Here is a 274,465-nt window from a genome sequence, read left to right as displayed (position 1 = left end):
GGGGCTTTTTACCACTTGAAGATTAAGAAAGGAGGAAGTATGCGCTCATCTGTTGTGATTGCAGGAGTACAGTTCAGTGCCGTTTTCCACACCGTGATATTTTGTAGGTAACTTCTTTTGTCCCCTTCTCGTCAGTTGTGTAAATATCACCCATCACGGCTAGCCTTAAACTCTTGCCTCGGTATATGAGCTGCAGCCACATCTTTTGCTTCGTTTCTTATGGTGTCTCTAGTCACAGGTTGCCCATTCGTCCTCCTTTCACAGACGAATCCCAAAACTTTTAATTCAACGTCAGGATGTCTTCCTTTTCGAGGGCCAGTGAATTTCTTTTCAGTAACGGTAGTTGCAAATAATTCCAATCTCTCTTTCTTCTATAAGTGAACTTTACTCTCAGGTACATTGGGCTCTCAGCCTACCCTCCTGTTACCAAATTTTTCAGTATGAAGAATTACTTTACGCTTGAAAGTAGCATCACATGATGTTCTTCTCTGCTTGCCTTGCCGGCCGGGATGATCGAGCGGTTCTAGACGCTACAATCTGGAACCGCGCGACCGCTACGGTCGCAGGTTCGAATCCTGCCTCGGGCATGGATGTGTGTGATCTCCTTAGGTTAGTTAGGCTTAAGTAGTTCTAAGTTCCAGGGGACTGATGTTAAGTCCCATAGTGCTCAGAACCATTTGAACCATCTGCCTGCCTTCCATTTCTTAACTAACTAATGCAAACACGCTACGCTGTAATAGCCCAACAATAATGTGATGAAGTTGAAAGGCACAACAATGCATTGTGACGTAAACAATAATACCTAAGTTTCAGTGATGCTGACGGCGAAAGACGGGTGTAATGCCCCATCGAAACTTATGCGAACGCCAGTCTTGAATATTACATATGGTGAAATAAAAGTGGCGTATTAGATTCGCGTAAATGCGGTATTTATTATGAATACAAAAGAGGGTATCTGTGTTAAATGATGACCTACTTTGAAGCTTCAATAAGTGCTGAGTGTTCTGGGAGTCATCTGATTTGCAAGGTACGAAGTCAGCAAGAAAACTGTCGGGTATACGTTGAAGTCACAAAAGTAATGGGATACTTTCTAATATCGCGTCGGACCTCCTCTGGGCCGGCGTAGTGTAGCAGCTCGACGTGGCTTGGACTCAACAAGTCGCCGGAAGTCCCTGCAGAAATACTGAGCCATGATACCTTTATAACCATCCATAATTGCAAAGAGTTGCCGGAGCAGCCGATTATGTCCCATAAATGTTGGCTAAATAATTCCCTCGACTCGTTCAGAACGTCCTTCAAACCAATCACGAACAATTGTGCCTGATGACATGGAGCATTGTCATCCATAAAAATTCCGTCGTTGTTTGGGTAGACGAGGCCCATGAATGGCTGCAAATGGTCTCCAAATAGCGGAAGATAGCCGTTTCCACTCAATGATTGATTCAGTTGGACCAGGGGACCCAGTTCGTTCCAAGCTCACACCATTATGGAGCCACCACCAACTTGCACAGTGCGTTGTTGACAATTTGGGTCCATGATTTCGTGGGGTCTGCATCACACTCGAACTCCACCATCAGCTCTTACCAACTGGAATCGGGACTCACCTGACTAGGTCACGGTTTTTCAACGTCTAGGATCCAACCGATATGGTCACCATCCGAGGAGAGGCACTGCAGGCAATATCGTGCTGTTAGAAAAGGCACTCACATCGGTCGTCTGCTGCCAAAGCCTATTAACGCCAAATTTCGCCGCACTGTCCTAACGGATACGATCGTCGTACGTCCCACATTGATTTCTGCGGTTATTTCACGCAGTGTTGCTTGTCTGTTAGTAGTGGAAACTCTATGTAATCGCCGCTGGTCTCTGTCGTTAAGTGGAAGCCGCCGGCCACTGCGTTGTCCGTGGTGAGAAGTATAGGTAATGCCTGAAGTTTGGTATTTTCGGCACACTCTTGACGCTGTGGATTTCGGAATATTGATACCACTGAAGATTTCCGAAATGGAATGTCCCATGCGTTTAACTCCAGCTGTCATTGCGCGTTCAATGTCTGCTAATAACCGTCGTGCGACCGTACCACAGATGTCAGTACTGGCAACTCATCTTGCCACCCCTGCCAACAAAAAATGGCATATTTCAGAACGATGCTACACCGAATTAAAAAAGCACCAATGAGTGACACAGACCAACAAAATGAATTCAATATAATTAAAACAGTTGCACATAATAATGGATATAAACCCACAATAATAGAAAAACTCCACAACAAAATGCAGACAAAAACCACAGATCCACTTCACAGCAGTCACTTCAAGCCAAATCAGTGTGCCACTGAAGCCAAACCTAAATATGCTACTCTCCCATGCATAGGCTCACTTTCATACCACATAGCAAACTTATTTAAAAAGAAGAAAAATATCACAATCAGCTTTTCCACAAATAATAAATTACAACAAAAAGTAATCCATGATGTAAATACCTCCAAGAGTCCCTACCGTAAATCAGGAATATACAAACTCAAATGTGATACATGCCCAAAATCCTACATTGGACAGACAGGCAAAAGTTTTGAAATTATATACAAAGAACATATTGATGCTTTAAGGCTTGGTAACTTGAACAAATCAGCATTTGCAGCCCATATTGCTGAAGAAAACCATTCAGTGGGAAACATTGAGGACAACACAAAAATTTTGCATCTATCAGAAAAAGGAGCCATTATGAGTATATTAGAAGAATTAGAAATACACACACACAAAAACAGCACCCCAGAATATATCCTTAACAAACAAACAGAGTTAGCTAACATCCCTTTCCTGAAAAATTTCCAAAAATTACTTTCCAGCCTCCAAAGCAAATAATATTAGTACACCTATCTGCAGATCAAGTAGCAAATTTATATGTTACTATAATTCTCATGATGCTACATGTAATTAAATAATATCCTATTTTACCTTCACAGTTCTATATTTAAAAAAATGAAAAAACTTTATAATTAATTTAACAATATCAACTCAAAAATTCAATGTCTCTGTACTAGTGTAAAAGGCATTACAGTTGCGTAAATGAATATATGATCCTTTCCAAACATAGGACATCATCGTCAAATGTTACGATATATCATAGCATCTGTGATACTCATATGTTTGTAAGCTCTTTGTATGTATCAAAACCTGTGATGCGTGGTAGAAATCTTCTAAGTGACAAATCTAAAGTGTTCAGTGAGAACAATTTACGTGTGCAACAATAACAATGCAGTGGGAATGCATTTACATCTGTTGGACGAATTTTATCAAAAAACACTCCAAACCGACGTTTGACGTAAGTCACATGCAACGAAAGTCTGTAACGCAACCATCTGTGTGTGGCGTGTTTATAATTATGTATTATTTATATTTTAGGACAATTAATCTGTAAAAAACACTCCACATGTCATAAAGAAAGCGTGTAAACCGACTGAGGATGAATCACAACGATTCGAAACCGGTAACGGTACCCTTTGAATATAGGAACTGAAAGTAAATTTTTGGCTGGTTGCTGTCCTAACACCATCAACATTTTCTAGTATGGTCAAGGCCACGGCTACTCAGGACAAGCAAGGTTTAGGTTTACAGATAATTATGTACCGTACACAAATTTTAAGTCATGAACAACTATATTTTAGTTTCGTTTACAACTTAGATAGACTGTTACAGTAAGATGAACAGATGAACCTCAGACAATCGCTCTGACCAAAAAAAAAAAAAAAAAAAAAAAAGAAGTTGAGTCCCAGAATCTCGAATGTCCATGGAATATATTGCAACACAATGTATTTGTTTATTCCTTGGTGTACATCGCCAGTTATTCACACAATAATTATCACTACATGCCATTTACAAATTTCAAATTCATGACCACACCAGGAGATACAGTACAGCTTCCAACAACTTGTTGAGTCCGTACCACTTCCAGCCGCTGCACTACACCGGACAAAAGGAGATCTGTAAAGATATGAAGAGGTATCCCATGACCTTTGGCACCTCAGTGTACGTGTTCGAAGCGGAGCTGTCGTGAAGCCAATCACTTCGGCAAACTTAGTTGTGGAAGCACCCACCATAGGAGCACTAACAATTTGGCCAAGTTCGACTTCACTTAACTCCAACATGGTGCACTCACAACCACACTGCAGATTTTTCTGACTACTAGTAACAATTGCAACGTGTTGAGGACGTCGCACAGGTATCGTTCGTATTCAAATGGAACAGCGCAACCAGCAGGCTTGGTTAGCATCTGCATTTACGTTCAAACATGCGTGTCTTTCGGTGTTTCCATATTTTTGTCCGGTCCCTGAAGATGCAGAGTCTATAAGAAGACGAGAATTTCGAAAGAATACAGGTCACAGACTGTAAACTATTATGGGAATTCGTAGCAGAGCTGTATACCTGGACACGACGGGATTGTGCTATTTACTAGACTGGAGAGTGCTGCAACGTATTGCAGTGAAATGTAACAGTCTCTCTGAATGGAAGGGAAGGTGCGACAGCCGTTTTGGCTCGGCTTGAAGTGCGACTTGTGAGTGAACAGTTGTCCTTCACATTTCCACTCGTGTTCTTATAACTTTTGGTAAATTTAAAAGCAAAATAAGCAATTTATTCTGAATTTTACACCATTAAGTGACATGTAATCTCAGAATGCGTGCCATTCGTTATTAGTTGCGTAATACGTTTAAGTCAGTCGGTTATTATGCTTCAAAGAAGTTGTTAATCTGAAATGTGCTCTTGGGACGAAACGGGATGGGACAGAATGGGATAGCGTCCCGTTGTGCCCCTTCATTTTTTGATGCAAATAGATGTCAAATTATACGTTTCTGCTTTTTCCGGATGGTGTAAAATTACATAAGACTGATATACAGCAGCTGGAGATTAAATCAATGGAAATGGCAGGGTCAGCCGTTGTATCTTCTGAAATGGAAATACTGAAGGCATCTAATGCGTTTAATGTACCCAAATTAATGCTGGAAAAACACGTTCTTAAAGTTAAAAATATCCCAACTACAGAGTTGACAAATCAAATGGGAAACTTAAAAGTGTGTGCACTACAAAACGCCAAGTCGAGCTGGTAGTATATCTGTCAATGGACACAGACTTTATAGTCCAATGATGAAATATCTCCTCATTGTCAGATATTAACGTATCAGTTAGAAGAAGGAAATTGCTTACCTTATAGATTTGACAAATAAACTTGTCCAGCAGGACAAGACTGAAGCACCAAAGAAACTGGTATAGCCACGCGTATTCGAATACAGAGATATATAAACAGGCAGAATACGGCGCTGCGATCGGCAACGCCTATATAAGAGAAGTGTCTGGCGCTGTTCTTACACCGGTTATTGCAGCTACAGTGGCAAGTTGTAAGGATTTAGGTAAGTTTGAACGTGGTGCTATAGTCGGCGCACGAGCGATGGGACACAGCATCTCCGAGGTAGCGATGAAGTGGGGATTTTCCCGTACGACCATTTCACGAGTGTACCGTGAATATCACGAATCCGGTAAAACATCAAAACTCCGACATCGCTGCGGCAGAAAAAGGCTCCGCAAGAACGAGACCAACGACGACTGAAGAGAATCGTTCAACGTGACAAAAGTGCAACCCTTACGCAAATTGCTGCAGATTTCCATGCTGGCCATCAAGTGTCAGCGTGCGAACCATTCAACGAAACATCATAGGCACGGGATTTCGGAGTCGAAGGCCCACTCGTGTATCCATGATGACTGCACGACACAAAGCTTTAGGCCTCGCCTGGACCTGTCAACACCGACATTGGACTGTTGATGACTGGAAACATGTTGCCTGGACGGACGAGTCTTGTTACAAATTGTATCGAGCGGATGGACGTGTACGAGCATGGAGACAACCTCATGAAATCATGGACCCTGCATGTCAGCAGGGGACTGTTCAAGCTAGTGGAGGGTCTGTTATGGTGTGGGTTGTGTGCAGCTGGAGTGATATGGGACTCCTGATACGTCTAGATGCGACTCTGACACGTGACACGTACGTAAGCATCCTGTCTGATCACCTGCATGTCCACTGTGCATTCCGACGGACTTGGGCAATTCTAGCAGGACAATGGGACACCTCACACGTCTAGAATTGCTACAGAGGGGATCTAGGAACACTCTTCTGATTTTAAACGCTTCCGCTGTCCAACTAACTCCCCAGACATGAACATTATTGAACATATCTGGGATGCCTTGCAAGTGCTGTTCAGAAGGGATCTTCAACCCCTCGCACTCTTCTGGATGTACGGACAGCCCTGCAGCATCCGTGGCGTCTTTTCCCTCCAGCACTACTTCAGACATTAGTCGAGCCCATGCCAAGCTGTATTGCTGCACTTTTGCGTGCTCGCGGGGCTCCGCCACGATATTAGCAGGTGTACCAGTTTCTTTGGCTCTTCAGTGTATGTTAGCTATTCGCAAGCCAGAAAATACATCTGGTGCACAAGCGATGGGATTCAATAAACTAACCTGGTATTAAGCATTAAAAATAGTTGTACATTTTTAAAAATGACATAAAAGTATTTTCTTATTCATAACGTGTAGGCTTACATGGCTAGCGTCTTCATTAGTTAGAACTTCCGGGCTGAAAGGCCGTGTTCGATCTGTAAAACTTTTTCTTCCTGACGTTTCGTTACCAACTGCGGGCAATCTCTCCCGAGGTTAGTCAGAGATAGACTTACTGTCGGCCCCACATGAGGTATGGTGGTGCCCTCTGTTCCCTGTATATAAACGGGACCTCCACGGCCTGGCAGCCAGTCGTTGACTCACCTCGGAAAATGTTGCCCGCAGTTGGCAACAAAAAGTCAGGAAGAAGAAGTTTCACAGATCGACCACGGCCTTTCAGGCCGGAAATTTTAACTAATGATATTTTCTTATTGTTAACGAATTTTCTGATTCCATATTCCCTGGTTTAAAATGTTCATTAAAAATTTATGTCCTAGTTTTAAGGTGTTATTCCTATACCGCGCCAACGGCCTTGCCGCAGTGGTAACACCGATTCCCGTCGGATCACCGAAGTTAAGCGCTGTCGGGCTGGGCTAGCACTTGGATGGGTGAGCATCCGGTCTGCGAGCGCTGTTGGCCAGTGGGGTGCACTCAGCCCTTGTAAGGCAAACTGAGGAGCTACTTGATTGAGAAGTAGCGGCTCCGGTCTCGGAGACTGACATATGCCTCTCCATATCCGTATCCAGTGACGCCTATGGGCTGAGGGTGACACGGCGGCCGGTCGGTACCGTTGGACCTTCATGGCCTGTTCTGGAGGAGCTAAGTTTTAGTTTCGTTTTTATTCCTATTGCCCGTGGGTGGGCAGAACGGAAAATATGCCAGCAATTCTATGAAAAATGTAAAAAATACATATTCTCTTTCGCTGAAGCTCCCATATATATACAGGGTGCGTCAAAAAAATGTATACAAACTTTGAAGCTTCATAGAAAATTTATTTCCCGTTCTACAATGTTAAATTTCTGGAAATGGAAAGCTTAAAGTCCATTTGGAAAAATAAATGTAATTTGCAAATGTGATTAATGTAAAAACTGGTGCCCTTCAGCATCAATACATTTCTGAGTAAGAGTCACTACTGATTCCTTACATGGTACCAAAGTGTCCAATGAGATTTCTGCGCACACTGCCTGAATCTCATTCCAAAGTGTGTCCAAGTTACGTGGTTTACGTTTGTACACCTCATCTTTTACTGTGCCCCATAAGAAGAAATCCAGTGGCGTGAGGTCTGGAGAGCGTGCAGGAAACTCGATTGGTCCCCTGCGTCCTATCCACTGACCTGGCACATTGTGATCCAGGTATGCTCGTATGTCCCTATGATAGTGCGGCGGGGCGCCATCTTGTTGTAAATAAAACTCATCATTACCGTATAATGCACGAATGGCAGGGAATATGGAGTCAGCAAGCATTGATAGGTACGTTTCTCCAGTAACAGTACCTTCAAAGTGGAAAGGACCAATGGGTCCCCTTGCAGACAAACCACACCACACATTTACACCTGGCAAATTCACAGCCTTTTCAACTGTAATGTGAGGATTATCTTCGGCCCAGTACACACAATTGTGCCTATTTACAGTTCCATTGAGTTTGAATTGGGCTTCAGCCGACCAAATGATGGTACCCATAAATCCTGGTTCATGTCTCACCATCTCCTGAACCCATTCACAAAATTTTAACCTTCAATCTGGATCGTCGTCACTTAGCTGTTGCACCAGCCTTGGAATGTACACACAGAACTTGCCTTTCTTCAGAATGCGTAGCACACTATTAGCACTTACATTACTCTCACGTGCCGCTTGCCTTGAAGATTTTTGAGACGAACGCTGAAACAGTTCCAAGACCGCAGTTGTGGAATCATCACTTGTAGCTGTACGAGGTCGCCCTGATCGACCTTTATGCACATCACACACTGTTCCATGAATTTCGAATTTGTCTCGTAGACATATAATTGTTAACCTTGAGGGTGGTTCTGTACCATACTCACTTCTCCACTGTCTTCGAACAGCAGCTACATTCTCAACCTTCCAGTACCACTTAATTATCTGCTTCCGCACTTCAAAGCTCAAACGCACGTCCACCATGTTGCAGTTACTTCATTGCCACTGCTGCCACCTGCTGAAGAAACATAACATTACTTTCTCACAGATATTCAACCTTGTAGAACGGGAAATAAATTGTCTATGACAGTTCAAAGTGTGTATACATTTTTTTGACGCGCCCTGTATATTCTCTAAGACAAAAAGAGACACAACAAGAAGGAATTATTTGAATGGGACGGAAATCGGTAGACGTGGTGTTCATGTACATCCTAACGCTGTCTGGGTGTTTCCAGATACATCTTTGCCGGTGTTTGGGGCTAAGTTCAAAGTGAGACTAATCACTAAAGACAATTCTACTCCATTCAATGAGATTCTAGGCCGAATGTGCCCAGCACCCTGTAAATGGCCAAGTATGTGTGCATAAGTCAATTGAATTTGGCGTAAGAGGCGCCGTGGGCTAAGTCCCCTTTCTATGAGCCAGCTTTTAATGATCCTTGTGGTCACTGAAGCAGCATTTTCACGTCGGATCGATCATAACGATGAATCCGGGGCTCTGAGTGCCTCTTGTGATGATTGCTCGGTCCTCATGTTCTGTGGTCTCTCTATGTCGACCACTTCCTCCTTGACGCTGTTTTCGACTATCGTTCACCCACTCCTGTCAACATCGTCGAATAGTGGCATCCCTCCTGGTGTCAAGCGATTTGCCGATAATTCCGACTGGCTTCTTTGAGCGCAGATACACATCTTCTCTCAAATGCTGATACCCACATATATTGTTCACGCACCTATCTTCAACTGAGTACACAAAATGAAAATCCTAAAGATTTTATGCCATGGTATCGACGTGTCCCCTGTTTACTATCCTTCCCAGCTGTGCAGTGAAAGTGCACTGCAGTGTCACACATTCGTCCATCGGCTGCCAAAATTTACAGTTTTACATTTTCCTTCGATACCTGTATGAATATCAAAATGTGACCAATTTCCCTATAATCAATAAGATGACGACGACAAACGAGACTTTCTTTCAGTGCGGATGCACACCATGCCCCATATCTTATGAGAAACAGAGACTGTGGTATGGAATTCATGGGTAGGTGTCACTATGCCAGTATTGGGTAACAGCCTGGGAATCTGGGTCCGAATCGAAGCATGCCCAGATGTCTGAACGGTTAATTCGAGCACTCGTGTGAAGCTGGAACTCCGGATTCGATCCCTGGTTCGACACAAAATCCCATCTGTTATCATTGATGCTCTTCAATCCCCAAATTCGGATAATGCCATTAAAATCTTTGAACAATTACATATACATCTACCCACTGTTAAGTAGTGGATGGTACAAGCAATACAAAACTCATTTCCTCCGGTTTCCGTTCCTATAGCTGATGGGACACGAGAAGAAAGTTTGTCAACACATCTCTTATAGTCCATAATATCTTGAATTTTACCCTCATGGTCATTAAGCGAAACACAAATTGGAGAAAGTAATACGTTTCTTGACTCGTATTAGAGAGTGGACCCTAGGAATTTTGAGAGTAAGTCTTTGTGCATACAGGGTGGTCCATTGATCGTGACCGGGCCATATATCTCACGAAATAAGCGTCAAACGAAAAAACTACAAAGAACGAAACTTCTCTAGCTTGAAGGGGGAAACCAGATGGCGACATTGGTTGGCCCGCTAGATGGCGCTGTTATGGGTCAAATGGCTATCAACTGTGTTTTTTTAATAGGAATCCTCATTTTTTATACATATTCGTGTAGTACGTAAAGAAATATGAATGTTTTAGTTGGACCACATTTTTCGCTTTGTGATAGATGGCGCTGTAATAGTCACAAACGTATAAGTACATGGTATCACGTAACATTCCGTCAGTGCGGACGGTATTTGCTTCGTGATACATTATCCGTGTTAAAATGGACCGTTTACCGATTGCGGAAAAGGTCGATATCGTCTTGATGTATGGCTACTGTGAGCAAAATGCCCAACGGGCATGTGCTATGTATGCTGCTCGGTATCCTGGACGACATCATCCAAGTATCATGATCGTACACCGGATAGTTACGTTATTTAAGGAAACAGAAAGTGTTCAGCCACATGTGAAACGCCAACCACGACCTGCAAAAACGATGATGCCCAAGTAGCTGCTGCAGCTGTGGTGTGTAACCTTGGAGAAGAAAGTGCAGACAAGGACTACTGTATGAACGGAAATGAGCGGCATGGGAAGTCTCCTCTGCAGTGCCTATGGAGTTGGTAGAATGTACCTATTAACTGGGGTGAAAATTAGTGACAGTGAGGAACTTCAGTAATAAATTATTTTTTGATAGCTGGAAGTGTTTAGTTCTGCAGTGTCATGATTAACAGCACTAATAACTGTAATAATTAATAATAATAATAACGGAGTAAGTGAAAATGCTCAAGGACAAGTGAACACTATGGTGAATTTAAATACCAAAGAAAGGAAATAGAAAGGGTAATTAGAAGAATGAAGAGAGGTTCTGTAAAGAGGGAACTTGCAGAAAATGTGGAAAACTTTTCAGAGAATAATAACTGAGATTTTTATGAGGCATTTAAGGGAGGACTGAGGGGATACAAAACGTCAAGTGTCTATTTCATAAACGAAAATGGTGCACTTTGTATAAGCAACACTGAAAATTGCGAAATACTTGAAAAATATTTACAGGGGCCTCTTAATTGTCCAGAATCAATCCACAATTTGGAATTCTCATACACTCGTGAAAATCTCGAAGATTTACTTTACACTTTCAAAGGAATTGAAGTAATAATTAAAGCCTTAAAAAAGAATAAGCTAGTGGAGAAGTATAACTTTTGAAATGTTCACTACCAAAAATGTATAAAGACCTGAATTTAATCTTTGAGGAACTCTGGAGAACAGGAAAAAATGGCGGAGTGGAAGGTGCCCTTAATATATCCACTACATACCAAAACGAATAAACTTGATTTTAACAGCTACAGTTGTATATAAAATATGTTCAGTGATTCTACTGAATGGAACAGAAACAACACTGAACAGTTGTGTAGCTGAATTTCAAGGTGGTTTTAGGATGGGTAGATAATATTCTGAAGAAATATTTCATCTGAAGTAAACTATCACTGAATTCAAAACATACTGTAATAATGTTTGTTGGTTTCAAAAACGCCTTTGATTCTGGTAAGACACTGCAGATAAAATAATCCTAGAATTTGCTATAGCCCAAACGAGCAAATCTAATTCGAGGAACGCTTACAGACACGGTGTCTAAAATGAAATTTATGGGAGAAATACTCTCTAAGATAAAAATGAAATGACGCACTACGAATGAATTATCGGAATGTGACGGAAATCGGTACTTGTGATGTACATGTACAAACAAACAGATGACTACAATTTCACGAGCGGTCTAGGGTGCTGCAGTCATGGTTGTGCGGCTGGTCCTGGCGGAGGTTCGAGTCCTCCCTCGGGCATGGTTGTGTGTGTTTGTCCTTAGGATAATTTAGGTTAAGTAGTGTGTAAGCTTAGGGACTGATGACCTTAGCAGTTAAGTCCCATAAGATTTGACACACATTTGACTACAATTTCAGGAAAAAACGGCACCTCAGACCATCAATCCTAGTTGTTGGGACCCATGGTGGGCGACTTTCAGATTGGTATCTCACCGCTGTACAGGGCGTCTCCAGACACATCATTGATAGCCATCGGGGTGCAATTCAAAACAGAACTCATCACTGAAGATAGTACTACTCCAGTCAATGAGATTCCAGGCTGAAGACATGTCTGGAGACACCCTGGACAACGGTGGGATACCAACCTGACTGTTGCAGCCATACGGCCTGACAACTCTGGGGTGTCAAAAAATGGCTCTGAGCACTATGGGACTTAACATCTATGGTCATCAGTCCCCTAGAACTTAGAACTACTTAAACCTAACTAACCTAAGGACATCACACAACACCCAGCCATCTCGAGGCAGAGAAAATCCCTGACCCCGCCGGGAATCGAACCCGGGCGTGGGAAGCGAGAACGCTACCGTACGACCACGAGCTGCGGGCTCTTGGGGTCTCATTTCTTTCTATAGCAGGACTCCTTTGGTTGTCGTCTATGGCAGCCTTATAGCACAGTGGTAGATCTGTGATATTCTATGACTCTTTTTGTTGGCCTTCATGGCAACCCATCCTGGGCTTGCATTTCAGCAAGATAATGCCTGCCCGCAGACTGTGGGAGTTTCTACTACCTGTCTTTGTGCTTGCCTAACTCTACATTGGCCAGCAGTGTCACCGGATCTCTCCCTAGCTAAGAATATTTGGAGCATTATAGACAATGGCCCTCCAACCGTGTTGTGATTTGGACGATCTAACGTGTCAGTTGGACGATATTCCTCAAGAGGACATACAGTAATTCTGTCAATCAGTGCCAAGCCAAATAACAGCTAGCATAGTTGTTACAGCTGGACCAACACGTTACTAACTTGCCCCATTTGTGAAGCTCTTTCTCTGGAATAAATCATCCAATTTTTCTGAAATTGTTATCATCTATTTGTATTTACATGTATATCACATCCACCGATTTCCATCACATTCGGATAATTCATTTGCGACACGTCATTTCCTTTCTTTCTTTTTTTTGTCTCAGCCCTTCCAAATAAGCACAGGTGTACAGCAAATTGACAGCCTATCCCCAAACCTTTTGAATAGTGTTCTACAAAAAAGTGAGAATTTGGAATGAAAAACTGAGTGAATATAAGATTTCCCAAATAAAATTGGGAAGTTGAAATAAAAATATGAGAATAAGGCATCTTACGATTCCTGATAAATTTGCTATACGTTCTGAAAAAGTGACGTCTCCTCTAACACGAATTAATTGATTATTAGAAACCAGTAAAAACCCAATTCTTGCTCCAAGTTCTATATATAAAACAACTTCAAACATCAGATTACTTTACAAATGATTTAATTGTAAAATGTACACTTTCACGGTCGTAACTGTCACAATTAATAAAATGTTCTGGGCTATTTTGCTTTGGTCGAAGGATTTCGCTACTGTCTCAGTAGCGGGCCAGGGTGTGAATCAGACATTCAAAGAAGCTGTTCTCCGCAGATGGGGACGAAATGTTTGGTTTTAAGACGAAACGCTTTCGACCATGGCGTAATAGCCCGGAATACTTCATTAATTGTGAAATGAGTTAATGTGTTAAATATTTGACTTTAAGCATGTACCGACACATGAGAAAAAGTTTAGAAATGGTTTGAAAATCCGTTTAAAGTTTGTTGGAAGTCGTTACGTGCTCTCGTTATAAAAAAACTGGATGAATTTGATCTGTGTAATTTGCACTACACTTTAAGCAAAAGCTAGTTTTTCACGTATCTCAATGTTTATCCCCTGAACTATGTGTCGTACAGTGATATAGGTAATTTTTCAGATACATTCTATGTTTACATCTATACTCTGCGGATCATTGTGAGGTGCTTGTCAGGGGGTATGTCCCATTGTACCAGTTATTAGAGTTTCTCCTGTTCAATTCACGTATGGGACGCGGGAAGAATGACAGTTTCATTGTCTCTGTGTATGCAGTAATTATTCTAATCTTATCTTCACGATCCCCATGTGGGCAATATGTAGCAAGTAGTAGTATATTCTTGGAGTAATCATTTGAACATTTGAAGCCAGTTCCTGAAACTTTGTTAATAGACTTTCTCTGGTGGTTTATGTCTGTCTTCAAGCATCTTACAGTTCAGTTCCTTCAGTATCTCTTTGACACTCTTCCATGGAGTAAACAAACCTGTGACCATTCGTGCTGCCCTTTTCTGTATACATTCAATATCCCCTGTTAATCCTATCTGGTATGGGTCCCACACTATTGGGCAATGTTCTTTAACCGATCACCTTTGTAGATTGTTGTACTTCCCCCAATATTCTCCCAATAAACCAAAGTCTACTAGCTGCTTTACCCACGATTAACTCTATATGATCACCTAACTTATAGTGGAGAATACATTTATGAAAAAATTAGAAATCTCAGCAGCATGTCACCAGTCTCCTGCAGAAATGCTCAATGTTAAGTACGTTATTTCAAATGGAATTAGAAACCCAGCATCTAATGTCCAATGGCCTTCTGTCTCCAACTATTTTTTTTTCATCAGCCATTTGCCAGTCTGTGTATGTTGCAGATCCATATATCGCAAAAAAATTTTAACTCATAAAGCATCCAGCTTATCCTGTGACGACGATAGCCTGCTTTCTTTATTTCTTCGTTTGTTGTCCTTGGTGTCGACGTACTGCATTGCTACACAGGCTGAAAAATGGGTTGTGGAAGTGCAACTACTGTCTACTTTAAATGATGTAGCCGACAGATGCACATTTGAATTTTACAGTCTTTTACTTTCACTGTTCACAACCCCCAGTATTATACAGTTATATGGCCAGTGTGCTATTGTTTAACTTTAGATATGCCTCATTAATAGGTTGCAGGCGAACATCCACATACTGCTAGAATAGTTTCCTGTTGAACATCTACGAGCAGTAAAAGCCTAACCACACAGTTCTTGAAGAATAACAAGGTACATATGGAACAGACACTATCATCTTTTTACACATGGCCTGTGTTACACTTATTTCATGGACGCATTGTTGTCGATCTAACCAACACAGGTTCCTCGTCTGAAACTCGGATGCGGACTGTCTCGGGGCCAAAATCTGGTCCTTATATATCCTCACTATAATAGGTGCTGAAACAACCAATTGTTCGAAATTTAATTTACAGAAATTACAATTAAAACTTAACTCTAAATTAACTGAATACATCGAAGAATTCCGTCTTTTTAACAGTGTCTTCTACTACAAGAGTTAGGCTGAATTATTTGTTTAAATGGTGAAATTAACATATATCATTACACAAACAATACTTCTGACAAAACTGAAAATTACTGTGGAATTAATTAAGGGCTGGCTTTGCTAGCATGTTTTCGAATAGAGCCAAATAGATTCTTTAAGAATTCGATTAGTTGTTCCTCCAAATGTTTATAATTAGTACGGAATTTATATTTGTTTATACGTCAACAATAGAATTTAAGTTACGAAACAATTACTGATTTCGCCGTATGATGAAAGTTACTAATTTGTAATAGTCAAAATAAATTAGAAAATCAATTACATACAAAAAACAAAGCACAAAATTAGATCTGGTGTTATATTCTTTAAAACTGAGGGCCAACCTTTCTCTTTTATGAAAATGCATATTATACTCACGTATGTTAATGGTAATCGGTTAAAATTAAAAAAAATGAATTTAAAGAGGAAGATGGCAAAACAAGGGGGGAAGTAAAAATATTCCAGCTTACTTTGTCACAAAATGGTTCAAATGGCTCTGAGCACTATGCGACTTAACTGCTGAGGTCATCAGTCGCCTAGAACTTAGAACTAATTAAACCTAACCAACCTAAGGACATCACACACATCCATGCCCGAGGCAGGATTCGAACCTGCGACCGTAGCAGTCCCGCGGTTCCGGACTGCGCGCCTAGAACCACTAGACCACCGCGGCCGGCTTACTTTGTCACAATCCAGCAAATTAAATTAATCAGGGTAACAACAAAATAACCTCATGTTTCAGACTCTCTCTAATGCTTCAGTTAATCAACTCCCCAGGTGAAGCAAAAATACTCATTCATAATTTAAACTGAAGGACTTTACGATTTTGTTGATACTATGATTTTTAGTTTTTTCTTAATACGCTGTTTTCTCTTATTTATGATTTAGCATTATGATACGCCATTGTGAAAACGGGAAAAAAGGGCTGTACATGAATATTCATGTAAATGTTAAGAAGCTGCTAACTGTTTTGTTCCTCACAGTAAGCCTTCCAAGAAATGTTAGGAGGCCCTCAGCTAGCCTACAGATGGCACGTTTAAGCTGCACCCTCACTGGCAAACATCGCCAGCATGACTGGCTCTGATAAAGAAACCCACTGCCCACTAGCAAGCAGTCCACACAAGTGCATTTAACCTGCAGCTGTAGCTGCAGCTGCATGAGCACCGATGATGGCCATGGGTGCACCAACGCACCATGGAAGTAAATATTCGTCTGCATTGAAATTTGCCTTTGTTTCAAATATTTCTAATAACTAAAGTCTACAGAGAACATCGGTAAAACTGGTATATCATACATTGTGACTGCAGTACACGATTACAGGAAATTTTCTTAAGAGTAGTAACAGGAGACATACTGCTTCACTTGAATGCACTCACTTATTCTCGTTGTAAAAAATGTGTAAAAATTACTCACCATGGTACTACATTGAATAAGAACTAGTTTTATTTACCACTAGGGTTACACAAGTTTGTCTTAACAGACGACAAATTCATTATCACATGTAAATTAATTCATAAGGTTTTCACGGTAAGCTCTTTCCTCAGATCTGGAGTTTGGAAGTTCTTTGATGACCCACAATCCACAGTTACTTCCAATCACTTCCTACAATTAGGTCTTTCTTTCAAAATAATACTAACTGCAAGATCAGCAGCTGCTAGCAGATCGAATACCTGGAAAAATTAAATACAGTGCGTGATTCGAATGGAATCATGCATGTGGATGTTGAGAAAGAGGTTATACCTACGAGCGTGTTTCTTCTGCTTGTGATGCAAGTGAAGGACACGGCGACTAGGCACAAGGCATACAGGTGTAAACGCGCCTTAAAGGTGGCCACGCCCCATCGAGGGAAGCTTTTGGACGGACCCTGCAAGTTCGCATTTCTTCCAGCCAGGTGGCTGAATCTCCAAGCACATTGACACCAAATATCAGGACAATATTCCAACGCTCAAAACCCATTTCCCTAAGTCCCTAATCTCGCCGATGCACCACTGCAATAATGCCTTTATTGGGGGAGGGGAGGAGAGGGGCGGGGAGGGGAGGAGGGGGAGAGGGGAAGGTCTGCGGTAGTATTGATAACCATGTTGAATAAGGTGAATTGTTATGAGCTGGAGGAATCTACAGGATGTTACAAAAAGGTACGGCCAAACTTTCAGGAAACATTCCTCACACACAAATAAAGAAAAGATGTTATGTGGACATGTGTCCGGAAACGCTTAATTTCCATGTTAGAGCTCATTTTAGTTTCGTCAGTATGTACTGTACTTCCTCGATTCACCGCCAGTTGGCCCAATTGAAGGAAGGTAATGTTGACTTCGGTGTTTGTGTTGACATGCGACTCATTGCTCTACTGTACTAGCATCGAGCACATCAGTACGTGGCATCAACAGGTTAGTCTTCATCACGAACGTGGTTTTGCAGCCAGTGCAATGTTTACAAATGCGGAGTTGGCAGATGCCCATTTGATGTATGGATTAGCACGCGGCAATAGCCGTGGCGCGGTACATTTGTATCGAGACAGAGTTCCAGAACGAAGGTGTCCTGACAGGAAGGCGTTCGAAGCAATTGATCGGCGTCTTAGGGAGCACGGAACATTCCAGCCTATGACTCGCGACTGGGGAAGACTAGAACGACGAGGACACCTGCAATGGACGAGGCAATTCTTCGTGCAGTTGACGATAACCCCTAATGTCAGCGTCAGAGAAGTTGCTGGTGTACGAGGTAACGTTGACCACGTCACTGTATGGAGAGTGCTACGGGAGAACCAGTTGTTTCCGTACCATGTACAGCGTGTGCAGGCAGTATCAGCAGCTGATTGGCCTCCACGGATACACTTCTGCGAATGGTTCATCCAATAATGTGTCAATCCCCATTTCAGTGCAAACGTTCTCTTTACGGATGAGGCTTCATTCCACCGTGATCAAATTGTAAATTTTCACAATCAACATGTGTGGGCTGACGAGAATCCGCACGCAATTGTGCAATCAAGTCATCAGCACAGATTTTCTGTGGACGTTTGGGCAGGCATTGTTGGTGATGTCGTGATTGGGCCCCATGTTCTTCCACCTACGATCAATGGAGCACGTTATCATGATTTCATACAGGATACTCTGCCTGTGCTGCTAGAACATGTGCCTTTGCAAGTACGACACAACATGTGGTTCATGCACGATGGAGCTCCTGCACATTTCAGTCGAAGTGTTGGTACACTTCTCAACAACAGATTCGGTGACCGATGGATTGGTAGAGGCGGACCAATTCCATGGCCTCCACGCTCTCCTGACCTCAACCCTCTTGACTTTCATTTATGGGGCCATTTGAAAGCTCTTGTCTACGCAACGCCGGTACCAAATGTAAAGACTCTTCGTGCTCGTATCGTGGACAGCTGTGATACAATACGCCATTGTCCAGGGCTGCATCAGCGCATCAGGGATTCCATACGACGGAGGGTGGATGCATGTATCCTCGCTAACGGAGGACATTTTGAACATTTCCTGTAACAAAGTGTTTGAAGTCACGCTGGTACGTTCTGTTGCTGTGTGTTTCCATTCCATGATTAATGTGATTTGAAGAGAAGTAATAAAATGAGCTCTAACATGGAAAGTAAGCGTTTCCGGACACATGTCCACATAACATCTTTTTTTCTTTGTGTGTGAGGAATGTTTCCTGAAAGTTTGGCCGTACCTTTTTGTAACACCCTGTATAACCAAGAGGTACACCTTGTCTAACGTTATGACGACTTAAAGTGTGAGTATGGATTTGGGTTATATTGGCTTATTCCTCCAAGCCACCTTCCACTTCTTTACGAGATGACTTACTTGGAATTTGCAGCCACTCTTCTTTATTGAATAGCCGGCTGCTGGAAACCCTCTTGGCTTCTTCTCCGTCGAATAACGCTAGGTACGGGAATTTGTAGACTCTTTCTTCTTATGAAATAAAGTAGACATACAAACTTTACTTTTCGTCAACTAACGATGTATTTGACCTCAATACACAACAAAAAATCTCACTTTCCACATGAATATGTAGCTTCCTGTTTCATGACCTCTCTTAAGGTGAATCATAAAATGAGTCTTGCATCAACAAGGTTGCGTCAAGAGTACTTTTTCAACTGTTCCTGTTTTAATAACAGTAGTCAATGACACAGTAGACACAGAGCTGCATATAAACTCCATGGTTCTTCCTTACACACTCACTAAAATATCTGTGGATTGCCCGATAGGTACTTGGTGCCGTTCGTCTGCCGCTTCTACTTTCTTCCCGCAATTGATTTTAAACCTGCACACACAATCATGTGACCCGCAGTAGGTAGGATTCTACCATCCTACACTCATATCCATAATATCGTGTGTCCGAGACGGTAGAAGGCTAAGTGGTTCTAGAATTTACACAGAAATTCTCGAATCACTACATATCCCCCCCCCCCCAAGGTCGAACACGCGATATTTTATACTAATCATTATGCAAATAATATCACTCATAATAACATTTCATATCGTAACAGTGGACATTTCTTACATATGTTTATATACATACCTTTCCTTTCCATAACAATTCTCTGTCCTCTCTTGAACAATCTTTCACAAACTGTTTCTCTACTCTTTTCGTAATTTAATTTGTTATTAAGACATGAGAATTTACTCTTAGTTTCAGTCGGCTTTACTAATATTTAGGAATTGTGAGGATGCTTTTTCTTTTCTTTATTTCCTTTTTCAATCGAAAACTTGAGGTGTTTATGACACATGAGTAATCAATTTTCTATTCTTATCTTTTGTACTGCCTTTTTCCTAGTATGTACTATTTTCATTACTTGTAGCTTGGAGGAACTCTGGATGAAATGGAAGTGTTCTTTTGACTCTCATTTAGTTCCACAAAACATTATAATACTAGACGTTCATAGAATTCACACTTCCCAGAATAATCCCTATAAAATTTGTGACTTTTGTCACGATACTGTTCCCTTCTCCTAGGATCAGCACCTAATCCTGGCTTGTGGGTTGACCTTGTCAGAGCACTTCATCTTTCCATTCTGGTAGGTAGATACGCCCCTTACATAAAAACCCTACTTTTTAGGCCACAGATCGTCCTGTCTCCACGTAGGTACGCCTGCCCTTTATACTTCGTGAATGCCGGGTACGCCCCCCTTATCCTTTCTGAGTAGGCCTCACGGTTCATTACCCTAGTATATATTTCTATGTATACCATAATTAAGTATCTTCTGGTAAAGATATAAATCTATTTTAAACTTCGCATTCATTCTTTAATGTATCACTTACTCCCCTGAGTCGTCCTCTACTTATCAACTTTTATATTTTCAATAGATACTATGTCTATGTATACTATTTACGTCCCACTATCCTTCAATTCATCAGAGTATTTATTACGCTGACGTTTCTTAATGATCAGCAAGACTAATTCTACTCCTACTTCCGTTTTATTTCCTTGCACACGCCTCTCTCTTATTTGTCCATTACCCATTACTACTTTATAATTGTTCGTTATGTATGTGCACCTCTTCTTACGTATATTGGATGTAGAACCGTCATAGCTTCCTATATATGTGTGCCTATTTCCATAAGTTCACATATTTTCCCTACAACACCTGGCTGTTCTCACATCGTGACAGGCTTCCTCTAATGTGATTTAATGTTTGTGTAGAAGTGTATATTTGTGTATATGTGGATGTATATTCGTGAAGTCTGATTCTTCGGCCTTCTTATCTAAAGATAACATTTAGGTTTTTAGTAAACATGGAAATAAGGAAGGACTTCAGTAATAGAAATTTGTGAATATGGAAAGAGGAAAAAATAGACAGGTCCTCAAATGAGAAGTAAGAAAGGAAAAAATAGATATGGATGCTAGGATTGAAGAAGAGAAAGAAGATAGCCCCAAAGAAAGGAAGCCCTTCCCACCCCTCTTCCCTAGGATTCCTACCCATCAGGCACTTGAGTGAGACGCCGGAGGAGGTCTGGTGTTAAATCGTCTCCTACAGAACGGACTTGTCCCACCTTCACCCTTTGAGTTCCCCGAAGGAAATACTAGCAACCCGATGGAAACGGCAAATGATGAAAAATCGGACACACTTTTCTGTGATGGCTGTTTGAAAGCTGTGATGTGTGTTTTGTATTAATCATGATTTATCTGTTCTTGTAAATCATGCTTTTAGCTACAATACCCACCCCTTTCAAAATTTATACAAACCCTCTCATCCATATCACGTCTCATAAAAGGTATAAAATACTCTATACAAAATAGAAAATCTATACACTACAGTGTAACAGTTGTTCAGCTAGTCACATCTTATTTTATTTCCCACAAATATAATACTTTATTTAGTTTATTTCGTCTAGATATCACTTTTTTCTGTGATTCTCTTAAGCCGTTCTCTATTCCATAGTCATATCCGATTTTCTAAGCAGCAAGATTAAAGAATAGTACTAGATTTTAAAGGAATTCGATGCAGGAAACTATTTGGAAAAAACACAGAAAAAACCTCGGGATCCAGCGGTTGTTACTCTGCCCGTTAACGTAGAATGTTAACGTCCCTGGGGGATATACAATTTTACGTCCTTTACATGGTATCTCCCCCCCCCCCCCCCCTTCTTTTTTTGCTTGTGTTAAATGCCAATGGAAATATTTCCTTATAGTACCCCAAGTATTATTATTATTATTATTATTATTATTATTATATTTTGGGTCCCATAGATCTGATATTAACTTTTCTTGAGCACTTGCAGACCAGTACTTCTCGAAGGTACCCCACAGCCAATTCGATCTTCTTGGAATCTTCCCAATTTTTTAGCAAAGCTTGGTTAAATCTTTTTAAAAAAATGGGTCGGATGTACATCCCCGTCCGGCTTAAATTTAGGAAATTGTCTAGAACTTAACCCTGAATTAGCTCCCCAATTATACAGCAGTCATCGCTTCACTAGTTAATTCGACCTTAGGTGAAGTTACCCTTTTTCCTACTTTGTCTTGGATAAGCTTAATTTCTCTTCGCAGGTCGTCCATGCCCTTCCTGGTATCATTAAGTTCGGAAGAAGGAGTAGGCGATACATTCCCGGATGTTATTCTCCCGGTAACCTTCCGATCTGTAATTTCTCCAAATTGTTCCTCCAAACTAATTACGTTTATGATATCGGAGTTAGCTACTTTCTCTTTGAAATTCCTTTCTACATTATCTATCCGTGTATTGACACAAGTAATTTTAGGTTGAATAATTGGCATTAATTCATTATGCTTATCTACACTCTCTTTCAAAGTATTCATTCCCTGTCCAACATCATTATATTTAATATTGTACACGTTTTCAAAAGATCCTAATTTTTCAATAAGTTCTGATTCTACATTATTACATTTGTTCTCAATATTAATTTCTAACCTTTTCGATAAACCTTGAAAAGTGTCACTCTGATTCTGACTAAGATCAGTAAACATATGATTTACATGGGTGGTCAAAGAATTTGTCAACTCGTTCTTTAAATCTACTTTTAAATTCTCTACTTTATTATTTATGGCGTCGAATTCAGTCTTCAAAGCTCCCATGCCTTCGCATAGATTACTAAATTCCTTGCTTTGAGAGTCGACTTTGGCGTTTAACAAACCTAAATTTGTCGTTTGAGTATTTAACTGAGAATTTACCAAGTCTAGTTCTTTACTTAGAATCGCGCTCTGAGCATTTAATTGGGAATTTAATGAGTTCAACTTAAACATCTGCGCTTTGATTAAATTTATCAACTCAGCCCAGTCAGGCACTTCTTTGTTAATCTTCATGGCCATAGCTGGGTCTTGAGTTTCCCCAACCTGTTGTATATTTTCCATACTTTTATATGCCTTAGCTCTTGTAAGCATTTAAAACTAACTTTAAATATGATAAATACACAATAACACATCACTCAACAGTGTCTTGTAGCGCTTCGTACTAAAGCAATCAAGTTTTTTTTTTTTTTTTTTTTTTTCACGCTCACCCGGCGTAGAACTCCACTCTTCTTTACTGAATAGCCGGCTGCCGGAAACTCTCTTGGCTTCTTCTCCATCGAATTTTTAGACTCTTTCTACTTATGAAATAAGTGGAAATACAAACTTTACTTTTCGTCATGGAAATACAAACTCTACTTTTCGTCAACTAACGATATATTTGACCTCAATACACAATAAAAATCTCACTTTCCACATGAATATGTAACTACCTTTCTTTGGACATGAATCATAAAATGAGTCTTGCCTGTAACAAGGTTACATGAAGAGTCTACAAGAGTACTTTTTCAACTGTTCTTGTTTTAGTAACAATAGTCAATGACACAATAAGCACAGAGCTGCATATAAACTCCATGGTTCTTCCTTACATACTCACTAGAACATCTATGGATTGCCCGACAGGTATTTGTCGGTGTCGTCCGACCGCCGCGTCTACTTTCGCCCGCGACTGATTTTAAACCTGCACACACAAACATGTGACGCACAGTAGGTAGGATTCTACCATCTCACACTCATATCCAGAATATTGTGTGTTCGAGACAGTAGAAGGCTGAGTGGTTCTAGAATTTACACAGAAATTCTTGAATCACTACACTTGACTTTGGCTAATATCTTCTATGGGCTATTATTGTGCTTACTGGTTTCAGAGAGTGTTTCTCTGCGGATACTTCTCTCTTTACCAATAAAATCACAACCCTGTCATGATGTCAATATTGGATATTCAAGTTGATGTGATTTTTCTTTAGGAAAACTCACTATTTGTGACTGTTTTTGCTTGAACAACAAGTTCTTCTTTAGGATTCTGTGTTGAGCATTCTTTGAGACAACACATCATACAATTTATCTTGTGTACTCTAGCAGCTGAGCATGCACACTGTCCCACACCCACAATTTGTCAAATGAATAACCATCCTTTCATTAGCTTTCAGTTCTATAAAATAATAACATTAATGTGAAAGGTCATATGAGGAATATAATGGCTGTGTTCATGTTGGTTGAGAACACGAACATACAGCAGTTAGAAGTCAAAAAAGTTTTGACATATCTCGGAAGGCAGTTTATAAATTAAACATGTTGGAATGTTATAACACCAAAGCTGCAACACACCTACTTACAGGGTGAGAAGCGTCAATTCCAACGTATTTTTTAAGTATTTGCTTACATTGTGAAGCACCGTGTACAATCAACTTCTTTATCCAAGAATGCCGTAAATGCCCATAATTGTTCTGTCTGCTACAAATTACACATTGCCCCCCCCCCCCCCCCCCGATGCAACGATACCAGAAGTAACACCAAACAACTTTTATTCTGCTTTCACATGAAGAGATCCAAAATATCACTGAATGAAGTGTAGAACAGTAAAAAAGTCTTATAACTATAGGCCATATCAGTATACAGTCTTGTAGGTGGGCATACAATCAGAAGGTAAACTTAAGTGAGGCTGAGTGCCTGGCGCGTTGGACTCATATTGGATGCTTGTTGTGCCGTCTGTCCAGGTCGAAAGGTGACCCCTCCAGGCCAGCTGTGGATGTGTTTGTATTGAGCACTGTTTGATCATGCATGCCCACACGATAGGGTTACAACGCTCCTTCCAACTATGGGAAAATTATTCACTGTGGAGACGTTCAAGTTTTCACCAGTAGCTGGCAACTTCTGGAGCAAGTGTCACACTGTCACAGCAGAATACGGCCTGAAATGGCACAGACAGGTGGGTGCCCATTCCCTCGTGAGAGGTGTAAGGCAGCACTGGTGATGATGGTGCTGCATCCATGTGCACATCCAGGCAGGCACTTGGCAATGGAGGCAACAGAGAAGAACGTGGCGGTGAAAGCAGTGGCAACAGGGACTGCGGAGATGGAGGTGGCACTGCACGGACTACTCTGCCTGGCGGCGGTGGAACTCCAAGTGAAGAAGGTGCTGGAGCTGGAGGAGGCATGGACTGTTCCACAGGTGCGGTACAGATTGTGGAGGCAGCTGCAGTGTCAGAGGGCTCTCCAATGCATGGTTGGTCACATGTGTATGGAGGTGGACATAGGGTCGTGACACCATGCCATTGGAGATGCACACGACATGGAGGCAGCGGCCTTGGCAACAATGAACGACTACTAGTAGCCACTTTGGGTGCAAACCAAATGCGCAGGCCCAGGCGGTGGAGCCCGGATGGAATGCTGCGAGGTGGGTGCTGACAGGTGGCCGGGTGTTGATCAGAACAGATGAAACAGCACACAGGGCTGGCAGCCATGAAGCAGCTCCAGCAGGTTATGGTCGCCAACTGGAGTTGTTGAATCCTGCCTAGTTGACAACTATGGGGAGTCTAGGAAACCTGCTTTCTCAGATTACTAGACAACATTCAAATAAGTTTTACTACAAAATGTATACAACAGTACTTAACTATGAGAAATACAGATGTGTTGCAAGCAAAGGGCAAAACAGACAAAATAAGAACTCTCCTCAGTACAACAGTTCCAAGTTTGAGCTATATAGAATTTACGAGTGAGGTAAGGAGCTTTGACACTTCTATTCACATCACTGGTCTTGAAGCCTCTTGTAGAACTGGGACGTGACCAGTCGGCGCAGCACTTACAACCTCTTCACTTAGAAGCCACTGCCATTGCGTTATCGTCCTGGAGAGGGGTCGGTGAGTGTCCAATTGACCAACATTGTCTTCACAGGCCACTCTGCTCTCTCATTTCCGACTAGCATGCTGGCATTTGACTTTACACCATAACAGGAGTGAACCTACATGAACTCCAGAACCTGTTGAGGGTTTCTTCGGGAGAAGACTGAGTTACATATTTTTTCATCTTGAATGTACGGACCAGCCACTTTGCCTCTGAGGGAGGAACTGTAAAATGCCAGATGCCGCTCTTTGTACAAAAATCTTTGAAATCTTGAGACACTAACTGTGGCCTGTTGTCTGTCACAAGTGTATAGGGCTATCTTTCTATCAAAAAATCTTTGAAAGCAACTGTAGCTGCTTGAACATGGATGGGCAACGAACCACATAAGGAAATTTCGAGAAAGCTTCAACTGCCACAAGCCAAAAGGAATTAAGGGACAGACTTGCAAAATCAGCAAGAATTTGCTCCCAGGTGCACTGGGGGGGAGGGGGGGGGGGAGAGGGGGAGGGGGCAGGGCCATGGGGAAAGAGATGCCCGTGGTGCTGTTTGATGAGTGGCAGACTATGGGCAGGCTGTCCCAATGCACATGATCGGATTGTCAGAACCCGGCCAAAACACGTGGCGGAGGGCCAGCTATTTTGTTCGAGAATCACCCCAATGGTCCAAGTGGAGAAAGCGCATGACATTCCGCTGCAATGCAGATGGAATCACAACCCCGGGTGCAGACTCTTCTGTAGCCAACAGTAACACACTATCAAGAGCAGAAAGGCAGAGACAGAGAGTATAGTAATTACACAAGGTATCCAATGCTCAACCTGATAGTTTAACTAGCCAGCCATGGTGAACGAAGTGAACAATGTGATATAAGACAGGATCGGCAGCAAAAGCGGCCTAAATCTGAGAACTGGTAATGGGAAAAACTATCCACGGATTTTTGGGATTCAGCATCTAAATGGAAACACAACTTACAATCTGATCAAATGTTGTATATGGCCAATCACCAATCTAGAAAGAGCATCTGAATTAACATGTCATGCTGTGAGTTGGAAATGAATCTCATAGTTATAGCATGACAAAAACACGAGCCCAGCATTGTAGGCAATGGGCCGCCTTTTCCAGGTAAAGATGCCAAAGGATTAAAATGATCAGTAATCAAATGGAACTCAGAACTGTGTAGGAAAACATGAAATTTTTTGAGCACACATACAATAGCACAGGCTTCCGTTTCTATCTGCAAGTAGCGCTGTTGCACTTGATTCAGAGTTCTGGAAGCTTAAACAATAGGGCGTTCAGATCCGTCCACATATTCATGCACAAGAACAGCCCCAAGGCCATACTGGGAGGTGTCTGTGGCCAAAACAAGACACTGGCCTGGTTAGAAGGTAACTAAGCAGGGTGGTGGTGTGATTTTGACCTTAATAGAGTAAAAACATGCTCTCAGGCTGGCGACCAGTGAAAAGGAACACCTTTAGGTAAGAGAGCGCAAAGTGGCTAGGTAAATGTTACTGAACCAGGAAGAAATTTATGGTAGTATGTAATATTTCCGGGACAGATGATGCTTGAGCACCTTGAACAAGGCATTAAGGTTCTGCAAATGTTCATCTGTTGAGGAACCAGACACCAAAATATCATCCAGGTAGTTAATACATCCCAGCACGGAGGCTGTGAGCTGCTCTGAAAATCATGGAAAACGGCAGGGGCGCTAGCCATGCTGAATGGCAAGCATTGGTACTGATGTGACATGAAGTGGGGTACTCATTATGTGGCCATGTTTGGAATCATCATCCAGATGCAGTTGTAAGTAGGCTTCTAACAAGTCTAATGTGGGAAAATATTGGCCTCTGAAAAGCTGTGCTAAGAATTCATCCGGATGGTGGAAGAGACAGGTATGAATAATAGATTGTGAATTTACAGACACTTTAAAATCACCACAGAGCTGTAGGATGCCTTTAGGTTTTTTGAAAATAACCAAAGGTGTAGACCATTCACTTGAGGAGACAGGCATAACAACACCCAAAGATGTAAGTCGATCTAGTTCCAACCTGACTTGCTCCCACAAAGCTATTAGAACTGGTCGGTCACAAAAAAATTGGAGGTGCACCATCAGTTTCATTGTGATGCGAGATTGACAATGGTAGCACACCCTAAACCTTCTGAAAACAGGGAGGAATATTCCGATAGAGCATGTCCAGTTGTTGGTGTGGAACTTGATCTGATACCAGAAGCACTTCATCAGAAATAGAGAACTGAAAAACTTTGAAGATGTCTAACCCAACTAAGTTTTCAGTGTTGGCATCATCCCCAATTAGAAAGGTCAAACACTGAACAACTACGTTGTACACTTAGGAAGGAGAAAACTGTTCCATTATGGGTATTTGTGCTGTAACTCACCAACTGAAAAGAGACAGGGGACAATGCTGGTAATCCAAGATCCACGTAAGTTCAAGAATTTATCGAAGTCACTGCTGCATTCATGTTCACTTGCATTTTTAACAACTTGTTCATCAGGTGTACTTCAATGTAGAGTTAGTTTGGGGCACCATCACTTGGAAAACACTGTTCACATCCATGTTCATGTCTGATAAAGAAGACTGGGAGTTGCATGCAGATGAAATATGTCCCCTTCCTCTCCATCCCCCCCCCCCCCTCTCTCTCTATCTATATCTCCCCCTCTCTCTTTTTCTTTTACAATGGTTGCATGTTGCCCAGCACTATGGGCACATGGTCCACACATGTTGGACAAACCAATAAGAGCATGACAGAAGTGAAGCATACAGCAGCTGTTGTGATGCGACTACTGCTGTTGCGTAGCACAGTGCTACCCCACGCAGCATCGAGGTTGCGGCTGCGATGTCGTCTCCCTCCCCCCCCCCCCCCCCCTCCCCTCCATGAGCTAATCCACGGTGACCAAAGAGGTGAGGAAGCAATGGTGGCTACCTCACCATCATTCTATCTGATTTCCTGTTGCCCTAGATACTTCAAAAGACTTAGCAATGTTCTGAACATCTGTGAGAGATGGATTTGCATATTTTAAAGCACATTCAAGAACTTCACTATCAAGACCAGGCATATTATAGCATCATGAACTATCGAATCAGGATATGAGTCCAACTGGTCCACAGTAAGAAACTGGCAGTGACAGCTAAGCCCACGAAGTTCTCTTGCACAAGCCCTGCACAGCTGTTGTGGTCACTTTTGACAATGGTAGAACTTCACATGAGCAGCAATAACAGTACATTTGCAATGATAATTAGAGCACAACTGACACATTTCACCAAAAGAAAGATGGGCAGATTCCTGAACAGGAGCTAGCTGACACAAAAGATGGTAAACACGAGGACAAATCCATGACACACATAAAACTTTACATAAGTTGGGATTGCTGACTCCAAAAACTTGGAAATGTTGCTGAAGGTGTTTTTCATAAGCGTCCCAATCTTCCACAGATTCATCATACAGCAGAAACAGTGTGGGTTGCAATGATGGGACCTGGTGCATCAACAAAGTTGCTAAATTGTTTAGTGCCATGGTGAGATTCTGTTCTGGTCTGAGACAAATTGCTGTTTTCCAAAAGGAGATTGAAAAACTCCTTCCACCGACGTGTTGGCTCTATGTTGAACCAAAGAAACAAAACACACAGAGTAGAATACTACACTTGTCAACAAGTATGTTGTAATGTTGTACAGACACAATACCAGAAGTAATACCCATCAAGTGTTATTCTCCTTCCACATGAAGAGATCCACAATAACACAGGATGAAGTATAGAACAGCACAAAGTCTCATAACTATAGAACACATCAATATACAGTCTCGTAGGTGAGCATACAATAAGCAAGTAAGCATAAGTGAAGCCGAGGGCCTGCAAGCCAGGCTTATCTTGGACTGTTGTGCACATGGCACAGCACTTGCTGCACTGTCTGTCCAGGTTGCGAGGCGATCTCTCTAGGCCAGCCGTGGAGGTATTTGTTTCTTCCACTGTTTGAGTACATGCACTCACACTATACGGTTACAACGCTCTCTTCGATAGCTTCTGTACTGTAGCAATGTTATTTGCAGTGGCTGATGTAGAAGGCTAACTTGAGTAAAGACACCCTCCGCACTGATAGTATAGCTCAAACTCTCTCTTTCACCTTTCTTTCCACAGTACAGTTATGTGAGCACTCTTCCACAAACATCTGAGATTTTCTTCAAACGCTCATTCGATCTTAAAGAAGTAACATACCACAAAACTGCTCGCCATTTTTCTCTGTTCTGTTGGAATATTACTTTGCACTAAATGATAAATAGTTACATCAAAAGTAATATGAGAAGCCCAGACAATTCCTAGAGTAAATATAAAAATAGGCTTAAAGATATACAGCAGCAGCTGTGATTCGTTCACTTGTGGAATCTCACTGCAACATTTTCCTACAACATTCTGTAAAATTCATGATGTTGAGAATTAAGAACATACACTGTTTATGAAGTATTTAAGTATTGCTTCAGGGGACTACATGACATTCTGTTATATATAATTTTGATGTAGTACCATAAAACTAAAGAATCTGAAGGACAATGATTAGTAGTGAAAATACTTGAAGATGAATAATGTATACGAGAAAGATATTTTTAGTCACAAAAAGAAAACTTTGGACAAATAGAAAGCTAAATTGCTACAGACTTAGAGCGAAAATGTAGGGTACGTATCAGGATGGACTAAGGAGTGAGAGTGGCCATCCAGGATTGATCCTGTTCCCTCTAACATACGAAATGAAAGAAAGAGCTGCCACAAAAGAGATTTATTCTCCTGCTCTCATTCTATGGGGTCTGTTTTGACTGCGGAGAGAACCGTGCCTAGGTGGTGGAGGGAATTTCACCCTCAATGGGAAAAACAGGCAGACACATCCATAGAGTAGGAGGGCTGGTAGACAAGAGAACGATCTCCTGCTGTAGCCACTGTCTCACTGGTCAACCTGCACCCCTCACGTGACTAATTTCTGCTCTCCCATTGGTTGGCTTTGAACCTCCTGAAAGCAATACTTGCTCAGCATCCCTGCAGGTAGCGCCCCTAGCTCAACAAAACCAAGCATGGGATCTATCCATTGTGCTGCGAAGCTGCTTACGTAACCTACATCATGCCACTGAGGCACAGTGGTAGTTTCAAGAAAAATATTGCAAAATTTGAAAAAAGAAAATAATGCTCTCTTTTACACTTAACACCACTTTGGGCTGCACAGTAGTTCATAAATTAAAATATTCAGTGGATAACACCAAAGAGTAGGAGACTACGAACTTACCATACTTCCTGTGCTCCATTCTTTTTTCTAGGCTTAGTGGAAGGTTCTGGCAGGATGTAAATAATTTTAAGAGTAAAGACAGGCAAGACAAAAAAGGAAAGATGTGAATGTATCTTTTCTTTTGATTTTATTTATTTGTGATTTTGTAAACTCTATAGCTCTCAAAAAAGATTTGTCTGAAAGATACCAAAGTTCTGTCTTGTTCATGTGCCTTTTGACAGTCAGGGCTTTTACAAGCTGGTTAGGTATTACTTTTACTCCATACATGATCTTTTAGTAGATGCTACCATAGAAAGATTGGATTCATTCAAAATATTTTAGCCATGCACGGCTCATGTTCAGGCCTTTTATTGTTTGTCATCTTCAATTACGGTACTGCCGCCTTGTTTTCTTATTCCATTTACTGGCATCACTAACTTCCTGCCTTACTTTCCCGTGAGCGGCAACAGCAGCAGCACGTATTGGTAAGTGCACTATCGTACCATCTCTGGAGCGACCGATAGTATTTCCAGGTCATCATGTGTCTGCCAGTCAGTTGGAGACAGACCAGCAGTGAAATTGGGGATGGAGTGCCGGTGAGGCACGGACAGCCAGTGCTCACCGACCACTGGTGACACACATGAACTGTCCGACAGGGGGAGGTTGGAGCAGGACGACCGTTGGTTGGTCGTCTCATCAGCCTATGTATGTTTGGTCCTTTCACTGTTCCTGGGCCTGGGAGTTGGTCGGTTAGCGTGGAGCAGCGGGGAAATCGCGGCGCGTAGTTTGGCCAAGGCCACTGGCAGCATCCACACACGGTTGTAGTTTGTGGTGCTGTTCCCATTGCTACGAGGTCCATGGCTCACCGATCCTAGACACAAAAGTTGAGTTTGACTTAATCTACCAGCAAGTCACGACTGTTAACATTGTGTCATTTGGAGTTTTTTGTCGGCTGTTGCGACATTCCCATGAGCAACAATGTGTGTTTTCAAGTGGGCAAATTTTTGCCACCCTCCGGTGGAGTTTAACTGTGCTTGGTTATTTTGAATTGAAGTGCACCAGAGGAATCTTCTGCCTTGTGGCCGTTAACGTTCCGGTTACCATCCATGGCCGTTGACATAAATTCAGGCAGTGTATTATCATCATCGTGTTGTCGCTGTCCAGCACAGTGTGTAGTTTGACAGCTCAATGTATAATTGGTTGTGGGCACCACTACCTTCTATGTTGTTCCATTGAACTCCCTGTTGTGTGCTGGTCGGGTGGAGCGGAAGTTATCTTGTTGGTGAGTCGGTTGACTGTCTGTTGATTGGGTTGTCGTCGGATCGAGAATGGTTGGGCCGACTGCCTGTCCCACCAAAGCGAACGTTAGCGTTTGAATTCCAGGCCGACCCTCGGAAACTTCTGAGCGCCGTTGGGTGTACTGCCTTTTCTTTGTATGGCTTCTAGCCGATTTTTAAATTAAGGTGGTTTTGCCCTTAAGGTGTAAAGGCGTAAGATTGTTTGGGCCTTCAGCCTAATCGAAAGAACTGATTTAAGATAAGGCCTTCTGCCTTTTTAATTTCCGAGTGGTCGGCAAGCACCGGCTGTCCGTGCCTCACCAGCGCTCCGTCCTCGACCTCACTGCTGGTCCATCTCCAATTGACTGGCAGATACATGATGACCCGGAAATCCTATTGGTCGCTCCAGAGATGGTACGACAGTGCACTTATCAATACACACTGCTGCTGCCGCTTACGGGAAAGTAAAGCAGGAAGTTAGTGACGCCAGTAAACGGAATAAGAAAACGAGGTGGCAGTACCGTAATTGAAGATGACAAACAATAAATGACCTGAACACGAGCTGCACACGGCTCAGCATTATAAGTTGTTGCTGAAGATTTCTTGCAGTAAATTTATAAAACAAAAACATAGCATAATTTTCTTCTTAAGTACTGCTATGAATTAATTTAAAAACAATCAGGATAAGTGGTGCGATTCAAAAACCAAAGTTTTGTAATGTTAAAAACACTCTAGCAAATGTAACGTATTTCTTCTTCAGTTTTATTCACAACATATAAAGGAAATGTGGAGACTGGCCATTTTTTTCACTTTCTTCCCTTTATGCGTCATTGCAGTGAATTACCATGGGGCTAAAAGTGACTGAAACCTCATTTGTAGTCCAACGAAGTACATTTTTGGTCCTCTTGTGATCACCTTTGTGTTGGGAGGAATGAAATATAACACATATTTATACATTGTTATCTCCACTCAATCACCAAAGATAAAACAATAGTCTTGTTGTTGTTATTAAAATTAAACTAAGAAGATACATAATGTACCATTAAATCAGAGAAAAGAAAGAAAGAATAAGGAAAAACAAAGAGTTGACTCCACCTCATTATGCAACCTGTAGGCTCTAGAAAATAAATCTACATTCTTTACGTGTAGATTTCAACATAATTTTCCCTTTCTCATTCCTGACCTGTTTTTACCAGCTACCCAATTCTGCTGTGGCAGTTATAGAATCATTCAAAGGAAGTCTACAATCAATAATGCATAAATACTCAGATCATGCAATACTAATTGGAGGCGACTTTGGCCTGCCAAGTATACACTGGGATGTCTATGGATTCATTGGGAGGGGGGCACAGAGACAGCCAAGCAAAATACTTTTGAACATGTTTTCTGAGAATTGTCTCGGCAGACCACAAGCAATCGAAATATATCGACAAGGTCAGTATATAAACGGGCACTAGTGATCATTATGTCATTATAGCAACTATGATTATGAAAGTTAGTAAACTGGTCAAGAAGATGAGGAGAGTGTTTCCACTACATAGAGCAGACAAGCAGTTATTAACGTCTTACTTAGACAGTGAATTGACATCACTTAGTACCAGTAGGGTGGATGTCGAGGAATTATGGGTAAAGTTTACCGTATTTACTCGAATCTAAGCCGCACTTTTTTTCCAGTTTTTGTAATCCAAAAAACCGCCTGCGGCTTAGAATCGAGTGCAAAGCAAGCGGGAGTTCTGAAAAATGTTGGTGGGTGCCACCACAACTAACTTCTGCCGTTGAATATATGTAGCGCCACACAGGCATGCTTTGTAGGCACAAAGATAAATACTGGCACCAAAATCTCTGCGTCAGTAAATAAATTAAAAAAAAAAAAAAAAATTGGAAGACGAGCCTTTTTCCTCCGCCCAGAGTTTCCACCACTGCGTTTTGGTACATTATCCAACGAAGTAAATACAAATTCTGTATTGTTGATCTTCGAATGTAGCAGCATTTCAATGTACTACGAAAATCCGACTGGCAAGACTGTTTGGGATGTTTGTAAATATGGCCAACTCTACGTTCTGAATTTTTTCCTACCTGTGAGAAGAGATGGTTGCTAATAGGAGCTTTTATGAATTGTGAATCACATGTAGTATTCTCTTCGCCATAAGATTAATACGAATATAAACCTTTTGCCATGTATTGTTTCGTGTTTGCTACTATCTCATTTAAATCCTGTCTGCCTAATAAACTACGAAACTAGAGTAAGACAACAGCAAACGCGGAAGAATGTACATATCATGTCATGTTTATATTCGTATTATTCTTATGCCTGATAGTGATACAGTCAGAAATGAAGCACGGCAACTGACTAGATTTTTAAATCTAAGATGACTAATTTCTGTGCAGAATGTAATGAACTTAAGAGGCGCCTGCAAAGATTTTCAAATGGAGAAAAATTTTCGCTAAAATTTTGTTCAGAACATCATCTATCATACGCAGTCTATTACTTGGTTCTTGTTGATCATTATCAAAGAAAGAAGTAGTGTAAGTAACAACAAATATTTCGCTAATGAGACGACTCCTCTCTATTTTTTATTTGTAAGCGGCGGTAGCGCGCACAAACGCAAGCCACGCCGCAAGCGGCGACAGGCCGTAAACACGCACTATCAGAATGCGACAAACAATGCATGACACAGTACAGTAATGCATTTTCAGCTTAGAGTGACGTAAACACCTATAACAAAGAGAACGGCACTTATCAGATCAAAGAAAAATAAGCAATCAATTCAAACCAGACAAAGCACGTGAAAAAGGAAGGATATCCGTATAAATACGGACGGAGCGCGTGACGCGTAGCAATGGCTACCTGGTAAACCGTAACTGCTAAGCTTACGACTCGAACCAAACTACTGCAGCTGTATCGTCATTCATTCGACCTAAACTGTGTCTCATATTACAACTAAGCGAACTTTGTTTCGATTTGGAGGTGCGACCTAAAACTTTTCTCTCCCCTTGAATTTCGAGTCTCAAATTTCGGGTGCGGCTTAGATTCGGGAAAAATTTTCCTCCTTCACTTCGAGTCTCGTTTTTCAGGTGCGGCTTAGATTCGAGTAAATACGGTAAGCAGATTGTAAATCATGGTCTGGAGAGTTACGTGCTTAGTAACTGGATAAAGGATGAAAAAGACCCACAATGGTTTAATAGCAGAATTCGTAAGATGCTGAGGAAGCAGAGGCTGTTGCACTCAAACTACAACAAGAGAATTTAGAAGAGATTCGAGCACCTCTGAAAAGATCTATGCATGAAGCATACAACAACCGCCACTATCATAATTTAGAAAAGATCTGGCAGAGAACCCAAAACAATTCTGTAAAATCCCTAAGCAGGTCTAAGGCTCCCACTCAGTCCCTTGTTGCCCAGTCTGCAGCTGAAGATTGCAAAACAAAAGTCGACGTTTCAAATTTTAAGTTCAAGAAATCGTTCAAGCAGGAGGACTGTACAAACGTACCATCATTTTACCAACAGGCAGACTCCACTATGGATGAGACAGAAATAAGCATACCTGGCGTAGAGAAGCAACTTAAAGATTTGAAAACAAATAAATCACAAGGTCCTGATGGAATACCAGGTTGATTTTACAAAGCGTACTCTATGGCATTGGCCCCCTACCTACCTTGCATTTATCAGGAATCTCTCACCCAGCACAAAGTCCCAAGCGTCTGGAAAAACCGCAGGTGACTCCAGTATATAAGAAAAGCAAGAGAACAAACCTGCAAAATTACAGACCAATATCCCTAACGTCTCTTGCTGCAGAATCCTTGAACACATTATCAGTTCGAAATAACAAACTTTCTTGAGGCTAAGCAGCTTATGTCCACGAATCAGCACCGTTTTAGAAAGCATCGCTCAAGCGAAACTCAGCTTGCCCTTTCTCACATGATATACTGAGAATTATGGATGAAGGACAAGAGGCAGATTCCATATTCCTAGATTTCCGGAAAGCATTTGACATGGTGCCCCACTGCAGGCTGTTAATGAAGGTACGAGCATATGGAATAAGTTCACAGATATACGAGTGGGTCAAAGACTTCTTAAATAATACGTCCCGGTACACTGTCCTTCCTCAGATACAAGGGTATTGCCAGGACAGCCTCGGGGAAGTGTGATAGGACTGCTGTTGTTCTCTATATACATAAATGATTTGCTGGACAGGGTGGGCAGCAGTCTGCAATTATTTGCTGATGATGCTGTAGTGTATGGTAAGGTGTCGAAGTTGAGTGACTCTACGAAGATACAAGACGACTTAGACAAAATTTCCTGTTGGTGCGATGAATGACAGCTAGCCCTAAATGAGGAAAAATGTAAGTTAATACGGATTAGTAGGGAGAAAAAACTTGTAATGTTCGAATACAGTATTACTAGTGTCCAGTTTGACACAATCGAGTCATTTAAATATCTGGGTGTAACGTTGCAAAGCAATATGAGGTGGAACAAGTATATGAAAACTGATATGGAAGGCAAATCGTAGACTTTGGTTTATTGGGAAAATTTTAGGAAAGAGTAGTTCACCTGTAAAGGAGACTGCATATAGGATGCTGGTGCGATCTATTTTTGAGTACTGCTTAAGTGTTTGAGATCTGTACCAGGTTGGACTGAAGGAAGACATCAAAACATTTCAGAGGGGTGCTGCTAGATTTGTTACTGGTAGGTTAGAACAAAACTTGAGTGTTACGGAAATGCTTAGGGAACTCAAATAGGAATCTCTGGAGGAAAGTGGCATTCTTTTTTGGAAACACTATTGAGAAAATTTAGAGAACCAGAATTTGAAACTGACTGCTGAATGATTCTGCTCCTGCCAACATACACCGTGCTTAAGGACCATGAGTACAAGTTGTTTTCCCTTGCTTTATTTGTTAGTGGAACATGAGGGGAAATGACAAGTAGTGGTACAGGGTATCCTCCGCCACCCACCTTATGGTGGCTTGCGGAGTATCTATGTAGATGTATCTATATTTCTATCAAAGAAAACACAATCTTCTTTAAGGTTACTTTATTTTTGTATGGTTGTCAAAGGACCTCTGAGATATATACATATACAGAACTTTTAAAATACGCGAACTATAGTGACAAGCATAAGCACATATATTTAATAACAGGTAGGGATATGTACAATCATTCTTGTATAACTGATGTCACAAAGCTCTGTATTTCTTACAGCAGTCCACTTTCTGCATCAGAGTTAGAACCTCTTTCTTGTTATACACACAGAAAAATAATTCTGTCATGCTGCATAATGCACTTCCGGTAAAATATAGGTCCAGAAGCTGAACCATGTTCTTTTGTTCACTTCTTACTGAAAAACAAACACTGTCCAGCATTCCCAGTAAAATTATTTCTTTATTATTCCACTATAACAGGACTGTTTCTGTTAACAATCTCACACTGTAGCCTCTGTCCAGTTGTACACCCAATATACACATTATCTTAAAGCACTTTGTATCGAGCCTTGTTCATAAGATGATGTGCTGAGCTCTGTAATTTTAGAAGCTCCTCCTTGATGAGCCTGGTAATCTCGATCTTTGCCTTTGATACAGCAAGCTCATTTGTGCTTTCAATTGCCAGGTACAGCTTACGTTCACCTTCTGGGGGTGATTTGCCCGGGGGATAATAGGTACCTCGTACTGTGATGCCAGCCTCGGAATATTCACTTATTTGTGCTAGTGCCTCCTGGAAAATAAATAAATAAATAAAATTAGTTTTGTGCTTAATTACATGCACTAATGGGAAATGACGATCCATAACAGTGTATTACAATAAGTTGTTGAGAAAAATGTAAGTGGAAGCAGTAGTCTAGGTGTTCCAGCAACAGAACATTGAGATTAGAACTCAGAATATACTGACATTATTGTGATCAAAATCTAATATTTAGTGTACTCTATTTTTGATGTACTGAAGATTTTAATCATAAAAGAAAACCAATAGTTTGTATAAAATATTAACTGATAAGTTTCACACAGTCAGTGAGTAAAGATTGGTTAAGAACTGTAAATTGATATTCAGGAGATACTAAATAGTATCTTACCTAGTACACTTCTCAACAAATTTTACTGGCAGAAGTGATTTCTTATCTTTCCCAATTATTTACCACAAAATGGTGTTCTTGAAAACCTTAAATTTTCTTTGTTGCAATAAGAGAGATGACTGACAATATTTATTTATTTATTTGTTGCTTATTCAGCCTGACCAAATTAGGGCCTTAAGGCCTTCTCTTACATCTGACCAGGAACAACACACTCAAAAAATACTATGTAGCAATCAAAATAATAATAATAATTTGCATTATTAACAAAATAATAAATGGTAATAACAACATTAATAATGAAGATAAAAAAGATAAAATAATGTGTGATATTAATTAGTTCTTGCATAACAAATTCAATGATGATTTGCATTATTAATAAAAATTAATAATTACAGATTCCATGATAAAGTGATGTGAACAACAGAGAAGAACTTGTCGTATTACCATCTGAAATACCAATTTTTGAGCAGCTGTTAAAGAAGTTTTAGGTACAAGAAATTTAAAGGTGAAGACAACTTGTATATGAAGAATGATAAGAAGAACGATAAGTAAATGTTCTTGGAAAGTAAAAATCAGCAACAGAGAATACAAAGAAACAAAATCAACAAGTCGAAATCTATAGGCAGGATGACAAATCCAGCATGACTCACTGTTAGACAGATGTTTTTATGTTTTTGCAAGAAGTATTATACGCTTGGTACACATTTCTACAATGCATTTTTAATGCTAAGTAATAAAAAATAAGTTAAAGTGATTCTCATATAATTACAAAGCAGCAAAAAAGAACAATTAGTGTGGTCGGTATAATGCACATGAGCTCACTGCCTAAAGTTCATGAACTAGGTAATTACAAACATATGCACTTCCAAACAGATTTCAATGCATTCTGAACCAAAGCATATCAGCTCTTTATTTCCACAAAAACTGAGATGGCCTACGTGCTTTTCTTGGTGCATAACAGTATATCACGACAACGGGAAAGGATAAAACACAAAAAATAATTCTGAGGCAATTTGCCAGAGGAAAAGCCTGTACATGGAATCCTGTTATTCAAGATTAGTGCAACAACAGCCAGCATCATCACAAATATTAGAACAGTACTATTACAACTGATAATTGCAAATGTTGTGTTATCTCACAAACTGAAGAACTTGAAGAACCATACTAACACACATGTACAGGGACAGTTTACCTTGGATGTGACTCTCCATCTTGCTTGTTGTGGGAAGTCATTAATTTCCAGTTCTTCTTCATACTTGCGGAATGTTTCAACTTGATCTTCATCACCTTTGTCATCTTCTTCTTTCGGCTGGTAATTCAGTTTCGTGTTCAGTTTGGCAGCCAGCTGTTCTGCTACAGTCTTGGCCTAATAAACAGTATATTAAAAGCAAGTATCAGACAGCAGCTTCGCAGAACTGAGTTTGTAGGCAGAAAATCAGAATAAGTAGCATTGAGGATGTTTAAAGAGGAAGAGGTGGCAGTTGTAAAACAGCAACTGGTGCACTCAATATAATGCTTACAAGTTAACTAGTTGTTCAGTGGTCTCTCAAGAGAATGAAATGCTAATGCATTGGCTTTTGACAAATGTCTGGAGCAACAAAGACTATTTCTTACAAAGCATTTTATTTAAATACAGCCCAAATCACAATTATTTTGTGTGAAAATTGGTAACATTTATATAAGAAAAAAGCAACTGGATGGACTGTCGACAAATAAAATCCAAATACTAATGTATAATTACTACAATGATTACCAAGATAAAGTATTAAGTACTAGCGAAAATATTTTAATGAATGAAGCAGTATAAAACACAAAAAAATAATTCTGAGGCAATTTGCCAGAGGAAAAGCCTGTACATGGAATCCTGCTATTCGAGATTAGTGCAACAACAGCCAGCATCATCACAAATATTAGAACAGTACTATTACAACTGATAATTGCACATGTTGTGTTATCTCACAAACTGATGAACTTGAAGAATCATACTAACACACATGTACAGAGACAGTTTACCTCGGATGTATAATTACGACAATGATTACCAAGATAAAGTATTAAGTACTAGCTAAAATATTTTAATGAATGAAGCAGTATAAATCAATGCATGGTCTTCTGAGGTGCACTCCCACAGAAAAATATAACTAAAATTGAACTATGGGAGGAAAATGCAGTGATCTTTTTTGTTAAACCAAACTTCAGTTAATTTTTCCTTTATTATCTAATGACAAACATCTAAAAGCAGTGTACTTTCACACTGAGAATCTTCATGAAACTTGTAGCATGTACTGAACAAGAATTGCTTGAATATTAATATGTGAATATTCTATCCTATAATTCTCAGGTTACAGTCATAGAAATTAAGTCCTATGTACAAAGGTCAGTAAGAGCACAAAGAGAATCTGCGCATGGATGATAAATAGATCTTTCATTCTGTGTACTACATCAAATAAAGTGTACAGACTTGCCTAGTGCACCTCATACCACAGATCTACACATGCGGTGATTGTACGTAGCTGTGAAAGTGACCATGCCCACTGCAATTCACACAGATCAAAATGTGAGAAATAGTCGCGTGAAAAATTCAACACAGATTTGTCACATTCTATGGATAAGATGCCAATATGAAAGTTCACACTAACTGAACAATATGTGAACAAGTGTTCATGATGCTGAAACACGTCACTGTATAAACAAAGAAAAACTCCTGAACTGGCACATTTGGACTAGCACTCTTTCCAAAAGTCAAGGGACAATACTGTTGGTAACCATTCTGATAACGATGAGAACATTAAGGAAGGTGTCTTGGTTGAACATGATATAAAGGCAAGATGCGGTAGTTATTGGGAGATGAAGAGGCTTACTGAGCATAGATTAACATGGAGAGCTGCATCAAAAAGCCTGAATACTGAAAACAACAACAACAAGGTACCTGAAACATCTCACAGTAACAATAATCACAAGAAAAACCTCAGTGTTTCAGTTGACTATGTTGGGAAGGAAATGCATGGATGAGGCAAATTTAAACTCTTTATCTGTAATACTAGTAACAACTCTTTGTATGTAGGACAAAATACTTGTTTATTTTTTGAATGATTATTGTACAACTGTCAAGAGTGTTTTTAGAAACTTAAAACATTAAAATCTGGGAAGCCTTGTACATATGGGCTCTAAAATGCATACCTTAAGAACCATGATCACTTCTTCATATTTAATGCAATGAAACAAATCTCTTCTAATGCAAGCTCTTTGCTTTCCGTATTTTTAGCAGGGGTTGTATGGACCAAAACAAGAAGAAAATGTCCACTAAACATGGGCTCTAAAGAGCATATCTTAGGAGCTATGAGCACTTAATAATCTTTGCTGCTGTGAAACATAGCTCTTCTACTGAACAAATGCTCATAGCTTTTATGGTATGCACTTTAGAGCCCATATTAATTACAATTTTTTTTTCTTGTTTTGATCCATACTCCTCTCAAAATATGGAAAGCAATGAGCTTGCATCAGAAATGATTTGTTTCACAGTATTAAAGATGATGAAGTGCTCATACCTTTTAAGGTATGTTTTCAGAGCCCATATTTACTAGACTTTTTTGCTTTGCATGATTGGTAGTTCCTGTAATATCATTGAACACTGACCGTTCCTCCTGGGAAACAACGTATGAGGTTCACTCAAATGAAACCTAGTCAGTGCGTCTACATTTGCCTTACACATAAGGTGGCACCACGTAACTGCAGGTATGGTGGCGCCATCTACTGGTAGAGAGACTGACACTTACTCACCGTTTGATATTGCCTACCACCAGTGTGGTTTCACACCGAAGAAAAGGTGGTCACACAAGTTATCGTCCACTACTGAACATGCAGGTGAGTAAGCAAGAACAACAAGGAGTGATTCAATTTTTGGTGGCGGAGGGAATTGGAGGCCGTGAAATGTATCGACGGATGAAGGCTGTGTATAGTGAGTACAGTCCGAGTTGTTCAATTGTTGTGGAATGGTGCAAACGATTCCTTGAGTGGCGCAAGTCACTGGAAGACAATGCACGTCCTGGACATGCTCATCGTGTCATCGCACCAGAAATGGTTGTGGAAGTGAATGTTTTAGTCTTGGACAACCGCAGAATCACCATGGACAAGATCCATCTGTTACTGGGTATTAGCATGTGCACTGCCTACACCATAATGCATCAACATTTGAACTTTCAAAACATCTGGGCATCCACTCCTCCACATCAAGCTTCAGATAGTTGGCAGGGGGGAAGACACGTTCGTGACGGTCCGTACACAATCAAAGCGTCAAGGTGGCTGACCTTGCTCCCAGCAGCAGATACACCAACAACGTAAACAGGCCAGTAAAGAGCAACGTATGCCTTGCATGCTCCTGTCCTGCCCTTATTGTTCCATTAACCGTGAACACTGACTGCCCCAAGTGCTGCGCTACCTGTCATAATTGCAACAAAAAAGTCACATTGCTTCAGTTTATAATGAAAAATTCAGCACAACGATCCTGATGCAGATATGGACATAAACACTGTATCGACTATTTCCGTAACGCCAAACAAGCTTTTCATTGATGTTATGGTTTTTTGTAAAGTTCTGCACATGCAAGTGGATATAAAAGCTGCAATAATCTTGTGAAATTCACAAACTTATATGGACTTGGGCACCTCTCTGCTTTTTCTCTCTGTCACAAAAGTTAGTAAATTACAATAAACAGAGTATTCCTATTCTCGGCCAATTCTCTGCCTCAGTGACCTACAAATCAGTAGCCCGGTCACATACATTTCTTGTTGTAAGTAACACATATTGGGAGAATCTTTTTGAATTAGATGCTGTTACGTTGTTTGGTTTTACCTCCTCAGATGAACTGAATTTAGTGCCTGAACAACCGTATACACAGTTAGAAACATTATGTTCTGAGTTTTCCTCTTTGTTGCCTTCTGGATGGGGGTGTGCAAACAATTTTCAAGCACACGTTACCATGAAAACTCTGCTCAGCCTCATTTTTTCTGGATCAGTCTGATTCCAGTGGCACCCAGAGAACAAGTCAAAGATGAATTAGATCGGCTCACGGAATCCGGCATTGTTTGGCCTATTGCATCAAGTGAATGGGCTAACCCTTGTTGTAGCAAAGAAACTGTCGGGCTGGATATGCCTCTGTGGCGATTTTAAAGTTTCTGTGAATGCACAATCTATAGTGGATACATACCCGATACCGCACCCAGATAAATTCTTTGCAAAGTTGTTACAAGGTTAATATTTCTCAAAAATAGATTTGTCAGATGTCTATTTAAAACTTCATTTAGATGAAGAGTCACAACTTATGTTAATTGTCAATACCCCTTTTGTATTGCACCAATACTTGTGATCGCCTTTTAGAGTTGCCACTGCTCCCACAATTTCTCAACATTTTTTTGAACAACTTACAGCATCTGTGCCAGGCTGACCAAATTATTTGCATGACATTGTAGTTTCCAGTGCCTCCACGGAGGAACAGTTACAAACTACCTGTACTCTTTTTTTTCTGTCCTCCAAGTGGCTGGGTTGAATTGTCATTTAGAAAATGTCAATTTTTTCAACCTTCTATTATTTATCTTGGGTTTGAAGTTTCTCACAAGGATCTCAAACCCCTGCATCAACATGTTTTTGCTACTGTGGCCCTCCCATGCCCTACAGTAGTCAAAGAACTTTGCATCCATTACACGCGTTGCTGTGCAAAGGGCCTCCATTTCACTGGTCACTGGCTTGTGAAACCGTGTTTTCCACCCTTAAGACCATGTTACAGTCTGCACCAACCAGGCCTACACTTGGTCCTTGCAGTGGACGTTTCACAGTGTGGGTAGGGGGTGGTAATGGCTCACAGATGTCCTGATGGCTCTGTGTGATCTATTGCTTATGCCTAAAAAATGCTGACTCCTACTCAAACTAGGTATTCTCAGATGGAAAAGGTTGCTTTGGCCATTGTATATCCTGTGAAGAAATTCCGTGCTTTTCACTATGGTACCAAATTCGATCCAGTCACCCGTCACAAGTCATTGGTTTCCTTATTCAGTCCTCCTGCGTCATTACCAGATAAAGTGGCACATCACATTTAACATTGGGCTCTTTTCATTTTGTGTTACAACTACGAGATTCATTTCCACCCTACAAATCAACGTGCAAATGCCGATGCTATTCATACAATATGGCTGACGGATTCATCACCTTCTGGTGTGTCCAACCCCCTATGTAATTATTACGCATTTCAACATCAATTCTCTGTAGTGGATGGTGTTCTGCTTTTAGACATGGAACATGTGACCCCTCTGGTAGTGATCCCCTCGGTGCTTATTTGGAGGTTCTCCATTTATTACAAGCAGATCATGGGGCTGTGACATGCACAACAGCATTGGCCCGTCGAGACATGTTTTGGCCTCGCTTGGACAATGACATTATCTGGCAGGTTGCCTCCCGTTCACAGAGTGCAGTGTACCGAGCAGCTCCACAAGCATCGTCATCTTGGCTGATGCTGTCACATGCATGGGACCATATATATGTCGATTTTGCTAGCCCCTTTCTCAATGTTTATTAGCTGTTGGTCGTTGACACATATTCTTATTTTCTGTATGTCATTCGTTGTGTTTCCACATCCACAACAGCTACAGGCACAGCCTTGTCCAAAATGTTTTCACTCATAAGCTCACCCATGATGTTAGTGTCCAACAATGGTCCACAATTTTCATCGCAAGAGTTTGCGGCATTTTGCTATTCTCGTGATGTACATCACATCCTCACCCACCATTCCAACCGCAATCTAACAGTGAGGCAGAGTGCCTAGTGTGAACATTAAAAACTCAGATGAAAAGGTATGTTGCCACTTCTTCATCCAACACTGCCTTAGATCAGTTCCTCTCATTGTACCATTTCATGCGGTTCTGCAAGAAGAGCCTGGCACATCTCCTCCACGGGTGTCAGCCGACAACGCTGCTACATCTCCTGTGCGCTCCAACTGGACATCAATCCATGCAGCCACCGCGTCTCTCATAGCCTGATGTGGCTGTCTAGGCACGTGGTTTTGGACATCGTCCTAAATGGATTCCAGCTGTCATCATCAGATGCCCTGGGTGGCGTCTCTGTGACATCCTCACAGAGGACAGTCTCTGCTCAAGGTAACACAATTAGCTTCACGTTCGCATGAATGGGCAGGCATCCCCTAATGTCACACCATTGCCTCTGAGCCCATCCATATGGGAGTCGGATCACCTGCTGCTGCCGGTTCTCCAATCCCATGCAGTTGAGGGCGTCCATCATCGGTGGCCAAACCAGCAGTTCTTCTATTGCTTCCGACACCATTGTCAGGAATTCCATCACCTGTTCTTGAGCAACTGCTGATACCAGTACCATTAGCACTGCAAGCACTATCACCAGAGCTGATGCCCGAAGTTGACATAGAAGCAGCCCCGAAGTCGACATATGGTTTGGCACGGGAAGGTGGGCACAGAAAGTTTCCGTGCCCAAAGCACTTCATCTTCATACCATATGCTCCTGTTGCAGCACGCCATCTCAGCCTGAGCACAGCAGACGAGGAGGACAGCATGGACATCTCAAGAATCTGTGACCTCCATAAGAGGGGAGGAATGCAGTGATACATGTGCGCACTTTCAAAAGACCGCAAGTGTGGCAGTGCTATGTCATCTGTAGACTGTAGAGGGTGCCTCAGACGTGTGTACACGTACGTACGTGTGCGTGTGTGTGTGTGTGTGACAAGAGAGAGAGAGAGAGAGAGAGAGAGAGATGACAGTCGGAGCCCACCTGGATCCCAGTCTCTCTAAGGCTGGCCGAGCTCTGCTCGACCTCAGTTCTCTACATGTATAGCTACAGCTCTTTGTGTACGTAATTGGTTCCTGTTTAATGTTGCTTAAATACCATGTTCAAGTTATTAATGCTTCAGTGAAATACAGTTGTGTTCAGTCTACTGGTCGTGTTGTACTAATTGTTGCTGGTAAGAACAGAATGCATATAATAAACATTCCTTCATACAAAAAATTTTATGGGTTGGCGTCTCTTTACAACAGTCATTAGTTATAAGGCAAAGATAACAAAAAATAAATTCAGCTGCAAGGATTTATAAAATATCATTTCACATTAATCGTACGGAACAAATAACAATCCAAAAACACAATCCAACATCATGGAAAGAGTAGAATAATCTATAATTACAAAGAAAGAGATGGGAGAAAGGGAGTTGGTGAAAGGCAGGTACACAGATATGAGAGAGAGAGAGAGAGAGAGAGAGAGAGAGTGGAGTGTGGGTGTGAGAGTGGCCCATGATGTATTACCGTGATAAGTGGCTGTGATCCACCTCCCTTCAGAATAGCTTCAGCAGCTTGTTGTGTGGCCCCCTTGGCCTCAGCTCCCAAGTTCTTAGCCATGTTGATGCGGGATGCTAATCTTCTAGCCAATTCCAACTTATCAGTTGCTGTGGGTCCCATTTGCCCAGGCAATACTGTAAAAAAGAGAAATTAATAAATGAACTGTTTACAGCTGTCAGATACTGAAAATAAGCAGATGAAATCACGTAAATGCATGAGCCAAGTAACACTAGAAGGACGCAGAGATGAAATGAATGTTAAACAATGTAACAGCAGAGGTTGAAAATATCGCTTCAGTTGTAAATTACTTTATTTTCACACGACTGGTTTCGGACTATTATAAGCCCATCCTCAGGTGTCGTACTGGAAATAGCAAAAGACGGGAGATAATTTTCACATGCCACAACACACACAAAAGCAAAAAAAAAAAAAAACAAATTTTTTTTCTAAAAGGTTTTAAAAACTTTTAAAGAACATTTTGAAATTGCCAGTTGGGCTAGGTGCTGTGAAACCTATGTCAATGCGCAATTGGCACCAGACAGTACTATGTACCACTACCTGGGTAGGGAATATATACAAATTATATCACGACACTTACGCTGTGCTGTGGTCCCCCGAGTGCTGCATGTAGCAGGCACAGTGTGCTGCCTATGAGCACAGAATAGGGAGTAGCGGATGTGAACGAGGAGGCAAATTGGTAAACCAGTGTGGCAAAAGTGCTGCCATCTATTGACGGAGAGAAGAACACGGGACCACTAGCCCAGCCATTCACAATTTGAATTTATTGATTTACATTTAAAATGAAGGAAAAGCAAAAAATTACGTAAAAAATACATGATACAAGTTAAAAGTGCATTATGCGTAGTAAAGGAGTGTATTGAACAGGTCGGTCCAGAACAGTGGTAAAAATGAGTGGAAGGTGCGATATAAAATTATTATATAAACCATAAAGCACAATGAAACTTTACAGTCATCAGTTAAAAGAACATGCACATGTGTCATCAGTTAAAAGAACATGCACATGTGTCATCAGTTAAAAGAACATGCACATGTGCCACTCCTATTTACAAGCTCTCGTTACTGATCAACGAGGGAAGTAGGAAACCTTACAGTCTATACTGTCAGAAAGTAATATGCCAATTAATAGCTAGCAGTGATAGTATTAAAAGGACACATTAAAAGTGGGGTCAATTTAAAACTGCTAACCAACAGCCGACAATTAATTACATTAGATAAGACCTGAGATGCACTTTACATCATGAAAGGTAAATTTTTAATTAGTGGGGGCACAGATAATGCCACAGTACTATAATGTGCCATAGTCGTCGGATGAAATGAAAACATGCAACATTTATTAAGAGAGGACAATTTTACAGCTATATAAAATGAACTGGGTGGACCTTGCGGACCTCACTAAAGAAAACAGGCATATGACGTACATTCGTTTAGCCTATTGAAGGCCATAAAAAAAACACTGACCTGATTAAAAATAGTATACATGTATGGCGTACAGTAATCAGAGACCAGAAAGAGAAGGAAATGAGGCTGGATGCTGCTTCAGGAAATAAAAGTTATTCAGCAGGACTGCATGCTTATGCACAGTTTGCTCATTCAAAATGCCAGACGGATCACAGCAAATGCTGCGGATGATTTCTATTTCTTCTAAAATGTTTAAAACCAAGCCCTTACATTGAATATGTATAATCCTGCAACTTGTGTTTATATCTGAAATGGAATGGTTATGATCCTTCAGGTGGTTGGTGAGAGCGGATTTGGAATTGCTAAGATCCTGATGCTCTATGAAGCGTATGCTAAAGGAACGGCCAGTTTGGCCTATGTATGCGGAAGGGCACTCACTAAACTGGATGCGATAGATGCCCGATTGTGCGTAGCAGTTGTCTTCTCTTGTTTCGTGGTGCTTCAATAGGTGCCTGACCTTATGCAGGGTGTAGAAGGCGGGTATAGCCCCCCCCCCTCCCCCCCTTCCTAAGCCATTTACCAATCCTGTCAGATATAACACCTACATATGGGATCCTGCAAAAATGTTTTTAGAGTTATCATTATTAGTAGATGACAGGGTAATCCCTTACAGATCGTTGGAAGCGCCTTTTGATTGCATTTGCTGATGAAGAACATCAACAACATTTGGCTGGTAGCCATTAGCATGTGCTATGAATTTAATGGTATCCAACTTGCACTGGTAATTTTCTTTTGAGAGAGGGACTCGGGCCGCATGGTAAAGCATAGCATGAAGAGCTGCCATATTTTGCTGCTTTGGGTGAACTGAAGAGCAATGAATAATAGAACTAGTCATAGTTGATTTTCTAAATATGTTGAAGTGTACATTACTGTTCTGTAACAAAATTTCCAGATATAAAAATGGGAGTGTAAAGCCAGAGTGGTATTCTATAGTACACTGAATCTTGGGGGGTATTTTATTAAAGTAATGTTGAAAAAGTTGCAGCTGGGTGTCGGTCCCATTATATAAAAGTATGATGTCATCGACGTATCTTTTGTAGCATACTACTCTTTGAAGATGTTGTGGGTGGGTTGAAAAAAACTGATGTTCAATGAGATTGATGTAAACATTAGCTATTATACTGGCAATGGGAGATCCCACGGCTAACCCACCAGTTTGCCCGTGTATGGTGTCTTTAAAGACGAAGTAATTATGGTCCAGGACAATTCTGAGGAAATGAAGGAATTCATTAATTTTTGTGAATCTAGACAAGAGAACATCCGTAAGTTGGATTCAATAATAGGAATCACCTCTTTAAAGGGAATATTCGTGTACATGCTTACGATGTCGAGACTTGCTAGATTCATATCACTGGTTTCAGTTACATGTTTGAGATGTGTAATTAACTCCTCTCTGTCCTTGATGGCATGATCATCATGGAACAAATAATGCTTACTGAGGAAACTTTGCAATTCCTTAGCCAATAAGTAATCTGGGGCATTAATAGTGTTGATGATTGGCCTTAGAGGGACCGGTGGCTTATGAAGTTCCACGATGTCCCTGAAAGTCGGCGTCCTCGGATACATCGGTATTAAAGTTTTTTTAAGAAATGGGGTGAATAACGCATCTGTTTCTTTAAGTGCCTTCTTAATTGGCATATTACTCTCTGACAGTATAGAGTGTAAGGTTTTGCTGCCTTCCTTGTTGATCAGTAACAAAAGCTTGTAAATAGGAGTGGCACATGTGCATGTTCTTTTAACTGATGACTGTGGCGCGTTGTTCCACATTGCCACTTATATATCCCCACTAAATTTAAAACTTGTTTGCCACTCATGTAAAACGAAAGTTTCATTGCGCTTTACAGTTTATATAATAATTTTATATTGCACCTTCCACTAATTTTTACCACAGTTCTGGACTGACCTGTTCAATATGCTCCTTTACTATGCATAATGCACTTATAACTTATATCGTGTATTTTTTATGTAATTTTTTTGTTTTTCCTTCATTTTAAATGTAAACCACTAAATTGAAATTGTGAATGGCTGGGCTAGTGGCTCGGTGTACTTCTCTCCATCAACAGATGGCAGCACTTTTGCCACTATGGTTTCCAATTTGCCTCCTCGTTTGCATCCGCTACACCCTGGTCTGCGCTCACAGGCAGCACACTGCACCCGCTACATGCGGTGCTCTGGGACCACAGCACAGCATAAGTGTCATGATATTATTTGTATATATTCCCTACCGAAGCAGTCATCCGTGGTACTGTCTGGTGCCACTTGCGCATTGACATAGGTTTCACAGCTACGAGCCCGGCCAGTGACTTCAAAATGTTTTTGAAATGTTTTTTAGGAGCTTTTAAAAAATTCTATGAAAAAATTTGTTTTTTGTTTTTGTGTGTGTTGCAGCGTGTGAAAATTATCTCCTGTCTTTTGCTATTTCCAGTATGGCACCTGAGGACGGGCTTATAACAATCTGAAACCGGCTGTGTGAAAATAAAGTAATTTACAACTGAAGTGCGGTTCCAACCTCTGCTATAACACTCAGTTGTGGATGTTCTTCCAACAGGATTGTTTGTTAAATGTAACATAATATAAAGTAGGTATATAATGCACCATAAAGCAAAACACAGCTAAATGGCAGTAGTTTTCAACTAGTAAACATGGAAAAAGAATATTTGTAATGGCAAATAACACATGTACTGTTCTGCACACTTATTTTACTTTCCCCCTCTCACTTGTCTCTTTGTTGACTATCACCGTCAGGTATATTTTATAAATAAACTGGAAGCCATCTTGATCACATAAATTTTTTAATGTGGTGACCAGTTTCGATCTTATTATAAGATCATCTTCAGACCTACAATGAACAAGAATCATTATAAATATATAAAGGACGAAATCATATATTGATAAAACAGTAAACAATGTTGATGTTGTTGTTGTTGTGGTCTTCAGTCCTGAGACTGGTTTGATGCAGCTCTCCATGTTACTCTATCCTGTGCAAGCTTTTTCATCTCCCAGTACCTACTGCAACCTACATCCTTCTGAATCTGCTTAGTGTATTCATCTCTTGGTCTCCCTCTACGATTTTTACCCTCCACGCTGCTCTCCAATACTAAATTGGTGATCCCTTGATGCCTCAGAATATGTCCTACCAACCGATCCCTTCTTCTGGTCAAGTTGTGCCACAAACTTCTCTTCTCCCCAATCCTATTCAATACTTCCTCATTAGTTACGTGATCTACCCATCTAATCTTCAGCATTCTTCTGTAGCACCACATTTCGAAAGCTTCTATTCTCTTCTTGTCCAAACTGGTTATCGTCCATGTTTCACTTCCATACATGGCTACACTCCATACGAATACTTTCAGAAATGACTTCCTGACACTTAAATCAATACTGGATGTTAACAAATTTCTCTTCTTCAGAAACACTTTCCTTGCCATTGCCAGCCTACATTTTATATCCTCTCTACTTCGACCATCATCAGTTATTTTGCTCCCCAAATAGCAAAACTCCTTTACTACTTTAAGTGCCTCATTTCCTAATCTAATTCCCTCAGCATCACCTGACTTAATTAGACTACATTCCATTATCCTTGTTTTGCTTTTGTTGATGTTCATCTTATATCCTCCTTTCAAGACACTGTCCATTCCATTCAACTGCTCTTCCAAGTCCTTTGCTGTCTCTGACAGAATTACAATGTCATCGGCAAACCTCAAAGTTTTTATTTCTTCTCCATGAATTTTAATACCTACTCCGAATTTTTCTTTTGTTTCCTTTATTGCTTGCTCAATATACAGATTGAACAACATCGGGGAGAGGCTACAACCCTGTCTTACTCCCTTCCCAACCACTGCTTCCCTTTCATGTCCCTCGACTCTTATAACTGCCATCTGGTTTCTGTACAAATTGTAAATAGCCTTTCGCTCCCTGTATTTTACCCCTGCCACCTTTAGAATTTGAAAGAGAGTATTCCAGTCAACATTGTCAAAAGCTTTCTCTAAGTCTACAAATGCTAGAAACGTAGGTTTGCCTTTCCTTAATCTTTCTTCTAAGATAAGTCGTAAGGTCAGTATTGCCTCACGTGTTCCAATGTTTCTACGGAATCCAAACTGATCTTCCCCGAGGTTGGCCTCTACCAGTTTTTCCATTCGTCTGTAAAGAATTCGTGTTAGTATTTTGCAGCTGTGACTTATTAAGCTGATAGTTCGGTAATTTTCACATCTGTCAGCACCTGCTTTCTTTGGGATTGGAATTATTATATTCTTCTTGAAGTCTGAGGGTATTTCGCCTGTTTCATACATCTTGCTCACCAGATGGTAGAGTTTTGTCAGGACTGGCTCTCCCACGGCCGTCAGTAGTTCCAATGGAATATTGTCTACTCCAGGGGCCTTGTTTCGACTCAGGTCTTTCAGTGCTCTGTCAAACTCTTCACGCAGTATCATATCTCCCATTTCATCTTCATCTACATCCTCTTCCATTTCCATAATATTGTCCTCAAGTGCATTGCCCTTGTATAGGCCCTCTATATACTCCTTCCACCTTTCTGCTTTCCCTTCTTTGCTTAGAACTGGGTTTCCATCTGAGCTCTTGATATTCATACAAGTCGTTCTCTTATCTCCAAAGGTCTCTTTAATTTTCCTGTAGGCGGTATCTATCTTACCCCTAGTGAGATAGGCCTCTACATCCTTACATTTGTCCTCTAGCCATCCCTGCTTAGCCATTTTGCACTTCCTGTCGATCTCATTTTTGAGACGTTTGTATTCCTTTTTGCCTGTTTCACTTACTGCATTTTTATATTTCCTCCTTTCATCAATTAAATTCAATATTTCTTCTGTTACCCAAGGATTTCTACTAGCCCTCGTCTTTTTACCTACTTGATCCTCTGCTGCCTTCACTACTTCATCCCTCAAAGCTACCCATTCTTCTTCTACTGTATTTATTTCCCCCATTCCTGTCAATTGCTCCCTTATGCTCTCCCTGAATCTCTGTACAACCTCCGGTTCTTTTAGTTTATCCAGGTCCCATCTCCTTAAATTCCCACCTTTTTGCAGCTTCTTCAGTTTTAATCTACAGGTCATAACCAATAGATTGTGGTCAGAGTCCACATCTGCCCCTGGAAATGTCTTACAATTTAAAACCTGGTTCCTAAATCTCTGTCTTACCATTATATAATCTATCTGATACCTTTTAGTATCTCCAGGGTTCTTCCATGTATACAACCTTCTTTCATGATTCTTAAACCAAGTGTTAGTTATGATTATGTTGTGCTCTGTGCAAAATTCTACCAGGCGGCTTCCTCTTTCATTTCTGTCCCCCAATCCATATTCACCTACTATGTTTCCTTCTCTCCCTTTTCCTACACTCGAATTCCAGTCACCCATGACTATTAAATTTTCATCTCCCTTCACAATCTGAATAATTTCTTTTATTTCATCATACATTTCTTCAATTTCTTCGTCATCTGCAGAGCTAGTTGGCATATAAACTTGTACTACTGTAGTAGGTGTGGGCTTCGTATCTATCTTGGCCACAATAATGCGTTCACTATGCTGTTTGTAGTAGCTTACCCGCATTCCTATTTTCCTATTCATTATTAAACCTACTCCTGCATTACCCCTATTTGATTTTGTGTTTATAACCCTGTATTCACCTGACCAGAAGTCTTGTTCCTCCTGCCACCGAACTTCACTAATTCCCACTATATCTAACTTCAACCTATCCATTTCCCTTTTTAAATTTTCTAACCTACCTGCCCGATTAAGGGATCTGACATTCCACGCTCCGATCCGTAGAACGCCGGTTTTCTTTCTCCTGATAACGACATCCTCTTGAGTAGTCCCCGCCCGGAGATCCGAATGGGGGACTATTTTACCTCCGGAATATTTTACCCAAGAGGACGCCATCATCATGTAATCATACAGTAAAGCTGCATGTCCTCGGGAGAAATTACGGCTGTAGTTTCCCCTTGCTTTCAGCCGTTCGCAGTACCAGCACAGCAAGGCCGTTTTGGTTATTGTTACAAGGCCAGATCAGTCAATCATCCAGACTGTTGCCCTTGCAACTACTGAAAAGGCTGCTGCCCCTCTTCAGGAACCACACGTTTGTCTGGCCTTTCAACAGATACCCCTCCGTTGTGGTTGCACCTACGGTACGGCTATCTGTATCGCTGAGGCACGCAAGCCTCCCCACCAACGGCAAGGTCCATGGTTCATGGGGGGAACAATGTTGATATACCACAGATATCTGCTGGAGGCAGTGGCGAATGGCAACCCTCTTGCTTGTGGCTGGTGGTATACGTAACGTGAGAGACACCAGCTGCTAATTAAATAATTGAAGCCCCGCCCTCCGTCTTCGACATTATGTCTTGGATAGCCAACCACATAAGTTGCATTTCTGCCGCTTAAGAAAGTAATGTGGTAGTTACAATTAAGTCATTATTACCATCTACAGAACTTATAAAACAAGTTAAAATCTTATAGCTTATCAAATATAGTGTGAAAAAGATAATTACTGCAACATAAATAGTGTGGCCCTCTATCATGTACTGTTATCGACCAAAGCAAAGATTATAACAAGGATACCACTTGAGTAACCATGGCTACCCACTCGTCTTACTAGGGCTAAAGAGGCTGTCTACGGGGAAGGCGTCCTGGTCGCTTTAAGGTTGTCAGGGAGACCCAACGAAGGTTGATCAATACATGATATGGGTAAGTGGTATGGGCATGAGTTACTGTTACCATTAAAATATTAATTAAAAGACACCTCATCAAAATAAATGTTACATCTAGAATGCGACGTCAGTAGTGGAATGTTACAGAAATTTATGAAGCAAGAGCTATATTACCATTATGGCCGTTGGTCTGCATAGAATGCAACGTGATACCTATCATGAGTGTAAAATTAATGACATTATGCCAATAAAGAATAGATAAAACCACTGTCTGGAAGGTCATGTCATGGGTGGACAAAATAATGTCTGTGGTAACCATAATGTTATATTAAAATATAGTGTTAACAAATATACCAATAACCACTGGCATAGCAGGGTAAGGGAAAAAACATACCTCGTCAAATAGTAAAACACAGATAAGTGACATATAGCGTATATAAGGCAAGAAAATTGATGGTGCACACACGCACTTAATCCAGCATAATATATGGTGAAACAACAGTCACCAATTAATATAGTACACAAAATATAAAGCATGATAATGTGATACTAAACATATTGAAGAGCAGAGGCACATTCGTCTGACGTAATGTCTATCCATATGATATGATAAAATACAATAGTTATGAACAAATGTGGTACGCAGTAGTGTAACAAACACAATTGGCAATAATTGTGTAGTAAGAAACTATTAAAAGGAATCGTTACAGCAGATATATGGATATCGTGACACCTATACTCATCCGTCCTCAGAGACCAAAAACAGGAAAAGTTAACGTAATATTGGTAAACTGCAGGAGTATCCAGGGCAAGGTTCCTGAATTAGTATCTCTTATTGAAGGAAATAGTGCGCATATAGTATTAGGAACGGAAAGTTGGTTAAAACCGGAAGTGAACAGTAACGAAATCCTAGACACAGAATGGAATATATACCGCAAGGATAGGATAAACGCCAATGGTGGAGGAGTGTTTATAGCAGTAAAGAATTCAATAATATCCAGTGAAGTTATTAGCGAATGCGAATGTGAAATAATCTGGGTTAAGTTAAGTATCAAAGGTGGGTCAGATATGATAGTCGGATGCTTCTATAGACCACCTGCATCAGCAACCGTAGTAGTTGAGCGCCTCAGAGAGAACCTGCAGAACGTCGTGAAGAAGTTTCGTGATCATACTATTGTAATAGGGGGAGACTTCAATCTACCAGGTATAGAATGGGATAGTCACACAATCAGAACTGGAGCCAGGGACAGAGACTCTTGTGACATTATCCTGACTGCCTTGTCCGAGAATTACTTCGAGCAGATAGTTAGAGAACCAACTCGTGAAGCTAACGTTTTAGACCTCATAGCAACAAATAGACCGGAACTTTTCGACTCCGTGAATGTAGAAGAGGGTATCAGTGATCATAAGTCAGTGGTTGCATCAATGACTACAAGTGTAATAAGAAATGCCAAGAAAGGAAGGAAAATATATTTGCTTAACAAGAGTGATAGGGCACAAATCGCAGAATATCTGAGTGACCACCATCAAACGTTCATTTCTGAGGAAGAGGATGTGGAACAAAAATGGAAAAAATTCAGAAACATCGTCCAGTACGCCTTAGATAAGTTCGTACCGACTAAGGTCCAAAGCGAGGGGAAAGATCCACCGTGGTATAACAATCATGTACGAAAGGTACTACGGAAACAAAGAAAGCTTCATCATAGGTTTAAGAGTAGTCGAATCATAGCTGATAAGGAAAAGCTGAACGAAGCGAAAAAGAGCGTAAAGAGAGCAATGAGAGAAGCATTCAACGAATTCGAACATAAAACATTGGCAAACAATCTAAACAAGAACCCTAAAAAGTTTTGGTCATATGTAAAATCGGTAAGCGGATCTAAATCCCCTATTCAGTCACTCGTTGACCACGATGGCACCGAAACAGAGGACGACCGAAGAAAGGCAGAAATACTGAATTCAGTGTTCCGAAACTGTTTCACTGCGGAAAATCGTAACACGGTCCCTGACTTCAGCCGTCGCACGGACGCCAAAATGGAAAATATTGAAATAAACGATATCGGAATTGAAAAACAACTGCTATCACTTAGTAGCGGAAAAGCATCTGGACCAGACGAGATACCCTTAAGATTCTACAGTGATTATGCTAAAGAACTTGCCCCCTTTCTATCAGCAATTTATCGTAGATCGCTGGAAGAACGTAAAGTACCTAGCGACTGGAAGAAAGCGCAGGTCGTTCCCATTTTCAAGAAGGGTCATAAATCAGATGCGAATAATTATAGGCCTATTTCGCTTACGTCAATCTGTTGTAGAATAATGGAACATGTTTTGTGTTCTCGTATTATGACGTTCTTAGATAATACAAATCTCCTTCATCATAACCAACATGGATTCCGCAAGCAGAGATCATGTGAAACTCAGCTCGCCCTATTTGCCCAAGAAATTCACAGTGCCGTAGACACTGGCGAGCAGATTGATGCCGTATTCCTGGACTTCAGGAAGGCATTTGATACGGTTCCGCACTTACGTTTAGTGAAAAAAATACGAGCTTACGGAATATCGGACCAGGTTTGTGATTGGATTCAGGATTTCCTAGAAGAAAGGACACAACATGTCATTCTTAACGGTTCAAAATCTGCAGATGTAGAGGTAATTTCGGGAGTACCGCAGGGAAGCGTGATAGGACCTTTATTGTTTACAATATACATAAATGACTTAGTTGACAACATCGGTAGCTCCGTGAGGCTATTTGCAGATGACACGGTTGTCTACAAGAAAGTAGCAACACCAGAAGACTCGTACGTACTCCAGGAGGACCTGCAGAGGATTAATGCATGGTGCGACAGCTGGCAGCTTTCCCTAAACGTAGATAAATGTAATATAATGCGCATACATAGGGGCAGAAATCCATTCCAGTACGATTATGCCATAGGTGGTAAATCATTGGAAGCGGTAACGACCGTAAAATACTTAGGAGTTACTATCCGGAGCGATCTGAAGTGGAATGATCACATAAAACAAATAGTGGGAAAAGCAGGCGCCAGGTTGAGATTCATAGGAAGAATTCTAAGAAAATGTGACTCATCGACGAAAGAAGTAGCTTACAAAACGCTTGTTCGTCCGATTCTTGAGTATTGCTCATCAGTATGGGACCCTTACCAGGTTGGATTAATAGAAGAGATAGACATGATCCAGCGAAAAGCAGCGCGATTCGTCATGGGGACATTTAGTCAGCGCGAGAGCGTTACGGAGATGCTGAACAAGCTCCAGTGGCGGACACTTCAAGAAAGGCGTTACGCAATACGGAGAGGTTTATTATCGAAATTACGAGAGAGCACATTCCGGGAAGAGATGGGCAACATATTACTACCGCCCACATATATCTCGCGTAATGATCACAACGAAAAGATCCGAGAAATTAGAGCAAATACGGAGACTTACAAGCAGTCGTTCTTTCCACGCACAATTCGTGAATGGAACAGGGAAGGGGGGATCAGATAGTGGTACAATAAGTACCCTCCGCCACACACCGTAAGGTGGCTCGCGGAGTATAGATGTAGATGTAGATGTAGATCCAGACTAATGGAACATCGTGAAATGTGAAGTATTTTAGAATTGGTCAATAACAGTACATGATAGAGGACCACACTATTTATATCACAGTAATTACCTTTTTCACACTACATTTTATAAGCTATAAGATTTTAACTTGTTTTATAAGTTCTATAGATGGTAGTAATGACTTAATTGCAACTACCACGTTATTTTCTTAAGCGGCAGAAATGCAAATTATGTGATTGGCTAGCCATGACATTATGCTGGAGACGGTGGGTGGGGATTCAAGTATTTAATTAGCAGCTGGTGTATCTCACGTTGCATTACACCACCAGCCACAAGCAAGAGGGTTGCCATGCATCACCACCTCCAGCAGATATCTATGGTATATCAGCGTTGTTTACTGTTTTATCAATATACGATTTCGTCCTTTATAAGGATTCTTGTAAATTGTAGGTCTGAAGATGATCTTATAATAAGATTGAAACCAGTCACCACAATAAAAAATTTATGTGATCAAGACTGCTTCCAGTTTATTTATAATAATTATAAATTGCTGTTTAATATAATAAGAACTATGTTCTTTAAAATGTTGAACATTATATTTTAAGTCACAGAAGAAGAGAGTAATCTGAAAAGAAGGAACAAAATCAGTAACCCACCTCCAGCCCCTGGAGTTACACCAATTGGGGCTTTAATTTCTTTGACAGTTCTCTTGGGTGCAAGCATATTTTCTATTTGCTGATCGATATCATTCTCCAAATCTTCATCATCAGAATCCTGCAGACCTAGAACATAAACCAAACATAGAATTAATAATGCTCCAAGAATTGCTGCTACAACTTACACAAATACAGCCACTTAATATCATGATATCAACGAGAATATTTTTCTATGAATATAATAGAGGGAAACATTCCACGTGGGAAAAATATATCTAAAAACAAAGATGATGTGACTTACCAAACGAAAGTGCTGGCACGTCGATAGACACACAAACACACATAAATATACACACAAAATTCTAGCTTTCGCAACCAACGGTTGCTTCGTCAGGAAAGAGGGAAGGAGAGGGAAAGACGAAAGGATGTGCGTTTTAAAGGAGAGGGTAAGGAGTCATTCCAATCCCGGGAGCGGAAAGACTTACCTTAGGGGAAAAAAGGACGGGTATACACTCGCGCACACACACACACATATCCATCCACACATATACAGACACAAGCAGACATATGAATATGTGTGGATGGATATGTGTGTGTGTGCGAGTGTATACCCGTCCTTTTTTCCCCCTAAGGTAAGTCTTTCCGCTCCCGGGATTGGAATGACTCCTTACCCTCTCCTTTAAAACCCACATCCTTTCGTCTTTCCCTCTCCTTCCCTCTTTCCTGATGAAGCAACCGTTGGTTGCGAAAGCTAGAATTTTGTGTGTATATTTGTGTTTGTTTGTGTGTCTATCGACGTGCCAGCGCCTTCGTTTGGTAAGTCACATCATCTTTGTTTTTAGAATATCTTTCTACATTGATACAGACTGATTTATTTAGATCTGGTTAGAACACAATATTTCCACTGATAATGAGGACTGTTGAGATCAAAACATTTATAATGAGAATAAACTACTTACCCAGTGCTGCTTTTTGGAATTTCTTTTTTTCACTGACCAGCTGGGCTTCTGCCTCATCAAATTTGAAGCCTTTTCCACTGAATCCACCACCTGTGTGTACTTTTTTGCCCTCCTGGAACAGCAAACATTTCTTACAGCAAATTGCAGGTAACTCACATAGAAACAGAACAAAAGCCAATACATGTACAAGTTAGACACACTTGCTGGGTAATCAGACCAGGCTTCAGGAAAGGGAGACTGTGTGCTGAGCTGATTGATATTAAGGATACTTCAAAGTACCGACAAATTTGTCACCTTTTTCAACTGTAAGGACAAACATAACATTCTGCACACTTCAGAAGAGCTTAGGGCAGACAGGAAGGCTACAGAACAAATCTGCCACACTCTCACAGACACGACAGCTTGAGTGGATTTGTTATTCTTAGTGAAATATCTGAGCCTTCTGAAGAACATAAAGGAGTTTGTCAAGGAGACGGCATGTCCCTGCTTCTATTTAACACAGTGTTAGACAAAGTCATCAGAGAATGGGCAAAAGAGATTGAGGGAATAAACATTGGAACCTGGGGACAGAGAATCAAAGCAAAGTGCCTGGCTTTTGCTGATGATCTTGCTATCTTCACTGAGACTAGTGAAGAAACCAAATCTGCCATAGAGAAGTTACACAAGATAGCATCCAGTTTTAGATGTTCCATGCTATTCTTAAAACATTTGAGATGAATATTGTGACAACCTTTCACAAGGCATGGCTATTTTCTTTGCCTTTGTCAAGTCCAATTTTGGGGTGATCAGAGGCGTCCGATTCCACCCGTCGGGTTTGACCCGTGACATAAGGCTGTTGTGGTGTGTGACGTCACGACTGCACAAAGTTTAGTTTGTGAGTGTCGCGTGTTTGTAGATCTATTGTTGTGCTGTCTGTGGTGCTCTCTGGTGGTGTGTTTGTGAGTTGTGCCTTTGGTTTTGTTAGTGGTTTAGTGTGCGTTTGTGATGTGTTTGTAGGTGGTGTACAGTTGTGGTTGGTGGTGCTCTCTGGTGGTGTTTGTGGGTTGTGTGTTGTGTGTCGTATTGGGTTCATCTGAGTTGTTGACGTTGATGGGTTTTGTGCCGGTGATTACTGACTGTATAGGGGAACATTTTCCAGTGGGTTGCCGGTTTAGTTTTTGGTTTTTTTAAACTAATGTAGTGTAGTGTTTGGTTTGTTGTGTCTGAATTATTTAGATTATTTTTATTATGTTGTTGTTAGGAATGGATATGACCACCAAAATCAACAGTTTTCGGTTGTGGGGCATGATGGGCAACAGTTCAATGTTGCTTATCAAATTCCTTCAGCTTTTTGGTCTGCTGGCCGAGTTGGTGAAGTGTGCTGTATGTGGGGAAAATATGATGCTAACGAAAGTTCCAGCATCACGGACCAGGGATGGCTACATGTGGAGGTGCTGGTGTGATAACGTTTGGCACTCCATACACGCGAGTATCTGGTTCGAAAAGTCTAGGTTGGGCATGCGTGAAATTGTCTTGATGAGTTATAATTTTTGTTATTAGTCCTCTCACAGTTTTTGTGCACATGAGGTGTGTGCGAGTGAGTGGACAGTTCTTGACTGGTATCCTTTTTGTCGTGAGGTTTGTTCCGAATATATTAATTACAGGGGTGAGTTGGGTGGGCCTGGAGTAATTGTTGAGGTTGACGAGTCGCAGTTTGGTAGTAGGAAGTATGGGAGGGGTAAGCCTGTGGTAGGGTTATGGGGGTGGGGGGGGGGGGGAGCTGTGGTACCGGGGTCTGGGTATTCTGAATGTGTTTTTAGGGTTGTTGAACGGTGTACAAAGAGGGTGTTAGTGGGGTTGATTCAGGAGTGTGTAGAACAGGGGAGCACTGTAGTTTCTGATGGGTTTGCTTCTTATAGTGGGTTGGGTCAGGAGGGTTACCATTACTTAGTAGTTAAACACAACATTGAGTTTAAGAAGTATCAAAGTGGGGCCTGTACAAATACTACAGAGGGGTTTGAGGGGCTGTTAAGCCGAGGCACTCTTCCAACTTTCAGGGTCATTTAGATGAGTACTGTTGGCGGAAGAGCGTCCCTGAGGGTTATTGTATTTTTAGGGTTCTCTTAAGGGCTGTTAGTAAGATGTACAGGCCAAAGGTTGTGGGTTAGTTAGGTTTGGGGGGGGGGGGGGGGGGGGAAGGCTGCGGCTCCGGGGTGGGGGGTTGTTTGGGGAGGTGGGCGGGTGGGGGTGGTTGTGGATTTTTGATTTTGTTACAGTTTTTTTAGTTGTACCTTTCTTTATGTGTTTCTTTGGTTTTGATTTTTGGGGTGGGGGTGGGGGGTTGGGAATTTTATTTGGTTGTTTATTCTGTTGGTGTGTGTGTGGGTGTGTGTGTGTGTGTGTGTGTGTGTGTGTGTGTGCGCGCGTGTGTGTGTTTTCTTGTGAGTTGCTTGGTTTTTCGTTAATTTTTTTGTCTGGTTAGAGGATTTGTGGATTATGTGTGGGGGGGGGGGGTTTGTTGCTGGTATTGGTGAGTTGGTTTTGTGAGCTGTTGATCTGTGAAGGTGAATTGGAGTATTCGATTCCAATGGGTGGTTGTAGTTGTGGGTGGTTTGGTATTGTGAGTTGTTGTTGACTCACATGTAGGTCGTGGGAAGAGTTCAATTCCGATTTTGTTGTCGTCAGTGTTTTTTTTGAGGGTGCAGTGACTGTGGAGGCGCTTGAAGTTTTGGGTTGTATGTATTGGTATCGGGAGTTTCTGTTGAACTATATAGGTCAAGGGAAGAGTTCAATTATGATTTTGTTGCTGTCGATGTTTTTTTTGAGGTACCATATTTACTCGAATCTAAGCCGCACTCGAATCTAAGCCGCACCTGCGAAATGAGACTCAAAATAAGGAAAAAATTTTCCCGAATCTAAGCCGCACCTGAAATTTGAGACTCAAAATTCCAAGGGAGAGAAGAGTTTTAGGTCGCACATCCAAATCGAAACAAAGTTGGTCCATTGTAATACAGTTTAGGTCGAATGAATGACGATACAGCTACAGTAGTTTGGTTAGAGTTTTAAGCTTAGCAGTTAAGCTTTACCATGTAGCCATTGCTATGCGTCAGGTGCTCCGTCCGTATTTATATGGATACCATTCCTTTATCACGTGCTTCGTCTGGTTTGAATTGATTGCTTATTTTTCTTTGATCTGGCAAGTGCCATTCTCTTTGTTATAGGTGTTCACGTCATTCTAAGCTGAAAATGCATTACTGTACTGTGTCATGCATTGTTTGTCGCATTCTGATAATGAGTGTTTACGACCTGCCGCCGCTCGCGGCATGGCTTGCTTTTGTGCGCGCAACCGCCGCTTAAAAAAAAAAAAAGGGAATAGTCTCATTAGCAGAACAATGGCAAGAGACTGCTTGCTATTTGCTGTTACTTACACTGGTGCTTTCTTTGATAATGATCAACAAGAACCAAATAATGGACTGTGTATGATAGAAGGTGTTCTGAACGAGAGTTTAGCGAAAATTTTTCTCCGGTTGAAAATCTTTGCAGACGCCTCTGTAGTACATAACATTCTGTACAGAAATTAGTCATCTTAGATTTAAAAATCTTGTAAATTGCCGTGCTTCATTTCTGACTGTATCACAATTAGGCATAAGAACAATACGAATATAAACATGACATGATATGTATATTATTCCGCGTTTGCTGTTGTCTCACTCTAGTTTCGTAGTTTATTAGGCAGACAGGATTTAAATGAGATAGCAGCAAACACAAAAGAATACATGGCAAAATGTTTATATTCGTATTATTCTTATGGTGAAGAGAATACTGCATATGATTCACAATTCATAAAACTTCTTATTAGCAATGATCTCTTGTCCCAGGTAGGAAAAAATTCAGACAAACAATCTTGCCAGTCGGATTTTCGTAGTACGCTGAAATGCTGCTACATTCGAAGATGAACAATACAGAATTTGTATTTACTTCGTTGGATAATGTATGAAAATGCAGTGGTCGAAACTCGGGGCGGTGAAAAAAGCTCGGCTTCCACTTTTTTTTTTTTTTTTTTTATTTACTGACGCAGGGGTTTTGTCGCCAGTATTTATCTTTGTGCCTGGAAAGCATACCTGTGTAGCGCTACATAATTCGACGGAAGAAGTTAGTTGTGGCGGCACCTACCAACATTTTTCAGGACTGCCGCTTACTTTGCACTCGATTCTAAGCCGCAGGCGGGTTTCTGGATTACAAAAACTGGAAAAAAAGTGCGGCTTAGATTCGAGTAAATACGGTAGCAGTGGCTGCGGAGGTGGTTGTAGTTTTAGGTTGTATGAATTGGTATCGGTAGTTTCTGTTGAGCTATTTAGGTCAATGGAAGTGATCACTTCCAGTGGATATGGGTTTTAGTCGATTTTGGGAAGGTTGTGGTTGTTTTATTTTCTCGTTTGGTCTAGTGGCATGTGTTTATTTTTAGTTTGTCCCCAAACAAAAAACCCCAATTTCCCCTGCTTGTCCCGTTATTTTCATTATATTTTTGGAGGAATATGTGTTTGATTGTTTTTCGAGCTATTTTCGTGTTTGTTGTCATGTTTACATAATGACGTCATTGGCATGATATGGGAGCTGTTGTGAATTGTTATTTGCGCCATATTGGTGAAGTCATGGGTCAAAGCAAATGGGTGGAATTGGACGCTTCCGTGAACCCCAATTTTGTGCTCCATCTCTAATTGACTATGCATGATATGACACAACATTCTTATTTTTTCTTCTTAACTGCAAAATGCAGTATCTTTGCAACCGTAACATGAGAAGAAGATCACGAATGAACAGCAGTAGAAAATATTTTCCTATGGCCCTCTCACAACAGCCACTAGGCAACCACATCAAGTGATTTAGGGAAATTATGAAAAACCTTAACTTGGACTCTGATTTAAACTCCCCCTTTTCCTGAATACAATCCAGAGCTTTAATAAGTGTGTCATCTTGTTTGGTTTGGGAGTCTGTAGTTTCTGTCAAGATGATGATGCTGATGCATGCCAACATCGGATGTATTTGCAAAAATGTTTAGTGACAAACTAGCATCTTAGTGAATGAAAGCACGAGACACACTACTCTGTTTTATAGTCACAGAGGGGGAAGTGTATGTCTAAAATGAAAATTTCAGACACCCCTGTCATATTGGTCATTTGTTAATGTATTTATATTTATTATTCTCCTGCCCTATCCTTGAAATAAACACAGGGAAGCATTTACTTTTAAGGACAGCTAAAACATCTTAAACACAGCACATGGGACTAAGTCAAAACACAGATACCAATGAACACAATAAGAGACTGGTTGACTGAATTACCTCAAATTAAAAAATAAAGAGCTGTAAACAGACCCGGTCATAGGAGAAAAATATATGAAAAAGAAAAAGATTGTCATAATGTTAGTACAGTTAACCCCCCTAATCAGCCTCAGCTATTACAGTCCACAAGCCTACTTTAATACTAAGCTCTGCAGTTACTTATTTTTATAAACTATACTTACGGCAGCTTGTCTAGCTCTGTATCTGTCCCACAATATCCGTAATGGGTCAGGCACAGGGACCTGAGACAATTCAAATGCACGAATTATGTCACCGGCATTGCGTTCCTGTTCTGGTGTTATGAATGTGTATGCATAACCTTTATTACCAGCTCTGTAAAACAAAAATTCATGGTTACTCAAGTATTATACAGCTTCTCTCCTGTAATAAGTAAAGCAATGTGGAACAAATACATGACAAAGATAACTGGTTGGTACTATCACACTCCGTGTTTCCCACATTACGAAATTGTACGCAAATGTTAAACGAAAGTAATTATAATTTGAGTAACATCATTTTGGCAATTAAATTGCACCACAAACAACAAAACACCAAGAAATTATAGACTCATTTTGTGTAATGAATACAGTAAGCATTGGAAGAAACAATTCAAAATCCCTATCAAACAACATCAAAAGCTGTAATTCATACCAGTTCACAGTTAAATATTATTGCTGCCTGAGAATCTGATGCTGATATAAAGTCCTTCTGTTGTGGACACTGAAACAGTATGCTTTTCCATAAGAATTAGGTAGCTGATTTCAAATATACTCTTTAGCAATTAAATAGCTGTTATGCTGAAGACAATGGGCTCCTGCTGACAAAAAAAATAGAACAATTCAATGTATCATGTGACCAGTGCCAGATAACGGGTACCCCCAGTGTACTCCAGCTCTGAGGTTGAGCAGGCACTGAGCTTCTCATATGCATTATATCAAGAGTATAGGATAAGTACCTAGTTTCAGGAAAAGCTGGCACCACTGGGGAAAAAAGGAAGAACAAGTTATATGTTTAACATTATTTTCCAAAGAAATCATCCTGGCATTTGCCAAAAGTAATTTAGGAAAAGCAGAAAAAAATCTTAAAATTAAAATGGATGGATAGAAATTTAAACCCAACTTCTCTCAAGTGTGGCTCCAGTGTTTCATTCACAGTGCCATCAACCTCACGACCACTGCCTGGGTCAACTGCTGTGGAGAAGAACACGCTGATGACGGGCCACCAGTGATTACCAAACATCATAACAGATGGTAGGACAACACTGAAGTAAATCACTATCCGATTTACTTCTGATCAAAAACAAGCGGTGAACAGTTGTACCATCCAGAAACATCTGCTTTCTATGGATTACACCCTACACACTTACCTCCACTTGTGGCACATACAAATTGTAGCAATACAGGTCAATTCTTACAAAAAACTAAAAAACAGGACTCAGTCACTGTTAATAATACTACTTATTTCGAACAAATAGCATCACTGCCAGTTCTGAACTGACAGGTTCAGTGTCAGATAGCTGTTCATGTATGTAATTACATTTAGATGAACTGCATGCAATGACCCAGGATTGATGCTTCATAATCTTTAATGCATCCATCGATACCCGTTTTCTAAACTGAAATTACTGGTATCATTTTGTGTAAATTTGTGCATATCTCGGCTTTTTCAGGCGAGCTTGTTGTGTCCATATTATTATCAGTTATTAGGCTTCCTTTTTCCTATCTGAACTTTATTTGAGCATTTTGTATCTACTCAGAAGACAATGTTAGTCATCCAGAGATTCTTACATTCAATTAAAACAGAATTGTTTAAAATAATAATTATAAATATTAATACAAATTATATTCTGCAATAACACCTGAATTTCTACTCGGACTGTGTTGGCAATGTAATAGACTTGTTATAGCCATGTTTGCTGTTAATGTGTGAATTTCAAGATATTGGAAAGTATAATGAAAAGAGTTATGGGCATTATGGATGTGGCAGCAAAGTTCATAATAAAAAAGTGGAGTCCTAAGACAAGTATTTCAGTCTTTCATAGCAACAAGCCCAGACCTCAGTCTTTTAAGTACTTTCATGGAATTTAGGTGCCTGCAGACACTGATGCCACAACAAGATAAGTTGAAATGATCTCTTTTTTACTGTTTTCTACTGCCACTGCTGTTATAATATTGACATCATTGCAATAAATGTCATAATACAGAACAATAATACACAACAATAATAATTCCTCTACACTATTCACTGTTAATTATTGCTCAATAGTAGTCATGGGGGTTAGATGCAGATGTGATGTTGGCTGTTTATCACAGTGGTGAAAGTTCCTTGGGGTGGTGGTGCCCAACAGCGAAAAACAGTGTAAGAAAAAGACAACTTCATTGTAAGGGGCTCCAATAATGAACTAAAATGACAAACAACTTATACTGTACAAAAAATGAACTCTGATTAAACTGAACAAAGTACTCTTCATTGTATAAACACTGATTACAGATTATTTAGCCATGAACTGTTATCAACTTTGACGAGCATATATCACAGACCAGCTCAATTTCAACTGCAGTTTTTGGTTCACAACCTAGTTACAATACAAAGAACAAATTTTGTTTTGTTCAAGTTGATAAGAAGTAAATAATAAAGAAGTGGGGTATTGAAACAAAAAGTGGCAAGTAAATACATGAATACATTACTTCCACACTACTGAATTTTGAAATAATTTTTTCGGCCTTCAAGCGTAGGTTAAGGAAATTATTGCAGACTTAAGTAATGAGGGGAGAACAACTGTTCTCGTAAAAATTCTTGGAGAAGACTCGTAACTCATGTGGCATGACACCTAGCATTAGAGTGCAAAAAAAAAATTTTGAAATATTTTCTATAACCAGTTCAAAAGCAGATAATAATGATTGAACATTTCTTACAAAAAAGCTATCTAGGCTTGAATAGCAATTGATATTAAGTTCTATGCAAGTCAAATGTTCTGCTGCACAGCAACCTTGTTCCCAGTGCACTAATAAACTTTGAAAGCAATTGCTCAACACAGATGTTTAAAGAACCTAGTCCAATTCAGACAGGGTGTCACAATTATAATCTAGAGTATGTGAAGAGTGCCAACATTGTAAAAGCAAGGCAACACTCATTAACTCATTACCACACAGCGAGCAGAGCCACAACAAGGAGCAGTGTGACAGCACCCAGAATGTCATTATGCAAACTCTACAATACAGAGTATCAACATGCAACATCTGAGCTACACTGCTCCAAGGCATTCTAGTACTGTTGAGAAATGCACAAGCAGGGAAAACTGTCTGTAAGTCAGACACCACAGTGCAAACAGAATCACTGACACTCCAGTGAAATAAGTGCAAATGGCCACATAATCTGCTACACTGACATAATGTCTGGCTTTAAATACCCCGTTTCAGACATCTCATCCTCAGTGTCTGGTCATTCCATCTGCATCAACTATCCTGATAAAATGACACTCTCACTAGTTCAGTTTAACTCTGCTGGTGAACCATGTGGTGGTGCTTGCTGCCTTCTGAAGAATTCAACAATGATACTGCTACCTGCAGGCAGTGGTTGGACTTCACTGCTCCTCACTTCCATTACTCATCGGTCACATCTGTGACTGATACAAGTGACTGATACAAGATGCAGACCTACTAGGCCTTCCTCTGATGAAGGCCCAAACCAACTGACTGCAAGCTGCCATCAACTGCTCACTGTGTGGGCACCTGAGTGCCACCTTCCTTGCTCTGTGCCATGTGTGCTGATAGAGCCCTGGGCTTCCACCTAAGTGAGCATCTTCGAGAGCACTGAGACCCACTGTATCACAGAGGTGCATCCTAGGTCCGCCTTGCTAGTCCCTGCTGCTACACCCTGCACGGCCTTAGTGCCAGACAGTGTGCCCGACTTGCTGCAATCTAAATGAGCTGTCAGAGTACTGTGTCTAGCATTCCTCACCAACAACTGAGCAAGAAGCCTAGCCCATTTCCACTGCATCCAAGAAGTCATTATTCATTGTATCAATCACATTAATAAAATGTTACTACTTCACTGATGCCTTTGGGCATAAGACTGGAACTCTCACCAGCTCATGGAGGTTGGTCTCCAATACTTGTGACATCACCACCTTATCTGTTCAACACAGACGCCCACTGACCCTGACCTGAAGGGTGAACGTTACAGTTCACAGGAGGATGATGATTTAACTACTGAATGCCCACATTGCGTATAAGATGCTATGATAGCAGTAGCTGTGTTTTTTATGTGAAATCGTAAGTGCATGTAGGTCAGTCAATAGTAACATCTTTTACAGTCAATAAGTAGTCATGTACCTCTCCTGTTCTCAGCACCAATAGTTTTGTAAACACAGAATAAAAATGGCTTTAAAAGCTGTGAAATGTAGAAACTTCCATCCACAAAGAAAGCTGCCTAATCTGTGGCCAACGATCTACAATATGAAGATATCTGCATCATGCTCAGCATTCTACTTACAGCCTAACATGATGTCACAGAATACAACAGTATGACTTTGAAGTCAAATCAGTTGCATCACGCTATGGATAAAGCCAATTTGCATACTGCAATTAACTTTTAACATTTTATGCTGTAGGATACTGGCCTAGGAAGATTTGCAGCTATCAATCAGTTTCAACTGTGGAGAAATCTGAAGCACGAACCATATTCTGCTTATTTTATTCCACCTTTGCAATACAAAAATTTCAATAATAAATATTGCAGGTGTATGCTGTACAATTAATATCTACAGTCAAAGTTTGGTAATCACATCAATATTTGACTTAGCAGTGTGGCAAAACATGTTTCCTGCTAATTTAGATCAAAACTTAATCTTTTTTATTTGATCCAAGTTCGGTGTTGCACAATATAGCAATTTTGTGAACTGGGTCCATTTCCTGTACTAAGGTCAAAATTAATCTCCAGTAAGCAAATTTTATACAACCTGCTCTAAGTGCGAAAATGCCCACCTTTATGTTATAAAATGTAAATACAATAGAATTTTGATTTACTGCCTACAATTTAAGACAAATCTTTTCAGTAAATGTCAAATACTGTATGTTGAATTAATCAACTTGCCTGCCTGTTCGTCCACAACGATGTACGTAATCTTCATAATGATTTGGACAATCATAATTAACAACAAGAATGAGATGTTTGACATCAAGTCCTCTGGCAGCCACTGACGTTGCTACAAGCAGTTTGACTTTTCCTGCTTTGAAATCCACAATAGTTGAGTCTCGATCAAACTGGTCAATTCCACCATGCAATGACATACAGTTGTATGATGCCTTCATCAGATCTTTTAATAAAGCATCAGCATTTTCTTGCTTATCAACAAAAACAATGACACTGCCCTGTCCTTGGTAATGCCCAAGTAATTCCAACAGTTTGAGGAATTTTTGTTCTTCATCCAAAATCACCACATGCTGTTCAACATCACGACACACTATACTGCGGCCACCAACCTGAAACAAATAGCAAAACTTAAATACTCAACAAAACTGCCAACACATTTCTGAAAATGGGCTACAAAGATCTCTCAGTCTTACATACCTGAACTTCAACAGGTTTTGTGAGTATTCTTCGTGCCAATGCTTCCATTTGTCGAGGAAAAGTAGCACTGAACATAACTGTTTGTCTATCTGGTCGAATATTTTCAATTATTCTCATCACCTGGAAATGTGATCAACAATAAAAGTTTTTTTTAATGCAACATGCAGACTAGTTTTCCACACATCTACAAAAAGAGGTTACCATGTGGATCTTTATGCCATGCTGACTAGGGAAATAACTAATGAAAGAAATGAACCTGTGCAACAAAATACTGGGAAGTTAAAAAAATTTAAAAAAATGGGTGATGCAGAAGATTAACAGAGAATTAACAAGTGAACAGAAATGGAGCATAGTTAGACAACAGCAGATAGCAACACCAATTCAGAAATGTAAAAATAAATTTGTATTAGTAAATACAATTATGAAATGCAAAAGATAAAACAGTCATTCATGGCATAAACAGGACAGCATCTATGCTACTTGGAAGATGTGTAAGTAAAAAATTTTTCTGTACATGAGACCACACAATAGCGGAAAATGATATTTCAAAATGGTCACCACAAAATGAAACAAATTATTCAGGTTAGTTTGAGTTATGGTGTAATCCTTAACATAAATCATCCAACAAAAGCAAGAGTGGTTGCCTTTACTCTAGGATCAGTATAGCATGCTAAACTGCTGTAAAAATATCAGCAAAAAGAATTTTTCGTGTGCTACTGATGCAGCCATGAAGCTGGAATGCTGGCTTCATCACTAATAATCAGAAAGAAAAGACTGGGACAAGCAATGAAAACACTCTGACTTCCCTCCACCTAGCAAAGCAAAGGTACATTATTACCCTGGGAAGTGTTACAATTGTGCCAGCATAATTCTAACAGAATTCTGAAGACAAGATAAAACTTAGCAATATACTGGGAATCTAACAGAAGGTGTTTTACCACACGAAATGACTCATAGTCCTAGAGAAGGCTTTCGAACACTGAAAGTGATGTGTGTTACGCATGAATCAGCCAGCTCATCAAACCAAGTTGTGCATCAGAAAATAACAGATATCACTTATTATGTATATCACTATGAATTATTAAACACTGATTATTACTAAACTTTGTATAGCCTTTTGTAATGATAATAGTTTATGACAGAACGAATTTCAGTTTAATATCTAAAGTAACTTTTGATACATTCAAAATCTTTCCTTGATAAATAACTTCATGACATTCTAATTTGTTGTGTGTAAATGTCAGTGAAGAACTAAATACTTGATCATTAAATAAGCAAGTAAACAGAATTTTAACTGAGCAAGCTAAAATTTACATAATAGTATTAGTTTCAGACAGCTACCAGTATTTTATCTGTTGAATGACATTATTTTCATTTGTTCTATTTTCTGAGACAATGACGTGGTGAATGCAGTATGTATCCGGAGTATGGATCATTGAAATTGTTAGTAACTAAGTGTGAATGATTGTGGGGACCAGATCATGTATCCTTCATGTGAGCCACGTACATGGGGGAACATGATATTTGTAAATTAGCCAGTTTTTGGTACCCCAGAAATATACTATTTCCTCCCGTCCATCAGGTCAGTATAAAGATAGGTTAATTTGATTTCTTAAAATTTTTTTCAAATGTATTAGTTTGTATTTATTTTGTAATCTGATTTTAGAACTGGGATGGTTGGTTGGTTTTGGGGCAGGGGATCAAACAGTGAGGTCATGGGTTCCATCGGATTAGCAAAGGATGGGGAAGAAAATCAGCCATGCCCTTTCAAAGGAATCATCCCGGCATTTGCCTGAAGCGATTTAGGGAATTCACGGAAAATCTAAATTAGGATGGCCATAAGTGGTTTCAAACTGTTGTCCTCCCAAACGTGTGTCCAGTGTGCTAACCACTGTCCCACCTCGTTCAGTAACTGGGATTGGCTGAAAGATGGAAAGTACCAGGTTATGTAAACTGAAACAGGATGGTGGTTGGCTACTGTGTTATTTGGTCAATCAAGAGGATTTTCAAGCATGAGTTTTGAGCAGGCCGTGGTCAGCTGTTGTGGTTTAAGGTTGTGTACCCAGAGCACTAATCATCTTTTTGGAGATTGAGTAATAATTGTTTTATGAAGAACTGAATTAATCTGTAAATGTTTATGATCAGTCATGGATGATGTCTACAGAAATACCATTAACTTGTGAAAACTCAATGTGATAATACAGAACAGATATTTGATGCATGAATTTTTCTTCATTTAATAACTACAGCTAGAACTTCACATGTATGAGTGTAAGACATCTTTTCTATGTGCCCTGTTAACATATGTAGTGCCATTAGTTTCTTACACCTTTTCTCAACTGAGGAACATTATACAGGATGTCACAGGAGCACTGGTCAATATTCAGGAATACAATAGGAACGATCATTTGAAGCAGAAAAGTCTAGTAAACATGGACTCTACTAAAGCGCATAACTTATGAGCTATGAGCACATGTTCATCACTGCTACTGTGAAACTCTTCTATTTAAGAAGTTCTATTAGCTTTTAAGGTATGCATTTTACTGCCTATGTTTAATGTTTTTTTTTTTTTGCTTTCAATGATTGTTCCTGCCATATCCCTGAATAATGACTAGTCCTACAGACACACCTTGTACATCGCTTCAGGGCACTCTGTCACCAGTTTGAGTACTTTTGATGTTCGCAGAAAGATGAAAGATGTTGCGCTGCAGCAAAGAAGAGTGGCTGGAGGAGATGGGGAAAGCTTTTTGGGAGGTGGGATGGGGGGTTGGGGGTGCTGGACTGCAATATTATCAAGCCCTACAGATTGAAGTTTAAGCAGCGAAGCTGATGAAAGATTTTTCTCTTTCTTTTTCAACTTTTTTTTCAGCTTGATGGAGTTCTGCATTTCTTGCTAGTTCATCCCAATACTTTCCACTCAATATACCTACTACATCTAACTTGCTAATAATCTTTCATACTTGGATCTTTGACAACCTCTGGAATATTGATATCTAACATACAGCAAATCACTAATTGCCTTTCCACAAATCTTCATTGCTCATCTTAGTTGTGTTAATTCTTACATCAAATTTTTATTTAGTAATCTATCCAAGTCATTCTACTGTCTTCAGGTGCACTTGGGAACTTGGTATTGGTATCTGCTCCCCCTGAAATTGTGGAAAAGGGAAAAAAAGATTTGTGCCATCCAGGCAGAATCACAAATGGCATATTTTGAATTAAATAGGCTGAAAGAGGCAAAAGACAATTGGAGTTGAGAAAAGACGACAAGTAATAGCAAAAGGAGAAAACCTAAGAAATCACATTTCAAATTCTGGTTAGCAATCAGTTTAACTTGTTACCTGAAATAGGTGAAGTGCTTCAACCAGTGTTTGAGCTTAATACATACAGTACAGTAGACTTGTAGCAACGACTTTAAGGCTAGTTCGGTAGAAAAGTCATGTAGAAAGAAGTCCTGCTTCTAGGGAGCATTCACAGGAGAGGAATAGGCTAACTGCTGCAGGAAAAGCTAGGCATAGAATACCAGGTAACAAGTGTCACGAAATCTAGCCAAGCCTTGCCAGGTGAAAGAGAACATAGGGACCTTGTGTAGAGATTTTGATGGCAAGGATAAGCAACCTATTGCTGGAGAACCAGGAAAAAGCTTGACTAGCAACTTAGACTATAGCATTAAAGGTGACCTGGAGAAAATTGAAGCAGGAACAGCACGCACTAATGTGGGTTTGTTGAAGTTTTGCAGTGACATGATCAGCCCTGGGTTAACACAGCTGTGAGCTGTGTGAACAAAGAGCTGAGCAAGTTATTTTTGGCTGGAAAAAAGTCTCATATCTGTGCCATGTCCGTTGCTGCAACTGGTAAATGAGGATACACTAATCATGACCTGCACCTAAATAGGAGGGCGAAGGAAAGATTAGTTGAACACCTTGCAGAGTGTGTGAGAGAAGCCACAAGCACACAAGACAAACCCCTGTGATTACTTGTATCAAAGGGACACATCTTTTAGGTTAGAGTCTTGTTAGAGATTGGGAGTATTGAAAGAAATTTGAGAAGTTTAACACCATAATCTGTGCAACAGTTTCCAGAAATGTGAAATTAATTTGTTTCATCAGAACATTAGAGGGTTGTAAAAAAAGATAGATGAGCTTACTTTATAGTTAGAAGCTGTGAAAAATTCTGAAGGGATAGATGTTCTGTGCCTCTTTGAATGCCATGTAGCCACAGGGATGGAGAAATTAAATACCAGCAATTACAGAGTTCAATAATTTTTGTGGAGAGTTACATGGAAAAAGGAGGAGCAGCAACATAAGTGAAAGTTGAACACAAATTCAAAAATATCGAAATAAATAGTTTTCATGTTTACCAGAACCTAGAAGCAGGTACTTGTGAGCTGTTACTGCAGAACACTTCTCTGATAAATGTAACAGTCTACAGATTGTCTCTAGGAAACTTTCAGCTACTTATAAGAAACCTAGATGCATTACTGAGCAGCCTGTCAGACAAGATGAAAAAGTTGGTAGTTTTTTGAGATTTCAATGTAGATATCTTAAAAGATACGGACAGGATAAATGAACTAGAATTATTATTTGTGTGTTTCGATCTAATTTCAATAGTCACTTTTCCAACTCCTCTGCAGTAAAACAGTACGACACTGATTGACAACATTTTTAAAGACAGTGCTCAGGCTGCAACAATTAGTGTGTGTCTAATTGCTAATGGACTATCTGATCACCAAGCACAATTGATAGAAACGAACAGCATGGTGCATTACAACCTGGAGGCAGTTCCTATAAAGCAGATAGGCTTACAATGAGAACAAGAGACAATGTTTTAAGAGTAAGCAAAAAGAGGTGGTATGGGATGAAGTAGATGTAGCAAGAGATGCTAATGTCACATTCATTTTATTCCATAGTCAATTTGTAACATTATTTGAAAGTTCCTTTTCTTAAAAATTACCCAAAAGATCCAATAAAAAAACAAGTCAGCAATGAATAACCCAGGGAATTAAAACCTCATGTAAGAGGAAGAGGAAAATTCATGTAAAGGCCAGAGTAAGTCAAGATCTGATGTTACTAGCATACTACAAAAAATACTGCAGTATTTTAAGGAAAGTCATTACAATGTCCAGTAGTATGCATGTCCTGAGAGAAATAAATCACTCATATAATAAAACTATACGGGATGTTGTCCAATGTGAGATAAGACAGCCAGTCAGTGTAAAAGATCCAATAATAATTACAGTAAATGACAATGTAGAGACTGATAATGCACAAGCTGCAAGTACTTTTTAACAACCATTTTCTAAATGCAGCAGCAAATACAAGATTAAATGGTTCAGTTGAAGAGGCAAGAGAATATATTAAAAATGTCATTCCACAAAACTTAAGCAACAAGAAAAGTACCACCAACATCCTTCATTGAAATTAGTACAATCACAAGAATTCTACAAAACAAAAGCTCTTGTAGGGTTGATGGGATTTCAAACAGAATTCTGAAAAGTTTTTGCACCTTAATAAGTAATGTCCTTGGTGAAAATGCAATGCATCACTGACACAGGGAATTTTTCCAGAAAGGTTAAAATATGCAATTATTAAACCACTTTGTAAGAAAGGTGACAAGCCATCATTTCCATAAAACTTGAGTTTTTGTATGAAAGTATCATGATCTACACAATTGAAAGCTATAGAGAGATCACAAAAAATGCCAACTTGTGATATATTATTATTTAAGGCTAGTAGTATTTGATGTGTGAATGTATAAATAGATTCTCAATTGAGCAACCTTTCTGGAACCCAAATTGTGATATGCGAAGTAAAGACAATTATCATCCAGTTTCCTTACTGACATCTTTCTCCAAAATATTCAAAACAGTAATGTACTCAAAAGTAGTCACATATTTAAGTGGAAACAATTTACTTAGCATATCACAGTTTAAATTCTAGAAACGTTGCTCAACTAAGAATCTATTTATACATTCACACATCAAGTACTACTAGCCTTAAATAATAATATATCACCAGTTGGCATTTTTTGTGATCTCTCCGTAGCCTTCAGTTGTGTGGATCATGATACTTTCTTAGAAAAACTCAAGTTTTATGGAAATGATGGCTTTTCACACAGCTGGTTTGAGTCATACTTGACAAGTGGAATGCAAAAGGTTGTGCTGAATAATTCAATGTCAGAAAGACAGAAAATTTTAGTGACTGGGGTAAAGTAACAAAGGGACTCCCACAGAGTTCATGTTTGGATCCACTCCTATTCCTTATATACTTAAATCACCTTCCACTTAACATTCAACAAGTAAAATTGGAACTTTATGCAGAAAACAAATAGATTCATACCAACAATTGGTGTAGCACATGAGCAGGAATCAGTAAGTTGAGTACAATGCTCCAAATTTTTAGATGTACATATTGATGAAAACTTGGAATGGAAGAAGTGTGATACTGAGCCTCTCAAACTATTAAGTTTAGTTATTTTTGCTCTTTGTACAACTGCCAATTTTGGAAACAAATGTATCAGCCTCTTGACAAATTTTGTGTATTTCCACTAAGTAATGTTGTATGGAATAATTTTTTGGGATAACTCATTACTTAGAAAGAAAGTATTGACTGCACAAAAGCGAGCAGCAAGAATAATTTGTGGTGTTCATCCATGGACATCATGTAGGTATCTCTTCAAGGAGCTAGGCATTTTAACTGCACCATCATAATACATATTTTCACTAATGAAATTCGTCAAAAACAATCAATGACAATTTGAGAGGAACAGTGATGTACATACCTGCAACACTAGAGGGGAAAAATGACTTATTACAAATTGTTAACGCTGCCAGTGGCTCACAGTTCAATATGCAGCAATAAAAATTTCTGATTATTTGCCAAATAACATAAAATGTCTGTTGACAGGTACCAAAGCAAGTTTAAAATGTAATTTAAAATCATTTCTCCTGCACAACCCCTTCTATTCCATTGATGAATTTCTACTTAAAAACTGGTATCCAGCTTTTAAAAAATTGTTTTCATTAGTAGTTGCGTGAGTAGGGATAAAATGATAATGTTTTTATTAATATTAACACTAATCATATACACATATCTTGTAAACTAACTCATTCCATATCATTTCAATAAAAGAAATGTTCAAATGATCTATGGAACATGTAACTAACTAACTATATGGTCACATTTTGAAATTTTCCTTCAAGTCATTCAACCCTGTATTACATTTCTTAAAACAAAGTTTTCTTTCTTGATATTACACTTTTATAATAACCACTTGAGATTTGTAGATCCCTCAACTACCTCTCTATGTTCACTCCATTCCTCTGGGATGAAAGCAATCTTATTTCTGTCTTACACACACCACACTCTCTTTCTCTTAGCAAATGTGGCCCTTTCCTGCAGAGTAGAGCATGAAATCATATGCTTGTCATGCATCACAGACATGGAAACCAGTAGTTTGATTGTGTGTGTGGCAAATCAGAACAGTGTACTGGAATTGAGCTCGAAAACATATCTGGGCCTTTTACAGGTAAAGCACAACCAACTGTAATCTCCAAGCACACCTCACAGAGTGACTCCATCCTTCCAATATCTATTGAGGCTTTCCTGAGGTTCAGTGTGCAGTTGTACTTCTGGTGGAATGCATGCTCTGCATTGAATTAAATAATTTCTCCCTCACTGGTTTCTTCTTCTATTGTCAATAGAAAAAAAAAATCAGTCTTCAAAACAAATTTATCTAATGAGAACAATCTCCAATTATGACAGTCGTATTACTGCAATGGAGAACTTCTTCTATGGTTGAATGACAGACATTTGTTTTCATAACATACATCATGAAGAGAAAAATGTGCAAAAAACGTGAACAGATGTCATGTAAAGAAAAATTAATACATGTGTATAGTTAAAAAAATTATTCTAACTTTTTTCTGGCCTGCAAATATAAACTTCGTGAATTTTTCAATAGTCTTTTTATTGCTTGGACTTAGAGCCACATTAAATTTCTTGAAATGAGTCATTTTCTTGAATGGGGTTGTTCTTTCTTTTATTTTACACAAACACAACTGAATAAATGAGTGGGTGTGCCATGAGCAGCAGCAGTTTGTGTTTGTAAATGAGATTTTAGTTAGTTTTTGTTCTCATGTGCTTCTGAAAGAAGTGAATTTTGTCTGTGTATTTTACTGGGTTGCCTAGAATGGTACACTACCTCACTATTAAGTTTTGTGTAAATGTTAGTACATTTGTATTGCATAAGCTTACTTTGTAGTTTAGTATTAATCAGAAGTAGCATAGCAGAAATACTTAGATTGCATTCAAAGACTGCCTGGATTAGTGTTATATTCCTTGTGGTATAGATGAACACTGATTGAAGCTGGATGGGGACTGCGCCCGTTGTAAATAGACATGGGTGGGGGATTGGGGGGAGGGGGGGGGGGGGGGAATTGGCCATTGTCCATAAGCAGCCACGGTCAACAGGCTTCAGGATGCTGCTATGGGCTGCAGTGGCATTAGGGCACCTTGAGACAAATTCTTTGGCACCTCTGGTACCTAGGAGCTTCGTCTTGGGTCCCTGATGTTGCAGCATTTTCCAATTCGCTCATCCTGGCCGATTAACACTCATCTGATGGTGAATGGAGAACACTGGCAGGGCATGAATCTCTGGGCGGAAGAAGAAAATATGTAAATAGGTATGGCTACATGGCTACTCCCTTACACCTTAAAAATAGGTCTGTGGTATTGTCCACTGCTGAAAGTACATCTGAGGCAGCACAAGGCACCATGTCCGTTGGGTCTGGGGTCAAACAAACACAGAGGGGGTTCTCACCGGGAGTTCCAAAGTTAGGCAGATGACGGAGCTCCTTAAGGAAATAACGAGCAAGTTGGGAAGGAAGGCCACTGTCCATGGTGTGGAGACTACCAGTAATGATGGAGCATACGGGGTGCACCCAGCTACAAATCATGATTCATGTCAGCACAAACAATGCCTACAGCCTGGGTTCAGAGGGCATCCTTGGTTCCTAAAGGCAGCTAGCAGCTTATGTTGAAGGCAGTCAGCTTCACACATGGGGAGGAAGCACAGCTAGTGTTTTACTAAATTGTTCCTAGAACTGAGTGCGGTTTTCTGGTGCAGAGCTGACTGGAAGGCTTAAACCAGGAACTCTGATGATTCTGTGACAATCTTGAAAGTACATTTCCCAACCTCTGCTATAGGGTCGAGAATTGTTAAACCCCCTTTAATAGGCCAGAAAAGCACTATAAGCAGGACACAGCAACTAGCATAGTGGAGAACATGTGGTGTGCACATGTGGGTTTTTAGGTTAAAGAAATCCCCCCCCCTCTCCCCCCCCCCCCCCCCCCCACTGGATCAAACAGGAAAGAATACTAGCATAGCCTTCAGCTACGTCATTTGCTACGACCTAGCAAGGCGCCATTATCATTTGCTAGTTATCTTGTGATGCATGTACCGTCAGACCGATGTTCACCAATTATGAATAAAAGTTAAGTATTCCGGCAGCTACGTACTTTTCTTGCTAGTGTAATTACTTTACCTGTTCCAGACCTCACGCCAGCCTGCGTGAGCTTAAACGCGTGCCTTTCGGCTTCCTCCAAACCCCGTGAATTGGCTCCTGCCAATTCACAACATATGACGACGAGGATTTTGCGTTCGTATTTGCCCTGATTTACTTGTGTCATGGCTTCGCCACAATCTCCAGATGTACTGTCCGAATTTTATCGCTTACAGAACCAGCAGACGCAGGCCTTGTTGGATGCCCTTGGACAGCTCGTCCAGGGTCAGTGTGCAATGCAAAACAATGCGGCAGCCACCGCTCCACCGCTACCGCAGCCACACCACGCAGTTGCACCACCATTTTGTCCTTTTGATGCGGCACTGGAAAGCTGGACGGAGTGGTCACGCCAATTTGGATTCCATCTCGCCGCCTACAGAATTCAAGGTAACGAGCGGCACCCTTTCTTATTATCGTGCATTGGCGTGTCCACATACCATGTGATAGTCAAATTGTTTCCCCGACGTGACGTAGCAACTCTGTCCTACGAAGAAATTTTGTCTGCATTAGATGCATATTTCAAAGAATCAGTCAATGCAGTTGCCAAACGGTATACGTTCTTTCGTACAAAACGTATGGCCGGTCAGACTAATAGAGAGTGGGTTGCAACCTTGCAAGGCCTTACTAGGGATTGTGCTTTTGAGTGTCAATGTGGACTCCCTTATTCAGATACTATGGTATGTGATGCAATTGCACAGAATGTTTCTGATGTTCGTATATGGAAACAGATTTTGAAACTAGTCAATCCCTCCCTTCAACAAGTGATAGACATATTGGATCGGCAGGACACACTTGACTTTGCTCGGGAATCATTTGAAACTTCACCAGCCGTGTGTCACATTAACCGGCCTGCCGGGCGAGCTGCACGGAACAGTAAACAGTCCTCGCGTCCGGCCGCGCCAAAGCCGCCAAGACCTCAGCCACGTGTCTCACGCAAGCAAGCAAATGCAGTGCTAAAATCATGCCCGCAGTGTGCTACTAGACATTCGCGTGAGAATTGCTTTTTCTGTAATAAAAAGGGACATGTTCAAAGTGTTTGCCAGAAAAAGCTCAGATCAGACACTCACAACCATTCCAGGCCCCTTGCTTCGCGCCGGAATCGGAATCGAACCAAGAATACTCAGGCTCGTGAACCTTCGCCCATGGCAATTCATGTAGTTCATTCCACTCCGCCCAGTGCCACTCTTTCTAACAGTGACTGTGTTCGTCCCACAAATAGTGTGCATCGACATCGCCGGAAATCCCGTCAAGTCGCAAGTTATTCAGTACCAGTGTTAGTTCATATTGCACAAGACAGTCGCTCTTGTCGTCAGCAGGACAGTAAACTTTTTGTAGACTTGGACATTAATGGCGATGTGATACCATTCCAGCTCGATACCGGAGCTGCAGTTTCCTTGATCAATCAAGACACGTACAAACAGCGGGGCACACCTCCGTAGCATGCCGCAAATGTTAAGTTAAATAGTTATTCAGGACAAGCAATCCCTGTGTTAGGACAGTGCAGCCTTCTTGCAACATACAAGGGACAAACAAAACTTGTGTCATTGTACGTCCTGCATTCTTCTTCTGCAGTGAACTTGTCTGGTTTCGATTTATTTCAGTTGTTTAACTTGTCTATAGTCAATCAGGTCCTATCGGTGAACCAGATTGTGCCTTCAGACAGTGTTTCTCGTCTATGTGAAGAGTTTGCAGACATTTTTGCACCGGGCCTTGGTTGCGCTAAGAACTATAAAGCACATTTGGAACTGAAAGTCAACGCGCAACCGAAATTTTTCAGAGCGCGCAATGTTCCCCACGCATTGCGTGATGAGGTCACACGAACATTACATGATTTGGAATCACAAGGTGTGATTGAACGTGCGCAGGCTTCTCTCTGGGCGTCACCGTTAGTAATTTTGCAAAAACCTTCCGGAAAATTGAGACTTTGTGTTGACTTCAAAGCTACAGTGAATCCACAACTAGTGATTGCAACTTTTCCTTTACCCCACCCAGAAGATCTTTTTGACAAACTGTACTTGCAAATACCGGTGGACGAAGAATCCCAGCGCGTTTTAGTGGTTAACACGCATCTTGGTTTGTACTGATTCAAACGACTGCCATTCGGGTGTGCATCCGCCCCTGCTTTGTTTCAGCAATATCTACAAACTGTTTGTGCGTCGGTTCCTACTGCAGCAAACCATCTGGATGATATTGTGATCTCCAGAAAGACAGAAGAAGAACATTTAGCCAATCTCAGAACATTATTTCAGGTCTTGAGCCAAAATGGTCTTCGCTTGCGGAAGGACAAATGTGTGTTTTTTGCTCGTGACTTACCACATCTGGGCCATGTACTCAATGCCCAAGGCATACATCCCAGTCCCGAGCACCTCCGTGCCATACAAGACTTGCCTTCGCCGCAGAATTTGAAGCAGCTACAGAGTGTGCTGGGAAAAATAAATTATTATCATCGCTATGAGCGCCACGCCTCTTCCATTTCAGCTCCGCTTCATCGCTTACGCCGTAAAGGTGTTCCGTTCGTCTGGACGACGGAATGCGAATGCGCCTTTCGCCAGTTGAAATCGGCGTTGCTTTCCAATACTCGCCTTACGCCATTCGATCCCCGGAAGCCCCTTTTGTTGATGGTGGATGCATCGGATTTCGGGATCGGTGCTGTGCTTGCGCACAAAGATGGTTTGCACGATCGCCCTATTGCCTTTGCGTCCAAATTGCTCTCGTCTGCGCAAAGAAATTATTCACAGATCGAGAAAGAAGCTTTGGCTCTCGTATTTGGTGTTACTAAGTTTCATGATTTCTTGTATGGTCGTCACTTTACCATCATCACAGACCACAAACCTTTGACATCGCTTTTTCATCCGAACAAGCCTGTACCTCCACGTACAGCGCAGAAATTCATTTGCTGGTATATTTTCCTCTCGCAGTACTGCTAAGATATCTTGTATCGGTCCACTGCTAAGCACGGAAATGCCGATGCGTTGTCCCGTTTGCCTGTTGCTGCGGATAGTGCATTCGATTCCTCCGAACTTGCTTGCATGTTCATTGATGTGGAAACCAATGACGTGGTCGAATCGTTTCTGATCGATTTTCGTCGTGTAGTTACGGCCACAGCTGCCGACCCTGTCCTTGCTACCGTTCTGCGCTTTGTTGCTACGCAATGGCCCTTGTCAAAGTCACGGATCGAGGATCCGTTGGTTCGTCGATTTTTTGCTCACAAGGAGAGACTTTGTTCGACATGGTGTTTTGCTGTTGCGTTCTGATAATGATCAGTCCAGGGTCGTGGTCCCACGTTCGTTACAGTCCTCTGTCTTACGGCTTCTCCACCAAGGACACTGGGGTATAGTGCGAACGAAACAACTTGCTCGTTAGCACTGTACTTGGTTCGGAATCGATGCTGCGATTACGAATATGTGCTCTTCTTGCATGGCGTGTGCCGAACAACAATCTGCGCCGCCGCGGACATTCTTTGCATGGCCGAAAGCCACTACCCCTTGGCAATGCTTACACATCGATTTTGCTGGTCCATTCTGGAATGCTCGATGGTTGGTTGTGGTAGATTCATTCAGTAATTTTCCTTTTGTTGTCCGGATGTCTTCCACGATGTCATCTGCCACCATCCAAGCTTTATCCGCTATCTTTTGCATTGAAGGTCTTCCACAGACTATTGTTTCCAACAATGGCCCACAATTCATGTCCACAGAATTTCAGTCATTCTGCAAGGCCAATGGTATTCAACATCTGACGTCTGTGCCGTTTTCGCCACAGTCAAACGGTGCCGCTGAACGATTGGTCAGGACTTTCAAGTCCCAGATGTTGAAGTTGCGAGAGTCACATTCTCGGGAGGACGCGTTATTGCTCTTTTTGTCCTGGTATCGCTCTCAGCCCCGAGATGGTCGCTCGCCGGCTGAGTTGCTCCACGGTCGCCCTCATCGCACCTTGATGTCTTTGCTACATCCGCCGCATCAGGTTACTGTGCAGCGGCAGACACCTGCTTTTGCCCCAGGCGACGTTGTATACTATCGCAACTATCGTGGTTCACGGCGTTGGCTCGCAGGGCGCATTCTTCGCTGCCTCGGCCGCGCTATGTATCTTGTTTTGGGGGCCTCTGGTGAGGTGCGTCGGCATCTCAATCAGCTGCACCTCTGTCGTTGCATGGGTTCTGCCGCTCCCCGTCTGCTTTCAGCGACGGTGCCGTCCGGTCAGCGCCCTGGGGACCCATCTACTGGCTCGCGTCATCCCCGGGTGTTACCGACGCTGCCTTCCATTTTGCCCCATGGCGACGCACCGCCACCTGTTCTCCCGCCGGGCACGCCCGCAGTGGACGCGTCACTGCAACCGCCGGGTGCCTCCCTGGGTCATGCGCCGTCGATCGCTTCCCGTGACCAGCTGTCCTCCGACTTGGCAGTTTTGCTCGCTCCGGACCACATGGCGTCTTCGCCCGTCGGGTGCCCCAACCCGATGGAGGTCGACCCTTCGGCCCCTCCTGTCTCTCTACGGGCGCATACACCGCATGTTGGCATGCACCCTGGACTAGGTTTTCAGGCGTTTCCTAGCTCCCCTCGGACCGAATGGCAGGGTGCGGGTGGCACAGCCTCGCCTGTTGTTAGGCTCCCCACCTCGTCGCATACGTCAACATGGGGTCCTCCCCACGGCGGGCAGAAGCCTTATAACACAACCGTACGCCGATTTGCGGAGGAGAAATGTGGTGTCACCGCCAGACACCACACTTGCTAGGTGGTAGCCTTTAAATCGGCTGCGGTCCGTTAGTATACGTCGGACCCGCGTGTCGTCACTATCAGTGATTGCAGACCGAGCGCCGCCACACGGCAGGTCTAGAGAGACTTCCTAGCACTCGCCCCAGTTGTACAGCCGACTTTGCTAGCGATGGTTCACTGACAAATTACGCTCTCATTTGCCGAGACGATAGTTAGCATAGCCTTCACCTACGTCATCTGCTACGACCTAGCAAGATGCCATTATCATTTGCTAGTTATCTTGTGACGCACGTACCGTCAGACCGATGTTCACCAATTATGAATTAAAGTTAAGTATTCCGGCAGCTACGTACTTTTCTTGCTAGTCTAATTACTTTACCTGTTCCAGACCTCACGCTAGCCTGCGTGAGCTTAAACGTGTGCCTTTCGGCTTCCTCCTAGTGGCTTGGCTGTCGCCAAGTCACAACAAATACCATCCTCATTAATTAAAGAGAGTAGTACCTGTTATGGTAGACAGGAGAAACAAAATGTTAATACAGTATTAGTTGACCATAGAAGCATCGATGGAAAGGCCCGAGAACTCATTTTGGTTTCAAACAGTAACAATGATCACATGATACTAAGGACAGAACGCTGACTGAAGTCAGCTGTTTACAGCAGTGAAATTCTGACCAGAATGACTGTCACAGAGATAGACTGAATACTGGTTGTGGATGCACATGTATGCCTGTAAAAAGTATAACATTCTGAATGTGAAACAATTTAGGTGAAGAAAAGTGTCAAAAGAGGATCAAACATGGCCACTGGATGCTTTTACAGACCGCACTAACTCGTTGGAACTGAAATCAAACATGCAGCGGCAGCTCGTTTATACACCGACCGTGTGTCCACCAAGCGTGTGCAAACGTAACTGCCCTCTGTTTCAAGGCACAACAGCACACCGGTGGTGAAAGCTCACGGAAACAATAAACTGATATCAAACACTATTGACAGCTTTTGATGAGCAAAGCAAGGACCGTTGTTTCTTAATGTCAGACAGAACAGGGTTCCAACTCTTACTTATAGGATAACCCTTATCTCTGTTTATAATATTGTCAGACAGGCCAGATTTTAATGGCTTCTTTCACAACACAGCCCCAATACTGTGGTGCAGGGGCAACCACTTGTGTCTTATCATACAATATTTTACGGCCTTCAGTAAGACAATGTTCCACCATTGCAACAATCCTGGATCGTACAAATCATTTGTCCAACATAGGCTTTCCCATATTGGCAGGGAATCTTGTAGACCCCAGGCTTTCTCAAATCCAGATCACCCTTCACTGAGCCTAGCAGAGCTCTGGTCTTAGCTGGCAGATGGAACACACTTTTAACATCAAATTTCTTTAAAATTCTTCTTATTTTTGAAGATACGCTCCCTATAAAAGGTAGGATGGCCATCAATTTGCTTGTATCTTCTGTTGATTCCTGCGAAGGTCCAATCTGTAGAGCATGACGGATCCGATTGTCAGATAAACACTATGTCCTAATGTCCCATCATCCCTCCTGTAGACCAAGACACCTAAAAACGGAAGTTTTCCATCCTTTTCAACTTCCATCGTGAACTTAATATTGGAATGATCTCACTGATGGAAGTCATCTGTGACATCAAACACTGCCATGATTTTTTTCCTGTGTTAGCCACTTTTATCAGAATTTCATGTGCAAGAAATGAACTGTTGATATGAAGTTATTAAAAAAATGTTTGTATAGTTTAATCCAGGTTTCCATTGGAGCAAACAAGTTAACTAGCACAAGCAAAAGAGAAATCTGTCTGATTTAACCCGTAGGCCTCTTGCAGGTCTCCTTCCTCAGTTACCTAATCGTAAAATGGAGCCCTGCAGTTTAATGTGGAATCCGAACCACTCCAACATCTGTGAGAAGTGAATGCTCAGTTAAAAATCATAGTGAAAAAGTTGTGGTTGGAATGAAATTTGATCCCGCATGCTCTGGATCACGAAGCATGTGCTTTGCCACTAGAACATTTTTGTTTTAGAAAAAAAATAATTTACAGTATGGCCATTAGACCCTACATTCATAGTGGAAACACTAGCTTTGTCATCTCCCGAGTTGATGTTTGACGTCAGTATTTAGTGTTCTGTTTATAAATTTCCCTTCAACGGCGATGAGAAGCCATGGAAAAATGGCAGATGATATACAAGGGAAATTTTAGACCAGTGCTAAGGAGAGATAGGGATGCAATTCTGTGTAAACTTTACGATCTCCATGCATGTCACACTTCCATACAGACTGACACACTTAAATCCTTCCTTCCCGGCACTATTTTGCATACTCAGTCAGGAACAGTGCACTCACCATGCAAATTATATCCTCAGTGAATAGCAAAGTTTAGCATTGTGGCTCTAACAAGACTGAGTTGTATCCTAAGATCCAAAAACTAAAAACTAATAACACAGTGTTCATAGGCAATGTTTGCTACCTCGTGTTCTCTTCCGTTCCTCCTAGTATAAACAATTCTACCCATATACAAGCGAATGGTGGTGAATTTTCTTGCAAATGTTCATTTGCATGTGTTCGCTTCCATTCCCTCCATTGTAAACAAGGTTTTAGGTGCTTAAAATTGGTGTCTGTGAACTCTGGATAATTTGCTAGCGGCACTGCATAAGCGATTGGCCGAGTCATGCATTAGGCGGGCAGGGCTGTACAAACTGCTGTTATAAGCTGTTCTTTGTGAGGAAAAAAATATGTAACTTTAGCATTTTTTACAAAATACTTGCAATGCCTCTTAGCAGCTAAAATTTTGGCAGTGCACCCCTTTTGTTGTCTTCTTCCTGTGTAAAAAATTTGAGGGTAGGTTTTGACATGTCTTACTGAACCATTCCCTTGTCAGTTCACTCCTCAATCCAACTATGATCCATCTCCACTGTCCCCAGATCACTCCCTGTTAACTTTCCAGAACTTCTTAACCTTGAAGCTTGCCTCACTATCATTCCCAAAATACCTTAATATGCAAACTAACCTCACATCTGCAGAAAGAACCACAATCCAACATCTAAAAACTGATGCTTACCTTATACCTGCTGACATAGGGTTCACCACTGCTGTTTTGAACCGCAAGGCTTACCTAGCAGCATGACTGCACCACTTCAAAGATGGCTACATCAGTACTTCCATCCACACCAAACCTACCAACCGCAGCAATTTGACAGCTGTCACCCATTCCATACTATACCACAACATCCCTTCCATAAAGCCCAGACACTTGCGGCCTTTGCATCTGTAGCGATAAGCGGTTCCTCTCGAAATATTCTGAGGGTTTCACTGAGGCCTTCAGAAACTGTAATTACCCTCCTAACCTTGTACAAAAACAGATCTTAGTCACCTACCACCTCCCAAAGACCCACTGTCTGGCCACAGAGGAATAGTCCCCTCACGACTCAGTACCACCCAGGACTGGAGCAACTGAATCACATTCTCCACCAGGGTTTTGGCTACCTTTTGTCATGCCCTGAAGTGAGGAATGTCCAACCCATTATCCTTCCAAGCCCTCCCACACTGGTATTCCACCACCCGTCGAACCTACGCAATATCCTTGTCCATCCCTACACAACCCCTGCTCCCTACCCCTTGCCTCATAGCTCATATCCCTGTAACAGACATAGGTGCAAGAACTGTCCTATACATCCTCCCAGCACCACCTACTCCAGTCCAGTCACAGGCATCACCTATCCCAACAAAGGCAGGGCTACCTGTGTAACCAGTCCTGTTATCTACAAGCTAAGCTGCAACCCTATGCTGCATTCTATGTTGACATGACAACCAACAAGCTGTCTGTCCACATGAATGGCCACCAACAAACTATGGCCAAGGAACAGCTGGACCACTCAGTTACTGAGCACAGTGTTCAACATGACGTTCTTCATTTCAATGACTGCTTCACAGCCTGTGGCATCTGGATCCTTCCCACCAACACCAGCTTTTCTGGAATGCGCAGGTGGGAACTCTCCCAGCAATATATCCTATGTTCCTATAACCCTCCTGACTTCAACCTTTGTTAGTCATTGTCCTTTAGCCGTCGGCACACGGACCATGCTAGCGAACGTTAATGTTGAGTGTGCCAAGTTCAACGTTCTGCTGAACGCTCAGGAACGATGGGACTTGTGCATACGGTATGTGAGCCCCAACGTGGTATACGCGATCGCAACGCACTCAAGCGGCACTCTAGCTCATAAATCACACAGTTTACTCAATGGGCTCTGCAGATGATGAAGAAATTGATGAAATGTATGATGAGATAAAAGAAATTATTCAGGTAGTGAAGGGAGACGAAAATTTAATAGTCATGGGTGACTGAAATTCGAGAGTAGGAAAAGGGAGAGAAGGAAACATATAGTAGGTGAATATGGATTGGGGGTAAGAAATGAAAGAGGAAGCCATCTGGTAGAATTTTGCGCAGAGCATAACTTAATCATAGTTAACACTTGGTTCAAGAATCATAAAAGAAGGTTGTAAACATGGAAGAATCCTGGAGATACTAGAAGGTATCAGATAGATTATATAATGGTAAGACAGAGATTTAGGAACCAGGTTTTAAATTGTAAGACATTTCCAGGGGCAGATGTGGACTCTGACCACAATCTATTGGTTATGAACCGTAGATTAAAACTGAAGAAACTGCAAAAAGGTGGGAATTTAAGGAGATGGGACCTGGATAAACTGACTAAACCAGAGGTTGTACAGAGTTTCAGGGAGGCCATAACGGAACAATTGACAGGAATGGGGGAAAGAAATACAGTAGAAGAAGAATGGGTAGCTCTGAGGGATGAAGTAGTGAAGGCAGCAGAGGATCAAGTAGGTAAAAAGACGAGGGCTAGTAGAAATCCTTGGGTAACAGAAGAAATACTGAATTTAACTGATGAAAGAAGAAGATATAAAAATGCAGTAAATGAAGCAGGCAAAAAGGAATACAAACACCTCAAAAATGAGATCAACAGTAAGTGCAAAATGGCTAAGCAGGGATGGCTAGAGGGCAAATGTAAGGATGTAGAGGCTTATCTCACTAGGGGTAAGATAGATACTGCCTACAGGAAAATTAAAGAGACCTTTGGAGAAAAGAGAACCACTTGTATGAATATCAAGAGCTCAGATGGAAACCCAGTTCTAAGCAAAGAAGGGAAAGCAGAAAGGTGGAAGGAGTATGTAGAGGGTCTATACAAGGGTGATGTACTTGAGGACAATATTATGGAAATGGGAGAGAATGTAGATGAAGATGAAATGGGAAATACGATACTGCGTGAGGAGTTTGACAGAGCACTGAAAGACCTGAGTCGAAAAAAGGCCCCGGGAGTAGACAACATTCCATTAGAACTACTGACAGCCTTGGGAGAGCCAGTCCTGACAAAACTCTACCATCTGGAGAGTAAGATGTATGAGACAGGTGAAATACCCTCAGACTTCAAGAAGAATATAATAATTCCAATCCCAAAGAAAGCAGGTGTTGACAGATGTGAAAATTACCGAACTATCAGTTTAATAAGTCACGGATGCAAAATACTTACACGAATTCTTTACAGACGAATGGAAAAACTGGTAGAAGCCGACCTCAGTAAAGATCAGTTTGGATTCCGTAGAAATATTGGAACACGTGAGGCAATGCTGACCTTACAACTTATCTTAGAAGAAAGATTAAGGAAAGGCAAACCTACGATTCTAACATTTGTAGACTTAGAGAAAGCTTTTGACAAAGTTGACTGCAATACTCTCTTTCAAATTCTAAAGGTGGCAGGGGTAAAATACAGGGAGCGAAAGGCTATTTACAATTTGTACAGAAACCAGGTGGCAGTTATAACAGTCGAGGGGCATGAAAGGGAAGCAGTGGTTGGGAAGGGAGTGAGACAGGGTTGTAGCCTTTCCCCGATGCTATTCAATCTGTATATTGAGCAAGCAGTAAAGGAAACAAAAGAAAAATTCGGAGTAGGTATTAAAATCCATGGAGAAGAAATACAAATTTTGAGGTTCGCCGATGTCATTGTAATTCTGTCAGAGACAGCAAAGAACTTGGAAGAGCAGTTGAATGGAATGGACAGTGTTTTGAAAGGAGGGTATAAGATGAACATCAACAAAAGCAAAATGAGGATAATGGAATGTAGTCGAATTAAGTCGGGTGATGCTGAGGGAATTAGATTAGATTACACTTAAAGTAGTAAAGGAGTTTTGCCAATTGGGGAGCAAAATAACTGATGATGGTTGAAGTAGAGAAGATATAAAATGTAAACTGGCAATGGCAAGGAAAGCGTTTCTGAAGAAGAGAAATTTGTTAACATCGAGTATAGATTTAAGTGTCAGGAAGTTGTTTCTGAAAGTATTTGTATGGAGTGTAGCCACGTATGGAAGTGAAACATGGACGATAAATAGTTTGGATAAGAAGAGAATAGAAGCTTTTGAAATGTGGTGCTACAGAAGAATGCTGAAGATTAGATGGGTAGATCACATAACTAATGAGGAGGTACTGAATAGAATTGGGGAGAAGAGGAGTTTTTGGCACAACTTGACAAGAAGAAGGGACCGGTTGGTAGGGCATGTTCTGAGGCATCAAGTGATCACAAATTTAGCATTGGAGGGCAGCGTGGAGGGAAAAATCGTAGAGGGAGACCAAGAGATGAATACACTAAGCAGATTCAGAAGGATGTAGGTTGCAGTAAGTACTGGTAGATGAAGAAGCTTGCACAGGATAGCGTAGCATGGAGAGCTGCAACAAACCAGTCTCAGGACTGAAGACCACAACAACAAACAACTCAACGGGCGCGCGTAAAATTCCCACATTAGCTCTATTATATGTACATTTCCTCAATCATCCTCGAAAAGGAAAGTACCATGTCCAATCAATAAGGACACAGGCTTATAAAAGTACCATTACAAACAGTGCGTTACAAATTGGAATACTTCTGTGCATAAGATAAACATTATTTCATCATTCCCACATTTTAGTAAAACCCCAAGGTCAGTCTTACTTGATCACTGTTCCTACCCAGTTGCAGAATCTTTGCAACATGTGGATTACGAAGCGTAAAAGAAAAAGAGCAAATTATCTTTATGCAAGTAGCACAAGCTGTCCTGTGGATTAAGACAATCAGTCACCACTCAAAAAAAGGTGAACTTATATTTACATAACATCAGATATTGTAGAATATACTTATATTACACTAACAATAAAGTATCAGAACCTAAAAAAAATGCGAATGTTAGGAAAAAAAAATTTGGGAGTGTCAAGACATGAACCACCGCCCCCACAAACAATGCACCATATGACAGCGACACTATTCATTACGCTAAACCAACAATACACCTATTGCATCTACTCATATTATGTTACCCCTTGCTGAAAACCTTTAACGTAGATATGTTACTAATTGAAATTTAATTATAACAAACTGTACCAAGAACAATGCGTTTTGGGTGGATCTTCAGTGTGTCGCTGCCTTCAAACAGCCTCTTCTCATAATACGCAAGTTACAATAATTCTTTTGTCACGTATATAATGTTTCTCATTATTTTATTGGAACGAATTACACAGTTAACAACGGATTTTCCAGTGATTCTCAATTTGCTGGTTCTCAGAAACGGCATATATACATATAGGCTTGAAATGAATGAATATATGGTGCCTCACAACTCTGTACTGAAGGGAGACGGCGCGCTTGTGACGTAGGTAGCGTTGTGCCATCTCATTGGTCAACGCTCAGATGCACGCTCAGAATATCTGACATGCCAGATATTGCTCTGCACGTTCGGAAAGACTCCCGAGCGTGCTGCTCCACGACATGACGTCAGAAACTCGGCATGCTCAACACTCAACGTTTGGATGCACGGTCCGTGTGTCGACGGCTTTACCTATCTAGGCCCTTCCCTGTTCCCATTCCAGCACTACACAGCCTCTATTCCAATATGCACCCACTTCTCTCCTTTTCTGCTATCCCCCCCCCCCCTCCCCTGCTCTCTGTCAAAGCTATCAACTGCACCTAGCTGCCCTACCCCCTCTCCACCTCGTCTATGTACATTCCCACAAGCAGCTTTTTATCGTCCTCCCTACCCGGACACTGTGGTCATGTTGATGACTTGCTTTTCTGCATCTGCTTCTGCGCGTGCGCGCGCGTGTGTGTGTGTGTGTGTGTGTGTGTGTGTGTGTGGAAAGCACACAATACTGTGAAAAAAGCATGATCTGGGAAACCTTTCAAAAAAGAAGAATTAAAAGGCTGACTATGAAAAGAATAAAGGGAGTGTAAGAAGGAAGTGCGAGCTGTGTAAAAGTAGGAGAAGGAAAGGCAGACTGGTTAGAACATAAAAATGGGCTGAAGCAATGGAGTGCACTATTCCCAGATAGATGATTTAATGGTGTGAGGAAATGGAAAGGGACAAGGTATAAGAAAGGCTAAATATATGGGGGGACGCAGTGGAACAGTATGGATTGAAATTTATGCAAACAAGTGTGAAGGGATAAGATGTGAGTGGTGATTGATATAATTAGAGAGCAAGTACTAGGGGGTATAATGAAGACAATGGCAGGAATGATAAAGAGATTACTGAAAGGGGAAGGAAAGGCAAGTGCACGGAACCCTGCAGCGTGTAAGAAGCTAGGTTTGGAGGAAGGATGTACCACCCAAAAGCAAGCACATTATGCTACAATACCCACACATGCTTCAGAAATGTGTGTAATAACGAAAAGGCAGGGCAGAATACAGGCTTGTGGGACAAAATTTCAAAGAAAGAAGAGTAAGGAAGGTGACGTTGAGAGAAATTGTAAAAGACAAGTCTTCGTAAGAGAGCATAGAAAAGACAAGGTTATGATGGTATGAGCATGTTAAAAGAATGGGAACTAGAAAGACACTGAGACAGGCTCACGAACTGATGGTAGGAGGCACGAGACCTAGAGGGATATCGACAGACGAATGGATCGCTGGATAGAAGGAATGTGTGACAATGAGAGGAGAAGACAGAAAACTGGAGAGAGAAACATGGTGGAAGGAAGGGAAGGATGGAGAGGCTTATATCCCAAAAAGATCCAGCCAGGGACTGAAACTTTATAGAGGATGATGATTATAACTTAGGAGATTAGAGGATGATGATTATAACTTAGGAGATATCAATGCATCCTTTTTTTTCCTGTTACCTCAGGCAATGATTTGTATATGTCACCCTGTAACAGGCTCTGTAAGTCATTTCAATGATGAAGGAGAGGCAAGGGCATACCCCCACCAATACAATGATGACTAGTAAAGCAAATTGGCGTTCAAACCAACCTTCCGGTTGATGACACTTTTAGTTCAGTTTTGTTTACAGTAACAAGCAATAGCCGGTAAATTCATCTACAATACTGACACAGCATCATACAAACAGGTAAACCAATAATGGAAACTATCTCTCTTCATCCAGTCAGATCATGCAAATAATATGGAAGTAATAACTCAAGCGTTTTTCACTATCAATTTACACTGCAAAATATTTCATGAAATGCTTAGTAACAAATCTGTCACAGTTGCAGTACATAAATACTGCAACAAATTTCTTAGCAAACATTTCACAAAATATTAAAAAAGTTGCTGCTCCTGTGTCACCAAAACTTTGAAACTGAAAAGATGATGGGAACTGCAAAAGCTTATTTATTGTAACAAAGAAATAAACTGTTTTAAAATGCAGTCTAAATGCATTCCTGAATTAGGCTACACGAAATTTATAGATATTCCAGATTCTTAATCTCCTTTTGATTTAATACTCTTGTATTTAACACCATAAATAATAAGTACCTGAGGTTCAAACCCCATGTCGAACATTCTATCGGCTTCATCCAGAACAACATATGTTACACGTCTTAGGTTGGTTACTCTTCCTGCGAAGAAGAAATGCAAACATTAGGCATCTAAATATTAAAGAGAGGAAACACTGAAGAGAAAAAAAGACATATCAAAAGATATAAATTATATAACATGTTACATTACAAACAATGGAATAATTGAAAAGTGTGACAGGCTATTACCTAGCTTCCAGAACTGTTACTTACTTCCTCTGGAAGGAAAGAGTTATACGTTTGGGAAGGAGTGCAGGGTACTCAGGTCCCTGGTTAAAATATACTGTTTTCTTTGTGCTCACTACAGCTGTGTTCCTGTTGGCTGCTTGAGTGACCTACCCCTTCCCTTGCCAAAACCTGTCCCTCTTTTCCTGCCAGATGAAGGAATAATAATTTCCAAAAGGTGAGTAATACTAATTTTTTAATGTGTCTATTAGTAGTACTTTAATAATACTTCCTCAAGGTAAGCATTGATCAGACAGTCTTGTAATTTTACAATTATCTCAAGTTAATTCTTATTTTGATACAAACAATGTAAGGAGTAATAGTAATCACACTTACTGTGTAGTTGAGACCCTGAGAAGGTAATAGGTGTCCCCTCCCCCCCATCCACAAACACAAACACAAACACACACACACACACACACACACACACACACACACACACACACACACACACACAGCAAGGGAGAGACAGAGGGGGAGGGAGAGGGAGAGAGGGGGGGGGAGAGGGGGGAGAGCGGGAGAAGGGGATTGGGGAGGAGGGAACAAATGAAGGGTAGTCACCTCAGCAGCTGCCTAGTGCCAGCCTTTGAAGACTCACTGCTATAGGGTGCAGAGGCCAGAAGATCCTGTTCCGCAAGACATACAGAGGTGTCAGCATTCTCACTGGGTGAGCATGTGGATTTCAGGGCAGAAAAATGGTAGGCGGAGCGCACTGACGAAACGCAGGGCGGCTGGGTGAGCGTATCACGCAGCGACACCATTCAAGAGGACTTCCGACTTGGGAAGGGGAAGATGGTTTGACTTTGTTTGATTTCTTAGAGCCTTTGCAGGTGACAGGTGAAGACTCAGATGTTTGTCAGCTGGAAGGACATAAGAACTCTTCACAGGAGTAAGACTTTTATCCATTGTGGATGTGGAACACTGCGACTGTGGTGTGAAAAGGTTTTCAGAAATTACTGCAACCAGTCGCCTTTTATGTAGATGTATTTTATTTAACCATGACCGGTTTCGAGCTGCCTAGCAACTCATCATCAGATGGTATATACATTTAGTGCTTTTTTGTAACCATTGTGTGGGTGGTTGAGTATCTGTGGCTAGACAGAAACGAGAACAAATAATCGCTACATGTGGTACAGTAACACGAAATATTTACAGCATAATTTATGTTTAACGTATAAGAACAAATAATCACTACATGTGGTACAGTTACATGAAATATTTACAGTTTAATTTACGTTTTGAGGTGTTACTTACAGATAAATCTTTCTGCAGGTATATATATATCTCTTTTAGGACGTATTTTTGAAACCATTGTGTCTTGTTTTTCACAACTTTCACAAGTTAAAACTTTCACTAGATGTATATTACTTTTATGAGGCACTGTTGGAAACATATATCTTGTTTTTCGTAAACATCGCTGAACACACTTAGCCACAGATACGAATACAGGATTTACACATTATAAACAAGCCAAAGATTGCAATATAACTACAGTATCAAAGATTTCAAGTTGACCAGAGGCATTATTAGTCATCACACACACTGACAAGAGATTTGTCTTTATTACATAGAAAATAAATGTAAATTAGCTTAAACTAGTAAAATGTTTATTTATAAATTAACTGTGCAATTTTAACAGGTATATAAAAAACTAGATTTTTTACATGGCTTGTTTATAATGTGTAAATCCTGTATTCGTATCTGTGGCTAAGTGTGTTCAGCGATGTTTACGAAAAACAAGATATATGTTTCCAACAGTGCCTCATAAAAGTAATATACATCTAGTGAAAGTTTTAACTTGTGAAAGTTGTGAAAAACAAGACACAATGGTTTCAAAAATACGTCCTAAAAGAGATATATATATACCTGCAGAAAGATTTATCTGTAAGTAACACCTCAAAACGTAAATTAAACTGTAAATATTCATGTAACTGTACCACATGTAGTGATTATTTGTTCTTATACGTTAAACATAAATTATGCTGTAAATATTTCGTGTTACTGTACCACATGTAGCGATTATTTGTTCTCGTTTCTGTCTAGCCACAGATACTCAACCACCCACACAATGGTTACAAAAAAGCACTAAATGTATATACCATCTGATGATGAGTTGCTAGGCAGCTCGAAACCGGTCATGGTTAAATAAAATACATCTACATAAAAGGCGACTGGTTGCAGTAATTTCTGAAAACCTCTTCACAGGAGTATTTCTGTCCTTTCCGGCCTGCCAGTTGTGTAGTAGGTGATTTCGCAGCCAGAGGCAAGGATTTGGTGGCTTGTTGCACAGCTGGAGGAGAAGGAGACGGAGATGCTATTGTGATACTGGGTGATTTTACAATTGCCATGCTGAATTTGACCTCACAAGTCTGCATGGGCATGTCCTTCACAGGGCAATGTGTAGTAGCAAGAATGGAACTTTGTCAGATCGTAAAATGCAGGGGTTTTGACTAGTGCACAATATGGTTGTGAGAATTCATCTGATGCTGAGCTGGTTGGTGGTCATGCCAATATGAAAACGATGCAGAAGTCACAGCAAAGTTGACATATGAGAAGCATGTTTTCACAGGTGGTCCTCTTCTGATGGGATTCTCAAGCATACTGCTGAGGACAATATACTCAACATCAAATTATTTCCCTCCTGTAGCAGATTTTCTGACTGCACAGATGGGAACTGTCCAAAGAACATACCTTTCTATCCACCCTCCTGGTCTCAATATTACCTAGCCTCTGGCTAACACCCACGCCTACCTGTTCCCATCCCTCCCCCTTCACTCTAGTTCGATCCAGCTATCCATTCATCTATATCCACACTGTGTTGTCCATGGTCTCCCTCTTTAATTACCCTTACTTGTCTCCACCCTCCCCCCCCCCCCCCAAAAAAAAAAACCCTTACCACCACTTCATCATGTGCCAGATGAAACTTCCTCTGCCTATGCCAGTGCAACCTTTCTGTTGCCACAGTCCCATCCCCTTTCTTTGCTGCTTCTGTCTGCTTAGATATCGCTGTCCATTACCTTCACACTATAGTCAGATCAAATTTATTTGTTAACCAATATTTCACACTTTATAACCAAATTATCTAATCAGAACTCTCAAAATCACAAGTAAACTGTCCACCATTGTAAATATTTCACAACATTTGCCATGTATGAGTAGTGCACACCAGTGGACGCACTCAAAGGTCATTTAAAAACTGGATGCTAACTCCTGTCTGCAGGAACAGCCTGTGCACTGTTGACTAAATCTTAAGTGACAGGCAGCTGGTAGCTACTGTGACAATGCTGTAGTTGCATGCAAGAGCTACTAACATCTATTTACACAATCTTTTAGTTGCTTACACAAATATCTAGTTTGCACACACACACACACACACACACACAAACACACACACACACATTTCTGAGAATCAGAATTGACCTTTCTGAATAATTTCTTTTTCTTTTTTTCCTTCACAGGATGAAACAAATTTCCCTTTCAGCTGTATTTTTTATTATATTATTCTGCTTAAAATGTAACTGATTTCAGGGCAATAGGACCGATCCTCAGGCACCAGTTACAGGTGGTTTTTATATGTCAGTTGTTCACATAGATAGCAGTTTTGCCTGGCTCGACGAAGACGTAACTGGGCTGAACCTTGAAGATTGTTGTAGATACAAAAATGCCAAACATATTATATGTCAACTCTTGCTGTACAGTGCAGAAACCTGGCCATGAAGATGGGGGAAAAATGTAAGGTGTCAACAAGAGAAATGAAGTTTTTTTTTTGAGGAGACAAACAGATGCAAAAATGGAAAGAAGTGAGAAATAAAAGAGTTAGGAAGATAACGTTTGAGGAACACACACAAGAGAGGAAAAAAGCTTAAAATTTATGGACATGTGAAGAGAATGGATGAGATGATGATGCTGAGGAAGAAGCACAAGATGAAGATGGAGGACAAGAAACCAATGGAAAGGTCAAGGTACAGGTGGCTAAAAGGAGTGGAAGAATGCATTCAGACACACAAGAAAACTGGGCCAAAATAGGGTCAGAGAGGTGGTGGGGAGACAGGAGAAGATGGAGAGGCTTGTGCTCCATGCTGATCCTTCCAGTAACATGACTGTACAAGGTGATGTTGGTGTTGGTGGTGGTGGTGGTGGTGGTGGTAGTGGTGGTGGTGATGACGATGATGATGATGATGACAATGATGACAACGAGGATAAAGGCGACTACGATTATGCAGACATGCTAGTGAATGATTTTGTTGTTTGAATGAATGATTTGGTGGGGTTTTGCAAATTTTGACTATATGGAACACCTGTAATATGCCGAGGACTCTCGAATTAATTACACAGTACCGTATTTACTCGAATCTAAGCCGTACTCAAATCTAAGCCGCACCTGAAAAATGAGACTCGAAATCAAGGAAAAAAATTTTTCCCGAATCTAAGCCGCACCCGAAATTTGAGACTCGAAATTCAAGGGGAGAGAAGTTTTAGGCCGCACCTCCAAATTGAAACAAAGTTGCCCATTATAATATGAGACACAATTTAGGTCGAATGAATGACGATACAGCTACAGTAGTTTGGTTTGAGTCGTAAGCTTAGCAGTTAAGCTTTACCAGGTAGCCATTGCTATGCGTTAGGCGCTCCATCTGTATTTATACGGGTACCTTTCCTTTTTCACGTGCTTTGTCTGGTTTGAATTGATTGCTTATTTTTCTTTGATCTGATAAGTCCCGTTCCCTTTGTTATAGGTGTTTACGTCATTCTAAGCTGAAAATACATTACTGTATTGCGTCATGCATTGTTTGTCGCTTTCTGATAATGAGTGTTTACGACCTGTCACCGCTCGCCGCATGGTTTGTTTTTGTGCACGGTACCGCCGCTTACAAATTTTTTTTTTTTTTCCTTTTTTCTTTTTTTAAAAAGAGGAATCGTCTCAGTAGCGAAACAATGGCAAGAGACTGCTATTTGTTGTTACTTACACTGCTGCTTTCTTTGATAATGATCAACAAGAATCAAATAATAGACTGCGTATGATAGACGATGTTCTGAACGAGAGTTTAGCGAAAAATTTTCTCCATTCGAAAATCTTTGCTGACGGCACTTTAGTACATTACATTCTGCACATAAATTAGTCATCTTAGATTTAAAAATCTAATAAATTGCCGTGCTTCATTTCTGACCGCATCACTATTAGGCATAAGAATAATACAAATATAAACATGACATGATATGTGTATTCTTCCGCGTTTGCTGTTGTCTCACTCTATTTTCGAAGTTTATTAGGCAGACAGGATTTAAATGAGATAGCTGCAAATACGAAAGAATACATGACAAAATGATTATATTCGTATTATTCTTATGGTGAAGAGAATACTGCATGTGATTCACAATTCATAAAAGTTCTTATTAGCAACCATCTCGTCTCACAGGTAGGAAAAAACTCAGAACGTAGAGTTTCCCATATTGACAAACATACCAAACAGTTTTGCCAGTCGGATTTTCGTAGTACACTGAAATGCTGCTATATTCGAAGATGAACAATACGAAATTTGTATTTACTTTGTTGGATAATGTATGAAAATGCAGTGGTCGAAATTCGGGGTGGAGAAAAAAGCTCGTCTTCCATTTTTTTTTTAAATTTATTTACTGATGCAGTGGTTTTGGCGCCAGTATTTATCTTTGTGCCTGCAAAGCATGCCTATGTAGTGCTACATATATTCGACAGCAGAAGTTAGTTGTGGTGGCACCTACCAACATTTTTTAGTACTTTGCACTCGATTCTAAGCCGCAGGCGGTTTTTTGGATTTGAAAAACCGGAAAAAAGTGTGGCTTAGATTCGAGTAAGTACGGTAAACTGAACAGCATAACAAACACAGCTGAAACGAAACTATGTTTCATACCACTAAATAACCAGCACACACCTACTGTTACTCCATCTATAATGGAGTTTACTTACAATATATAAGGCTACGAGAGTTATTTGTTACAAGAAAGGATTGATTTGAAAGTTCTAATGCACACAAATTAGGAAAGAGCTTTTATTTCATCCTATCTTTGTAAAGTTGAACAATTATACTGAAAAATAAGGCACTAAATCATATAATAAAGTTGTTTGTCAGTTTAGGTCAGACATATTTTACCACTGTTGGCTGCAAGCAGGTCAATCATTCTTCCTGGTGTACACACTATAATTTCAGCACCACGCTTCAGTTCAGCTATCTGCTCAGATATTCCTGTTCCCCCGTAGACACAGACAGCTCGGAGATTTAAAGCTTTGGTAAACTTGCGACATTCTTTACCAATCTGCATACACAGCTCCCTTGTAGGAGTCATTATCAGAGCTGTTTAAAATAAATATAACAGATTTAGTAATTTATAGGTTACAGTTCAAAGTATATTTATGAAAAAACGCAAACATGCATTAAGAACAGAATCAAATTAACCAACAATGATACCTTCCACTGACACAGAGATGCATAAAAGTTAAGGTCCAAATTCAGTCATGTGACAAGCACCCATTTTACAAAAACAATTAATGATTATTATTATTCCAAAATGTGCTTAAAACAAAAGGATTAAAGGAAGCAATTGGGTATGATCACAATATCCAATCCAGACATCCATACTACGAGGGTTGTATGAAAAGTAATGCCTCTACCTTTGTTAATTGGGTTTGCATGGGAATATTTTGATAAATCAAATGCAGAAATAATCCTCAGAATGTAATCTTTAATTACCAATATTCACTTTCCCACATAATCACCAGCCAATTGGATACATTTCTAACAAGTTTTCTGAAGCCGTCACAGAAGAAGTCGACACTCTGTTTCCGCAACCACAGTCTCACAGTTCTCTCAACATCTTCATCAGAAACATAATGATGTCACCGCAGATTGTCTTTCATTATTGGGAACAGATGGAAGTCAGATGGTGCTAAATCTGGACTGTATGGAGGATGCTGTACTGTGGTGAGATTCAGTCTCTGTAATTCTGCTGTGGTGCCATGTGAAGTGCGTGGTTTGGCATTGTCATGCAGCAGGAAAACATTTCCCTTTTCCTTTCGGACCCTTGTTAGCTGTTGTTTCAGATTTCGCAGCACTCTAAATTTATTGTTGTTCCACGATCAAGGAAATCAACATGGATAACACCATCTGCGTCCCAGAACACTATGGCCGTGATTTTTCCAGCTGACGGCTGCGTCTTGAATTTCTTTTTCTGGAACGAGTCTGTGTGTCGATATTCCATAGACTGAAATTTCGTCTCTGAGTTGTAACGGTGTACCCACATTTTTTCTCCTGTCACAATTGAATGGAGAAAGGCATGACTTTCATTCTCATAATGCAAGAGGAGTTCCTAGCAAATTTCAAGTCTGTGCCCTTTCATTTCACGAGTCAGCATCTGGCTCAATGGCTCTGAGCACTGTGGGACTTAACATCTATGGTCATCAGTCCCTCAGCATCTGGGGTACCCACCATGCACAGATCTTCTGATAGCCAAGCAAAGCAATAATGTGATTCACACACTCTTGTGAAAAGCCGATTGTGCTTGCAATTTCTCTCCGAGCGATACAATGATCGTCCTCCATCAATCTGTCAACATTTTGCTTAAAAAATAGTTACATAATTAATGTTTTCTTTGTTTGCTGGTATATGTTTGCACTAATGTTTCACACTAACTTACAGAACAGCATCACGAAACCACCAACAGCTGCTGTAATGTGTATTTATTTATCAACATCTGGTTTCAATCAAGCAACCATCTACAAGTCACATAACTAGTAAATGGTAGCTTGGTTAAAACTGGTTGTCAATATATAAATAAATGTTATAGCAACTTTTAGTCTTTTACTGAAAAATTCTTTTCATAGTCACTCACATTTAAAAAAATATTAAAAAAGCATGAGATATGTGCCTATGTATGGCCGCAGTCCGTGGCCTAACACTACATCTAACAAGTAATTTTACATTACACTTTGGTATTGCAGTACCCAGTTAACCACTTTTCAACGGTTTACAAAATTAAACTTTTTCTGTTGTCTGTCGGTACATTTTTGTAGGCTGAGGAAGATCTCTCCACACCACAAGAGGTTAATGATGCATACTTGATAGACACAATTGCTCGAGGTCCCCAATACAATCCATCTTTAGGCTTCTCCCCCTAAATAATGGTTGACACTCTCTTCACATCTGGAATTTGTCAAAAGTTAGGTAGGACATGTAGTAACACAAATGGGTGGTAGTAAAAATGAGGAAGTTCTTTGTTGGGTTAAAAGAGATAAAACAGACAAAGATAATGACATAATGGAATGTGGGTATATGATGTTAGCAGACTTTCAGTAGTAACATGGGAATGCCTAGCTGAAGTCCATAATGTATGGAAATGTTTAGAGGGTGCCTTTATCCAGCTGTGCATATCAAATGGTTGACAATTTTGATGGTGGTGGTGACAGAATGTTATCAGACATTATTGCAATGGTTTCAAAAATGTACTATTGCTATACTTCTTTAAAATAATATTTTAGAATTTTGCCATTATACTATTATACTAATAAGTTTTGTTTTGTCACAGCAGCTTTCACTTCATATTTTTTGAAGTTTTTCAGATACAATAGCTGCTTGAATAGTTCTTTGGCATAATGCTGACTGTTTTCATGAAAACTGCACAATATTCCAATGAAGAAGCTGCTCATTATCTTCAGAAGATGGATGATTGACTGCCTTGTTGAAGTGTTGTGCATTTTCCATGACATCCAACATCACACCTACTTCCACTTTCTTCCACCAAAGCACTGCAGTTCACATTTATTAAAGATGGTAATAGATACTGAGAACTCTTATACTGTGTGTCTATTTCACTCACATTTAATTCTAATAAAACTTCAGAGCTGCAGATTTCTCTGTAAGAGGTAGCTGAAAATGACTGAAGAAAAGGTTGAGTTGAGAACATGTGGACAATTTTCTGCCTTTCCCCCCCCCCCCCCCCCCCCCTTCCTAAATGGGCCAAAGAAAAGATACAACGTACATACAAACCACACAGAAAATCTCTGCACTTTTTTTGATAAATGAGGTGTGACAAGTCAATCTTGATACATGGATGTATTACATCTCCCAAGTCTACTTAATGATGAAAGATGCCCGTGAGATTTGAAGAAGGCTTCTTTTATTAGTAGTTAAGATTTGGAGGTCGGACTGTGGGAGGAACGGTTTGCAATATCTGCAAGTATGTTGAAAGAAGTGCGCATCACACTGATAAGGTGGGAAGGTACAATGTCAAGGGTGTGACGAGCAAAAGTCTAATGAACTGTCAGCTGAATCTTGTCTCAACTAAGATTCATAAGGGTCAGTCGGACACAATAACATATTTTGAAGACTGAACATTATTGTGACTGGAAATAACAAGTTATTGTGTTCAGAAGAGTTAATACAGGAGTTCACTATCACTAGAAAATGGTTATTTGGCCCTGCCTTGCAGGTCTAAATCAGCAAAACATCAAAATAGGTGACTGCAAGAAATTTTGTTAGTACATGTCATCATCAAGGCCAAGAGAATGATAGATCATAATTTCCACATTCACACTTTCCTTGACCACATTTCACTTCATAAGTCACCAACTGTTAGTGTGTTCTCCCCCCCCCCTCCCCCCCCTTTCCTTATTCTTCAAGGAACAAACCATTCCCTGATAACCATTGCCTGATATGTACCTGCTCTGAACATATTATTACTGCACAGGTTTCTACGACAATAGTCTCAAGAGGCAGTTAGAAATTGACAGCATGGACTTCATCTATCAGGATGATGATTCACCACAACTATATACTAATGTTTATAAATTGTCAAACATCAAATTGGGAAGAGGATGTACTACTCATAGTGGAGACAGTGATCATAAATTCCTGTGCTTGTTTTAAGCCTACCCTACTTGTCCCCATGCAATTTTTTTTTTTTTTAGCTATATGTGAAAGATTTTGTGTTTGGTGCACCTTGACCAAAAGACGTCCCAGAATTATGAATTCCCACTGACAATGTCCTTACACAAGCTGATAATCTGAATGTGGAATTAAACAAGTTACAGACACTATACATCTCGAGTCAGCAAGGGGGAACATATTAAGCACTTGCAACAACTTGTAGCTAGGTAGATTAGCGGACCTGTTCCAACTATTTGTAATAACAATCTATTATTTGGGTGGAACTCACTACGGATACTGTGTCCCACCACTGGCTACTGTGAGTTTTACTACTAAAAAGTCAGAAAACTGTTACTGCATGTTGAAAGAAAAGTAAAAAAAAAAATATTATGAGAGCAGAGCCACTCATTACCTGCTTCATATCCTACATAGTCAACAATGAAAGCACTTTCTGTCCCATGGGATGGGTTTTTCTCTTCTTAATCCTCTCCATTAATATTTCACCCATCTTCAGCAACTGTAGTTGCATTTATTGAAATAATCAGTAACCAATTGCACAAAAGAAATTTTATTTCCTTAACAGGTTTCAGGCACTTAATACCCATCTTCAGAAGGTTATAACTATCACATTATTTGTAAGTGTCCAAAAGAAGTGGCATGCAGCATTGTTTCAAAAATAAGTTGCATGTGGCATATTGCTGTGTTCATGTGGTTCATAGTACCTTTACAGAAATAATATAAGGAAGACAAACAACAAGTAATACGCTGCATGCATATTTCTGACACTTGCAAATATTGCTATGTTATAGCCTTCTCAGGAAGAGCAATAAGTGCCTGAAACCAGTTAAGGAAAAAACATTTTGTTTGTGCAACTGGTCTGCTTGCTTGTTTTGTTTTAGGGCACAAAAGCAACTAAGGTAATATGTGCCCATGTCACAACTGTACAACATGGAGACGAAAAAAGAGTTAAAAGCAATTACACTTTAAGCCTAATCGACAGAAGGAAAGACAGCTACAGACAGGTACTTTCTCTTTGAGAAAGGGCCATAAAATATGCCATAGAGACAGAAATCCTGAACTAAAGATTAAAAAATCCTGAACTAAAGATTAAATTTCCTTCTGTACATTGCCACAACGGATAAAAGTAGAGTGCGGTTGACAGCCTGCACATCGTTCATTAAAATGTCCAATAACTCAGACAACAAACATAAATTAGAACATAAGTGGTTAAAAAAATGGCATTCCATCAGGGAATGGCACAGCATCAAAGGTTGGTGACAACGGGCACAAAGTGGTGGGGGATCACCACTCCACACTCGGTGATGGCTAAAAAGACAGTGCACAATACGCAACTTCGATAAATTGATCTCTTTGCAGCAAGAGGGGCGAGAGGTGACTGGATAAGGCTTAGGGAGTGGTTTAATTCCGCGGAGCTTGTTCCTATGAAAGGAAGACCAGTGGTGACGCCAAAGTGACATAACCTGCTGACAGATGGCAACACAGAGATCATCAGAGGGAATGGAAGAACTAGCTGGCAGAGGTACGAGGACTGCAGCCTTGGCAGCAGTGTCAGAGCTTCATTTCCCATCACATTGACGTGACCAGGGACCCACATAAACACCACAGTGGCTCCATCAAGAGGGAGCAAGTGAAAGCTTTCCTGAACCCAGGCAGCAAACAGCACACAGAGGCTCTGAAGGGCACTGAGAGTGTCAGAGCATATGACAATTGAAAAGCCTGTGTTGCCGTACATAATGCGTGGCCTGATACAGGGTGAAGAGCTCTGCTGTAAATACTGAGCAGTGTTCCGGAAGCCAATACGAAAACTGTCATTGCCAATGACAGAGGCACACCCGACACCATGGTTAGTTCGAGAGCCATCAGTATACACAAAGGTATTATTGCGAAGGTTGAGTAACTTACAGCGACAGAACGACTCTGAATTAGTGTACTTAGGAAGCAAATGAAGTCCAAGGTGAACATTGACCACCACAGGAAGCCAAGGTGGTGAACGGTTCACATGCGTCATGAAAGTGGCAGGTAGCAGGAAGTTAAGCTGCCGCAGCAATAGCCAGCCAGGAGGTAACAGAGAAGAGGGATGTGTCTTATACTGGTGGTCAAAGGAGTCGCCAAAGAAGCAGGCGTAGGATGGATGGCCAGGCACAGCAAACAAAAGACATGCGTATCTGCTGAGGAGAACATCACACGTCAGTATGACTGCAGTAATTCAGCAGCTTCTGCAAGCGAAACTCTCAACCAAGTTAGCGTAAAATGCGCTAGTGGCCAGATGGATACCACAATGGTGGATTGAATTGAGAAGGCGTATGAGGGGCAGACATGCAGATGCACAAATGAAACACCCATAGCCTAATTTCGAACAGACAAGGGATTGGTACAAGTGGAGGAGGGTGGTATAATCCACTCCCCAGGATGTACCACTGAGGAAAGTAAGGACACTGAGGGACTGGGTACAGTGGGTACCAGAACGCTGCACAGTAAAGATGAAGTGCAAGGAATGGAACATTCTGTGGCAGTAAGGATAATGTTGGTAAGGTATTCTACCTGGTCATCACAACTTGGAAAAAATTGTTCACTGAAGGTCACCACGGATGAGTAAAGCCTCCAGTAGACCTTAGAAATTTACCATTTCAGTTTGCACACAGGTGGGACAAAAGACAGCAAAAGGATAGCACATGGGAAATGGTCGCTTGAGTATCCATCAGAGAAAATGGACCACTCCAGACGACGGGCAAGCTGGACAGTGCAGAATGAGAGATCCAAATAGGAATAGGTGTGCATGGAGTCTGAAAGGAATGTGGGTGGTCCAGTGTTAAGGCAGATGACGTTGAGCTGCTTGAGAAGGTCAGCCAAGAGGGCACCTCTCTGACAGGTTCTGGGAGAACCCCAAAGGGAATGATGCGCATTAAGTCACTGAGCCGCAAGAAGGAGTGAGAGAGTTGCCCAACAAGCTGGAGGAAGTCTGCCTTGGTGACACCAAATGATGGAGGGATGTAAAGGGTACAAAGGGAAAAGATTAAGTGAGGAAGGAAAATGCGGACTGCAACAGCTTGCAGCTAGGTGTTCAGAGAAATTGTGTGACTATGAACATCATCCTATACGAACAGCATGACTGCCATGCAAAATGGAATGCTGCCCTCTGGGGGATGATCAAAGTAGACCAGAAAGAAATGCGAGATGTCAAAGCGGTAATAAGGATGCAATTTTGTTTCCTGGAGGCAAAGAACAAGCAGACACTGAGGTTCCAAGAGCAACCGTAATTCCTCCTTGTTGGACATAAGGTTGCAAACATTTCATTGGAGGAGAGTCATAACCAGGAAAGGGGAGGAGGGAAAAAATGAAGGGGTGTCATATCAGCAGCTGCCAAGTCCCAGTCTTCAAAGACTCACTGCTACAGGGCGCAGACGCTGGAGGATCCTGCTTCACGAGATCTACAAAGGCATCAGCATTCTCCCTCCAACAGTCTGCACAGTACAGCGCAGAAAAGCGGTTCGGAGTGTGCACTGACAACGTGGAGGTTGGCCGGTTGTGAGTATCATGCAGCGACATCTCTGAGTTGGCAAAGGACAAGACCGTTTGCCCTTGTTTAATTTCTTGGGAGCTTTTGTGGTTGGCAGATGCCAATTTAGATGTTTGTTGGCTGTAGAGATGTAAAATGTCTTCATAGGAAATTTCTTTCTGTCCTTTCCGGCCTGTCTGTTGTGTAACAGGTGACTTTGCATTGTGAAGCGAAAATTTGGTGGCTTGTTGCACAGCTCAAGGAGAAGGAGACGGGGATGCTACCGTGACACTCAGTGATTTGAATTGAGGTCGCATGTATGTGTGGCCATGTCCTTCGTGGAGCGAGATGTAGCAAGAATGGTACTATAAGTGCCAGATGGTAAAACGCAGGGTTTTCAACTAGCCAAAAACTTGCGAGAGACAGAATAAGGTACTTTTCCCTTCACCCAGATCTCATGGACAGCCCAATCATTGAGATACAAAGGAACAATCTCGGGAGGAGGCTGCATGGTCGCCATTGCAATTGTTACAGTGGGGAGAAGGAGGTGGACAATCGCCCCCGTGAGCATCCCTACCACAGGTTACACATTCTGCCGCATTTCAACAAGACATTCGAGTGTGGTTGTAACCATGACGCTGGTAGCAGCACATCGGGTTCAGAATGTACAGTTGGACCGTGATAACTTCATAGCCTGCTTTGATCCTTGATGGAAGCACTACTTTGTCAAATGTGAGAAAGAGAGTGCGCGTGGGCACTAAGGACACATCTACCTTTTTCATTAACTGATGGACTGCAATGACACCCTGATCAGAGAGGCAAGTCTGGATTTTCTCACGGCTCAGACCATTGAGCAGCCTAGTGGAAATAACATCATGGGAAGAACTCAGCATTCGATGGGCCTCAACACGAACAGGATAGCCATGGAGGAGTGACGCTGCAAGCAGTTGTGCTTGAGAATCATATGTAGTCTCCAAAGGCAAACTGCCATTGCATAAAAGAGAACAGGGTTTCACAGGACCAGCAATTGCATCATATCCTTTCTGACTAATGAACAGATTAACAGTAGCAAAGGACTGACTGTCTTCAGTACGCGAAACGACGAGGAACAGAGGTTCAGCTGGGAGGGTCTGTGAATTGTTAGCCTCATTTCATTTACATTTGATAGACTTAGACTGAGAGGATGATGTTCGGCTTATTGCAGAAAATCCTCCATGACTGTGTCTCTGATGGTGTGCTGCTTTCAACGGGGATCACCCTCAGAAGGCAGCTCATCTGCCTTAGGTGATTGTTCAGACCTTAGGTCACACCTCCCGAACACCTGACAGAAGGCCCAATTGGCAATTTGGGAAGGTAAAAGCTCAAGAATCCCCCTCCCCCCTCCGTGCTTGGCCTGAACCAGGGGGTACATGTGAACGAACCCTACCTGTCGACCCAGGGCAAGGAATTATGCTTTACCCAGTCACATGTTACACTTCAGACACATGGGCCAGCCTTCAGGAGTGAACAGGAAGGAAGAAGAAAAAGAGGAACCTCAAACACTGAAGTAGGGAAACGATAGGAGAAGGGGAACGAAGAAAGAAAAAGAACGAAAAAACTATGGAGGGACTGCTCTGATGTCAGGCTGCTGAAAATGCAGAACACATTCCCAAAAATGTCCCAGACCTGTTCCCCAAGGGAGGAGAAAAAGAACAGTTAGAGGATAGACATGCAGTACAGAAGGGAAAAGATGCTGCGGAGGCTGAGGTCCCACGGTAGCCAAGCATGAACTTGCCAAAGAGTGGCGGGCCCCCTGGTTGGTTGTGGAATTGGTTGCTTATTATTTCAATAAATGCGCCCTCCCATTAACTACTAGCAACTGAGATTTCAGGTAGTTATGGACAAACATGTATACTAATTCCGTATGTTGAGAAATAAATCATTTTTTGAGTTGTAGGTAGAAGCGACTGGTGAAAGATTTGGACTGTGGAGTGTGTGGAGAAAGTTCAAACCTCAAGTTCTTTATGATCTGTACAGAACAGACAGCAGTGCGTTTACATGCATTGTCATAAATCAAGACAATTCTGGCACTCCGCTATCCTATCCTGTATGGCACTTATGAATCTGGAAACTCTTTGATGGTTCATCTAAAAAGTAATTGATATACTCAACTCCACGAAACCTACCAACAGTATACCTTTTTGAGCCCATCATTCTACTGCCATAATTGTTCTGTGTAGATAGTGTTTGTCTGAACTCTATTAACACTGGCAAATTTGAATTATGCTACTGCATGGTGTGCTGTTTTGAGTACAAATTGATGTAGAATACTCTTGTTTCAACACATCACAATGAAAAAAAAATCTTATTCATATCTTCAGCACCATTATGGATCAGAAATGCATATGCCAGCATCATTAGTTGTGTTATAGTGATCATCAGCCAAAATAATTGATTACATCTTGTACACAGGTTACAGTAACTCAGTTTCTCAGCTATAATCAAATGCAGAACACTGGACATTGGTGGAAATTGCACAGCAAGTTGACTAGAATGAAATTTTCACTCTACAGTGGAGTGTACACTGATATGAAACTTCCTGGCAGATTAAAACTGTGTGCCGAACCAAGACTCGAACTTGGGACCTTTGCCTTTCACAGGCAAGTGCTCTACCAACTGAGCTACCCAAGCATGACTCACACCCCATCCTCACAGCTTTAATTCCACCAGTACCTTGTCTCCTACCTTCCAAACTTCACAGAATCTCTCCTGCAAACCTTGCAGAACTAGCACTCCTGGAAGAAAGGATATTGCGGAGACATGGCTTAGCCACAGCCTGGGGCATGTTTCTAGAGTGAAATTTTCACTCTACAGCGGAGTGTGCGCTGATATGAAACTTCCTGGCAGATTAAAACTGTGTGCTGGACCAAATCTCGAACTCGGGACCTTTGCCTTTCGTGGGCAAGTGCTCTACCAACTGCTGTGAGGATAGGGCATGAGTCGTGCTTGAGTAGCTCAGTTGGTAGAGCACTTGCCCGTGAAGGTAAAGGTCCCGAGTTCGTGTCCCGATCCGGCACACAGTTTTAATCTGCCAAGAAGCTTCATATCAGCGCACACTCTGCTGTAGACTGAAAATTTCATTCTAGAAACATCTCCCAGGCTGTGGCTAAGCCATGTCTCCACAATATCCTTTCTTCCAGGAGTGCTAGTTCTGCAAGGTTCGCAGGAGAGCTTCTGTGAAGTTTGGAAGGTAGGGGACGAGGTACTGGTGGAATTAAAGCAGTGAGGACAGGGCGTGAGTCGTGCTTGGGTAGCTCAGTTGGTAGAGCACTTGCCCGCGAAAGGCAAAGGTCCCGAGTTCAAGTCTCTGTACGGCACACAGTTTTAATCTGCCATGAAGTTTCAGCAAGTTGATTAATTGTGATGCAATATTTTTGCGTCACTTTTTCATTCACTTGCTCAACAAATGACTTTTTAATTCTACAGTGGAGTGTGCACTGGTTTGAAACTTCTTGAAGGATTAAAACTGAGTGTCACATTGAGACTCGTGCCTGAATCTTGTCTTTAGTAGGCAAACCTCTTACCACCTGAGATAAGTGGGCAAGAGCCATGAGCTGTACTCACAACTTTGCTTCTGCCCACAGAAGACAAGATTCCTTGTTTGATGCACAGTTTTTGTATGGTGAGTAGTTTCACAGTGGTCTGCCATTTCTCTTTGTACACATTCATATTTGCTTCCCAAAATGCACACCACAACTGTCTTATTTTTCTACCCCAGTTTTGAGATGTGTTATGAGCATATAACATTGGGTGTCTGAATAAATGTACATTTGTGCATTGTTAAACTGGAAAACACAGGTTTCTACATTGATAATGTCAGATCAGATTGAATTAGACCATAGAAACACACAATCAGTATGCCTACAATCAATCTCTGTGTTTTCTCCTGAGAGATTTTCTAGTTGCTCCTATACCTACAGTTTACAGAGTGCTGACCACAGTCCCTTTAATTCCACTGTACACATATATTGGTGGCAATTATATGGGCACAAGTGCAATACGCGTAAAATTACTAAAACTGAACAACATCAATTAAGCATTATCATTTACATTATAGACGGTACGGCAGGCAGTAAACAGAATGTATTAAATATCCTTGCCTCTAAGTTAGTCTGCTTAATTCACTAAATGCTTGAAAATAATTGATTAGATGTATGTTTCCCTTTGAACCGAGTTCTGCTTATTAGACTGTTCACCCATTTCTTTATTTCTTTATTTTTTAATTAACAAAGTTGTATCAATATTTGTGTTTTGAAAAATCAGTGGTAAATTCAATAAGCTATTTATTTTCAATAATGTTGTTGTTTCCGAATATCTCACTGTGGACAAACGGATTACTTTCCACAAAAAATTCTTCAGGCACAAATACAAACCATGAAATCTGCAAAAGAAGGCTGTGAATCTAAGATAAGTACATGACTACATTTCCAGTTTCAGTATGGTCAGTTACATTTGCACAAAAAGGGGAGAAAACAAATATGATGGTCAATAGCAGATCATTAACAGTCATGTAATTTGGCTTTTATTTCAGATTCTCCTCACTTCAAATTGCAGTTTCATGATCGGGTTTTTAGGTGACAGAATTTGTCATCTGAAAGTATATTTCTTTCTCACTGTCTCAAATGGACATGAAAGTGACTACAGCTTCCACAAAAACATGAAAGTAGTCATTACTATGGTGAAGTAGTCAGGATTAAAAATACAGCAAAACATAGTAACTATAAGATCAGATGAAAATATATACAATAACATTAAGAAAATAGATAACGGCTGGTATGGGTATCACAGTGTTAAGACAGATACACAAACTAGATAACAAATGAGCTACAGTTAAAATCCGCAAAGTTATCTTAGATGTACGATCTCACTTGATCATTGTGGGAAAGCTCTGGATACATATGCTACTGTGAAAATATCGCTATACCAATTGCCACTACTGACAGACATAAAACAAGAGCAGTTATCCTTACTTTCATTCTAGCCAACACTATTTTGATATAAATTGCTATGGACTGTTAACATTTTATTCATTATGCATACCATTTCGAAATAGCTTAAGGATAAACAGTGGCATTTGATGCGACCTCCGTGAGGAATAATTTTTCTTGCTGCAGGGTTACAGATGGTGTATATATGATTATTTCACCAAATGCAGCAATTACCAAAATGTGGATGGCTGCTGCTGATGGTCAGTTCCCAAAGACTTTACTCAGGAGACTGTTTCGCAGAGAACCACCTGCAAAAATATTAATATTTTCCTAAGTTTGTGAATTTGAAAGGAGATACTGGCAATAGAGTAGAGTATATCACCTGAATAAGAAATAGTCTTTCAAATTCTGCATGTACTGTAAATATGTTGTTAACTGTAGCCACATAAATGCCACTGCTTTTCAATTTAGTGCTCAAAGTAAACCCACAAACCTATTGGTCCATCAGTGTCTTCAAGTGGTGGCTGATCCATGATGTGCCGAAGCATAGGCAGAACAAATGCCAGAGTTTTTCCACTGCCAGTTTTTGCGATTCCTATGAGATCACGACCTATGAAACAAAATTTACATTTATTTTGGTGCATTTATTTTACCACACTGTGGAAGTATTCCAGTTAATAAAATCATTAAAATATTTATATATTTTTAGAAACTAGGTTGCCTATGAAGTTTCACTAACAGATTCATTTTGCTTTTCACTTTCATCTTTCACATGCCATCTTCAAGACATTATTTTTACCCAAATGATGATAATTATAATTGTGCAATACATATGTACTGAGGTAAATTAATCAAGATGCATATAAAATAAGTTATTTCAATGATTTTCTTGCTGTCCCACAGACCACTGACCTTGTCATGGTGGTGTGGCTTGCATGTCTTAATGATAAACACAACCACACCACAGCTGCAAACATATCAGAAGGAAATCTGTGGAGAGGCTAGACAAACACGTTTTCTGAGAAGGGGGCAGCAGCCTTTTTAATACTTTCAGGGAAACCTGTTTGGGATGTTTTCTGATCTGGCATAGCCTTGCGATGTTGATAATGAGAACAGCTGAAAGCAATGGGAAAAACTACAACCCTTATATTTCCCAAGGACATGGAGCTTAACTGTATTTGTTTAATGCTGACGGCATCATGCTGGGTAAAAATTCCAGAGGTAAAACAGCTTCCCCATTCAGATCTCAGGTCACTGTTGTTGTTGTGGTGGTGGTGGTGGTGGTGGTGGTGGTGGTGGTGGTGGTAACAGTCTGCTACTGTATGGGCTGGAACACAGGATATTAGATCCCTTAATTGAGTAGGCGGGTTTGAGATTTTGAAAAGAGTAATGGATAGGTTGACATTAGATACAGATGGAGTTAGTGAAGTACACAGGCAGGAAGAACACGACTTTTGGTCAAGTGGATATAGAATTACTAACAGTAAATCAAATAGTGATAATTCACAAGTAGATCTAATAATAAATGGACACGTATTACTATGAACAGTATAGTGAACAGATTATCATAAAAAAAAGACAGACACAAAGCTAAGACCCATCACAGTAATGCAAGTTTATGTCCTACCAGCTCCGCAAGTGATGGAGAGATCGAAAGAGTGTGTGATAAGTTAAAAGAAATTATTTAGTTTGTTAAGGAAGATGAATATTTAAGTGTGAATGGTGACTGGATTTTGATAATAAGAAACACAAGAGAACAAAAAATAGTAGTAGAACATGTACTGGGGGAAAGGAATGAAAGGGGAAACCTCATGGCTGAATTTTGAAAGCGCGCAATTTAATAACTACCAACACTTGGTTTTAGGACTGGCATACATGAACTCTGATCATAATTTGTTGGTTATTTACTGCAAATTACAACTGAAAAAAATCACAGAAAACTTGAAAATAAAAGAGATGGGACCTGAATACAAATGTCTAAAAATGAGATTGATAGGAAGAGCAAAATGGCAAAGCAGGAATAGTTTGGTAAAAATGCAAATCTGTAGAAGCATGTATGGATGTGGGAAACAGTTGCCCCATACTATTGGCCAAAAGAGAAGCAACTGTATGAATGTCAAGAGCTCAGATGGGAAACCAGCACTAGGCAAACAAGGGAAGGCTGACAGGTGGAGGAATATACAGAAAAGCTATGGAAGATGACGTAGATGTAGCTGAGATAGGAGGTATGTTACTGCATGAAGTATTTTACTGACCAGAATTAGTAAGATCCCTGGAAGAACATATCAAGAGAACTATGCCATCACACAAGAGAGACAGAAGAGACTGGCAGGCTACCTCAAGAAGAATCTAATAATTCCTGTTCCAGAGAAGGAATCTACTGGCAGGTGTGAATATTAAAGGTGCTGACAGTTGTGAATAGTACATAACTAATGGTTTAGTAAATAATGGTTCAAAAAAGAAGAAGAAGAAGAAGAAGAAGAAGAAGAAGAAGAAGCAACACTGATTCTATGCTGTATCTTAAGAATATAGATTGAAAAAGGCAACTCTATGTTCATAACATTTGTAGATTTAGAGAAAGGTTCTGACTGGAATATAGTCTCTGACATTATGAAAGTAGCAGAAATAATATAATACAAAGAGAGTGAAAAGTTATTTACAACTTGTGCAGAAACCAGACAGCACTTATAAAAATTTGAAGACATGAAGGGAAAGCAGTAATTGAGAAGGCAAGGAGACAGGTTTGTCGAATATCCCTGATGTTATTTTATCTGCATGTTTTGCAAGCTGTGAAGTAAACCAATAATAAATGTGATAAAGGAATTAAAAGTTCTGGAATAAGAAGTAAAAAGATTTGTTGACGACATAATGATTCTGTCACAGATGGCTGATGTATTAGAAGAATGGTTAAATCAAATGGGTTGTGTTCTGAACGGAGGTTAGAAGATAAACACAAACTAAAATAAAACAAGGGTAATGATGTGCAATCAAATTAAATCTGGCATGTTGAGGTGATTATCTAACAAAATGAAACACTAAACATAGCATAGTTCTACCATCTGAGTAACAAAAAAACTGATGATGGTTAAAGTAGAGGGGATATGAAATGGAGACTGGAAATGGCAAGGAAAGTGTTTCTGAAAAAGAGCTTTCTATGTGAATCGAAACTGCAGTTAAGAAAACACTTGGGTTAGCCAGATATAAAAAGAAAAATGGTGGGATGAAGAGTGTACTAAACCAATAACATATATAAAAAAAATGGAGAAAATGGGAAGTTCTGGGCCTACTAAGCAAAATGTGCAATTCAAACAACAAAGAAAATAAATTCCAAGATAAGATGCAGAGTTAGAAGACCATTCAAAAAATCACAACCAGTTGAAATGCAAGGGGACTTGCGAAAAGTTTATTCCAGAGATTTTCATCACATTCCTAGAACAAATTAAAGCATTACCAAGCACCAAATATTTGCATTAAGAATTAAACAGGTGTAGTGCCTTGGGATGACATGGAATGTTGCAACAAGTTGATTACTTGTTTTCAGATGGTAAATCCAGATGTGAAGGGAATTACGGAGTACACGGTGCAAAATATGGTGAGCCTTCCTCGTGGTGGTCAGTCACTGTTGAATGGAAACCTGATGATGTGTATAATGGTTCTTAAATTCCCACACAGTCCAACATTATGCCACTTCACATCCAAATGCCCAACAAAGATGGATATCCCACTAATCAACAAGCCTGCCAAATGGAGAACCCACAACTGTCTCGTATGTATGTGGCATTTCTGTGTCCTTTACAAGTAATGGTTCAACAACCAATATTGTCCCTGCTCCTTTTATACCCTGCCATGCCTGATAGCAACACCAAACCTGAACAACACTAACGCACACCATCATTTACATATCTGCCGATGGTGTTTAATGTGTACACAGTTACTATGACAGCCGATTATGTCTTCTGTGTTCACTTTGTCTGTCAGGGAATTGTATTTTGAAATATTTACTAATACTTGGTAGCTAGCAAACTCATATCAAAAAATATACTAATGACCATCACACAGATTCTGTCACGTAATTCTAATACAACCTCATGTCTGCAACTGCTGAAAATACATGAAGCAAAGCTAGACATCATGATAACATGCCCATATGGAACATTGTGACTTTTGGCACAGTGATGCAGGTACATGGCATAACAAGAAAAAGGCACAGGTACAGAGATTCTTAATAGTGTATGGCAATACAAAATGGAAGCTAGGACGGGTTTAATGCCCCATAAACAATGAGGTTGTTAAAATGGAAAACAAGCTCAGAGTGAGGAATCATAGCAAAGAAAATCAGCCATGCCCTTTTCAAATGATTCATCTCAGCATTTGCATTAAGCAACTTCGTGAAACAATTCATAATCTCAGGATGCACAATGCTACCCCCATCATATCAGACTTTTCACCATAGCTCGTGATAATTCTTCCATCTAGAGGTCAAGGATAGTCTGTGGCAATGGTTATACAGCTGCAGTCCTCCGACCTGGAGTACCCCAAGCACATTAAATTGACCCAAACCAGAGGAGCAAGTTGACACATGGTATTTTCCCTCATGTTGCTGGTACCCACCCAATACGCCACCCATGTGTGGTTGAACATTGAACTCTGGATCCACATGGATTGTGAAAAGGCACATGAATTATTGAAATCTTTATCCCTTTAGACTAAAACTTTAAACATACCACTAAAGAACACATGCAATGGATGACATGCTTCTAACACAATGTTGCCCACTACATCTGCATGGTTGCAGCATGTTCCACGGGCATAGCACAGGAAAAAAATGGCAGCAAATCATTCTCCAACCTAAAACTTGACTCATTTGTTACAGAACGTTACTCCGACATTCTTAGGCCCACTCATGGTAGGAAAGGAATCACATCCATCAACTTGCACAGCCAGGAGAATTAATCTAATGAGTAAATGAGCAAACAGAGCAATTTCATGAAGTCAAAGATATACAGTCTGATCAGATATGTGCAACAAAGACCCTTCTGCAAAGTCTTTTGGCATGGCAGGTGCTGTGCTGAGATTGAACATCTTCAGGTCACACAAGCCAAGAGAATCAGGCATTGGGTTGGGGTGCATGTTTAATCTTGCTTGTAAGGATGGAAGAAAAGAAGGAAGGTTGGAAGATTAGGTTTAATGTCCCACCAATGACAATATTCTTAGAGACTAAGCTTGGATTGGGGAAAGATAATGGAAACCATGGAAAACCTGATGTGGATGGCAAGATAGGTATTTGAATTGTTGTCCTCCCGAATATGAGTCCAGCAGCTTAACACAGCATCACATCGCTCAGTCAACCTTGTCTGTTTTCCCACTGAATGTGACCTCACACCTTGAATCTTCAGTACAGCTAAAAAATATTGTTATGTAAGATACTAAATTCTCAGTTACTTTTGAGCTGATCTGTGGTTAGCTGCTAATCAGCACATGATCTGAATATGCATAATGTCATCCAAATGTTCCTGAACAGTCAACCTGCTTCCCTACTACTCAAATACCTTGTGCCAGACACATGCAATACACAATCAGAAACACTATATTCATAACTTACAACAAAATCACTGTTGTAGAAACCAGTAAGAGGTGCCAATCGTGTGAAATGCACTTCATGTGTTTCAAAGCCAACCATTGCAGTTTTTCATCATGAAACTTAGTTTTTTTTTGGTGGATACCAGAGTTGCTTTAACTTAATGGCTGTTTTGCAGAACAGTAACTGTAAGATTAAATATGAGTAATAAGGAGTATTCTTATGTTGTGCTGTAAAGAGAATACATTTTCTCTCTCAATATGTGAATGCTTGTTGGGTCAGCTGCAAAAAATGCACATAGTCAAGCAGTTTTAAGAAGAGGTGCAAAAAGTGATAAGTGTAGCATCGCATTGACAACAATGCCACTAGTGACCCAGCACATACACTATGTGATCAAAAGTATCCGGACACCCCAAAAAACATATGTTTTTCATATTAGGTGCATTGTGCTGCCACCTACTGCCAGGTACTCCACATCAGCGACCTCAGTAGTCATTAGACATAGTGAGAGAGCAGAATGGGGCACTCTGCGGAACTCATCCACTTGGAACGTGGTCAGTTGATTGTGTGTCACTTGTGTCATACATCTGTAAACAAAATTACCACACTCCTAAATATCCCTAGGTCAACTGTTTCTGATGTGATAGTGATGTGGAAACGTGAAGAGATACGTACAGCACAAAAGTGTACAGGCTGACCTCGTCTGCTGACTGACAGAGACTGCCGACTGCTGAAGAGGGTCTTAATGTGTAATAGGCAGACATCTAACCAGACCATCACACAGGAATTCCAAACTGCATCAGGATCCGCTGCAAATAATATGACGTTAGGCAAGAGGTGAGAAAAATTGGATTTCATGGTCAAGTGGCTGCTCATAAGCCACATACCAAATGACAAATCGCTTGGTGTAAGGAGCTTAAACACTGAACGATTAAACAGTGGCAGGGTGTAGGTATGGCGAATTACCAGTAAACATCATCTGCCAGCGTGTGTAGTGCCAACAGTAAAATTCTGAGGCGGTGGTGTTATGGTATGGTCGTGTTTTTCACGGAGGGGGCTTGCACCCCTCGTTGTTTTACATTGCACTATCACAGCACAGGCCTACATTGATGTTTTACGCACCTTCTTGCTTCCCACTGTTGAAGAGCAATTCAGGGATGGTTACTGCATCTTTCAACACAATCAAGCACCTGTTCCTAATGCATGGCCTGTGGCAGAGTGGTTACATGACCATAACATCCCTGTAATGGACTGGCCTGCACAGAGTCCTGACCTGAATCCTAAAGAACACCTTTGAGATGTTAAGGAATGCCGACTCCGTGCCAGGTCTCACTGACCGACATCAATACCTCTCCTCATGCAGCACTCCGTAAAGAATGGGCTGCCATTCCCCAAGAAACCTTCCAGCACCTGATTGAACATATGCATGCGAGAGTGGAAGCTGTCATCAAGGCTAAGGGTGGGCCAACATCATACTGAATTCAAGCATTACCGATGAAGGGCACCACAAACTTGTAAGTCATTTTCAGCCAGGTCTGGATACTTTTGATCACATAGTGTACTCAGATTGCGGAAAAACAATGAAGTACAATAAAACTATAGCAAATAAAAAAAGAAGTTTTCTTTTCTTCCCTAACTATATTATCTGCAAATTTTCATTGCACCTGCTATGCAATTTCAGAAGTAAACAACATCAATTAGTGAAATAAACATAAAACAGATGGCATTAACTATTTTAAACATGTAACACACTGATTAATTAGAAAATTTTAAACATTACTCTGAAATTCAGCAGATTTCAGGGTGATATTTTTTTGGGAAGCAAGGGACAAGTAAATGTATTCACAAAGGAAAGTCACACTAACATGCCACAACTTAAATTGGAAAGAACACACAGAAAATGTGGGGAAGGAGAACCAAAAACTGCATTTTACCGGAGTAGCACTTAGAAGAAGCAACAGATCTACTAAAGAGACTGCCTACACTAAACTTGCCCATCCTCTTTTAGAGTACTGCTGCATGGTGTGGGGCCTACACCAGATAGGATTAACGAAGTACATCAAGGAAGATCAAAGAAGGGCAGCATGTATTGTATTATTGAGAAATAGGGGAGAGAGTGTCAATGACCTGATATAGAATTTGGGGTGGACATCATTGAAACAAAGGCTTTTCTCACTGCAGTGGCATCTTCTCATGAAATTTCAATCACCAACTTTCTCCTCCAGATGTGAAAATATTTTGTTGACACTGGCCTACAGAGGGAGAGACGATCATTATAATAAAATAAGGGAAATCGGAGCTCACATGGAAGGATATAAGTGGCCGTTTTTTCCGCACACTGAGAGTGGAATAACAGAATTATTGTGAAGGTGTTTCAATAAGACCTCTGCAAGGCACTTAAGTGTGATATGCAGAATAGCCGCAGAGATGCCGATGATGCCAAGAGCTTACAAATACTTCAGCCAAATTCTGTTGTCTCTTATATTACAAAGATATGAAACTTCTGCTGAACTATGAGACTAAGATACAATTAGTGTTACTCAAATTAAATGACTTAAATGAGTATATGTACAGAGTATTATGTTAGTGTTGTGAATTATAGAAATGAGAGAACAGCAGAGGCAAAGTTGGGCACAGCATGTTTAACCCATCAATCTGATGGATGTAACCTATTTCCTAATTTCATATGAGTGGACAATTTTCAGATTTGACATAGGTTAACATAAAATATACACTCTGCTCTGCCTCTCACTTGCCCTTCTCTGTCTCATCGCAAACAGGCTTTATGGTAAAATACTGGTGACATCTACTCTCCCATTCCAGGACTTCAGCCACCTGTCTCCCATCATGTACCAGGTTTCAGAAAGGAGCCACATTTCAATTGAATCATAGTAAGCAAAGCCTGAAGCACTAATCACAACTTATTGGGAAGTGACATTATACTGTTCAGAAATTTAAAAACCTGAGATTTTGAAAGAACTTATCCGATTGTCATTGTTCTATTTCAGGTGTTCTACTAACACTTTCAGTGCAAAGCTTGCAATGGTGGCAGAGATGTTACATCACAACGTTTCATAATGATAATGCATTTGATACACATTTTAAATGCAGAAAGACTGCCGGTTAAGTTACTACAGTAGTAGTTACTCTGTTGTTTCCTATTATTATTGTTATTGTTTACTGTTATTATTGTTCTTCGTTTTTGCTGCCTATAATTAATACACACACACACACACACACACACACACACACACACACACACACACACACACTTTTTTTAATGGGAAAAAGATAAAAGTAATGTGCTCAGCCATGATAATATCAACTAATAGACTCTACTACATAATATTACCTGACATAACTGCTGGAATTGCTTGAGCCTGAATTGGTGTAGGCTTCTCATAATTCTGCTTTTTTAAGATTTCCAACTCCTTTTTACTCACACCACACTGTGCCCATGTTTTTATAGGCCTTGGACATCCTTTCCCTTTTACTTTTATGCCTTCTAATTCCTAAAAAGAAAGACAAAAACAGTCTTCATTAATATAAAACATTCTTCTGAAACTCATTAAGTTTGTACTGTTAAAGCCAGATGCTTACTCAATCAAACCGAATAACTCTAAAATGCTGGATAAGTCTCACCCAATGATTTCAAGAGACATATATGCTGAACACAAGCATACAAAGACATATGCTCATTCCAAAACACATTCAGTATTAGAAGTGAGAGAGTTAACATTTTATCACTTATATCATTCTAAGAGAGCAGGCCAAGTTTCACTAAACACCACATCAGAGAAATATATAATTTTAACACAGGACAAATTCCAGGAGGAAAAAATATGAAAATGGCAAAATTAAGAAATGTTAACAGGTAAGTCACGAGATTGGGATAGATTTTTGTGTAAAATTGGACAAGCCTGATCAAAGAACAAATGTTAGCTTACAAAACTGTAAGGTCATTATTTTACATGAAAATTCTACAATTAATAACTATGACAATCATTCTGTAGGTGGTTACAAATAACCGGACAATGTACTGCAAGAAGAATGATACACGAGATAAAAATGGCCACTGAAAAAGAAGGAAAAATTAAGTAAAATGTTGAGAGAGAGAGAGAGAGAGAGAGAGAGAGAGAGAGAGAGAGAAGGAAAAAAATAAGGACATGGATAAGAGCAGATAAGAAGAGAAGACACAGCATAATACTTAAATATATGTGGAACAGTGGAAACCAGCTGGGTAAACAAGGGGAGGAATTGGTGATGAGGGAGATATACAACAACAAAGAGAGCTGAGATACTGTTGGTGTTGGGAGAAAGCATCCACACTGGCAACATGGTGAATCAGACAGATACCAAGTTCAAGAGCAGCACTTCAGAGAAAACGTGTTCCACAAGCAGGCAATGAGCACAGGCCTGTGAGTAGTGAATACTGAACCCCTTCCATCATCTCGGGGAATAGAGAGGGGAGCTGTGTGGAGACTTGTGTTAACAAGGAAACTGATACTAAGGGACATGTTTGGAGAACTCTAGAATGTATTTATATGCCCCGTCTCATTGCAGATCAATGACTTCAAGCTGCACATCAGTGCAAAATGGGCACTTGTAAACCTTTTAATCAATATTCACTAACTATCAAGAGGACAACAGATAACACTCACTCTCTAATGCTGACACACTGTTGTATCAAAACTTGAATTCTTCCTTAAGATTACCAAATGCTTTGATCCTCATCTTTTCCAGTTTTTCCACAGTCCGTGTTTCACTACCACACAATGCTGTGCTCCAAAAGTATATTCTCAGAAATTTCTTCCTCAAGTTAAGGTCTGTGTTTGATAGTAGAAGACTTCTCTTGGACAGGAATGCCCTTTTTGCTAGTGCTAATTTGCTTTTTATGTCCGCCTTGCTCCATCCATCATAGGTTATTTTTCTGCCTAGTTAGCACAATTCCTTATCTTCATCACCATAGTGATCACCAATCCTGATGTTAAGTTTCTCACTGTTCACATTTCTGCTACTTCTCATTACTTTCGCCTTTCTTTGGTTTACTCTCAATCCGTATTCTGCATTCATTAGACTGTTCATTCCATTCATCAGATCATGTAATTCCTCTTCGCTTTCACTGAGGATAGCAATGTCATCAGTGAATCTTATCACTGTTATCCTTTAACCCTTAAATTTTAATTCTTATCTTGAACCTTTCTTTTATTTCCATCATTGATTCTTCAATGTACAGATTTAACAGCTGATAGACTACATCCCTGTCTTACACCCTTTCTCATCCGAGCACTTTGTTCTTGGTCTTCCACTCTTATTGCTCCCTCTTGGCTCTTGTACATACTGTATATTACCCATTTCATAAAGTTTACCCCTGTTTTTCTAAGAATTTCGAACATCTTGTGCCATCTGGCATTGTTGAATGCTTTTTCCAAGTCGACAAATCCTATTCACATTTTTTGATTTCCCTTTAGTCTTGCTTTCATTACCAACTGCAATGTCAGGATTGCCTCTCTGGTGCCTTTATCTTTCCTAAAGCCAAACTGATAGTCATCTAACACATCATCAATTTTCTTTTCCATTTCTCTGTATATTATTCTCATCAGCAACTTGGATCCATGAGCTGCTAAGTTGATTATGCAAGGATTCTCACACTTGTCGGCTCTTGCTATCTTCGGAATTTTGTGGGTGATGTTTCTCCAAAAGTCAAATGGTACATCAGAGTCGTGCATTCTACCCACCAATGTAAATAGCCGTTTTGTTGCCACTTCCCCAATAAGTTTAGAAATTTTGATGGAATGTCATCTATCCCTTCTGCCTTATTCGATATTCAGTCTTTCAAATCTCTTTTTAATTCTGATTCTAATACTGGATCCCCTATCTCTTCTACATTGACTGCTGTTTTTTCTTCTATCACATCATGTAAGTCTTCTCTTTCACAGATGCCTTCAATGTACTCTTTTCGCCTATCCAATTCTCTACATTAACAGTGGAATTCCACTGCACTGTCATCATCCTTGTTTTCAATTTCACCAAAGGTTGTTTTGATTTTTCTATATTCTGAGTCAGTCCTCCTGACAATCATTTGTTTTTAGATTTCTTAGCAGTTTTCTTGCAGTCATTTTGCCTTAGCTTCCCTACATTTCCTATTTATTTCATTCCTAAGTCACTTGTATGTTTGTATTCCTGAACTTCCCTTAGCTTGTTTTGCACCTTCTTCTTTCACTGCTCAACTGGAGTGTTTCTTCTGTTACCCACAGTTTACTCACAGTTACCTTCTTTGTACCTCTGTTTTTCTTTCCAAATTCTGTGATTGGCCTCTTTAGAGATCTCCATTCCTCTTCAACTGAATTGTTTACTGAGCTATTCCTTATCACAGTATCTACAGCCTTGAAGCTTCAAGTCTATCTCTTCATTCCTTAGTATTTCTTTATCCCACTTCTTTGCACATTGAATCTTCCTAACTATTCTCTTGAACTTTTGCCTACTCTTTGTCACAGCTAAATTTTGATCTCAGTCTATATCTGCTCCTAGGTATGTCTTACAATCCAATATCTGATTTTGGAATCTCTGCCCGACCATGATGTAAATAATTGAAATCTTCTTGTATCTGCTGGCCTTTTCCAAGTATACCACATCCTCTTGTGATTCCCAATACTACATTAGAAATCAATGTACGCAGGGTGTTTCAGGAGGAATGGTAAATGTTTTAGGAGATGGTAGTACAGACTAATTAGAATAAAACATTCCATGTAATATACGTCCATTTTTATTGGCTGCACAGGTAGGACTGTTAGAATGTACACCAAACACTCACAGAAGGTGTTACACAAAAGGAAATGATTGAGATCAAGGCTGATTTTTGTAAATTTGACTGAAGACTTAAATGCACTCTCAAATTATCTAGACAACACGTGTGTTGATCTTCTGAGATCATCTTGGCATTTTTTTATGGGGGCAGCCCAATCATGATCAGAACAATCAGTTCATCTCGTGTGTTTAGTTTTCCTTTGTAGACTTCTCTTTCAACAATCCTCTCACGTAGATTATTCCCAGAAGCAAATTCTAAAGAGGTTAGGTCTGGTGGCCTTGGTGACCAAAAAACGGTTATTTCTGCCTACCCGTACTGTGAGCCAGCCACTCTTTCTTCTGGCAGAATGACTGAAGGAAAAGTACTGGTGTGGTTTAGGAGAAAGGCTAGAGTTCACAAAAGTCACCCAGAGGGGAGACTTACTAGACAGGATAAGAAGGAAAGACTTATTGTTGGGGACTGCAGAGGGCGAGATTTGAAAACCTGAGTGTTTAAAGGTAATATACATGATTGAGATTACCAGTAAAACATCTTGCATGAGTTAATATGAGCAAAATGCTAAGGGAATTGCATGTGATAGAAGTTGGAAGTGGACAGCAAAAAACAGACAGGTCAGAAAATGCAAGATGCGGAAAACTAAGGGAGAGAAGAAAGGAATAGTTACTATGAAGAAATGCTGACCAAAGAAATTAACATAAATTAAGGTCAGATAGGTGGCAAGAACCAAGAACATCCTGTAGCACCAGTTCCCACCTGCGGAGTTCTGAGAAACTGGTGTCTGGCATCTGAGTGCTGAAACAGGTACTGAGGTCTCGACTGTCATGTTGTAGAGCATGAGCTGCAACAGGATATTGTGTGTTGCCAGTATACACACTCTGCTATGCCCGTTCATCCTAAATGATAACTTGCTGGTAGTCACGCACATGTAAAATGCCAAACAGTGCTTACATAATTGGATTCTTTCCCTAGACACCAGTTTCTCAGAACTCTGTCGATGGGAAACGGTGCTACAACATATCCTTGGTTCTCACCACCTGTCTGGCCTTAATTTATGTTAATTTTTTCGGTCTCAGCAAGTCTTCATAGTAACTATTCCTTCCTTCACTCACCTTGAGTTTTCTACATTTTTCATTATCTGACCTGTCTATATTTCACTGTCCCTCTCCCATGTCTATCACATGCAACACACTTAGGCTGTTGCTCTTATTAACTCATGTATGGTGTTTCAGCAGTAATCTCTGTCTTGCATGTTACCATATCTTCCACCTTTAAGCTCTCAGATTTTCAAATCTCGCCCGCTGTAGTCCCCAATAATCAGTCTTTCCTTCTCATCCTGTCCAGTAAGTCTTCCTTGACCAAGGGTTCTGGGTGACTTTTCAGAACTCCACCCTCTTTCCGAAACATAACCAGTCCTTTTCCTTCACCCCTCTTCCTTCCCCTTCCCCTTCAACTGGCTCCAAAAGCTAGCAAACTATAATACCTTGTATATGTGGGTTCTCCTGCTGCCTCTTGTTGAGTAGATTTTTTACCTATTCAGTTACTTATATTTTCAAAACTTGATTATTTTTGTTTGATTAGCCCATGTGATCATCATTCCTTCTTATGTGACCCTCTTGCCAGTCTTTGTTGTCATCTATCTTGTTCAAACTATTGTATGTTTTCTACCTTTTGTACTAATCCACTAATTTACTTACCTGTACCATCTATGTTAACCAACATCTTGCTCCTACATCTTTTCTAGTACTGATTTCCGAGCATTTAGATGGGTCCACTGTTATTTACAAATTTGCATACAACAATTTGTTTATGGTTCAGAACACTGTGGAGCCTTCTCCTGATTATCATTTGCCAATTTGTTTGCAAATTTGGCAGCTACACTTTCCTATTCACCATTTAACTTACTTATATGTAACTCTTTCATGTCACTGTATGTTTGTTTGTCACCAAACTGCTGTGACTGCCTTTTACTGTCACCTCCTACATTACTTTATTTGCCAAACACATCAGATTACATTTTCTCCAGTGACTTCCTCTTTCTGTTTGTCCAGTTTTTAAAATTTTGTCTGTTTTCATGACTTTCCCAAGCAACCTTTTTTTTCTTTTCCAATCATTTTTTGTATGATATAGGTCACTTTTCTGGTGAAAAATTCTCACCCATTCATTATGTCTTGTTAACCCTTGTCTGTTATCATTATTTTTGTATGACTTTGCGCAATCTTGCTTTTCTTACATTCTTCTATCTTTTTCAACCCTCTGCTTCTCTTTTTTGCCACTATTACTATCTCCAACACTCCAAACCCTCCTCTCTTGATATGATGAATCCCATCAGATATTACATCCATTTCTTTTGAAAACATGCTTTCGAACTATCAACACTAAGGTCTCACTTTCTGTTTCTATAAACCTGCTTGTCCCTTGGAGTTGCTCCCAAAGGCTTTATCCTGAAAGTACCTGTTTCTGTATGTAATCACACCCCACACCAGCCTCTTTTACAAATTCAAATACAGCAATCTCTTGCACTTGCCCAGCTGTGCGACTTGACTGAGGAGAGTATGTACGTGAAGATGTACGCCAGCTGTCTGACACCTCTACATACAGGATCTTCCATCAAGATCCTGGTGTTTCAAACTGACCTGCAGTCCTTCCTTAAGACCCTAGGCACCTCACAAGGACTACCAACCTCTATCCATAGAACTTCTCACCCCACCCAAAGCGTGCACCCCCATCTTTTACCTTCTTCCTACAAACCCATTCACATTGGCTGTCCCATAGCTGTTGGCTTCAAAGCATTCACCGAACATATATCTGCCTTGGCTGATTAACATCTGCAATCCATAGTACAAAGATTTTCCTTCTATTTTGAAGATACCAACCATTTCCTACATCGTCTGAAATCTGTGCCTGTCCCACTCCCACCACACATCTTGCTTGTCACGATTGATACCACCTCCCTCTACACCATCTCCCATGTACACGGTTTGTCTGCTTTGAACATTTCCTCAGTCAGGGCCCACCCGATTCCAAACCTATTACACCCTTCCTCCTCTCCTCAATCAACTTGACACTTACCAACAACTACTATTCCTTTGAGGGGCAGACATAAAAACAGATCAGGGGTACAGCCACAGGAACCAGGATGGCTCCTTCCTATGTCAACCTTTTCATGGGTCACTTGGAGCGGGCTTTCCTGGGATCCATAAGCCTTCAGCCCGTTTTGGTTTAGGTACAATGACAACGTCTTTGCCATATGGACTCATGGTGAGGTCCTAACCTGAATCCCATGCCCCTTCACTTGATGTCGACCTCATCCTCACCAAAATTCAGCTACACACTTCTGTTCACATTGTATCTACTAACCAACAACAGTACTTGTATGCTGACAGTTGCCATCTTTTCCATGTCACACATTCCCTCCCATACAGCCTTGGCATTCATGGCAAATGCATTTGTTCAGATGCAGACTCTTTACAGCAATATACCACCATTCTCACCTCAGCCTTCACTGGGTGTAATTATACCACCACTCTAGTCCGAAAGCAGATTTCCCGGCCCATCACATCCAATCTTGGTACTGCTGACCCCTCCAAATAACAGCTTAGTAGTACACCACTTGTCACTCAGTATTATCCTGGTCTTGAATGTGTTAGTCAGCTACTTCAACAAGGCTGTGAATTCCTAAAATGAAGTCCATTCTATCCAAGACTTTGCCCACCAACCAATAACAGCTTTTTGTCATGCTCCCAATCTCTGCAATATCCATGTCAGACTCTACACTCCTTCTGCACCCATCTCCTCACCCCATGGCTTCTACCCCTGTGACAGTCCCCGCAGCAGGACTTGCCCTATATCCTACCACCACCTATACCTGCCTTGTAACTGGCAAAATGTATACTATCACAACAACCACCTCTGAAATGATACTTGTCATATACCAGCTAGCATGTACACACTGTTTGATAGGTGAACACTGTTCAGTCTTTTACATAGGCATGACTAATGATAAGTTTTCAATTAGGATGAATGGCCATAGGCAGAGTATGTATATTGGTAACACACAATATCCTGTTGCAGAGTACACTCTACCATATGACAGTCATGACCTCAGTGTCTATTTCACCAAACATGCCATCTGGGTTCTTGCCCCCAGACACCCAGTTTCTCAGAACTCCATAGGTGGAAACTGGCACTACAACATGTCCTTGGTCCTCGCCACCCGTCTGGCCTTAATGTACATTAATTTCTTTGGTCTCAGCATTTCTTCATAGTGACTATTCCTTTATTCACTCACTTTTAGTTTTCCACATCTTTTATTTTCTGACCCGTCTATTTCCCACTGCCCCCCCCCCCCCCCCCCATCATATACAATGCCCTTAGCCTTTTGCTCTTATTAACTCGGGCACGATATTTTAGCAGTAATCTCTGCCTTGTGTACTACCCATCTTCCACCTTTGAACTCTGAGGTTTTCAAATCTCACCCGCTGCAGTCCCCAACAATCAGTCTTTCCTTCTCATCCAATTTGATAACTGTCCCCTGACCTGCTATTTTGGGTGGCTTTCCTGAACTCTAGCATTTTTTCTAAACTACACCAATCCTTTTCTTTACACCTCTTCCTTCCCCTTCAACCACTCTGCCAGAAGAAGGAATCACTGGCACCGAAAGCTAGCGAAAAATACCACATTTTAATGTGTGTTCTCCTGGTGTCACTTGGTGAGTAGATTTTTTATTTATTCAATTACTTATATTCTCAAAAATTGATTATTTTTGTTGACGTATCCTTACTGTGAGGAACATTACATTTAGATGATGTGTCACCTGATGACTAGAATGTGCAAGGGCCCAATCACATTGGAAGAATGTATTCATCCTTGTTGCCAATAAAATGTCTTCCAAAAACACTGCAAGTTTGTTTTCAAGAAAATCTAGATAATGGGATTCTGCTACGACAATTTGGTTGCATGATGGGCCCAATCAACTGATTGTCTATCACAGCACACAAAACATTCACAGAGAAGTGTTTCTGAAAATGTCTCTACACAAAGACAATTTTTTTTTTTTTACCACTAATGTGAATTGTGAGTGTTGTTGATACCATCATGACTGGCGATGGTTTCATCAATAAACAGTACTAAGAGAATTACTCATCCGTTTGTATTAGTGAATGACAAAATACAACTGCACCATTCTCACTAATTTAGTGAAAACATAAGTAATCACCCTTGTATCCAGTACCTGTCAGTTAACACACTGTCCAAGCAGCAGCAGAATTTCCATTACAAAACTTGTAGATGAATAACACACCAGCACACTCAGCATTTGTAAATATGTTAAGTATGCTTAAACAGTACAATAGAATAGATCAACAAACAACAGTCACAATTTAAAACTTCAATTATGTAAACTCATACACAGCTTCACGGCTTGGACTTCAAAGCAAAAAATGACAACTGATACATAAATCTATAGCTACTGAAAACTTAGTTCTGTAACCAGCTCTCTCTCTGTAACCAAACAAACTCAAGACACACAATATGGAATGTTTTATTCGAATTAGTCTACACTACCACCTCCTAAAATATTTACTATTCCTTCTGAAATATCCTGTATGGCATGGACCAATACAAAGGCTATTGCTGGAATTGTCACAGGACCATGTCAATTCAGTTCTCAGTGGATCATTATGCGAGACTGCATACTTGTGGAGCTGCAAGTCCTCTCTGGCATCAGTCTAGTATGAGTTACACTTCTTACAAACAGTTGCAAAGCTGAGTATACTGCAAGAGGGGAATCTCAACTTGAAACATCAAAAAACGAACAAGAGTGGGAACAGCAGAAGAGGTAATGGCAGCTTACGATACTGAAATTTCGGGACTGGGTGAAATACAGTGCCAAGGAAGCGGTGATTTCATTAGTGATTCCTGTACGATAATCTACAGTGCAGGAATACTGCCTGGTCAACATGGCATGGGGTTGATTCCTAGAAGAAACTGAGCAAAAAAGATTGAGAACACATGTCATGTAAATAACATAATATTGGTGGCGAAGATCAATGAAGACCTATGGACATGACTACTGTACAAGAGTACTTTCCAACATTAAACTGTGAAGAGAACAACTTCCAGAACCATGCAAGTGTATTGATGATGTAATGAAATTAATAGCTGACAAGGACAATGTGGTTATTATGGGAAATTTCAATGCTGTCATCACCACATCATCACAAGTTGCCATTTTTATTGCTGAGCGTCATGATCCCATGGAGCAAGTGTCTCCATCCCAGACAGTTACCAGCTTCTCTTAGAGCCAGCTGAAGAGGTAGTCCAAAGACCTTTATTTGATCTATACACCTACTAGCTGCTTTCCCCCTCAGTCTCTTTCTGCCGATACTTTCTTCCATGATTATTTTCTCTACATTCTCCATATCTTCTCACAATATGGCCAAAGAAAAGGAAAATGTTTTGTCAGAGATGAGAAGAAAGGCCCCAGGAAATATTCAGTAGCTCATTAATGGACACATTTGTTCTTCTTTTGGTCTATTTTATGTGCAACAACATATGTCAGCACAAAAGTTCAAATGCATCAGTACAATGCTTATCTCTTGCTTCGAAGGCCATATTTTGCAACTACAAAAGAAGACGGGAAACACGAGTGTTTCAATAAGGTGGACCTTACTGCTGTTCATTATCGTCCTATTCTGCCAGATCTTTGTGAGCTGCTTCTTCATAGCCAATCATCCTAGCATCATCCATCTTCTTATCTCATCTTCACAGCTTCCTGTGTCACAGGTGGTTGAACCGAGATAGATGAAAGAACACACTTAACTTCCAGTTCCTTTAATCAAGCTGTGAGCTGAATCTGTGCTCCTCTGTCAATCATCATGATTTTGTACTTGCTGAGACTGATGTCTAATCAATGTGACAGACTAATGTCCTTTACTTTTGTTAGTAGCTCAGCAAGTGCATCTTTGCTGCTGGCTACAAGCACTGTGCCACCAGCAAATCAGAGGTTGTTAAAATACTTCCACCTATTGAGATGCCTTTAACCCAACCATCAAACTCAGACAGAATAGGAACAGACCAGGAAAGAGAAACAGCTGAGGCGAATAGCAAGTAGATCTTTGTGAACAGTATGCTATGGTAATGACTAGTGCCACATTTAAAATGCCTTTGAGAAGAAAAAATAAAATCAGGATTTAATATCCAACCGACAATGAGGTCATTAGAGGCAGACCACAAACTGATTGTTTCACAGATGGGGAAGGAAATCAGCACTCCCCTCTCAAAAGAACCTTCCCAGCGTTTACCTGGCGTGGTTTAGGGAAATCATGGAAAAGGTACACCTGGATGGCTGGGCACAGATTTGAACAGACAAGCTCCCAAATGCGAGTCCAGAGTGCGAAGCACTGTGCCAGTCCTATGAGAAGAAGCCGTACACAAGAAATCCCAGTGATATACAAAGATACCAATACTGTCTACACATTGGTCAAAGCTAGGTATGGAAATAAAATCAAATTAAGCCACCCTAGTTCTGAAATAGACCGTGACCATGCACTTGAGAAAGCAAATTGCAGTTTGGAATTTAAAAAGACAGTAGGAACGAACAAAGTAAGAATTGTAAAGAAAAAAAAAATGCAAAATGAACAAACAAAAACAGAAATGAATTCATGGGAACAGTTATATGGACTGGCATGGAACAAGGAATCCTCAAGGAAACAAAAAGAACTTTAGGAAACAGGCAACCAGAACCAAGACAATATTGGATTACTGAAGAAATACTCAACCTCATATAGCAATTAAACCAGTATAAGAGGATCAATACAGAAGAAAGCCATATGCAGTACACAATAATAAAGAATGTCATTGTAACAAAATGTAAACAGGCCAAAGAATATGGGGCAAAGGAAGTTACATGGCGTATAGAGACTGATGTAGGAGTAGTAACAGACGAAGCGTTAGTTTGATAAAATCACTGCAATACAAACCTTAAACAAGAACTACTGTGATAAATGATAATGGACAACATATTGACAATGAAGATATCACAGAATGCTGGAAGGAATATCTTGCTAGACTTGTACTATGATGAGAGAGTTTTGTAAATCACAGACTACCTAGAACCTGAGCAGATGCTGAAAGAAAATAATAATGGTCTGATGATCACAGCAGAAGAATCTGATCCAGCACCTCAGCAACTGAAGGACAAGAAAGCAACAGTACAACACCATATATCAGCAGAAATTCTGAAGGGATCCAAGATGAAATTGTCATTCTGCACTGTAAAACTTCCTGGCAGGTTATAACTGTGCGCCAGACTGAAAAACAAAGTCAGGACTTTGCCTTTCACAAGAAACTGCTCCACCGACTGAGCTACCCAAGCGCATGTTATGCTGCAGAGTGATAATTTAATTCTGGAAATATCCTCCAGGTTGTGGCTTCCAGGAGTGCTAGTCCTTCATTTTTTGCAGGAGAACTCCTGTGATTTTTGGAAGCTGACAAGGTACTGGCACAAGCAAAGCTCTGAGGACAGGTCATGAGTTGTGCTTGGGTAGCTCAGTTGGTAGAGCACTTGCCCTCAAAAGGCAAAGGTCCTGAGTTCGAGTCTCAGCCAACACACAGTTTTAATTTGCCAAGAAGTTTCTGTAACATGCATCAACCACATTGTTCAATGTAATTAAGATCAGCATTAGAAAGAAAACTGAACACTGTAAATCTCAGGTTCAGTTTGGTTTCTCATCCAGAAAGACAGCTAGAGAAGCTCTCCTAGCAGTAGGAATTATTCTACACAGAAGACAGAGTGGTAACAGGAAGACACACATTGTATCCATAGACATGGAGAACGCTTTCAATAATGTAAAACTGGAGGCAGTTCTTTAAAAACATGAAGTACATAGGAATGCACTGGAGAAACAGAAGACTCATTCTACTCAAAACCAAAGCACAAAGACATGGAAATGTAAAGACTGCATCCATTAGAAGGGGTGTGAGATAAGGTTGCACACTAGCCCCATACTTAGTCAACATGTTCATTGTAGAGGCTCTATACAAATTTAGGCAAAAGCATCAAAATCAATGCGGCAAAAATTCATTGTGTTAGAGTATAACATGGCATTGCATATTGCAGATTGTGAAAAGGAATTAAATAAAATGCTGCAAGTTTTAGCACCAAGACAAAAAGAAGTACAACAGAAGCCGAAAACTTCAAAAACCAAAGTAGTAATTCTCATGTTCAGGGTTCACAGTCATGTATATTTTTTTAAAGGACATCATATTTGCCACTGACTGCAGAAATGATTTATATCACAATTGAAATTTTCAAGAGGTAATGCAAAAGCTCATGCCACGCCACATGTCAGACTTTAAACTCCTCTGACATGTATTAATGTCATCATCAAAATTAAGCCTTTCACTGTAGAAATACCATAACTTCAGACAAGTGCGAAGCTATGCGAATGAAGGTCATTAGCATTAATGTATCTTTGCATCAATGGCCTTAGTCGTCATAGCTTTGCACTTGTCTGCTGTTATGGTATTTCTGCAGTGAAAGAGCTTATTTTTGACGATAATGTGTATACATGTTGGAGCATTTTAAAATCTGATGTGCTGAAGCAAAATCTTTTGCAGTACCACTTGAAAATGGTCCAAACACTTAAATTGCAATTGTGAAATAACTAATGGTTGTTAAGAAATCTAATGAAAAGACCCAAAAAACATTGAGATTGATGATGACACCATACAACTTTGAGTCAGTTCTGCTATAGTTTGAGTCACAAAAGATGGTGGTGGAGTTTAGTCCTATTCTGCACACCTACGTCACTTATTCTCCGACAGCCAATGAGCATTCAGTAGTGATCTGAGTGCTCTGCTGTGAATGCCGTAACTAATGTGAGCATTAAATGTGATCATAGCGAGTTGTTTACTGAATTTCGATTCCATTTTGCTGATTGTGGTGGTAACTGCACAAGCAAGTAAGAGACATGCAGGATATACGCTTTCTTCGTGCAGAAAGCAAGTGCACATGTGTACCACAACTGAAGCTTGGAATTGGAAACAATGCAATTCCTGCAATGCCTCAACATGCGCAAACCGCTATCGTTAGTGCATACCGCTACCGTTAGTGCACACCGCTGTCATTCGTGCATCGGACTATACTTAGTAAAATTGTCACTTAAGAAAATAGATGCACTGTGCAAATCAGAAGAAGTGTCCTTGCTAAATAGGCTTTCAGTAACAAGAAACAACCTCTGACAAAAAAACTAGGAAATAATTCATCAAAACAGTTGTCTGGAGTTTTTTGTTATATGGCTGTGAAACATGGGTCCTGATGAAGTAGGATATGCAATGCCTGGAAGCAATGGACATGTGGCTGTGGAAAAGAAGTTGGAAACAGAAAAGGTCAAATGAGCAGAAATAGATTAAATACGGAAATTGATCACTGCCATAAAAAAAGTGGAAAATAAAATTCATCAGCTATATGATATGTCACAATGAATTTTTGCTCATCAATACTGAAAGGAAAGGTTTTAGGAAAGAAAGGAAGAGGAAGGCTACGGAAGAATCATGTGGATTCTGAGATGGATGGACTCAAAAATCAAATAGTATGCTGACTTGAAATGTTCAGCAGTGGAGTGACAAATGTGCTTGCAGTGACAGCCTTTAGAAGCTGAGGATGCCATAAATAACAAAGTTCAGTTGTACAGTCTCACTCCCAACCTCACACAAAGGCAGTGGCTCTAAGTGTAATTTAAAAGCAAAAACATACACAAACACATGGCATGAAACATAATCAACTGTTACAAGCAACGTTTGTCACCAAATCACAACTGGCATTTAAGGGCTACAGTAGGCAACATATTATCAAAGACTGTGGTATTCAGCTTTATGTACTTAGCTAAAACCAAGGAATTCTGCAGGGGAAAAAAGAGAAAGATAGAGAGAGAGATAGAGAGAGAGAGAGAGAGAGAGAGAGAGAAACTGCAACAACAAAAGTGGTGCAGTGATAATCCTGGTAAATGAACAAGGAGACTGATTTGATTTCTGATTTTTACTGCATTCCTACAGTACACAATACCATTCCTGAAAATCTCATTGAGCATATAATGGCACACACAATCTCTTGTGATGGATGTTGAAGTTGCAAAAAAAAAAAAAAAAAGTGTAGAACAACATCAAAATGTTGGCCTGGATACTAGTTCAGCCAAATTCATCACAGAACTTTTTTATTTACAAATTATGTTTTCTGCAAGGGTACACAATACATAATGTTCCCTTCGTTTTATGTGTCATATTTACACTGATTAACAGCAACATGCGAAGAGCTATTCTTTGCAAAGAGCTATTCTTTATAATCACAGTAAGTGTCAACATGTGGTAACAGAGTTCAAACTCTAGCATTTTAGAAAATTTTCATTAAGACTTCACTTCATTTTGTACTTTCTAAAATTTTCAAAATCCTCATTTTTTAAAAAGAGAACCATTTATCTATATGATGAAAGATCTGAAGAAGTTGCTTATTTAATGTTATGTACAGAAACCACATTATGGTTGCACTAAAATTTTAAAAATCTAGATTCACATCTGTCCAACATTTTAACCACAAATATCATCCAAAAACTAAGAACTGACCTTTAGACTTTTGACCGATTACTCACTTTAAAACGTACAGAAAGCAATCTTAGATGAAAATAAAATGGTAAATGCTAGTATATGTGCCAGTGTTACCTCTTTATAAGCTTCAACTTCTTCTTGCGTCATTCTGGTGATCTCTGGCACTTCGACATAAAAGTTTTTCCGAAAAGGTGTATATTCCACATTAGTATGATCTATTTTTGCAAGTTCTTTCTTCTGTTTGTTGGCTATGCCAGCTGCAGTAGCATTTAAGTCTTCCTCCTCTTCTTCTGAAGAATACTGTAAATAATAATAATAATAATAATAATAATAATAATAATAATAATAATAATCAGGAAACGCCGAGCCAAATTTTATACACATATCTACAGGATGGAAGACTCCAGAACAGGAAGGTAACTTTTCAATATTATAACAAAGAGTAAATACGGCAAAGAATGGCTGAAAGAAATCCACAGGGATCTGCAGCAGAACAACACCATAAAAAAATAAAAATAAAAAAAAAATAAATAAATAAAAAAAAGAATCTCAAAGACCGCACTGAATGCCGGAATAAAATCACAAGTGTGAAGTTCAAGGAAAGAACATCTCACCAGCCTGGTAAAACATGGACAGAAGAACGGAAGAAGGAGCATTCTGAGAGGATTAAGAGTTTTTGGGAAGCAAAGAGGAAAAAGTCCGGAGTTGAAATTATGCATTCAAGTTCAATCGCTCTCCTAAAGGGGCACAATTGTTATAATAATAATAATAATAATAATAAAATAATAATAATAACTGTAGTAGTTAGAACACTATGTGTTGACAATTAAGTGGAATACAATAAAGAGAAAAAGCAAAACAAAAGCACTTCAAAAATGTTTTAATTTTGAGGCAAAAGGCAGAAGGTTGTTTGCTTAGTTGGTTGCCTATCTAACAAGCTATTTGTCTCATTAATCATAAAAATGTAAAAGTAAACACCACTTTTAAGGATTAGGCCTTAGGGCTGTTTTGACTGCTGCCTACGAGGAAGTATAATGAGCAATTCATGATCATGCAACATGTATTCACAGACCTCCCCACCTCAGAAAAAACCTGATGTTATACCAAGAATTGAACCCAAAGCTTCAGCAATAAAGGCAGCAACACTAACCATTTGTCTATGAAGGTGGCCCTTGTTAATCATGTTCATGATAATTAACTATTATGTAGAATGCATTGATGTTTTTCGATTACACTACATGCGATTAATCTTTCAAGTGTTTTTACAGTGGATTGTATCACTTGTCAACAGATTTTTCTATAAAATAGTACACTTAATACCCATCTGACCATTTACAAAACTGCATAAATAGTAAGCATTTTAAAGTACGCATGCCTTCACTTCTATCTTTGTAATGTTAAGACCGGATAAGTGATAGAGTAAACCATTTTACCTCAATTTAACATAATTGGGTACATAAAAAATACACCACCAAGCAACAGCAGTTGAACACACATGTAGACGTACTGAAGTTTGCAAGCTTTTTGAGCCAGTGGCTCATTCTTCTTGCAGTAGGTTGAAGGGGGAGGAAGAGGGGTGAAGGAAAAGGACAGGTGCGGATTAGGAAATGCGGAGGATTCAGAAAAACTGCCCAGAACCCAAGTCAGGGGAGACCTACTGGATGGGATAAGGATGGAAGACTGATTGTTGGGGACTACAGAGGGGGTGAGATTTGAAAACCTGAAAGGTGGAAGATATGGTAATACACAAGACAGAGATTACTGCCAAAACATCGCACATGAGTTAAAAAGGCAGTGAAGGAAGGAATGGTTACTGAGAAGAAATGCTGACAGCAAAGAAATGAACATAAATTAAGCGCAGGTGGATGGTGAGAACCAGGGTCATGCTGTATAACCAGTTCCCACTCGCGGAGTTCTGAGAAGCTAGTGCCTGGGGGAAGAATCCAATTGGCATGTGTGGGAAAACAGGCACTGAGGTCATGACTGCCACATTGTAGGGCAAGTTCTGCAACAGAATATTGCTTGTTGCCAGTATACACTCTCTGCCTACGACCGTTCATCCTAACTGATACCCTTGTGGTAGTCATTCCACACTACATCAAAATTGTAAACAACATTCCTCTGGTTTGGAGCCGAGTGGAAGGCTTAAACCAGAGGCTCAGACGATTCTGCGGAGATCTGGGGTGCAAATTTCTCGACCTCCGCTATTGGGTGGAGAAATGTAGGGTCCCCCTGAATAGGTCAGGTGTGGAATACACACCGGAAGCGGCTACAAGGGTAGCTGAGTACGTGTGGAGTGCACATGTGGGTTTTTTTAGGTTAGAGAATTCCCTCCCTAGGCCCAACAAGACGCCTCCTGAGACGCGGCAAGGTAGGAGTAGGCAAAATGCAACAGGGAATAACAATATTAATGTGCTAATAGTAAACTGCAGGAGCATCTATAGAAAGGTCCCAGAACTGCTCTCATTAATAAACGGTCACAACGCCCATATAGTACCAGGGACAGAAAGTTGGCTGAAACCAGACGTAAACAGTAATGAAATCCTAAACTCAGATTGGAATGTATACCAGAGACAGGCTGGACAGTGAAGGGGGAGGCATGTTTATAGTGATAAGATGTGCAATAGTATCGAAGGAAATTGACGGAGATCCGAAATGTGAAATAATTTGGGTGAAGGTCACGGTTAAAGCAGGCTCAGACATGGTAACTGGATGTCTCTATAGGACCCCTGGCTCAGCTGCTGTTGTGGCTGAGCACCTGAAGGATAATTTGGATAATACAGGGTGATTCAAAAAGAATACCACAACTTTAAAAATGTGTATTTAATGAAAGAACTATAATATAACCTTCTGTTATACATAATTACAAAGAGTATTTAAAAAGGTTTTTTTTTCACTCAAAAACAAGTTCAGAGATGTTCAATATGGCCCCCTCCAGACACACGAGCAATATCAACCCGATACTCCAACTCGTTCCACACTCTCTGTAGCATATCAGGCGTAACAGTTTGGATAGCTGCTGTTATTTCTCGTTTCAAATCATCAATGGTGGCTGGGAGAGGTGGCCGAAACACCATATCCTTAACATACCCCCATAAGAAAAAATCGCAGGGGGTAAGTGATGACGTGCTCTGTCACGGGCTGCCTGGCAGCCGATCCATCGCCTCGGGTAGTTGACGTTCAGGTAGTTACAGACAGATAAGTGCCAATGTGGTGGCGCTCCATCCTGCTGAAATATGAATTGTTGTGCTTCTTGTTCGAGCTGAGGGAACAGCCAATTCTCTAACATCTCCAGATACTGTAGTCCAGTTACAGTAGCACCTTCGAAGAAAAAGGGACCAAAAACTTTATTGGCTGAAATGGCGAACAAATGTACAACTAAATGAAACTTTATAGCTCCCTTAATTCGCCGACAGATAGTGCTTAGCTCTGCCTTTTGTCGTTGCAGAGTTTTAAATTCCTAAAGTTGTGGTATTCTTTTTGAATCACCCTGTATTTCGAGTAGATTTCCCCACCATGTTATAGTTCTGGGTGGAGATTTTAATTTGCCGGATATAGACTGGGAGACTCAAACGTTAATAACGGGTAGCAGGGACAAAGAATCCAGTGAAATTTTTTTAAGTGCTTTATCTGAAAACTACCTTGAGCAGGTAAACAGAGAACCTTCTGGTGACAAACAGCCCCGAACTATTTGAAACAGTTAACGCAGAACAGGGAATCAGCGATCATAAAGCGGTTACTGCATCGATGGTTTCAGCCATAAATAGAAATATTAAAAAAGATAGGAAGATTTTTCTGTTTAGCAAAAGTGACAAAAAGCAGATTACAGAGTACCTGACGGTTCAACACAAAAGTTTTGTCTCAAGTACAGATAGTGTTGAGGATCAGTGGACAAAGTTCAAAACCATCGTACAACATGCTTTAGATGAGTATGTGCCAAGCAAGATCGTAAGAGATGGAAAAGAGCCACCGTGGTACAACAAACTGCTGCGGAAGCAAAGAGAACTTCACAGCAAACATAATCATAGCCAAAGCCTTGCAGACAAACAAAAATTACGCGAAGCAAAATGTAGTGTGAGGAGGGCTATGCGAGAGGCGTTCAATGAATTCGAAAGTAAAGTTCTATGTACTGACTTGGCAGAAAATCCTAAGAAATTATGGTCTTATGTCAAAGCGGTAGGTGGGTAAAACTAAATGTCCAGACACTCTGTGACCAAAATGGTACTGAAACAGAGGATGACAGACTAAAGGCCGAAATACTAAATGTCTTTTTCCAAAGCTGTTTCACAGAGGAAGACTGCACTGTAGTTCCTTCTCTAGATTGTCGCACAGATGACAAAATGGTAGATATCAAAATAGACGACAGAGGGATAGAGAAACAATTAAAATCACTCAAAAGAGGAAAGGCCACTGGACCTGATGGGATACCAGTTCGATTTTACACAGAGTACGCGAAGGAACTTGACCCTCTTCTTGCAGCGGTGTACCGTAGGTCTCTAGAAAAGCGTAGCATTCCAAAGGATTGGAAAAGGGCACAGGTCATCCCCCATTTTCAAGAAGGGACGTCGAACAGATGTGAAGAACTATAGAACTATATCTCTAACATCGATCAGTTGTAGAATTTTGGAACACATATTATGTTCGAATATAATGACTTTTCTGGAGTCTAGAAATCTATTCTGTAGGAATCAGCATGAGTTTCGAAAAAGACTGTTGTGTGAAACCCACCTCGCGCTATTCGTCCACGAGACTCAGAGAGCCATAGACACGGGTTCACAGGTAGATGTCGTGTTTCTTGACTTCCGCAAGGCGTTTGATACAGTTCCCCACAGTCATTTAACGAACAAAGTAAGAGCATATGGACTATCAGACCAATTGTGTGATTGGATTGAAGAGTTCCTAGATAACAGAATGCAGCATGTCATTCTCAATGGAGAGAAGTCTTCCGAAGTAAGAGTGATTTCAGGTGTGCCGTAGGGGAGTGTCATAGGACCGTTGCTATTCACAATATACATAAATGACCCTGCGGATGACATCGGAAGTTCACTGAGGCTTTTTGCAGATGATGCTGTGGTGTATCCAGAGGTTGTAACAATGGAAAATTGTACTGAAATGCAGGAGGATCTGCAACGAATTGACGCATGGTGCAGGGAATGGCAATTGAATCTCAACGTAGACAAGTGTAATGTGCTGCGAATACATAGAAAGATAGTTCCCTTATCACTTAGCTACGAAATTGCGGGTCAGCAACTGGAAGCAGTTAATTCCATAAATTATCTGGGAGTACGCATTAGGAGTGATTTAAAATGGAATGATCATATAAAGTTAATCGTCGGCAAAGCAGATGCCAGACAGATTCATTGGAAGAATCCTAAGGAAATGCAATCCGAAAACAAAGGAAGTAGGTTACAGTACGCTTGTTCGCTCACTGCTTGAATACTGCTCAACAGTGTGGGATCCATACCAGATAGGGTTGACAGAAGAGATAGAGAAGATCCAACGGAGAGCAGCGCACTTCGTTACAGGATCATTTAATAATCGCGAAAGCGTTACGGAGATGATAGACAAACTCCAGTGGAAGACTCTGCGGGAGACACACTCAATAGCTCGGTACGGGCTATTGTTGAAGTTTCGAGAACATACCTTCACCGAAGAGTCAAGCAGTATATTGCTCCCTCTTACGTATATCTCGCGAAGAGACCATGAGGATAAAATCAGAGAGATTAGAGCCCACACAGAAGCATACCGACAATCCTTCTTTCCACGAACAATATGAGACTGGAATAGAAGGGAGAACCAATAGAGGTACTCAGGGTACCCTCCGCCACTCCACTCCTTGCGGAGTATGGGGGGGGGGGGGGGGGGGGGGGGGACGCAAAATTTGAGATGAATGCAACGATTTTTAAAAATATCATTAATTTTTTCAGAAATATCGTTAAATTTGCCATTTACTTGAATAAAAATGTTGTAAATCTGAGAATAGCAATGTTGTCAATATTCATAACTGAGGTTTACTGAGTTTTGAAACTGTCTTTTGATTTTTTGTTTACAAGACTGAGGCTGGTATATGATCTGAAAATAACAATTCACTTCCCATGTAAGTATGATGTGAAGTCAAAATAAGCACCAAAAATGGCAAAAAAAAACAACACCAAAATTGGTGAAAAAGGACCAAAATTGGGAAGAAAAATAACACCGAAATTGAAAAAAGTAACAAAAAAATCAGGAAAAAGGGATCAGCAAAACTGGAAGAAAAGAAGTAACACCAAAACTGGAGAAGACGAACACCAAAACTGGGGAAAAAAAATACCGCTTAAGTTGGTAAGAAAATAACAGAGAAACTGGGAAAAAAGGAAATCACACTAATACATGGCAAAAAAATTAACACAGAATCAGGCCAAGCAGACAATACAGAAAGCGACAAAAAAGGTAACATTGTATCTGATATAAAATACCATGAAAACTGACCAAAATTTAACACCCAATTTTGGTTGACAATATCACCAGCTTTGGCAAAACATAGCCCCAATATCGACAATATTAATACTAATATTGGAAAAGAATAGCAGTGATATCGTCAAAAAATAACTCCCATGTTGGCAATAAACACCACCAAAATAGGTAAAAATAACAGAAAAATTAGCTAAAAATAACACCAAAATTAGCTAAAAAAAGCATTTTTATTGGCAAATATTAACAAGTTTGACCATACAATAAAATGATTTTTCCTGTCCCTACATATTAGTGATTTAATTGAGTGAAGAATTTTCACAAAAAATTTATTTCTTTTCATTTTGTGTCACTTGAGTATGTTACTATAATCAGAAAGAGCTATTTTAACTTCTTGTCTGGAGTATGGGACAGTATCTACATAAAATAAAAAGTGGGCCCAACACTGATGTCTATGGTACACCAGTAGAAATTACTTCCAAACTGAAGACACTGATTTCATATCCACACTCTCAGAATTAGACTAAAATAACTTTATGACATTTGAGTGCATTAAGCATTAGGATGAACAGGTGTCTCATATTAAATATAACATTGCTGACAAACACAAGGTTGCAAAGGGAGAGAAACTTCTCAAAAGAGGTAAGGCTGAAAGTGGATGAACGGTTTCCACGGCAATAAACCATGGCACTGACTAACAAGTGCAGTGTAATTTCTTGATGATTAAGACAGTAGTTAGATGAATGGAAAACTTACTATGGATTTGTTCCTGCCCCTTCTAAACTTCGTAGAGACTTTACAACAGTGCTACAGGACCATCACTTCCAAGAAAATGACAAAGCACTACTTGTAGCACACACTCAATTTTATTTGTATGAAGCTGAAAGTCAATAGTGATTAGATGAAAAAGCCTTACTGTGAGGGTACTGGAAACTGAATAGTTAGCTTATGATTTCCTGGAAAGCATACAACGATATTGTTGGTTGCTGATGATGGGTGACGGTGATTCATAAAACATTTCTTACACCTAATTAAAGGATGGAAACACAGATTACTTTAATTGTGATAAGGAGTGGAGAGGGCACACTCACAGATGGCAAAATTACTTCAATCGGTGGTGCGAGAGGAGTGTATTTTTCAGGCAAAACCTCTCATTTCGGTGGACTGTTTTGAAAGAGATTAAAATGAAAGCAGTGTCTTGCAAAAAACAGAAAGACTTTTAAGTGGATGTATTTCAGTGAATCAGAGTAACAGACAGGAAACTACATACTGCATGTAGATGACAACTAAGTAATATATTGGGTAAGTTATATGTTGTTACCTCCTTGCATTTTTTGCACTTTATATATGATACATGTACATAATGGTCATCAAAATACTCGTCAGGGACTTGTTTATCATTTGATAAAGGTGGCAGGGGTAAAATACAGGGAGCGAAAGGCTATTTACAACTTGTACAGAAACCAGATGGCAGTTATCAGAGTCGAGGGACATGAAAGGGAAGCAGTGGTTGGGAAGGGAGTGAGACAGGGTTGTAGCCTCTCCCCGATGTTATTCAATCTCTATATTGAGCAAGCAGTAAAGGAAACAAAAGAAAAATTTGGAGTAGGTATTAAAATCCATGGAGAAGAAATAAAAACTTTGAGGTTCGCCGATGACATTGTAATTCTGTCAGAGACAGCAAAGGACTTGGAAGAGCAGTTGAACGGAATGGATGGTGTCTTGAAGGGAGGATATAAGATGAACATCAACAAAAGCAAAACGAGGATAATGGAATGTAGTCGAGTTAAGTCGGGTGATGCTGAGGGTATTAGATTAGGAAATGAGACACTTAAAGCAGTAAAGGAGTTTTGCTATTTGGGGAGCAAAATAACTGATGATGGACGAAGTAGAGAGGATATAAAATGTAGACTGGCAATGGCAAGGAAAGCGTTTCTGAAGAAGAGAAATTTGTTAACATCGAGTATAGATTTAAGTGTCAGGAAGTTATTTCTGAAAGTATTTGTATGGAGTGTAGCCATGTATGGAAGTGAAACATGGACGGTAAATACTTTGGACAAGAAGAAAATAGAAGCTTTTGAAATGTGGTGCTACAGAAGAATGCTGAAGATTAGATGGGTAGATCACATAACTAATGATGAAGTATTGAATAGGATTGGGGAGAAGAGAAGTTTGTGGCACAACTTGACCAGAAGAAGGGATCGGTTGGTAGGACATGTTCTGAGGCATCAAGGGATCACCAATTTAGTATTGGAGGGCAGCGTGGAGGGTAAAAATTGTAGGGGGAGACCAAGAGATGAATACACTAAGCAGATTCAGAAGGATGTAGGTTGCAGTAGGTACTGGGAGATGAAGAAGCTTGCACAGGATAGAGTAGCATGGAGAGCTGCATCAAACCAGTCTCAGGACTGAAGACCACAACAACAACAACAAAGGTTTATTATCTAATAAAAGCTGCTGATCTAATTGGCACTGGTAACTTTCTGTTTGACTCAACTTTCTGTTTGACTCAAGTTTCATACATCGGAACTGATGTCATTAGAAAGCCTGCAGCTGTCATTCATTATTTAAGTAATGAAACACTCCATCAGTTATGTATTTTTTCATGCTTAGCACAATGCATTTCGAGAGTTTTTTCTCATTGTCAAATGCAAATATTTGCATAAGTATGTTGTGTGGTGTGTACATATCTGTTTTCTGTGTATCTTGCAATGTAGTTGTCTTTTTGAGGTTGTCAGGCACTGAACCTCCTCAGTTATATACAAAACCACACACATGCAAACTATCACTCACATTGTTTGTTTGTGTAACATCACAAAAAACAGATACGTAAATACTGAACTTCACAATGAGGATAAATTCTTGAAACACTTTTTGCTCAGCATGAAATGAAATACGTAATTGGTGCTGCATTTAAACCAAAATCATATGAGCAACAGAAAGTGAATGAAGGTGTCAACCAGTGCTGCAAGTGACCAAATGATGAAACATGCAAAATATGATTTGACAAACGTGTCATGACAATCAAAACAATCAAAAACTGTGCATGTGCAGTAGAGACAGTTTGGAAATGGTTGTGCTTGGTCGTAATATATTTTTTTTGAACGAACCTAGTCACTCCCATCAGCCACCATGCCGAGTAGAACTCAGCAGCGGTAGGAGATATGGCACAAATTGTTCCAACTATTATCTGTTTACTGATTCATCCATTGAGTAGGGTGCCCTGGTGTCAAAAACTTAACCATGTAAGGTTCATAAACACTACTTGATGGCCAACGCCATACCAGGGTCATTTTAAGTCAGTTTTTCTCCACAAACGTTTTTTCATAAAGCATAAAGCGCAGGAAAATTATAAATATGTTGACACAAAATTGGGTGTCAATTAACATTGTGGACACAGGAAAGTTGATAGGAGCAATAGAAACTGTCAAACAGCGGGAAAACGTTAATTCTGGGAATGTAAAAGTGGGGTTGTATTGTAATAAATTTTCTTCAGACAGAGAAGTTTACATCCACAAATCAGCCCATTTAGAAAGCATCGCTCGTGCAAAACTCAGCTTGCACTTTTTTCACATGATATACTGCAAATTATGGATGAAGGGCAATATGTTGTTGTTGTGGTCTTCAGTCCTGAGACTGGTTTGATGCAGCTCTCCATGCTACTCTATCCTGTGCAAGCTTTTTCATCTCCCAGTACCTACTGCAACCTACATCCTTCTGAATCTGCTTAGTGTATTCATCTCTTGGTCTCCCTCTACGATTTTTACCCTCCACGCTGCCCTCCAATACTAAATTGGTGATCCCTTGATGCCTCAGAACATGTCCTACCAACCGATCCCTTCTTCTGGTCAAGTTGTGCCACAAACTTCTCTTCTACCCAATCCTATTCAATACTTCCTCATTAGTTATGTGATCTACCCATCTAATCTTCAGCATTCTTCTGTAGCACCACATTTCGAAAGCTTCTATTCTCTTCTTGTCCAAACTATTTATCGTCCATGTTTCACTTCCATACATGGCTACACTCCATACGAATACTTTCAGAAATGACTTCCTGACACTTAAATCAATACTGGATGTTAACAAATTTCTCTTCTTCAGAAACGCTTTCCTTGCCATTGCCAGCCTACATTTTATATCCTCTCTACTTCGACCATCATCAGTTATTTTGCTCCCCAAATAGCAAAACTCCTTTACTACTTTAAGTGCCTCATTTCCTAATCTAATTCCCTCTGCATCACCCGACTTAATTAGACTACATTCCATTATCCTTGTTTTGCTTTTGTTGATGTTCATCTTATATCCTCCTTTCAAGACACTGTCCATTCCATTCAACTGCTCTTCCAAGTCCTTTGCTGTCTCTGACAGAATTACAATGTCATCGGCGAACCTCAAAGTTTTTATTTCTTCTCCATGAATTTTAATACCTACTCCGAATTTTTCTTTTGTTTCCTTTACTGCTTGCTCAATATACAGATTGAACAACATCAGGGACAGGCTACAACCCTGTCTTACTCCCTTCCCAACCACTGCTTCCCTTTCATGTCCCTCGACTCTTATAACTGTCATCTGGTTTCTGTACAAATTGTAAATAGCTTTTCGCTCCCTATATTTTACCCCTGCCACCTTTAGAATTTGAAAGAGAGTATTCCAGTCAACATTGTCAAAAGCTTTCTCTAAGTCTACATATGCTAGAAACGTAGGTTTGCCTTTCCTTAATCTTTCTTCTAAGATAAGTCGTAAGGTCAGTATTGCCTCACGTGTTCCAGTGTTTCTACGGAATCCAAACTGATCTTCCCCGAGGTTGGCTTCGTCTGTAAAGAATTCGTGTTAGTATTTTGCAGCTGTGACTTATTAAGCTGATAGTTCGGTAATTTTCACATCTGTCAACACCTGCTTTCTTTGGGATTGGAATTATTATATTCTTGAAGGGCAATAGGCAGATTCTATATTTTTAGATTTCTGGAAAGCATTTGACATGGAGCCCCATTGCAGGCTGTTAAAGACGGTACAAGCATGTGGGATAGGTTCACAGATATGTGAGTGGCTTGAACACTTCTTATGTTATAGAACCCCGTATGTTGTCCTCAATGATGAGTGTTAATGAGAGACAAACGTATTGTCAGGAGTACTCTTGGGAAGTGTGATAGGACTGCTATAATTCTCTACAGACATAAATGATATGGCAGACAGGGTGGGCAGCAATCTGCAGTTGTTTGCTCATGATGCTATGCTACAAAGTAGGGTGTCGACGTTGAGTGACTGTAGGATGATACAAGATGGGTTAGAAAATTCTAGTTGGTGTGACGAATGGCAGCTAGCTCTAAATGAAGATGTGTATGAGTAGGGAAAACCAACTGTTAACGTTTGGATACTGCTTGACACAGCCATGTCATTTAACTATCTGGGCATAACATTACAAAGCGATATGAAATGGATGGAGCATGTGATAACTGTTGTAGGGCACATGACTGGTCAGCTTAGGTTTATTGGGAGACTTCTAGGAAACTGTAAGGAGACTGCATATAGGGTACTAGTGCGACCTATTCTTGGGTACTCCTCAAGTGTTTGGGATTTGTACCATGTCGGATACAGGAATACATCAAAGCAATTTACAGGCAGGCTGCTAGATTTGTTAGTGGTAGGTTCAAACAACATGCGGATGTTACGGAGATGCTTTGGGAACCCAAATGCGTATCCCTGGAGGGAAGGTGACATACATTTTGAGGAACACTGCTGAGAACATTAACAGGAAACTGACTGCAGAACAATTCTGTTGTCTCCAAAACACATTACGCCTAGGGGAAAGAAAGATAAGATACGAGAAATTATGCCTCATATGGAGGCTTATAGACAATGGTTTTTCCCTCTTTCTGCTTGCGAGTGGAATAAGAAAGGAAATGACTAGTAGTGGCATAGGGTACCCTCCGCCACCTGCCACAAGGGGATTGCGGAGTACTGATGTAGATGTAGATGTAAATTCTAAAATATTCAATGGTTGTATAAATATCTGCATTGTACATGCAGGAGTTGAGTTCTGTTCTTGCTGTACATTGCTGACAGTAATAAACATTCATTTATTTCTAAGCACCGTGCTTCAATGATGATGCAAAACATCTGCTTCACCTTGGCTCCAATTAGGGAGCATCAAAGTCATCACCTACACACACAGGGACTGGAATACATGCAGTACATCATTCCCAAGATCTGTACATTCAGGAGACAGACAGAGTCCAAAACAGCAGTAAGTCAGTCGCAAATCAGGGCATCCGCATCCATCAGTTTTTCTGAGACGTTAGTCAGGACACAATGAAATGGGTGAAAGGATTCAACCGAGAAGCCAAATAATTACACAGGATGACATTATATTTTGGGAAATGTGTACTTTTACTGGGACGTACAACCCAACAGTGGTTCGAGAACAACGAAGAAACATGTACCAAGCCCTTCTGGTAAAGGATGTCACAATGACAGAGTTCATGAAGTGCTGTTACAAATCGAGGAAATGCAACAGAAAAAGTCAGATGAAAGAGATATGACCACCTGCTGAATGTGGTCACCATGCCTGTTGTGGAAGACTACCTTGATCTTGCCTCTCTTGTGGCAAAACATGTGCTGCATCATTTGAGAGATACAGAGGCGAGCGAGTGTGCCAAGAATTACCTGCTACTAGCACCACATCATCATAACGCGTCTCTGCGTAGCATACAAGTATTGCACCATAATTTAAAGATGTAATTAAACTAGCTTTTTCAAACTGTCATCATATGTTTCAGTATATTAATGTTTCATTTGTTAGATCTCAGAATGATCAGATGAATATGTTTCCGTAAACATATCTTTTTAAATAAAAACAAGTGGCACTAAGTAATAAAGCTAGAAAACCACAAATTGTTCAGAATGTGCATATGTATGTCGCAATCAACAGTGACAAGTCTCAACTTAATTAGAGCAATATTTTGGTCAAAATTGATGTTTTTATGAAAAAATGAAGGCACAAAATACTGAGAGTCAGAAAGATGAAAATTCATATGAAGCTTAAGTTTGATATAAAAACATTGCCTATGTGACCACATTAAGCTACCTCTGATAGTTTTCAAGTAATTTACTAACAGCTACATCTGGAACAAAAACGTCCTTATTTGTAATAAACTAAGTATCATTTATATTAACGATGGAAAGTTCTGATTACAGCACTTGATAACATCCATTAAATAATGAAGATATGAAGTTTCAAGACTTTGATGTAAATAACAATCAATACAAGGTCTCCTAAAGATGTATTACTGAGGCCATGTTCTACTGTCGGTTCCATTCTAAAAATTTTAGCTGGCCTAGTTTAAATGCAGCCAAGCTAAAACTTTTTCTGTACCTAAAGCCAACTTAATTCCATTCATATAAAAATTATGAAGATTGTAGATTGATACACAACAGAGTCGTAAAATAATGTCTGCTGCGCCCATAAATAAATACAGCCTGAGAGGCAGTGAAGCACACACTTCGCACTGAGCTATCACTCTGTCCACATTTGTTCCATAAAAACACGGGAGAACTGCCGGATATCAATAACGTCCTGCCATGATATTTCGGCGCAGAGTCTTCTGGCCATCTTCAGGTGAGTGCCACTGTAGTAGTAGTACTGGCAAGTACGTGCTGAGCTCCGCTGTTTAAAGCCATACTGAGGTGACATTACGCATGCGCTGCTCAGCGTGCGCGTTCATAACGGCTCCGTGCACTGCGCCTCACACCCTCCACTGTGAAAGCCTGGCATATTGGTATCAGGTCGATTTCCATCTTTATGCAGATAACTACGTCGACTACGAAGTTTCTCTATAACAGGATTCCAAGCAGAGTTTAGCTGATAACCGTTATCTCGATTGATGAGAGTCTTGTTGTCAGACAATCTTATTTCCACAGATTCATTGATAATCGAGCTCCAAAAGTTTGATGTACGGGCCAAAATTTTTGTGTCATCGTAATTCATGGAATGGTCTGTGGAAATACAATGTTCGGCGATTGCGGACTTGGTGGGTTGGAGAAGGCGAGTATGCCGTTGGTGTGCTGGCTTACACAGAAGAACAGACACAGAAGACATCATCCACCATAACAGTCCCATTCATGCCAGTTAACTGCAGAAGATTATTATCAACCTATGGGCCGAAGCTCATCTCCATACTCTGGACTAGGCCACTCCCCAACAAACTGTATCCATTTCCCATCACTGTACAGAGGTACCAGCCGCCTACCTAGCTGCCAAATTCAGGAAAACTAAGCAAGGCAACCATCTGGACGGGAGATGAAAATTGTCCATGAACGACAGTTATCAAATGACAAAAACATCTCATCAGCATCATCACCGACAGCCAACTAGTCCGGGCACTAGCCAACTCAAGAGCTTCTTTTTCAGTAATGTCGTAAGTTAAAGAAGGCTAAGTTCTGTGGTATGAAAGTAACTGTGCAGAAGGTCGTAAATGGGAAATATGTATCACAACACTAACTAGCAAATTCAGAATGCAGTCATTCAAATATGTATTTTAACATAATGTAGTCATGTTATTCTTGGATGGGACAACTTGCAAGCATCACAAGCCATCTGAGCTCATGGGAGATCCTGCCTGCAGCAGCACTTTTCCATGGAATAAGAACTGATACATTATAGTCTGCACTGATTATTTCACTCCCTATACTGTCACCAAAGCTGTGTTGACTGCCAAAGCTCTGGAACTTGCTAAGTTGCTTGTACACTCCTGGAAATGGAAAAAAGAACACATTGACACCGGTGTGTCAGACCCACCATACTTGCTCCGGACACTGCGAGAGGGCTGTACAAGCAATGATCACACGCACGGCACAGCGGACACACCAGGAACCGCGGTGTTGGCCGTCGAATGGCGCTAGCTGCGCAGCATTTGTGCACCGCCGCCGTCAGTGTCAGCCAGTTTGCCGTGGCATACGGAGTTCCATCGCAGTCTTTAACACTGGTAGCATGCCGCGACAGCGTGGACGTGAGCCGTATGTGCAGTTGACGGACTTTGAGCGAGGGCGTATAGTGGGCATGCGGGAGGCCGGGTGGACGTACCGCCGAATTGCTCAACACGTGGGGCGTGAGGTCTCCACAGTACATCGATGTTGTCGCCAGTGGTCGGCGGAAGGTGCACGTGCCCGTCGACCTGGGACCGGACCGCAGCGACGCACGGATGCACGCCAAGACCGCAGGATCCTACGCAGTGCCGTAGGGGACCGCACCGCCACTTCCCAGCAAATTAGGGACACTGTTGCTCCTGGGGTATCGGCGAGGACCATTCGCAACCGTCTCCATGAAGCTGGGCTACGGTCCCGCACACCGTTAGGCCGTCTTCCGCTCACGCCCCAACATCGTGCAGCCCGCCTCCACTGGTGTCGCGACAGGCGTGAATGGAGGGACGAATGGAGACGTGTCGTCTTCAGCGATGAGAGTCGCTTCTGCCTTGGTGCCAATGATGGTCGTATGCGTGTTTGGCGCCGTGCAGGTGAGCGCCACAATCAGGACTGCATACGACCGAGGCACACAGGGCCAACACCCGGCATCATGGTGTGGGGAGCGATCTCCTACACTGGCCGTACACCACTGGTGATCGTCGAGGGGACACTGAATAGTGCACGGTACATCCAAACCGTCATCGAACCCATCGTTCTACCATTCCTAGACCGGCAAGGGAACTTGCTGTTCCAACAGGACAATGCACGTCCGCATGTATCCCGTGCCACCCAACGTGCTCTAGAAGGTGTAAGTCAACTACCCTGGCCAGCAAGATCTCCGGATCTGTCCCCCATTGAGCATGTTTGGAACTGGATGAAGCGTCGTCTCACGCGGTCTGCACGTCCAGCACGAACGCTGGTCCAGCTGAGGCGCCAGGTGGAAATGGCATGGCAAGCCGTTCCACAGGACTACATCCAGCATCTCTACGATCGTCTCCATGGGAGAATAGCAGCCTGCATTGCTGCGAAAGGTGGATATACACTGTACTAGTGCCGACATTGTGCATGCTCTGTTGCCTGTGTCTATGTGCCTGTGGTTCTGTCAGTGTGATCATGTGATGTATCTGACCCCAGGAATGTGTCAATAAAGTTTCCCCTTCCTGGGACAATGAATTCACGGTGTTCTTATTTCAATTTCCAGGAGTGTAGCAGACATAATTTTGCAGCATGGAGCACCCCATGTGATGATCTCTGATCATGAAAAAGTTATCCAGTCAACACTAGTATCTGAGGTAATTTCACACTGTGACATCACCCACAATATGACAACTGCGTACCATCCACATACAAAGGGCCTTACAGAATGCTCTAATGAGGCACTGGTAGATATGCCTTTGATGCATGTTAATATGTAACAGAGAGATTGGGATACAATGTTGCCCAACATGACATCTGCATATAACACAGTGAATCAAGACATTGCAGGCTTCACACCAAATGTGAGGCCTAAACGACAGGTCTCTGGAGACACAAGAGAAGGACTGAGAGCACTACAATGATAAGCACCAACCAGTGAAATGCAGTCCAGGAACTTGGTTTCGATTTTTACAACTTTGCCGAAAGCAGGACTATCAGAAAAGTTAGTAAAGCACTACTTTGGGCCTTGTTCACATCTTTCGTCTCTTGTCAAACATGATGTATGAAGTTGAGGACAAACGCACAGACACTCAGTCCTTATGCACAGATCAATGATGGGAGGTTCAAGAAAACTGAAGACCTATTCAATGAGCTCGAAGCTTCAGCTGATGAAGCTGCGTTCAATGCTCTTCATAGTGAAGATGTGACAACATGACCAGCCGGTGCTACCATACAGAGGACCATTGACAAAATCCAAATCCAGAGCACTGCAGTTGGCTCCACTGAGAATTTCTGAAACAGTGAGTCACTCACTATTTCTCTAGGAGAAGAAGCAATGTCATGAGCTACAGAATATACAATGTGGCATAATGGTTAGCATTGGTGGTTGGTGTGCTTCAGGTTGCCAGTTAAAACACAACTGACAGTAATTATTTGTTATTTCATACTTATTGTTTCTGGAATGTTCTTGGTATATCTCATGTTCGTAATGTTTGTATATTCTGGAGTATTTGATGTTTGTATAAATATCATAATCTGGAGTATTTGATGGTTGTATGAACAGCTGCACACTCTGTGTATGAGATGAGTTCTATTCTGGCATTAAGCTGATGTCAGTAATGAACTTGCTCTCAATCCTAAATGCTGTGATTCTTTGATGACTCTAACTCTGGGTCCAGACGAGATTACAGTTTAGATGTGGCAATGTACAATACTATGACCTTAGTGAACACACATTATTACCAATGTTGCAAGAAAAAGCAACTGATGGTATCTAGCTGTATTACAAGAATAAAAACACTGATAATAGTTTTACACTCTTATTATAAGAGTTGCAGAAATTTTGGAACTGGAACACATTATGAATTGTATTACAGTAGTTCCAGGCAGACTTGTGAAGAAATGAATTACAGACAACTGCTGTTTTAGAAGGAGAGAACTTCTGTAACTACACTAAATTAACCACTTCAGCTTGGCATACATTCAGGATGTCTGCAGATCTCATACTGGGTGTTGATGTGACAGTTGTGTGAAGAATGGACATGGCACACAATACCAGCAAACTGGTTGAATAGTTAGGCTATGTCTGTCAATAGTAAATAATACAAGAACCTGCTGACTGGTTAGTTGCATCCATTTTTTCACCTACAACACTCCAACACAGTTTGTAGCTTTTGTAAGACAATTTGTCAACCCACTATCCCTAATTGTGTTAACAGTTCAAGTTACACTCCATGGACAGAATAGTGCTTGTGTGTAAATCTCCCTTCCCACTCTCAGGTGATCTGAACTCTATTCTGCTGAGCTCACGGGAGTGTCGTTTAGCAAAATGTGTGTCTTGGACCCAGCTCTGAGCATTCTTCATGAGTTATGGGTGGCCCAATCTTCATGAGTTATCGGTGGCACCTGATCTCTTATGGATCAGGAAATCTCCTTTGAAATATCGCCATTATCACTGTCATTAGGACAAAAGGGGACACTACATTCTGATACATAAATCCATTTAATTTAGTTGTTCTTGAGTGTATTATTAGCATGTAAATAAATCAGAACTGTACATTAGTTGTTCTGCAAATAAGTACCAAACTCTTGTCTTCTTACAAAAATGAACTAATGGGGAAGGATTCAAAGGAGAATCCACAACAATCCATTTTAAGCTGATGCAATCTGTGATGAAGTTAATCAAATTGATTGAATAAATAATCAAACTACAATCAATTAGAATCAAGTGATTCATATTTGTGAATGTCACTGGACTGCTTAAGATAAAAATAAAAAAATATATCTTGAAAAAACCATTACTCCTACTTGCCTCTAAGCCATCTTGATTCTGTTCTATCAACTCTCCCTTCTTTTTGTCAACCTTCTTTTTTGCCACACCAGTCATTATGACAACACCTGTGGTGTTGCTGTTAACTACTGTGCCAGGTTTCCCATCTGGTTTTTTGCTGTCTAGTTTATTTACTTTTCTTACTTCTTCTTGAACACCCTGCAAAAACAAAAGTAGAATAAGTGTCATACAACACTTAAACAACCAACTATAAGTTCTTAGTACTAAATCACAGCTGATATTGCATTACTAAAAGCAAGAAAGTTAAACTAAAAACAAGATCACTTTCAAAGGAATACATGAACATAAAGCAAAACTGTTAAAACTTAAAGTGTAGTAAGTAACAAAAGAGAGTATAACAGAAAGAGTTACACAAAAAATGTCTGCAACAGTAGTCTGATTCTAGTAGACATACGGATTGGCAACATTTAATTGCATCACAGTTTACCCACAATCATATTTCCCATTACATGTACTGTGGAGCTACTGGGCTCCTGTGCAGGGAGCAAATAACATATTTTTGCAGAAGCAATGGGATGGTATGAGGGAAACACTAAAGGTTTCAATAAGTTGAAAGGGGAGCAGAACAACTAACCAAAGAAATATGTCAAATAATGGGGAATATGTATGATGAAAAGGAACATAGTAAAACAGAGATACTCCTACAATTTGCAACAACCTATCAAACTTAACATCTTGCCTTTTATTTCACTGTTTGATCTTGACTTTTGGTGTTAACCCCAAAACAAAACCAAACGTTGAGCACATACAGGACACGCAGTACTGAAAATAGTACCCAGACGATTTGGACAGGCCCTTGTCACAGCTCTCCATGTTGATATTTTTCAGGGTCATGCACAGCGTGCAATCTAAGTAGGCACATAATTCTCTGAGAATGTTTCTGTTTCAAGCAGACCCCCCCTCCCCTCCCCCTATTGTATAAAAGGACAAGACTATGTCACAATATTACTCTAGAGTAGAATTTGTTTACAAACTTTGATAACTGAAGTGTGGCTTCCATGCCTTTTAAAGAGATCAAATTGCTCAAGATGCTCTTCATATCTACAAGATGAGCTGTCAACATTCACGCAATGTTCATGATAAAGCAGACCACAGATACTATCAACCTCACATTTTTATTTTATGGTTCACACCTATTTGATGGGCTACTCTGTAAAGCACAGCCAGTGAAAAAATCTATTGCGAACTGTTTCAGAATGCATGGGTAGAAGCAATAAGAAATTATATGTAAGAAATGTAAATTACAAGTCAGTGATACTGGCAGTTTTAAACAGTGTTTTACGTTAGCATAACGGCAACTAAGCACTGAAAACTGGAGACTAAAAGTACCTAAACATATACACTTCACTTTGACTTCCAGCCAAACTTAACTTGCATAAGATTGTCATCCTTTGTCTTTTTTCCTTCTTTGTTCCAGTCCTATTTCTTTCTTTTCTTTCCATCTTTTTCTCTGTCTTTTGCTAACTTCTTATGCCTGATTCTTCTCTTAATTTGTTGTTTTTGCATACTTTTTTTGGCACATTATCTATTATTACCTTTTTTATTTCTCTTTGGCTCACATTTTGTCTTTGTTCTTGACAAATTTTGTTAATTACACTTTATGCTTGTCATCTTATTTTTTTTTTCTTTCACTACATATTTGATATTCAGAAAAACTATAGCTCACATCCCTACTCTTGAACTTTAGTCGTCCTTACTTTTGACACCTGTATATAACCTATGCATTTTTCTTCAAATAAGGTTCTAAATGAGCTTCCCTTTGTTCAACACCAGTGTAGTTACATGCAATTTCTCTCTTCATTTAGATGTAACCATTTTTGTGAACTTAAAATTCAAGATTTCATGAGTCAGCGTGCCTCTGTTGTGTTGCTGCTGCTGCTGCTGCTGTTGTTGTTGTTGTTGTGGTGGTGGTGGTCCTCAGTCCCAAGAGGGGTTTGATGTACCCTTCCATGCTACTTCACTGTGTGCAAGCCTCTTCATCTCTGCATATCACCGTTTTAATTTCATCGGCAGTCTTCTGGTCGGTTTGATGTGGCCCAACGCAAACTCATCTCCCGTCCCAAACTCTTCACCTCCCAGTAGCACTTACACCCACTGTTCTCAATTATTTGTTGGATATATCCTAATCTCTGACTTCCTCTACAGTTTTCATCCTCTACAGCTTCCTCAAATACCAGTGAAGTCGTTTCTTGATGTCTTAACACACGTCCTATCCTCGTCTCTTCTAATTCTCAGTATTTTCCACATTCCTCTCCTTGCCGATTCTGTGGAGAACCACCACATTTCTTATCTGATAAGTGCACTTATAAACGTCTTTCTACAGCACCAGATATAGAATACTTCAATTCACTTTTTTTTCATTTTTCCCACACTCCATGACTCACTACCATACAATACTGTGCTCCAAATGTACTGAGTGGTTATAATTAAATTGCAGCTACACAAAGAGGTCCAGTGTGGGTCTGCATTAAAGCAGGACCAATTTATTCTGGAAAAAAATTGGTTTCAATTTTGGACACCAGATACAAGAAAGAGTTGTAAAAATGTTTTCATATTTAATGGAATAGGAACAGGATGTGGGCAGAAGGCATCATCCAGGTGATAAAGGCATAATGTTGATTTTATTATAATCCGCTGTTTACACAATTAGTTCAATATGAGCACCAGAGATGTTGGTAAGACGCTGCATACGTAGTGTATATGATCAACAGTTGCTCACAGCAGTTGCGGTGGAATCTGAGTAACATGTTCCTATGTACTTGCCTTCATATCAGGTACAGACCAAACATGTTACTGACAAACACATTCTTTTACATATCTCCAAGAGTCACATGGATTCGGATCAGGTGATGTTGCAACCCATGGATCTGGAAAACCTCTGGAGATATGTTCGTGGAAGGTCACATTAAGCAGATCTTTCACTGGGCAAGCAACATGAGGAGATGCCCATCTTGCATGAAAATAGTGGTTTCCACACAGTTGTGCTCTTCCATATGTAACACCGAAAATGTGGGATTAATGGCACCTGTTACCGATATATAATTTTTTTTTTGCTGAATTGTATGTAAATATTTGTAATTTAAATGCTTTCTTTCAATAAGTAAGGACATTACTTCGCTGTATGTGTAAATTTAGGTAGAAGTCTGTTGACATTATCCGTGTTTTACTGTGAAACTTATAAGCTCTGGGAAAAAGCCAAAGGAATTGTTATTTGCATCGACTAGCAACGATAATAGCAGTGCTTGTGCGTTGTGAAATCTTTGGGTAGGGAGCTGTTGCACGGACCGCGTGGAGAGAGGGGGACAGATTACAGCGCTTGTAGTGAGCAAAAGTGTGGTGTTAACGCTCTCGCAGTAGAGCGTACCATTTCAGCAGCATCATGTATGCGCGCCGGCCAGATGACTAGTAGCAGGAGTAAGGACAGTGGACGGGTGGAAGACGCTGTATTAATTACGATTGCCCATTCCTGTAATTAGCCGTGCTCCACAAGGTGCTACCGTCTTCAACAACAGCAGCAGTTCCAGCTACACAGATTCATCGTCAGCTCAGAGTTTCGTCGTATGCCAAGCACTGAAGTAAGACTGTTAATTGGTAGACAGTATTAACAGATAACCCAGCAGCACAACTAAATGTGATTTGATTAATACAATTTATTTAAATAATAATCAGTTAAACTCAGGGTGATTGTGTCCTCACTGGCTTACACATTATTACCAAGCAGGGCCCTTGTTCCTTCCCCCACCCACCCCTCTTATATGCTAACCGAGTGCCATAAGAAACAAACTGAATAGTTACAGCCAGTTTATTAATGAATATTTCACTTTTAAGAATTTCAGCCTCAGTCTACTTTCAATTAACTGTTGTGCAACAGAGGCTTCAGTATACGAGTAAAGTAAAGCAATTTCATTTTTCAAGTTTGAGAATCAATCACTGGAAAAAATCCAAATCTAAAGAAATGCCCAAATTAAGAGTGCGGGAGTTTTATTTATTTTACATATAGCTTGAAGCACATGACTGACTGGTTTGGTACGTATTCTATTATTTCTGTTCAAGTCAGTAAAAAAGGCTCAGTTGTTCAGATAATAATTTGAAATTCAATTTGCAAAATAAATAACAGCAAAGTAAAAGTGCTTGCTTTTTTTTTTCTAAATTTCTTTGATGATGTTACGTTGAGGTCACTGAAAGTCACTGTTCACGTAACGAAGTTCAATACTAACATACAGTTTAATTGCACATTTTCAAATCATTACTCGATTGTACCTTTTTTTCCAAAATTTAATGATAAACGTAACGTAAGAGTGACTTCTCAGTTATCATTACATTAGTGTCAAAAAATGTGACAACCTTCAGTTGCCACGTCAGTGTTTAATAATGCATGTTTTTCTTTACCATCATCTTGTACAGGATTTTGGATGTAAATTACTCTAGTGGGCTGGAGACCATTTATTATTTCCTTTTCCTTCATTAGTGTAGCTTCTGGATTCAGGATCAGTGGTACCCCTTTTCAGTCCAGTGTTGTTCGTAAGTGAATGCACAAAATAACTTTCATTTTTCCAATGACACAAATGTTATACTAGTTGAGGTCTTAAGTGTAGAATTGTGAAGAATTGATAAGCAGAATGCCAAGGCAAACATACTGCTAGAAACACTAGAAGAGGAAGATTTCAGACTAGAAAATAAAAAAGAAATACCAATATACATAGGTCACTGCAGAACCAGTCTTTTGTAAAGGAAGACACTTCAACAAACAAGAATTATTACGGTCCTCAGCAACAGCTCCCATAAGGAAATATTTCCCAACAATGAAAAGTTTCCATATCAACACACCACAACCGAGAAAAGAAGTAATTGGAACACCCCTGAAAAATACAACAGGGAATAATAGAGCAAAACAAAGATAACATTGAAAGAGAAAAGACACTAATGTAAGAAGAAAAACTGTAAGAAGCCTGAAAATAACCACAGAAGAGCCACAAAAATCAACAGAAGACGAAAAGCACAAAAATGGTTTGACCAAGAATGCTTCAGAGAAAGGAAAGAAATCCTGTAGATACTACACATAGCAAAAACACTCAGACAAGACATGCGGAATACATCGAGGAGGCGGCAAGAAAATTAACAAATGGGTGCAAAATCAGATTCATTCACAGCAATGAGGAAGACAGTTTCACCCATAAGAGCACATATCCATCTGGATACATCGGAAACACATTTCTCAGAAATACTGAACAGACAGGAAAAAAAGACAAGGCATAAAAAATTGAAGCAACGGAGACTGTGCACAGCTTTGAATTAATAATAACTAAGGAAGTCAGACAAGCATAAAAAAAGAAAAAAAAACAAGAAAGTGGCAGGTCTAGACAACATATAAATGGAAAATCCTAAATACTCCAGTACGGAGGAACTATGGAAGGACCATAGACCAGAAGAAGAAGATTGTGTAGTGTTACTTCAGCTGTCTGTATCACGACAGGTGTTTGTTTTCATGTGAGCAGTCAGTTAAAAATGACAAACTCATTAGCTGAGCGCAGCTACCGTCTCTGCAGCAGCAGTGTGTTTGTACCCACAGCTTCGCGCTTCAATAACTGTCTAGCCTATATCTCTGACATCTTTAGTATGTACAAGGACTGTGATTGCTACTTTCAGATGCGAGCGGAGTTCATGACCCTTCATTCACAGCTCCAGGTGGTGCTGGCTTCAATCACACAGCTTGAGGCTGTTGCCAATGGACATCACTGTGGGGACCCGGATATTGGGCTGCAAGGTGCATCCAGTATATCCCTCACGTCCCCCAGTTGGTCCACTACTGCGACAGTTGCGGCAGGCAGCGAAAGACTTTCCGGAGGACCGTTCAGGAAGCCTTCTCAGTTTATCTGACAAACACATTTAAGACGCTATCAGTGGTTGAAAAAGATCTTAAGTCAGATGCAGTTGTTTGCGCTGTTCTACATCTACATGGCTACTCTGCAAATCACACTTAAATGCCTGGCAGAGGGCTCATCAAACCATCTTCACACTAATTCTCTATTATTCCACTCTTGAACCGCGCATGGAAAAAAAACACCTACATTTTCCTGTGCGAACTCTGATTTGAAAATCCATTGTTGATAGCAGTCAACACTTCCCATGAGTAAAGAGCTAGTTGTGTTTCACAAGAAGGATGTTTTCTGAATCCATGTTGAATATGTGTCAATAGACCATTTTCTCTTCAAGGTAATTCATATTGTTCGAACACAATTTATGTTCCAAAATCCTGCTGCATATCGATGTTAATATTACTATTAATTTATTGGATTACTATCTAATTTATTGGATTACTCCTATTGCCTTTCTTGAATATTAGTGTGACCTGTGCACTTTTCCAGTCTCTGGATATGGATATGGATTTTACATAATGTGAGTGGTTGTACATGACTTAAGTATGGAGGCTCTTGCATCAGCATATTCTGAAGGGACATAACTGACTGGAAGACTTGCTTTTATTAAGTGACTTAATGTGTTTAACTACTCCAAGAATATTTATTTCTCAGTTACTTATGTTGGTAGCTGTTCTTGATTCAAATTTTGGAATATTTACTTTGTCTTCCTCCTTGAAGGAATTTCGGAAGGATGTGTTTAGTAACTCTGCTTTAGCGGCACTGTCATCAATAAAATTTCCATTGCTATCATGGAGAGAAGGCATTGATTGTATCTTGTCGCTAGCATATTTTACACATGACCAGAATCTCTTTCGGTTTTCTGCCAGGTTTTGAGAAAAACTTTCTTTATGGAAACCATTAAAAGCATCTCACACTTAAGTCCACACTAAATTTTGGGCTTCTGTAAAAGATAACCAATCTTGGGAATTTTGCAAGTGTTTAAATTTGGCATGCTTTTTTTCCATTGTTTTTGCAACACTGTTCTGACCTGTTTTGTGTAAGATAGGGTATCAACTTCATTATTTGTTAATTTATTTGGTATACATCTCTCAATTGCCATTGACATTATTTCTCTGAATTCATGCCACACATCTGGTCTCCACTCACATTGTTAAATTGGAAGGAGTGGAGATTCTCTCTCAGGAAGGTGTGAAACTACTTTTTTGAATAAATATATTTTTCATTTATTTTTGGTGGATTTGGGAGCTATAGTATTCAGTACACTATGACAACCATGTGTTCACTAATGCCTGTATTCATTTTGATGCTCGTTATTAGCTCAGGCTTATTTGTTAGTAAGAGGTCAACTGTGTTTTCATAACTGTTTACTATTCACCACAACTATAATTGTATGAGTTGGGTGCCTGTTTGAAATTAGACTCAAGTTTTCTTTGACCCTTTCACCAATTGTATCATTTGAGTAGGGAGGTCGGTAAAAGGATCCAACTATTATTTCATTCCCGTTGACCTCTACCCACACTAACTCAGAAGAATTATCTACTTCAGTTTTGCTACAAGATATAGTACTTTTAACAGTAACACATACACCACTGCCAACTGTATTTAGACTATCCCTTCTGAACAATGTTAGATCCTTCACAAAAATTTCAGCTGAACTTCAGCCAGTTTTCAGTTCCTATAATGATTTGAGCATCCGTGCATTCTAGTACTTCGAGCTTTGGTACTTCCCCAACAAAGCTATGACAACTTAGAGCTATTATACCAATGGTTCCTAGATTTATGTTTTTCCTGTGTTCGATCTGCACCCTTCAAGACTGAAGCCTGTTTTGTGTTTTCCCAAGACCCTCTAACCTAAAAAAACCATCCAGTCCAAGCCACAAATGCTACCCGTGTAGCCGTCTCCTGACCTATTTAGCGGAACCTGAATGCCCACTATCTTACGGCACAAGTCGAAGAATGTGCAGCCTACACAGTCACAGCACTGTCTGAGCCTCTGATTCAGCCCCTCCTCTCGGTTATGTACCCGAGGTTCTCAATTGGTCCTGTTGACTGTGCTGCAAATGGAGAGCTCTGCTTTCACCTCGCAGGCAAGACTGGCAGCCTTTACCCCTTCCGATATCCACTTGAAATCTGAAAGAATCTCTTACAACCCAAAGCAACACTGGTACCAATATCAGCTGCTAAGTGCAGTTGGCTGCACCCTGCACTCTTCAAGGCATCCAGAAGGATTCAGTCTATGTCTGGAACGACTCCACCCACTATGCACACGGAGTGCACACTGGCTTTCTTCCTCTCTTGGCAGCCGTACCACTAGGGAGCCCTATAATGCACCTAACACTGAAGCTCCCAACCACCAATAACCCCAGCCTTTATGACTGCCCGGATCTTGCAGGCTGACAGGGTTCCTCTGAAACAGGGCAAGTGACTGCATCTGGCAGAGGGACACTGTCAGCCAAAGACTAACCGGGGACACCTTACATTCAACCCCACAGGAAGTCTTATGCAGCCCGCCACGTCCTGAAGTGACCTCCCACTCAAACACGGGTGGGGGGTCAACCTCATTGTGAGCAGTAACTGGGCTGGCCACCAGTGCAGACCAATCGGCAGAGTTGTGGGTCATGACAGATGTCCATTGGATCCCCACAACTGTGATGTCCATCCACTGCAGCCTCAAGCTGTGTAACCGAAGCCAACACAGCCTGCAGTTGAGAGCTGAGTGTCAGCAACTCAGGTCTCATCGCACACAGCAAGCACAGTCCTTGGCCACAATAAAGACAGTGGAAAACTACACTAAACAGACAAACATATGACTACTGACACGCACTGCAGAAGTCTACCGTAGACACTGACCAAAACACAAGAACAGTGGGAAATAAAAATTAAATTACCATGCAGAAATTATTCAAAACTAAACTACCAAAGCACATAAGGTAAGACTAAATAATTCGCTCCTGCTTAGGAACTCGTAAAATCAGTTGCTTTTCAACACAAATGAAAATGCGACTACTGTGCCTGGTAAATATTAAATTAACACACAAAAATTCAAAAACTAAACTATCAAAGCACACAGATGAAACTATAATTCGCTCCTGGTTAGTAACTCAAAAAATGTCATAAAATCAGTTACTTTGCTGTTGCTCTTGTTGATTGGTTGGTGTCTGATGCCTGATTTCCAGAGGACACTTCTCGGCCTGCAAGATCTGAGCATTCACAGAGGTGGAATTACTGGTAGTTGGGAGCCCCTATGTCAGACACATATGGGGGCCATTGGAAATTAGCTGCTAAGGAGAGGAAGAAATCCAGTAAAGCCAGTGTGCACTCTGTGTTTATACTACGAAAAGTCATTCCAGACATGAAACAAAGCCATGAAGAGCACATCAACTGTAGGTGGTGACTCATATCGGTATTAACGATGTGGGTCACTAGGGACTGGAAGAGATTCTCTTTAGTTTCAGGCAACTAGCTGAAATGGCAAAGCTGCCAGTCTTGCAGGATCAAGCCAGAGCTCACCATCTGTAGCATCGTCAACAAGACTGACTGTGGCCTCTAGTACAGAGCTGATTGGAGAGTCTGAATCTGACACTCAAGCAATTCTGCAACAATGTAGGTAGCAGATTTCTCGAGTTGCACCAATGGGGTGGGGAGGCTTCGTGTTCTGCTTAAAAGGTCAGGGGTCCACTACACACAGGAGGTGGCTACGCTGTTAGCAGGGACAGGGTGGAATGGACAGGGCAGTTTTTTAGGTTAGAAGGTCTCAGGAAATTACAGAAAGGGCTTTAGACTGAAAGGGTGCAGGATGAACATAGGAAGAGAATAGACATACTAACAGTAAGTATTGTATTAATTGTAAACTGTCTTCTGTGTTGGGAAAGAACCGGAGGTACTGAAAGCTAGCTAAAGGCGGAGGTAAGTTCAGCTGCAATTTACAAGGACCTAAGAGTGTTTTCCTGTGAGGTTATACTTGACAACTGGAATGAAAAGTCACAACGTAAATAAATTAATAATTGGTTCCTCTTATCAACTTCCCAACTCAGATGATTCAGTTGTTGAGTAGTTCTAGTGACCACAAGGTCGTTGTAGCTACAATGACCACTGCAATATTCAAGTCCACCAAATGTAAACATAAAATGAACTATTTCAAGAATCACATACAAATTCACTAGATACCTTTGTAAGAGACAGTCTTCACTCCTTCCCGTCTAACTATGTAAGTAAAGTGTGTCAAATGAGAAATTTACACCAAATAAATTAATAAAGGATGTTACCAATTCCCTATTGTACACAAAATAGGCAAGAACACTGTTACAAAAGCAAAAAATTAAAGCATGCTAAATTTAAAAGGATGCAAAATCTCCAAGACTGATGACGTTTTATGAAGCTTGAAACTTAGTGCAGATTTCAATGTGAGATGCTTTTAATAACTTCCACAGTGGAACTCAAGTCTCAAAAATCTGACAGAAAATCCGAAGAGAGTCTGATCATATACAAAGGCCTATGGCAAGAGACAATCAACAGCTTCGCTGCACAATACCAATGGTAGTATTAGCAATGACAGTGCCACTGAAGTGGAGTTACTGAACACAGCTTTCCGAAATTCCTTCAACAAAGAAGACAATTACATATTCTACGATTCGAATCAAGAACAGCTGCCAACATCAGTAACTTAGAAGTAGATATCCTCAGTGTAGCAAAACAGATTAAATCACTTTTAAAGGCAAGTTTTCCAGTCCAGATAGTATACCAATTATGTTACTTTCAGAATATGCTGATACAATATCTCTATACTTAACAATCATAGAAAACCACTCACTTGACGAAAGATCCATACCAAACGACTGCTAAGTTGCATAGGTCACATCAATACTGAAGAAAGGAAATAGGACTAATCCAATGAATTACTGACAGATATTAATGACATCAATTTGCAGCAGGATTTTGGAACATATGCTATGTTTGAACATTCTGAATCACCTCAAAGGTAAAGATCTACTGACACACAGTCAGCATCGTTCATGTCAAACACAACTAGCTCTTCATCCACATGAAGTAATGAGTGCTTTCGCCACGAGATCTCAAACTGACTGCATATCTCTAGGTTTTCACAAAGCTGTTGACACCATTTCTGACATGAGACTTCTAACCATATTGCGTGCCTATGGAGTGTCACTTCAGTTGTGCAACTGGACTCGTGAGTTCCTGTCAAAACAGTCAGAGTAGTCAATGGAAAATCATAGAGTAAAACAGAAGTCATATCTTGTGTTCCTCAAGAGTGTGTTACAGGTCTCTTCTGCCGTTCCAAATCTATATAAATGATTTAAGAGACAATCTGCGCAGCCCCCTTAGATTGTTTGCAGATGATACTGTCATTTACCACCTAGTAAAGGCATCAGAAGATAAAACCAATTACAAAAAGACATAGACACAATATCTGTTTAGCATGAAAAGTGGCAACTGTCTCTCAATAAGGAAACTATGAGGTCATCTGCATGACTACAAAAAGAAATCTGTTAAAATTTCAGTTACACAACAAACAAATTTAAAGACTATCAATTCAACTAAATACCTGGGAACTACAATTACAAACAACTTAAATTGGAATAATCACATACATAATGTTGTGGGGAAAAGCAAACCACAGACTGTTTTTTATTGACAGAACACTTAGAAAGTGCTACAGGCCTACTAAGGAGACTGTCTACACTAGGCTCGTCCATCCTTTGATAGAGTATTGGTGTGTGATATGGAATCCTTACCAGATATGATTGGTGGAAGACATTAAAAATGTCCACAGAAGGGCAGCTCATTTTTCAATATCACGAAATATGGAAGAGAAAGTCATGGACATTATTTGCGAGTTGGGGTGTCAATCTTTAAAAGAAATGCCTTTTTCATTGCAGCGAGATATTTTCATGAAATTTCAATCACCAACCTTCTCCTCTGAATGTGAAAATATTTTATTGTCACTAAACTATATACGGAGGAATGATCATCATCATAAAATACGAGAAATCAGAGCTCATACAGAAAGATTTAAATGTTTATTTTTCCCATGCATTGTTAGAGAATGGAACAGTAGAGAAATAGCCTGAAGGTGGTTCGAAGAACCCTCTGCCAGCCATTTAAGTGTTAATTGTATAGTGTTGATGTAGATGTACAGTGTGTAAACTTTTAGATGGCAGACCTCTCCCTAGTCCTGAATCGGTAGAAGACAGTAAACGTCGTGAGGCTTCGGTAGGCACGTAGTTTCGACTGCTGCCAACATTATGTAGCTGACTGTGTTGTACAAGGTAGCCATTGTCGTCTGCTTCGTTATTGTTTTGCGCTGTACTGTTCTGCGTGTTTTTATTGTGCAGTTGTGCTAAATATTTTCAAAATGAGCGAAGAGGCAGTTGCTGGCCCATCTTGGGAGTCGCCAACAACCCCTACCGGTAGGCCTACGGTTAGATGGAAACCAGTATTACGTAGCGATGCTCGCAAAATTATCGGATGAATGGTTTGTGAGCGCATGGTAGACAAACATACATACATTCATTTTTATATATATAGATTTTAATGTACATGACGATTTCAGTTTCGTTTACAAACATTTAAGGCGAGTTTTACTTCCAAGCCTTTTGTCTGCTTTCGTGTAAGCATGATGCGCAATTTGCAGTGCCAGCACTGCAACTGGTAGGCGTGCCTTCCCCCCCCCCCCCCCCCCCCCCAACGGCTCCTCTCCCCTCGCCAGCCAATGCTTGCTTCCTCCTCTCCCCGCACTCCCCTCATAACTCTGCCGTCTTACAGTTAACACACTGTAGATAGACTTGGAGTTCTACAGCATACCAGCCATGTTGGATGACAGCTGGGCCAGAAAATGTAGGAACCGTAGACATCTCACAATAAGGCTTTAAATACATGGGTTTCACCAAAAAATATGCATTAACAATGAATTCCACAAAGCGAATGAAGATTGACTAAAATAATTGTATGTTAATGATCAATCTGAGTGCAATTTTCTCACTAATAAAAGAATTATCAAGTGTCTGTCCAGTTACAAACAGATTCAGGTAAACTGCAGTTTGAATGTGGTAGATGTTCATAAAAAGCAGTATACATTCTCACGGTTGGCAGCATGACAAATTCAGTTGCCCGATAACCACTCCCCTCCCCGCACTCATCCTAGTTCTGAACCAAACTGGTGCCACTGTTCCCCCTCCAACGCGAACATAGTGCTGTGCTTGAGCAACTGTGAAACACTGACTGCAACACCTTTTTGGGTGCTGGTCATACATAACAACAGCAAATAATATATAAATAAATGATCGCAATTCTTAAACTTTCGCTTGTCCCACAATCTAATGGCTTACATTGGTATTATCTCAACAATGGGTCTTGCTACTGCAACTTATTCTCACGATAACAATTACAGCCAATTTAATAAGATCTATTTCCTTTGTTAGATATTTAATTCTGGATTAACTTTCTTTCATATTTCATCTGAATGTCACCATATTGTTCTAGAACTGGTTAAAATCTGGTAAACATTTACTTGGTATTCTAATACGTGAACAGTGACCAAATTTCTCAATTGCAACCCACTTGGTAAATCAATATAGTCTCTGATAAGCAAATAAAATACTGACTTGAGATCAGAGTCAAGTAATTTTGGCCTTTAAATGTTACTTTTACTTAAAAGTCAGCATAAATATTGAATGCTATTTCCTCCTGTATTTCACAAAATTGTCAACTTTCAAGCAGAGCAATATAGTGGCTAGTTCATAGTTACTTGCATATCCCTCGCACTAGCTCCATGTGAGTTAAATGTCCTATGATTGAATGAGCACAGTCGATACTATATAGAGCACTTCAGCGTGTTGGGAAATTTTGAGCCAGTTCAAATGCAAGTATTGTTTGCCTTTCGAATTCTTCAAAATAAGTCTGCACATGATCCCAACAACTGAAGCTTCATCTGTAAATGTAAGATGACCCCTATATTAATCTATAAACAGTGTAAGAATGTTGTCCATGGCAGCAATAGCTTAATCTGTGAACATAAGACCACCAGGCATTTTTTTAATGGAAGAATCTGGGGAAAAACCTTATCTTATAATTGAAAAAGGATGATGTAACTTACCAAACGAAAGCGTTGGTATGCTGATAGACACACAAACAAACACAAACACACACACAAAATTCGAGCTTTCGCAACCTAAGGTTGCTTCATCAGGAAAGAGGGAAGGAGAGGGAAAGACGAAAGGATGTGATTTTTAAGGGGGAGGGTAAGGAGTCATTCCAATCCCGGGAGCGGAAAGACTTACCTTAGGGGGAGAAAAGGACAGGTATACACTCGCACACACACACATATCCATCCGCACATATAGAGACACAAGCAGACATATGTAAAGGCAAAGAGTTTGGGCAGAGATGTCAGTCGAGGCGGAAGTACAGAAGCAAAGATGCTGTTGAATTACAGGTGAGGTATGAGCGGCAGCAACTTGAAATTAGTGGAGGTTGAGGCCTGGTGGGTAACGGGAAGAGAGGATATATTGAAGGGCATAAGATGGCAAGTTCCCATCTTATGCCCTTCAATATATCCTGTCTTCCCGTTACCCACTTGCAATCTTAGGCCCTTATATCCTCTCTTCCCGTTACCCACCAGGCCTCAACCTCCGCTAATTTCAAGTTGCCGCCGCTCATACCTCACCTGTCATTTAACAACATCTTTGCCTCTGCACTTCCGCCTCGACTGACATCTCTGCCCAAACTCTTTGCCTTTAGATATGTCCGCTTGTGTGTGTGTGTGTGTGTGTGTGTGTGTGTGTGTGTGTGGGCGCGCGCGCGAGCGTATACCTGTCCTTTTCTCCCCCTAAGGTAAGTCTTTCCGCTCCCGGGATTGGAATGACTCCTTACCCTCCCCCTTAAAACCTACATCCTTTCGTCCTTCCCTCCCCCTTAAAACCTACATCCTTTCGTCCTTCCTCCCCCTTCCCTCTTTCCTGATGAAGCAACCTTAGGTTGCGAAAGCTCGAATTTTGTGTGTGTGTTTGTGTTTGTTTGTGTGTCTATCAGCATACCAACCCTTTCGTTTGATAAGTTACATCATCCTTGTTTTTAGATATATTTTCCCATGTCGAATGTTTCCCTCTATTATATTTATCTTATAATTGGTTTAATATAGTAATAAATTTCAGATATTGAATGAAAATACTGAAATGTGATACTACTGTTTACAATGATTTATTCCCTTCTAGATACAAGGGTGTAAGATGATTATATATGTGGTTCACCTTCTTATTACCTTCATAAAAGCATCTAATGGATCTACTTCATCCTCCACTTCAGCTTCAGCTTCAGCTTCACCTTCTTCTTTATTTTCCTTATTTTCCTTGTTTTCCTGTTTGTCTTGTTTTTCTTCTTCCTCATCACTATCATCTTCCAGTGTCCACTTCTTTGCCGGTACTGGAAGATTAGCTGTAACATAAAAATACCTTAAAACCATTCATATGAACTCATTAAAGTATTCAGATATATGTAAGCAGCACTTATAAAGAAGTACAGAGTTGCCCACTTTTCAAAGTAGATTTGTCTTACGGGTGAATCTAAGTTCTGCTACTCTCTCAGAAGTTCTCTCCGGTTATTTGCCGAATATTGATTTAAGAAACCATTTTCAACAATGGCTCACTACATAGTGATTTGTTACATTTGTTTCCTCAACTGCCTATTAGATTGTATCACTGTGAAAATGCCTGCATGCCAGTGCAAAAACAGAGTGTGGAATATGTGTGGTGTTTCTACAGGAAATATTTCCACTGACTCATTTAAAAGCAACTCTGGTGCCTTTTTATCATTTTGCTTGAACACTGACAGTTGAAATGCATTATTACAGATATGTTCTCTTCTTTCTTTAGTGCATCCATCTTATGGCAGGTTTAAACTGGAGATTCTCGATTGTGTATTGTTCTGAGCATCTTTCTTCATCTGTTAATGTGTGTGTTTATTGTAATGTTGTCCACCATTCCAATTCTCTTTCTCTCATTCCTTCCACTTTTCTTTCTATAATTCAATTCTTTGTTGCAGACAATTCATACACAATATATGTTCCAGCCAACACTTCTTTCCTCCTTCCTAATCACTTCTAGTTATCTTCTTTCACCCCCTCTTTTTCTTATTATTAAGTCTGTCAGTCCACTTCACCTTAAGCATTCTTCCCCACAACCATACTTCAAAACTTCCTTTCTTCTTTCTTTTTAACTGTCCATGATTCAGTGCTGCACAACACTACATGCCACACACAACATTTAGCAAATCTTTTCCTCCGCTCCGTTGGAATTATTCTAGCTGGTATTAACTTCTTCACCTTTTCGAATGCTCACTTTCCAATAGATATCCTCTTCCTCATTTCTTCTGTGCAGCTTCCTTTCCATGTCACTGAACTCCCCTGGTACAGAAATTACTTAACTTGTTCTATCGTTTTTCCGTCTCCCTTCTTGCTTATTCTCATCACTTTTGTCTTTCCTATATTTAAATTCACTGCATACCTAATGTCCCTTCTTGCAAAGCTATTCAACACCTTCTGTAGCAGCTCTTCTGTTTCCGTAAGTACTGCTTTATCCTTACACCCCCACCCCCCAATTATAATATTATTGTTGTGGCTTGGCAAGACAGCCAAGCCCCTATGAGATAGCCGAAAGTCAAGCGTTTAAGCTCACGCAGGATGGCGTGAGGTCTGGAAAATGACAAGGTCTTTATAGTAGCAAAAATAGTACGTAGCTTCTGGAATATTTAACTTTAATCCATAATTGGTGAACATCGGTCTGACGGTACATGCATCACAAGATAAATAGCAAATGATAATGGCGCCTTGCTAGGTCGTAGCAAATGACGTAGCTGAAGGCTATGCTAACTATCGTCTCGGCTAATGAGAGTGTAATTTGTCAGTGAACCATCGCTAGCAAAGTCAGCTGTACAACTGGGCCGAGTGCTAGGAAGTCTCTCTAGACCTGCCGTGTGGCGGCGCTCGGTCTGCAATCACTGATAGTGGCGACACGCGGGTCCGACGTATACTACCGGACCACGGCCGATTTAAAGGCTACCACCTAGCAAGTGTGGTGTCTGGCGGTGACACCACAATTATAATGCATCTTGCATCCTCTACGGCCATATCTATAGCTTCTTCTCTATATATATTGAACACTTTACGTGAACATCTTTATCTTGCACCTCTTTCAATGCTCGTTTCTTCTGTCTCCTCATGACCTACTCTTACTATCACATTTTCCTCTATTAACCTTCTATCTTTTCAGTCTATTCCAATATCTTTTAAAATTCTCAACAATATACTACAGATGACTCTACTGAATGCATTCTCCCAGCATATAAACCAAATACACACCTCCTTGTCCATTTCTATCATCCTCTTTCTAGTCATTCTCAAACAACCTATATCATCTCTTGTTCCTTTACCCTTTTTGTATCCAAACTGGTCTTCCCCAGTATTTTAGTCAATTTTCCTTAGTATCACTCTTGCTACGGAATGTGTAACACGACTGATAATACTAAATATCCTATAGTCTTTACATTATTTTGCAGGGCACTGAATTTTGTTACTGAATTTGGACCTAAGACTTTCAATGCCTCAGATGGTATTCTGTCACAGCTCAATGCTTTCTCCTTCCACAATTCTTCATCTAGTTTCTACAATCCCCAATTCAATACCTTAGGACTTCAGTCTTCTTGATTCTGTTCCCCTTCATCTTCCAAGACCAGTCTCATGACATCAGCCTGTGCGCTGTACAACTCTTACACATAATCCATCCCTTTCTCCTCCTTTTCTATACATATTGTCTTCTTTAATGTTTATTTAACATTCGTTATTTGCTAATTTCCCTTTTTACTACCGATTTCACTGCTCTGTACATTTCTTCCAGTTTTTCTTTCTTTTCCAATTCTTCTAATGCCTCACATTGTTTCCTCATTCAATCTTCTCTAACTCGTCAGTTAGCCCTGCTACATCACTGTTCAGTTTTCTACACTGTCTTCTGGCTTCTTCCGAATTGTTGTTTTGCCATTTCTTGTGAACATCCATCTTATCTGCCAAAGGACAAACACCAGTAGACAAGCACGAGAGAATGAAGAATGCATATGGGGCAGCATTTCCATCAAAAACAACCACTGTGGAATGGGTGCCAAGTTCCAAAGGGGTATTGCTGATTCATGATAATGTGCATCCCCATAATGTAAATGTTGTAAAGCAGAAGTTGCACCAGCTGGAGTGGGAGACAACTGAGCATCTGTCCTATATTCCTGATATCTCCCCGTGTGATAATCACACCTACGATTCCTCAAAAAAGGACTTGAACTGCCAATGCTTCCTGTCGGATGAGGATATGCAACAGGCAGTTACGGACTTATTCACACAGCAGGACATGGTTTTTTACCAAATAGGTATCTTCAACCACGTGAGATGTCACCCTCAATGCTAATGGCGATTTTGTCTGATTGCAATACTGATTCTGGGCTGTACAGCCTTTGAACAGAATTTTTTTGATCATCTTATAGTTTAAAAAGATGGCACAATGTAGAAAATAATGCACTAGAAAAAATTAAATGGCTGTTACTGCCATCACAATGTTCGCCAAGTCCCGGTCAGAAAAACAACAACAATATGGAAAGGATAGATTGCTACTAGCCACATGGAGAAGGTGTCGACTTGCAGATAGGCACAATGAAAAAGACTGCTAAAATATTTAAGCTTATGGACAAAGTTCTTCTTCCAAAGAAGAAAATACATACACATTCGCACAAGAACTCATACATACGTGGCCACTACCTCCAGCAGAGCACCTGGAGACAACAGCCATATCTGCACGAGTGATGCTTGTGTGAATATTTGTGTGTTTTCTACTTCAGAAGAACGACTCTGTCCAAAACTTTAAATATGTATGTGGTGTCTGTTCATTCAGACATGTCCTAAAGAAATGGCAAATTTTGATCCAGTAGCCACTTTTGGATTAAGACACAAAGGAATTACAGACATTGGCTGTGAGTGGGAATTGATTGAAATCAATGGGGAAAGTTGAAAATTTATGCCAGACTGTCGAAAACACCATTTGAACCTGAGTCTCCTCCTTACTAGGCAGATGCTCTGAACACTGAGTCGTTTGGACTCAGTGGTCACTGCAACTGCACGGACGACTATATTGCACGCCTCCTGTCAGACCCAAATTCTCAACTTACCCAGTCACTACCACTGTAGTTCCCCTTATCCAGTACCCTACTTACTCATGGCTTTTCACTGATACTGAAAGAACACACACCACATATACATAATTAAGATGATGACAGCCAATGATCTCTTCTGCGCAGGTGCATACCACATACTAGCTCTTACGGGAATCTGAGAAATGCCACAAGTAATGAGGATAATGGGCAAAGGGCACTACATTAATGTTGTGTTTATAAGTTGAGAATTTGGGTCTGACAGGAGGCGTGCTACGGCAGTCAGTGCACTTGCAATGACCACTGTGTCTGAATGGCTCAATGGTCAAACCACCTGCCTAGTAAGCAGGAGACCCAGGTCTGAATCCCGGCCCAGCACAAATTTTCAACTTTCCCTTTGATTTAAATCAAAGCCCACTCTCAGCCAATGTCTGTAATTCATTTGTGTCTTAATTAAATATTTTATAAGTCTTTTTCATTGTGCATGGCTGAGATTCAATGTCTCTTCTATGTGACCAGTAGCAGTCTATTACTTTCATATTGTTGTTATTGAACTCACTGTGGTTAAAAAGAAACCTAAATAATTGTTAACAAATAATAAATAAATTACAGTGATCACATCAAAGAATTTGCCTTACAGAGACTTCTACTTCCAAATAAAAACCAAAGAGTTTATCTACAATGGACCTTTATTACTTTTTAAAAATGTTAGCTACAAAAACTGCTGCTCCTAATACTATGAACACCACAAATAATTCCAGAATGAGATTTTCACTCTGCAGCGGAGTGTGCGCTGACATGAAACTTCCTGGCAGATTAAAACTGTGTGCCAGACCGAGACTCGAACTTGGGACCTTTGCCTTTCGCGGGCAAGTGCTCTACCAACTGAGCTACACAAGCACAACTCACGCCCCGTCCTCACAGCTTTACTTCTGCCAGTACCTCGTCTCCTACCTTCCAAACTTAACAGAAGCTCTCCTGCGAAACTTGCAGAACTAGCACTCCTGAAAGAAAGGATATTGCGGAGACATGGCTTAGCCACAGTCTGGGGAATGTTTCCAGAATGAGATTTTCGCTCTGCAGTGGAATGTGCGCTGATATGAAACTTCCTGGCAGATTAAAACTGTGTGCCGGACCGAGACTCGAACTTGCACATGCCCGCGAAAGGCAAAGGCAAAGGCAAAGGCAAAGGTCCCGAGTTCGAGTCTCGGTCCGGCACACAGTTTTAATCTGCCAGGAAGTTTCAGCACAAATAATAATTATAATTAATTTTATATGTGTGAATAAAGAAGAGAAAAACATATCTCCCACCTAGTAGGTTTCCTTTGATTTCCTTCTTTGTAATCTCCAGCTCCTTCTTCTTCCTCTCTGCTCGCCATCTCTCAATTCTTTCTCTGCGTTTCTGCATTTCTAATTCTAATCGTTTCTGCTCTGCTTCCTGGTAAGGCAGAGAACAGGTATGAGAGCTAAGTAATGAACACAATCACAAATTAATATAGCTACTGAATGTATTAGTACATGGCTTCAACATAAACCCTGAGCACAGCACAATTAAAGGTTTTCTATCATTAGTGCTGTCAACATGTGATCTCACGATGACTGGAAATTATCATACAGCACATTTCTCTTCAGCATCATTACACTGCCGCGAGCTGTGGCGCATGCAGTGTAGTGTATCTGTTAGCATCACTGGCTGGCATGCTGCGGATCGTCAGTTCAAAGCTGATGTGAGCAATTATTTGTTATTTAGTATTAATCATTTCAGGAAGGTTCTTGATGAAAACATTTGGTGAGAATCAATAGCAAGACCCCTTCACAGAAGGACAACTGAAGAACAGGGACATGCCACAAGATGTTAACCATCACAACAATCCTATTCATGCCAGTCAACTGCAAATGATTATAGTCGGCGATGGCTCATCGCTGTACCATGCACTTAAGTACCAGCCACTAACCTAGCTGCTGAATTCAGAAAAACTAAGTGAGGCAACCATCTGTGATGGTAAGACCACTACAGATTAAAATTGTCCACTGACAACAGTTACCAAGATGACAGGAAATCTCAGTGACTTGATCATCAATGCACAACAAGTCAGGGCACTACTGTCTAAGGGGCTTCTTTTCCTGCAATGTCAAATGCTTACCACAACCAGCTGAAGAAGATTATGGTCTGTGATGTGGAAACAGTTGTGCTGACAGTCATAAATGGGATTTGTGTCCAGCCAACAGGAACATATACTGTGAGAATAACTATCAATGACACAACACAGGCCTTTGAATCTGTTGTTATGACATACGGTAGTGATGATGTTATTCTCAAACGAGACTTTTTGCTGCCATCAATAGCAATCATTGACTGTGAAAGATCAGAGCTCCAGACAGACGAAGATATTCCAAACAAGCACCTGTACCATAGATTGCACTGGGTGGTTGTTTACTGTTGAAGATATTGTTATTTCACGACTGTCAACAACACATGTTCCAGTCATCAACCAAGATGCACAATTAAAATGTAAAGTTTTTGTCAAAAGCAAGAAGCTACTCATATTCACAAATAAATCTAAATGCCAATGACGATTGAGAACCTTGTGGTGAAGGAGAACTCTGGATCACTAAATGTCAAGAGCAGCCACAATTTGTCCCTAAATGTATGTGCACATGAGACAGCAAGAAAGAGCAGATTAGTATCATTAACGAAGAATCTTGTACCACTACCACTACATGCAACACAGACGAGGAAGCTACTATCTAACTGCCCATAGGGTCTGGCCTGAGCGAAGAACAACACAGTGAGTAATAGCCACCCTGCATCAATTTTTGGATGCCTTCAAAGGCAGTGTGGAGAAAGGGCAGCTCAAACAGCTCATGATAAAACACCAATTTGCCAGTTCAATATGGAGTGTTACTGGGTGAAACCCTTCGAATTTAGGGTGCACAACTAGCTTTACCACCTGGAATAGATGATGTGTCTTTGCTGCCTAGACAACATTGTCGTTATCTCAAAGACATATGCATAACATCTAAGTTGACTGATAACCATGCTGAAGTACAAACAAACAACAGGTCTCTAACAGAATCCGAGAAAGTGCCTCTTCGTTGTATAAAAAATAAAAACCTTGGAGCACCTAGTAAATGACGATTGAGTCTGTCCCAATCTGGAGAAAATAAGATCAGTCACAGGTTGTCCAACTCCTCAGCACATTAGTGATGTAAGAGGTTTTCTCACAAGGAGCTTATACTATCAGAGATTCATAAAGAACTTCGGTACCAAGGCACATCCTTTGCCATCTTTAGCAGGGAGATGCCAAATTTTCATGCAACGAAGTGCAAGAAAGATCTTTCCTTGTCCGTAAAGAGGCACTATCTTCTTCTCCAGTTCTAAAATTGTATGACAAGAATGCCGAGACAGATCTTCACACTGCTGGTAGCAGTTTTTGGATACAAGCAGTCTAGTACAAAATCGGGGTGGTACTGAAAGGGTGATAGATTACGCTTCCACAGTACTCTCCGAGTCCCAGGTGAACTACTCTACAACTGCCTATCATTGCACACAAACCCAGTCTCTCCCATCTACTCAATCTCCCACTTCCAGCTCCACTCCCTCCAAAACCTCAAAATTCCAATCAACACAATCTGGAACCACAACACCCCAATTCAGTAGTTAACCTTTCCTCCAAACCTCTCTCCCAATCCGAAAACTCTGTCCTATCCAAAGGCCTCACCTTCAGCCCCACTCCCAGATTTAACCAAACAGCCCTCGTCAAAGATTTACTGTCCTACACCCGTACTCTCTGCTGGAAATATCACTTTGCCACGAAGAAAAATGATCCTAATCCTACTCCTAATGATCCAACTCCCCAAGACACTATCCAAATTGAACCCTGCCTGGAACAGTTCCGTCCTCCGTCACAGCGGGACCCACCTCCTCTTCCTCAAAATCACCCTCTCCTAACCTTCCAGGAATTTCTGACTTCCAGCCTTGCCTCTCAATCCTTCTTAAAAAACCTTATACTACTCCCAACATCACCACTGCTGAAGCCCAGGCTATCCGTGATCTGAAGGCTGACCAAACCTTCGTCATTCTTCCGGCGGACAAGGGTTCCACGACTGTGGTACTAGATCGTTGGGAGTATGTGGCTGAGGGACTGCGTCAGCTTTCAGACAACACTACTTACAAAGTTTGCCAAGGTAATCCCATCCCTAGTGTCCAGGCGGAGCTTCAAGGAATCCTCAGAACCTTAGGCCCCCTACCAAACCTTTCATCTGACTCCATCAACCTCCTGACCCCACCAACACCCCGCACCCCTACCTTATACCTTCTTCCTAAAATTCACAAACCCAATCATCCCGGCCATCCCATTGTAGCTGGTTACCAAGCCCCCACAGAATGCATGTCTGCCTACGTAGATCAACACCTTCAACCCATTACATGCAGTCTCCCATCCTTCATCAAAGACACCAATCACTTTCTCGAACGCCTGGAATCCCTACCCAGTCTGTTACCCCCGGAAACCATCCTTGTAACCATTGATGCCACTTCCTTATACACAAATATTACGCATGCCCAGGGCCTCGCTGCGATGGAGCACTTCCTTTCACGCCGATCACCTGCCATCCTACCTAAAACCTCTTTCCTCATTACCTTAGCCAGCTTCATCCTGACCCACAACTTCTTCCCTTTCGAAGGCCAGACATACCAACAATTAAAGGGAACAGCCATGGGTACCAGGATGGCCCCCTCGTACGCAAACCTATTCATGGGTCGCTTAGAGGAAGCCTTCTTGGTTACCCAGGCCTGCCAACCCAAAGTTTGGTACAGATTTATTGGTGACATTTTCATGATCTGGACTCACAGTGAAGAAGAACTCCAGAATTTCCTCTCCAACCTCAACTCCTTTGGTTCCATCAGATTCACCTGGTCCTACTCTAAATCACATGCCACTTTCCTTGACGTTGACCTCCACCTGTCCAATGGCCAGCTTCACACGTCCGTCCACATCAAACCCACCAACAAGCAACAGTACCTCCATTATGACAGCTGCCACCCATTCCACATCAAACGGTCCCTTCCCTACAGCCTAGGTCTTCGTGGCAAACGAATCTGCTCCAGTCCGGAATCCTGAAAACAGCTTTCACATCCCGTAACTACCCTCCCGACCTGGTACAGAAGCAAATAACCAGAGCCACTTCCTCATCTCCTCAAACCCGGAACCTCCCACAGAAGAACCCCAAAAGTGCCCCACTTGTGACAGGATACTTTCCGGGACTGGATCAGATTCTGAATGTGGCTCTCCAGCAGGGATACGACTTCCTCAAATCCTGCCCTGAAATGAGATCCATCCTTCATGAAATCCTCCCCACTCCACCTAGAGTGTCTTTCCACCGTCCACCTAACCTTCGTAACCTCTTAGTTCATCCCTACGAAATCCCCAAACCACCTTCCCTACCCTCTGGCTCCTACCCTTGTAACCGCCCCCGGTGTAAAACCTGTCCCATGCACCCTCCCACCACCACCTACTCCAGTCCTGTAACCCGGAAGGTGTACACGATCAAAGGCAGAGCCACGTGTGAAAGCACCCACGTGATTTACCAACTGCCCTGCCTACACTGTGAAGCCTTCTATGTGGGAATGACCAGCAACAAACTGTCCATTCGCATGAATGGACACAGGCAGACAGTGTTTGTTGGTAATGAGGATCACCCTGTGGCTAAACATGCCCTGGTGCACGGCCAGCACATCTTGGCACAGTGTTACACCGTCCAGGTTATCTGGATACTTCCCACTAACACCAACCTGTCAGAACTCCGGAGATGGGAACTTGCCCTTCAGCATATCCTCTCTCCTCGCTATCCGCCAGGCCTCAATCTCCGCTAATTTCTAATTTCAATTTGCCGCCACTCATACCTCACCTGTCTTTCAACAACATCTTTGGCTCTGTACTTCCGCCTCGACTGACATCTCTGCCCAAACTCTTTGCCTTTACAAATGTCTGCTTGTGTCTGTGTATATGCGGATGGATATGTGTGTGTGTGCGCGCGCGCGAGTGTATACCTGTCCTTTTTTCCCCCTAAGGTAAGTCTTTCCGCTCCCGGGATTGGAATGACTCCTTACCCTCTCCCTTAAAACCCACATCCCTTCGTCTTTCCCTCTCCTTCCCTCTTTCCTGAAGAAGCAACCGTTTGTTACGAAAGCTTGAATTTTGTGTGTATGTTTGTGTTTGTTTGTGTGTCTATCGACCTGCCAGCGCTTTTGTTTGGTAAGTCTCATCACCTTTCTTTTTAGATATATTTTTCCCACGTGGAATGTTTCCCTCTATTATATTCATATCATTAATTTGAACCCAACAATTACGTTTGTTATTGTCACTGTTACATTTCGAAGTCTTTTCTGTCATCTTATTTCCTCCTTCTGTTTTTGCCAGTAGTTTCACTTTGTATTCACCTTCTCCTTTTTACCGTAATCCACTATACAATTTTATCCCGTCGATATATACTCAATAATACGTAATAATACTTAGCCCACTTCCAAACCATAACAAACAAACAAAAAATTTTTTTTCCGATTTCAACACTACCGCTGCTATAAAATCCACCGTTTCTAGTTCACAAACAGTTCCTTCCAGCTATTAAACAACCTTTTCGGCTAGTTTTAATAACTTTTGCTTTATTTCCATTTCCGTTTTTCTCACATCACCAATCATTTTAGCCGCTTCCCACAGGTTTTAACGTCATTATTTCTTCATCAGACAATTGTTAGCCTCATTTCCATAATCTGCCACCACCAAACCAGTCCTTTTAATACATCCTCACGTAGTCTTTCCGAAATTTTCCCGAATTTCTCCACTCTTTAACGTGTTTTGGCGGCAACACAACCACCTAACCTTTATGCACATCGTTATCTACCTAAACAAGTTCACCACAGGATCAACATAGCCCAGCTCTAACCAACACTTTTTCGCCTTTTTTCACACCAGATCTGCATTTGCTTTCTAGTTCACCTTTATCTCTCCCCATATATTTTTATATTTATTTTCATTTTCATTTCAGCCTCATGTTACACTTTCCACCTTCTAGTACCATGTCACCCTCACAACAACTCCACAACGACCCCGTTAAATTTTATTTACATTCCCTCCGCAAACATGCCTTCGCCCTAGCCACATTACACTCCCACATTTTTTTTTCTCAGGCTTGTCTGACATTTGGCATCACCCCCAAAGGCCTCACAAGTTCCCATCTCTGGCTGCAACCCTTCTTTCCATCAGTCCCTATACCAGTTCCAAACTGAACAATCCATTGCCCTCACCCACCTAATCCTTCACCTACACATCCACTCAGCCAATCAACACACCCGTCAACTCCTATCCTTAATAAAAGTCCTCAATCTTTTCTCTCCCACATCCACACCGGCTGTTCAGAGCATCCTCCTACAGGCCAACCGCAAATTAGAACAGCAAGCCACCATCCACCTTAAAAAACTATCCAATCTCCTGGTTTCCCACCTCCGGAAAGGCAACTCACTCACCCTTCACAACCTTTCCAGCAAACCTCAACCTCCTCTCATTGCACACAAACCCAGTCTCTCCCATCTACTCAACCTCCCACTTCCAGCTCCACTCCCTCCAAAACCTCAAAATTCCAATCAACACAATCTGGAACCACAACACCCCAATTCAGTAGTTAACCTTTCCTCCAAACCTCTCTCCCAATCCGAAACCTCTGTCCTATCCAAAGGCCTCACCTTCAGCCCCACTCCCAGATTTGACCAAACAGCCCTCGTCAAAGATTTACTGTCCTACACCCGTACTCTCTGCTGGAAATATCACTTTGCCACGAAGAAAAATGATCCTAATCCTACTCCTAATGATCCAACTCCCCAAGATACTATCCAAATTGAACCCAGCCTGGAACAGTTCCGTCCTCCGTCACAGTGGGACCCACCTCCTCTTCCTCAAAATCACCCTCTCCTAACCTTCCAGGAATTTCTGACTTCCAGTATTGCCTCTCAATCCTTCTTAAAAAACCTTAATCCTACTCCCAACGTCACCACTGCTGAAGCCCAGGCTATCCGTGATCTGAAGGCTGACCAATCCATCGTCATTCTTCCGGCGGACAAGGGTTCCACGACTCTGGTACTTGATCGTCGGGAGTATGTGGCTGAGGGACTGCGTCAGCTTTCAGACAACACTACTTACAAAGTTTGCCAAGGTAATCCCATTCCTGATGTCCAGGCGGAGCTTCAAGGAATCCTCAGAACTTTAGGACCCCTACAAAACCTTTCACCTGACTCCATCAACCTCCTGACCCCACCAACACCCCGCACCCCTACCTTATACCTTCTTCCTAAAATTCACAAACTCAATCATCCCGGCCATCCCATTGTAGCTGGTTACCAAGCCCCCACAGAACGCATCTCTGCCTACGTAGATCAACATCTTCAACCCATTACATGCAGTCTCCCACATCCTTCATCAAAGACACCAACCACTTTCTCGAACCCTTGGAATCCCTACCCAGTCTGTTACCCCCGGAAACCATCCTTGTAACCATTGATGCCACTTCCTTATACACAAATATTCCGCACGTCCAGGGCCTTGCTGCGATGGAGCACTTCCTTTCACGCTGATCACCTGCCACCCTACCTAAAACCTCTTTCCTCATTACCTTAGCCAGCTTCATCCTGACCCACAACATCTTCACTTTCGAAGGCCAGACATACCAACAATTAAAGGGAACAGCCATGGGTACCAGGATGGCTCCCTCGTACGCCAACCTATTCATGGGTTGCTTAGAGGAAGCCTTCTTGGTTACCCAAGCCTGCCAACCCAAAGTTTGGTACAGATTTATTGATGACATTTTCATGATCTGGACTCACAGTGAAGAAGAACTCCAGAATTTCCTCTCCAACCTCAACTCCTTTGGTTCCATCAGATTCACCTGGTCCTACTCTAAATCCCATGCCACTTTCCTTGACGTTGACCTCCACCTGTCCAATGGCCAGCTCCACACGTCCGTCCACATCAAACCCACCAACAAGCAACAGTACCTCCATTATGACAGCTGCCACCCATTCCACATCAAACGGTCCCTTCCCTACAGCCTAGGTCTTCGTGGCAAACGAATCTGCTCCAGTCCTCGTGGCAAACGAATCTGCTCCAGTCCGGAACCCTCGAACCATTACACCAACAACCTGAAAACAGCTTTCGCATCCCGTAACTACCCTCCCGACCTGGTACAGAAGCAAATAACCAGAGCCACTTCCTCATCTCCTCAAACCCGGAACCTCCCACAGAAGAACCCCAAAAGTGCCCCACTTGTGACAGGATACTTTCCGGGACTGGATCAGATTCTGAATGTGGCTCTCCAGCAGGGATACGACTTCCTCAAATCCTGCCCTGAAATGAGATCCATCCTTCATGAAATCCTCCCCACTCCACCTAGAGTGTCTTTCCGCCGTCCACCTAACCTTCGTAACCTCTTAGTTTTTCCCTACGAAATCTCCAAACCACCTTCCCTACCCTCTGGCTCCTACCCTTGTAACCGCCCCCGGTGTAAAACCTATCCCATGCACCCTCCCACCACCACCTACTCCAGTCCTGTAACCCGGAAGGTGTACACGATCAAAGGCAGAGCCACGTGTGAAAGCACCCACGTGATTTACCAACTGCCCTGCCTACACTGTGAAGCCTTCTATGTGGGAATGACCAGCAACAAACTGTCCATTCGCATGAATGGACACAGGCAGACAGTGTTTGTTGGTAATGAGGATCACCCTGTGGCTAAACATGCCCTGGTGCACGGCCAGCACATCTTGGCACAGTGTTACACCGTCCAGGTTATCTGGATACTTCCCACTAACACCAACCTGTCAGAACTCCGGAGATGGGAACTTGCCCTTCAGCATATCCTCTCTCCTCGCTATCCGCCAGGCCTCAATCTCCGCTAATTTCTAATTTCAATTTGCCGCCACTCATACCTCACCTGTCTTTCAACAACATCTTTGCCTCTGTACTTCCGCCTCGACTGACATCTCTGCCCAAACTCTTTGCCTTTACAAATGTCTGCTTGTGTCTGTGTATATGCGGATGGATATGTGTGTGTGTGTGCGCGCGCGAGTGTATACCCGTCCTTTTTTCCCCCTAAGGTAAGTCTTTCCGCTCCCAGGATTGGAATGACTCCTTACCCTCTCCCTCAAAACCCACATCCTTTCGTCTTTCCCTCTCCTTCCCTCTTTCCTGACGAAGCAACCGTTTGTTGAGAAAGCTTGAATTTTGTGTGTATGTTTGCGTGTCTATCGACCTGCCAGCGCTTTTGTTTGGTAAGTCTCATCACCTTTCTTTTTAGATATATTTTTCCCACGTGGAATGTTTCCCGCTATGACGTCACGGTCGACGAAGCTTTCCAGTCCTGATACATTGGGTACGCCTGTACCACCTCGTACAATTGCAACGGTTAGCCCACCATTACCATGGGAGAATGTATCATTAAGGTCAATACTGAAGTTAAGTCTACATCCACAGAAGACAGCGGGTCCATCTAGTAGAGAGTGTGCAGCGACAGATTTTATGGTATTCTTCTTCTTGTCAGCAGCAGATGTTGTCATTTCGACATCTTCAATTGTGACTTACCGAACGAAAGTGCTGGCAGGCCGATAGACACACAAACATACACACGAAATTCAAGCTTTCGCAACAAACTGTTGCCTCATCAGGAAAGAGGGAAGGAGAGGGAAAGACGAAAGGATGTGGGTTTTAAGGGAGAGGGTAAGGAGTCATTCCAATCCCAGGAGCGGAAAGACGTCTTTAAGGTAAGTCTTTCCGCTCCCGGGATTGGAATGACTCCTTACCCTCTCCTTTAAAACCCACATCCTTTCGTCTCTCCCTCTCCTTCCCTCTTTCCTGACAAAGCAACCGTTGGTTGCGAAAGCTAGAATTTTGTGTGTTTGTTTGTGTGTCTATTGACCTGCCAGCGCTACCGTTTGATAAGTCACATCATCTTTGCTTTTTTTTTATATATATATAAACAACAATGTACATGTTTTCTGTAAAAGCAACTAGAGGAATGAAAATGCTGTGCTGTGCTGTGAAAATGCGCGGATTGTTTCCTTTCTTACAGTCAGTTTTAACTACAGTAGCAAAGCATTTAAACCATTAGAGAAATTGTTTCTCCTGTGTACATAATAAAAGTAAGTGTGGAGTGTCTGTGATTACCGCCAAAACTCTTCAATAGTGAATTTTGCTGCCCCATGTGGGTTAATGGGTTACATGGTGTGGTAACCTTCCATCACCCATCCATGAAGAAGGTTTTGTTATGGGAACTATAGGAATTAGTTATGAAGATATGAGAGTCTAAAGAGGGCATCGCACAAATGGGCTTCTTACATGAAGATGGTGAAGCAGCTTGGAACTGAATGCCGTAGTGGCCCAGAGTGGCCAGAATGTTCCTTCTAGATGGTTAGAGAATGTCGTAGAATCTTCGAGAATCTTCTAGATCTCTGATGTAATCCAGAATTAACAGGCGCTGCATTACTCACGCATTATGAACATCTTTGGCAAATGTTTCCAATTATTCCAAAATCATCACCAGCAGATGAAATGAATGCATGTTTGAAGAGAACATTTCTTTGGCCTTGAGCGAAGAAAGTACAATTAAGTAGAAATATGAATTTCAGATTTTCAACAACGAAGAAGCAAAACACTTTGATGAAAACTCTTACAATTTAGTGAAAGCACTCACCCAAGTCATTGTGCAACTGGCCACACTGAACTTACAAATCGTTTATGTAACACTGTCACCATTCCAAATGAATTAATAAATAAAGCTCCCATCAATCTTCAAAATTATTCAAGTTGGTTTTGTGAAAGACCCAGTTTGACAACTAACGATGTAGGAAAAGACAGCATACATACAGCAACAAATTGGTTTTCTGTGAATGGTCTCACCCTCAATTTTAAAAAGACACAACATATGCAGTTCTGTAGATCTAGAGGTACTACACCAATGATAAGTGTATCAAATGTGAGGAAATAATACATTGGGTGGAAACTTCAAAATTCTCAGGTATCCATATAGGTGAGAATTTAAACTAAAAAAAGCATGTTTTGGAATTCCTAAAACAAGTTAGTTCAGCCCCATTTGCACTTAGAATTATTGCACATCTCAGGTACGGGGTGGGGGGTGGGGGTGGGGGAGAGGGAGGAATCAAAAAGTTGACATACTGTGAATATTTTCATTCAATAGTGTCATATGGAATAATATTCTGGTGTAACTCATCTTTAAGAAAGAAAGTCTTCATTGTCCAAAAAGATGCTGTAAGAATTAATAACCCATCATCATCTTGTAAACCTCGGTTTAACGATTTAAGCATTCTGAGTACTGCTTCTCAGTATTTTTATTCCCTCATAACAGTTGTTGTAAACAACCCACAACAGTTCAAAAGGAACAACGATGCACATAACTACAATACCAGAAGGAAAAATGACATTCATTACTCCATGCTAACTAATACTACTTCCACTTGGTATAAGAATTTCTATTGTCGTAATGTGTAAAAGGTAGCAGGTAGGTACTGCTTACTCACATATGCATATTTAATAATAATACTACTAACTAACCAACCAATTATTTTAGCAGTAAGAAATCAAGTAGTTGATTACATTAACTTAAAAATTCAAAACAAGAAATGGTCTTGAATACTTATCAAACAATAGAATTGAAGCAAAAATAATATTAAGGTAAGATGAAAGGAAAACTGCATTTATTCTGAAGTTTCCACTGAATATAGTGAAAAGTTTTCTTTCACTAAATTAAATACAGCTGTATTGAGAACTGATGATTTAATATGGGACTGTAATTTCTGTATTTAAAGGTTGACATTAAAACTGGCCACGTCCGAGGAAGGTCTCAAACTGTGAGGATTCCATACAAACTTAAATATGTATATACAGTAGACAGTTCATCCATTCCGGAACAGAGAATCTTGGTGATTTCTGACTATTATCTATATCAACACTGAGAAGCTATCAGCTATAGGATTTCCAAGACTTTCAAGAATGTTTCAATCACAAGTTAAAATTTATTGTGTATTTCGCAGTTGCTACTGTAATTTCTGAGAAAATGGGGAGTTAACAGATGGACAAACAGACAGGGAACAAAGTGATGTTATGTGGGTTCCAATTTTACCCAGTGAGGTACAGAACACTAAAAAACCACCAACCACAAATCATTGGTTTTTGTGTCGGGTGCTACCTTGATTCCCCTGTCATGTACTATAGCAAATGTGAGGTGATAGCTGTTGTGTTTCTGTAGACATGAGTGTTTGAAGTTTTCACTATCAGATTGTGGTGGTCACGAGACAACTCTGTCTCTTTCACATCAATGTATAAGGGGCATTCAAATGAAACCCGGTCACTAGACTAAAGTAACGGTAATGATTTTATTAACACAAAAATGAATTTATACACAGTAAACATACTCAAAAATAGTCACCAAAACTGTTGGCACATTTATCCCATCGCAAAACGCCGGTCGATTCCATCCTTGAAGAAGCTAGTAGGCCTGGACCCAGTGACACACTTCATTGTCCATTGCAAATTGATGTCTGCGAACAGCTTGTTTTCGAGGTCCAAACACATGAAAGTCACACGGTGAAAGGTTGGGAATGTATGGTGGATGTTCCAGCATTTCCCACTGAAACTGCCGCAATGCCGTCTTCACCGCATTGTCTGTGTGCAGGCGGGCATTGTTATGCAGGAGGATAACGACACTGGACAACATGCCTTGGCATTTCGACTTAATACCTCATCTAAGGTTCTGTAAAGTGGCTTTTTAATGCTGGGCATTGATGGTGGTTCCCCTTTCCAGGATCTTGACAAGAAGTGCCCCCTTGTGGTCAAAAAAGGACATCATGACCTTACCATAACTGGTGCACATGGCCTTTGATTTCTTTGGAGGTAGTGTTTCCATTGCTTGCTCTGGTGCTTGCTTTCTGGTTCAAAATGGTGACACCATGTTTTGTCACCTGTGACAATATGCGACAGAAAGCTGTATTCATCCTCATGTTGCAGATGACTCAAAGACAGCACCATTCGAGTATTGCGCTGTTCGGCGGTCAGTTGGTAGGGAACCCACTGGGCACAGGTTTTCAAACATTCAAGTGTTGATGCATTAAGGTGTGGGAGGTGCCCCCGCTAATACCCAGTAACCGATCAATCTCGTCCACAGTGATTCTGTGGTTGTCCAAGACTAAAGCATTCACTTCCACAACCATTTCTGGTGTGATGACACGATGAGCCTGTCCAGGACTCGCGCCCCTCAAGGAATCGCTTGTGCCATTCCCCAATAACTGATCGACTCAGACTTTATTCACTGTACAGAGCCTTCTTCCGTCGACACATTTCACGGCCTCCAACTCCCTCCACCGCTAAAAACTGAATCTCTCGTTGTTGTTCCTGTTTACTTGCCTGCATGTTCGGTAGCGGATGACGACTTGTGCGACCACCTTCTCTTTGGCATGAAACCACACTGGCGCTATGTAACATCAAACGGTGCACACGTGTCAGTTTCTCTACCAATAGATGGCACCACCATACCCGCAGTTACATGGTGCCACCTTACGTGTCAGGCATAGGTAGATGCACTGACCAGGTTTCATTTTAATGAACCTCATATATTTTAATGGAAAAAGTTCAAGATTTATCTACATTACAAAGCATTTATGAATATTTCTGAGTGTTGATAAATATTTTGAATGTCCTAAATTATTCTCAAATGGTCTAGATTTTACAATGTTATAGAAAGTTCTGGAATTTTTTTTAACATTCCCAAATGTTTCCGAATGATCTCAGTGTTCTGTAAAGAAGTGAGTAGCATGGTATTTTGTTTCAAATTACGGCACTGTTGAATATTTCAGTGTGTTATGTCCTGCGACTAGTGCTAGAGTGCCAAGTGTTGTGCTGCTATGCATGCGTGTTTGAATTTGCCGCCAACTGTATCAGTGTGGGCTGTCTGCTGGAGACCACCTGTGGGAGGTATGCACACAGCTGGAGGCCACCTGTAAGAGGCATGCGCACAGTGAAGTGGTTTGTTCAAATGGCTCTGAGCACTATAGGATTTAACTTCTGAGGTCATCAGTCCCCTAGAAGTTAGAACTACTTAAACCTAACTAACCTAAGGACATCACACACATCCATGCCCGAGGCAGGATTCGAACCTGCGACCGTCGCGGTCGCACGGTTCCAGACTGTAGCGCCTAGAACTGCTTGGCCACTCCGGCCGACCACAGTGAAGTCTCCACCCCACCATCTACCAGTGCTCACGCATATATATGCACGGCGCAGTGCTAACCGGCTCTCTTGTGTGTCTTTCCAGTGTGCTGTTCACTTTAGTGTACTGTGCCATGTTACGTGTGGGTTCATGGGAGGCTGTTGACTGTTGTGGTCTAGTGCTTCTTGAATAAAGCCTCATTTGGGTTACCCTAGCCACCAATTGTGCAGCAAAATAGCTCACAACAGACGGAGTGTGCTCCCTGCCGTCGTTGGATAAGCAGCTGCAGCAGCAAGTTGTATACTCCCAGCTCACTCATTTGCTACATAGTTTAATTCTTAATTTCTTTGCGTGTTTTTGGTACTTGCATTGTTTAATTCATAAATTTCGGGCGTATTATAGTATTTGAGAGTTGTAGCATTGCGTTTTAGTACCTGAATAGTGTAAAATCGCGTAGTCTCCTTCCGCCGCTGAGCAGTGTGTCCACAGTGCGCAAGTAGCAGCATTACTGCATTTACTAGGCAATCTTATATTTTAATAACCATTTAAATTTTGTGTCGATTTGTTTGCGCTCTCTGTAGATTAGTTCAGACGTTCTTTGCACAACAGTTTTTAGCATGAATAGGGACTGCAACTGCTGTGTTCGGATGCAGGCTGAGTTGGCATCCCTTCGCTCCCAGCTTCAGGCAGTGTTGGCTTCGGTCACACAGCTTGAGGCTGTTGCCAATGGGCATCACTGTGGGGTTCCAGATGGGGGTTTGTCGGGGACGGCCAGCTCGTCCCACGCATCCCCCGATCGGACTACGACTGTGGTTGCCCGGGATACTGCCCACATTGAGGCTGATCCCTCACCTGTGGTAGAGTGGGAGGTCATCTCAAGGTGTGGCAGGGGGCGAAAGACATTCCAGAGGGCTGAACGGAAGGCCTCTCCAGTTTGTCTGACGAACCGGTTTCAGGCTCTGTCTCAGGCTGATACTGATCCTCGGCCGGACGTGGCTGCTTGTCCTGTTCCAGAGGTTGCCCCTCAGTCTGCAAGATCCGGGCGGTCGCAGAGGGTGGGCTTACTGGTAGTTGGGAGTTCCAACGTGAGGCGCGTAATGGGGCCCCTTAGGGATATGGCAGCAAGAGAGGGGAAGAAAACCAATGCGCACTCCGTGTGCATACCGGGGGGAGTCATTCCAGATGTGGAAAGGGTCCTTCCGGATGCCATGAAGGGTACAGGGTGCACCCATCTGCAGGTGGTCGCTCATGTCGGCACCAATGATGTGTGTCGCTATGGATCCGAGGAAATCCTCTCTGGCTTCCGGCGGCTATCTGAATTGGTGAAGACTGCCAGTCTTGCTAGCAGGATGAAAGCAGAGCTCACCATCTGCAGCATCATCGACAGGACTGACTGCGGACCTTTGGTACAGAGCCGAGTGGAGGGTCTGAATCAGAGGCTGAGACGGCTCTGCGACCGTGTGGGCTGCAGATTCCTCGACTTGCGCCGCCATAGGGTGGTGGGGTTTCGGGTTCCGCTGGATAGGTCAGGAGTCCACTACACACAACAAGCGACCAATGATGTGTGTCGCTATGGATCCGAGGAAATCCTCTCTGGCTTCCGGCGGCTATCTGAATTGGTGAAGACTGCCAGTCTTGCTAGCAGGATGAAAGCAGAGCTCACCATCTGCAGCATCATCGACAGGACTGACTGCGGACCTTTGGTACAGAGCCGAGTGGAGGGTCTGAATCAGAGGCTGAGACGGTTCTGCAACCGTGTGGGCTGCAGATTCCTCGACTTGCGCCGCCATAGGGTGGTGGGGTTTCGGGTTCCGCTGGATAGGTCAGGAGTCCACTACACACAACAAGCGACTACACGGGTAGCAGGGGTTGTGTGGCGTGGGCTGGGCGGTTTTTTAGGTTAGATGGCCTTGGGCAAGTACAGAAAGGGCAACAGCCTCAATGGGTGCAGGGCAAAGTCAGGACATGCGGGGAACAAGCAGCAATCGGTATTGTAATTGTAAACTGTCGAAGCTGCGTTGGTAAAGTAACGGAACTTCAAGCGCTGATAGAAAGCATCAAAGCCGAAATCGTTATCGGTACAGAAAGCTGGTTGAAGCCAGAGATAAATTCTGCCGAAATTTTTACAAAGGTACAGACGGTGTTTAGAAAGGATAGATTGCATACAACCGGTGGTGGAGTGTTCGTCGCTGTTAGTAGTAGTTTATCCTGTAGTGAAATAGAAGTGGATAGTTCCTGTGAATTATTATGGGTGGAGGTTACACTCAACAACCGAGCTAGGTTAATAATTGGCTCCTTTTACCGACCTCCTGACTCAGCAGCATTAGTGGCAGAACAACTGAGAGAAAATTTGGAATACATTTCACATAAATTTTCTCAGCATGTTATAGTCTTAGGTGGAGATTTCAATTTACCAGATATAGACTGGGACACTCAGATGTTTAGGACGGGTGGTAGGGACAGAGCATCGAGTGACATTATACTGAGTGCACTATCCGAAAATTACCTCGAGCAATTAAACAGAGAATCGACTCATGGAGATAACATCTTGGACCTACTGATAACAAACAGACCCGAACTTTTCGACTCTGTATGTACAGAACAGGGAATCAGTGATCATAAGGCCGTTGCAGCATCCCTGAATATGGAAGTTAATAGGAATATAAAAAAAGGGAGGAAAGTTTATCTGTTTAGCAAGAGTAATAGAAGGCAGATTTCAGACTACCTAACAGATCAAAACGAAAATTTCTGTTCCGACACTGACAATGTTGAGTGTTTATGGAAAAAGTTCAAGGCAATCGTAAAATGCGTTTTAGACAGGTACGTGCCGAGTAAAACTGTGAGGGACGGGAAAAACCCACCGTTGGTACAACAACAAAGTTAGGAAACTACTGCGAAAGCAAAGAGAGCTTCACTCCAGGTTTAAACGCAGCCAAAACCTCTCAGACAAACAGAAGCTAAACGATGTCAAAGTTAGCGTAAGGAGGGCTATGCGTGAAGCGTTCAGTGAATTCGAAAGTAAAATTCTATGTACCGACTTGACAGAAAATCCTAGGAAGTTCTGGTTTTACGTTAAATCAGTAAGTGGCTCAAAACAGCATATCCAGACACTCCGGGATGATGATGGCATTGAAACAGAGGATGACACGCATAAAGCTGAAATACTAAACACCTTTTTCCAAAGCTGTTTCACAGAGGAAGACTGCACTGCAGTTCCTTCTCTAAATCCTTGCACAAACGAAAAAATGGCTGACATCGAAATAAGTGTCCAAGGAATAGAAAATCAACTAGAATCACTCAACAGAGGAAAGTCCACTGGACCTGACGGGATACCAATTCGATTCTACACAGAGTACGCGAAAGAACTTGCCCCCCTTCTAACAGCTGTGTACCGCAAGTCTCTAGAGGAACGGAAGGTTCCAAATGATTGGAAAAGAGCACAGGTAGTCCCAGTCTTCAAGAAGAGTCGTCGAGCAGATGCGCAAAACTATAGACCTATATCTCTGACGTCGATCTGTTGTAGAATTTTAGAACACGTTTTTTGCTCGAGTATCATGTCGTTTTTGGAAACCCAGAATCTACTATGTAGGAATCAACATGGATTCCGGAAACAGCGATCGTTTGAGACCCAACTCGCTTTATTTGTTCATGAGACCCAGAAAATATTAGATACAGGCTCCCAGGTAGATGCTATTTTTCTTGACTTCCGGAAGGCATTCGATACAGTTCTGCACTGTCACCTGATAAACAAAGTAAGAGCCTACGGAATATCAGACCAGCTGTGTGGCTGGATTGAAGAGTTTTTAGCAAACAGAATACAGCATGTTGTTATCAATGGAGAGACGTCTACAGACGTTAAAGTAACCTCTGGCGTGCCACAGGGGAGTGTTATGGGACCATTGCTTTTCACAATATATATAAATGACCTAGCAGATAGTGTCGGAAGTCCCATGTGGCTTTTCGCGGATGATGCTGTAGTATACAGAGAAGTTGCAGCATTAGAAAATTGTAGCGAAATGCAGGAAGATCTGCAGCGGATAGGCACTTGGTGCAGGGAGTGGCAACTGACCCTTAACATAGACAAATGTAATGTATTGCGAATACATAGAAAGAAGGATCCTTTATTGTATGATTATATGATAGCGGAACAAACACTGGTAGCAGTTATTTCTGTAAAATATCTGGGAGTATGTGTGCGGAACGATTTGAAGTGGAACGATCATATAAAATTAATTGTTGGTAAGGCGGGTACCAGGTTGAGATTCATTGGGAGTCCTTAGAAAATGTAGTCCATCAACAAAGGAGGTGGCATACAAAACACTCGTTCGATCTATACTTGAGTATTGCTCATCATCAGTGTGGGATCCGTACCAGATCGGGTTGACGGAGGAGATAGAGAAGATCCAAAGAAGAGCGGCGTGTTTCATCACAGGGTTATTTGGTAACCGTGATAGCGTTACGGAGATGTTTAACAAACTCAAGTGGCAGACTCTGCAAGAGAGGCGCTCTGCATTGCGGTGTAGCTTGCTCACCAGGTTTCGAGAAGGTGCGTTTCTGGATGAGGTATCGAATATATTGCTTCCCCCTACTTATACCTCCCTAGGAGATCACGAATGTAAAATTAGAGAGATTAGAGCGCGCACGGAGGCTTTCAGACAGTCGTTCTTCCCGCGAACCATACGCGACTGGAACAGGAAAGGGAGGTAATGACAGTGGCACGTAAAGTGCCCTCCGCCACACACCATTGGGTGGCTTGCGGAGTATAAATGTAGATGTAGATGTAGCAATGAGGACATAAAAACCAGACTAGCATTGGCAAAAAGGGCGTCCCTGGCCAGGACAAGTCTACTAGTATCATACTTAGGCCTTCATTTGAGGAAGAAATTTCTGGGAATATGCGTCTGGAGCACACGATTGTACGGAAGTGAAACATGGACTGTGAGGAAAACTGGAAAAGAAGATAATCTAAGCATTTGCGATATGGTGCTACAAAAGAATGTTGAAAATTAGGTGAACTGATATGGTAAGGAATGTGGTGGTTTTGCCAGAGAATTAACGAGGAGGAGAGGGGGGCGGAGAGGGTGGAGGGGGAGGGAGGGGGGGGGGGGAAGAGAATAAACTACTGGTCCAAGAAACATTAAAATTGAAAGAAACTTTTTGTGACTTAGGTAGCATCTAAGGGGGACAAACAAAGATTCAAAGTTTTGCTGAATGCAATGCCCAGCCTAAACCAAAACCACTGTTCCAAGAAACATGAAATTAGGTGAAAATATATTTCAGTCACCCACAAAAGTTCTACTAGCATCTTATATAACTTTGCATACAATACATTAATTTGCTATTTAAGACCAAACAGTATTTATTGTCTTTTATTTTACACAAAGTGCATGTAACAAAAACACTTTAGTAATCTAACCACAGAATTTTTGAAGTTCAAGTTACCTTATCAAGAGCTGTAGGGTCAAATGCTTCATCCTCTTTCTCATCTTTTTTCTCCTTTTCTTTGGAAGGAGATCTAGATTTCTCCCTGCCAGATTTGCTTTTAGACTTTGATGAGGATTTTGATTCCCTGAATCAAACAACACAAACTATAAAATAACAACAAAAACAATCAATTTTTGACAGTTATAATGTAATTGGATAGATAAAAAATCTAGTCTCCAAGTGGCGGCAGGACACACACATAAAAGAAGATTATAAACATGTAAGCTTTCTCAGCCAGTGGTTCCTTCCAGCAGGAGGGCTGAAGGGGAAGGAACAGGGGCAAAGGAAAAGAGCTGGAGAGGTCTAGGAAAAGGGGTAGATTTCAGAAAAGTCACCCGGAACCACAGATCAGGGGAGACTTTTCTGAAATCTATCCCTCCTCCTAGACCTCTCCAGTCATTTTCTTTCATTGCTCTTCCTTCTCCTTCAACCCTTCTGCCAGAAGAAGGAGCCACTGGCTCCAAAAGCTTGCATCATTATAACTTTCTTTTATGTGCATGTCCTGCTGCTGCTTGGTGAGTAGATTTTTTACCTATCCCATTAAAAATCATAAAATGTGATCAAAAGTATCTGGACACCTGGCTGACAATGACTTACAAGTTCGTGGCACCATCCATAGGTAATGCTGGAATTCAATATGGTGCTGGCCCGCCCTTAGCCTTAATGACAGCTTCAACTCTCACAGGCATTATGTTCAATCAGGTGCTGGAAGGTTTCTTGGGGAATGGCAGCCCACTCATCATGGAGTGCTGCACTGAGGAGAAGTATTGATGTTGGTCGGTGAGGCCTGGCACAAAGTCGGCATTCCAAAACATCCCAAAGCTGTCCTATACGATTCAGGTCGGGACTCTGTTGAGGCCAGTCCATTACAGGGATGTTATTGTCATGTAACCACTTCACCACAGGCCGTGCTTTATGAACAGGTGCACGATCGTGTTGAAAGATGCACTTCCCATCCCAAAATTGCTCTTCAGAAATAGGAAGCAAGAAGGAGCTTAAAAAATCAATGTAGGCCTGTTCTGTGACAGTGCCACACAAAACCACAAGGGGTCCAAGCCCCCTCCGTGAAAAACACTACCACACCATAACACCACCGCCACCAAATTTTACTGTTGGCACTAAACATGCTGGCAGATGACGTTCACCAGGCATTCGCCATATCCACACCCCACCATCGGACTGCTACATTATGTACCATAATTCCTCACTCCACGCAACGTTTTTCCACAGTTCAATCATCCAACGTTTATGCTCCTTACACCAAGCGAGGCGTCATTTGTCATTTACCAGTGTGATGTGTGGCTTATGAGCAGTCACTCAACCATGGAATCCAAGTTTTCTCACCTCCCACTTAACTGTCATAGTACTTGCAGTGGATCCTGATGCAGTTTGGAATTCCTGTGAGATGGTCTGGATTACAAATTACAACTCTCTTCAACTGTCGGCAGTCTGTCAGTCAACAGACGAGGTCAACCTGTACGCTTTTGTGCTGTACATGCCCCTTCACGTTTCCACTTTGCTACCGCATCTGCAACAGTGGACGTGTGGATGTTTAGGAGTGTGGAAACGTCGCATACGGACGTACGACAAAGGTGACACCCAATCACCTGACCATGTTTGAAGTCTGCGAGTTTTGCGGAGCACCCATTTCTGCTCTCTCACAATGTCTAATGACTACTGAAGTCACTGATATGGAGTACCTGGCAGTAGGTGGCAGCGTAATGCACCTAATATGTAAAATGTATGTTTTTGGGGGTGTCCAGACACTTTTGATCACACAGTGTAAATAACAAGTAACTAGCGATATAAAACTGCTTTTGTTTTATTGTGATAATATATAAGCTTACCTTTTTCTCTCATCTCTGTCCTTTCTGTGCCTGTCTCTCTCAGAATCTCGATCACGTGATCGACTACGTCGACTGTAATGAGTCTTGGATCTGAAAAACGTAAGACATAAATTAATTTTATGTTACTGCAGTAATAATATCTCACATTACAGTCCCTGAGACAAATGACTTGTATGGACAGTACATGGGACCAGGTTGCAGTGCTGCCAGAAGTAGCTTATGGCACTTGTTTTGACTACTCTCACATTCTAGCGGTAAGAACTAAAACTGTGACAACAAGCAGGTCATATTTGTATGTGTAAATTTGTTTTCGGTTACTAGTTCCCATATATAAAAACAAAAGTTTGGAATGAAGCATCTAGTATGCTGAATTATCTTAAGATTGTGTGTGATAATTCCCAACAAAAGTACAAACTACTTCTGATACACTGTTGAACATTCACAGTCCTTGTTTTTGTAATTAAATATTTGCATTATTAACTTGTTTTATAACAAGCAAAAGAATAATTTTAAAGTATATTAACTGTTAAATTTTAAAGTATATTAACTGTTAAATTTTAAAGTATATTAACTGTTAAATTTTAAAGTATATTAACTGTTAAATTTTAAAGTATATTAACGGTTATCACCTGAAGAAACTATTCACAACGTGATAATCAATCAATGACACACTGTCATCTGAAATTACTGAATGTGTTGCAGTAACAGTAATGGAAAAACATTACTCACATAGGTGACATAATCTGATTTCGAATTATTTTCTTCTGTTTTCTTCAGGCTATGACTACTCCTGCCCACATATATAGGCCTAATTAAATTTTCCACTCAGTCTTCCACAACACTTTCATTTTTGGCTGCCTCCCTGACTGCAGTATCATTTACCTTATTCTTCCACTTCTCAGAAGTCACTTGACTGAAAGCCTCCAAGGAGATTCTCAACTTCAGAGACAGTGTAATTTTTGTAGTTTGCAATAAAGTAATTTTATATTTTCACCCAGAAACTTTTCAATAACATACAAATGACTGATACAGAGCAAGCGGACTATTTCATGCTCATGTCTTTTACCACTTTCATGTATTTATGGTGGGAATGGTGGTTTTGTTCATGCCACAATTATGAGCTACTCCGGCTTTGTTAAATCTTCTCTGATATCTACATTTTGTCCATTCAACTACTAAATAATTTCATTTTTCCTCGTTGCCACAGTTGGTGTCTTTTCATTAACACCTGAATGATATGGGGCATTGTCCCTAAGAACGTCTGTTGGCTTTGTGACTTTTGTCATAAGCAATGTTTAAAACCACTTCATAAAAACTGTTATTCATCTCTTCATGATAATCACCGGTCTTCTCAAAATGAAACACTCTGAGGCAGTTACATACAAAATGTATCCGATATACTGCAAGTAAAAGAACAATTCAGACACTTCACTGTCATTTTCCCCTAAGGGGTTCCATAACTTTAACCTCTCTGTAAAGCCACTGTCCCCAGTTTCATCTAGGCAACAGTAATTTCAAATGTAACACAGACAATCCTCCTTAGAAATATGCACCACCAGGCAACAACACCTGTCCTTTAAATTAATAATTGAACAGCTGAATCTATTTCTTTTAACATTGTACACAATGAAAAATTGCTGCTTTTAAAATGAAATGCCAAATAGAAAAAAATTAACAATGCAGAAAAAAACAGAGTGCTACTTACTATAAAGATAATACATCAGGTTGTGACAGGCACATTTAAATATATTCACACAAGCTTTCAGCCTCAGTCTTCATCGGAAAAAGTGAAACACACGATTCATTCAGACAAGCAAGCCCACCTCACACACACAACCACCAACTCTGGCCAGAATGCAACTATAACATGGGATGCAAGCAGCAATCCAGAGGGGCAGGGAAGGGATAGCAGAGTACAGGTGAGGGAAAAGAGAAGCACTATCTGGCAGAGTGCGTAGGGACTAGAATCTCAACAGGCGCAGCGTCAGGAGGCTGTAGAGCATGAAGGTGGGGACAACAGAGTGAAAAATGAAAGGAGTGGAGAAAGATGGGTGGATGTGGTGGTAGAGGATGGCAAACAAAGAGGGTGGGAGACAAGGATGGGGAAGAGGTGACAGGACAGAGGGGATGGAATTGTTGGGTGGAAGGTGTGGGGGCAGTATCATACTGTTGGTTGAGGCTAGGATAATTAAGAGACCGGGATAATGTGTTGTAAGGATAACTTCCATCTGTGCAGTTCAGAAAATCTGGTGGTGGACGGGAGGATCCAGATGGCTCGCCACTGAAGCCGAGTATGTTATGTTCAGCTGCATGTTGCACCATAGGACGGTCTGCTTTGCTCTTAACCAAAGTTTGGGAGTGACAATTCATCCTGGTGGACAGCTGGTTGGTGGTCATAACAACATAAAAAGCTATTCAATGATTGCAGCAGAGCTGGTAAATGACATGGCTGCTCTCACAGGTGACCCAGACCCTGATGGGGTAGGATAAACCTGTGACAGGACTGGTATAAAGTGCTGGGTGGGTGGATTGGGCAGGTCTTGCACCTGGGTCTTCCATAGTGATAGAGTCCTTGTGGCAAGGGTTTGGGATTGGGTGTGGCATTGTGATGGACAAGGATGTTGTGGAGGTTGAGTAGGCCACGGATCACCACTTTAGGAGCAGCATCCCAGACACCACCTCTGTAAGTTACCCAACCTGCTGACATCCTACTGCCGCATCAGATCTAGATGGTTTTATTCACAAGATATGCACAACTGTTGTACAATCATTCAGGAAATTTATATAATTTATCAATAAATTTAAGAACCTAAGGTTCAAAACTTTATGTTACATTTTCTAAATAGATATTTTGTGAACAAATCACTATTAAATGCCTACAGAGTACAATTCATAAACAAGATAGTAACACATGGCAAACGGCAATGGTGATTAGTAATTATACCACATACAATCAATATCGAGCATGCGGCATGGCACACAGTGATAGTACAAGTCCTTTAGTCACATCTTCTCTCACCTTCACTTTATTTAGACAAGCAACACTTTTAATTTTATTAATACCTTTCTCGGCTTCTTGATCTTCGGCTTCTTTTCCTGTCAGCACTTCTAGATCTGGACCTACTACGAGAACGCTTTCGGTGATGCCTGTATCGAAAGAAAAAAATAACTTATTAATTGAGGTGTAATAGCAATCACAACAATAGTATTGCCTACTCTATTTAATTACTTTCATTATAATGAGTAACCTTCTGGAAAGAATCATCATGCCATTTGTCTTAGGTGATTTATTAGAACCATAACCAACTTAAATCAAGATGGCTGGACGGACCGAGCATGAGCCTTCATCCTCTCGAATAAATTAACTACTTCACTTGTTTCCCCTCCCAAGCGACACCATCTTACTGCAGGTAACTTCAATGCCTGGTGGGAAAGTTTGCATGGCACAATGAAGCTGAGGCCTATGTCGCTACTAGCGTAAGTACTGGTAGAGTCCCCCAAACTGGGAAAGCTTTAGCAGAGGGGCCTTGTGAACAGTGTACAACCTCTTAGAGAGGGAAGGAAAAAGACATTATTGACCATATAGCAAGGATGTCATCCCCACCAAAGCAGTCAGAGACCATGGACTATCAACCTGCATCTGTTAAACCACATTGAAACTTCAAGAAGACAGAGACAATGGACAATAAGATAACAACCTCTGGATTGAAACAGACCATGAGAATTGGATTTTGGATTGTGCAGACCCTCTACAAGAGAAATATAAGTTAACTATTATGGAATTGAGTGAAGTTCGTCGGAACTAGTTTGGCAGATCCAAACCAAAAGTCCAAGTTCAAGTGTGTCACTTTTCTCTATTCAGGTAAAATACATGCAGATGATAATCATGTGAATAGTGTTGGCACAATGCTAAACAAAACAGCAGAGAGCAAGACTGTGGCTGCCATGCTCTACAATATCCTTTCCTCCACGAGTGCTAATCCAGCACGTGTTGCAGAACTTCTGTGCAGTCTGAAAGGTAGGAGATAAGGTACTGGTGAAAGTAAATCTTTGAGGATGGACCATGAGTCGTGCCTGGGTAGCTCAATCAGTGGACCACTTGCTTGTGGAAGGCAATGGTAATGGGTTTGAGTCCTAATCTGGCACAAAGTTTTAATCTGCCAGGAAGTTTCACATCAGCAAACACACTACTCCACATTGAAAAATTCAAAGCAAAGCAGGAAGGAAAAGCTGACAAAATTATGTAAACTGAAGATGGAGGGGGAGAGAAAGGAAAGAAAACGGAAGGGAAGGAACTGATGGTGTCAGCTGCATCAGGACTTTGTGTGGAACCAGTGGCAATGAGTGAAAATATGTGCAGGACCAAGATGTGAACCCGGGATTTTCATTTCCTGACACTGATTCCGCATACAGCACTGATGCAGCTGATATCATCAGTTACTTCCCTTTCCTCCCCCCCCCCCCCCTTCAATTTACATAATATGTATTACAGCTGCAGTTTTCGCATGATGTCTGTTTTTTCAGACAAGTCCAAAACAACAGACACCAGGCATTCATATGACAGAATCAGGACAGCAAGATTTACACGACAGATACGGAATGTTTCATTCCCACTGGACAATCGTAGATAGAATCAAAAACCACTTATGTGCTGAACTGTAAGGGGTAATCAAATGAAAATGAGACCAATGGAAAAATGTTGACTTTTTATTATTTCAAAAGTAATCACCATAATTGTTAATAAATTTATCACAGTGTGAGACAAGGCAATCTACGCCTTCTGCAAAAATGTTCACAGTTGCGGCTATGGAATTATTACTGTACCCCAGGCATACACAGTGCACCTCTTTGAAGCAAAAAATGGCCACAAATGTTTTTCTTCAGAGCTCCAAAAGTACGGAATTCACATGAGGAGAGTTTGGGACTGTGTGGAGGGCATTTAAAGGCTTCATAGCTGAAATTCTGCAGAGTACCTCAAACAACCTTGGCAATTTATGGGCAGGCATTATATCCTGCAATAGGATAATTCTGACTGCCAACATTTCTGGGCGATTGGACGCGGGTACGCTTCAATTTCCGCAAAGTGTTGATTAATTGCGGAGTGACATTTCATAAAGTCAAAGAACACTGGGACCTTGTAGTCAAAGACTTTACTAGAGCAGGCAAGAATGGCTCAAGACCTTTCACTAAGAGGTGAACCCATGTGCTTCCGTTGTTGGCTATTATGCTTGCTCTATGGCTCAAAATAGTGACACCATGTTTCGTCTCCCAAGACAAGGACAAGGAACAATATTTTTCATTGTGGCACTGTTCTAGGTGCTCCAGTAATGTCGACATCCTGTTCAACTTCTGCTCCTCAACTCGGCTGCAGGGAACCCAACGTGCACAGATTTTCCGAATTTCAGATGCTCTGTCATGACGGTGTAAGTGCTACCATGGCTGACGCCTGACACGAGCCGAATATCTCTCACTGTCTGCCATTTCTGACATCAGTATTCACCGCAGCAATGACAGAACAGTTAATGGCACAACAAGCCTGTCCTGGCCGAATGCTACCTTTCAGTGACACCCTAACTTCTCGAAAACATTAATTCTAAGTACACATGTCTGCATGTGACATACTGTGTCTGCCATACAAAGCAAACATTCAGGCATGAATTTCACTTCCTGACACTCCTTCCACAGTAAAAGACTGCATATCATCTTACTGTTCCACTTTCCTGGCCTCCATAGTGATGTTGAACGCACACCCGCTGACTTCTCATCAAGCATGTGTAACAGACAAATGGCACAGCTGTGAATGTTCATATTTTTCGTTCCTGATTCCCAAAAGATAAACACACTTACCTAGTTACCAATGTCTGCACCACACCTGTTGCACAGTTTGTCTTGTTTTCACTTGACTGCCCTTTATACATGCAGCACTGAAAAGTGGGGAACAAAACGCAAAGGCAGGTACAGAAAATCTTGGGATGGAGCACGTAATGGCGGGACACAGAGTAGGAAAGTCTACTGCAAATGGTAAACTGTTAACTGAATTCTGTGCAAACAATGAGCTAGTTAAAGAAGGAACACTGTTTTCGACAAAATATCACACACCGGCAAGGACTGTGAAACTCAAAAATGCCATACTTTAGAAAACTTGATTTAAAGAATTAATTCTATAAAACATATACATAGGGCATTCAAAAAGTTTTACACAGTTCTCTCTTAATTTTTTTATTTTTTCCAGGAGGAGAATGAAATTTTTGTGAGCATATTTGGAACATTTAGCTATAAGTTGGTATATAAAAGAATTTTCTTTTATTTACAAGTGAGCCATAACGGACCGTGAAGTAGATGTCAGGTTGCGACAATGGTCGGTGATGGAGTTCCTCTTCAAGACCAGCGACGACTCTGCCACATGGATTCATAGGAAGTTGCTCCCTGTTTATGTGAAGGACACAGTGGATTGCAGCAGTATACAGTGGTGGTTGCAGAGGTTTAAAGAAAGTGATTTCCCTCTACTGGACAATCCACGATGCAGTAGACCATCAACGGCAGTGAGTGATGTGAATAAGGAGACCATTGATCAAATCATCCAAAATGACAGATGTGTGACAACACGACAGCTTGCTGAAATGATTCGTTTGTCATTGGGTAGTGTGGTATCATTGGTGCAGTCACTGGGGTACAGAAAAAACTGTGCATGTTGGGTGCCTAGATTATTGACAAGAGAAATGAAAACGATGAGGAAGAATTGTGCGAGTCTCTCATGAAGACCTTTACTGAAGAGTGGAAACAGTGTTTTGACGGTGTCATTACCCAGAATGAAACATGGTTGTTTTTGTCCAAACCTGAGAGCAAAACCCAATCCATGGAGTGGCATCATCTGGGTTCCTCCCAGAAGAAGAAACCAACACTTTCGTGAACAGCAGGCCAAAAGGTGATGGCCTCCTTCTGAGATCAGTGTGGTGTCATTTTCATTGACTTTTTGGAACCTGGCTCCACAATTAACTGGGACTGTTACTGTTTGTCATTGAACAAGCTGCGACGTGCCATCAAGACCACAGAACACAGCTTCAAAGTCAGCTCATCAGACTACACCATGACAATGCCCAACCCCATACAATCCTTATGGCACAGGAGAAAAGAAGAAAAATGGGTTGGAAAGTTGTTCCTCGCCTCTCTACAGTCCGGACTTGGCTCCGTCTGCCCACCTGCATGCTAAAACATTTGATAGTGAGAAAGACCTTATTTTCTGTGTCAAGCTATGGTGTAAAAGTCAATCCCCAGAATTTTACCAAAGTACATTTACATCATGGGAAGAATGTTGGGCCAGATGTGTCACAGCTGATGGAGGCTACACTGAGGAGGCTCAATATATAGCTAAATGTTCCAAGTATGTTCACAAAAAATTTTGTTCTCCTCCTGCAAAAAATAAAAAAATTACAGACGACTCTGCAAAACTTTTTGAACACCCTTTCTACACAAATACATTGATGGAAAAAAAGAATTGAAACACCAAGATGAGCTGTGTGACAAACAAAAGTTGGTAGGCACATTCCTACATCTGAAAGATGACATCTATTCAAATTTCATGCCTGTCGCATAAGAGTGGTGCTAGTAGTGCCACTGTGAGGATACAAATCAGGTTTGCTTTAAATACACACTGTCATGATCATGAGTGTTAGTTACCTTTGAGACTGAATGTGATGAGTTGATGTTTGTTAAGAATTCCTTAAAGACAACAAAAATGCCAATGTCAACACCTCATTGAGTTTGAATGAGGTCATGTAATTGGCTTGAGGGAAAACCATTGCATTCAGAATATGGCACTGGAGCATTGTACTGCATCTACAGCAGCAATTTGGGCACAGCTGGCACCACGGTGACACAACGAACTGTTACAAATCAGTTATTTCAAGGACAGCTCCAAGTCAGATGCCCTGTAGCATGCATTCCACTGACCCCAAACCACTGCCATTTGCGACTTCAGTGGTATCAAGCAAGAGCTTACTGGAAAGCATGGTGGAGGTCTGTTGTGTTTTCTTGACGAAAGTTGGTTCTGTTCTGGTTCCAGTGATAAGCTATTCACAATAAAGTGCCTGGCAGAAGGTTCAATGAACCACTTTCAAGCTGTATCTCTATCGTTTCACTCTCGAATGGTGTCCGGGGAAAATGAACATTTCAATCTTTCTCTGCGAGCCCTGATTAAGACATGATGATCGTTTCTCCCTATGCAGGATGATGCCAACAGAATGTTTTCGCAATAGGAGGAGAAAACTGGTGACTGAAATTTCATGAGAAGATCCCATTGCAACGACTAATGCCTTTGTTTTAATGATTCACTTATCATGTCTGTGGCACTATCTCCCCTATTTCGCGGTAATATGAAACGAGCTGCCCTTCTTTGAACTTTTTCGACATCATCCATCAGTCCAACCTCACAATGATCCCACATCACAGAGCAATACTCCAGAATAAGGCAGACAAGCGTGGTGTAAGCAGTCTCTTTAGTAGACCTATTGCACCTTCTAAGTGTTCTGCCAATAAGCGCAGTCTTTGGTTTGCTCAACTCCCAACATTATCTATGTGATCGTTCTAATTTAGGTTATTTGTAATTGTAATCCCTAAGTATTTAGTTGAATTTACAGTCTTCATATTTGTGTGCCTTATCGCATAATAGAAATTCAGCAGATTTCTTTTAGTAATCATATGAATAACTTCACACTTTTCTTTATTCAGGGTCAGTTGCCACTTTTCACACCATACAGAAGTCTTATCTAAATCATTTTTCAATTCGCTTTGGTCATATGATGACTTTACAAGATGGTAAATGACAGCATCATCTGCAAACAATCTATGAGTGCTACTCAGATTGTCTCCTATGTCGATGATATAGTACAGGAACAAAAGAGGGCCTATAATACTTCCTTGGGGAACACCGGATATTACTTCTCTTTCACTCTGACTTTCCATCCATTACTACAAACTGTGACGAGTCCACTCCCACAACTGGGACAGTATTCCATAGGGTCTGCTTTCGTGTGACAGGAGGAGCACACTCGTGATTGTTCCAAGCACCTTGACAGTAAATCTATACTTCAATCTGGTGATTCGACCTGTTGTGCTGCCATTCATGAACAGCTTTCCACAGGGTGTTTTTCAACAGGATAATACTCATTCACGTACACAGCTGTTGTACCCAACATGCACTATAGAGTGTCAACATGTTGCCTTGGCCTGCTCGATCATCAGATTTGTCTCCAATCAAGCACACATGGGACATCATTGGATGACAACAGTGCCATCCACAAACAGCGCTAACCATCCCCGTATTGTCTGCAACAGGCATGGACATAGGGTACCTGCACAACACAATGCACAAACATGCTTGCATTCTACATTCTGGCAGTTATACCAGTTATTAATGTGCCAGCATTTCACATTTGCAATGACATATCTCACACTTACATTAAACTGTGATCTTGCAATGTTAATTACTTAAACATGTTACCTAGACAAATGTATTCCCAAAATTTCATTACTCTACATAAATTATTTTTCAGTGTCGTGATTTTTTTTCTATCGGTGTAGTATAAGCTTCATTTAAATTTCAAGTCAGTACTGTTGGCATAAATTCCATTATCATTTTCATGAATGTTGGGGCACTACACATAGTATACTTTCAGATTTTAACTAAAAGTTGTCATTTTTCGATTCATGTCACTTTTCTTGGGGAACTGGAAAAGATCATGGCCCGATATTAGAAATAAAACAGGAGCTGATATAGGCAGTGACTACCAGCTGACTCTGGTTAAGGTGCACTTGGAAACCTTAGCTACAAAGAAGAAATTTGATGTCCTAAACAAGTGGTTTGCTCCCTCAAGGGTGACGGGCCCTACTGACACATAGGACTTTGGACTAGAACAGCAGAACAGAAATGAACCACTCCACATAATGGAGGATGGAGTAGAAGAGCTATGGCAGGAAGTCAAGAGAGTGATCCTTGAAACTGCCAAAATGGCAGCTGGATTCAGAGACAGTAAAAGAAAAGACCGGATGAGTGACGACACCCGGAAGTAAATGGGAGAAAGGAAAAATACTAAAGTGAAGATTAACATGGCAATAAGAAGACAGTGAAAGACCGAGCTCGTATTTAGAGTATACCAGAGGGGATCAAGAGGTGTAGAACAGAACAAATGAGAAGTCTATGGACAAACCAGTAAAGGCAAGGAAATGGAAATGGGTTAGGCACATTTTGCACAAAAATTGGTCAGCAATAGAGAAACAAGCCAGAAATGGAAGCTTCAGGGTCATCACAGAAGAGGAAGATGGAGGATAAGTGTATGAGGACAGCAGAGAGAGAAGTAAAAGAAGTAGGTAGAAAGTGTGGAAGTGAAGGTAATGGGACAAAAATGAGTCCTCTGGTGGTGCTTCACCAAAGCCCTATGTTCCAATGGCTGGAATGGAAGGACATAATGCAAGTCAGTCGGTCTTAACAAATGCACTACTTCAGCTAAACTGGGACTGCAGATCCCTTGCATAATATAATTTTCATTCTGTACATAAGAAAAAATTATGCTACATATATTTTTTCCTAATATTTGCTGATCATTAGGATTAAATTGTTCAATTCAAAAGAACTTATAGGCCTAGTCGAGCCACTGAAAGAACGCTAGTGACTGCCAGCAGTTATGTTGTCACTGCTACTATGTAGCTGTTTGCTGTTACACCATGTTGGTTGTCCATCTGTTGGCCTCTCATGATCTTAAGTTGTAGGGGTCACAATGCTGCTCTGTCACCATGGCAACATTTACAAATTTCAGAGCTCGGATACACAATAGTGTGTCTGCTCTACAAAACCCCACCACGTGCGTGAAGTGTCAGGGATGTTCTTCCAGCGGCATGACTATAACAACAACAAATAAAAAATCAACTCAAAGACATCTATATTATTTACAATATCCTTCTTGCCATTAATATTTGTAAGACTAATATGATAACGTAAGTACAACATATACAGATGACAGACTTTTGCAACAACTGCTCTGTAGGTCAATGAGAGAAATTTGCACACGTCTAATACACTAGCAAAAGGAAGTACCTAAAGAAACTGCAACTTTATTAATATACTAAAGATTCTTACCCAGTACTTGGACTACTACAATCAAACGAATAGCACCAATATTAAAATTATGCACGTTATCAACACTGATAATAATTGTCTCTGTATATGATGACTGCACATTGTCCACTCAAACGCACAAAAAGTGACAGACAGCAGTCAAACGTGGAACAGGTCACAGCCCTAAGCCGGGCAATGAAATTTTTGGACTCAACATTAAATTTTGTAAGACAGTAGAGAAAGTTTCAAGTGTCACATGTCAATCTAGAAGTGAAACATCAGAAACTGTCATATACTAGCAATAGGCTGTTACTGGTACGTAACTTAATAGGAAAGGGCTTCAGGTACCCAAAACGTGAAGAGGATACATATCCATTAATGTTTACAGCCATTACTAATAGATAACAAAACAAAAATTAGAACAATCCGAACTGCCAGCAAATTATAATTATTTTACTAGAACCATCTTTACAGGCATCTCTAATGACACCGATGTAGACGGGGCGTTAAACACTACAGTTACTTCCTTCATTTATACACGCAAATAGTTTATTGGATTATCAAACAAAAATAAACTTCATATGTCGCTTACAGCTGAGTAACTCTTTAAGTATAATCCTTCGAGTATTCTTACCCGCTACTTCGAACCATTGTCAGTGGGGCACTTTGGGTGTTTTGTCCGCGTGGCACACAACAGATAATTTGAGACACGGCTTAATAACAACTACCACAAATAACATCAACAACGCGCTGACGACATGTTGTCAAAGACCACAAAGGTAAAAACACACAGGTTTCATAACTATCATCTCTGATTGCAAGTAGCTTGAAAACTGGAAACAGCTTCCTTGCCGACAATAAAATCCAAGGAGGTGAGAATACGTCTTAGCAACAAGAGTTTGTTAATTTAACCGCACTTTTGAAACAGATGCGTTTTGTGTACGGTATACTGTATTTTGACACTACTGGTAGTGGCTACAAACGAAGATACAGAATTTCTGACATTGACGATGGCACTGTGTTCAAAGAAGAAGGAAAAAACAAGACGCTGGTCCAAAGAAAGATTTACAATTAGACAGAATTAAACACATGAAAATCTGGTAAGGGAAACGTTAACTTTCTGCAGATGGGCCGTGGAACTTATTTAAAGTTACATCGCCCTCACACTGAAAAAGAAGACAGAAGTATGCGAAAATTTTGTTTTTCTCCTTGGCCTTCTGATGACAGTTAATTAAAATATCACTATGTGGGAACTTATAACTCACACACTCCTTGTGAAAAGTGGGGAACTTGAGCGTTTTTAACTGCATTGCACTTCCGATTGAACGTTAAGGCCAATTCACACTGACTTTCACGTCACGTCCCATCAAATCATTCTGCAATGCGTTTCAAATGGCACTGACAAAGTTTCTCAGGAAGAAAGTTTTGACGACTGACATCATCTGTCCATTATTGATTACTTGACTCCCAACTCATTTCCTCCCGATACACGGCCATGCGCACATCTTTATAATTCATTTCGCCGTGGTTGATAACAATTGTTTGTTGTTCGCTATTTTTGTTATTTGTCATAAATTATTTAGTTTCGTTATTTTCTTCCTTAAAATTAACAATTTCGTAGTAAATGAAGAAAGAGTAATCGAGGCAGTGAAGCAGCAGTCTGACTTGTACAACATGAGCATACTAAACTACTTGCTCTACTATGTTTATAAAGTGAATATTTACACATATCCTTGCTGTTGTTTAATGTCTTATAATGAACTGGATTGCAATATAGCTGCAAATTGAAGTCAAAAGGGCTGTAGGCAGAAACAAGTTGATTAGTAAGTGGAATTTATTTGTATATTGTCACGCATTACAATGTTTCATAAAGAAATGGACTGACATCGTCAGACACTGCAACAGTGGCAAAATGCTTTTTGTGAAGTAGACTTCAAGTAATGTATTAGAGTTGTTTGTTTAAATATTATAGTGATTCGAGAATTTCTGTGTAAATTCTAGAACCACTCAGCCTTCTGTCATCTCGAACACATGATATTCTGGATACCTACTGCACGTCACATGTTTGAGTGTGCAGGTTTGAAATCAGTCACGGGAAGAAAGTAGACACGGTGGTCGAACGGCACCAACAAGTACCTGTTGGACAATCAATAGTTGTGTTAGTGAGAGTGTAAGGAAGAACCATGGAGTCTATATTCATCTCTGTGCTTATTATGTCATTGACTATTGTTATGCGAAACAAGAACAATTGAAAAAGTACTCTTGTAGACTCTTGATGCATCCTTATTAGAGGCAAGACTCATTTTAGAATTCATGTTAAGAAAGGTCATGGTATCCAAGCCAACCTTCTTTTAATTGTAACTCGATTTGTTTCAAACGTCTGACTGTACGAGAGACTTGCAGGAAGTTGCATATTCATGTGGAAAGTTAAATTATTGTGTATGGAGGTAAACTACATCGATAGTTGATGAAAAGAGTTTTTATGTCTACTTGTTTCATAAGAAGAAAGAGTCTACAAAATTCTGCACCTAGCGTTATTCGACAGAGAAGTCAAGAGTGTTTCCAGCAGATGGCTATTCAGTAAAGAAGAGTGGTTGCAAATTCCAAATAAGTCATCTCGTAAAGAAGTGGAAGGTGGTTTGGGGGAATAAGCGGATATAACCCAGATCCACACTCACACTTTAGGTCGTCAGAACATTACAATACATATGTTTGTGACAGGCTTATTTATTGTTAATATAAGTAGCTCCCTTGATTGTGTGTGAAACAGTTTTGCAAGCCTCTGTGAGTCAATATTTGTGTGGTTTCATTAGCTAATCCCAGTGAAAATAAGGCATTTGCACTGTTTAAAGCCAAGTACAAAATGTAAAGGAAACCTATCAATCTTGAAGGAAAAGGTTTGAGGAGATATGACTAATGCACAAAAATTTGCACTGGACTGGCAACTAAACTTAAACAAATCAGTTTTTCACGGGGTGTGATGGCGGCTCATAAAACTGTGTTCCCTTCAGTAATTCTGGGTGCAATTTGATACAAAAAATGAAAAAACTGGTGCTTTCTGAAAAGCTTACAAAATGCACCTTTCTCTTCCTCGAGCTTCTTGCACAGGGTGTGAAATTCCTTTTTGTACCACATAATGACATTTTTGGAACCCACACTCTTTTGTTGGGTTGTTTTGCAGTTCTGTTTTCTTGTTTAATATGCAAGCTATCTTTAGTCCAATAAATGTCATTATTGTACAAATCTGCACTCCAGAATCCACGTACATAAGCACAATGTTGTGTATGTGCGCTTCACGTAAAAACTAATGTAAAGCGTCTTGGAAAATTCGCAATTCCAGCAGAAAAAAAAGAAAACAGTTGAGGGCAGCCATGCTTGTTGAGATCAAATGACTTAAATTGATTTCACATATCATGACGTGATGGAGAGAGTGAAAGCACCTTGACATCATGCTGCTGTGATGTGACAGTGACATGATTGCAACTGTGAACTGACCTTTATGCATAGATACTGACTTTCTTCTTAACCACTTCCTCTGGAACATATGGCTGGGAAGATGCAACACCACTATCATGTTGATATTTGCCAGTGCTATTTCGTTTATATATTTGAACATAGTATCCAAAGTTGTGGAAACTCAAAGGTAAATTCACACTGGCCATCATTCCACTGCTACGTCACATCCAGGTGCATTCACACAGTCCGTCCTGTCATGGCATATCAAATGAATTCAAGCCATGTGAACTCAACTCACATGGATGTCCTCAATTGCTTTTTTCTCGGGAATTACGATATTTGCAAGATGATTTTCAACTGTTTTTATGCATTTCACACAATCCAGAGAGCTACTTAACAATAAGTAAGCCTGTTACAAACACATATTTCAACAAAAAATTCTAATGCAGTCCTTGATGTCTGCTTCACAAAAGAAGCATTTTGTCACGTTTAGAGTGTCTGAAGATGTCAGTTCATTTCTTCATGAAATATTTTAAATGCCTGAGAACATACAAATAAATTCCATTCACTAATCAATTTGTTTCTACTGTGAGTTAACGAGCATTGCGCTCTCATTTAAGTATATGGCCAAAAGAGTCAGCCTTCAGCAATTGTGAAACGAACCCTGTCGTCCAGGGGTGCAGATTCACCATGAGATGGAGAAACTCACAGGCATATATTGTCTGTTGAGGCCTAAGCACTGTAGTGTGCTAGTGAGACAAGTGAGAACTTACGTCATAGAAAAACCAAGTAGAAGGTTTTTGTGGCTAAGGAGGCGTAGCAGTGTTAAATGTGGCGGACCTAAGATCAGCCATAAAGGGAAACGTTTATGAAAACTATTTAATTCTGTAGTAGTGCAGGGCATGAAGCCACAATAATTTTAATCTGCCGTCCTCCATAAAATTTCGTGGTGATCCCAATAAAACTTGAATGTTGATTATATCTATAATAGTTTAGGATTTACTGCTAAAGTGAAATTAACAAGTTTTGTAACAAAGACCTGAATGCTAAAAGCTGAACGTTTGGTCGATCTCAACGATCGACATTTCATATAGAAGCACATCATTAAAGTGACAAATACTATAATTATCAACTCTGTAACTTTATTTGTTTAAATGATATGGTAAAATTAAATTATTAGTATTTTCAGTTAAGCATCACATCATCATTTTCCCCACACAAAACACATTGAACAATGACAGCATGACACCTTATTGAATCATTAGGCAATAGAATATTTGTTGTAAAGGTTAGTGCATAATATTACTTTTGTTCTTTGTTTATTTATCAGGAAGCACATTGGTGCAAGGCAACTGGCTGTGACATTCAAAGCTAAGAAGAAAATTGTATTGGTTTTATGTAAAATAATTTAATGTTTATTATTTAATGGATATTATTGTTACTTTATTTAGAACGTGAAGTGGTCAAGCTTTGATTGTTTAAATATGTTAAAATGTAAGATAATGTAGAATAAGCTGTAGCCAATCAGATGGACGGCTTCAGGAAAGGGAACTGCCTTAGTCAGTTGAGTGACGATGTTCGGCGCTCGAGAAAACGCGGTCAGAGACGGACAGAGGGCAGTTCTGGTCTATAAACACAGGGAACAGTTCGGACTGAGACACGAAAGCGGACGGTCGGTCTTTAGGTAGCTAGGAAGTGGAACAACTTACAAAATTTCGCGTTGTGTGGTATCGCGGGACTTAGTCTCTGAGCAGTGAGCAGCCATGTGCCTGGTGTGAATTCTAACATTTCGCTTAGTTAACGTGGTGGACTCGTAATTCACGATGAGGTTGTGAATGATCGAACTGTGACAAATGGATATGCGCTCTAGTGTAACAGTAATTCTAAATACGACCACTTTCGCTATTAGTTTGCTATCTGAATGAACATTATTCTAACCAAATCGCAACTGTGTGGCGTACATCATTTATGGGTCGTTAATTTAGTTCCCAATTTTATTATTACTGTTATTATATTTTATATTAACTTTGTATTTCGAATACTTGCTGTCAGCCAGACAATTTAATCAAAGGTCACAAGTGTCTAATTTAGGGCATGTAATGTGACACGTGCAGTTCACCTCTACACAAGTTTGAGCCAAGACATTTCAAGAAAGAGGAACTGCATGTGAACCTGAACAACTTAGGGAATTTAGCTTGCACTACCCGCAGTACTGTTAAGCTTCAGCCATATTGCAATCCGCTTTGTTGTAAAATATTAAATATGGTACCAGAGTGTATAAAAATTCACTTTATAAACGTAGTAGAGGGCAAGTAGTTTAGTACACTAATGCTGTACAAGTCAGACTGCTGCTTCACTACTTCAATTAATCTTTCTTCATTTATTATGGAATTGTAAATTTTAACAAGGAAAATAACGAAACGAAATAATTTACAACAAACAACAAAAATCACGAACAACAAACAATTGGTAGCAACCATGAAAACCACGTAAAATGAAATATGTAGATGTGCACATGGCTGTGAATTGGGAAGAAATGAGATTAGGATACATATGATCAACAATGGATGGATAATGTCGGCTATAAAAAGTTTCTTCCTCAGAAACCTTCATGGTGCCCTGATGCGATGTGATGTACAGGATGGCCATTGTGGATGCTGCCACTTGAAATTCATTGTAGAATGTTTGGCTGGGATGTGACGTAACATGATGTGGTAGCCAGTGTGGATTGGCCTGTATAGTAATTGGTAATGGTTGATGACATCATATTAGTTGTTGTATGAAATCGATTTGCTGATTAGCATACAGTTTACATTAAAAAAAATATATGATTGATATCCCCTACAGTTGTTCCATCACATTCCAACAAGGTTTATCTCTTATTTGCATTCAGTGAAGATGGCTAATGAATGATTCATGATTAAATCTCATCCCTATTATGGAGCTTATGAAATGTTTATTTGCTTTAATTGTGTGGAACCAAGACTTCGAAGGAATGTTTGGCTATATTTGACCAAAATATTTCCCTTTGATGCATATTGGTAATTGATATTCTTCTTCCCACTGTTGTGTTATTCTTCTACACAACATGTTCCTCAGATGTGATGAGGGTAAAAAGATGTTCTAAAAGCGCTTTTTGACTGAGTGTTTTCGCTGAGTCATCGAGTGTTTCATTATGTTTAATGTTAGCATGTCCTTTGATCCACATAAATTTGGTCACCGTTCTGAGATATTCATACTTTTCACGATATTCAATACTAGTGGATTAGTTTTCTTGAGTAAGGTGGGTGTCTAGATATCTTCCACTAAGCTTCTGCAATCCATTAAAATCAAAATGTTTCTAGTTGTGAGGTTCTGTGAATGTTTTAAAGCTGTGAGTGTAGCTGCAGCTTCTGCCAAGAAACTGAAAGTTTCACTGGTAATCGAAATCAGTTGTTTGTAAATTGTTCTCGAGCATAGAAACGAACAGCCCACTCTCCCATTACCTGGGGTTTTGGAGCCATCAACACAAATAAGGAAATATTCCACAAAATTATCAGCAATGCAAGTTTTTACTAGTTGTTCTACTCTGGCATTTGATTTTGTTGGAAAGAAAAAGACATCAGTTGCTGATGTTATTTCATTACAATGGAAGTCTGAATTAGGATGTGTTGACATTCTTTGGAGTTTATGAAGAATTCCCTTCATATATATATATATATATATATATATATATATATATATATATATATGAAGGGAATATATATATATACTGATATATATATACTGATATATATATATATATATATATATATATATATATATGTGGGTGTGTGTGTATAATTCTGATTTTAGAGCAGTTTTAATTCTTTGCCTATTCTTATCTTTTTGAAAAAAGTCTCTCGAGTTTCAGTATCAGTGGGTGGTCAATTGCAGAAAGTCTGTCATTAATTTCCATTGCAAGGCACTGGGCATTTCTGCAGCTTGTGTTAACAATGCATTTGTTGGTGTCCAATGCATAGCTCCTAGGCAAATCCTGATGCAAGTAAACTCGAGTTTTTCTAGTTTAAAAATTGATTTTCTGTTGCCTCTACAGAACAACATGCTTTAATAGCCGATTTCAGAACTTACTGGGTTAGTGCCCACTGCTTCACTATGTAGACTGTTCTTCTAATCAGAGAGAGATACTGATAGCTGGAGTCCAAAGTTTTTGTTAATGATGTCTTTTGTTCTTGTGGAGATATGTTCATAGCAACTTTCATCCCCAAACAAATATTTCTTTGTAGCTAATGGAGAAGTGAAATACCAATTTTCATAAATTTGGCCTTAAAAATTTTTAATGGAACGAAATATTTCATTAAAAATTTTGGTCTCTTATTGCACTCTCCTAAGGGTTGAATTTCCAGAAACTCGTATTTTTTTAAATTTCTAACCTAGAAGTCAAATGCCATTTGTCGTAGATCTAGCCTTAAAGATCCTTTATTGGTTCTTTAATAATTATTGATTTTCAAAAAAATTGTCACCTGCATTTCCAAAAATTCTGAAACATGTATTTTTATTTTCTGACTGAGAAACAATAAAACAGTTTCCGTAGTTCTAACTTCAAAATTCGCTTTATAGTGGCATGCTTTCAAAAAGCTGTTCATCCAGTTCTTCAGACCATTGGGGAAGGGGGGGGGGATTTCCGATAGCCCCTTCTTAAACAATGCTTCAAATATAAGATCCACATTCTCTCCAAACTTCAAGATTCTACCTTAATGATTTGGGCTGGGCGATGATGAGTTAACGAATTAGTCTGACTATTTCACTCTCTTACGGATGTATTTTCCGAAAACAGTAAAACAGTTTATTTTTTCATGTCTAATTGGAAGCCAAATACCATTTTTCTTAAAGATTTAGTTTTAAAAATGCTTTTGCAATGAAATATTTTCATAAAATGTTTCACCCAATATTTCACTCTATTATTGTTTGAATTACCAAAAACAGTGGCATGTGCATTTTATTTCTAAAGTAAGAGGCAAATACAAATTGTCATAGACTTAGCTTCAACAATGCTTGCACAATGAAATATTTCCATAAAAACTGTCATCCCGTATTTCATCTCCTCAGGCGCTCAATTTTCAAAAACAGTGGAAAACATTTTTTTAGTTGAAATCGAGAAGTCAAATATAAATGTTCATAGCTGTAGCTTTGAAAATACTTTGGTTGTTCTTTAATAATGATTCCTTTAAAAAAAGCTTTCACTACTATCGCCCTCATAGGGTTAAATTTCAAAAAAATCTGAAAACATATTTCTTTATTTCTGACTGGGAAGCCAAATACCGATTTTCATAGATCTAGCTTCAAAACTGCCTTAACAGAGATGTTTTTCAAATAAAACCCTCATCCCCTATTTCACCCCTTTAGGTTTGGAATTTTGGAATATCTCTTCTTAAATGATGCCTACAGTATAAGATCTGCACCCTCTCCAAATTTCAAGTTTGTACCTTTAGTGATTTGGCCTGGGTGTGATGAGTCAGTCAGTCACTCAGCCAGGACATTGACTTATATAGAGAGAGAGCAGACTGTATATTAATAGCAGAACAGCGTGACCCACTACCCAGCATGCTCTTGTAATTGAGCACATCTCATTGAGGCAATGTTGGAACTTCTCTATGAGGTACACAGTATGCCCCATCTATGATGGCGTGAGCTCATAATCATTCCTAAGAACTAACTCTTCACAGAGAAAATTTGGTTATTTAACCTTATGTGTGCCAGTCACTGTGAAACCCTTCAGCTGCCAGAGTTAACCACAGTTGTCTTAAACACTGAGAGCTGTAAGCCATTAGATGCCAGTCATTTTTCCAACTGGGATGGTGCTTTACCCACTACTCTACTCATTTCTTCAAGGCTGGTAGCAGAAGTATACATGCATATCTCATCAGCATACTGTAGTACTCGAGTAGCTTTTGGCAGCCTAGTTCCCATGCCTGCTGTGTAAACATCAAATAGGACAGGTCTCAATGTCGGTCCCTGTGGAAGTCCTGGAGTGGTACAACTTGTGCATACAGTTTTACTTTTTCATGTAAGGGAATAGACCTTCTAACCAAATATTTCGTTATACCATAAACAAAATTTTATGGCAGTCCTACCTCTATCATACTTTGTTACAGTAAGGGTATGGTAACTTTATTGTATGCCCCTTCAACGTCCACAAACATGGGTGAAGGATACTGTCTTTCCTCAAATGTATTTTGTATGCCCAAAGTGAGATGTTTCACACTATCTAAAGTAGTGCAATTCTTCTGAAAACCATTTTGATAGTCTCATGGTATACTATTAGTTTCGAATTACCATTCAAGATGGCTTTTAATTAATTGTTCCATTTCACAAAGTACAATGAGAGTGCTGCGGTTCTATAGGAGTCAGCAGATGTTGGATCGTTTCCAGGTTTCAGAATTTGTATAATGATTGATGTAGTATAATATTTAGCAAGTGATTCTCATAACTATACTGATTGCAGGTATCCAATAGCCACCCTTCCAATAGCCCAGCATTTCATAATAAATAGTGTCGATTCCTGGTGCTATGTTCACTGAGCAGGTTAAGGCAATCGACAGCTCTGCTTTTGTAAACGACAAGCATAGGAAATGAAGTGATATTTCTTCTGGAACACTCAAAGCTTCTGCCAGCACTGATAGATGCGCTATTTTGTCTATATATATATATATATATATATATATATATATATATATATATATATATATATACGAGTGATTCATCCATTTTCCTGAAATTGATATTTCCTTGGTCCTATGTTGAAGAGCCTTGATATGTCCCCATATATCTGTGACTAGTATCTTTATTCAATTTATTACAAAATGCTGTCTATAGTCTATCTGTAAACTCAAGAGCGAGCAGCGCTTTTGGTGGGGGAAGTGGCCTTTCCTGGAGGAACGTTGCCACTGGCCTACAGGGGCACCAAAAATCTTTTGCCCATTATCTGTCTAGCAGTGTAGATCGGCGTGCAGTGATATACGTCGTTTCTGTACGTGGCATCTTAAGATGCCAGTGTCAGTGAGTTAACTTTGTATGCTTACTGATGTACTTCGATATCCGGAAGTGATGCATAATCGTCTAGCATTGCAAGAAAATGTGCAGAATACGAAGAGGAGATATTTGGGGAGTAACGAGCTAATGTTATTACAACGTGTATTAAAGAGGCAACCCAAAAAGAACTGTTGGCTAATATTACCAGTCCCAATCAAAGGGCTGCAATTTATGCAAACGTCAGCCTCACCTAATAGGACGCATCAGTAAGGAATGGAAAAATAAGCCACATGGTTTACTGGAATTGCCACAAAGGAAAACTAATAATTTTGGAAGGAAACCTATTGTTATAGACAGTTTCCAAATCACGTAAACCCTTTGATGCTTATGGAACACTAAATCTCCATCTCGATCACTATTCACCTAACACATATTCCTTAAAACATGTGCGCAATAGCTATTCTAAACACTGCTGAAATTTCCTGGCAAACATGTACACCGGTTATGGACTTCTAAGCAAAAAGCTTGACATGCGAGGTGTGTTCACATATTAATTTTTATTTTTTGGTAAGAACTTTATTTATTAATCTACACTAATGTTATCCTCTTCAAAATATTCCCCGTTACATACTATACACTTATGCCAGTGCTTTTTCCAATTCCCAATACACTTTAGGAACTGTTTCTTTGGAATAGTTTACAGGTCTCTTAAGCGTGCATTTTTAATCTCATCCATGCTTGTAAAACCGCTGTCCTTTAAGGTCTGCTTTGAAATGTTTATACCACTTGTCTGCCCTTGGTTTACTCATAACAGGCTCACCAAAAGCAATATTTACCATTTCTAAAAATTTCACACACTTTATTCCATTCTTATTACAAAATTTAATACAGATTCTCTAATTTATTTTTATACAAAACAAATAATCGTTGATGCTACCAAAACACACGGAACCTTTCTGACAGATGACAACAGAGTAAATACCCAGTATGCATAACATCGAACACATGCTTTTGAGGCATGTTTACGAAGACAGTGACAAAAAACTAGTGCAAATCCGACTAATGCAACACACAAAATTATAAATTTCTGTTTACTTTTTAGACACTTTTCGTGTTGCAAGAATTGTTAAGTTCTAATGCATTCCTTCGAAGAAAATTTCTACCTCTTAGTGGAAACACAAAGTAAGAACAAGCCTTAAATTCTACAGACTGATTGCATCATATTGGGTTCGTTTTACGAATAGCACTAGAGGAACATACATTAACATGAACAGGCATTTGGTTCTATGTTTGTTGTAGAATCCTGACTTCCGTTCTTATGTTAATATTATTTACTCTGTAATGTTGTGTTTCGAAAGAAGCTATCATTGTTTGTATTCCTTATGGCCTTAATGCATTTGTCTAAAAATAAATGCAGCCGAGACGTATCTGTACACGGCTTCGCCACAGATTTGAAGCGCGCGCCGCGGCAGGGCCGGCACTACGTTGTGAAACAACCTGTAGAAGCGCCTTGTGACGCAGCTGGGTTGGCAGAGTGGGGTCTCGCTCGCTCGCTCTTCAGTTTACCGACTGACTATAGCTCTCTCTCCTTTTCCTTTAAAATGTCGTTCACTTGAGAATCTATTTTGCTATACTGGATATTTTATAGACGATCGTTGCCAGTTTTGTATAGGCCTCATCGGTACTGATGGGGGAGGGGGGGGGGGGGGGCGGTTGCCACTGTTATTATGGCAGGACGAGTTTGTGAGTTCGTGAAACAGCTTCTGGTGCAGTACACCACTAAGACGATTTGTGTCTGCGACTGTCACACAGCTATGCCCAAGGGCAAGGTAACAGGGTAGGAGAATAAAGGTTCTACAACACTCCAAAAATTTAGTAAAAAGGCACACAAATGAGTTAAAAAGGTTTACTTATCTTTGCGACTGGTTGAATAATGAAGTCTGCAACACTTCATGCAATATAACCCAAAAAAGGCTCTCAATGACTATGTGCAAATAATCTTAGGTAAACTTCACAGTACATAGCAAATGCAATTTACAACAATGGCCTGTTCACTTCTAAGAGTTCAATAAACAATGTTTTCTCTGTAAGCCAGCCCTGGACGATGATCTATAACCAAGTGGACGAGAGCTGCTCTTCTATCTTCCGAGTAGGCTACTGCCCGTTGTCGTCCGGTCACTGGCGGATTGTACTCAGCTGGCAATTGGCCGAGGCGAAGTCGAAATCTTCATCCTCAGCGCCTCCCATGGCGCTGGTGGAACTCGCTCAAGTTGCGAATCTCTACAGTACTGGCACCAGCTCGCATCTTTACATCTGTGGTACTTTTTCCCTGGGTGCGTCTTGTTCGGACGACACAGCACTCCTCCCCCCCCCCCCCAAACCGCCACACCGTCGTCACGTATGGCTGAACATCATACTGACGGTGTGGGGGAGGCGTGGGTGTTGGAACCAGTGTTGGACTTGCGTCCATTTCTGTAGCCAATGCTGTGTCGCTGCCAGCACTCCAGCATCCGTCTTGAGACTGTGAGGAAATACATCTACATCTACATCTACATCTATACTCCGCGAGCCACCTTACGGTGTGTGGCGGAGGGTACTTATTGTACCACTATCTGATCCCCCCTTCCCTGTTCCATTCACGAATTGTGCGTGGGAAGAACGACTGCTTGTAAGTCTCCGTATTTGCTCTAATTTCTCGGATCTTTTCGTTGTGATCATTACGCGAGATATATGTGGGCGGTAGTAATATGTTGCCCATCTCTTCCCGGAATGTGCTCTCTCGTAATTTCGATAACAAACCTCTCCGTATTGCGTAACGCCTTTCTTGAAGTGTCCGCCACTGGAGCTCGTTCAGCATCTCCGTAACGCTCTCGCGCTGACTAAATGTCCCCATGACGAATCGCGCTGCTTTTCGCTGGATCATGTCTATCTCTTCTATTAATCCAACCTGGTAAGGGTCCCGTACTGATGAGCAATACTCAAGAATCGGACGAACAAGCGTTTTGTAAGCTACTTCTTTCGTCGATGAGTCACATTTTCTTAGAATTCTTCCTATGAATCTCAACCTGGCGCCTGCTTTTCCCACTATTTGTTTTATGTGATCATTCCACTTCAGATCGCTCCGGATAGTAACTCCTAAGTATTTTACGGTCGTTACCGCTTCCAATGATTTACCACCTATGGCATAATCGTACTGGAATGGATTTCTGCCCCTATGTATGCGCATTATATTACATTTATCTACGTTTAGGGAAAGCTGCCAGCTGTCGCACCATGCATTAATCCTCTGCAGGTCCTCCTGGAGTACGTACGAGTCTTCTGATGTTGCTACTTTCTTGTAGACAACCGTGTCATCTGCAAATAGCCTCACGGAGCTACCGATGTTGTCAACTAAGTCATTTATGTATATTGTAAACAATAAAGGTCCTATCACGCTTCCCTGCGGTACTCCCGAAATTACCTCTACATCTGCAGATTTTGAACCGTTAAGAATGACATGTTGTGTTCTTTCTTCTAGGAAATCCTGAATCCAATCACAAACCTGGTCCGATATTCCGTAAGCTCGAATTTTTTTCACTAAACGTAAGTGCGGAACCGTATCAAATGCCTTCCTGAAGTCCAGGAATACGGCATCAATCTGCTCGCCAGTGTCTACGGCACTGTGAATTTCTTGGGCAAATAGGGCGAGCTGAGTTTCACATGATCTCTGTTTGCGGAATCCATGTTGGTTATGACGAAGGAGATTTGTATTATCTAAGAACGTCATAATACGAGAACACAAAACATGTTCCATTATTCTACAACAGATTGACGTAAGCGAAATAGGCCGAAATACCGGCCGAAAAACGACGCAGAGGGTGCGTCCCAGCAGCCATCAGTTGGGCATCTTCTTGACAGCATGGATCCGCAGCATCTTCTTGACTGGAGGATCCTTGACCCAGCAGTGGTGGCGTGGCAGGCGCCACTGGACGGCCGCTAGTGGCCAGATGCGACGTCGGATCGACGTTCATCAGCTCGAGGTCTGGAAACAGTGTTGCGTGACCCCACTCTGATGGATGGCGCTCGGGTTGCGTCGACTGGGAAGGCCAGGAATCTGTGAAGATACGGGAAGAAGCAGAACTTTGCGAGCGACAAGGGCAAAATTAATTTAGGTGCCTTTTCTGCAATCCATATGCAAACCAACTGAATTAGTAATGATGCCGTGCTCCCATTACTTCTTTCTGCCATAGATTCCGTAAAACACAGGTTGGCTAATTTGATATGTTGGCTGACTGGAGTCCGTAGGCGCCGACTGCTGCGGAGGATGGAACAAGTGCAAGAGCGTGCGGTGGCATCGCCCATGTAGCAATTCTGTGGGCGAGGGCTGTTGCGGGGCTGTGAGTGATAAGTGCACAAGAAGCGAAGCAAGGCTTGTTCATGGGGAATGGGGAAGATGCGAGCGAAGTTTGCCCATTTGCTGTTTGAACCTGTGAGCAAAATGCTCAGCATCACTATCCGATTTGGGGGGTGGGGGGGTGGGGGGGAGGAGGTCGGGACCTGGTGATGAGGTCAGATGGCATACGTCGTTCGCTTAACAGAAATCTTAAAATTCAACTGAAGCACTTGCAAAGTGAAGTGAGGTGTTGTCGATGACATGGGAACAACAAAGGGGGAATTTAATACGTGCCTCTACCACTACTAACTATTATGTGTTCCAGTAAGGGCCAGCAAAGTCTATGTGTACACGCTGCCAAGGCGCTTCTGCCTTGGGCCACTCAAAAAGACGTTATGGAGGGGCGGCCTGATGTCCTGCATACGCTTGACACTGTTCAGACTTCCTTTCCATTTGTGTGTCCATGCCAAACCATGTACAATGTCTGTGGGCTAATTGTTTTGTGTGGACAACATCCCATAACCTTGATGCAATAAGCTGAGTACATGTCTTTGAAGCACTTTCAGTATCATCAAATGCAAATGTCCTGACTGTGTGAAGCAAAATGACACCATGAACAACAGAAAGATCAAGTCTACATGCAAAATATGGAAGAACAATGGGGCTAACAATGTGCTTGATAGAAGATGGCCATCTGGTACGAATGTATCTGAGCAAAATTTGCAAATCTGGATCGGAAGAAGTGGCTTGCAATAATCCAGGGGAAACTGCTCGACAATGTCACTTTCTTGTGCAGCAATTTGAAAACATGCTGCGTCGGAAGTGTCAAAGTCAGCATCAGGTCCCATAGCGACATGTAAGAGAGCCTCTGCATTCGCATGGTGAGAAGTGGATCGATAAATCATCTTTTACTGGTATTGGGAGAGAAGAAGAGCCCAACGTTGCAATTTCTGAGCAGTACAAATAGGAATCGGTTTGCCCGAGTTGAAGAATGACTGTAAAGGCTTCTGGTCCGTGACCAAACAGAATTTTCGACCATATCAGTACTGATGAAATTTAGTCATTCCGAAAATTATGGGGAGAGTTTCCTTTTCTATTTGGGAATAGTTCTGCTGAGCTTAGTTCAGAAGCTTGGAAGCTGACGAATCAATATGGCGTGCCGGCCAGTGTGGCCGATCGGTTCTAGGCGCTACAGTCTGGAACCGCGCGACCGCTGCGGTCGCAGGTTCGAATCCTGCCTCGGGCATGGATGTGTATGATGTCCTTGGGTTAGTTAGCTTTAAGTAGATCTGAGTTCTAGGGGACTGATGACCTCAGAAGTTATGTCCCATTCTGCTCAGAGCCAATCAATCTGGTGTGACAAAACAGCTGTAATTCCATAGGACGATGCGTCTGTGGCTAAAATGATAGGTTTGTTTGAATCGAAATGAACCAAGCATCGATCACTGAGGAACGCCGCTTTCAAGTTCTGAAGGACTATGTCGCAATCTTGGGACCAAACAAAAGGAACATTTTTGCGGCGAAGGCGATGCAAGGGAGCAGCTATATGAGCTATGTTAGGGATGAAATGAATGTAATAATTGAGCTTCCCAAAGACAGATGGCAATTCTTTGACATTAGGAGGCGGTTTCAGATCACGCTTGTAAATATTCTTGTGTCGGATGAACACATCGAGAATTGATAACATGACTTAAATATTCTATTTCCGTCTGGAAAAGGAGACACTTCTCTTTATTAAACTTGAGTCCGGCATCAGACAAAACTTGAAATGAAGTGCACAAGTTGGCAAGACGTTCTCCTGCCATGCGGCCAGCAGCTACAATATCGTCCAGTTAACTTGTACATGAAGGTACAGAAGTAGTCAGCTATTATAAGTAGCATTGGAAAATGGCACGTGCTGACGCGCTACCGAAAGGCAAACGAAGGAACGTGAGAAGTCCTAAATGTTTACTGATGACAAAAACATTTTGAGAAAATTCTTCAAGGGGAATCTGAAAGTAGGCATCGCAAAGGTCAATTTTTGAAGAATAGCGACCTGCGCCTAAGCGATCAATGACTTTGTCGAGTCGAGGCAATGGGTAAGTATCCACAACTGTCTGAGGATTGACAGTGGCTTTGAAGTTAGCACAAATCCTAATTCTTCCCGATGGTTTGCGAACATATACTACTGGGGAAGACCACTGAGTTGCAGAGATTGGTGAGATTATGACATTTTCTTGCCAGTGAGCCAGTTCTTTTGCAACCTGTTCATGAAGTGCAATGGGCACTACAAGTGCTTTGCAAAATAGCGGCTGCGCCTTGTCTTTAAGCATAATGTGCGCTGCAAAGTTATTGACTTTACCTACATCAGGAGCAAACAATTCTTGAAATTCGTCACAGAGCATAGCAAGACTGCTACTTGAATTGAACTGATACATGGCTAGCACCTTGGCTAAAATGTTTAGTTCAGACAAGCCAAACAAGTCGAGACCAAAAATTGCAATTGTTTCTCAACTTCGTAGCATTTTAAAGGAAACTGTCTTCTGCAGATTCTGGTAGGTGGCTGCAATGTGAAGTGTTCCTATCGCTGGAATGTTCTGGTCATTGTATACTGTAAGTGTATTTGTAGATTAACACAGTTTTGGTTTGCCTAACACTTCATAAGTTTCATAATTTAACACAGATACTGATAACACCTGTATCTAACTGAAGTTTTACTCTGTGACCTGAAATCACTAAAGGTACATACAATTTATTAGAGAGACTTTCCATACGGGGTCTAGTGTTCTGAATAATTGCACACGATTATTCTGTGGGACCAACCTGTTCTGAATTTACAACATGCAGTTCCATAGCAGGGAAAATTGTTTCACATTGTGACCTGGGAACTTTTGTCTTTTTAAGCAAGCACTTTATACATGTCCAGTTCGGTGGCAGGAGTAGCAAGTGGTTTGGTGTGATGGGCAATGTCCATGATAGGCTGTATACTGTATAGCATCGGAGGCAAGATTTTGTATTATGCTGCTGGCGAGCGAAGCACAGCTCGCACTTAAGGTGTTGACATGGTATGGTGTTCTATCTGCGAAGCTGTTAGTAGGGAGACAACGCCGGCATCACCCCACATTGCAGGTTTCCTATATGGGGGGGCAAGTATACATTTAGGGGCATCTTTTGATTGACAGGTCCTTAACCTATTGTTCTGCTAAGAGGATTATGACCCCCTGGGGATAATCCATCGTTTTGATTGACAGGTCCTTAAACTATTGTTCCCCCGCCCCTCTCCCCCCACCCAACCCCTCAGGAAACCTCCAATCCCCTCACTGATACAGGTACAGTTTCAGGTACGAGTTATGTGAATAGCCTCCTCTCCCTCTTATCAATTTGATTATTGACTACTTAATTAAATTTATCTGTTACTTAATCCCTCCTCTCTGTTAACCCCTCCGACACCCCTCCCCCACTCCTCTCCCCCTCCTGTCCTCTACCTGGAAATTGGCGGCTCTGTGGTGGAGAGGAAGGATCTCATGACAGGAAATTCAAGAGTATATTGTTTATTTATAAAAAAATCAGTTTACGGTGGTTGGACTTCTGTTGCCCCTCATTATCTGCTTTCTGGGAAGATGCACATCTTGTAAGAAGTAATTAAATCGCCGGCCTTTCTTTTTATTCCGATCGTGCAAGGAATACTGTCATGAAATACCTATCAAATGTAATTACAGAGTTAAAAATCTTTCGATCGCGAAGTATGCACTATCCACTAGACTGCACAGAATGCCATCGCACACGCTGCCAGGAGTCGGGTTGCAGTGGCGGCCCCTGCAAAGCGACGACGCGGTCGTCAGATGCTGAGCCACGTGCAGGTGTCCATTCAGGTCCCACAACTCACAGATCGGATGTGACACTAATCCTCGAACAAAAGTATGAGGTGGCACATCCCTTTCATACTTGACACCTGAGAAATTCTTGTCGAAACACGTGCTTACCTAGCCACTGTGGCTGGTGTGCTGACGCATTGCCTTTGTACCTGCGTGCCCAGTGCCAAGCGAGATGTTTGCCTATCGACCCACCCTCGCAGGTGCAGCTAAAAGGTTGTCAGTACTATATTGACGTCTCATGTCTATGTAAATAACAGCCAGGTCTCCCTCTGGATGGGCTGTAGAAATCTTTTGCAACCCTTTCAGAAACTGTTTACGAAAATATCCCAGAAAAACACTGGATGCATTCTTCCTAGCGATCCTAAAGTATGTTGTCCTCGATGGTGAGTGTTCATCGGACGTGAGGGTATCATCTGGAGTGCGCCAAGGAAGTGTGATTGGTCGCCTGTTGTTTTCTATCTACATAAATGATCTTTTGGATAGGGTGGATAGCAATGTGCGGCTGTTTGCTGATGATGCTGTGGTATACGGGAAGGTGTCGTCGTTGAGTGACTGTAGGAGGATAACAAGATGACTTGGATAGGATTTGTGATTGGTGTAAAGAACGGCAGATGTAAATTAATGCAGATGAATAGGAAAAAGAATCCTTAATGTTTGAATACTCCATTAGTAGTGTAGCGCTTGACACAGTCACGTCGATTAAATATTTGGGCATAACATTGCAGAGCAATATGAAGTGGGGCAAGCATGTAATGGCAGTTGTGGGGAAGGCGGATAGTCGTTTTCGGTTCATTGGTAGAATTTTGGGAAGATGTGGTTCATCTGTAAAGGAGACCGCTTATAAAACACTAATACGACCTATTCTTGAGTACTGCTCGAGCGTTTGGGATCCCTATCAAGTTGGATTGAGGGAGGACACAGAAGCAATTCAGAGGCGGGCTGCTAGATTCGTTACTGGTAGGTTTGATCATCACGCGAGTGTTACGGATATGCTGCAGAAACTCGGGCGGGAGTGTCTAGAGGAAAGGAGGCGTTCTTTTCGTGACTCCCTACTGAGGAAATTTAGATAACCAGCATTTGACGCTAACTGCAGTACAATTTTACTGCCGCCAACTTACATGTCGCGGAAAGACCACAAAGATAAGATAAGAGAGATTAGGGCTCGTACAGAGGCATATAGGCAGTCATTTTTCCCTCGTTCTGTTTGGGAGTGGAACAGAGAGAGAAGATGCTAGTTGTGGTGGTACGAGGTACCCTCCGCCACGCACCGTATGGTGGATTGCGGAGTATGTATGTAGATGTAGATGTGAAGGGATATCCCGTCTGTCAGTGTTACCCTCCCTGGAAATCGTGACATCCTGTTTTCAACATACGTCTCAGAAAAGGTAAACGTTCGCCATTGTTCTCGCCACTAAAACCCCTCATCATGTCTGTGCATGCTTGCAAAAACACCGCTAATCATAAAAGCAATCTTGTTGTTTGGACAGAGGGCACTGTCTAAGCACAGATGGGAAAATCAGAACAATTACACAAACAGAATTCGAAGCACTGTCCTAGAGAAGAGAAAAAAATGGCTAGAATTTTTGGTGTCCACCAGCTGCTGGTCCGGAGGTGTCCTAATGTCACAATGCCAGATGAGGGCCAGCATCCTGCCAGAGAGCGAAGGTCTGTTTCAACTTGTCTTTGAATACTCAAAAAAAGAAGACATCACATTATTCTCAGAATTTTCTGTAGATACCTTTCCCCCCATCTTGTTCCAACCAGTCTGTGGAGGCTCCTATCCCTCAGCACAAAGGATGTCTTGTGAACGAATGGAGCGTTCTGATTGACTCTTACTGAATTTACCCGCCATGCAGCTGCTGACAGTGTGGGGCACTGTCCGCCTTTTTTTTCTGCAGGACAGGCATTCAGCAGCAAAACTATTTTGTACAGATCGTCATATTGCACTGATAGTGAAACCCTGCAAAAACGGTCTACAGATCGTGAAACACGGAAAGACACTTCCTCAATTACTCTGCTCTACTGTTGTCGAGCCAGGCTTGAATTTATCTATGTGAATCCCGCCAAACTACTGCTGCTGGTGTGCGAGCACTGTCCGCCATTTTCTGCAGACGAGACTTTCAGTAGCAAAACTATTTTCCACAGATCCACATATCGCACTGACAGTTAAACCTTGCAAAAGTGGTCTACATATCATGAAATATGGAAACACACTCCCACAATCACACTGCTCTGCTAGTGTCGAGAAATTTGACCGTGAAGTCGATTTACAATCTAGCTATATCACTACATACTATATCGATGTAGTAAACACACAATTCCTATCCTGCATCATACAAAATCACAACTTCTACATCCTGTATATAGCTATCGACTGCCAGACACTCGTACATGTACCGCAATGACTGATAGCATAAGCACATGCACCATATATACCCCTCACAGCATTAGATATTTCCTGCGAGGTCGAGAGGTTACCCACCGCAGCCGACGGTCACAAGTCATCTGCCGCCGCACACACACAGACCCTACGCGTGACCAGAGCAGCCTCAGCGAACCGAGATCACTCTCCACACTGTTGCACAAAGGCTGGGTCAATTCCCCTCAGCACAAAGGCTTTACTGTTTCTGACCCCGACCTACTAGCTTTCTTGCTTTCTACAACTATCTCCAGACAGTGGGATTACAAGAACATACGTATTTTCACGTGGTTTACCAGATAATCATAACATTTACGCGATACTTCTCGATATCAAGCACATAGCAATATTGCTTGCATAGCAGTATCGCCTGCACAGTATAATTATGAAGATATAGACTGGAAATTACTTCTCTAGAAAGCTGAAACTTTAGCAGGGTGCAGCTAGGTGGAATGTGCTGTAAACTATGGAGAACGAGAAACTTATCCCGTCTGCGAAGACCTTTACCTGAAAACTCGAAAGAAATAGGGGAACTGATAATTCGACTCGCAAATAGCGATGTCAGTGATATAACAGATTCCAAATCATGTGTATAATTTACAAATACAACTAAGGTGTTTCTCATGTCTAGAGAACCAGCAAATGTGCCTTCCACTCGTGCACGCAACACATACGACAGTCGATGTTCTCTCAACCAAATGAAGACTAGAAATGTGCAGAAACAGTCAACTGGGTAATTTACATGGGAGGGAATAATGGTCCAGCATAAACAGACGTCCATATTGAATCTTCTCAAATTTCCACAGGTAACACAAGCGATCACGAAGGCTGTTCAACATGTACTGAGTATTAGTTCGCTATTCAGCCGTCTAGAGTGTGACAAGATTAGGTCAACTATATTCTAGTACCCCAACCGGCTTTCCCATTCATACGGCTCCTGCCGTAAGCTGGAAGCGTGAACCATTCCTACCACAGGCCACCACCGCCGCGCGCCACGCACCCACAGACACAATCGTCTTAGGAAACCAGCCACATATATATTTGATCTCTGTACTTACAATTAAATATTCGATTGCAGCCACAATTGGACGACATTCGACAATGAGCGAAGTATCAGAAATACCCTCTCCTGACGACTGTGGCTCTTGAAATAGAAATATCTGTACCATTCTTATGTCTGGACATAATAATCCAAGAAAAAAATCTTTCATTCCATTTGCAGCTATCGCAGTATTCCACGTCAAATCCATACCTTCCTTACGACAGGACATGCCAGAACACAAACATACTTTATAAGCCTGATGCTCAAAACGAATCTATCACACATCCCCTACTACTAAGTGTAATAGTTTACCAATAACTGAATGCTAGCGACACGAAACAATACTGAGCGAAAATCAGCGATGGGTGGACATGTCTCATAAGTTTTTCTTGCAAGTGCACTGGGTCTTAGAAAGAGAGGCGTAATCGTCTTACAAGCCGCCAGATGTTAAAAACACGATCACAACACCCATGCTACTGTCGCAAGCAGACTTGGTTCTACAGGTGCTCATAAGTATCGGTAACGATATCCATGTTAAGAACTAAACAAGCCTTATAAATCGTGGTATGGTATTACCTCCGAATGAAGTAGTTTTTCCACACAAATACAGTGATGCTGAATATAGACGGTGATCGCCAGAGTGTATATTGACAGACCAACAGAGAAGTTACACGTCGCCGACGGTGGTAAGTCGTAATAAAATCACCGAATTTAGAAAGTGATTCGGTTAGTAACGTGGTATGAAGCCGCTATTTGCAACTCCCTCACACCGCCGCCAGATACTTCTCCCGGATTTGTAAGACATTCTATCTCGATGCTAGGTCAGAGGTTCTGTGATATATCCATCGGGTTATAGGTGATAGTTGACTGAGAATTATCTCATATAGTAGATGGTGTGCTACGCAACGCTAGATTGAGATCATAAGGAATGTGCACTAGCTTTTCCGATCTATACTGTTACGCTTTCCGGTAGAAATGCTGTCTGCGATTTGGAATCTAGTCTTTCCATGCAGCCACATACCTGCGTTGGATCATGAAACGATTCACCTTTTTCGAACATATCTGCCACATTAAAACTCCAATGTGACATTTTAGGTAGTCCCTATGCATTCTGTAACTGCTCATCAGACTCTAACCTGCCATCCCTGCAGCATTGTGCATGTGATCGTTTCAATTTAAGTCGGAACTGAGCAGAAGTTGGAGAGAGTTATGGCTACCACATTCTGCAACCTGTGTAGAAACAGTTAAGCTGAGTTAGTGCAACAGGACTGTGTTTTGACCATTCGGTGGAAATGGGAACATGTTGTCATAGCTCCGCCAACATTCAGATCATATACTAAATGTATATATAAGTTCGATCAGGTATAGCGAGACATGAGCCATTTCAAGTAGACAACTTTCGTATATATATATATATATATATATATATATATATATATATATATATATATATATATATAATTTTAACATTTGCACTCAGTTTCAAATAAAGTTAAGTTACAAGTAGGAGGTGCAGTTTCTTAACAAGCAGTAGTAAGTAGATCATATATACAACAAACGTATTGTGGTATGAAGTTAGAGGCATTTTGACTCTTATAGAGTGTATTGCAATACAACAGTGACATGGGGACAGTGTGGAAGAGGGCTTAAACTGCTCCTGCAAGTGAGAGGAACAACATTTGACAGCACACATCAAACTCCAACAGAGCAAACTGTAAAGAGGGCTGAGTGAAATCCTTGTCCATATGGTTTTTCAAAATGAACACTTGTGGTGCAATCCGAAAACGTTGGTATCTCATGACAGTTCTATAAATAAGCACAGTCTCTGTTAAATGCCGTGATGAATGGGCGACATTCGTGTAGACACACCCTCAAGAGCTTGCATAAGCCACTGCTGGAGACTTACTTATGTCAGAATGCAGTGCCACTCAGCAATAATAACTAAAGATTCAGCAGCACGAAAATGTGTAACAAATCTTATAGTAAGTTGTACATTGAGAGAACAAACTATTAATCTGTGCTGTATCAGTTGGTACATCAGTGTTCAGTGACAGTAAAAAATGCACATAGATAGTTTGTGGACATGGATTGTTTTAAAGTCAAGTATTTCGTCTTGCTCAAGCTATAATAAAGTGATCTAATACAGCGGGTGTTGCAGTATCCACTCAGACTCCTCCAAAAGTAAATCTAAGAACCCACCACAGTGCCAACGAGTGTTGAGGTGTCACACAAGCACTTAAACAAAAACCTAGCTGACTACTATCTGTTAACGTTGTTCATTTCCTGAAGATTTTAATCAGTGCTGTGTTGATATGTGTACACAATGGGAACTCGTAGTACTGAATGAAAATTATAGACGATGTTGTCGTGACAGCCACAGCACACCCCAAGTCTTCAAGTGCAGTGAACTTAGACAGCTGCTCGCAAGTTACTGCTTCTATGTGAATCTTGCATACTTTTTGAGTGACTGCTGTGAACTAACAATGAATTAAACAACGACACTTTCAATAAATAGTATGTTCTTTCCTGTAAATATAGAGAGAATTAAACTGTATGGATAGGGATATTAACATATGAAATATATTATTATTTTTCTTTTATGCATCTCTGTTATTACCAAACCATGTACTAATGGCATACCATCTTCCAGGAAGAATAGTATGTTTTATAGATCTGATCCTGCTTGTTTTTGTCTGTTGTTTTGCCTGTTCCTTGCACAATCTACTGCCTATTGCCAGGACATTGTGCCACAATCTCGCTACACACCACTCAGCTCAGAAAACAGGGATAGGTCAGATTCCTCAATCTGCAAGCAAATGTAAGAATAACGGAAAAAATAGCTAGTGATTGTATTGAGTGTCCTGTCCACAGCTTTTGGTTGTTTCCTGTGGACCACACACAGATGTTGGGATGTGTGCCAACCCAATACCAACAGCAATTTAGCCATCCACTCCGATGAGTGCATCATAAAAAAAGTTTGAATGTAATCTCCAAGTCAGCAAGTCCAAATTAAAAAACTGAAAGAAAAAAAATCAGATGAGGTTTCCTGAAAGATGTAATGGTACCTCAGCACACATATAACAGATTGCTGTACACACAGCTATGCTGATTAAACATTATTATTATATGTATATGAATGTTAGAAATATGTAGTGAATGTACGAATGTGAATGAATATTCTCTCATTTAGTTATTTGGCTAGTACACCACAAGTATGTGCCCTTGCCATGTCACTGTTTTTTTTTTTTTTTTGTACAGCTGTAGATATGCCTATATGACAAATGATGTCAAATGATATGATTATCTTTTACTTTATTGCATTTCTTCTCTCCTTCTTGAATACTTGTGTAATAGGAAGACTGAAATCACAAACATTTGTATGAAATTCTTATCAACATTGCTACGAATATGGGAACTGATAGACTTATTTTGTGATGGAAACGTAAATGACTGTGTCATGACGTCAATAATACTGCATATGACTTATGTTATCATTAGGGTCAATGTAGTATTCATCACTATTTTGAATTCTGAATCAATTTTCCGCCCTCAACGAAGTAATACACGAGGGAGAAGTTACCACTGTCAAGATGATGATAGTAAATTGCTGATGCAAATAATTGCTTAGCATTTGTTTTATGTTGTCAGATGATTTTGATCCTATTGAGTCTCTTATGTTTACTGGCTTGAGTTTCTATGTGAGTGGAACACAAATTTAGACTGCTTCCATATTGGGACATATGAACGTACTTATTAAAGAAGAAGTGTGCTGAGAGACTGACTCAGGTACAAGTTATCCTTGTTATGCTGAAGTTTTTACCGGAAAGTAATGGAATAACAAAAAATTTTAATGCTTGGCTACTTATCTGCAGTTAATCTTTGTTCACTCATATATGTTTGAGTTGGATGTAGCTCGTAATTACTCGTAATTCACTCATTATTACTAATATTATATGTATCTGGTTGAAATTTCAAACAGTAAGAAAAGTTTAAAGTGGCATGCCTGCGATGTTATCGTGACAAGCATCTATAAAAGTGTAAGCAAGCTGTGTGTGCATAATCTGTTCTTGACAAAAACTTGTATTGTTGAAAGGAACGCGCTTGCTAAAAGTGGTTTAAATGCAAGTTATATAACATTTGAAAAATGTATCATTTATTAATCCTTACAATTATTCTTAGTATCATATATATATATATATATATATATATATATATATATATATATATATATATATATATATATACAGGGTGTTACAAAAAGGTATGGCCAAACTTTCAGGAAACATTCCTCACACACAAAGAAAGAAAACATGTTATGTGGACATGTGCCTGGAAACACTTACTTTCCATGTTAGAGCTCATTTTATTACTTCTCTTCAAATCACATTAATTATGGAATGGAAACACACAGCAACAGAACGTACCAGCGTGACTTCAAACACTTTCTTACAGGAAATGTTCAAAATGTCCTCCGTTAGCGAGGATACATGCATCCACCCTCCGTTGCATGGAATCCCTGATGCGGTGATGCAGCCCTGGGAATGGCGTATTGTATCACAGCCATCCACAATACGAGCACGAAGAGTCTCTACATTTGGTACCTGGGTTGCGTAGACAAGAGCTTTCAAATGCCCCCATAAATGAAAGTCAAGAGGGTTGAGGTCAGGAGAGCGTTGAGGCCATGGAATTGGTCCGCCTCTACCAATCCATCGGTCACCGAAACTGTTGTTGAGAAGCGTATGAACACTTCGACTGAAATGTGCAGGAGCTCCATCGTGCATGAACCACATGTTGTGTCGTACTTGTAAAGGCACATGTTCTAGCAGCACAGGTAGAGTATCCCGTATGAAATCATGATAACGTGCTCCATTGAGCGTAGGTGGAAGAACATGGGGCCAAATCAAGACATCGCCAACAATGCCTGCCCAAACGTTCACAGAAAATCTGTGTTGATGACGTGATTGCATTCGTGCGGATTCTCGTCAGCCCACACATGTTGATTGTGAAAATTTACAATTTCATCACGTTGGAATGAAGCCTCATCCATAAAGAGAACATTTGCACTGAAATGAGGTTTGACACATTGTTGGATGAACCATTCACAGTAGTGTACCCGTGGAGGCCAATCAGCTGCTGATAGCCCCTGCACTCGCTGTACATGGTACGGAAACAACTGGTTCTCCCGTAGCACTCTCCATACAGTTATGTGGTCAACGTTACCTTGTACAGCAGCAACTTCTCTGACGCTGACATTAGGGTTATCGTCAACTGCACAAATAATTGCCTCGTCCATTGCAGGTGTCCTCGTCGTTCTAGTCTTCCCCAGTCGCGAGTCATAGGCTGGAATGTTCCGTGCTCCCTAAGACGCAGATCAATTGCTTCGAACGTGTTCCTGTCGGGACACTTTCGTTCTGGAAATCTGTCTCGATACAAACGTACCGCGCCACGGCTATTGCCCCGTGCTAATCCATATATCAAATGGGCATCTGCCAACTCCGCATTAGTAAATATTGCACTGACTGCAAAACTACGTTCATGATGAACACTAACCTGTTGATGTTACTTACTGATGTGCTTGATGCTAGTACTGTAGAGCAATGAGTCACATGTCAACACAAGCACCGAAATCAACATTACCTTCCTTCAGCTGGGCCAACTGGCGGTGAATCGAGGAAGTACAGTAAATACTGACGAAACTAAAATGAGTTCTAACATGGAAATTAAGCATTTCCGGACACATGTCCACATAACTTGTATGTGTGTGTGTGTGTGTGTGTGTGTGTGTGTGTGTGTGTGTGTGTGTGTGTGTGTGCGTGAACAGAATTGTACAAACTGTAATGCTGCTTCCTCAGGCGAAAAATGAAAAAGGAAAAAATCGCAACCTATACCCCAAAAATTACTCCAAAACAAGTTCCAAATTCCATGAAAAGTGAACAAGTAACCAAAGTTCCATTTAACACTATTATTTGGATAATAACCAGTAATTGAAACAAGAACCTTATACTTAGTAATTTATCAACTTACAAAAGAAAGATAGAATCTCAGTAAACTCAAACTCAAAATCATAGTAAATCGCAAAATCATTATAATTAAGAATATCAAAGTACTCTTTGAGAATCGTGAGCAATGGCTAAGGAAAATTTGATCCACTGTCACTATGTTCCGAGCTGGTCAGACTTGTTTGAATACTCGTATATGTAGGTGCGGTTAGATGGTTTTCCAAGGATTGATAATTGCGATCTACTACGACGCAGTGAAACGAAACATTGACTTCAATTATAACATAGTTTATAATTCAGATAGAGGAGTTCCTTACATTAGACCGAAGTGAACTTTTTAATTAGATGACTCGAACTCAACTCTAGTTAGGCATTGAACAGTGAAGACAATTAACTTCATTTTTAATTGCAAATGGACTCTGGAACGTGGCAGTAGTTTTAAAGCAGACAATTTATAAATTCCCTCCTCCCCACCTCCACCTGGGAACGCTTCTTCCTCATGACCTTGTTAGGAAGTGATTGTTATTGTGACTTTCGTACCAATTTACGCATTTGTGATTCAAAATTAAAAAATTGTTTAGAGATGTAACCGTGATCTTTTGCGTGCTGTGATAATATTTGACTGAAGCGCTTGACGCATATATAGAAAGCAATTGCAATATTACGACTTATTAGAGATTTGAAATTACAACCAAACTATGGGGAAGTTTGTGTCGGTGGAACTGAATTGAATTTATCATTAATATTTTAATAGCAACTGTTAATCCATCGAATATAAACGAGTTAATTACGACGAGTAGCGTAATATTGGTCACAATTGGTGAAGTAAATATGACGCACACGTCGAGAGTTCAGTTCAGCACTGTTTTTTGTAATGCCGCCTTTACCTAATAACGGTATCATCGCTCTACGGACTATCGTCGAGTTTTAGCCAGGGCCGATCAGTACTAATCTATCAACTACCAACTAGAAAAACCGGTGACGTTACAAAACGAAAGTTGTCACAGAGCTCTAGTACTTTATCTATGTTTGCTTGTGAATGTATGAAGCTACATATTTCAGCACATCATCTACAACATTTAATATTGAATTATCTTCAATGTTTTGAAGTATGTGGTTCACAGGACCCTTCTTGCAATTCCCTGGTCTGTATTCCCTGGCATGTACAAAAAATCGAAGAAATTCTCCCTGAAAGAGATTGCTCTTATGTGTACATTATATCGATTATTATAGAACATACATCAGTTAATAATGAAGTCTCAGATTCTTTTAGAAACATGAAGATGAATTAAAAAAATATTTGGAACCAGCCACAAACCAGCACCTTTGGCCTCCAATACACAATCGCATGCCTCTGTGTGTTACACTACAACGAAATATGGCTAAGCTTTGTGGTATTTCGTGTTACCACCTATCACTGGTAATTATTGTACGAGCCGTTCTGCCAATGGCCATGGAATAAGATCTAGACTGAACTTAACCAAGAAAGTAGGAACGTAAAACTCAAACACTATTTTCTACAGAGGAATAAAATTGTATAGTAAATTACCAAAGGAGATTGAAGAAACTGCTAAAAACACTTATTTAAAAAGGCAGTTAACAGGTACCTGTCAACCCAAACCTTCTATACACTGAATTACTACTTAGATAACACTGAGTAGGGCTTTGACAAAAAATGTAACACAAATAATAATAGGAATAGTTGCTACTCACCATGCAATGGAGATACTGAGTCGCAGATAGGCACAATAGAAAGACTGCCAGAAAGCAATCTTTCAGCCAATAAGGCCTTTGTCAGAAATAGATAATATACATATACACACACTCATGCAAACGCAACTCACACACTTGTAATCACAGTCTCTGGCTGCTGAGTCTGGCCTCAGTTAAATGAAAGCACTTATTCATTAAAATATGCACAAAACGCCCAAATATACACTAAAACAAGGAAAACACCTACCAAAAGTATACTAATATGCGCTTAAAATGAACAACCCTGCATCTAAAACCAAAACCAAATCTAAATGGAAAAACGGGAATCTATAAATTTAATAGGTGTTTCTGAGATTAAAATGACACTGAATCAATTCAGAACCGATTTTAGTTTTATTTGTAACAGTGAATTACTAAATATTTTTCCAAAACTTTCAGAAAACCGTTCTCACATCTCTCAAAAAAGTTTTCACATTTGGAAAAATCCCCTCTGCATTGCATTATGGTACGGAGTAGCACTTCATTGTTCCAATATTGCTTGAAAAACAATCCTTGAAAAGTATGCCTGACACAATGCTTTTCTTTAACTCACAAATTTAACAGCAAGCAAGTACATGGAGATTCTGAAATGTATTAAAAAATTTATTTACAGCATTTCAAGTTAATTGAGGGACTCGCAGATAAGTACAGATATTGAAGCGGCTATAACGATTGAGCGTTTCAGCCTAATTTTTAGTTCTTAAGAAGCAATGGTGGCTGTTTCAAATGCTGGATTCCCAGATAGCGTGATTTGTTTTCACATTCAAGACAAGCAGTTGGCGAGAGCTGTCATAGACATAAACTGTATTTGTATCATCCTTAAATTTTGTTTTCATGATCCTTTATCACTCTTGATCACACCCTAGTAATAATTCACAATAGTTGTGAATGAAGCTATCTGACCTGGTAATAATAACTTTTACATGAACCACTATAACCATGCACAATTAGGCATATAATAGATTCTGCCTAACGACAAACATAAACAGGAAATGCTTACTAAATTGTAAAAGCATTATTTTAAAAATTACTTGCCTGAATCTTCACTTTTCTTGCTTTTGCAGCAATGAAGACCTTCATCAGTTTCTCCATGCCATCCAAACGTGGAATACGTCTTTCCACTGCTATTATGGCAAGACCTTTTTGGCTGATCGTTGCTCATTGAAAGCATGAACTTTAACTTGGAAAGCTACGTTTTGCAGAAACTACAGACACTGGCATGCACAAAAATATTCTTAACACAATTATTACATTTAGTAAAACGTTTTGTAAGTTCATTTCGAAGAGGGCCTGATGCACTGCTAAATATGTGTTCCATTTTGTGGAAGCATAGAGGACAACAGTTCCGAGTCGTTTTCAGGATCTTGAGAATTATGTCTCCTGAATGCATTTTAGGGTCTCTCAAAGCTTCTGCAAGATTACTGCATCATCAGTTAAGATCGTATTTCTTTGTTGCGAAGTTCTTAAGGTCAAAAATAACACTGAACATGTCACAACAGTTAATGAGCTGCTGAAACCTTTTCTTCAAAGACATGATAGTGATATTGGTGTGGTGTCTGGCACAACATAGAAGAAGTTTACCCTTAAGCGATTGTCTTCCACTGGAAAAGGTTCATCCTTACTTTTGTAGTTGCAGATCTGGATTCCAATAACTCAGCAAGATTTCCGAAAGATACATCCACTTCTTCTGTTTCTTTCCTGGCCTTTTCAAAACCATTGTCTCTTTATTATTTAATAACATCAAGTGTAGATTTTATTGATTTTACTAAAGTGTCTAATTCCATAGCTTCCTGCTGAACTACTTTATTTACTCTGTTGAGATAACAAAGGACATTATGCCACGTCATAGCACACAAAGAAAACGTAAATTCTGAAATTTTTCAAGAGACTAGATACACAATGTATCATTTTTGCATCTCTTGTTTAACCCTGTCAATTCAAGTTTTATGTTACTGAGCTCAGTTCCTACAACCTGAACACTTTCACTCCTAGCCTACCGTCCTGTATTACACAGCAGCTTCAGAATCGCATTTACATGATTCTTGAGTGCTTCCCAGAGCTTCACAGAGACAGAAAATAATATGAACAATCTTTGAACTACAACATGATGTAATTGTATCACTAACAACCAGTTTGAAACTATGAGCGCAGCAAGGGATATGATGAGCTCTTGGATTCTCTTCGATAGCACCAAGTCGAGAACCACTATTCCTTTCTTCATGCTGATCCGTCCTCATAAAATTATCCCCTACAATTTGCAAGTGGTATGCCAAGGTTATGTAGACCTGAAGTAACAATTCTGTAAGATTTTTTCCAGAAGTGTCATTCGCTTAAAAAAAAGAAAAAATTCTTTAATTGCACTGGTTTGGAAAACACATGTACCACTCTTAAAACTATGCTTAATTTTTCCTTGTGACTTAAATCTCGTGCGCAGTACAATACTACTGAATAATATTTATTTTTGAGTATAGTATCCTTCACAGTAGATACAATCTCATAAGAAACTATGGTAATGATTTCAATTTGTATGCCCTTGCTTAAGTAAGTAACAAACCTTCCAGATATGGCCACGCAGTTAATATGATCGTTTAATACGAGATCTACTTCGCCATTAACTCTACTCGCCCCAAAAAGTTTTCGTTACCTGGACTTCTCAATATTTCATCGTCACCTCTTAATGGAAGATTTCCTTTGGAAAGGAGACATACTATGGAAAATAACCATAACAAAACCAATCTCAACCTCTCCTCTTTCTGATCAATTTGATCTTGAGTTAATTTCGAATTTATAATCCTCTGCAGAAGCTCTTTCCACTTGCACATTTTAGTAATATGATTGTGGGACAAGCTTTGACAGTCTCTTAAACCGTTTCTTGTGGTAGCGCCGGCACTCGAATTGATGAACTTGCCACAAAAGCAATGTACAGCATGTTTTGTTTGAGAATATACAAGCCATTTTCGCTTAACTTTTTCATCATTGGAAAGAGAATGGTAGCAATGAAAAACAGTAAAATAATTTCTTATCTCTTCATCCAGAGGAAATGTGACATTCTTTTCACTAATGTCTAGCTGGCCTTTCTTGATTGCTCTTATTCTAAAACCGTAATATCAGGCCAGGTTTCCAGACTCTAAGATCATGTCAACTTGAAAGCCATTACCTTTCTTGGATGATTTTCTTTTGTCTTGGAGATCTTGGCCTGCTCTGGTCTCTTCCACAGTAACATGATTATTAGCTGTTTCCGCTAGTGGAACGGTTTCATCAGCTACTTGTTCTTCCTTCACGAAACTTACGATTATACAGCATTATCAGCTGATGAAGCTTTAGTAACACTACATACTTTCATGTCACACTGGACATTCTCTGAAACACTGTCAAGTCTGTTTAAAATTTGTTTTGATGAACAACTGGTCTTTTAGGATGTCACACCTATACGTTTCCTTTTTTTGGCGTTAGACAAGTATTTACTACCCATTCTGCACTCTAGAATAAAACAAACCACAACATCTGATAGCACCAGACACAGACTACAAACTGCCTTCGTATTTCACACCTGACTGATTCGCTAAACGAAGATACTGGCAACATTGGGGCCTTCTACACAAACCCACCCACCAGTGAATTAGCAGTGGAAATCTCAAATCGCATGCTGGCCTCCAGAGCGCACTTTGTCAAGCAAGCAAGGCATACGGCCCCAGACACTGGTATCACACGTTTCTGGTATTTCTGCACAGGCCGACGACTAACTGGGGCACAAATAGAAATCCCTGTTTCCGTCTGTTCACTGGCAGAACGACTGCTGCGGTATTGATCAAAGTTTTCCAGTTTAAGAAAAAAATAGAATCAACAATGAAGGTGCTCTCGACAGCAGGACTGGAGCCTGTTAACATTCTAAATTTGAAGAATTTTTAATAGGAAACCAGGGTTTATTAAATAAGAGCAAATAATTACAGAGCTCATGGCAGGGCCCACGAAACTTTGGTGATTGTGATAGCCTTCAACTGACCCTGCTGTACCTAAATGTTTATTATAATATATGTTAGGCAGTATTAAAGCATGTTGCAGAGTTGGAGCAAAGTTATACCCTTACAGGCAAAGCAGCCACGCTCTATGGTACTAGCATTACACATACAACCTCAGCCTGAGTTAAACTAGAAGCGACACTTCTGTATTCGGCTTTTGGCGATTACCTATAAACTTTCCAGTGTTTACATCATGTTTTCAGAAGAACAATTTCAGAGTTCTTGTCTGATCTGTTAGATGCTTGAAAGGGAAGTTAACAGAGGATAGTGAGATCCTTTTGTTCTCCATACCATAAGTTCCATACATACAACACAATTCTGAAGAAAAACCCTCAAGGGAATAAAATTACACTAGGATGAATTAAATTTTGACAAGGCTAGCATGTACCATCCCTTTAAAGGAGCCTACACACGTTCAATAGTTATTGGCTATTCTAGTTTGTCAAACATTCAGTGTATTGCAGCAACACTTACATCATCAAAACAGTTGTTGGAATTGTCAGTTGGCAACCCAGTAGCACAAGATTAAAATGTTGAACACACAAAAGAAAACGTGTGCTGCAATTATACTAGCCATAACAACAAAAACAATAAAAAAGATTAAATGGGTCAAGAAATGTCTGAAAAACAGGAGCGAATTTTCACTTGTTAATTTGCTAACTGATATCAAAAAACAATCTCGAAAGCTTTCATAAGCTATTTTCGGATCAGTCCTGCATCGTAAGAAAAATTATTAGTCTTGATATGATATCAAACAGAAAACAAAATACATTAATGAGGAATCAGCCGCTGTTGATGAGAGATTAGAAGTAGCTTCGATACTTCTGCCGACAGGCAGACCGTTTGAATGCTTGAAGTTTAGTTCTGTAATATCAGTGAACGTAACTGCTAAGATTGTTATGGACTCCTGTGAAGCACTTACGCATATATCTGCCTGCCAAGGATATATTCATGTAGTACTATCCCACTACCTACATCATATATGTGACCCGTATGTGGGTGTGTTTCCCCCCTGCCATCAACCATGGGCCTTGCCACTGGTGGGGAGGCAACCACAATGGAGGGGTATCTGATGAGAGGCCAGACAAACGTGTGGTTCCTGAAGAAGGACACCACCCTTTTCAGTAGTTGCAGGGGCAACAGTTTGGATGATTGACTGATCTGGCCTTGTAACACTAATCAAAATGGCCTTGCTGTGCTGGTACTGCGAATGGCTGAAAGCAATGGGAAACTACAGCCGTAATTTTTCCCGAGGGCGTGCAGCTTTACTGTATAGTTAAATGATGATGGCGTCCTCTTGGGTAAAATATTCCGGATGTAAAATAGTCCCCCATTCAGATCGCCAGGCAGGGGCTACTCAGGAGGATGTCATTATCAGGAGAAAGAAAACTGGCTTTCTATGGATTGAAGTGTGGAATGTCATATCCCTTAATTGGGCGGTAGGTTAGAAAATTTAAAACGGGAAACGGATAGGTTAAAGTTAGATAAGTTAGATATAGTGGGAATTAGTGAAGTTCGGTGGCAGGAGGAACAAGACTTTTGGTCAGGTGAATACAGTGTTATAAATACAAAATCAAATAGGGGTAATGCAGGAGTAGGTTTAATAATGAATAAAAAAATAGGAGTGCGGGTAAGCTACTACCAACAGCATAGTGAACGCATTATTGTGGCCAAGATAGACACGAAGCCCAAGCTTACCACAGTAGTACAAGTTTATATGCCAACTAGCTCTGCAGATGAAGAAGAGATTCATGAAATGCTTGAGATAAAAGAATTTATTCAGATAGTGAAGGGAGACGAAAATTTAATAGTCATGGGGGACTGGAATTCGACATTAGGAAAAGGAAGAGAAGGAAACGTAGTCGGTGAATACAGAATGGGGATAAGAAATGAAAGAGGAAGCCGCCTGGTAGAATTTTGCACATAGCATAACTTTATCATAGTTAACATTTGGTTTAAGAATCATGAAAGAAGGCTGTATACATGGAAGAATCCTGGAGATACTGGAAGGTTTCAGATGGATTATATAATGGTAAGACAGAGATTTAGGAACCAGGTTTTAAATTGTAAGACATTTCCAGGGGCAGATATTGACTCTGATCACAATCTATTGGTTATGAACTGTAGATTAAAACTGAAGAAACCGCAAAAAGGTGGGAATTTAAGGAGATGGGACCTGGATAAACGGACAGAACCAGAGGTTATAGAGAGTTTCAGGGAGAGCATTAGGGAACAATTGACAGGAATCGGGGAAAGAAATACAATAGAAGAAGAATGGGTTGCTTTGAGGGATGAAATAGTGAAGGCAGCAGAGGATCAAGTAGGTAAAAAGACGAGAGCTAGTAGAAATCCTTGGGTAACAGAAGATAAATTGAATTTAATCGATGAAAGGAGAAAATATAAAAACGCAGTAAATGAAGCAGGCAAAAAGGAATAAAAACGTCTCGAAAATGAGATCGACAGGAAGTGCAAAATGGCTAAGCAGGGATGGTTAGAGGACAAATGTAAGGATGTAGAGGTTTATCTCACCAGGGTAAGATAAATACTGCCTACAGGAAAATTAAAGACACCTTTGGAGAAAAGAGAACCACTTGTATGAACATCAAGAGCTCAGATGGGAACCCAGTTCTAAGCAAAGAAGGGAAAGCAGAAAGGTGGAAGGAGTATATAGAGGGTCTTTACAAGGGCGATGTACTTGAGGACAATAGTATGGAAATGGAAGAGGATGTAGATGAAGATGAAATGGGAAATACGATACTGCGTGAAAGGTTTGACAGAGCACTGAAAGACCTGAGTCGAAACAAGGCCCTGAGACTAGACAACATTCCATTAGAACTACTGATGGCCTTGGGAGAGCCAGTCCTGACAAAACTCTACCATCTGGTGAGCAAGATGGATGAGTCAGGCAAAATACCCTTAGACTTCAAGAAGAATATAATAGTTCCAATCCCAAAGAAAGCATGTGTTGACAGATGTCAAAATTACCGAACTATCAGTTTAATAAGTCACAGCTGCAAAACACTAACGCGAATTCTTTACAGATGAACGGAAAAACTGGTGGAAGCCGACCTCGGGGAAGATCAGTTTGGATTCCGTAGAAATGTTGGAACACGTGAGGCAATACTGACTTTACGACTTATCTTAGAAGAAAGATTAAGGAAAGGCAAAACTACATTTCTAGCATTTGTAGACTTAGATAAAGGTTTTGACGATGTTGACTGGAATACTCTGTTTCAACTTCTGAAGGTGAGCGAAAGGCGACTTCCATTATGTACAGAAACCAGATGGCAGTTACAAGAATCGAGGGGCATGAAAGGGAAGCAGCGGTTGGGAAGGGAGTGAGACAGGGTTGTAGCCTATCACCGATGTTATTCAATCTGTATATTGAGCAAGCAGTAAAGGTAACAAAAGAAAAATTCGGAGTAAGAATTAAAATCCATGGAGAAGAAATAAAAACTTCAAGGTTTGCTGATGACATTGTAATTCTGTCAGGGACAGCAAAGGACCTGGAAGAGCACTTGAACGGAATGGACAGTGTCTTGAAAGGAGGATATAAGATGAATATCTACAAAAACAAAAATGAGGATAATGGAATGTAGTCGAACTAAGTCAGGTGACGCTGAGGGAAATAGATTAGGAAATGAGACACTTAAATTAGTAAATGAGTGTTGCTATTTGGGAGCAAAATAACTAATGATGGTCGCAGTAGAGAGGATATAAAATGTAGACTGGCAATGGCAAGGAAAGCCTTTCTGAAGTAGAGCAATTTGTTAACATCAAGTATAGATTTAAATGCCAGGAAGTCGTTTCCGAAAGTATTTGTAACGAGTGTAGCCATCTATTGAAATGAAACATGAACGATAAATAGTTTTCACAAGAAGAGAATAGAACCTTTCGAAATGTGGTGCTACAGAAGAATGCTGATGATTAGATGAGTAGATCACATAACTAACGAGGAGGTATTGAACACAATTGGGGGGGAAGCGAAATTTGTTGCACAGCTCGACTAGAAGAAGGGATCGGTTGATTGTACATGTTCTGAGGTATCAAGGTATCGCCAATTTAGTATTAGAGGGCAGCGTGGAGGGTAAAAATCGTAGAGGGAGACCAAGAGATGAATACACTAAGCAGATTCAGAAGGATGTAAGTTGCAGCAGGCATTGGGAGATGAAGAAGTATTGGTGGTGTCTACCTAAGGTAAACACACGCAAATAAGAACTTACAACTTCCTTATTATAAAATTTTATAAATATGAATTGGCGTGTTACTTAGACGACGATACATTTACAATTCTCTAAAACAAGACAATCTTCTTTTGTCTCTTGTGACGTGGCAGAACATATAACTCTGAAGCCAACCTTATAGATGTCAAAACACTCACTAACACACACCAAAACACCATTTGGCAGAGCAACCTGCTCCCACATCACCCCATTCTCAGTAAGACACACAATTCACTGTACCACTTCCACTAGTCTTGTGGGGAATCGAATTACGCGACCCGATCTTGATGTTCGTGGTTTTTTAACTTCAGGTTGTTTGTCCTGTGGTGGTGGTGAAACTGGAGTATCTTCCGGCAATTTAACGTCGTCGTTTAGCAAATATGAAGGCAACTCTTGGTCTCTCATTTTAAGTCCAAAAAATTTTGGTGCTCTTTTCACGACTTGGTATTGGCCTTAATACGGAGGTTCTAACGACTTTTTAACTCTGTCAACCCTTACAAATACAGTACGTCCTTGTATACAAATGGTGTCTGCTTTACTTTGTGAGCTATTTGCACAGGTTTCAGCTGGTTAAAATATTGATTTCGTTGTAAAACAAGTAGGGGTAAGTCTCAATCCCTTTTTGTTCCATCTTCTTAAAAAAAATCAACAGGTATCCTGATGGATGAACCATGAACCATTTCTGCTATCTAGCATTCGTGTTTTCTCTGATTAAGCAACGAAGACAAAGAAGGATTAGAGGTATTGTTTAAGTCCATTTCGTAGTTGAATGTGAACGGACTGCTGCTTTCAGTGTGTGATGACATCTTCTATTTTTCCATTGGACTGAGGATGATATGCAGTAGTTTGAGTCTGATTACAAACGCATATTTTTGATAGTGCTTAAATTAGCTCAGAATTAAATTGTCTGCTGTGATCGCTTACTATTTGATAAGGAGTGCCAAATCTAGTAATCCAACAATTGAAGAAAGCTTGAGCTACAACTTCTGCTTGTATATCCTGAAGTGGTATTACCTCTGTCCAATTCGTAGCTCTATCGATGCATGTTAAGGAATATGTATATTCATCAGAAGAAGGCACTGGCCCTATCAGATCCAGATGAATTACTTCAAAACGTTCATCAGTGTCGGGAAAGTGTCCTATTGGTGAATGTACATGTCGTGATACCTTGTTTTTTTGACAAGCATTACATACTCATGACCAATTTGCAATGTCCTTTTTCATATTCATCCATACACATCTCGATGTAATCATTTTTACAGTTGTCTTTATACCTGGATAAACCAAATTATGATGGAACTGAGTAATTGCTTCTTCATTCCAGTCAATATGTCTTTGGTCATTTTTAGTTGTTCCTTTTAGGTAATCATTCAACAAGGCTTGGTTTTCTGCTGCATGTTCTAAATGCCTATGATAAAAATTGATGATTCCTAAAAATTTTCGAAGTTCGCGAACAGTTTCAGATCGCTTGTAGCTCAACAGCGCAGACACTTTTTCTGGATCCGGCTTCGTTCCTGCAGATGTGATTAATTGTCCTAAGAATATCAGTTCTTGCACTCCAAATACGGATTTTCCAACATTTATTACCAGACCATACTGATTCAATTGCTTAAAGAGTAAATTTAGATGCTCAATATGTTGTTCTGGAGATTCTGATGCTATTAAAATATCATCCAGATATGGAAAGCAGAAATCCAGCTCTCTCACAACTTCGTGTATAAACCTCTGAAATGTGCTAGGTGGATTTCGAACTCCGAAGGGCATATAATTAAATTCATACAGACCAAAAGCAGTAATAACCGCTGACTTTGGTTTGTCTTCTTCGGTTAATGGTATTTGATATTAGGCTTTCAGTAGGTCAATCTTGGAGAATATCTTCTTATTCTGCAGCATAAAATTACGTCATCTACTCGAGGGATTGGATACCGGTCTGGGAGAGTCCTGTCATTAAGACAACGATAATCCCTACAAACTCGCCATTGACCATTTGACTTCCTAACAAGGTACAATGGACTGGCCCATTGTGATTGTGATGGACGTATAATACCGTTATTCAATAGAAACTGAAATTCTTTCTTAGCTGTTTGCAATGTATGTGGGTATATTGCATATTGCATCTCCACTATGCGATCGGCCATCTGCGCGATTTTGTCCATCGTTTCTGCCGATATCACTAATACACTTCGACTATTACTAGGAAGTTTATCGAGCCACAATGTTTTTAAAGCGTATTCCGACAAGTTGGTCACAGCATAGTTTTGCATTTTTTCGTAATAACTGACTAGGTTTCATATCGCCCAGTTCCAACCCACACTTTTTTTTTATTTTATGGTCCTCATTTTCCTTGAAAATTGTTAAGAGTCGTTCTTTTGCCAGTGAATATTTATTATTTTCATCACTGGATACCAAATCCCAGATGGTTTCGACATATTTCGGTTCAAACCGGGCCAACGGGTAATTGAACTTCGTTGCAGAAGCAGCGATTGTAAACTGAGTTTCGGCTTGGCAAAACCAAATATTGGGCTTTTCTACCCAATAGGGAGGAAGCTTTACGCTTACCTTATTGATTTCTGGAGTACTCACAGGATTACCACCGTGAAGTCCACTTCCTGCCGACATTTTGAGTATTTTTATTAAACACCGTCTGCAATGAATTTTTTTGTTGCCTCACCGATCACATCGGGGTCACCACTTATTGATGGTGTCTAACTAAGGTAAACACACACAAAAAAGTACGTATAACTTCTTTATTATATAATTTTATAAGACATGAATCGGCATGTTACTTAGGCAACGATACATTTACAACTCTCTAAAACAAGATAGTTTTCTTTTGTCTCTTGTGACGTCACAGAACATATATATCTGAAGCCAACCTTATCTATGTCAAAACACTTACTAACACACCAAAACACCATATGGCAGAGCAACCTTCTCCCACAGAAGCTTGCACAGGATAGAGTAGCATGGAAAGCTTCATCAAACCAGTCTCTGGACTGAAGACCACAACAACAATAACATGCGGATGTAGCTATCTAATGAGACTATAAATGATTAATTATTACGCAAGGATACTTAATTAACGTTAAATTACAGCCCTACAGATTTCAAAATGGTGGCGAAATAGTGACACTAGAATTTAATTTGTGAGCAGGTAAGACACTTATGTAATGAAAGTCAAATTTACTATAAATTCTGTTGTTTACTACAAAACCTGCCATAAAAATACGCAGTAGTTCATATCCCTTTCTACAAATAGTTTTTTGTGTATAATTTTGTGGAAAGATTACAGACCAAAGAGTCGATGTTCATATCTACATTATCTATGTAATGAAGAACTTTTCTGATTACACTCTGGCACATGATGATGTGACTTGGTATATAGGCCTCCAGTTGGTGAATTAAAAATACTGGAGACTCTGACAGTAAGCTAGCTGCGTTGGGAGAGTTAAGTTCAATTTTGATTCTGTTCCATCCTGTTGATAAGATATTTGTAATGTCACATATATGCAGAAAGGGCCATTGTCACTGTCTTGATAATGGTTATTTTTATTCATTGCATAAGCTGACCGACTGGAGGGAACAGCATTGTTTGCACCAAGAGTCGGTGCAACACTAGAAGAGCTTGGCATGTGCAGGTTCAGGGATGGGTCTACAGCTGTGGGGCTCTCTAATGGTGGAGACTCATCTAAACACTGCTGCAATAAGCTAGCTACATCCTTTCTTTGACTGTTGTACCGCTCCATGGCTAGCGCTGGTCATTTGTTGCTCTTATGTACATCCTCATGCTTCTGCGTCTGCTTCTGTATGGCATCCAAAGCACCAGTGCTGGACAAGGTGATGATGTCATTGCTGGGATAATCACTGAGAACTTAACTGATTTCTCTAGTTCAAATACTTTGATCCATCCATGTTATAGACTAGGAGGACAGTCATTGTATCTTGATCTGTTTTTCCCCATGATACTTTCTGTCTTTGAATGCTAGGGTGAGATCAGGAACATACTTATAATAAAGTCTAGTTGTGTCTGCATTGATCATAGCCATTCAAAAGTGGTTTTAGTTGTTCAGTCCATTCAATACAAAGGGGATAGTGCACACTGGTACTCTTGACAAAGAACTTTTTTTGACATGATGAGAATATGTTTTCTAAAATTTGAAAACCACCCCTCATTGACACACATCCTCCAATCCCAAAAGAATGTGCAAAAGACTTTTCATTTCAACATGAAACCGCATATGGGAATGTTTTTTTCGTTACACTGATTTATTCAAATGAGCAAGCACTCCTCAAGACGGAAAATTCGATCTCATGTTGCCATTTTATTCCTGTGCCCGAGATACTTATGTTGACATGACCTAAATTTTTTAAAATCATTGACCATGTAGATGGTACAACAGAGAACTATTTTGGAACATTTTTTTTCGAAATTTATTGAAAGACACTTGTTCCTTCTAAAACTCATGGCATGTCACAGATGGACTATAACACAAATTGAAAGCAGACTGAATGGTATATAGATCGAAAAAATAAATGACAGGTGGCTTGAGCCTGACAAGAAATTACGGAAGTAAGGGATCTTCAGTGAGAATCACAGAAGTAGGAGGACTTCAGTGGGAATCACAGAAGTAGGGAACTTCATATTATAGAGAATGTGGGGCCCTAACTTAAAATTATAAAGTGTTGGCGATATGCTCTCATTACTACAGCTTCAACTAAATTGTAACAACAAAATATGTCCAGTATCCTTGTAAAAGAGATCTACAGATGAATAAAAGTACTACTACTACTGACACTGCTACCATAAATTATTGAGGAGACCAAAAAACATTGACTTTTTTCGTTAAAAGAACTTCAGTTTTGAACTACAGGACTGAATAAACTTAATTTTTCATCCTGTTCCATGTCACTCCTCAGGATGGGTACACTTGGGACACAAAGTTATAAATCTAAATTTTTGTTGTATAATCTCGTACTGTTCAATGTAAACAACAATATTCACTATATTTAGGACAGAGAAAAGTATGTCAAAAAGTATTTCGAAAGTAATTTTATTTAAATTATGTGAAATAACACTTGTTACATGGACAAAAAAAGAACAATGACAAAATTTAGCTCTTATCACTAAAAATGTATTTGTCACCCTGCACTGACCTTGGGATAAGTTTGTATACAATTTGAGCAAGAGAAACTACAGAAATGTCACCTTCTTTTGAAAATATGCACACTTTCTCATGTCTTTTATAATGCCTCGTTGACTTACACTTACATGATCTATCTGCTAGTACTGATAGCATAGTGTCGATGATGTTTTTGTCTTCTCTTTATAAACAAACTGAACTTCAATAAAACGCCATACTGAACTGATAAACACTGCTGCTGAATAGCTGGTCTTTATGCAACAGTTTCATTCACATCATGATTCTGAATTTTTACTACTGTTGTTCACTACTAGTGGCAGTTTTAAATCATGAAGAGGACATTGGTCTACCTCTTTTCCTTTGACTGAAGAAGATTATCACTTCTCCTCTTTTTTGATGGATACTGTAACCTTTACTGCTACTTAATTTTTCCCCTTTTCCTGTTCTCTCTCTCTTCTTTTTCAGAAGCTCTGTCTGCTTGTTAAGTTGATATTCCACACAAAAGTCATATGTCACACTTAATAGTGGAGAAGTATCCAATTTTTCTGTGCTTTCTAGCTGTTGTCCCCGTTTGTCTTCTCTCGCTGAGTAACTCTTCAAATGAATTATTCCATTTTTACATTTGGTCTTCACTGTTTTGTGGGCTGTGCAACATGACTTTCTGTGGATTAATGGGATATATGGCACTTGCCTCAAATCCTCTAATCAGGTTTTGTATTATGGAGTCCTGTAACATTTCGATATTTTTTTAAGAAGTGGAAAAGTATCTTTAGGGAGCAAGCCATGATATTTTGCTTTTCTCCAACATCTCCCCCCATTTTGTGGGGCAGCAGGTGGAATAAATGTTAATGTTCCTATTATTTATTTAATGCTGTTGTTTGCCGTTCTCAACACTGGCTCTCTAACTACAATACTGGCAACCAGAAAGTGATTAGCAAAACGTGAAGCCTGTAATTAGAATTCCTAGTGCCCACTTCATGTGAGAAATACATTTATAGCTACAGCTTATAGCTCTGAGGAATTAGGAGATTGTCTGGGATTCATAATCAAAAACCATTCTCTCTAAAATGTTCACTATATTCTGAAAGTCACAGACCAAAAAGAATCCACACAATCCAACTACCAGAGCAGTTCAGAGTCTAATGCGCTGATGCAACTATAACTGTTCAAATTAAATGTTTAAGTGAATGCTCGCCATAATTTGATGATAATGTTCATCAAACGCCATGCTAAATAATGGTGGAATGTCTGCCCTGCAGCGGCACATGAAAATACGACATACGCAAACTAAAGATAGATCATTAACGTCATCCCAAAATTAACACTTCACTCGAAAACGATTTCATGGTTACGCGTATCCCGAGTAACTTACAATTGCATCCGAGGCTGTTTATATCAACGATACCGACGCGGTGCGACTCCCGGCACAGGTGGTGTGCTAATCAGCGTCTGGAGAGAAATGGGGCCTTCCTTCTCACACAACGTTCTTACATATAAAGCCGCCGTGCGGACGGCTAAGGGAACGCCTGATCAAATCTGCTCTCCCGACTAACTGCTGGGCTAGTAATGCACCACTTTAAGATATCGAATAAATCATTGCCTCCTTTGCTGGTGGACAATGAAGCTTTCAATTTAATTGTGCAATCAGCACACAAGTAAGTAATCATAATAAAAGTCTGACGTGGCTAAGTCAAATATTTTGGGCGAGAGAATTAATTTAATTACACTACACGCAGTAGACGAGCTCTGAACTTGCTCTTTGGAGATACGCTATAGCTATAGCTTTATAGTAATTCTGTTGAAACTTCTCACATTTTTATGATTATAGCGGACCTCCCTTCTACTTAAATTTAAACATCCTAGCTTTATTTATTCGCCTACTTAATCTATCTTGCTTCTTTAATGTCTAAGACAAAAACCAGAAAATCAAGAATTTCAACTAAAATTTTAATTTGTGAGATCCAGAATACTGTTTCTACTAAATTATTATGCAAAAGGAATCTAAATATAAATTTTTAAGTTTCTAGCTCTTTTCTGTTGCGCCAATGATTTTTACAGAAAAACATCCAAATTTCGAAAATGGTTAAAGTTACTGAACTGATGTCCAACACATATTGATTTTGTATTACTTCTGACATGCTAGAAACGTTTCAGGTTATTTACTTCATTTTAAAGTATTGCGCAATATTTATGATGTCAGAGCTAGTTACAGCGGACTAGGCTGGCACACAATGGAAAGACTGATGCGAATTTTATAAGGCGTGAGTAGGCTGCTTCCCTACATCACCCTCTACTTAATTTTTTTGAATGTAAATGAAAAAAAATTAATTACAAAAAGGGAAGCAAGAGTACAGCTTATCTCCCTATCAAAATTAAAATTGAAAAGTAAACATATAGAAATATTAAAAGAAAACTTATTACCTACTTCAATTATTTAAATTGCTGGCATGTTCACTGCCTTTTAAGCAACATTATCACTCAAAATTTACGCAAAACCAATGAAACATATTGGCCTACATATTGCCTTAGACAGACAAACACATAAAAATATGTAAAATTATGAAAATCTCGTATCCATTAAATTGTCTGTAAATATTTTACATACACAAATTCAAAGAAAATAACACAGTTATTCATGATGCATAAACAGATAATTATATCTTAGCAGTCTTTTCTAAACCTGAAAGAAAATTTCACAAATCATGACAATTTCATTTTTACACACGTGGTTGTAGCTGCTTTGGCTGGCGTTCTACACTTCCATTCACAAGGGCAGAGGAGGGGAAGTTGCTATGGTGTTCGTCCTTCACGTTCACTCTAAAATACATGGGGAAAGGGGAAAGGTCACTGTGAGTTGTGTCCAAGTCACTCCACGCTTTCACGCAGCTACGAGGCTGCCACTACCTGGTTTGTCCTGTAGAACAAACAAAAAGAGTGCCTCAGACTCTGTTCACTTAATATCTAAGGGTGGGTCACAGTGAAATGGGGATATATACATTTTATCTTTCAATATGTTACTGGAACAAAGTTAACAGAACTTTTTCAATTTTACTCTCACGGTTACTTAACTGTCATAAAATCGGTAAACAAATGGCTCAAAACGCCGTTAGTCACAAATTTATGCTCAAGGCATACAATCATGAATCCTATTTAATCTCAATTTATTATTTCTGGGCCAGAACACTGAACCAATGCTTGGTACATTCTTGATACATTTGTATTTTATTTACTTAGCTGACTCATCTTCAATTACCTTATTCTTAGAGATAGTATGAGTATATTTGATTAGTAGTTGTCTTCTCAGCTTCTTTGTACATGTGAGTAACTTGTGGTAATAGTACCGTTTTGAGTGTTCAAAACACACTACGTTTAGTTGACTACTAAATCTACTTACTGGTCCTCTGCTGCTGTGTCAGTTCCACATCTGCAATTATGTACTTACTTCATCGAAGCGTATTTATGCTGAGCTATAAATAATGTTTCACGTCTGCCATTATGTTATTCAATTAAGTTGCTAGTGTATGTACTTATTTAACACTCACTGTATTAACATTTAACGCATAGGATAGCACATTTATTTCATATCTATAGTGTGTTGCAGCTGATCAGTTTGCTCGCATGGCAATCCATTTCCACTTGATTGGATGCTGAAACCAAAGGTAGCCTCTCTCGACCTACCACTAAAGTGCATTAAGTAATTATGGCCGAGCATAATGCTAAATTCCTTAAACCTATAGGATACCATGAGCTGCTCTGTCTCATCTAACATAAGGGTACTTATGGTCGCATTCACGCCTCCAACCTCATAACCTCAATACGTGTATGTGTGTCCTGTCACACACTACACCAAATAACGGCCAGCTCCAACCTTATAAATATTTCAAGGACGTGTTCTTCATGTCTCAACCACAAACACTGTTCAATTCTATTACACTGCCATTCCTTGCTACAGAAGGTGACCTCATTCATACAACTTATCTGCATATTTTTATAACACTAAGCAATCTCTTTTACTATTAATTAGTTAGCTCTACAGCATACGATAGGTTTCGCTGCCACTTCAGATCCTGCTTGTACGCGAATTTGTATATCTTCTTAAATTACTGTTGGTGGACCATTTCCAATAAAACAACACCTCTGTACTTATAATATTACCAGGGTTCTATACATACTTGTTACTCAAATACCTTTGTATCTTAATTACATCATACTTCTCTGTTGTTTATGTCACTGTTAGGTTTGTCACATCAGGTATTTTCTTCACTAAACGGTGGATAGAATCGTTACAGAACGCATGGCTTGATAGCCATGATGGAAAATTTTTGTATTGCAAAGAGGGAGTCGAAACTTTGGTGGATAGGAAAGATGAAGATAGAGTGAGACCTGAAATGCAAAGAAGATCTCACACAGCTGGGACTGCACAGCTGCCACACTGTGTAGAGGTTACAGAACAACCTCCTCCCTACAGAATTCATTCACTACCTATGAACTTCTTTAGGTCGATCACGTTCCTGAGACCGAATAGCTTTTTACTCTTAGGGTACTCTATCCTATATGCATTGGCATGTGGTTTTCCTATGATCCTGAAAGGTCCTTGGTATACGAACATGAATTTCTTTGCTTCTGAATTTATTTTCTTTGATTTTTCCTTGGTTTTGACAAGGACTAACTGACCTATTTCAAAACTGGTGGGTACAGCTTTTGCGTCATGAAGCTTCTTTCTTTCTAATGTTCTTTTCCTTGTATGTGCCCTAGCCCTTAACTTCTTTTCGTCTGTGGATATTTGCGTTAGAATAGGGAATTCTACCATATCTGCAATCACATTGTGTGGTTCTTGGCAAAACATCAATTCGCAAGCCGCAAAACCAGTTGCATCATGCCTTAAGTTGTTAATTACATTCTCAAAATACTTCATGTGCTCTGCCCAACTTGAGTGTTTCCGAGTACAGTAAGTCCTGCAAAGCCTATTCAATTCTCTCATAATACGTTCACTCATATTTACTTGGGGGAAATACGCAGATATTTTCAGATGTTTCACTCCGGCCTTATCCAGACATTCTTTAAATCTATCAGAAGTAAATTGAGGCCCATTGTCTGACAGCAAATTCTTCGGAACGCCAACGTTCACGAAGAAATCTTTTTCCAACTTTTCTACCAACGTTTTTGCATTTGCTCTTTTAATTGGGTATAGCTTAACATATTTACTAAATCCATTCACAACAACAAAAACATGGGTGCACCCACCTATCTAAGCAGGAAGAGGGCCAAACGAATCACAAGCCAGTAATTCTAGGGTTTCAGTTGGCTCTACTGAATGCATATCCCCTTGTATTCTGGTGTTAGCAGCACGGAGTTTCTGGCACGCTACACAAGATGCTAGACGCTTGGCAACACGGCGGTACATGTTGTCAAGCACAATTTTGTCTTTTAATTTTGCAATGCACTTCTTTGCACCATAGTGCCCATACCTCAGGTGTACATAGTCGATTAGCAAGTCTACATGTTGTGAGGGAAAGCACAGCTTCCACTCAGAAACACCTACCTTTCTCCTCCTAAACAAAATAACTTTATGCAAACAGTAGTATTGCGAAACGTTATGATAGTTCGCATATCCCAAATAGCTCTTTAGTAATTTCAGCTGGTCATCTGCATTCTGCTCACGTCTCAAGTTTTTAATCAGCCTCTTTAATGCACTTTCTTCCTTTACTTCGTGCAACGCAAACATTCTTACTTCACTTCGGTCTGTTGCAGTAATTCCCGCGTCATCACAGAGCTCCGCACTTCTAGATAACCCATCAGCTACCAAATTATCTTTCCCTTGAATATATCTAACCTCAAGGTCAAACTGCTGGAGATACAATGACCATCTTCCCAAACGAGCATTCCTCAACTTACAGGTCTTTAAAAAGTCAACGCCTTATGGTCACTGTAAACAATTATCTTGTGACCTAATAGATACTGCTCAAATTTCTGTACCCCAAATACAATTGCCAATGCTTCCAGGTCTGGCTGTAAAGATCGACTTGCGGAAGCTATAGTCTTGTGCACTTCTTGTTCGTTCTCTATTTCTACTTGGAATATCTCCACAGCTATACCATAGCCACTAGCATCAGCAGACATAGAGAATGGTTTTTCAAAATCAGGATGATGTAAAATAGGACTATTAATCAAAGATTGTTTAAGCACCTCGAACGCCTGTTGGCATTCTGCTGTCCAAAACCAAGGGGTATTCTTTTTCAGCAGGAGGTGAAGACAGGGTGCATTAAAAGCGTGATCACTAACAAAACGCTTATAGAAGCCGAAAAGACCGAACATCGATCTCAACTGCTTATTGTTTCTGGGAGCCTCAAATTTTTCAATGACTGCTGGCTTGCCTGAGCCAGGCAGAATACCTTTTCCACTTATCATATATCCCAAGAAACCTATTTCCTCTTTAACGCACTCTGTCTTTTCAATTTTTAGTTTCATGGCACCTCTCTCAATAGCCTCTAACACTTCCTCTAATAAAACTACGTGTTCTTCCCAGGTAGGAGTTGCTATTAACAGATCATCTACGTAGACTGTGATTTTATTGATTAAGGCTGGTCCTAAAACATTGCACATCACACGTACGAAGGCACAAACTGAGATATTAAGTCCGAAAGGTACCACACGGTATTGGTAACAAACTCCTTCGTACAAGAAAGCTGTGTACTTCCTTGAATTTTCCGCCAGTGGCAGATTTCAATATCCACACGTAATGTCCATAGAGGTTAAGAATTTTACTCCCCAGAATTTTTGCAATAACTCGTCCATGTTTTGCGGGCTATCACTTTCCCTAACCACTATTTCATTCAACCAACCAGCGTCCAAGACCAATCTGACACTCCCGTCTCTTTTTGGTACAACAACAAGAGGATTATTGTACTCACTGACCGCTTTTTCAATCACACCCCACTCTAGCATTCTCTGTATCTCCTTTCGAACCGCCTCCTTCCTAGCTACATGTATTTGGTATGGGTTCCTGAAAAACACTTGGCCAGGGTTCACCTTTAATTGACATTCATAACCTTTGACCACGCCAGGTCGATTTGAAAATACCTTATGATGCCTTTTTAAAACCTGTCTCAGTTCTTCCTTCTGATTAGCTGAAATTTTATCGATTTCCTGCAATTTAGCTTCTATTTTGTCCAAAATAATTGCTTCTTCTTCTTCTGTGTTTAGCTTACTTTTACTAAGATTAACACCTTCGTCCCACTATCTCCTATTATTCAGAACTCGTATAGGCAGCTCCCAAGTTTCATCATTAGTTACTACATGTTTATCAATAAAAGGTACCGTAATTACTCCGGTTATCGGCAAGACCAATTTTAACTGGCTTCTTTCAAAGTCAACAACACTCTGATATTTCGACAAGAAATCTATGCCAATTAAAACCTCAATACTGAGATTGTTTACAATTAAGCATGGATGATCAATTAAATTACCATTAATGTTAAAGGGCAGCAAAGCTTCTTGCTTTATCGTTTTTGACAACTTGCCAGTAGCACCAATTATTCTTAGTCCTGATATCCTCATTACTGTAAGCTTATCTTTACCAGGCAATGCATCTAAGAAGGACTGAGATATCACACTCACCTCACTTCCACTGTCTAAGAGACAACGTACATTGATACCCAACATATTCACTATTATTATAGGGTGGCTTATTCTAGGTTGTACAGGTGATTCCTCAAACTCATCAAATAGTTCCTTTTGGATTTGTCTCCAACTAAAGTGATCGACATCTGTCTTCATTACATTTAGGTCAAAGTGTGTGGGGGTTTCCTGAACTACATTCTCAGCTGCCTTTTCCAGTCGGTCTATTAATTTTAAATCGAAACACCGCATGACTTCATTACATTTAGGTTGCTGAACATGACTCAAATTACTGTAGTCTGAGCGATTCTGCGCCTCCAGACCGGGCATAACACTAGTTACAGCTAAACCACTTTCACCATTATCGTCGGGTTCCTTCTCAAGTGACAACTGGTCACAGCTACTGGGTTCATCGACCCCCTAGAGGGCTATCCTCTACATTCTCACTTACCTCCTGTCCTAAATCTATAAGTACAGTATCAACATCCTGCACAGGAACTTTAAATAAGAGCACATCATCTTTATCGTAAATATAAGAATGAATTTCTTCTGCTTCTTCACCTGACAATTCAGTATTTTGTAGCTCTTCCCTACCGTTACACTGCTGCGCCTTCTCTTTCTCTTCCCACTTAGAAAGCGTCTCTAACATGGTATCTATTAAATACTGTGAGTGATCTAATATTTCTGCTGTATCTTTAGATGCTACCGACCCCTCATCCACATCTTCAGTCTGAGTATTCTGACCTGTCTTACCAATTACTGTAATTACTGGCTTAGGAAATGTAACCGCCTGGTGAGCGCCAGTATCCTCATAGATGGGAACTAGTTTTCCAGCCTCTGCCTACTACTGTTACCTTTATTTGCATTATAGTTAACTGGCACAGCATTGCTTTCAACACTGTTGTTTACTTGCACATTTTTGTTAGGAATAAAATTACTACCATTTGGATGCCATTGTTGGTTCTGGTAATTATTTCTCCAATTCCTACCTCTCTTAGGATGGCGAATACCTACTGTTCTGATGTTTACATTGCCATTCTGCTCGTTCTTAAAATTACTACTAGTGTTATTACTATTTCTGTTATTACGTGCTTGCTCCTCATTGGCAGCAACACGCTCTACACGTTCCAAATATTCAATGAAACGATCAAGATTGTCTCTAGGGGCAGATATAATTCTAGTTTCCCAGTACCATGGTAGTTTGGCTTCAAGACCTAGTATTATCATTTCAGGTTTTAGCTTTTTGGCCAAATGTGACAAACGTGAGATCCATGACCTGGCAAACTCTTTAATAGATTCCTTGCCTGCATTGAAGCGTTTTCCACTCCAAAATTCTCTCAACACTTCATTTTGGTTATTGCTAGACCAATACTCATTAATGAAAGCTGTTTTAAATTCCGCTAATGTTTTACACTTCAACATAACATCAGCTGACCAACGCATGGCGCCACCTGCTAAATGGCTTCTAATAAATGAGATTTTCTCTCGTTCAGAGCAAGTTGGTGGAATCACATCTTCAAAATCGTTCCAGAAATCTAGCGGGTGGATATTTTTATCTGGATCGAACCGCAAGAACTGCCGACATCCGATAAATGCGGCGTTTGCAGCTACAACTTGTTGTATACTACCATTACCAGAAGTTACTGAAGCTACTTTACTCTCAATGTTAGCAATGTTAGTACTAATATTTTCTACTCTCATTTCAACATTATCTACTCTTTGCACAATATGAGTAGTATCAGTTTTGATTGCATCTACTTCTGCTTGACATATGTTTACTTTCATATTAACATTTTTAAACCTATCTGAGCACAGTTCAGATTCCGCCTCGATCATTTCTGTTAACTTGTGCTCCAGCTTCACATCTTCTATTTGGAAGTCTTTGCAAACCTCAGCAACTTCGGATTTTACTGTTTTATACATTTCAGAAAATTGTTGAGCAACCTTTTTCTTAATATCCTCATGATTGTAATCAATTTTATGATTCAAACTGTCCAGATTCTCTTTCAACTTATTGCAACCAGCCTTGAAGGTATTGTCCATTACCTCCAATCGTTTATTAAAATTAGTTTGGCTGGCCACAATCTCATACTTTAATTCAGCATTACTGCTTTTGACCTCAGTTACTTCAGACTTTAATTCAGCTCTCATTTTAGCATTACTGGTAGCTAATGTTTGTAATATAACATTTAAATCAATAGCCCCAGTATCTTTGTGTTGCTCACTAGCTGGTTTTTTATCACACTCAGGTGACGAAAAACTAGCTCCAATACCAGAATCATCAAAACGAAATGAAACATCTGATTGATCAGTCATATCTAACTTTTTAAACTCTAGCACCTCTGATGACTGTTTCGTTTTTAACTCATCAGATAAACTATCATCCAATAAATTAACAATTTCTGATTTCTGCTTTACTACAGGGGTCTCTATTATTGAATCATTGCCCCTTTTCACACTACTGTCAGGAGACAATACTTCATATTTCACTTTAACATTACTATTTTCATACATGTTTACACTTGAACCGATGTCTGGATTTACAGTTCCTTCAACAGACATAGGTCCTGATTTAGGTTTAACTTCTGTTTCTTTTTGCGGTTCCATCGCCGACAGTCTTTTAGTGCAGGTTAGTAAAAGTTTTAACAGCTTTTCACTTAACTTAGTTCCTTCTGCACGACGTATGGCATTGCCGGCGCAGCGTACCAGGATTACTGATGCGACGCGGCGCGTTGAACTGCAGACGGCACTTGGGTGGCTGCTGTGTGTTTGCGTGGCCCGCAACCGCAGGTGTGGCTCCGGTTGCTCCGGCGGACGACTGCGGTGAGACGAAACTGGCTTCTCGTGATGCCAGCAGCGCCGTTAGACTCAGTGCCAGCTCCGTCAATCCAGATGCGTTGTTAACTCAATTGCGTCATCCACATGCACACGTAACACTATCACTGTTCTATTACTCAGTTGCGTGTCGCATTTCACTCCCGAATCCGAATATTTAATAATCACTTTCACTTTTACTCAGTTTGTTTCCCGGCCGATTAGCAACATATGTGGGGCGGCGGGTGGAATAATAGTATAAATGTTTTGTATTTATGCTGTTTTTTGCCTGTATACCACGAGAGAGCACCGATGCACCATATGTGGGGTGGCGGGTGGAATAATAGAACATATGTTTTGTATTTATGCTGTTTGCCGTTCTCAACACTGGCTCTCTAACTACAATATTGGCAACCAGAAAGTGATTAGCAAAACGTGAAGACTGTAATTAGAATTCCTAGTGCCCACTTCATCTGAGAAATCATTTATAGCTACAGCTTATAGCTCTGAGGAATTAGGAGATTGTCTGGGATTCACAATCAAAAACCATTCTCTCTAAAATGTTCTCTGTATTCTGAAAGTCACAGACCAAAAAGAATCCACACAATCCAACTACCAGAGCAGTTCAGAGTCTAATGCGCTGATGCAACTATAACTGTTCAAATTAAATGTTTAAGTGAATGCTCGCCATAATTTGATGATAATGTTCATCAAACACCATGCTAAATGATGGTAGAATGTCTGTTCTGCGGCGGCGCATGAAAATACGACATACGCAAACTAAAGATAGATCATTAACGTCATCCCAAAATTAACACTTCACTCAAAAACGATTTCATGGTTACGCGTATCCCGAGTAACTTATTACTGCATCCGAGGCTGTTTATATCAACGATACCGACGCGACGCGACTCCCGGCACAGGTGGTGCGCTAATCACCGTCTGGAGAGAACTGGGGCCTTATTTCTCGCGCAGCGTTCTTACATATAAAGCCGCCGTGCGGACAGCTAAGGGAACGCCTGATCAAATCTGCTCTCCCGACTAACCACTGGGCTAGTAATGCACCACTTTAAGATATCGAATAAATCATTGCTTCCTTTGCTGGTGGCCGATGAAGCTTTCATTTTAATTATGCAATCAGCACACAAGTAAGTAATCATAATAGAAGTCTGACGTGGCTAAGTCAAATATTTTGGGCGAGATAATTAATTTAATTACACTACACGCAGTAGACGAGCTCTGAACTTGCTCTTTGGAGATACGCTATAGCTATAGTTTTATAGTAATTCTGTTGAAACTTCTCACATTTTATGATTATAGCGGATCTCCCTTCTACTTAAATTTAAACATCCTAGCTTTATTTGTTCGCCTACTTAATCTATCTTGCTTCCTTAATTTCTAACATTAAAACCAGAAAATCATGAAATTCAACTAAAATTTTAATTTGTGAGATCCAGAATACTGTTTCTACCAAATTATTATGCAAAAGGAATCTAAATATAAATTTTTAAGTTTCTAGCTCTTTTCTGTTGCGCCAATGATTTTTACAGAAAAACGTCCAAATTTCGAAAATTGTTGAAGTTATTGAACTGATATTCAACACATGTTGATTTTGTATTACTCCTGACATGCTAGAAACGTTTCAGGTTATTTACTTCATTTTAAAGTATTGTGCAATATTTATGATGTCAGAGCTAGTTACAGCGGACTAGGCTGGCACACAGTGGAAAGACTGATGTGAATTTTATAATGCGTGAGTATGCTGCTTCTCTACAATTTCAGCTTCTATGGCGTAAAAAAAGCTAGGTCCAAAGGTTGATATAAATGAGTTGCTTTTGTAGGTTACAGCACAAACCACACTTTATTCAGCTCTCATTCTTCTCTTAATGTCACTGAGATGTGGCTTGCCAAATTACCTCTTATTATGACTTCAGGATGACTGCCTAATGTATTGACGTGAAAAGCCCTCAAAAATTGCATCCTCAAACGATCCTGATGTTGAGCAATTAAAAAAGGTTACGCTTAGGACCACCTTCTATCCATGTATGGTATAGCTGTTCTGGTTTGTACACAATGCATGGAGAATGACAATATAAAGATGTTGTACCAGCAAGAATTACTGATGTGCTTGATTTTGAGCAATTGATGATTCTTTAATGATGTTTGCAATTTCTCCTTAAAGTAGTTTCACCCTCCCTTGCTCACCTGCAATATATGTTTCATCATAACTCAATACTGCATTTGGCAAAATTGCATGTATTGAACATTTATCTCTTGAAAATATGTATGATATTGCAGTGCCTGTGTTAATCTGAATTATGATGTGATGTTCCTTTTGCCATGCATGCAGAAACGCGGATTTCCCACTTATCGCAGACAGTAGCCTTAGCATTAGCCTACCTTAGCACAACTCATGGCCAGACCCATGAATGCATGGCCAAAGGAACATTGCATTGTAATTCGAATAACACAGACATTCCAATATTGCCATTATTTAACTTCTGACACCAGGCAAGTGACTTTCAAGTAAAATGTCTCACCTGTACAGGAATATATGTAATGGCTGTTTGAGTACTGGTTGTAGACAAGTGACTGACGACATATGGACGTTTGGGTGCCGTTGTGAGTCATACTCACACGACCTAATGGTAGCCGGCATGGTAGCTCAACGTGTTCGGTCAGAGGGTTAGCTCCCCTCTGTAACAAAAAAAAACTGAGTGAATGGATCAACAGTGAACTAGAGTAGGTGCCATGGGATGTCTGCCCCAAATAAATGCAACGAACAATAACGAAAAAAATGATGAGGCGAAACCTCACAATAAGCAGGAAATCTGGGTTCGAGTCCCGATTGGGCACAAATTTTCTTTGTCATCATTTAATTTTATAGCTGATCGTAGACCATATCCACATCTTCAAAATATGATTTTATTGTATCTACACTTACAGCAGCTCTACATCTTTTCACATTCTCAGAAAATCTAATTTTAATTTCATTTTTATTCCTGTTTAAAATAATTTTGTCTATTATACAGCAAGCACATAACTTTTAAATGTTGGTTCTACTATGCCCTTCATATCAAAATATTCTTTGACAACTAGCCTAACACCGAACTCAGTTTGAAGCAGGGGCCACTTTGCGACTTATTGAAGTTTTCCAGCAAACAATGTTCCTCTATAGAAGGGGTCTTTTAGCCTAAGGTCCTCACTGGCTTTTCCCCTAAGTCCCAAAGGCCAAGACCTAGCTACAATATGTCTAATACACTAGTACTGCTCAGAACTTCTCAGAACAGCTCGAATTTTTTACTGACTCTTACCACTACTGCCAATCTTTACACATTGGCACCAAGTGGCACAGCAATAGTCATTAAGCAGCGAACTGCTTATTGTTTGACCTTGAGCTGATGCCTTTATTTTATTTCATATACATTGCTACAAATAAATGCCACTCGTGGCAATCGCTGTAACGTTGTTTCAAGAAACCTTGTTACTTCTGCACATCATTAACACCACAGTAAGCGGTCAGAACGTAGCATGAGCTGCATACTGTAGCAGCACTGTGGGATATCTTCCCATGGCAACATTTCTCGCCATGTGGCGGAAATATAGGTTAATCTTCCTTTCCCTGTGAACACTACTGGTATGGCTCAAGTAAAGTTGGGCGTTTTACAGTTCATTATACCCAAATACTGTACTGTTGAAGTACATGCAAATTTTCGCTTCAGGACTGCTGCAATTTACATATTGTTACGACTATTTCTGACAATGATAAATGTATAGCAGTGAAGTCTTCCAGAGGTTAGAAACGTTAATTGCAGTAGTACAGCACCACCTCGTGGGTAATGCAACATGTGCAATCTGAAAAGCAAAATATCATGGGACTAGTGTGTTTTGTGACTACAGTTTCTTAGTGAAGTAACAATGAGGGTTTAACCTAATTAAAACTGCCTTAAAAATAAATCCTATGAAATTTTTTACACAGAACCCTTGCCCTTAATATCATTAATTGGCATCATCTTCATTTGCAGTTGCGTACCTTTTGTGTGAATTTCTGTAAATATGGGATGTGTCAATGTGGTATTCAAATTGTTCCCACACTGCAGCGAGCATGTCTTGAGTTACAGCTGGCACAGCTGCTGTTATGTGATGTCTCATTTCATTCATTGTTGTTGATAATGGAGGCACATAAACAGAGTCTTTTATAAAACCCCACAAGAAATAATCACATACAATCTGATCGGGTGACCTTGGAGGCCAAAAATGTAAGACTGAATAATTCGGTTGAGTGCAACCGATCCATCATTCAGTAATCCTTTGATTAAAATTTCCCACACTTCCACATGCCAATGTGGCGGTGTTCCATCCTGTTGGTAAACGAAATCGTTCGAATCAGTCGCCAACTGTGAGAAAATAAAGTTCTCAAGCATATCGAGATATGTGATTTCTGTGTTCTTGACAAAGAAAAATGGACCATACACATTTTCCTGTAAAACTGCACAAAACAGTAAATTTTGGAGAGTCCCTCTCATGTTGTGCAACTTCATATGGATGTAACATATCCCATATTCTCACATTATGACGGTTCACCTTTCCATTTAAATGGAATGTTGCTTCGTCACTACACACTAAGCATGGAAGGAAACTCTCATCTTCCATCTTGCGAACGAAATTACAGTACTTCACACCTTTTTGTAAGTCACTTTCACGAAGAGCTTGCAGAATATTGTATGGTTTCATGTATAAATGTCGACACAACACACGCCAGACGGACCTTGGGGGCATTTTGAGCTGTCGAGCTGCATGGCGAACGGATTTCTATGGACTCCTTGTGAAACTGTGGTGGATGCATCCACATCTGTATAAGACACTCCGGGATGGCCCAGCGATTTGTCTTTACATAAACAATCTATTTCTCGGAATTGTTCATGCCATCGTCTAACGGTCTGTGTTGTAGGAGGATTCACACCATACCTAGTACGAAATTCAGGCTGAACAGTTATTACTGACCCACACTGTGCAAAACGTAGAACACAAAATGCTTTCTGCTGTCCCGAAACCATTTTTACTAGAACTGAAGTGGGTGCACACTGCTGCTACCTAACGGGAACCATGTAAAACTCAAGAGTTTTCTCTTTCCGACGGTATGTTGTCACGCACATATCTCAAATAACATAATAGTTATGATTTTTTAAATCGGTTGATTCTTTTTGATACGCCCTCTATATTAACTCAACTGTCTGAGAACACTCAATACTGAAGGAAGGTTCTCTTTAGCTCTGTATGAGTCAACGTGTGTTTCAGACACTGCACAGGTGTTAATTTTTATTCGAGGGTTGACCAAAAAATATGAAGTGCATGAAGAGCTTCTTGATGTTCGCAGAATTAAAGGAGAAGAAGTTTTTAGAGCGGCAAATGCTCTTCAAAAAAGAAAATTTCAATGGAAAACCTTAAGGTCTATCACACCTGACTGTGTAAAAACGAGTGTGGAAAAATAAAGATGTTGTAGCTGTCGTATCAAAGGTGGAAGAAAATGATGGTGGATCAATACCATTAATTGCACATCACATTATTCATCAACAGTCTTTGTGTGCCAATTGCTTGGATATGTGAGTAGTTGTGAAGCTAAGTCATATCCGCTGTTAATTATACAGGGTGAACATTAATAAAACTGACAAACTGCAGGGATGGACTTCTGACTGGAAATAGAGGAAAAAAGGTCCTATCAACATGTGTCCAGAAATAAATCACTGCCACAGTAGATGGTGCTGACAAATGACAGTTCCTCTGACCATGTGCCTGTGTTACTTCTATACTGCAGGTGATAGGGATAGTAGCTATTGTCATGTTGGATAAACATAATAGTGCTTTGACTTAAACTATGTTGGCAGGCAACTTGCCTGGAGCTTGCCCTAGGGTTCGTGTCAATGTTCTATAGAACCCAGTCCTCCAGATCTGGTGCACACAGTACACCACCTCCCTGCACGTTCGTCTGTATGAAAAGACTCGAGATCACACAAATGCACAAAAAGCGCTTAAAATGTTGTGTGATGTGGTTGATGTCTGAGAGGGTACTTGTTTTAGTGTAAATGTGCTGCCTCTCGACCGTTTCCATGTGCTTAGCTGTACACAAACACCATCTCGGGTTGTTCCTGAAATGAATACTGGACCATTCTGCTGCTTACAGTACACTGCGCGAATCGTACTTCCTGCAACACGCAAGGAACATAGGGCACATGATCTTAGAACTGTCATTCGTCAGCACCATCTACCTTGCCAACGATATATCTCTGGACACATATTCACTGGACCTTTTTTTCTCCATTTCCAGTAAGGAATCCACCCCTGCAGTTCGTCGGTTTCATTACTGTTCACCCTGTATAAGATCACATGCTCTCAACCAACGTCAGTCCCCCGAATTTATTGAAGAGATTGAAGAAATGACTTACCACGGCCTAGCTCTGGAAAAGCTCTGATGCGATGTTTTGAGCTCCACACAACATTCGAAACTTTCTCACATGAAAGAAATCGCAGTGTTTATGGAGGTAATCATTTTATACAGATCTAACTAGACATATCAACGACCTGAATTAAAAATTTGGAGATGAAGAAGCTTGCACAGGATAGAGTAGCATGGAGAGCTGCATCAAACCAGTCTCTGGACTGAAGACCACAACAACAACAACAACAACAACAAGGTAAAAACCAGTACTGCATGGTTTGTACATTCATATTAAATTCTTTCCGCAAAAAATTGTTTTGCTTCAGTCTCAACTGAACCAAAACAAATGTTTCATATATTTATACTTACTCCAAATATTCAATTAGCAACCAGGGACTCCATTTCATCTAGATTCCGCAACTGAAAATTTGAGTACTGTAAAAATAAATTTTGAGTCTCAGTTTGCAGCTCTTGATGCAACTGTAAATGGTATCAATAATTTTCAACATACTTTTAACGCCTTTTTGGCCAAGAACTTCAACTGGAAGAGGCTGATTTCCAATGTAGCGATTTTTATATAGATAAATATTTAAATTCATCATGGCTGGAATTTTACAAGAGTCTTCCAGTGACATGGTTTAATCAGTTGCACAATTTTGCTCATGGCTTTCTTTTCCACTACCGGCGCTACTTATCTCCATGAAAAAACATTCTCCAAAATGAAATATACAAAAGTATTTGCTGATCTAAACTAACTGATGGTCATCTGCTATCGCCGTTGACCCACAATTCTAAACAGTTGTAAGGGAAGTTATATTTTTCATAAAGCTCAATAATCACAATGCTTAATTTCATTATGTGTATTACCTATGCATGTCACTTGTAGACACTGGACTTGCATTCGGGAGGACGACAGTTCAACCCTGCATCCGGCCATCCTGATTTAGGTTTTCCATGATTTCCCTAAATCGCTCCAGGCAAATGCTGGGATGGTTGCTCTCAAAGGGCACAGCTGACTTCCTTCCCCATCCTTCCCTAATCTCATGAGACCGATGACCTCGCTGTCTGGTCTCCTTCCCCAAACAACCCAACACCATGTCACTTGAGTACAATACATTTTCAGGTAATCTCATATAAGTAATTACAATTAAAACATTCAGTTACATTATATACGCCAGTTAATGTGTACCTTAATGAACTGATTATTGAAAATTCACTTGATGATAGTAATTCGTTCTTGAACATTACTCGTAATTAATCCATATTAAGTAAGACTTTTTTTCCATAGGAATGCGTGTATAATGGGTCAATATATTCCATTCCGAAAAAATAGTACTCAAATAGATTTATAATACGGTAATGTAATTTTGTATTTACAGCACAGTACATCTTATTTTAGAAGAAAATTGTCTAAAGATATCTTTTTATGCCCATGCTTCAAAGTTAGTCGAAAAAGAGACATAGGATTATTGTTAATGAAATTCGAAGCAGACATAGCTACTCCCTTGTGGTCATCTCTACAGGGTGTTACAAAAAGGTACGGCCAAACTTTCAGGAAACATTCGTCACACACAAAGAAAAAAAAAATGTTATGTGGACATGTGTCCGGAGACGCTTACTTACCATGTTACAGCTCATTTTATTACTTCTCTTCAAATCACATTAATCATGGAATGGGAACACACAGCAACAGAACGTACCAGCGTGACTTTGTTACAGGAAATGTTCAAAATGTACTCCGTTAGCGAGGATACATGCATCCACCCTCCGTTGCATGGAATCCCTGATGCGCTGATGCAGCCCTGGAGAATGGCGTATTGTATCACAGCTGTCCACAATACGAGCACGAAGAGTCTCTACATTTGGTACCGGGGTTGCGTAGACAAGAGCTTTCAAATGCCCCCAAAAATGAAAGTCAAGAGGGTTGAGATCAGGAGAGCGTGGAAGCCATGGAATTGGTCCGCCTCTACCAATCCATCGGTCACCGAATCTGTTGTTGAGAAGCGTACGAACACTTCGACTGATATGTGCAGGAGCTCCATAGTGCATGAACCACATGTTGTGTCGTAATTGTAAAGGCACATGTTCTAACAGCACAGGTAGAGTATCCCATATGAAATCATGATAACGTGCTCCATTGAGCGTAGGTGGACGAAACTAAAATGTGCTCTAACATGGAAACAAAGCGTTTCTGGACACATGTCCACATAACATTTTTTCTTTATTTGTGTTTGAGGAATGTTTCCTGAAAGTTTGTCCGTACCTTTTTGTAACACCCTGTATGGAGTTCGTCTTAGCTACCGACGATAAATCAGGATTGGAACTCATAAACAGATACTACTAGGTGAAGGGTTACTATGCAACAGTGAAGAAAAGTTCTTGTAATACCGTTGCAGTGAATTTCCAACATCATCGCGGAAGCTTGGCCAATGGTACAAGTGACAACAATTGCGACGGGAGGTGCATTGTCCAAGCAGTACAGCTGACTAAAAGCAGCATTGCCGCAGCCTCTACCTTGGAGTTTATAGGCGAACACGTGACTTATGTATTGTTTATTTATGGTGGCCAAGACCGACCGAGGCAAGAAAGTAGTTATTCAAATGGCTGTAGAAGATGGAAAAAATAACATTAAACAGTCTTTGTGCAAAGCATCATTCTTAAGCGAGTCAGTTTCTTACATTTTCTTCTACTCATTATGTGAATCACTTGTTACTGGATGTGCTCGACGAGCAAGGATCGACTGTAATATACACTCCTGGAAATTGAAATAAGAACACCGTGAATTCATTGTCCCAGGAAGGGGAAACTTTATTGACACATTCCTGGGGTCAGATACATCACATGATCACACTGACAGAACCACAGGCACATAGACACAGGCAACAGAGCATGCACAATGTCGGCACTAGTACAGTGTATATCCACCTTTCGCAGCAATGCAGGCTGCTATTCTCCCATGGAGACGATCGTAGAGATGCTGGATGTAGTCCTGTGGAACGGCTTGCCATGCCATTTCCACCTGGCGCCTCAGTTGGACCAGCGTTCGTGCTGGACGTGCAGACCGCGTGAGACGACGCTTCATCCAGTCCCAAACATGCTCAATGGGGGACAGATCCGGAGATCTTGCTGGCCAGGGTAGTTGACTCACACCTTCTAGAGCACGTTGGGTGGCACGGGATACATGCGGACGTGCATTGTCCTACTGGAACAGCAAGTTCCCTTGCCGGTCTAGGAATGGTAGAACGATGGGTTCGATGACGGTTTGGATGTACCGTGCACTATTCAGTGTCCCCTCGACGATCACCAGTGGTGTACGGCCAGTGTAGGAGATCGCTCCCCACACCATGATGCCGGGTGTTGGCCCTGTGTGCCTCGGTCGTATGCAGTCCTGATTGTGGCGCTCACCTGCACGGCGCCAAACACGCATACGACCATCATTGGCACCAAGGCAGAAGCGACTCTCATCGCTGAAGACGACACGTCTCCATTCGTCCCTCCATTCACGCCTGTCGCGACACCACTGGAGGCGGGCTGCACGATGTTGGGGCGTGAGCGGAAGACGGCCTAACGGTGTGCGGGACCGTAGCCCAGCTTCATGGAGACGGTTGCGAATGGTCCTCGCCGATACCCCAGGAGCAACAGTGTCCCTAATTTGCTGGGAAGTGGCGGTGCGGTCCCCTACGGTACTGCGTAGGATCCTACGGTCTTGGCGTGCATCCGTGCGTCGCTGCGGTCCGGTCCCAGGTCGACGAGCACGTGCACCTTCCGCCGACCACTGGCGACAACATCGATGTACTGTGGAGACCTCACGCTCAACGTGTTGAGCAATTCGGCGGTACGTCCACCCGGCCTCCCGCATGCCCACTATACGCCCTCGCTCAAAGTCCGTCAACTGCACATACGGTTCACGTCCACGCTGTCGCGGCATGCTACCAGTGTTAAAGACTGCGATGGAGCTCCGTATGCCACAGCAAACTGGCTGACACTGACGGCGGCGGTGCACAAATGCTGCGCAGCTAGCGCCATTCGACGGCCAACACCGCGGTTCCTGGTGTGTCCGCTGTGCCGTGCGTGTGATCATTGCTTGTACAGCCCTCTCGCAGTGTCCGGAGCAAGTATGGTGGGTCTGACACACCGGTGTCAATGTGTTCTTTTTTCCATTTCCAGGAGTGTATATAGAAACACAGCAGTTCGGATACCATGCATGTCTTACCCATTACCTTGTGCCTGACTGGTGGAGTTCATGCGCAGGTGTTGGCCAATGGGCCACAGTTTGAAGACCCCTACTCTATAGTGATAAGAGCGGGCAGAGAGCTATATTTGCCCTCATTCCTGTTGTTTATCTTTCTGTTGATAATATTTTTTGGAATTCAATCTTTCTGTAGCTTACCGAAGACTAGGCTTCTTATTTACTACTGCCTCCCCTCCCAACTGCAAATTTTCCTCTGAAAAAATGTGGTATTTCCTTTCTCCATGTTCTCTTTTATGTCCCATTCCCATATCACAATGGTTTGGGACGAAATAAAAAAATTAAAATTGAGCATTACAACGCTTTCCCACCTAATGTGGGACACCATCCCAAGTAACATTTAATGGACACCTTCTAGAACAAATCTAAATAATTCAAATATAATACTGAGTGGCCACACTGATCTTGTCTGCCGCTATAAATTGCAAATGTGGTTAGGATATGGCATGGACATCTTCTGTCTCTAATAATGTATGAGTGCTAATTAAGGTTACTTTACGTAATGTAAG

The 274,465-nt window shown here is 40.6% G+C and overlaps 2 protein-coding genes and 1 non-coding gene across 3 annotated transcripts; 1 reads left to right on the top strand and 2 right to left on the bottom strand.

Moving 5' to 3' along the window:
- Positions 1–37,576: 37,576 nt before the first annotated feature.
- On the bottom strand, positions 37,577–210,343 carry LOC124596226 (probable ATP-dependent RNA helicase DDX46). Its single transcript, XM_047135284.1, has 20 exons — positions 210,187–210,343; positions 201,506–201,589; positions 198,443–198,532; positions 196,554–196,680; positions 177,159–177,285; positions 171,928–172,100; positions 156,733–156,909; positions 137,991–138,176; positions 122,820–122,979; positions 114,383–114,499; positions 101,638–101,838; positions 95,244–95,326; positions 71,173–71,292; positions 70,696–71,084; positions 65,784–65,934; positions 60,282–60,393; positions 59,323–59,448; positions 46,939–47,105; positions 39,816–39,989; positions 37,577–38,268 (listed from the first exon to the last, which is right to left on the bottom strand). The coding sequence occupies exons 1-20, from the start codon at positions 210,201–210,203 to the stop codon at positions 38,026–38,028; spliced, it is 3,024 nt and encodes a 1,007-aa protein (XP_046991240.1). The 5' UTR covers positions 210,204–210,343; the 3' UTR covers positions 37,577–38,025.
- On the top strand, positions 134,810–134,885 carry Trnal-caa. The gene has a single exon. It is a non-coding gene; the product is annotated as a tRNA-Leu (tRNA).
- Positions 210,344–249,901: 39,558 nt separating the features above from the next.
- LOC124594579 lies at positions 249,902–250,318 on the bottom strand. The gene has a single exon (XM_047132950.1). The coding sequence runs from the start codon at positions 250,316–250,318 to the stop codon at positions 249,902–249,904; it is 417 nt and encodes a 138-aa protein (XP_046988906.1).
- Positions 250,319–274,465: the final 24,147 nt, after the last annotated feature.

The sequence above is a fragment of the Schistocerca americana genome, chromosome 2, assembly GCF_021461395.2.
Source record: "Schistocerca americana isolate TAMUIC-IGC-003095 chromosome 2, iqSchAmer2.1, whole genome shotgun sequence".
Lineage (NCBI taxonomy): Eukaryota > Metazoa > Arthropoda > Insecta > Orthoptera > Acrididae > Schistocerca > Schistocerca americana.
This window is presented reverse-complemented; position numbering and strand designations above follow the sequence as displayed.

What these genes read in the sequence shown, in the direction of transcription:
- LOC124596226 (XM_047135284.1), bottom strand. An exon ending in ACCCTACAGCTCTTGATAAG is followed by an intron (nt 177,286 to 196,553) that starts GTAACTTGAACT and finishes CTGCCTTACCAG; the next exon opens with GAAGCAGAGCAGAAACGATT. An exon ending in ACATGGGGTTTGAACCTCAG is followed by an intron (nt 71,293 to 95,243) that starts GTACTTATTATT and finishes TCACATTTCCAG; the next exon opens with GTGATGAGAATAATTGAAAA.
- LOC124594579 (XM_047132950.1), bottom strand. Translation starts at nt 250,318, where the DNA reads ATGTCGGCAGGAAGTGGACTTCACGGTGGTAATCCTGTGAGTACTCCA.